Below are 207,129 nucleotides of genomic sequence, written 5' to 3' on the forward strand. Positions count from 1 at the left end.
AAGATATTGCCCAGAATATCCTAGCCATGCACAGAAGGTTGGGTGGACTGGGCTTCAAAACTTGCTGAATTAAATAGCAGATGGGATTTCAAAATATTATGGAATAAAAATAGCCAGAATTTTATGACCGAAATTGTGTCTTCCACAATGAATGAATTCAAGATTCATTTCAATTTGATCATAAAAGTATGAGCATCCCTATATCAGCAAACCAGCAAGTTCAGACAACCATTCAAGTTCTGTTATCCAGAGTCATTTCTAGACTAAATGCAAATAACGTCTGACTTTACCTAAGAAGCCCTGATCAATTTCTTCCATATGATATTTCTCTAAATGAAAAAGACAAATGGCTGGAGGCTTGGCTGGTACATTTTTCTTTTCAATAATAATTCTCTTTGTATTCCACATAGCATGACACGTAAGTAATCTGTCTTTTACTGCACACATTCTGATAACAATTCTGATTATGAATTAAGGTGAATGACAGGGGATAGAAAGCTAGTCGCTGATAACCACATTATTTTAGATCTACTTATGCTTTTGATTTTATTTCTTTATGTGTCATTTTCTTGACAGTAAATAAGAAATATTTCCTATTCAGTACGTGGATTTCCATGTATGAAAGAAGTTGGCCAACTGATGGCTTGCTGCTTGCTTGGCATTCAGAGCTGAGGCTGCCTGAGCTCCCTGAGTAGCAGGACGGCCTGAGGATCCAGAGACGGTGATGGGGTCTGCTGCATCTTCATCTCCCTCCTGAAATGAAGGCTGGAGCATCAGTCAGACCTTTGCCCTTGGAGGTGCAGCTCAGGGCACAGAGGCCACTTCTGATTTTTCTCTCTTCACTTGGGGATGGCTGGGAAGAAAGAAGAGGCCAGATTGATCTGTGGGACCAGATTTTTTTTCAGACTTCTTCTCCGTTGTACCTGTGGGGGGGGGGAAAGGTGTGTCAGTAACTGGCATTATATGACAAACACAATTTTCTAGAGTCAAATTGTATCACTGATTTTTGTAGAGAATCTAATCCTCCTAGAAAGTCTAGTTATTTACTAAAGTATGCTGTATGCCTCCAGTGTAAAAATCTTTTTAAAAAAACAGGAGGTGGAGCTCCAGAAGAGCGTAGTGAGAGAGAGAGAGTGAGCGCAAGCATCTGTTTGTTTGTTTGTTTGTTTCCGGCCATGCTGGTGACATGTGGAAGTTCCAGGGCCAGGGATCAAACCCATGTCATAGCAGTGACCCAAGCCATAAGCAGTGACATCACTGGCTCCTTAACCTTCTGCGTCAAAGCTCGAAGCTCTCGAACTACTTAACTGGGCAGTTATTCATTCTTGGATGTGCTGCCCACTCTGTAAAGCATTGTTTAAAATGAAAGGAAACAAGCTTGCTAGGTTGTTGGAAGACATAGGTATTTTTACATGAATATCATCAGAGTCTGATGACTTTCAAAAAAATAAAAGCAAGTGATGATCCCGCAAATGAAAAATGAAGCTGGTTTTGATTTTTCTAGTCTCCTCCTCCTCATTCATTCATTCTTTCCTTAAGCAAATGTTTTTGAAGGGACATTTATAGGTCAGTCTATTCTCAACATTGGAGCCATCCATCCCCCCACCAAAAATAAAGATCCCTGATGGCCTAGTGGTTAAGCATCTGGCATTGTCACCGTGTGGCTTGGGTCACGGCTATGGCATGGGTTTGATGCCCTGGCCACTGCCAACCCCTCCCCCCAAGGAAAAAAAACCCCTGGGAGTTTCTTCAGAGAATCAGCCATGTGTGGTCTTGATGGAGCTCACATTCCAGTGGGATGGCTCCATACACATGCTATGGATTCTTCTACAGCCTCAGGTCAAGCAGTGTCAGGAGCTGGGGGTCGGAGTAGGGGGGGGACCTAGGGTTCGGGGACAGAGCGTGCCTGGAGGCAGGCTTCTTCGGTGGTCACTACCTATGGACTCTCCGATGGTCACTCTGACCAGGAGAGGCCCGGGTCCGCCTGCCTCTGAATGACCCTGCACCCTATGGAAGTGTACAGACTCTCCCGTCAAAGCGCTGCATTTCCACCCCAGCTCTGTTCCGGACTTCTGTGCGGACCTTGGATACGCCCAGAGCCTCTGCACTTCGGTGTTCGCCACGGAAAAACGGGCACAATCACCGCACCTCCCGCAGAGTGTTCTTGAGAGGATGAAGGGAACGAGGGTGTGGCACGTGCTCAGCCTGGCCCCTGGGGCACAGCCCTAGAGCAGGTGTTAGCCACCCTCGTTGGCAATGCCCCTCGTGGCTCAGATACACGTCTCACCTAAAGCTGTGAGCGTTTTCCTGTGATTCAAATATTCTTCAGAGAGACTACGGAGTATATGCCACATACAGACTCTTTCACCATTTCATCTTCAGAGGCGTCATCATTTTTTCTATTATTGAACATGTTGTCACAATTTTGAAAATGGATTACACAAAACAAAGTTCAAACACTCCCCTCTCGTCCCACACGTAAGCTGAAAACGCATCATGAACTTGTGCTCTGATTTATGGTTTTCTCTGTGACAGGTACTATCTTGTAACTTTAATTCTAAAGAGATTTACAAACCATTTAAAGACATTCATACTTGGTACCAGTATTTCTATTATTTAAAAAAAAAAAAAATCACAGGTCAGGAGTTCCCACGGTGGCTCAGTGGGTTAAGGACCTGATGTGGTCCCTGTGAGGATGCCGCTTTGCTCCCTGGCCTCGCTCAGTGGGTTAAGGATCTGGTGTTGCCACAAGCTGTGGTGTAGGTCCCAAATGAGGCTCAGATCCAGTGTTGTTGTGGCTGCGGTGGAGGCCTCAGTTGCAGCTCTGATTCAACCCCTGTTCTGGGAACTTCCACAGGCCACAGGTGCGGCTGTAAAAGGAAAAAGCAAATCAGTAATAAGTCAGAGAGATTAAAGAGAAGGGTTCCTGGGCTCCCTTCTCCGAGGGGTCTCTCCCTTCCCCACCGAGAGCCCCTGATCTGTGAATGGCGTCTTGGTGCCTGCAGAGGGCAGGGCACATCAGCTATTTCAAGTTACTCTACAAATGTTGGTTTTATACGGTCAGAACTTGAACACTAAACTTCCTGGGGTAATTTGATCCCTACCTTCCTGAAAGTGATTTTTATGAAAAGAGGCATTTGCTGTTGTCATTTATTGATTAGATTTCATACCCTCTTGTCCCATGTGGACTGTTTGGGTTCCTAAAATTGAGACAAGCAACCGAGTGGTGCTTTAATCTACGCAGTTTCCAGATTTTACTGTCATCTTGCTCGGTGCGCAGTTTTATGAAAAGGTCTTGATTTTACTTTGGAAATGAATTTTGACGTCCTGCCCACACTTCACTCTTTCCTTCCTTAAACCAGAGAAGTAAATTTGAATCAGGGTTTCGTGGGCCCTTTTCTGTAAGTAAATGGAGACATCAACTCTTGTTGCCTTTCTCGTGTGTGGCTAATGATGTGTCAGCGTGATTAAGAGAAAATAAGGCATCAGTCTTTTAAAACAACAGATATATTAAAAATTCCTTTGTGTTTGAGCTGATGATTTATCATATTTTATGATCCTTGATAAAATTAACCATAGTAGAATCCATTTCTGCTTATCTGAGTCTAGATTATTATGTAGATGAACCATGACTAATTTTGGGGGGTTGTTTGTTTTAAGCAGAAGCCCTGCTTTGTGGACTGAGACTGTGTCTTTTTTATTTTATTTTACTATTTTATTTTATTTGCTTTTTAGGGCCGCACTTGGAGCATATGAAGGTTCCCAGGTTAGGGGTCGAATTGGAAGTACAGCTGCCAGCCTACACCACAGCCACAGCAACGCCAGGTCCAAGCCACATCTGTGACCTACACCGCAGCTCATGGCAATGCCAGATCCTTAACCCACTGAGCGAGGCCAAGGATTGAACCTGCAACCTCATGGTTCCTAGTCGGATTTGTTTCTGTTGCTCCACAACGGGAACTCCATAATTTTTAATTCTATTTTAATCTTCCCCTTGGCATTTAAGACATACTGGCCACCTCCTTTGTGTCACTTAGTTTGTACTTAGAGAAGGTAAAGCTTATTTCATATCAGATGAGACAAAACAGACAAGAATGCAAATACAGGGCATGAAATACATGAATTGTAAAACCTAAAACAAATGCTCTTTTGGTTGCCTTTAGGTTTGGATTATCTGTGCCACTGTGTTTCATTCATTACCGAAGATAATTAAAAGGAAATGATATTATTTTTATAGAAAACTCTCCTATTGCCAAGAATTCTTACTCAAATTGGTAGCGTTGATAACTAATAAGAATCATGCATTGTCTCATTAAGTGTACAGCTAACAAAATTATGTAGTTTTCTACATTAATTAAATAAAGCAGCTTTTCGTTGTTGGCAGTCATGTTATTCAATTAGGCACAAGCAGTAAGAACCATCTGGTACAGGTTTTTAGTCTGACTACATGCATAGAGGCTTATGAAAATGACCATAGGTTAGATTTCCTCTTAATGTTGGACCTATTTTAATGACTAGAAAAAGGGCCACAGGTTAAGTTAGGCTCATATAAACTTCCTAGAACTAGCAGAAGAGTGATAGGATTTGAGTTTTTAAGGCTGTGCTTTAAGAGAAGGAGCATGAAGTGTGGAGTCAGAAGGTGACCTCAGGTTATCACTTCATTTTTTTTTTTTTTTTTTGAGTCACATGGAGGCATATGGAGGTTTCCAGGCTAGGGGTCAAATCACAGCTGTAGCCGTCGGCCTACACCACAGCCAGAGCAATGCAGGATCCGAGCTGCGTCTGCGACCTACACCACAGCTCAGGGCAACACCGGTTCCCGACCCGCTGAGTGAGGCCGGGGATCGAACCTGCATCCTCATGGATCCTAGTCGGGTTCGTTAACCGCTGAGCCACGAAGGGAGCTCCCTCTGACTTGATCCTTACGTGATCTTTTTACAAGTCAATTAGCCTCCATTTTGGGTCCTTTTTTTTTCCCAATTCTAGGATGCGTATAACGTTTTCATTGTGATTATTGTGAAAATCCAGAGCATCATTTATAAAACATCATGTAACCTGTAAAGTTCTGCATTCAGTTATTGCTATTAATACATGGAAAACATTCTTCTTGACTTGGCTGGTGAACCAGAAACTGACTGACGTCCTGGCTCCACCCTGCAGGTACGATAAGATTAGGAAGCAAGGATGGCCACACGGCCCTCAGATATGTCGAGTCACACCGCGTGGCTTTTAAAACCAGTTGGTGGACCCAAGTCCCAAATTAGCCCTAAGAAACTTTTATTTGTTCTGGCTCAGATGTCCTATTTGATTTTTTCCCCTCTGTCCAGGAAATGCATGATTTCCGTCTCTCTGAGCTAAAATACATGCATCTCGGAATATGTGTAAACAGAATAGGAACTGAGATAATTTTAGGCCCAGACATAAGTTAACAATCCAAAGAGAAATGGGATCCACTGTGGATTCTAAGTACCGACTCACTTTCTCATGTTGGACGTGAGCTCCCTTCTTCTTTCCTGTAACGCCGTCTAACGAGTCCTTCTGAGCTTCTGAACCAATTAGTGGAAGGAACCTTAGACTAGTGGGGCTTGACACCTAGAAGCCATAAATAAAGAGTTGGTAAGACACAAAGCATAACCTCTGTAAAGTGGGGGGGGCAGTAGGAGCTCACTATTAACTCTAATGCTTTACCCTCCGCATTGTCTGTAGTTGAAGCGTTGAGACCTGTGATAGGGATCCCATGTTCTTGGAGAAGACAAGTCACATTTTAAGAAACAACAGGTAAAGATTGAGTTGTCATATTTAGTCTTTTTTTTTTTTGTCTTTTGTCTTTTTAGGGCAGTACCTGTGGCATATGGAGGTTCCCAGGCTAGAGGTCGAATCGGAGCTGTAGCCACCGGCCTACACAACCACAGCAACTCGGGATCTGAGCCGCGTCTGCAACCTACACCACAGCTCACGGCAACGCCGGATCCTTCACCCACTGAGTGAGGCCAGGGATTGAACCCCCAACCTCATGGTTCCTAGTCGGATTCGTTTCCATGCACCGTGACGGGAACTCCTATTTAGCCTTTGTTTTATTATTCTTAGTGAATTCATTCATTCATTCATTCTTTAATTTCACGGAGATCATCTGGCGTAGAGACGTGAAGGATGAGTAGAAATTGGGAGGGGAGCACAGACGAGTTATGGGCGAGGGGCAGGAGAGGCAAAGCTGTAGGAGGATGGAAGAACGGTGATGCTTGAGGAATGGGAAGTAGTTTAGCAGAGGTGGAGGAGAGGGTACCCGGGAGAAGGTGGTGGCAAATGAGCTTATACAGCTCAGGCACAGGCCAGACCCCGAAGGGTTTGCGTAGCAGGCTAAAGGCATTTGGATTTTATGTCGTGGGTGATGAGGAGCCATGGTGAAGTCTGAAACAGTTTTCTGTAGTGTGGTTCAGAGTGGAATGGCATAGACAAGGGACCCAGGCTGTTGTCACAGAGAACCAAAGACTCGGGGATCAGACATAGCACATTGGCAGAAGCACCATTCGTTCTGCGTGGTTATGCAGCCTTGCAGGCTGCCCCAGGTCAGGAGTGAGATGTCAGACTCCCTGTAGTTCTCTGACCGCTACAGTCCTGGACGCCCCCCACTCACCCTGTATATAGGCAGAGAACCAAAAACAATCCCTGCCTCTCGGTTTTCAGTCATGAAACCTTCCAAGGCATGTCTTCGAATCTGTAAAACAGAGGAGTGAATGTTTAGTGAAAAGGACACATTACAGGAGTTCCCCTCACAGCTCAGCGGAAATGAATGCAACTAGGATCCATGAGGATGCTGTTTTGATCCCTGTCCCAACTCAGTGGGTTAAGGATCTGGCATTGCCGTGAGCTGTGGTGTAGGTCGCAGACGTGGCTCAGACTCTGAGTTGCTGTGGCTGTGGTGTAGGCTAGCGGCTGCAGCTCTGCAGCTCTGATTCGACCCCTAGCCTGGGAACTTACATATGCTACAGGTGCAGTCCTAAAAAGACCAAAAAAAAAAAAAAAAGAAAAGAAAAATGAAAAGGGGCAAAACAAGATTGCTGGTAGAAATCAGAGATTCCTAAGTGAAGACTCACGCTGAGTATTAAATCTTTGTCACTTTACCAAGTAACTGAGAAAACAAAAAAGTGTAGTAAAAAGAGGACAAACCTTATAATATTTGGGGCATTCAATTACTGCAAGAACTTAAAAACATTTCTAAAGATATCAGCAAATGAATTTAATATTTCAGTTAAATTACATAAAAACTGTTTCTTCTTTTCAAATTGGAAGAGAATATCAAAAGGGAATACCAGGGAGCTCCCATTGTGGCTCAGTGGGTTAGGAGCCCCACTAGTATCCATGAAGATGCAGGTTCAATCCATGGCCTCATTCAGTGGGTAAAGGATCCAATGTTGTCCTGAGCTGTGGTGTGGGTTGAAGATGTGGCTTGGATCCTGTGTTGCTATGGCTGTGGTGCAGACAAGCAACTGTAGCTCTGACTTGATCCCTAGGCTGCAAACTTCATACGCCACAAGTGCGGCCTGAAATTTAAACAAAAACAAAAACAAAAAACACTAATCTTGCTGTGTTGGTGTGTAGGTGTTCTATTCAACAAAATTGAGCATTTGTTACCTGCTATACTGGTATCTTTGCCCATAAAGAACTTGGGGTTTATTGGTGGAGGGGAGAGTAAATACGCCAATAATTCAAATTCAGTGTAGACATGGTAAGTACACGGGTTATGAGGACAAAGCAGGGGGACCGGGGCATGGGGGAGTGGAAGGAACGTTTATTGAGTGTCTATGATGCACCTACCTGCACGAACCTTCTCATCTAATCCTTGCAACAACTCTTTGAGGGATTTTCTTTTTTTTATTTTTATTTTTTTTTTATTTTCCCACTGTACAGCAAGGGGGTCAGGTTATCCTTACATGTATACATTACAATTACATTTTTCCCCCAGCCTTTCTTCTGTTGCAACACGAGTATCTAGACAAAGTTCTCAATGCTATTCAGCTATTCTAAGTTGTGTCTGATAAGCCCAAGCTCCCGATCCCTCCCACTCCCTCCCCCTCCCATCAGGCAGCCACAAGTCTCTTCTCCAAGTCCATGATTTTCTTTTCTGAGGAGATGTTCATTTGTGCTGGATATTAGATTCCAGTTATAAGTGATATCATATGGTATTTGTCTTTGTCTTTCTGGCTCATTTCACTCAGGATGAGATTCTCTAGCTCCATCCATGTTGCTGCAAATGGCATTATGTCATTCTTTTTTATGGCTGAGTAGTATCCCATTGTGTATATATACCACATCTTCCGAATCCAATCCTCTGTCGATGGACATTTGGGTTGTTTCCATGTCCTGGCTATTGTGAATAGTGCCGCAATGAACATGTGGGTGCACGTGTCTCTTTTAAGTAGAGTTTTGTCCAGATAGATGCCCAAGAGTGGGATTGTGGGGTCATATGGAAGTTCTATGTATAGATTTCTAAGGTATCTCCAAACTGTTCTCCATAGTGGCTGTACCAGTTTACATTCCCACCAACAGTGTAGGAGGGTTCCCTTTTCTCCACACCCCCTCTTTGAGGGATTTTCAGATGAGGAAAGAGATCAAATAACTTCTCTAAGATGAAACATAAGGCTGTCACATCCCACAGCCAGTCCCTTGCGTGCCGGTCACCCTCTCCTCTGGGAGAAGCTATCTGAATTGTTTGGACAGAAAGCTGGGGTTTATAAAAATCGCTTCATATTGGAAAGTGTGAACTCTTTATTAAATATGAAGGTGATGCTGTGAAAGAATGACTAAGGAGCACTGCTGTGTTTCACAAACTGGAACCACAGCCTCAGCTGTGAGGGGTTTGGGGTGGCATTCTCGGGCTTCAGTCCTTGCCCTCTGCCCTCAAACATAATGACAATCTGAACGCCATGCTTTTCATTCTCTTGCTTTTGCTTATATAGTTTTACCTCGTGTGCTTTTTGCCAAAAGTGTTTCATTTAATTTTGCCTCTTCTCTATTTTTAATCCAAATGAATTTGCAATGTATATATTCTTTTCTTTCTTTCTTTTTTTTTTGTCTTTTCGCCTTTTCTAGGGCCGCTCCCACAGCATATGAAGATTCCCCGGCTAGGGGTCTCATTGGAGCTGCAGCCGCCAGCCTACACCACAGCTCATGGCAACACTGGATCCTTAACCCACTTAGCAAGGCCAGGGATGGAACCCACAAGCTCGTGGTCCCTAGTCGGATTCGTTAACCACTGAGCCACGACGGGAACTCCATGGATTTGCAATGTATATATTCTTATGCAAAACGTTTCTCATTTCTCCTGACTGAAATTCAAGTACTTTAATTGTGCATTTCAAACATTCATGAACATATTATCCTGGTTCATGTATTTGTATTTAAAAATTTTTTTTATATTTTTAAGGGCTGTACCCATGGTACATGGAAGTTCCCGGGCTGGGAATCAAATCAGAGCTGCAGTTGCCGGCCTATGCCACAGCCACGGGAACGCCAGATCTGAGCCACATCTGGGAACTTCACCGCAGCTTGTGGCAACACCGGATCCTTAACCCATTGAGCGAGGCCAGGGACTGAACCCCCATCCTCATGGATACTAGTCGGGTTCTTAACCCACTGAGCCACAACTGGAACTCCTAGTTCATATGTTTTTACAGCTCCATAGTATTTCAATGTATACATACAGTTTATTTATCAACTATACTGTTGATGAACTTTCTGGTTTTTGCTATTTTTGTCTCCGGTTTTTGCTGTTATAGACAGAACTGCTCTGAGCTTTCTTGTTCCTGCCTCCTAAACACATGCTCAGGAATTTCTGCTGAGTAGAGTGTGCCTGTTTTCATCTTTACTATATAATGCCTGTCATGTTATTTTCCAAACTGATTCTAGCAAAATTCACACAATTTCCACCAGCACATGAGCGTCTGATTGTCCCAAATACACACAAACCCAGGGTGCTGTTAGACTTCGAGGGGTCTGCCAGTCCGCTGGGTGCAAAATGGCATCTTCTAATTTTTTTGATGTGTATTTCCACGATTTCTAATGAGATTGAGCATTTTTTCATGGCTTTGTTGGTAATTTTTTTTTTCTTTTTGCCTTTACTAGGGCCGCTCCCGTGGCATGTGGAGGTTCCCAGGCTAGGGGTCCAATCAGAGCTGTAGCCGCCGGCCTACACCAGAGCCACGGCAACTTTGGATCCGAGCTGCGTCTGCAACCTACACCACAGCTCACAGCAACGCCGGATCCTTAACCCAAGGGCCAGGGATCGAACCTACAACCTCATGGTTCCTAGTCAGAATCATTAACCACTGTGCCACGACGGGAACTCCAGTAATTTTTTTTCTTTTGTGAAATATCTATTCAAGTATTTGCCATTTTTGAAGCTGAACTATATTTTCTTCTTATGGATTTTTTTCCTATTCTGGACACTCATCCTCTGTCAGTTATGAAGATGGACTTTGATACTCAGAGAAAGGTCATGGATAGAGCAAGGTAGCTCAGGTGAACAGCAGGGGCAGAAGACTGAGGAATGTTCCCGAAAACAACAACTAGTCTGCTTTGTAGAGTGTTGGACAACCATAGGTGAGTAATGGCAGATACGTTTTAACAGGAGGTAAATGTGGTTTGTATTGGGGAAAATCTTGAGGAAGCCCATTTTAGTTATTTATTTTTGTTTTTGTTTTGTCTTTTTAGGACCATGCCCATCGTGCATGGAGGTTCCCAGGCTGGGGGTTCAATTGGAGCTGCAGCCGCTGGCCTACAACACAGCCACAGCAACGCTAGATCCTTAACCCACGGAACGAGGCCAGGGATCGAACCCGTATCCTCATGGATCCTAGTTGTATTCATTACTGCTGAGCCACGGCAGGAACTCCCAAGGAAACCCATTTCAAATAATGAATGCCAAACCTTAGCCTAAAGATTCATGCTATGTCCACTTTTCAGAAGTGTTTAAAATAGAATAAATAGTGGTATACATTTTTGGTTTGTTTGTTTAGGGCCGCACCTGCAGCATATGGACGTCCCCAGGCTAGGGGTCGAATGGGTGCTGCAGCTGCTGGCCTACACCACATCCACAGCAACACGGGATCCAAGCCACATCTGCAACTTACACCACAGCTCATGGCAACACGGGATCCTTAACTCACTGAGCAAGGCCTGGGATGGAAACTCGCATCCTCATGGATACTAGTCGGGCTCACCACAGCTGAGCCACCATGGGAACTCCGAGAGTGACACACATTTATCCCCTCTTTCTGCATGGACGAAAAGTGCGTCCATCTCTGAGGGCACCCAAAGGTGTCCTAACCTTCAATTTGTAGGTGTATTTGCCTCACTTGGCAAAAGGGACTTTGAAGATGTGACTGAAGCCTGAGATGGGTTTCCCGGTTAAGCCCGATCTAATCACAGGAATCCCTCAAAGCAGAGACTATTCCCCACTGGCCAGAGAGACGCGTGGCCACAGAAGATATGGGCGGAGAGATGCAACCATTTCTGGTTTTGAAGATGAAGGAGGGACCCGCAAAGGAAGGAGTAGGAGATTTTCCCCTAGAGCCTCTGAACGGAACACAGTCCTGGCAACCCCAGCGAGACCTGGGTCACGCCTCTGACCTGGAGAACCGTGAAACAGCTCATCTGTGTTGTGTGAGGCCCCAAGTTCGTAGGGAGGTGGAACAGCAGCAATGAAAACTAATGCACTGCCAGCCTGGGAAGGTCCATGCGCCGCAGGTGAGGCCCTAAAAAGCGCCCCCCCCCCCCTCAAAAAAAGAAAGAAAAGAAAACTAATATACTGGACATATCTACATTCAGACAAGTGAATTTTTTGTCTTGTTTGTTTTTTAAAGCTACCTTGGGAGAAGAAAGAGACTTGAAAAACTTAAAATCGTGGTCCACTTCAAAGGCCTTAGGAGGTGTACGTTTGAAAAGCAGAGACATCGAGCTCATTTTTTTCCATCTGCACACAAAGATACAAAAAGAAAAAGAAACCGTTCAGCACATAGCCATGCCTGAATTTTCCGCCTATGCAACAAGTCTCAGCTACGTCTTTCTTTGTCTGCCTCTGAATTCTCTGGCTCCCATAACACCAGTCCTAATGGCGTGACCTTAGCGCTTAATTGTTATTCCACTCGGCTTCTCAGATTCCCCTCCCAAGAAACTGCAGCGATGTCTGCTAAACCGAAACATGCCATGTCATTTCACGCATTCGTACCCATTGGAAAAACTGTACAGTGATGACGAGGCAATCTCTGCTACAAAATCAAGGCTTGATTCTTTGTGACTCAGTGCAGCTTCAAACCTTAACCTTTGGACTTTAAAAACGTGTACACATATTTAAAAAGCCATAACTAAATATTAAAAGCATTCTTTTAAAGATAACAACATGTCCTAAGATGGGGGTACGTCAACAGAAGGCCCAATCACTGCAGAGGAGACATGCGAACTGTGGGCCAGGCACTGAGCTAAGAACTATATAAAATGGGTAAACATGGTCTGAGTCCTCAGGGAACGCAGGGACTGGTGAGGAGATGCATATGAGCCAAACAGAACTTACTCTTCTAAGTACCAAGATATACAGATGTCCAAGGCTCAGCACTGACTCAAGGAGATGGATCAACTTTGCTTGGTGAACGAACGGTAACATATGGTAACATATTCTGAGGAGTCTTGGCTCCAATATACTACCTCTTACATTTTATATTTTATTTTATTTTTTTGCTTTTTAGACCCACCCCCATGGCCCATGGAGGTTCCCAGGCTAGGGGTCCAATTGGAGCTGTAGCCACCGGCCTACAACACAGCCACAGCAACGCCAGATCCGAGCCACATCTTCGACCTACATGGCAGATCATGGCAACGCCAGATCCTTGACCCACTGGTTGAGGCCAGGGATCAAAGCAGCATCCTCATGGGTACTAGTTGGGTTTGTTGACCTCTGAGCCACGACGGGAACCCCTCCCTCTCACATTTTAATTAGGCTGCTTCCCAGCGCTCCTCTCCCCAGCTAAGCCAAGTCTTGGACACTTCAGCGGGGTTTTGGTAGTCACCTGGAACCCTGGTTACTTGTTCTCAAACTGCTCCCGTTCCTGTTTTTCTGTTTTTGTTTCTTCTTTGGCCATATCTTCGGCATGTGGAAGTTCCAGGGCAAGGGACTGAATCTGACTGCAGCTGTGACCTACGCCACAGCTGTGGCAATGGCAGCTCCTTAACCCACTGTGCCACAGCAGGAACTCCAAACTATTCCAGTTTTGATACAAATGCCTTGTGGTTTGTGGCTCTTAATTTCAATTCCTATTTATAGTCGTTCTACCAACAATTTGAACTAGATGATGGCATTGGGGCTCCCCAGCGTTGACTCACTTAGGATTTCCCTCGAAGATTATCCTAGACGGTTCTCTCCGATTCTTCCCACTTTGGACTAACTTGTCAGCTATTCCAGTTCTGGTCTGCTGGCTATTACCAGTCTGGACCCTGAGAGCTAGATGTTTAGACGCCTACCAGGTAGGAGGGAGCTTGGTTGATGCGGAGCTCAGACGTGCACCCATCTCTTTCATTATAACAAGAGAGCCATCATCAAAACTAGGACAGAGCTTTGCAAAAGCATAAAACAATTTTTCCAATATTTTATTCTCGCTGGGGGGCTATCTCCACCCCCACCCCAAGTCTTTAGGAAAACAAGCAAGCTCACGAAACAAAGTCTTCTTCAGCCTCATCACTGTCTTCCTTACTAATTATATTGTCATCTCCTCACCTCTTCTGTTTATTTCTCACCCACAACAATGCGATTTTACCCATCACTCTTTGAAATTTCATGCTTTAGAATCACCAGGGACCTTTCAGCTGACAGACATGCCAGTTTCAGGGGTTTCTTCTCCGCTGTCGTATCTGATTTCACTGCTGTGTTCTACAAACGTGTGCTCTAGGCCACTTCTCTTGTTCTCTCCTCCCTTGGTTTCCATCAATTACTTCTTTATGACTCTCAGTATCTTCGTTAGTCTTAATTTTTTCACTGGTCTCCATCAATTACTTCTTTATGACGTTCAGTGTCTTGGCTCTTCCTCTTAATGTTTTTCACTGGTTTCTCTTCCTTGGCCTGATCTTTACAGACTATTTCTTGATTTCTTCCTTCGTTTTCTGTCTTTCTCACCTTACACGTAGGACCTAAGAGACTGATCCACATGGAAAACACTACTCTGCTGATGACACAGAAATGGTTGCCTATGGTCCTGACCTCTTTCGAGAGCTTCAGACAGGTCTGCCTCGGTGCTCATTGAGTATCTCCACGAGCATCTCAGATGTGAACCAAGCTGACCGTCTTGCTCCACAGCTTACTCTTCCCCTACGTATTCGGTCACAGTGATTTCTGTAAACTGGAAAATCCTTATGTGGGTCCATAAAAGTCTTATCGTGCTTTGGCCCTACAGACTTTTCTTGTTTTATCTCCTATCACGACCTCCCTACCTGCTCCCGGACTCCAAGCCCTGAAAGGCTATATTATAGTCTTTCATGATTTGGTGCCTTTGCTTAGGCAAGCACCTCTTTGGTCTTTGTTCAATTACATGCTATTTACCCCTCCGTGATTATTACTTTTTTGTGTGTCTTTTTTTTTTTTTTGTCTTTTCTAGGGCTGCACCTGCGGCAGATGGAGGTTCCCAGGCTAGGGGTCGAATTGAAGCTGTAGCCACTGGCCTACACCACAGCCACAGCAACACCAGATCCTTAACCCACTGAGTAAGGCCAGGGATTGAACCCGCAACCTCATGGTTCCTAGTCGGATTTGTTAACCACTGTGCCATGACGGGAACTCCCCTCTGTGATTATTTTAAGAACTGATATTCCTAGAGGTACTATTACACCAAAGCGTAGCTTTTGTTTACTTATTTCTTCATTTCACCGACTGGAGACATAATTGCAGGGTTCCGGGCTTTTCACCTTTGAATTCTCATGTCCAGGACAGAGTCAGAGTGTCACATAGCTGAATTTCACCTGCTCATCTAAAGAAAACTGGGTGCTCTTACCTCTGCTGGTCAAACACCAGAGGATATTCATACTTTTGCTTCTTCTCTGTGAACTTGCTCTCTTCTTTTATTTCTACGGGATATTCATTCACATCACAAGGCAAAATAAAGTCACTGGTCTGTGACATTTCAAAGATCCGTCGCTGCCCAAAGTACCCACAGTAGTGACCACTGAGCGCGTGCCAGAGCCTGAGGAATCGGAAAATAGGGAGCAAAGGGTAACCGGAATTCAGGGCAAGTTATTCTGTTCATGAGATCGTGTATAGGGATTTTCACTGGCACAACAGGGATTTTAAAACTTCAGTTTGGGACTCTTCCATGAAATACCGAGAGCTGTTCATGACAAACATTTTTTTTATCCATTAGAACTTGACTCTACAACAATTTTGGAAATGTCCATTTAAACTTGTACTTATTTTTTTCCTTTTTCTTTTTCATTTTAGGGCTGCACCTGCATCATATGGAGGTTCCCAGGCTAGAGGTCGAATTGGAGCAGCAGCTGCTGGCCTGCACCATGGCCACAGCAAGGCGGGATCCGAGCTGCGTCTGGGAGCTACACAGCAATGCCCAAGAAATGCAGCTCACTGCGGCTTAAAGAAATGGCCAATTAACCCTTCTAATGATAGGCAGCTGAAAATAAGCTGGAGCAGAGACCCAAGGGGCAGAGTTGTGAAAAACACCTCTAATGATGAAAGAATGCTTTTCTTATTTTTTCCTATGAATAAAACTACAGAGCTCCTCTTTGACAGAGGAAGCAGTTCTGTTTGCTCCTAAATAGGACCTTACCCCCCAAATCCACCACGGACACAACATTTCCAAAGCTTTTCACCCTTTCACATTCTAAATGTTTTTCTTTTTTGGCGCCCCCCTCTCTCAACGGATGGCACTGCATTCACTCGATTTTGCAATGCCAGGAGTCCTTCTTGACATCTGTCTCCTACCTTTTTTTTTTTTTTTGTCTTTTTGTCCTTTTAGGCCCGCTCCCGCGGCACATGGAGGTTCCCAGGCTAGGGGTTGAATTGAAGCTGTAGCCGCCGGCCTACACCACAGCCACATCAACACAGGATCTGAGTTGCATCTGGGACCTACGCCAGAGCTCATGGCAATGCTGGATCCTTAACCCACCAAGTGAGGCCCGGGATGGAATCTGCATCCTCACAGATATTAGTCGGGTTTGTTACCACTGAGCCACAGCAGGAACTGCTATTATACCTCTTAATGTTGATGAACACGGCATCTCATTTCCTTGGTGTGGAAAAGAATTACGAATCAGCAGCCACCTTCTCAAAGCCCTTTTGTACCACGTTTTTATTTGTTTGTTTATTAATTGTATTCATCAGCTAATAAAGATTGCATTTATGCTATATACTTAAACTTTCGCTTAAAATCCTTGACCTCTCAGACTCAAAACCCTTATTCTCAATATGAAGGTCATTACCTTACTGAGCCATCGATGGAAGCAGTTAGCACCACTTGTTTGTCTTCTATGTAGATTATTTGAACAATTTCTAAAGAATGAGCCCGCCAGGCAAGCAGCTGTTTGAATTTCTAGACAGGAACAACAAAGCATATCCCTTGTGACAAGGAGGTACTGATCTAAACTTGGCTTTGAGCAAAACCACCAATTGTTAAAGAGCTAAACTTATGAATGAGTGGTGTGGACATCTACGCAAGACAAGGGACCCCCACCCAACTTCCCCCTTCTCTTGCTTGTTGAGGTACCAAAAATTCTACTTTTAGATATTTAGTCATCTCTGCACATCCCTGGGACAGGAAGGATCTTACATCTTTCGCCATTTATCAGTGAACTGAGGGTTAGCGATTCATGTAGCTGATTCATGAGCATGAGGGCAAGGGCTGTGAGGACACCGAGGGAGACGGTCAGGAGAGAGCAAGCTGGAGGCAAAGACCAAAGGCCAGGCAAGCAAAGACTTTCCTATTTCCAAGGTTTATCCAGAGATCCCTGGCTTTTTTTTTTTTTTTTTTTGGTGGAGGTGGTGGCGGGGTTTGAACTATACGCCACAAAGATTCAACAGAAGAAATGGGCCCAGCTTCTTCTCTCAAAGACACCTTCAGACTTGATTGCTATGTTCCTTCAGTATGTGATGATCCCCGAGTTTAGAGCCCCTCACTGGGCTTCAGAAGATATTTCTAAACCTTTCGAACTAGATTTGTCAACTGGGAAGCTTGCTCTGCAGGAATATCCCCTTAAAATGAGTTCCCTCTCTATCACTGATGAACCCAGGTTAAGACCCTACCTCTTCCTGGTCAACTACCTGGTAGCTAGAATTCTGGCCTCTGCAAGTTCCATGAGGCTCGTGTTCATGTATACTTTAACATAGGTTAGGCACAATTCCTCCTAAATTTCTTGGCCTTCTGATTCCATTTCCTGTTCTTAGAGAGCCAGCATAAAATCTACATTCTTCTACTTCTTATCTCAAAGCAGTTCATTTGCTCATCTTTCTCTGCCTTGGGATGGGATTCTCTAAGGCAAGTAGTTTTCTTTTCTTTTTTTCTTTTTTAGGGGTGAACCCAAAGCATATGGAGGTTCCCAGGCTAGGGGCGGAATCGGAGCTGTAGCTGCCAGGCTATTGCACAGCCACAGCAACATGGGATCTGAACTATGTCTTCGACCTATACCATAGCTCCTGGTAACACAGGATCCTTAACCCACTGAGCAAGGCCAGGGATCAAACCCACAACCTCATGGGTACTAATTGGATTTACACTAGAGGGGAGGAAAACTTTCTTGAAAATAATAATGGCTGGGCACTAGGTTGGGCTTGCAAGGAAAAATAATGGAGCGTTCTTCTGTGGGGTTGTATAAGAAATAGAAAAATGACTATGGAGGACCAGGTAATATATGTATTCTTTCAAGCTCTGGGTTTTCTATGTAGATTATAACAAGTCCAAACCTGAAGTAGCAAGTGACCAGTGCTGGCTCACCCATCGTCCCCTCCTTTCCGCAGTAGCCACTGTTATATATCTTATAGCTTGAGTTTCAGTAGTTCTATGTATGACTGGAGAGTAAGTCTCATGTATTTCTATCTTTTGTGGTGTCTAACATAAATAAATGCTAAATAAATATGTGTTGATTCATTAATCAAGCTAAAACTAAAATTCTTACCTTTTCATCATGAGGTGGATCCAGGAAGGAACTAATACTGCAAAGGATAACGTGTCCTTCTGTATAAAATTGAAACATTGGGATCTTTAATTAGATATTCTGTCGTCTAAGTAAATACCACCCAGACAGCCAAATTGCTTTGATTCAGGAATTTATAATGTTAAGCAAAGCAGAATCTGAGAAATCAGAAATGAACAAAGACATTTCATGTCAATTTTTACATGTACAATTCTTTTTAGTTCTGGCTTAATAAGTTGTGATGCAGTTGCTGTGTAGGCTCAATGTCAAAGGTCTTCCAAACATCAGAGTAGATGAAATGAAATGAGCACACCAGTACCAGATGGAGCTCAAGCTGCTATGGACACACAAATGATAGTTACAAAAACTAGATTTCAAAAAGCAACAATGACTAGATTAGGCGTATCATATTCAAATTGCAGAACATCAAAGATAAAGAAATAATCTTTAAAGAGGCCAGAGGGAGAAAAACCTTACTTATAGAGGAGCAAAGGTAAGAATCACGTCTGACTTCTTCTCAGAAACCACATACGCAAGAAGAGGATGGAATGGAGTGAAATATTTTAAAGTGTTGAGAGAAAAACTCACCAACCTAGAATTCTGTATCCTGAGAAATTCTTCTTCTTTTTTTTTTTTTTGTCTTTTGTCTTTTTAGAGCCACACCTGAGGCATATGGAGGTTCCCAGGCTAGGAGTCGAATCGGAGCTGTAGCCACTGGCCACAGCCACAGCCACAGCAACATGGGATCCGAGCCGAGTCTGCAACCTACACCCACAGTTCATGGCAACGCCAGTCCTTAACCCACTGAGGGAGGCCAGGGATCGAACCTGAAACCTCATGGTTCCTAGTCAGATTCGTTTCTGCTGTGCCACGACGGGAAGTCCTGATAAATTATTCTTAAAAGTGAAGGAGAAATAAAGATTTTCTCAAACAAAATCCTATTTAATAGCAACAAAAAGCAACAACTAATGGTCTCTAAGGATGCCTGATTAAAACAGTGACTAAATAGCAGCCCCCACCGAAGTTCTTTTAATGTATATATCAGAGCACAGATAAGGGAACCTTACGGTCAGAATCTAGGACGTCTCATTTAATTATAATTTACATGAGACTGACTGGATTCCAAACCCACCCCCACCCTGCTTTTCTAGGCTACAGCAAAAGCCACAAAGCTCAGAAGAAGATGGTTACTTGACAGTAAGAGTGTTCTGGGCAGAGGCAAAGAGATGTGTTCTAAAGAGATGCGTTCTAAGAAGTCTGTAGATAATTTGAAATTTTAGTCCTACGTATTTTTCAGAAAGGCTTACCACATAGAAGGTACAGCTAGTGTAAAAATATACAAATTATTTTTAAAAAGAAACAAAATTTGTCTAATTTTAGATTCTTCTTTTGCAAACAGAAATACTATTTGTAGAAACTGTGGAGATTGATAGCTAAATAAAAATAACAAGTTAAGAGTAAGAATGTCAGGTATAAAAGGACTAGTGATGGACAATAGAAAACATACATAAAGATACATAAAGACACTAATAAAATTAAAACCTGTATTTACACCTGCATTCACACATATACATTATCTTTTAGAGTAGTGAGATAAGAAAATTTAAGCTGGAGCTCTTGCTGTGGTGCAGTGGGTTAAGAATCCTACTGCAGTGGCTTGAGTTGCTGCAGTGGTGAGGGTTCGATTCCTGGCCTGGTGCAAGTGGGTTAAAGGATCTGGCATTGCTGCAGCTACAGCTTAGGTGGCAGCTACGGCTTAGGTGGCAGCTACGGCTCACATTCAATTGGTGCCTGGGAACTTCCGTATGCTACAGGTGTAGCCATGAAAAGACAGCCCAACCAACCAACAAACAAAAACAAAAACAAAAAGAAAGAAAATGTAGGCTAATTCAAAAGATAGAAGAAAGAAAATAGAGAGGAAGCATTTAAAAAAGAGTGTTCCCCATCGTGGCTCAGGGGAAATGAATCTAACTAGTATCCATGAGGACATGGGTTTGATATCTGGCCTCGCTCAGTGGGTTAAAGATCTGGTGTTGCCGTGAGTTGTGGTGTAGTTCGCAGATATGGCTCAGATCTGGTGTTGCTGTGGCTGTGGTGTAGGCCAGTGGCTACAGCTCCAATTCAACCCCTAGCCTGGGAACCTCCATGTGCCGCAGGTGTAGCCCTAAAAAGACAAAAATAAATGAAATAATAAAAAAATAGTGTTACATGAAAGAATCAAGACCCACTGTATTAGTTATAATGATAAGTATAAAAAAGTCCCCTATAGGGAAAAATTAATCCCTTTCTTCTCTGATTTATGCCACTACTTCCTTTAATATGAAGATTATGCAGCATAACCCTTTTAAAGCTCAAAATGAAAACTCTGCATTCCTCCCAAGATGTAAGCTAAGCGGGTGGGGTAAGTCCTATACCCAATTTAAGAGGAAAGAAATTGCATGTCTTACTCTAAATAAAGAGCTAGAAAGGCCAGGGTCTCCTGACGTTCACCCATTCTGTTCACCTGGCATCCCTCCTCGCCTTCCGTTTGTCTCTATAAATGTCACATCTCTCCTGTATTCATTTTTATGTCATGGAGGTTGTTAGGACAGCCGTGGCCAGCTCTGTCAGAGCACGGACTTACCCACATTGCCCGTCAGTAGTATCCTGGTGCATGAATCCGTGTGCAGTGAGGTCAGGGAGATGGCAGCGTGTTTCGTGAAAGGCAGAATATCTTTCAGCAGCCTTCCCTGGATAAGATTCGATAATAAATTCCATCAAATACCAACAGGGGCGCTGAGTTTCTCTGTAAATTATGTCTACTACTTGAAACATGATTCTCTGCTTCGTAATAACAATGATTTGAAACGATTCTGTAGGGACTTATGTCCTTGAAATGAAATATTCGTAAAAGTGGAGACAACTATAATTACAAAGCATCTGGACTCTGATTTTTGCAGATCGACCTGGGGGTTGTTTGCTGTCACTTCCCATGACCTTTTTTCCTGCAGTTCCTAAGGTTCCTTTTCCAGGGATATATTCTCCTTTTAAATAAACATGCTTTTCAGATTTCAGTGCAGTTCACTTATTTAAGCAAGAATTGTATGCTTTTTCAGAAAATAGCTATGGGTGAACATTGGTGCAAGACAAGAGATTGCAAGACATTCCACTTGGCAGACTGTCAGTGCTTAGTATAGGCTGCCACTGGAAGGACATACACATTCCTTCATACCAATGGCTCCACGTGGAGAATAAACATCCAAGCTTGGGAAGAAAGAATTTGCATCTGCTACGTGTTTCCTGAGATTTCGGTGGATATAATCTTTTCTCCTCCTATTGCTCCCGCAGTTTTATTTACCTATCAGGAAAAATAAAAGGCACCATTCCAGTACCAGGATCATCTCAGGGAAAGTTCTCATTACAATATTTTTTACTATTTTCAAAGCAAGAGTTCCTTACTAATAAGCTAGGATTGGCTGATCCCTTGGAGCATTTACGCATCAGACAGCTGTGTTGTTCTGTGTTGTGGGATCTCATACACACTTGCTGTTTTCTGAGCTTCCCTCGAGGAAGGAACTCACAGGTGGTGCCACCTTCTTTGCCTGAGAATCTGTCAGCATCATCAGTCTACTCAAGATGCTTCCTTTCATTATTTCTGTCCTCCCAACACAAACCCTGCCCCTCTTTCCATCCCAAGTCACTTAAAATCTTTCAGTAAATGTGTGAGTTCCTGCTGTGGCTCAGTGGTAACAAATCCAACTAGGATCCATGAGGACGCAGGTTGATCCCTGGCCTCACTCAGTGGTGTAAGGATCCAGGGTTGCCATGAGCTGTGGTGTAGGTTGTAGATGTGGCTGAGTTCCTGTGTTGCTGTGGCTGTGGGATAGGCCTGCAGCTGCAGCTCTGATTCAACCTCTAGGCTGGGAAGTTCCATGTGCCTCAGATGCAGTCCTGGGGGAAAAAAAAAGGCAAAAAAAAACCCCCAAAAAACAACCCTTTCAGTAAGTGAAAGTTAATTTTTTCATTGTAAAATGTTTAAGAATATCCCCGTCGTGGCTCATCGGAAATGAACCTGACTCCATCAGGATGCAGGTTCAATCCCTGGCCCTGCTTAGTGGGTTAAGGATCCAGCTGCCGTGAGCTGCAGTGTAGATCACAGGGGCAGTTTGGATCTGGCATTGCTGTGGCTGTGGTGAAGGCCAGTAGCTACAGCTCCAATTCTGACCCTAGCCTGGGAACCTCCTTATGCTGCAGGTCGGGGCCTCAAAAAAGCAAAAAAAAAAGGGGGGGGAATATGCAATACAATGTAATAACTTCCAACAGTTTGGGCAACTACAAATTTATGTATACTCAACATTTCACTGTTTTTATATTCTTTCTTTATAATACATCATTAATATTATCTAAGATTATTGAAATATCCAGTGAAATAGCCTGTGGGATGTACTCATAGCTCCACGTCCAGAAGGTTTTGAATCAGAGTAGCTGACTTAGAAGTTCGGATGATGTGATCATGTGAGCTCCCAAACTGACTATTACACATTTGAGTTGTATGTTCAGTGAGCAGGCTGCCACCCCAGCAGCTGGGCTGGGTGGTTGGACAAGCACGAGAATTATGTGGTGCCTAGAAGGTGAGAGTCTTGTCTAACCCCTTTGACCCTTTCCCGTCTTTGCTATTCCAGTAACAGGCTCTTCACCTCCACTGCCCACAAGCGAAGGTGCCCGTCCTCATGTGCGGTGGCGAGGACAGGTTGGCTGAGCATCCGTTAGACTGGCGCTTCCGAGATGGTTTTTGTCCACTGGAGGTTGCTTCCCTGCTGTGACATCTGTTTGCTCACCTATTGAAAATTAACGAGTTACCAGTGTATGTAATGCTTGGAGTATCAAATTTTATAAAACGTAAAGAGGAGGCAGGTAGGAAATGAGCAAAACAAAAGAAACAATAACAAGAGTAACAACACCCCCACCTTCTTTCCCCTAAAAAAAATGTTTTTAACCCCAGAGAACTTCAATCCGTACAGAAGAACAATAAAAATCACTAAAAATGGAATCCTGGAGTTCCCGTCATGGCTCAGTGATTATGAGCCCAACTAGCATCCTTGAGGATTTGGGTTCCATCCCTGGCCTCGCTCAGTGGCTTGAGGATCCGGCGTTGCCATGAGCTGTGGTGTAGGTCACAGATGAGGCTGAGATCCTGTGTGGCTGTGGCTGTGGCTGTGGCTGTGGCCAGGAGCTACAGCTCTGATTGGACCCCTAGCCTGGGAACTTCCATATGCTGCAGGTGTGGCCCTAAAAAGACAAAAAAAAAAAAAAAAGGAATCCCATATCACTGGAAAAACTTAAAGAGCTTGGTACAAGCTCCTGCATTTACACACCAGGTGAAACTAGATGTATTCACCCACACTTACACATTGCAGTGACTTATGAATCTAGTATAAGTTTTAGGGAAATAGACTGGAGACCAAGAGGCTCAGCAGTATTTTGGATTTCTTAAAATCTAAAATTGGTAGTTAAAAAGACGTCATCATAATGGAAATTCTGCTTCTTAGACTACCGAATCCTATATAGCACCTCAACATTTAGTCACAAAAGGAATATATACTAATTACAAGCCTATCACCTAAACTCCCTGTTGCCAAAAAATTATTTTATTGTAAGGAAGAGAGATTTCATACTGACCTTTGACCTCACTGTCTTGTATGCTCTGTTTGCTTCCCTGAATTAGGGGAGACAAATAGGAACTATTTCTATGACATTGTAAGGAAATGAGATATACTGGGGAAGCAGTTTTTTCAAATAGTGAATCTTACATTTCTGAACATTAAAGTAATTAGTTCTTTGAAAAAATACATTACAGAGGTTTTCATGTTCATAAATAGGCTATCCGTATCCCAGTGGCTGGGATGGAGCATAATAACAAGAGTAATTAGGAGTTCCCACTGTGGCTCAGAGCTAACACACCTGACTAGTATCTATGAGGACAAGGGTTCGATCCCTGACCTCGCTCAGTGGGTTAAGGATCAGGCGTTGTCAAGAGCTGTGGCATAGGTCAACCCAATCTGGCGTTGCTGTGGTACGGGGTAGGCCGGCAGCTGCAGCTTGGATTCAACCCCTAACCTGGGAACTTCCATATACTGCGAGCGTGGCCCTAAAATAAAATTTTAAAAGAAAAAAAAAAACAGAGAGTAATTAAATGCCTAGTGTCTACCAAGTTCTAGGTGTATATTATATCTAATTCCATCAACAACCATGTCAGGTAGAATTTATTATTCCCTTTTTACTGATGAGGAAACAGAAACTCAAGAGATTGACATCTCGAAAGCTAATCAGATAATAAATGGAGTGTTTGGATCCCTCTGACACTTACATTCTTATAAGTTTTTGTTCCCACCATGCTAGGGCTTAAAACTGATTTTTGGAGTGAAAACATTCCTTCAAACAAACCCTGACTAGAAATGAAATGTGTAAAAATATATAAAATTGGAACAGAGCAAAAGCGATAGTCTAAAATTATTATTTTATGAACACAAAAGTAGCATGTATAACTTATTTTATTCATGATTATTTTCAAATATGAAAACCTTCCAAAACAGAAAGCAAAGATGACGAAAGTTTAGACATTGCTTTTTAGGGAAAATAACAACAAAAAATTACATACATACAAGGGAGGGGCTCGAATGCAACAAATTACTTTTTTTTTTTTTTTCACAGCCGGGGCATGTGGATGATCCCCGGCCAGGAACCTGGATCACAGGAGCAACCTGAGAAGTTGCTTTCGTGACAATACCTGATTCTTAACCCACTGAGCCACAGGGGAACTCGACAGCTCACTATTTTTGAACCAGCACTGAGTATAACAGGAAGACATACCCGCCTTCTTTCTTGCTTACCTTGCTGCTCTGTGGCCCCTTACTGGACTCACACTGGGACGAAGAACATATGGAATCCTGACTTGATCTCCTACAAGGGGAGGGAGGAAGCCGGAGGAGGAGAGGTTAAGATATTCCGTCATCAGCAGAGGGCGCTGCACGTTAATTCCAGCTGATGACTCCTCCGTCAGCTGTGCATCTTCTGCTGTGGATGCCGCGTGGGGTGGAATATGAAAATCTGCCCTGCCCCACTGTTAAGGCTCGATTTAGTCCGAGGCTCTGATGCTGAAAGGGTGGGGATGGGGTGGCCGTGGCATCCTGGAAAACCTGGCACCTTCTGCTCTACAGTCTCTAATTCTGCCAGACGGGGCTGAAAACGGGCTTAGGGTTCAGGTGCAGATATATAGACAGACCTCAAAGACCTCAAAATATTCTCAGGATAAGTCAATGCGTTGGGGGGGGGGTGTTGTGTCCTGGCTCCCCTCTGTGTGGTTACATGCTCCTACAGGACTTTGATTTCTCTCCAGAGGTGGGCTTACCATGGCCGAGTGTCTGAAAATCAGAGCTCTCAGGCAAATATAAATAAGAAGAACATCTTTCCTTAAAAAAAAAAAAAGCAAAACCGCTCTCTCAGAAATGGGTGCAGATTGCTCTGACATGAGAGATGGCATCAGAAACCTGCTGCCACAGGATCTTTTGTATTTGCTCTGTAAATCCTTTTGTTCTGCTTTCCGTCAGTTCTCATAGTGTGTGGTCAAGGGAGAATTCTCCATCTCTGCTACTGTTGTAAAGGGAGCCGTGGGGCTGGCATGAGAAGGGAACTTGGATCCCCACACGGCAAGTCAGATGGTCCCCTGGAACCACATGCTTAGAAAAACCCTGAGAAGGAAGAGAGCGGAAGCCGAGCAGTCAGCCCCACTCTGCCTTCCCTCAGTGGTACCTCCCTCGATGCTGGGATGAGGACAACGCTGCCTATACCATCCACAGAAGTCCCCACAGTAAACACCGAGTCACCTTGCACATTCAGGGTTACGGAAGAGGAAAAGGATGTCATTAATTCTGTAGCGCTTAGGATCCAAGTCAGGGTCCACCGTGACGCACTCTTCAGGTCTGTACCTGGAAATAAGCATCATTTACAAGATAAGAATTACAGGTGGGAAACGTAAATGCCTTCTATCATCTATCCCATACCGAACGAATCACCTCCGGAAATGCCGATTTTCATTGCATATGGAGAGAACATATCTTCCTAAATAAGCCTCTGGATAACAACATGATCTTATGCTCTTTCAGTGCTTAAAAGGCTTTTAAATCAATTAGACGGTCTAGTTTTCCCATCGATAGTTCAGAGAGTGGGCTTATATAACGTCCTAGAAGTTTCGTACCATTTAGGGAATATAACTGTACTTGGGCTGAGTGGAGTGGTGCATCTGAATGAGCTGGAGTCCCTACCCTCCAGTAGCTTATAATGAAGTGGAGAAGAAAAGCAGGAAATTCACTGATTACTCTAGTCTTGGTGCTTGAATCTCCCATTGACCTAGGCTCCCAAGAACCATGCACGTTGCTGGGCAGTTTCCTGGGAGCAGAGTGATCGCTGCTCATTACCTGCCCTGGCACATCATGGCTAGCTTTTATGTTGCTTTTTAGGGCCGCACCTGCTGCATATGGAGGTTCCCAGGCTAGGGGTCTAATCAGAGCTGTAGCCGCTGGCCTATGCCAGAGTCACAGCAACGCAGGATCAGAGCTTCGTCTGAGACCTACACCACAGCTCATGGCAACACCAGATCCTTAACCCACTGACCGAGGCCGGGGATTGAACCCGCAACCTCATGGTTCCTAATTGGATTTGTTTCCGCTGCGCCACAATGGAACTCCTCATGGTTGGCTCTGCATTGCTTCTAGCAAGTAGAATGTTTCCTTTAGTGCAAATTGCCTCTGCTAGTTTGAATAGATAGTAATGCAGGCCCTCCTGTGAAATGAACCAAGCTCGAAAGAGAGCCTATAGGTTCAATGCTGACTTGCTGAGCTCAGACTTTTTAAATATAAGATCTGCTCTGCAGATGAACTGAATGGTGGATTGTTCATTAGCAGCACCAATTTCTAGTTTGCGCCCGAAAAAGCACGGTGCTTTGGACAGAAAGAGCAGGGCTATTTCTCCTGATGGGTGAGGGAAGCTTAGGCACAGTTTGAGGTAGAGAGGAAGATGGTAGAGATGGAACATGGGAGCTATCTACAGCTCGAGAGCCTTCGAGAGTTCTGTGTCAACCTGTATGCTTTACAAAAGAGTCCACTGATTCTAAATGAATTGTTTGTATATCATCATCTTTTTTTTTTTTATCTTTTTGCCTTTTCTAGGGCTGCTCCCGCAGCATATGGAGGTTCCCAGGCTAGGGGTCGAATTGGAGCTGTAGCCACCAGCCTACACCACAGCCACAGCAATGCCAGATCTGAGCCTCGTCTGCGACCTACACCACAGCTCACGGCAACGCCGGATCCTTAACCCATTGAGTGAGGCCATGGATCAAACCCTCAACCTCATGGTTCTTAGATTCGTTAACCTCTGAGCCATAACAGGAACTCCTGTATGTCATCATCTTTTTATGGGAAGAAGATGCTATGTATGATCCACTGTAGTCAGATTTTTTTTTTTTTTTGATTGGGTATTGGATTTGCATTTGGCAAAATGCCTACCACTTCAACAAGAAACACCCGCACCTTTGAAGTGGGGATATTCTCAGGGGAGCTGTTCCCTCTTTTAAGCTCTGGCATCAGGACAAAGGTCTCTTTAGTCTATCTGTTTTCCCGAAGTAGTGAGTCATACAGCAGCTGACACAGGATAAGGATTCAATCAACAAGAAGGCCAGGAACGGTGCAGTGTATGTTGCTCTAGGAGTAAAATGACAAGTATACAGTCTGTGAGAAAAGCCTAAGGGCAAGGGTCAAAGAGAAGGAACAGAAGGATAGCAGGAATTCTAGGGGCAGCGCCCAGCAGAGCCTGGGCTGAGCTACAAAGGAGGGATCTGCAGAAACAGCTCCTTCCCTAAAGTAAAAATACCTACAGGACCCAAAAAAGAAAGGATTTCCTTCCAAACTTGGTTAAAAGTGAAGGCTCAGGCTTAGCCTGGAAAAAGGCATGGAGTCCGGGTAGACCAGTAGGACAAAGGCACTGGTGCTAGATAAGCAGAAATTTTATGTGCATTTTCTTCTTCCTTGTCCTTAACCTCTCTGACTCTCCTCTTTCTTCCTTTCTACCTCCTTCCTTCCCCCAAATGCTTAGATACATTTTATTTTTAATTCGTTGTTAGGTTCTTGGCCATCTTGTACCTCAAAGGACAATTTGACAAACTTCCTTGATAAAAGGTGTTCACACATGGCCCTTGCTTAGAGAGCTAATTATTTGTAATCCATCCATAGCAAACCCTACAGTGTTCCACTAGTTCCTTTACAGCAGTGGTAAGTACAATTAGAAATGGATGGCGGGGCGGGGAGGCGGGGGGCGGTAAAGTCTGTGGAACAGAGCAAATCTAATTGGTTGGGATGTAGGACTGCAGATGCCATGGAGTGAATGAGAGGGAAAACCCATCTAGAATGGCTCTCAGGAGTTCCCGTCGTGGTGCAGTGGTTAACGAATCCAACTAGGAACCATGAGGTTGCGGGTTCGGTCCCTGCCCTTGCTCAGTGGGTTAACGATCCGGCGTTGCCGTGAGCTGTGGTGTAGGTTGCAAACGCGGCTCGGATCCTGCGTGGCTGTGGCTCTGGCGTAGGCCAGTGGCTACAGCTCCGATTCGACCCCTAGCCTGGGAACCTCCATATGCCGTGGGAGCGGCCCAAAGAAATAACAAAAAGACAAAAAAAAAATAGAATGGCTCTCAGCATTTGACTTTGGTGAGGGGGCATGTGGTGGTATGACCGGGAATACTGAACGAGATGTTGGGGGGTGGGGGCAGATTGGGAAGAAGTCTGGGGCGTGCGGACACTCATGGTCGTGGTGGCCCTCCAGAGGGTCATTTCCAGTAGGCAGCTGGATATGAGTGCCTGAGGCTCTGAGGAGGTTATTGTTTTAAAGTATTATGTGTTTTAAGTATTTTTAAGGTTATGAATTTGGACGTGGTCACGCATGGAAAGCAGACGTCAGAGTGAGAAGACGAAGGGCAGCGGAACTTGGGAACACACATATTTAAGGTTCACTTATTCCTGTCACTCTGGGATTGAGACATCGCCTCATGAACATAAGCTCCAGGAAAAGCTCCTTGAGCGAGTTATCATCACTTTTGCTTCTTGCTTTTAATTCTGTTAAGTAGAGAACGTTACTTTGGCAGCTTCTGCAGTACAATTTATTGGGGAAAGGATTGTATTATTGAAGGAAAACAATGCAACTCACACTTCTTTGACAGTAGAGGTTACAAAATTCCATAAGATGATCACACCATTTAAGGTCCCGGCAGCTATCAAATTGTGTCCTTCTACTTGTAATAAATCAATGCAGTTGACTTCTGTGTTGGTAGCAGGATTCTGAAGAAGGAAGGAAAGAGACTCAATGATCATCATGAACACAGTATCTAAGCACAGGAAAAAAGAATGAACACACTCTTAAACTCTCGTCAACTTAAAACAAGTTGTCTTACTTCATGAATATATTTATAAATCCTAAAATTTATATATGCGTGTGTGTGTGTGTGTGTGTGTGTGTGTGTATAGATTCAGTGAAATTTCTTCTTTCTGGCATAAAATTTTTTAATTGTAAAATTTATTAAAACAACAAAAATATACTCTCCTTCTCTACTGTCTTCTTCCTTCAGCCTGAACGTATTCATCCTTGACCCACCAACCATCAGATCACCTGCCATCTTTCTAATCTCTTCAAACTTCTTGAAAGAATATTCTGTATTAGCTGTGTTAGCTTATTGACCTTCCTTTCACCCAGGCCACTCTATGAAAGCCTTTTCTAATCATTACTAAGGACTTTCTATTGCAGTGCTATCTGATACGTTTCATTGTCTTGCTGCAGGTCCTTTTTTTTGGCATCTGCTATGGTCGGTTCTTAGAATATATAGAACGTCAAATGGAAATGGAATGTCTATGACCTGGAGAAACTTATAACACAATTAAAGCATTCAGATAAAGTGTCAATTACTGTACAATTGGAAAGCGCTATATGGGAGGCAACTCCTTCCCGCTAATTCTTCAAGATCTAATTGCAATTATCTTCTTCAGGAACCTTCTCTTCAAGCCCCGTCCCTTGCCCAATCAAGTTCCCTTCAAAGAAAACAAGATCTTGAATTGTTTCAGCTATCATATTTCTCCTTATTTTACTTTTTCTGACTATAATCTAACACACTATACTATAATGTATCTAATATGACATAAAACTGTATATATTATATAGGGTATATTATTATAAATATCGAAATAAAGCATTTCAGTAATTATGTTCACGTCATTAGAAACAAAGATTTTCTGTGAGAGGAAAAGATATCAAATAAAATAAAATCAGTAAAGCCACGCTATTTTAAGTCTGAACGGGAATATCAGTACAAGCTAAAGACGTATTTTCTCTTAAATCTTTTCCTAGCTCTGTCCATTGAAAAGGTCTGAAACCCAAAATCGACCTAGTGGCAAATGACATCCCTAAAATTCAGTTTGTAGTTTCTTAGTAGTATTTTAATTTTATAATTTAATAAGACTAATCCCACTACAAAGAACTAGGATAACTTGGAAATGTAGTGGATTCTAGATCTGGAACAAGAACTGCACAAGGTAAGCCTGGAAGCTATCCAGAGCCATTAGAGGTGTGTCCTTAGAACTCAGGAGATTGAAAAGTGCCCTACCCACTTGCAGGGGATAATCTGAGAATTAGCCAGTAAAAAAAACAGCAAATGCAATATACTGAAACACATCAGGAATATGTAAATTTGTGATTTGATGATGATAGGAAACAAAATCCTCTGACCACTGATGCTGGAACCAGTTTCTTATTTTGGAAACTGACAAACATAAGGAGAGAATCAATCACTTACTTTGATGTCCTCTTTGAACCGTACCTCAGTGGACTGTCCTTCTTTTCTTTAAAGACCCATTCCAGGAAGTCCCTGCTATGGTGCAGGGGCTTAGTGATCTGGCTTGTCTCCTTGAAGGCACTGCTTCAATCCCTGGCCTGGCACAGTGGGTTAAAGACCCCACATTGCTGCAGCTGTGGTGTAGGTCACGGCTGCAGCTCAGATTTAACCCCTGACCCAGGAACTTCCACACGCTTCAGGTGCTGCCACAAAAGAAAAATAGAACGACCCATTCCAGCTAATAAATGAATCAGAATGGTAGGAGGGCAACTCTGAATGAAATAATGAACCTAGGTAGTGATCATTAACAGATGCTGACGTCCAGGAACTGGTCACTAAATGAATTTTGATGGAACTGCATGACCCCATGTCTTATAGTGACCTCCACGTACTATAGAGGCTTATCTTTTTAAAAAAATCAAAGCTGCGTGCACTAGAAATGTCTACCAGATTAAGGGAATAAAGAAACAGTTCTTTCTTTTCTTGGCTGCATACACAGCATGCAGAATTTCCCGAGGCAGGGATCAAACCCATGCCACAGCAGCAACTCGAGCTGCTGCAAGGACAATACCGGATCCTTAAACACTCTGCACCACAGAACTCCAAGAAAAACTTCTTCAATTCACCAAGGGGGTGGAATCAGTAAAATCCAGAAAATGAGAAACCATGGCATGAATGATCCAGTATCTTCAAGAAATAAATTACAAGGGGAAAAAAGAGAGATGGAAAGACAATTACAGATTAAAAGACACTGAAGAGACTGATCAACCAAATGCAACAAATGGACATTTATTGGATTCTGTTTGAAAGAAACTATATAAAAAATGTATGAGAAAATGTGGGGAATTTGAAGTGTGTGATGTAATTATATTAAGGACTTGTAAATTATTTTATAAAATATTTGAGAAAATAATGGTACTATTGTTATTTTTTGAATCATTATCATTTGGAGAGACGTCCCGAAATATTCAGGGATGAAATGGCACAAGGTTTGCGATTTCCTTTAAAATAATTCATCCATTGACAGTGCTGGTGGGAAGTAGCAGGAATACTGGGGAGGAAGTCTGGCCATGAGGAGATAATTTTCGAAGCTGGGTGAGAGTACATAGAAGTTCACAGTATTATTTTTTGTGCACTTGCATATGTTTCTAATTTTCCATAGTGAAAAGGAAAAAGTTAAGAAAGAAAACTCACACGAACATGTGGAGAAAACTTCTTCTCAACCATCAGCTCCACATCTGGGAAAGGCATGGCCGGGCTCCTGTCTCTGGTGGACATCCTGAGATGCACGAGCCGACTCCCGCCTCGTAGGACAGGCACAACGTCGGGCAGCTCCCAGATCACCGCGAGGTAAATGTCATCTTCCTTGCCCTTTACCAGAAATCCAGTGAGGACATGAAAAATTCAATTATTCAATTATTTTATTTTGAACTGTTTTAAGTATATAGAGAAAAACAGAACATGCAATGATTTACCCACCGTTCGGCTTTATCAAATCTTAAGCCCTGCCCAGCCCTCCCTAAGCTAGTTCTTTTTTCTTCACTCTCTAGAGGTCATTAGTAACCTGAATATGGTTTTAGTCATGAAAACTTATATGTGTGTGTGTGTGTGTGTGTGTGTGTGTGTGTATACACACACACATACATATTTATGATGTATGATATTGCTTTCAGGATTTTAATTTGTTTTCTAAATATTACCAAACTTTATGGATTCTTCAACTTGCTAGTTTCCCTTAATATATTTTTGAGATTTATACCTGTTATTTCATGGACCTGTGGTTCATTTATTTTTAAATGTTTTGTAGTATTGTATGAATACACTACAATTTATTTTCCATTCTCCTACTGATGAATGTTCAGCGTGTTGCCCATTTTTTTGCAGTGCGTCTTTATGGACAGGTGCCATATTTTCTAGAGCATGGGCCTGGTGTAGAATCACCAAGCTGTAAGGTAGGCACACCATGGGTTTCACCTGGTTTTGCCCAATGGCTCTTTATCGCAGTGTTGTCCATTTCCACTTTCAGCAGGAGAAAAATGAGAGTCCTCCTTTGCTCACATTCTTGCCAACACTTGGTTTTAATTGATTTCTCTAAAAAAATGATTTTTGTCTACCTAATGGATTTAAAATAGAACATTTAAAATTAATTGTAAAATCTATTAATTACATTAATCATGTTTTACTAATTTAGAAATAAGTTGAACTTTTTTCATGTATTTGTGAACCATCTGGATTTCTTAACTGTCCTTTTTCCATTTTTCTGTTGGGCTGTTTCTTTTTCTTCTGGATTTGTGGAGTTTCTTTCAATATTATGGTTCCTAATCCTTTCTCGATTTACCTGGAGTGCAGCTGTCTTTTCAGTCTGTGACTTGCCTTTCTGCTTTGCTTTTTAAGACAAACGTATATTTTTAATTTGACTGTAGTAAAGATATCTTTGTTATATTCCATCCATGAAAATGGTATATCTCCATTTATTCAGGTTGTTTTTATGCCTTTAAGATTTTTTTTTATTTTTATTTTTTTGGCCCACAAAACTCTTGTTTTTATTAGATTTATTTTAGCTACCTTAGATTTGTGTTTGTTGTTGTGATCATTTATTCTGTTTTTTTAATAGGTTATTATGGATGAGATACTGTTAGTTTTGAATTTTCTATTTTTATATGGGAAGAAAAGCCAATATTTTAAAATTGGTTATTTTTCTAGCAAAGCAGGGATCTTTCTGGGTTGAAAAGGAGCTGTGGTAAAGTGGGGAGAATAATGGTCTAGGCATGATGACAGTGGGTTTCCAGTCTTAGTTCTAGTGAGACCTTGGCCAAAGTACATTATCTTTAGGAGGGATTTGAGTTCCTTATTTGTAAAATGAGAACTTCAGCTAGTTGTTGGATAAAAGTCCTTCCATTTTTAAAGGCTTTATGTTTCTAGATCTAGATTTAATATCTGTTAACTCAAATTATGTTAATTTAGAAGTATGAGCCAATAGTACTCCTACATACTAGTTGCTTCTCTGTTAGAGTTTGTGCCATTGTGGTAGTAGAGGAAATCTCAGCAACATTTCAACAGTGATCAGATACTGATATACTGAATAGTAGCTTGGTCCTGAGTTAGGGCCCTGGGGCCCCCTGATGGGATAAATAAACTACAGTGTTTTTTTCTTGTCTTATACAGCTGTACCTGTAGCAAATGAAAGTTCCCGGGCTAGAGGTTGAATGGAACTGCAGTGGCAGGCCTACACCACAACCACAGCAACGCTGGATCTGAGCTGCAGGTGTGCCCTATATCACAGCTTGCAGCAACACCAGATCCTTAACCCACTGAGGGAGGCCAGGGATCGAACCCATATCCTCAGAGAGACAATGCTGGGTTCTTAACCCACTGAGCCACCATGGGAACACCTATGTGGTTTTTATAGGTTTAGCTGGTTTCAGCTGAACCCCTTAGGATGGTGGCTCTCAAAGTTTCTGAATTCACAGAGTAGTAAAATATTAAAAATACTTTAAAAGACTGATTTAGAGTTATTAACATTTAATTTTATCCAGAGAGGACATGGGGAAAAGGATACAAAACTCTACTATCATCATTTAATGAAAAAAAAAAAGCTATTTAAATACAAAAAGTAAAAAAGATAAAATCAAAAGTTTTTAAAGTAAAATTAGCTTTATGAAAAATTATTCTTACTTTCTTCCTTTTATCTCTAATTGGTGAAAGTTTTAATCTCAGATTGTAATTGACAGGCCTTGAAGAATTGGTGTTCCAGGAAAACAGGAATTTGCATAACGCTATGAATATGTATTATGTTAATTGCTTCACAAAGGAAAGGTCTTTTCCTTTAAGGGACTCACGAATAAGGCTAGTGAGTAGATTCACAGAGTAATGTTAATAGAAGAAAAAGCAAAGAAAAGAAATAGGTGTAGTGTTAGAATTTGAACTATTCGGGGTTAATAAAAATTCATGAACTCCCCTAGTGCTTTGTTCATAGCATTAGAACAGCAACCTCTGGTCAACCTGTGATTTTGTCGACAAATTTATTCCAAATTAACCAAAATGTTTATGTATGCAGAATGCAGTTTTATCCTCCTAAAACTGAGATTATGAAAAAAAAATATTGTTTTCTTCTTTGTGGCATATGAAGTTTTATTCATGGGGCAGTCAATCTAAAATCTGCCCTCCCATGACGTGATGAGAAGACCTTGATGACATGACTAGAAGACCTTGTCCAGAAAAGCTAGTACAGTGACAGTTTGTGAAAAGATCAGCCAGCTGCACAAGCATTTTTCGGAGACTTGAAAAAATAAAACTAAACCTTTTGGGGACTCCTCTTTGCTCATAAGGCATTAGCAATATTTCCTGAGGAACTGAATGGGGCCACTGAAGGAGTCACTGGTTTTGTTTGTTTTGTTTACTTCATGCAGCGAGAGTCTGGGCAGCTAGAATTTTGGTGCATTTGTTCTCCACTCAAACTGCTATGTGATCCCACCTGCAGTCCGTTTCTCAGGGACGAGGTTTGTCTTGATTCGTTTTCCTCCTCTTCTCCCTTTGCTCCCTGCTTGGCACCCTGCGAGGGCACCCTGTCCTGCATCGCCCCTGGGAGGCTGGCTTTTTTCTTTCTGGTCCAACCCCATCTTCAGAGTGTAAACTTTGGGGTCCCAGCACATCATGGACTTGGTATAAACTCCTTGCCTTTTGCAGGCTTGGGGCTTTGACTTCTTTTGCCCCTTCTAATCTGGTGAGTTTCCAAAACTGAACCAAGTTTAGTTTGGGAAATGCCCTCAGGACAAAAGAAGCATTGCTGTCGATAGGGACAGAGTCAGATCATTAAAGAGTTAGATTAAAAACCCCATTAGAGGGCACTTTAAGGGAGTTTGGGAGACTATTGTGAGCTAATGATGACTCAAGAACCTGGTCTTCTCCCCCAGCCATTTTTTCTTTAATTGCAAAAACGCATCTGCCTTTGTTCTTGGGGATCTGCTCCCTTGCCTGCCTGCTTAGATCTCGCTCAAGGGTCCTGTGCAATAAACCCACTCTTTGCCTGCCACTTCGCCTCACACTGAAGTCTTTCTGCATCAGGACAAAGGAAGCTGAGCTTCAATAAGCCCTGACACAAACTGAGTGGTTTTAATTTAAAAACAGTGGGCTTGCGTCTCCTCCTCGATCAGGGATCAGGGGTTCAAGTCCCAATCTGAGTTCTGGCTGGATTCCAGTCCCACCTGAGAAGGGGTGTGATTTCAGGGGTTTGGTTCTCAGTTTACCTCTCTCGTTCTCCGCTTGCACTGAAATTTTGGGCTGCTATTTTCCCCTCCCGTGTTGAAAGCAGCCCTTTCGCCCCTCTCCTATCTGCCCATTTCTGTTCCCCTCTCACCTTAAAAGAACCTAATATAGGCATGTGATCACTAAGCCATTGAAACCCACTCCTCAATCATGCTCTCCTGAATGCACACCATGCCTCATCTAACTTGTTCCTTTCCTAGAGAAAAAGAAGTCAGAATGAAGAATTAAGCAGTTTAAAATGACTGGCTCTCTACCCTCAAGGGTCTCCCCCTAAGCGATCGCGCAGGCAGAGCACACAGGCAAGATAACCTCCGAAGCTTGGCCAGTCTGCCGGCAATGTGGAAGGATGCGGGACCCCACCTCCTGCTCTGTGACTCACGAAGACGCTTCTCCCTCCACTTTTCCCTTTAAAAACTTTCCTGCTGAGTGGAATCTTTGGAGTTGGACTCGAGTCCCCCTTCTCCCCAGATAGCCACTTTTCTGATTAAAACGCTTTCCTACGGATGCTTGCCTCTCACATTATTGGCATGTATCAGCAGAGAGCTGAACCTGGGTTTGGCAACAGTGTCATCTCTTTAATACTGGTTAGGAGATTTAGAAAATATTTTATCCAGAACATTTTATGGTTTTCAGTGGAGCATTGGTCTGAAGAATCTAGTTCACTAATACAGGACCCTGGGATTTAGAAAACTACTTAACACATGCGGAATACACACAGTTTCTTGAATTGTGTTGAATTTAATTGGAAATCAGTGGAAAGAGACATCTTCCCTGACTCCCAGATTAGGACAGAGGCCACCCCCACCATCACAGATTTCTACACTGCTTTGTGCAAGCCCTCATAGCACTCGTAATAGGCAGATCAGTATCAGTCCTTCTTACTAAATTGTAAGTTCCACTGTGAAAGGGAATATATCTTCCCGGTTATGGTAAATCTTTGGTAAGTGCTCACTGAAAAAAATGAGTGAATGAAAGTATTCTAGAAAATGTTTGTAATACAAACCATATTTTACTTTACATAGAGAAATAATAAGTACATAATGTCAATAATAACAAATAATAAGTAAATAATTATCTGTTTATCTATTATTTGTATATCAATCTATCTAATATTCTTATTGTACCCCCCAACATGAATAAAAATAGTCTTAAAATGCCTCATAGATTTGCTATTGTATACCTTACAAGGGGTTTCTTATATTTCTTCATTCTATCAATCCTTAGTGAGTGCCTGCTCTGGGCAGAACAAGAAAACAAAAATGAATAAGAGAGGTTTCCAGGAATCATCATGTTCAATCTATGGATTCTGGAGACCTGGGAAACCAAAATAATCAAAGTGAAAGATGCTACAGGTGAACGCAAAGCAATTTTGATGTGGGAACAGCACCATGCCACTTTTGGCATATTGTATATCAACTATCATTTAATTAAAAAGGGGGGTGTTTATAACAACAGAGTTGTCTGTTAGGAAGGGTATCCTGATGGTCAAATGCACTAAGTTATATCAGGGAAATCAATACATTGTTGCATTTTGAGTGTATTACTAAGAAATGCCTTTCCATGGTGCCATTTTGGATTGTTCCGACAACAAAGAAAGAGTAATTGAATCAGGAAAGTTTTTCACACACACACACACACAAAAAAAAAAAAAAAAAAAAAGAAAAGAAAAGAAAAGAAGGGAGTTCCCATTATGGCTCAGCGATAACACACCCAACTAGTATCCATGAGGATGTGGGTTCAATTCCTGGCCTTGCTCAGTGGATTAAGGATCTGGTGTTGCCCTGAGCTGTGGTGTAGTTCACAGATGCGACTCAGATCCCATGTTGCTGTGGCTGTGGTGTAGGCTGGCAGCTACAGCTTAATTCGACCCCTAGCCTGGGAACCTCCATAGGCTGCGAGTGCAGCCCTAAAAAGACCAAGAAAAAAAAAAGTAGTAGAAGAAAGTTTTCCACTATTTTTTCCAACAACAGGGCCATCAGTCATCTTAATCAATGGTACCCCAATTCAAGACTTTTTTTTCTGGTCTTAGCTTTCAGAAAGGGAATAAAGAGGACAATGAATCCTTGAGTTCTAGGCAGGGAAATATCCATCAATAATAGCCAGGATAAATGATCTAGTTTTCATTTTATAATGATTTTTATTTTTTCCATTATAGCTGGTTTACAGTGTTCTATCAATTTTCTGCTATACAGCAAGGTGACCCAGTTACACATACATGTATGCATTCTTTTTTCTCACATTATCACGCTCCATCACAAGTGACTAGATATAGTTCCCAGTGCTATACAGCAGGATCCCATTGCTTATCCATTTCAAAGGCAATAGTTTGCATCTATTAACCTAGTTTTCATATTAAATATGAAGGAGGCATTAGCATTCTTAGGTATTTTCACAGGAAAAATAAACAAATCTACCTCAATCTTCCCAAAACAACCCAAGCAGACTGCATGATTAACCCTAAAGTAAACAAAGAAATTTTGGTAACAAACTGGAAAAGTGACTTGAGCATCTCCGAATGCATTATGGGTGCCAAGGTGGGGAGGAATCATTGCTCCTTTCACAGAGTCTGCTGGGGAGCAGCTCTGCCAGTGAGTTTTCCCCAAATGAGGGTATAAACTAGGGCAGAGGTGGCAGCTGTATGTAAATTGAATCCTTTTGATACCCGCTCCAGCTTAGAGGATCCCAACCCATTCCTTTAGCAAACTCGAGATGGGCAGGATGCTGTGGCCAAGCAGCTATTCATTCTTGCTCTTTGCTTGGACCTGGATGAGGTGAACTAGGAGCATCCTAGGGGGGCTGGTGGAGAGGCACAAGCTCAGCTGGCTGTCAAGAGAGGAGTTACAGGAACAAAATCCACACTCAGAAGAGCACCTGGCGTACATAAAAATGGGGCTGCAGACCTGGATCATCTTGATCTTCCCACCGCACTCCAAAGCGAGGAGAAAGTACTGGTGTTTTTCCTGGGCTTTCAGGAAAATCAGGCGCCGCAGCCAGTGCTCATCGTCCTTCCAGTCTTTCCCTTCTGGCAGCACCTTCATTTCCTGCCCGCTGCCAAAGTCCCAGACTTTAACTGTTCCTGAACACACAGAGAAAAGACTGCATGGCCAAAAATCACTCATAGAAAGCATGGCTTTCATCTCAGAGAAAACTGGTCTCGCTGTAAGCTTTCGGCAACAATTTATCCTACATTTATTTCCTACTGAGACTGACATGTGAGTCCCTCTAGCTTTGCTGTGTGCAAAATACATTTCCGTGTGCTTTTATTTGTCACAGGTTGATAAAAAAATAAACAGGACCAGGAAATATCTTGAAATGTGTGACCGTTTTCTTTGAAATTCTTACTCTCTTGAGCTTTTTGTCTTAAGTGGATCTTTTCTGCCTTTATTTTTCCAAAGCTTTCCAGATTGCTAAATACCCTCCAATATCTATCTACATCTATCATCTATAATCTGTCTTTCATCTATCTATCTGTTTATCTATCTATTACTTGTATATCAATCTATCTAGTATCATGCCACAATTACTAAGTAGAAATCACTGCAGTAGCATCACTTGTGTTAGGACCAGCTCCTCCTGAGTAATAAAATGTTTAAAAGAATTGCAGCAGGTGAGAAACAATCAGGCTTTGAGTCGATTTGTTGATTTTACATAAGAAGGAATACAAATGAGGTGTCAAGTTTCTTGTTACATTTGTTCTTTTTAATTTTGTGGTTTTTATTTTTTTCCATCATTGTTAATTTACAGTGTTCTTTCAATTTCTACCGTACAGCAAAGTGACCCATGGACAATATATTCTTTTTTTCACATTCTCCTCCATCATGCTCCATCACAAGTGGAGACTAGACATAGTTCCCAGTGCTACACAGCAGGATCTCACTGCTTGTCCACTCCAAATGCAATGGTTTGCACCTACTAACCCCAGACTCCCAGTCCATCCCACTCCCTCCTCCTCCCTCTTGGCAACCACAAATCTGTTCTCCAAGTCCCTGAGTTTCTTTTCTGTGGAAAGGTTCATTTGTGCCATACACTGGATTCTAGATGTAAGGGATATCATATGGTATTTGTCTTTCTCTTTCCAACTTGTATGAGAGTCTCTAGGTGCATCCATGTTGCTGCAAATGGCATTATTTTGTTCTTTTTTTATGGCTGAGTAGTATTCTACTGTGTATATGTACCACATCTTCCTAATCCAATCGTCTGTTGGTGGACATTTGGGTTGATTCCATGTCTTGGCTATTGTGAATAGTGCTGCAATGAACATGAGAATGCATGTGTCTTTTTCAAGGAAGGGGTTGTCCGGATGTATGCCCAAGAGTGGGGTTGCTGGGTCATGTGGTAGTTCTAGATTTAGTTTTCTGAGGTTCTCTGTACACTTGAAGTCATTCTTTCCTGATAGCTAACATCGTTACTCATTTAGGAGATCCTGACGAAGGGGCCAGGTAGGCTGATCGTCACTGTACTCGTTGAATGTAGGTCATTACTCAGTGCAGAGAATTATCTTTTAACGTGGGTTTTCATAGTGACCTCAGGTTTAGAATCCAGTGGACAGCCCCTCACATCCCCTTCCTCTCCTCCCTCTACCCTAACCTCGACCCCCCTCTTCCTGCTTCTTATCCTCTAGCTTTAATCCGGCTGCACGTCCAAAGTGTTTTCGCTGTGTTGTTTTCCTTCCCTTTTGCCAAGTTCCGTCCCTCAGCAATATGCACGGCCCCGTCACTGGGGTGGTTTGGTTTTTTTAAATTTTTTTTTTTAACTAATGACTTCTTTACAAACACTGATTAAATTCTCCCTACAGTCCCATCACAGTGGCGGCTGAAGGGGATGAAAAGTGAGCAGGTGCCGTTCCTGCCCGCAGGGACTTTTCGGTCTTGTGGGAAGTCATATAAACAGTTCAAAGAAGCCATCAGGCTCTCACTCATCCCTGGGGGTGTGGACCACTCTCTCCCGGCCCAGAATTCCTGCTACCTTAGGACTTCGGCAGTAAGCTTTAGAGGGACAGACAGCAGGGAGGGTACTGCTCAGCTCTTCCCAGGGGCTGGGTGGGCAAGATAGGGAGGGAACTGCTAGCCTGTGGGTGCAGCTGCTCTGACAGCCAGAGAACCCTACTTTTCAGGGTGTCCTAGACCCAGCATCTTCACCAATTAATGTATGTACCTCTGAGGAGGACAAGCTGTCCATATTTAAAAGAACTCTGGACTCGAGCACTAACAAAGTGAAGAATGACTCGCTTGCATGAAAGTAACACTGTCTCTGTCACCTCTATGAATTCTTAACACCGATGTCGGGCAATGGTTATGTGCATTGCTCAGAAGTTCCAATTTTCATATGTATGCAGGATACACCTACAGAGTGGTAAGACTTCTATCTTAGGAACTGTCCCACATGAGTTGCTGCATTTCTTTTCATCCCATCAACTCTGTATTCATGCTTTTATGTCATGTGTGTGGTTATCTGCTCACACTTTAAAAACTCAGACTTTTGTATCAGGATAGTCACTCAATCCAACCCCTGGCTTACAAGAATAAATATATTCCAAGTAGAGATACAGATGGTCATATCATCTAGGTAAAGCAGCTCTTCATGGGAGTTCAGAACCAGGTGAGGTGCAGGAAGAGGCAGGCTGTAGCACTCTGGTCCCAGCAAGTTCTGTTCGGTTCCTTATGGCATGAAGAGCATCAAATGACATGGCACAACTGGAGCATGACATCCGAGGTGTGACATGCCACATGCCCTGGAGGGTCTTAGACTTACAAACAAGCCCAGCATGGAATTCTACATGTGATATAGCAACGCTGGATGGATACTTTGTCTGGTTCTGTATTCAGTAAATACATCATCAGCAAACGCGAAACCGAATGTCTCTTTGCTGATGGTACCCAAACATGACGGAACAGAATGAGTCAGTGCAACACAGATAAGTCCCAGTCAAAACGGCTGGGATGGTATATGGGAAAGACTCTGAAACTGAAAAGCAATGTATCAGTGCGATCTAAGGTACTGACTCTTCTGAATGACACTATTAGGACATAACGCCCATTAGAGAAGAGCGTATCACCGTGAACAGGCACAGCACTCTCACTGGCATGTTCCAGCCTGGTTCATGCCTCCCCTCTAACCCAACCACTGGTTCTGAGCATCTAGAACAAATTCCCAGGACACTAAAGTGGGGAAGACCATGTTCCGATTTTAGTCTCACCATTACGTGCTCCTGTGGCAAAAAGAAACCCACTCTCATCGAGGGCTGCGGAAGTCAGCTCAACATTGAAGCCATGCGGGTCTAAAATCTGGTATATTTGGAGGCCAGTCTCGAGTTCCCATACCTACAAAAAAAAAAAAAAAAACCCAAACAATCAAATGATCCATAAGCCCTTTGGTTTTCATCAATTTTACAATATTCAAAATAGCCTCAAAATTGGTACAATGCACATCTAATACTTTTCCTAACATTCTGCTGTGAACGTTGGTTTGATCAAAGAAACGTCTAAAAGAAGCAGTGCTGTCTAATAGCTACGGTGTGATCTTAGGTACCGCAGGTAGGTGGGCTGAGCTGAGCAGTGATGCTTCCAGGCAGCCCTGGCTGTTGGGGGAGCCGTCAACTGCTCCTGTAAGCATGAAGCAAGATTAGCAGAAAGACAGAAGTGGAACAGTTATGAGTTCAGCCGACAAAGAAATCAACTTGAATTGATTCTCTGTTGAAAATCATCCACAGTAGCTAGGGGGTCACGGGGCAGGATGTGTGGTTAACGGCATGAAATCTGAGGGAGCCCTGAGGAAAGAGCTCACAGGTATTTCCAAGGAGCATTCTGACTGGGGACCTGGGCCAGCTCTTGAGAGAGAGAAAAGGGAAGGCAGCCGGGGAGGCCAAGATTTCAGAGAAGGTTGTGTCTGAGATCAGACCGGGGTGTCATCAGAAAATCTCAAAACACGTCAAGGCTCATCACTGTCCCTGGAAATGCAGTGGAAGCTTTAGACCTGCGGGCTTTTGTCTGACCCTTTGCGTCCTCATGGACGTGCCGATGTCACGTGAGTATCAGACTGCCGGTAAGAAACAAAACCAAGCTGGCGAGACAGGATAGTGGAACTCCAGGGATCTGGGGACAGAAGCACCATCCACAAACGGCCAGAGCCAGGAATGTTCCCTATTCCTCCAGGAAAATGAAAGTGAAAGTCGGTTGTTGTAGCTGGATTGGAGGAGGCAGGGGGGAGAAGATGGACTGACGTTGAGTGGTCTGGAGGCCAGAGAACAAAGGGCCACGACCGAGCAGCGGCCCAGCCGAGTGCCGAATGAAGCCAGTCTCATCCTAAGCCCATGCTTTCACCCTCTTCGTGCCCCCCGGGTATAGACAAGGTCCTGAAGGGACAAAGACGAATGAGGGCCACTTTATGAAGGGGCCTCAGAGTCCACCTGTTTCCTGGCCCAAGTTATAATCCCTCTCCAGCCAATCAGGTATGAAACCTCACCAGATGTTTTCCTTTCATCTTCTCCCCTTGCAGGGAAGACACTTTCCCCTAAGGGGTCAGCATTTTATGAAAACAGACAGGTTTTAGTTTTCATTTCCCTCTGCTTATTCTGTCAACTTATCAGAAACGTGACAATTAAACAAACTTAGGAGATTTGGGGCTGATAAAATCTCCAGCAGACGAGCACAGAAGCCCACAGATTGAGAGGGCATCTGCACGGTCCCCAGAGGAACTGGTTCGACCGCTCGTGGGTCTCTTTGGAGAGCAGGCACGAAATAAAAGCCTAAGCATTCGAAGCAAACACGGCCGGCCACCACTGCTAGATGGTTTCAATGTCAGGAGGATGAAGTACCCCAGCCTCTAGGGGACACGGGAATGACAGGCCCAGAGGATGGCAGAGGAGAGGGCGTGGGCATTCACCTCCCACAAACCTGGGTTCGTATTCCAGCCACGACGCTTTCTAGCTGGGTAAACCGGGGCAAGCTCTCCCATCTCCGAGTCTCAGTTTCCACATCTTTGGGATGGAACTCGGTATCTGTCCCCGAGAACTAGTGTGAGGGTTAAGCAGGACTGTGGATTTAAGGGGTTAGGGGGTTATGGGGGTTATGAGGTTATGGGTTATAGAGGTCATGGGGTTATAGGGCTTATGGGGTTATAGGGGTTATGAGGGTTATGGGGCTATAGGGCTTATGGGGGTTATGGGGCTATAGGGTTTATGGGGGTTATGGGGTTATAGGGGTTGTGGGATTATGGGGTTATAGAGGTCATGGGGTTATAGGGGTTATGGGGTTATAGGGGTTATGGGGGTTATGGGGTTATAGGGGTTATGGGGCTATAGGGGTTATAGGGCTTATGGGGGTTATGGGGTTATGGGGTTGTAGGGTTATAGGGGTTATGGGGTTATAGGGGTTGTGGGGTTATAGGGGTTTTAAAGGTTACAGGGTTATAGGGGTTATGGGGTTATAGGGGTTATGGGGGTTATGGGGTTAGAATAAACAGCTGTAGATTTCCTTACCTTATTTCCTAACATTCTCTCCTTCCCACAGCTCAGTTTAAAATTTGTATATATATATATGCATACCCTTAGTTTTTTCTCCTTGACATATTTCCCTTAAAACTCCTATTGTGATGATAAGGACTAGCTTCATTATTTAATGGAGCATGTGGCATAACAGCAAGCAGTCCGAATTAGCTCAAAATGCTTGTTTTTCACATGTTCCTCAAAGCTTACAAACGTCTCTAATGTAGGTCCCGTCAGAAGTGCCACTACCTTTATCGAATCACTCAAAGACTTACCTATAAGAAGAGAAAATTCTGCCTTTTTGCCTTTTTCTTCCTGAGGAATCAAGGTACGCACCTTAATTACGGACTCGGAGCAGACGGTGAGCACTTGGTGAAAATGCTTGTTGTAAAGCATGGCGTTGACTTCTCGTTCATGCGTGTGAGGAACCTGTTTTGTATCCTGTATCATCCTCGTCAGAGGGTACATGTCCACAACGCTAGATCCTGGAACAGAAATAAGACTCTCAGGGACACCCAACATCAGAAGAGTTGAATTACACAGGCTTTTTTTTTTTTTTTTTGTCTTTTTGCCATTTCTTTGGGCCGCTCCCGCGGCATATGGAGGTTCCCAGGCTAGGGGTTGAATCGGAGCTGTAGCCACCGGCCTACGCCAGAGCCACAGCAACGCGGGATCCGAGCCGCATCTGCAACCTACACCACAGCTCACGGCAACGCCGCATCCTTAACCCACTGAGCAAGGGCAGGGACCGAACCCGCAACCTCATGGTTCCTAGTCGGATTCGTTAACCACTGCGCCACGATGGGAACTCCGAATTACACAGGCTTTTACTCCACCAGGTGTGTCTGAAATATCTGATCAGTGAGATTATTAATAGCAGTGAGATGATTCGATGCCTAGGAAATTTCATGGGGTGAAAATATACTCATTTATTCAAAAATATTTTGACAAAGAAAGCCGGTAGGATTCAGCCAGAGAAAAGCACTCATTCGGGGCTTCCTTAATTTTCAAGCATAGGGCATTTGGACTTTGTCGATATTTTCTTTTCAGTGATCCCAATTTTTCCCTTCTTTAGAGTGCCTGCCATACGCCTCTTCATCATGTACAGCAGCAACCGTGATGATCAGCCTTCTGCTGAGGGACAGCTCCCATTTAGCGACCAGGATATGGTGTTAGAAAGCTGTTTTTTTTTTTTTTTTTTTTTTGCTATTTCTTGGGCCGCACCCTCGGCATATGGAGGTTCCCAGGCTAGGGGTCCAATTGGAGCTATAGTCTCCAGCCTATGCCAGAGCCACAGCAACGCGGGATCCGAGCCGCGTCTGTGACCTACACCACAGCTCACGGCAATGCCGGATCGTCAACCCACTGAGCAAGGGCAGGGACCGAACCCGCAACCTCATGGTTCCTAGTTGGATTCGTTAACCACTGCGCCACGACGGGAACTCCAGAAAGCTGTTTTAACCAGCGAATGAACAATAATTCCTTCCTCAAGTGGTGGCGGAGTGCAGACCCAATGAAATAAAGTCCATGAAAGAAAGCCCTTTGTGAAAGAACTAATCGAAAGATAGTTGTCTTACTAGGGTAGCACTAACAACAACGCTGAGCTGGTGACAGTGCTGCTGTCACTGAGGTTTAGACGATGACTGCGGCCGCTTCACCCGAATGAGCGCACAAGTGAAAATCGCAGCGCGGCGCTTCCTGCGATTCTGATGTCAGGTTGATTGATGGCTGCGGTCCACGGATGAGATGTTAGTGATTAACCACCACACAGAGTGTTCTAGATTTTTGTCAGCAGAGTACTGTCAGGATTACATAAAATGGGAAAGAAATTCTGATTTTCTGATGATTTTCTCATGGCGCTTTTTGGGTTCGTTTGCCTGGATACTTGACTTTTAGTTACCCTGATGCTAAATGGGGTGGAAATGCCGAGACCAGCACTCACACGTGTGTCGGGACACTGAGAGAAAATCCACTCGTGGACATTCTTTTGTAAATTTTAGAGGAAGCAGGATAGAGGAAGGTGCTTACAATTGGAATTAAGTTCTGTTTTACAAGGCGGAACATTACTTACCAAGCATGAAGTGTTCGTTCATTTTTAATCCAGAATGACAACAAAACACCCAATGTTAAAAATAATTATATTTCTCCACCAGCAGAGATAGCACCAATCACTTCTCTGCCCTAATTAATGCCACAGAACTCAGAACAGGTGGTCAGTGGGCAAATGCTTAGGAAAGGCATTCTGGGTTGGCGTTCCAGAGGAAGAATTACCCTTAAGATCGTTCCTTTCTTCTCAAGCTTCTTCTGAGGGCAGGGACGTGAAGAGTCTTCAATGTCAGTGTCTAAAGGGGTCTTTTGTCTCTTTAGTAAGAACCTGTTTCTAAGGGGCAGCAGGAAAACCAATCTATTGGCCTCGGGGCTGGGGCAGGGGGTCTGCCATTCAGGATTCTGTCCTCTCTCTCCATTGCGGTTTGTCTAGCAGCAAAGGCAGGTGGAAGGGGTGGTACCTTCCTTGCTGAGTAACTGTCTCAGCATCAGAATGTATGGGGCCAAACTGCCTCTCTGAAGAAAAGGGAGCGGACGCAGCCTGCTGGTGCAGCCGCTCTGGGATGGCTCATGTCCCTGCTCCCAGCAGTCAAAATGGAGCTGGATTTGCTCTCCTTGCAGCAGCTCACATCTCACTTCTCTGCTTAACCCCCACCCCCCCCACAACTCCTCACACCCTAGGTTTAAGGCTTAGAAAGACAGGAAGGAACAGAACTGAATTCGGCCCTCTATTGTGAAGAATCACAGTTCATAAGTTCCTCATCTGGTTTTCTCTTCTAGTCAGTGAGCAAGTGCTAGTTTTTTTTTTTCCTTTAAAAAAAGGTCAAAAATCAAGATAGGAGTTTTGTTGGCCATTGGTTGGGTTCACCTGCCTGTAATGAGCATGCCGTGGTTGGAATCAAATACCATCGAGTAAATCTGCATGTCTCCTGGTCCTCCCTGGCTGTCGTGGAAGACCTGCAGCAGTGACAGGGTCTGCATGTCCCACACCCTGAAAACCTGGGGGATGAAGAACACAGGTCACCACTGCTCCACTTTCATTCCCCACTCAAAGCTATTTTGTTGAAGCATTTTCAGAGTCTGCAAAATGCTCTTAAAAACTTAGAGCAAAGTGTGGTTTATGGGATGAGTTAAACTTTGCTAAACTTTCATTTAGTGTGTGGTTCACTCGTTATTCCTTAATATCATGTCGGAAACTGGATTTTTCTATCCTTCCAGAAAGGAGGGAAAGACATGGTATTTATTATCCTTTAAGAATTTTGAGGGGAGTTCCCATGGTGGCGCAGTGGTTAACAAACCCAACTGAGAACCATGAGGTTGTGGGTTTGATTCCTGGCCTTGCTCAGTGGGTTAAGGATCCGGCGTTGCGGTGAGCTGTGGTGTAGGTTGCAGATGTGGCTCGGATCCCACATTGCTGTGGCTCTGGCGTAGGCCAGTGGCTAGCTCTGATTAGACCCCTAGCCTGGGAATCTCCACATGCCACGGGAGTGGCCCTAGAAAAGGCAAAAAGATTAAAAAAAAAAAAAGAATTTTGAGGACTAGTAAAGGACTGGTCACAACAATTAACAGGTCAGCTGAAGCCACATTTCTTTTTACACGTGGATTAGAAAAATGGGGGGAAGGGTTTCAAATTGCTCTTTCATGACTTAAGACGATGGGGACATCTCACTAAATGAGGTTTCTAAGAACTTCCCCCTTTTCCTGCCCAGGGATGTAAGAATCACTGTACACACCAGCCAGAATGGCCATCTTTAACCAGTCAACAAATAACAAATGCTGAAGACGGTGTGGAGAAAAGGGAACCCTCCTCCAGTGTTGGTGGGAATGTGGCTTGGTGCAACCACTATGGAAAACAGTACAGAAAACTAAATATAAAACTACCATATGATCCAGCAATCCCACACCTTGGTATATATCAAGACAAAACTATAACTCAAAAAGATACATGCATGTTCATAGCAACACTATTCACAATAGCCAAGACATGGAAACAACCTAAATGTCCATCAATAGATGAATGGATTAAGAAAAGGAGGTACGAATAAGCAATGGAATACTACTCAGTCAGAAAAAAGAACAAAATAAGGCCATTTGCAGTCACATGGATGGAACTAAAGATTCTCATCCTAAGTGAAGTAAATCAGAAAGAGAAAGACAAATACCTATGATATCACTTATATGTGGAATCTAAAATACGGCACAAATGAACCTATCTACAAAACAGAAACAGACTCACAGACACAAAAAACAAACTTGTGGTTGCCTTGGGGTGGGATGGATGGGGAGTTTGCAGTTGGTAGATGCAAACTATTACATTTAAAGCAATGAGGTCCTACTGTAAAGCACAGGGAACTATATCCAATCTTGGGTTAGAACATGAAGGAAAATATATGAAGAGAAAGACATATTAAGAGAAAAAGAATGTATGCATATGTGTGACAGGGTCACTTTGCTGTACAGCAGAAACTGGCACAACATTGTAAATCAACTACACTTTAATAAAAAAAAAACACAAAAATCAGGAGGTCCTGTCGTGGTGCAGTGGTTAACGAATCCAACAAAGAACCATGAGGTTGCGGGTTCGGTCCCTGCCCTTGCTCAGTGGGTTAAGGATCCGGCGTTGCTGTGAGCTGTGGTGCAGGTTGCAGATGCGGCTCGGATCCTGGGTTGCTGTGGCTCTGGCGCAGGCCGGCGGCTAGAGCTCCGATTCGACCCCTAGCCTGGGAACCTCCATATGCCGCAGGAGCAGCCCAAGAAATGGCAGAGACAAAAAATAAATAAATAAATAAATATAGTAATAATAGTGAAAAAGTTTGAACTATTGCAAGAATTACCAAAATGTGACATAGAGACAGAAAGTGAGTAAATACAGATAGACTTGCTCATCTCTGGGTTGCTGTAAAGCTTTGGCTTGTAAAAAAACTCACTATCTGTGAAGTGCAATAAAGCAAAGCACAATAACATGAGGTCTGTCTGTAGTCTATTATCTTCCTCAACTGTCTCAAATTATTCACCCAAGGGTACGCCCTGTAACCATTAGAGCCAGAACTTCAATTTAACTTTACCCAATGTTAGAGGCCATGCCTTAAGCCATGTACCTGGAGGTGAGACAGTAGCAAAATCTTCATTCAGGACAATATCTTAGGCACAGTCGTGGGTAAGATGAAGTCCAGCCAAACTGAAGGCGAGAGAGGCCACCTGCCTGGCTTGTTCTGAGTTCTCTACCTGGCACCTGGTTTCAGGACATCACCTCTTGCTCTTAGACACGCCCACACCCCAAAGTTTTGCCTTTTCTCGGGTCCGTTCCTATCACTTCCAATGTGAAAATTTAAGAAAAATAGCAACGTCTTTTTTTTTTCTTTTTAGGGATACACCCAAGGAATATGGAAGTTTCCAGGCTAGGGGTCAAATCAGAGCTTCAGCTGCCAGTCTATACCACAGCCACAGCAATGCCAGATCCTAGCCACGTGTGCAACCTACACCACAGCTCACGGCAATGCTGCATCCTTATACCACTGAGGGAACTTCCATATGCTGCGGGTACGGCCCTAAAAAGACAAAAAAAAAAAAAAATAGATCTGAGTAAAAGAAAGGAAAGGAGGAGTTCCCGTCGTGGCGCAGTGGTTAACGAATCCGACTAAGAACCATGAGGTTGCGGGTTCGATCCCTGGCCTCGCTCAGTGGGTTAAGGATCCGGCGTTGCCGTGAGCTGTGGTGTAGGTTGCAGACGCGGCTCGGATCCCGTGTTGCTGTGGCTCTGGCGTAGGCCGGTGGCTATAGCTCCGATTGGACCCCTAGCCTGGGAACCTCCATATGCCGAGGGAGCGGCCCAAGAAATAGCAAAAAGACAAAAAAAAAAGAAAGGAAAGGAAAAACACACAAGGGAAAAAAAATTAATCCACAATCTTGCTACCCAGATAATCCCTAACATCTTGCTGGTAATCATTGTTGATAATATATGATAGACAGATATGTATCTTTTCTTTTTCTTTTTAAATCCATACAGAAGCTCCCAGGTTCCGTGTCAAATTGGAGCTGCAGCTGAGATCCACACCACTGTCACGAATCAAAGCCACATCTGTGACCTACACTGCAGCTTGCAGCAGCGCCAGGTCCTTAACCCACTGAGCGCCAGGGGTTGAACCCACATCCTCACAGAGACTACACCAGGCACTTAACCCCCTGAGCTACGATGGGAACTCTGACAAATATATATCTTAAAATGGGTTAATATGTACTGTTTTTTTATATTTTACATATTATTTACATATTTTTGTATCAGTATTCATACATATATAACGGTGAAAGTCTATATAACAATTTTATCACATAAAAGGATAGATCATAAATTATTAATTTGGGGGGGAGGAGGAATTAAAGGAAAGTGGTCAAATGGTACAACCTTCCCGTTAGAGGATAAAAGGTACTAGGGATGCGATGACTACAGCTGCACTGCTGTATGGTTACGCGGAAGGTGCTGAGATTACATCCTAAGAGTTCTCATTGAAAGTTTTTAAAAAGCATTTTTTTCATTTCATTTTTTTTTAATCCATAGTGGATGACGTGCGTTCACCAAAGCTATTGCCGTCATCATTTCATGATGTATGCAGGTCAGATTGTTGTACTGTACACCTTAAATCTGATCTTGTATGTCCATCATATCTCAGCAAAACTGGGGGAAAATAAATAAATTCCTAAGTAAATCCTTATTTTTACACACTGGATTTCTCACTCCCTTTGCTTCCCTTTTCTTTCTCTCTTTTTTTCCTTTCCCTTTTCTTTCTTTTTTTTTCTTTTTCCATCTTTTTTTGTCTTTTTAGGGCCACACCCACGGCATATGGAAGTTCCCAGGCTAGGCGTCTAACCGGAGCTACAGATGCCGGCCTACACCACAGCCACAGCAATGTGAGATCCGAGCCCCATCTGTGACCTACACCACAGCTCATGGCAACGCTGGATCCTTAACCCACTGAGCAAGGCCAGGGATGGAAACTCGCATCCTCATGGATGCTGGTCAGATTTGTTAACTGCTGAGCCATGATGGGAACTCCAGAAATTCATTTTTATAAATTGCTATTATAACCAGCCACCTTACTGAATTTGTCTGTTCTAAAAATGTTAAGTGGATTTTATTGAATTTTTCCAGCATCATATTATTTCCAAATATAATAATGCAGCCTCCTCATTCTCGTATTTATAAATCATTTTTTCCTGTCTTATTGCATTGCTTAGAACATTAAAAAACTGGGTGGTAGTAGCAAATACCGAAATACTTTATTTTTTCTTTTAAATTTTTTTTACAATGTTGTGCTAGCTTCTGGTGTACAGAATAGTGATTCAGTTTTACACACACACACACACACACACACACGTTCTTCTTCATATTCTCCCCATACGGTGTATTACCGGATATTGAATTTGGTATCCTGTGCGCCTCAGGACTTTGGCGTTTATTTTATGTGTAGTGTTTGTGTCTGCTCATCCCAAACCTTGAATTTAGCCCTCCCTATCCCTTTGCCCCTTTGGTAACCATACGTTTGTTTTCTGTCTGGAAATCCTTAATTTTTTTGTCTTTAGTGGTGATGGGGGGCTGTCTCGAGTTTTATTGCTGATGACAATGGCTCTCTTCCCAATGTCGTATTCCTTCCACCCTTGTCTTCAAATGTGTTCTATCTGACAATGAAACCAGTACAGGCAGTGCCTTATCACTTCCTTCTCCACATCGACAGGTTTTTCTCCGTGACTCTCAGCCATTTCTATAACAAATTGTATGTATCCTAGATTTTCCAAGAGTTGATTTAAGGGAAGGAATTTTTTCTGTGTCGCTGTTGTTGTTTCCTTTGTTACCTTTGCAGAAGAGAGGCTGATGACATGCTGGTCTTTCTCGTTTGTCACGATCTCCATGACACTGAACATGTGCCCCACGAGCTTCCCCACCGGCTTGGTGCTGATATTGGGGTGCCACAAGCGGAGCACTTTATCATCTCCTGAAAGAAGGACACAGACGGGAGCATCAGGCGTTTGCTCAGGAATCAAGGAGGTCAGAGTTTAGAGTTCCTCTCACCCTTAATCATACACTTACCTTTCTCCTAATAGCAATCGCAGTCTGTTTCTTCCAGGATGCTGTCTGTGATCGACTTCCGAGGAGGCTACCTTATTTTGGATCTGCCTCTTCCCAAGATTGTTTTTGTCTTTATCTTTTGTCCTTTTAGGGCTGCGCTCACGGCATACGGAGGTTCCCAGGCTAGGAGTCTAATCAGAGCTGCAGCTGCAGGCCTACACCACAGCCGCAGCAACACCAGATCCAAGCCACGTCTGCCACCTACACTACAGCTCACAGCAACGCCAGATCCTTAACCCACTGAGCAAGGCCAGGGATTGAACCCGCAACCTCATGGTTCATAGTTGGATTCGTTTCCGCTGCACCATAACGGGAACTCCAAGATTGTTTTATAATAATTGTATTCACACGTATAAATGTGAATTCTCATTAATATTTTGTGGATCCTCTTCTTGATTGAATACTTTCCTAGTCATTTATGCATTAATGACTTACTATTTATACTTTACTTCCTCAAAGCACTTAGGCAGCTGTTCTTTTGTTTTCACATTCTTAAATTCGCAAACATTTTAATAACAAAAGGAATCAAAGAAAGTAGAACACTGCATATAGTCTTAACCGCTATAATAAATTGACTGTTTCCATTTTTTCATTTTCCTTTTTCAGCACATACCCACAAATATACCAAATTTATATATAGTTACTATCATGGCATAGATCCTACATTCTTAACTGTTAAAAGCACACAGGTACTAAAATAAAATAAAGTAAATGAAATAAAAGCACACAGGTGCCCAGGAAGAGATGTGAGCACTATAGAAGGGTATAATTATTATAAAAATGTCTTCTCTCCCCTTATAGTCCCTAGTTCCACTTTCTATAGGTTGTCACAGTTAACTTCTTTTTCTTATAAATAGACTTTCTATTTTCACAGTTAAGAATAACATTTTTCCATTTATATTTACTGGAATTATTTTTAGGAATCACTATCACTAATTTTTATCTTTGATACACACAAAATATATTGTAAATGTTGCTCCAATACAAAAATTACTGTTTTCAAACATATTTTTAAGAGTTTCCATTGTGGCTCAGCAGTAACAAGCCTGCCTAATCCATGAGGACACAGGTTTGATCTCTGAGTGGGTTAAGGATCCAGGGTTGCCACAAGCTGTGGTGCAGGTCACAAATGCAGCTTGGAGCTCTAATTTGCCCCCTAGCCTGGGAACTTCCATTATGCTATGCATATGCCCCTAAAAAGACCCCCCCCCAAAAGATATTTTTATCATGAAATTGCAGCATACTTGGTCTGCTTCTCTGTTAATGCTAAAGCATTGGCTCTTGAGATTTTTGTCAGAGACCCCTTTGAGGATTTAATAAAGTTTGGGACTTTCTGTCCAGAAAAATGCACAGATTCCCACAGCTTCAGGGTCTGCAGGAATCCCTTCAAGGCCCCACATGGGCCCCTGGCCAGGAATTCATGTTCTCACACCCTGAAGCAAGTTCCAGAGAGAACAGAGATCTAAAGGGAGGGCATTCCCGTTCTGGCACAGGGGAAACGAGCCTGACTAGGAACTCAGGCCTCACTCAGTGGGTTAGGGATTTGGCGTTGCCGTGAGCTGTGGTGTAGGTTGCAGATGCAGCTTGCATCTGGCGTAGCTGTGGCTGCTGTGGCCAGCAGCTGCAGCTCTGATTTGATCCCACCTGGGAAATCCCATATGCCACATATGCGGCCCTAAAAAGCAAAAAAAAAAAAAAATCTAAAGGTAAAATTTATATTGGTTTAGCATTTTACCTTTACATTTTTTTTTCATATATTCTCAGGCTGGAGGTGTTCTTTCTACGTGTACCCCCAAATCGAAAAGCTACAAAGGAAAAGATGGACAGATGTGAATCCATACAAACTTAGCAATTCTCTAACTGCGCTAATTAAGGACAGTTTGCAAAGGAGGCCACCTCTGTGTAACTCGAAGGGTCTCTTACCTCCAGTGACGATCACGTTCGCTTTCACACAGTAACAAAAAGTGTTTGCTCCTCTCGGCATGGAAAACTCTCTGACAGGCCTGGAAACACAAATTAGATGGGAAACCTCTTTATTTTCCTTATTTCTAGCTTATAAATATATTATGCGCAAAAGGCTCATTTCTAGGGGGTTATGAATCCATTTACCCACAGACGATATTATAAGGAATGATGAAATTCTCACTGACCCACAGAATCTACACACTGCATGAAGTGATACTAATACAGTGTTTGCAGTGTTTCTGTTTAAGGAGAAATCCATCCCTCCACCTTGGTGCTGAGGTTGTGCTGGCGTGAAGGATGGGCACAGAGAGATGGTGTCTTAAGCCAGAACGGATAAGGCTTTTGGCTAAATGAGTCTGCCTGGAGGCACCTAGGGAACTACAGAAGCATCCCAGGAAGCACGGCTTTGTTTGGGAGTACATACTGGCAGGAATGCACTGGGGCCGTCCCCTCTCTCACCACCCACATCCAGCTTGCTGCCTCAGTGATGCCACCTCTAAACAGTCCTGACATCCAACAACTTCCCCTTCCCAACACGACACCTCGGCGCAACCCTCCATCCCTTCTCCCTAGAACTACTGCCTTAATGCTGATCTCTCAGCTTCCACTGTTTTCCATTCCTCTTTCCCCACCCCCACTCCATATACAGCCAGAGTGATCTTTTTTTTTTTTTTTTTTTCAGGGCTGCACCCACAGCATGTGGAAGTTCCCAGGCTAGGGATCGAATCGGAGCTGCAGCTTCCAGCCTACACCACAGCCAGAGCAACACCGGATCTGAGCCACATCTGTGACCTATCCCACAGCTCACGGCAACACCAGATCCTTAACCCACTGAGTGAGGCCAGGGATCAAACCCGCAGCCTCACGGAGACTGGTCGGGTTCATAACCCGCTGAGCTACGGCAGGAACTCCCTGGGGTTATCTTTGGGATAATTAGAAGGGGAAATACCTGGGACTGCAGTTATCACCCTAAACTTAAGGTAAGAAGAAATTTTCATTATACGTGCGCAACTGTTGGATTTCAGTTAAAAGAGAAATGGATGTGAATTAAACCTAAAGTTTTGAGCATACTTAATAGGACCCCAGCAACACTGCCTGAGTGACAGCTCTACGTCTGGCACTGGTCTAGGGGAAACCACAGTGAACTTGACAGCAGAGGTGACCTTGTTCATCAGTGAGGATGTGTGCAGGCTGCAGGCAGGTCGGCGAGACGGGAGAGGTGGGCCTGCGAGGAAACCACGGAGGGTGAGCTGAGAGCGCCCGTCCCGTGGGAAAGGGGAGCCCGGGTCCCCAGCCAGCTGATGCTTAACAAGAGGGAAGGCAGGCTCATCCCAACCAGCCCATGCAAACACCAGACAACTCAATGACCCTCAACGCTGCCAAACCACACAGTTTTGCAGGTTGCGTGTAGCTCGTGAGCTGCCTGTTGGCAATCTCTGAATGAGACAGTGCCTATATCTTGAAAAACATACAGGATAAAACATCAGTATTTTAGACAAAATTTCCAATTTTCATAACTGAGAATGATCATTTAGAGGAGAAAAAAATCACTCTTTTTGTTTTCGAGTTCAAGAAACACAAAGTAGGTTAAGTGCTCAGTGGGGAGTTTACTAAATAGAAGAATAGATTATATTACTTCTATGAAAAAGGATATTCCCAAAATATTTTAAAAGGCTTTTTCTTCTAAAAAACTTAAATTGGGTTTACAGTAGTGATCTGACTAGCTAGCACAGAGGTAAACCGTAGCTCTACTTATTTTATTCAAATGACAACTTATCCACAGTTCATGAAAAAGCAGCCCAATTTAGTAACATACATCCAAAGGCAGAATTTAGACTCGTGAAAATGTTTAAATGTTCCAGATAAGAAGCAGTTTCTACTTATCTCTGGGAACTTATTTACACTTTTGCCAGTGACACACTGTGCAACTGAAGGGACTCAGGGAAATTCATACAAGCCAGTGTGCAAGACAGTGACAATGGGCCGGCAGCCCCACACTGTTGTCGAGGGTCCCTCTAGCCAGGCAGGGACGTGTGCATTAGGTACAGCAGGTGCAGAGGCCAGGGCCCACAGTACTGGGGTGGGGAGCGGGGAGCCCTCGGAAATGTTCTAATTGTTGTTGAAATAGAGGGAAAAGGGAGATCCTGTTGTGGCTCAGTGGGTTAAGAGCCCAGCTTGTATCCATGAGGATGTGGGTTCGATCCCTGGCCTCGCTCAGTGGGTTAAGGATCCGGTGTTGCTGTGAGCTGTGGTGTAGGACGCAGACATGGCCCAGATCTGGTGTTGCTGTGGCTCTGGCATAGGCCAGCGACTACAGTTCTGATTGGACCCCTAGCCTGGGAACCTCTATATGCCATGGGTATGGTCCCAAGAAAACAAAAAGACCAATAAAAAAAACAAAATAAAATAAATAAAATAAAAAATAACATGTACTGATCATGTTATGGTGGGAGGGACAGATGACGACAAAAGCGCCCACAGCCACACGTCATAATATGATCCAGGCTGTAGCCATCAGAATTCCCCAAGGGGAAGCAGGTAATGGTCCCTGTGGGTGTATGTCACATGTCAAGCTTGTCTAAAGGGAGCCTGTGCGCTTTTGGGCCTCAGCAAGTAGCCACTGGGGAGCCAGATATATTTCCTCACTTTTGCCTCTCCTGGGACAGGTTTTTCTAGAGAAATTTCTCCTGGAGCAGGTTCTCCCAGGTCAGGCTCTCTTGGACCAGGTTCTCCTGGAGCAGGCTCTCCCGGAGCAGGTTCTCCTGGAGCAGGCTCTCCCGGAGCAGGTTCTCCTGGATCAGGCTCTCCCGGAGCAGGCTCTCCTGGATCAGGCTCTCCCGGAGCAGGTTCTCCTGGAGCAGGCTCTCCTGGAGATCTCCTGCCTTGTTTTGAGGTAGGGGAAGCTCTCTCTCAACCTCTACCCTCACCCTGGGGATGGTGGACAAAATGCCTCATCACTCCCCATAGATCCACAGCTAGGTACCTTCATCCTTCTTTTTAATTATTTTAGCATTGCTAGTTGCTTCTTCTTTGCTGGGGTGAATGAGAAGAAAAGGGTCATGGGACTGGTCTGGTTACTTTCTAATTCCATGAAAATGGTTTAGTATGTCTTTTTTTATTTTTCTTTCTTTTTTTTTTGGTCTTTTTGCCATTTCTAGGGCTGCTTCTGTGGCACATGGAGGTTCCCAGGCTAGGGGTCTAATTGGAGCTATAGCCACCAGCCTATGCCACAGCCACAGCCACAGCAACATGGGATCCAAGCCGAGTCTGCGACCCACACCACAGCTCACAGCAACACCGGATCCTTAACCCACTGAGCAGGGCCAGGGATTGAACCGGCAACCTCATGGTTCCTAGTCGGATTCGCCAACCACTGAGCCACGAAGGGAACTCCCTAGTATGTCTTTTTTTAAATGGAACTTTAGCTGAAATGTTAAGATAGTAGGTAGGAAAAGAACCACTTAATATCCTGTTAGCTGACTATGAATAAATCTATCAACTTTTTGCTTCAGTGTCTCAGCATGTGAAATGGGGCTCACACATACTTCACATTTAAAATTTTTTGTTTTCTTACAATACCTGCACATTAGATAAATTAATCTATTTTCCTGGCCCACATAATTAAATGGATTAGAAACAAGCAAACTGCATATTTACTTTTTTGGCCACAGCCGGGCCAGGGATTGAATCTGTCCCACAGCTATAACCAAAACCACAGCAGCGACAACGCTGGATCCTTAATTCACTGAGCCACAGGGAAACTCCTGAACCGTGTCTTTACATAAAAACTGATTTCAACTAGGAAGAATCATATACTCGATGTCAACTTGGAGAAAACCTTGAAAGATGAGCTGTTTACAGATATTTTTATATACATATTCAATGACATAGCTTCTGACAGATTTTTTTTATTCTGTTGCTGGATGTAACTTCCTCTGTTACATACCAGTGTTCTAAAACATCCAACACTGTGAGAAACTTATTATGATAAGACCAACTAGTGTTTCCACAGCATGTCCATCTGAAGAGTGAAGAGAGGTTTCACTCGTGTGTTACAGTGCAGTGAGGTGTCTGGTTTGGTGTCTGGACCTGAGCCCAGGTCCCCCCTCCTTGGGAACAGGGTGGAGGGCCAGGGGTCAGGGAGGCCCCACCTGTAAAACACTGTCCACAGCAGCATAGCATTCGACTCATGGTGTCATGTAAATTGTGGGCCCCTACTGTGCATTCCATAACAAGATAAAATGTAGATACCACGCAGGGCTCCCAGTGCATATCTGTTTGAACATCCTTAAGGGAGAAATACCGCTGGTCGATAATACCACTTTTTAGAGTCACAGAATAGAAATGTATTGATTCTGGAGTTTCCGTTGTGGTTCAGCGGAAACAAATTTGACTGGCATCCAAGAGAACGCAGGTTCGATCGCCTGGCTCAGTGGGTTAAGGATCCAGCGTTGCTGTGAGCTGTCGTATGGGTGGCAGATACAGCTCAGATCTGATGTTGCCTTGGGCTGTGGTGTAGGCCAGGGGCTACAGCTCCGATTCAGCCCCTAGCCTGGGAACCTCCATATGCCTCAGGTGCAGCCCTAAAAAGACAAACAAAACAAAACAGAACAAAACAAAACAAAACAAAAAAATATACAGTGGTCCTCACTCTGGGTTATTGTCTGTCATTCATCCATATTGTACTCATTCCAAAGAACAAGAGAAGGCACAATAGGAAACTTTAGATCATGGTTTGGCAAATGTTTTCTTTAAGGAACCAAATAATAAATATTTTACCCTTTGCTATTTGCTCTCTGCCACTGTAGCAAAGACAAACAAACAAACAAACAAAACCCAGCTTGAAGTAATACATAAACAAGCAAGCATGCCGTGTTCCCATACAACTTCATGAGCAATGAAATTTGAATTTCATATAATTTTCATGGGTGGGTCATGAAATGTTATTCTTCTTTTGATTTTTTCAACCCCTTAAAAATGTAAGTTTCTCCCTGCCTTTCAGGAGCCATAATGGCTTTCATTTTATCAGTGGACCAGTTATGTTTTAGTATAAATGTTTCTCCTGGCTCAGCTTAAGACTTAGAGGAAATTGCAGAAATAAGAATATTCGGGATCCAGGGATGGAAGGGACCGGACTCTCCTTATGTTGAAATGACTTCAATAGCACTGGCCATTCTAGAAACCACGATTGCACTGTAACACTTGAGAAATCTCTTTAGTTTCTACACAGAGGAGCGTGACCCAAGAAAGTAGTTGAAAAGTCAGCCGGAATCTGACGGACTAGACCAACGATCACCCCTTGCTGAGGGGGTCTGTGTATTTTTACGTCACCGTTTCCTGACTCTCTTGAGCTGAATGTATCAGCAGCCAGATTCCAGGAGGCATCCTAAATCCTCAGAAGCTCAGAACCAGGCTCACATACAAACTCCTGCCTCTTGCAAAGCATATGCTTTTTATAACTGCAACCAGAAAGTACTGGCAAGTTTGAAAAAGAAAACCTTCTAGATAATTTTAAAAGTGTTTACAGCCCTGAAGTACCAAATCTATACAACACTGGAAACAGTAGGAATTTCAATTCCCTATAATACCATGACATAAATAAAAAGACATGCTAGCATGCATTTTTAAGAAGATAGAAATAAAAAGGTTAAAAAACCCGACAGAATGGTTGTCTGTGTGTGTGTATGTGCTTGCGTACAAGTGAAAACAGAATGAGATACGAGGGTGAAAAAAGAATACGATAAGAGAGTTGAGTGTGTGAGTGTGAAACTCAACTCTACTCTTGAGGTTACTCCACTAAAGAAAAAAAAAAAAAAGGAATTCGATCTTCCTAGAATTGTGTTAGTTAAAGGGCATGTTTTTTCTGACAGAAAGTGTCCAATCTGAGTGAGATCACAAGAATTAGCATCTCATTACGACCTAGCATTCACCACTTGACTGACAACTCCTAACATCGGAAAAGGGAATATTGGCCCCTATAACTGGTTCCCAAAGGCAACCGTGCATATTTCGCTTCCTCCAGGGCTGGGGTCTTTGTTATTATTATGGACTTTGACAGCTGTCAAAAGAAATCGGTGTTCTTCAAAAAATCCAGTCTCTGTTAGAGATCTTAAATATCTATAAACGAATAATGATACTTTCCACAGTTAAAGCACCTTCACCCATTTCAGCTTATTTGAGTAGCACAAACATCCCGGGAGCCAAGAAGGTGTTAGTCCCATGTAGGAATCATGTCATTGAGGTTTAAACAAGTTAAATAACATGCTCAAGACTCTTAGCCACTAAATAAGTGGCTGACGCGGCATGAACTCATTTGCTCCCTTGTAAATGTGTTCCTTCACTTAAGATTCTCTGGCAGTGAAAAGCACAGCCACACAAACAGTCCCTCCAAACAGACCTGGCAGCCACCTGCTGCTCTAATGCTCTTTGGATGGTTTGCTTTTCAGCTCATTCAGAACTCGGATCAAAGGCTGTCTCTTCAAAGCAGCCTCTCGTGACCATCCGGTCAAAATGCTGCCTCCCCTTCACTCTTTACCCATGATCCCCCTGCAGTGCCAACACCTACTCACCTACATCTGGATTTTTATTTATTTTTTTATTTTTTATTTTTTTGTCTTTTTTTTTGTCTTTTTGTTGTTGTTGCCATTTCCTGGGCCGCTCCCGCGGCATATGGAGGTTCCCAGGCTAGGGGTTGAATTGGAGCTGTAGCCACCGGCCTATGCCAGAGCCACAGCAACGCGGGATCCGAGCCGCATCTGCAACCTACACCACAGCTCACGGCAACGCTGGATCCCCAACCCACTGAGCAAGGGCAGGGACCGAACCCGAAACCTCATGGTTCCTAGTCGGATTCGTTAACCACTGCGCCATGACGGGAACTCCTGGATTTTTATTTGATTATTTGCTTGTGACATGTCTCTCCCACTACACCATGTCTCTAGGAGAGGAGAGGGTTACTCTTTTTTTTTTTTTTTGTATACCATTATATCAATTCTTGGATCAGTTTTTGATCTATAATAGTCATACAATAATTATCACTGAGAATGAAAAAAATGAAACTTAGATACCTCTCTTCCTTTATTTCTCTCATCCAGCAGGACATCAAGCCTTGTAGATTATGCAAGAATCTGTTCTCTTTCCATCCTCGCTTTCACTGGTTAAGTTCAAACTCCCACCATTTCTTTTCTGAATAATTACCATATCCTCCCAAACCGTCTCGCTCTTCAACCTGCCTTTCCCCAATCCATTCTCCACCTGATGCTAGGGTGACCCGTCAAAAATGTTACCACCTGTCTACAGTATGCACTGGCTTCCTGTAGCTTTCAGGTTACAATTCCAACTCGTTAGCACGGTAGGCAGATACTTTCAGTTGGGCTTATCCAGCCTCATCTTCCCCAACTCGTCCCCTCTATTCTAATCTTACTGAACCACCGACAGTTTCTAGACAGGTGGGGGCAGTGGGAGGGATGGACTGGGGGACTGGGATTGGCACACGCACACTGAGGCGTATGGAACAACTGGCCCATGGGGACCCGCTGTGTAGCACAGAGACCCTTCTTCAGTGTCATTGGACAGTCTGTGTGGGACAGGGTTCTGAGAGAGAATGGGTATGTGTACATGTACGACTGGGTCACTTTGCTGTGCAGCAGCAATTATCACAACCTTGTCAATTAACTATACATCAATAAAACTCTAAAAGGGATAAGAGAATAATGCCAAATAAAGGGTATCACCTGCTGATTTGATACACACACATTGTGAAAGGATTCCCTGCTGCGTCAATGAACACTTCCATCCTCTCACGTATTTACATGTATTTATTTGCTTATTTATTTAGAGGAGAACATTCTCAGTCTACCAAAAATTTTCAGTACACGATGCACTGTTCTCTATGGTCACCGTGTTTTATATCAGATCTTCAGACCTGATTCATTTATAGGTTTTATTTTTTAAAAACCTACATGAAAGTTTTACCCTTTTACCAAACATTCCCTGGCAACCACGGTTCTCCTCTTTCCATGAGTTCTACTTTTTTTTTTTGGATTTCACATAGAAGTGACACCCGTGCAGAATTTGTCCTTGACTTCTTTCACTTAGGGTGATGCCCTCCAGTTTCAACAATTTCGTTGCAAATGGCATATTTTCCTTTGTTTTCTAAGGCTGAGTCATATTCCATTGTAAGTGTATTTGTGTGTGTGTGTTTATATATATATATAAACACCTCATATTTTCTTAACCCATAATATTTTTGATAGATTTATGTTCATTCTTAAGACAAAGTTTAAGGAAGACTTTTTGCTTCCTGTTGCAACACGTAAGATTCTTATTTGGGTTCAGCGTATTTTTTCTTTTTCTGCTTTTTTTTCTGCTATGGGAGTTCCCATGGCTAGGGGTTGAACTGGAGCTGTGACTGCTGGCCTACACCATAGCCACAGCAACACTGGATCTGAGCCACATCTGCGATCTACACCACAGTTAGCAGCGACACCAGATCCTCCACCCCATGTGCATGTTTTTGTGTTGACAAAAATTTTCAACTTACTTGGATAAATGGCAAGGAGTACAATGGTTGGATCATATGGCAAGAGTATTTCCAGTTTTGAGACAAACTGCCAAACTGTCTTCCAAAGTGGCTGTACCACTTTTTGCACTCCCACCAGCAGTGAATGGGGTTCTTATTGCTCCATGTTCTTGCCAGCATTTGATGGTGTAAGGGTTTTGGATTTGGGGTATTCTAATAGGTGTATGGTGACAGCTCACTGTGGGTTTAGTTTGTGTTTCTCTAGTGATGTAGGATGTGAGACAACTTTTCATATACTTATAAACATCTGTAGAACTTCTTTGGTGATGTGTCTACTCAGGTCTTTTGCCCATTTTTTAATCAGGATGATTGTTTTCTTACTGTGAGTTTTAAGACTTCTTTGTGGAGTTCCCGTCGTGGCGCAGTGGTTAACGAATCCGACTAGGAACCATGAGGTTGCGGGTTCGGTCCCTGCCCTTGCTCAGTGGGTTGGGGATCCAGCGTTGCCGTGAGCTGTGGTGTAGGTTGCAGACGCGGCTCGGATCCCGCGTTGCTGTGGCTCTGGCGTAGGCCGGTGGCTACAGCTCCGATTCAACCCCTAGCCTGGGAACCTCCATATGCCGCGGGAGCGGCCCAAGAAATAGCAACAACAACAACAACAACAACAAAAAGAGACAAAAGACAAAAAAAAAGACTTCTTTGTATATTTTGGATAACAGTTCTTTAGCAGAACTGTCTTTCACAAATATTTTCTCCTAGCCTATGGCTTGTCTTCTTGTTCTTTTGACAGTGTCTTTTTCAGAGCAGAGGTTTTAATCTAAATGAAGTCTAGTTTATCAATGATTTCTCTCATGGATTGTGCTTTTTATGTTGTATTTTATAAGTCACTGCCAAACCCAACGTTACCTAGTTTTTCTTCTAGGAGTTTCATACTTTTGTATTTTGTATTTGGGTCCGGGACGTATTTTGAGTTGCTTTTCTGTGATTGGTATAATGTCTGTGTCTAGATTGAGAGTTTTAATCAGGAATGGGTGTTGGATTTTCTTAAGTGCTTTTTTCTGCATCCATTGATGTGACTATGTGATTTTTTTCTTCTTTAGCCATTCCTAACCCCAGAAAGCTCCCTCACACCCACCTGGGACCCCTGCTCCCTGCCCGCCCGCCCCCCCCCCCCAGCATCTACTAATCTACTTCCTACTTCCATAAATTTGTCTCTTCCGGACATTTCCTATAGATGGGATGGTGCAATATGAAGTTTTTGTGCCTGACCTCTGTCATCTAGCATTATAGTGTGGAGGTTTATCCATGTTGTAACATATATCTCAATGCATTCTTAAAAACAAAAGCTAAAATACAGCAGTTGTGTTCTAGCTACTATGTATCAATATATCCCTACTATATAGAAATATAACTACTAATATTTAACCAAACAGAAAACAAGACTACACACTATTCAAACACTCCTGTCTACAAGAAAGCCTTTCTGTGTACTTATTACATATGGAACATGATGGTTGTGCTACAGATACTCATTGGCTATTGGCTAGTCAGTTGACTTCTAAGAGTAATTTTTTTTTGTCTTTTTGTCTTTTTCTAAGGCTGCACCCATGGATTATGGGGGTTCCCAGGATGGGGGTCGAATCGGAGCCGTAGCCACTGGCCTACACCACAGCCACAGCAACGTGGGATCAGAGCCATGTCTGCAAGCTACACTGCAGCTCACAGCAATGCCAGATCCTTAACCCACTGAGTGAGGCCAGGGATCGAATCCGAAACCTCATGGTTCCTAGTCGGATTCATTAACCAACCACTGAGCCACGACGGGAACTCCTAAGAGTAATTTTTAAAGTACAAGGTTTTACCTATTGACATACCTATACCTATTTATTTTGGTAGATTATAGCAATAAACAACAAATGAGCAAAATTACTGTTGGGAGGACATATGTTCAGATTTGCATGGTGACTTCAATTGCCTCCTGAAAATCTAATTAATCTTTGGGAAAAAATATAATTAATTTGGAAAAAGATGGAGGACTTAACATCTGACATTTCTAAAAAATAGTATAAATGCTCCAAGGCTGTCATAGGTTTACCCACTGGAAAACATCTGAAAGTCGCAGAATGTTTATGTATATATACAAACTGTCGTACTTACAAATTATCCTCAAGTCTCTTCAAGGATTCCAAAACTAATGAATGAACACTGTCTAAGGAGCAGGATCCGAAGCAATTTAGAGCTGAAATATATCTAATTTTCATAACCCAGTCATTATGTAGCTTTCTTTTAACGCTAGGAATTAAAAAGAAAAAAAAGGGGAGTTATGTTGGACACACAAATGCATTATGTCGTGTTTTTATCTGGTACTTCATTTTCACCTTACGCACACTCGAGTTGTGGTACAGCCTGCATGTGTAACGCTGTTGTGTGCATTACACCACTGTCAACTGAGTAACACTATGTTCACCATCTAGCACATTTTAAATGGAAAAATAAAAGGTTGTCATCAGATTTTGAGCGATAGATTTGGGATTAAAGGAATAATCGAGAAGAATTCCAATCCAATATTCGCACGAGCGTCTTTACCCCACTGAAGCACATTTGCATCATCCAAATGCGGGGCTGTGTTTTCTACTTTTTTATCTTATGTGAGTCGATTCATTTTCATGTTTCCCATGGACACATTCAAAACTGAAGAACTAGGGAGTTTATAATCCTGGAGCCCTGGTGCAGCTGAGGCTAGGACAGCCGTCCTATTTCGTCATCAAAGCCTTGCTCACCAGTACACAGGGCATCTGTGCGTGAGGCTTAGCATTAGAGGCCAAAACTTCTTCCATAAAACTTTTCTTGTCTCAACCTTGAAGAAGCCATCTTCGTGGTAGTTTACTGACTTGTATTTTACAATATTTTTGTTTTCTCATCAGCTAACATTTATTGAGCACCTATTTATCCCAGGTACCAAGGATATAAAGGTGATTAAGATAAAAAGTCTTATGCCCAAGTTCCTTAGACTATAGTTGAGGAATAGACACACTTATAACTCAAGGCAGGAAAGTTTGGCAATGTTGGAGTAAACAGAGTCGGAGGGGGATTTCTTTTTCCATGCCAGATTGTGCAAAAAATTTCAAATGCTATTTAATTGGCTACTTTTTTTTTTGCCTTTTCTAGGGCCGCACCTGCGGCATATGGAGGTTCTCAGGCTAGGGGTCTAATCGGAGCTGTAGCCGCCAGCCTACACCACAGCCACAGCAATGCCAGATCTGAGCTGCATCTGTGACCTACACCACAGCTCCCAGCAACACCGGATCCTTAACCCTCTGAGCGAGGCCAGGGATTGAACCCTCAACCTCAGGACTCCTAGTCAGATTCGTTAACCACTGAACCACGACAGGAACTGCGAGATCCTGGCTACTTCTTTCTTTAATTTCTACAATGTTTTGCATTCCAGTGTTTTCGAGCCACCCTTCCACCCCTACTCATTCAGTGAATGAATTACATGGAAATCAAATGCAGGGGAACATTAATGAAGGCTCCAGAATTTAATTACCCCTTTAGCCTTAATAGTTTTCATTCTTTTGGGTCTCAGGATCTCCTGGTGTAAGAAAATGCCTCAACACTCAGCCTATATATATATATTATATAATATATATATACACACACAGGGTCAGTCTGAATAATGATCAGCTGCATAATTGAATCATCTACGCAAGAACCAATACAATCAGCATTCATTTAACTGTACTCATATTCCTCAAATTCCTTGGATCCCCCAAGCTCATTTTAGCATATCTAATGGAAGCAGAGATGGAAAACAGGCCTTGGAATTTTCTGACCAGTGACACACATCACAGTAAAGAGAAGATTCAGGTCTCAGCATCTATTCTGAGCCTATCATGATCGGAATAAAATGCTTGATAGTAGAAGGAGCAGCACATCACATATTGGGAAAGATCCCCAGCAGAGCCTGATGCCGTGGTGGAACTAAGTCATACGACTCACATATCAAGGACAGAAAATGGAAACAGAGCGTTAAGCACTGTATCCTTCTTAGGGTTCTAGCAAAGGCCTAGTATTAATTCCTCTGCAGCAATAGAGTAATGAGCTTTTGATCACATATTCTAACTCCGGGATCAGATATTTGTCATAATAATAACAACATATAATCCTATACTTTTAAAAGTTCTTTTTAATCTAAAAGGAACACTTTGTACAAATTTTAGAAAGTAGAAAAACATCAAGAAAATAAAAATGATCTCTTTGAAGTTCTGAAGAGAATCATTGTTAACATTTTAGGATATTCATGTTCAATATTTTTCTAAGTAGAAATACACAGACACACATGCACACATATACAGAGGTCTATGTGCTTTTTAATAAAACTGGATTCAAATGTGCATAAAATATTTCACTTAATATATTATGAACATTTTCCATATTATTAAATATTTTTCAAAACATAATTTAATGGAGATGCATGACATAATCTCTCATACGGTTATACTATGACTTATGGACTGCCCTTGATATCTTAAGTATTTTTAGGACTCTGACAAAAATGTATTTTTTATATATATACATGTATTACATATGGACATTTATAAAATCTATAAATATATTTATAGAATTCATATTATATTACATATTACATAATATCTGAATTGTTTATTTAAATGATTACTTATTTAAAATAATCATTCCCCTGTTGTTGGACAGTAGCTATTTTAGTATTAGAAATAATCATACTTACATTTTTAAACACATGGGGATCACAGGTCTCAGTGTGTAAATGTTTACTAAGACACGTGATGCATCTGCCCAAAGTGTTGTCCAGAAAGGAATTCAACTCATACTTTCACCACCAGCAGTATGTGAGAATGTTCATTTCTCAGCATTGTACCCATTTTTAATCTTTTCTCATTTTATAAGTGAGAAATTGTATCTGATTTTACCTTGTACTTCTTTGATTAATAAAGAGCTTATATTTAGTATAAAATGTGTTTTCCTGCTAATAAAAGTACTATATGCCTTACTCTAAAAACTTCTAAAACACTACAATTATAAAGCAGACAATAGAAATCACCCATCATCACCTCATCAGTTGGAGATTCCTGTTATTAACATTTTTACCTGATGATCATTCCGAAATGTTTATTGACTGCTTGTACTGTGTGTGCATATGTCAATCACCTGTTCATGGCCTTTGCCAATTTTTATCTTGAAGAATTGTTTTTCATATGTCTTTTTTTTTTGTCTTTTCTAGGGCCGTACCTATGGCATATGGAGGTTCCCAGGCTAGGGGTAGAATCAGAGCTGTAGACGATGGCCTACACCACAGCCACAGCAACACCAGATCCGAGCCACGTCTGCAACCTACACCACAGCTCACGGCAACACCAGATCCTTCACCCACCGAGCGAGGCCAGGGATTGGACCCACATCCTCATGGATGCCAATCGGGTTCATTAACCACAAGCCACAACGGGAACTCCTGAGGAATTGTTTTTAAATTGAATTCTAATACCTATTAAAGAGTATTAACCCTCTGTCGTATTTGTTATAAATATTTATCCCAGCTTGTTATTTACTGTTAGTCTTATCTTTTGATGTTTTGCACAGTCAAATCTATCAAACTTTTTCTTTGAATTCTGTATCCGCTGCTTTTATATTTAGTGTCTTCTTCCATATTCAAGTACTAGTAAACATGTGTCTTTTACATTTTGTCATGATTTAATTTTTTTTTTTAATCTTTTGCCTTTTTCTAGGGCCGTTTCCACAGCATATGAGGTTCCCAGGCTAGGGGTCCAATCGGAGCTGTAGCCACCGGCCTACACCACAGCCACAGCAACGCCAGATCAGAGCTGCATCTGCGACCTACACCACAGCTCATGGCAACCCTGGATCCTTAACCCACTGAGCAAGGCCAGGGATCGAACCTGCAACCTCTTGGTTCCTAGTCAGATTCATTAACCACTGAGCCACGACGGGAACGTCATGGTTTAATTTTTCATTGAATGTTTTAATTCATTCAAGTACCTATAGACTTTAATTGTCAAAAGCACTTAAAATAGGAATTTCAGTTGTTAACTTTCCTGTCTATCCTCTGTTATGCTGGAAGTTCCTAGAGGTAAAGCATATTTCTTTTTCATCTTTGTATTTATAATTCCTACCATAGGGTCTGGCACATTATTTTCACTACATAAATACTTGAACAATGTCTATATTAAAACAATTGGAGGGGAGTTCCTGTCGTGGCACAGTGGAAACAAATCCGACTAGGAACCAAGACGTTGTGGATTCAATCCCTGGCCTCGCTCAGTGGGTTAAGGATATGGGGTTGCCGTGAGCTGTGGTGTATGTCACAGATGTGGCTCAGATCCCACATTGCTGTGGCTCTGGTGTAGGCTGGCAGCAATAGCTCCGATTAGACTCCTAGCCTGGGAACCTCCATATGCTGCGGGTGCAGCCCTAAAAGGACAAAAGATTAAACAAAAAAAACAAACAAAAAAAACCAAACAAACAAAAAACACAATTGGAGGAGTTCCTGTTGTGGCTCAGAGGTAATGAACCTGACTATTATCCATGAAGGTGCAGGTTCGATCCCTGGCCTCACTCAGTGGGTTAAGGATCCAGTGTTGCCATGAGCTGCAGTGGAGGTCACAGATGTGGCTTGGATCCTGCTTTGCTGTGGCTTTGGTGTAGGCTGCAGCTTTGTTTCGACCCCTGGCCTAGGAACCTCCATATGCTGTGGGTGTGGCCCTAAAAACCAATACATAAATAAATTAATTAATAATAAATTAAGTAAACACAGTAAAAAATAAAACCATTGAACTATGCATGTGATAACCTTACCTTTTAAAGTTCTTTGAGTCTAAGACCTGACTTTGTGATTTGTGTTTGGATTTTGCCTGCTTCAGTCCAAAGTCATCACTGCTTACTGTGAATTTGTTCACGAAACCTCCATCATCCCCCAAGAGGATCTCATCTCGGCAGAGCTGGTCAGGCAGGGACGCGACACACACACAGAGGAGGCAGTGATCCATGGGCTTTATGACAAAATAGTTTTCCTAGAAAAGAAGAACACTCTTCATAAGTTATTATGGTGCTCTACGTATCTACCTGTTAACTTTAAATACTGCTCTTATTATTTGATAAGTTTTCACTTTCTGGTGTTTCTCATTTTAGATACTCCCATTGTTTTTTGTTTTTCCTTTCTTGGCCGCCCCCTGGCACATGGAGTTCCCGAGCAGGGATCAGATCGCAGCCACAGTTGTGACTTAAGCCAAAGCTGCGACAATAGTGGATCTCTTACCCACTGTGCCAGGCAGGGATGGAACCTGCTTTCCAGCATTTCCAAGATGCCAATGCTCCCATTCCCCACAGTGGGAACTTCTAGATAGTCCCTCTGTTAAAGGAACTTGCAAGAAACAAAGTTAACTCAGTAGAAGTCCAGGAACACTCACTGTAAGCCCAACATCGTGCTTTGGGGAGTTTTGTGGGGAAACTGTGTGAGGTACCTATCTCTGGCTCAATCAGTGAGGTTTTCTGATATATTACTGTGAATATCTCTTTCTTGAGGTTGCAAGGCAATATTAACAGGAAGCATGAAAAAAGTTCAGGTGTTAAAAGACCCTTGAAAGCAAAATGGATGGTAAATTGGAAAATCTAGTATAAAAGTCCTAATTATTTTACAAGGAGAAAAATACCCTGACATCTACATTTACCCAGCAATGTTCAGCAAGTATCTATCAAACGGACTCTGTCCTACTGAACTGGGTGCACTAAGCTGTATAGCCACTGCTCTCCTGGAACTTAGATTCTACCTAAGAGAGAAGAAAAAAGTCCTTAAAATTCTTAAAAATTTGTTTTGTTTCCTATCGAACGAGGGAGACTTGAACATAGGTAGAGGTTCATTCAGTCATTCAACAAATATTTACTGAGCACCTACAACATGGCAAGAACTGCTCTAGGTACGGGGCTGTATGCTGAGGAACGAGTTTCTGACTTTGGGGCGCTACTATCCTAGAGGAGAGACAGATGAATAAAACAGATAAATCCAGATAATGGGATGTGCACTTTATTTATTTATTTATTTATTTTGTCTTTTTGCCTTTTCTTGAGCCGCTCCCTCAGCATATGGAGGTTCCCAGGCTACGGGTCTAATCGGAGCTGTAGCCACTGGCCTACACCACAGCCACAGCAATGCCAGATCCTTAACCCACTAAGCAAAGCCAGGGATCAAACCCACATCCTCACAGATACTATGTTGGCTTCTTAACCTGCTAAACCACAATGGGACTCCTAAGTTATTTCTTGATCCTCTATGTTCTTCGAAGTCAGCCTACTTCCTGAGGACATTTAAAAAAAATTTTTGTATTGGGGCTTTTTAAAATAACCCAAATACTTAGTGATCTCACCTTTCCCTGAGTTCCTGCTGCACTTGGTTTTTGTTTTTTTTTTTTTTTTTGCTGTATAATTTGCTGTACCATTATGTTATATATATGTTTATTCATGAGATTCTTCAAGACAGGTTTTTTGCTTTGGGTTTTTTTTTTTTTTTTAGCACAGGAGACTTTATTGCTACACTGTGCAATGTCTGCCTCCCCCTCTAGCTTAATGTTTTGTTTTCTTTATTATTTTTTCATTTTTAGTATGCTTGATTTATAATGATATATCAGTTTCTACTGTACAGAGAGTGACCCAGTTGTACATATATATACATTCTTTTTCTCATATTCTATCATGTTCTATCACAAGTGATTGGATAGAGTTTCCTGTACAGCAGGACCTCATTGCTTATCCATTCTAAATGTGATAGTTTGCAGCTATGAACCCCAAACTCCCATCCAACCCACTCCCAGCCCCTCCCCCTTGGCAATCACATGTCTGTTCTCTATGTCCAGGAGTTTGTTTCTGTTCTACAGAGAGGACCATCTGTGCCATATTTTAGACTCTACATGTAAGTGATGTCATATGTATTTGTCCTTTTCTTTCTGACTTAGTGAATTTTATTTGCATGCAGGGAAAATATTCATTACTTCTATACACATGCAGATGCTCAATAAATACTGTAAATTGGTGGCTAACATCTCAGCTACCAAAGGGGTAAACATTACCATCTGACACTTTATTTATTTTTTTTTCCCAGAATTAGGCATTTGATTTTAGTGATTTTCTTACCAAATGAACCTGGACTGGAGAGAAAGGCTTGATAACACAAACATAATCAGAAGATAATACTTAGATTCAGAGAAAGGTATAAAAGAAGAACTAATCATTTTCTCTCTTGAAAACAAGTCAAAACAAATCAAATTAGACATGCACTAAATGCAAAAATGTTCCTTTTTAATGAAGACTCGTGGAGTAGGAATGCTGGACTTGATTATTTTAGTTAAACCCCCTCATTTTATATATGAAGAAACTGACGTTCAGCAGAGAAAGTGGGCTGCTCATATCCCACCGCAGGGAAAAGACAGTCCGATTTCTATGAGAATTCCTCTTGGCACAGTACCTGGCTGCTCCCTTGAGCTTTATAATCCCAGACAATAATGGTCCTTTCAGTCGTAGCAACAATTCGCTTCAGCTGCGAGAGGTAGTCACATCCTGTGATCCAGGAGGTGTCCTGATGGAAAAGCACAGGGTTGGAATTCTGTGTTGGGGAATATCGTGTTTTGTTCTATCACATAATGACCCTACCACAGAGTAGATTAGTTACATTAACAGCCCCGCTTTGGAGTTCCCATGATGGCTCAGCAGGTTAAGAACCCAGCTAGTGTCCATGGGGACATGGGTTCAATCTCTGGCCTTACTCAGTGGGTTGAGGACCTGGTGTTGCCCTGAGCAGTGGTATAGGTTGCAGACACGGCTCAGAACCTGTGTTGCTGTGGCTGTGGTGTAGGCCAGCAACTACAGCTCCAATTTGACCCCTAGCCTGGGAACCTCCATATGCTGTGGGTGTGGCCCTAAAAAGAAAAAGAAAACGAAAAAAAAAAAAGTGAGCAGTTAGAAATGCAGGCAGGAGTTCCCATCGTGGCGCAGTGGTTAACGAATCCGACTAGGACCATGAGGTTGCGGGTTTGGTCCCTGCCCTTGCTCAGTGGGTTAACGATCCAGCGCTCCCGAGAGCTGTGGTGTAGGTTGCAGACATGGCTCGGATCCCGCGTTGCTGTGGCTCTGGCGTAGGCTGGTGGCTACAACTCCAATTGGACCCCTAGCCTGGGAACCTCCATATGCCGCGGGAACGGCCCAAGAAATGGCAAAAAGACAAAAAAAAAAAAAAGAAAGAAAAAAAAAAGAGAAATGCAGGCAAAGCTTTTAAATTGAAGTTCCCAAGGAGTAATCAGTTTGATGGAGTTTCTGCAATCAAATTAACTCAGAAAAAGCAATATCTGCGTCCTCTTTCCTGTGGCTTGAGGTTTAGTTCAGATCCTAGTCAGTAAAGATAAATTACGACCTGTGAAAACACCTCATTCTTAGAGCCGAGCCGAGTCATGCTCTTCATTGAGATCCTGATTAGTTATGGAGGAACCATCATCAATCCGTTTGCCTTAATTAGAAACTTTTTCACGTACTTACCGTAACATTGGTGCTGGTCTGAACTCTCATCTATGAAAAAAAAGGAAGAGAATAATGAACACTAGTTGGCACTACAATTAAAGATGAAAATGCTAAAAAGGAAACCATTAAAAAATGAAAAGACAACTTACAGAATGGGAGAAAATACTCACAAATGATGCGACTGACAAGGGCTTAATTTCCAAAATATACAAAAAACTCATACAACTCAATAACAAAAAACAAACAACCCAACTGAAAAAATGGGCAGAAGACATGAAGAGACATACACACCGACAGTCAGGAGGCACATGAAAAGATGCTCAACATGGCTAATTATTAGAGAAACACAAATCAAAACTACAATGAGGTGCCACCTCACACCAGTTAGAATGGCCGTCATTAATAAATCTACAAATAACAAATGCTGGAGAAGGTGTGGAGAAAAGGGGACCCTCTTACACTGTTGGTGGGAATGTCACTTGGTGCAACCACTGTGGAAAACAGTATGGAGCTTCCTCAGAAAACTAAATATAGAACTACCATATAAGCCAGCAATGCCACTCTTGGGTATATATCCAGAGTAAACTTTCATTCAGAATATACATGCATCCCTATGTTCACTGCAGCACTATTCACAATAGCCAAGACATGTAAACAACTCAAATACCCATCAATAGATGAATGGATTAAGAAGATGTGGTATATATACACAATGGAATACTACTCAACCACAAAAAGAATGAAATAAGGTCATTTGCAGCAACATGGATACAACTAGAGATTCTCATATTAAGTGAGGTAAGCCAGAAAGAGAAAGACAAATACCGTATGATATCACTTGTATGTGGAAGCTAATATATGGCACAAATGAGCCTATCTACAAAACAGAAACAGACTCACAGACATGGAGAACAGACACGTGGTTGCCAAGGGGGAGGGGGAGGGATGGTACCGGAGTTTGTGTTTAGTAGATGTAAACTCTTACACTGAAAATGGATAAACAAGGTCCTACTGTATAGCTCAGGGTAATATATATATAATCTCCTAGCATAGGCCATTATGGAAATGAATATTTAAAAAAAGAATGTATGGAGTTCCCGTCGTGGCGCAGTGGTTAACGAATCCGACTAGGAACCATGAGGTTGCGGGTTCGGTCCCTACCCTTGCTCAGTGGGTTAACGATCCGGCGTTGCTGTGACCTGTGGTGTAGGTCGCAGACGCGGCTCAGATCCTGCGTTGCTGTGGCTCTGGCATAGGCTGGTGGCTATGGCTCCGATTAGACCCCTAGCCTGGGAATCTCCACATGCCGTGGAAGAGGCCCAAGAAACAGCAAAAAAAATAAATAAATAAAAACATAAAATAAAATAAAATAAAATAAAATAAAAAAGAATGTACATATGGGTATAACTGAGTCACTTTGCTGTACAGCAGAAATTGGCACGACATTGTAAATCAGCTATACTTTAAATTAAAAAAAAAAGATGAAAGTGCTGACTCTAAAGCAACATAATATCTGCTTGGTTTAATCTCACTTCTCATTTCTACTCTTGTGAGACCCTTTGTCTTCTCTGCCTATGAAAAATCTAGCTGTGCAGAGGACTGCGCTGTTTGCTTTGGGCAAATCTATGCCTCTGTGGCTTGTCTTTAGCCTGGTGACAGTGCTAATCATAAACTTTATTAGTTATTTTTTCCCTCTACTTACAAACTGCCTCACATTCTTTAGCTTTTCGGAGCAATATTGGAGACCAAAAAACTGGGAATGGAAAATAATCCTAATGGAAATGACAAGAATGCTAAACAGGGCAATATGGAAAAAAAATTCATTTCACTTGAAAACTTTCTCTCAAGTTACTGAGATTTAAAAACTTTCTATCCAGTGTGTTTTCTCTTTTACTCAATAAATATCTCCTGAATGAGTAGCATATCCTAAATACCACACTAAATACTAGTTCCGTTGAGCTAGTGCCTACATGAGCAGCCTCCTACGCCTGTAAGTTAACCGAGCCCAAGGTTGAGGTAGGGAAGTATATAAACAACCCAATTTCCTTTGCATGTGCAAATGGACTTGGGGCAAGTCCAGAAGGTGGCTGCCCAGAAGGATGGACCGTGTGAAAGGAGAAAAGTAAATCAATAACATCGCTAAAGCTGTCAGCTGCGGTCATCACAGATTGCTTGTTCATCTGAACAATTCCAAAATGCTTTCGCAGCCATGGACTTCTTTCTAAGTAGGAAAAATAAGGTGCTTAAAGAAATTCCTTGGAGTTCCTGTTGTGGCTCAGTGGTAAGAACCTGACTAGTATCCATGACGATGCAGGTTTGATCCCTGGCCTTGCTCAATGGGTTAAGGAACTGGTGTTGCCATGAGCTGTGATGTAGGTCACCGATGTGGCTCAGATCCCATGTCGCTGTGTCTGTGGAGCAGGCCGTCAGTTGTAGCTCCGATTGGACTCCTAGCCTGGGAACTTCCATATGCCACACATGCAGCCCTAAAAAAAAAAGAAAAGAAAAGAAATTCCTCTTTTATTTCTCTATTTCCATCTTTATTGGAAGTAACTTATTTAAAATAATCTTATTTGCTCTAAAAGTTTCATAATCCTTATAAGACACCTTCTGAATTTTTTAAATCTAGCCTTTTTTATAGGAATTTTTATTAATGCCATTTACACCACCAAGCCCTCCAGAGAGCACCATGAAAATCCTTAGATGTATTGTTTCTACTTCAAATAGGGCCTAAACTGTGGGTATAAGATAGTCTGCATTATTAACGGCTAGCTTTAACAAATTATTCCTGTGATGTAACCTACTCAAATTACTTTCCTCAAAGAATGTACCATCCCATTTTTAATGTATGCAGCATTCAAAATACTATTTATTCCTGGTGTACATCATCTTAAGGGAATTAAATTTTTTTTTTGTCTTTTGTTGTTGTTGTTGTTGCTATTTCTTGGGCCGCTCCCGCGGCATATGGAGGTTCCCAGGCTAGGGGTTGAATCGGAGCTGTAGCCACCGGCCTCCACCAGAGCCACAGCAACGTGGGATCCGAGCCGCATCTGCAACCTACACCACAGCTCAAGGCAATGCCGGATCGTTAACCCACTGAGCAAGGGCAGGGACCGAACCCGCAACCTCATGGTTCCTAGTTGGATTCGTTAACCACTGCGCCACGACGGGAACTCCTGGGAATCAATTTTTTAGCCATCTTTTTTCTCCAACTGCTTCATCTTATATGAAACAGATGTGAAGATCTGCACGTTTGTGACTGCACACGTGTGCCCCTGTGAGCACGTGTGTGTGTGTGTGTGTGTGTGTGTGTGTGTGATGCATCTCTGGAAATATGATAATGCCATCTCACTTATTTCATGTAATACTGAATGACTTCATTATGGAGATCACGGTTTTCCTTCTCACAGCTTTTCTTTAGATATCATATTCATTCTATTTTGGAGGAAATAAAGGTAAAAAATGAAAAAGGAAATAATGCACCAAGACAACGGGAGATGGAGGAAGGTTTTCATTCTTAAATGAGGTGAGTCCTTTTTATTTTCACATTATTTGTTCATAACTGTAATTGCCAACCTTCACCCAGTGTTTACAATGATGTACTCAGATAAGTAAAGGGCACAACTGTCCAGGGAGGGATGTTCCCTGGGCTGGACGAAGACCTGGGGCCTGGAGATAAAAAGGCAGCCCGAACAGCGAGGTGGGGACTCTGCTGATGCCCAGCCCCTGCTCAGCATCCACCCCTGCCCCTCTAGGCGTAGGCTGCCCCCGCCTCTGACACAGTCTAGCTGCCTGGGATGGAAATTCCTGAAAGCCTGGAAATTACTGTTGAACTTGTAATCGTGTGATGATTACTTTAAAGCTATTTTATTTGCGTAAAGCTTGTCTCTATTGGAAAATAAACTAATAATTGGAACTATTTCTCGATACTTTACACCAAACATTTATTTTCATGGTGAAGTATAATGTAGACAATATCATTATACATCCCATTAAAAGCTCTCATATTTTGGAAATAGAAATCCGAGACAGAAAACTAGAAAGAAATGGTGTTGATAACAGCAATGCCAAAAAGTGTCTCCACGGAGTTCCTGTTGTGGCGCAGTGGTTAACGAATCCAACTAGGGACCATGAGGTGGCGGGTTCAATCCCTGGCCTTGCTCAGTGGGTTAAAGATCCGGCCGTTGCCGTGAGCTGTGGTGTAGGTCGCGCAGATGCGGCTCGGATTCCACATTGCTGTGGCTCTGGCGTAGGCTGGCAGCTACAGCTCCGATTGGACCCCTGGCCTGGGAACCTCCATATGCCGAGGGAGTGGCCCAAGAAATGGCAAAAAGACAAAAACAAACAAACAAAAAAACCCAAAAAGTGTTTCCACATTCATTATCTCACTTGACCTTCACTGCTGTCCCCTGAGGGACAGGGGACGGATCCTACTGTCCTCATTTGACAGATACAAGTTGGCTCATCAAGTTCCCTACTTCATCATCTAGGATAGTAAAATAGAGGGGCTAGAATGTGAGCCTTTTTAAAAAAAAAAATTTCAAGTACAAGGTTCCTGTTGAGCCCTCCTGCCATGACTGGGTAGGATTATGGCGAAACCACTTGGCTTGTGCGTTTTATGATTTTATCTAAGAAAGTGCCCAGGATCATCCTTTAGCTGTGCTACTGCCATAGGGCTCCACAGGGCATCCTGAGGGCCAGTGCCAAATGGAGTTATCAAAAGCTCACAAGGCTCCAGCTCCTTGTTTAATAATACTGGGTTTTTTTTTGGGGGGGGGGATACTTCTGAAATATCACTATAGTTTCTTTTTTTTTTTTTTGTCTTTTTGCTATTTCTTTGGGCCGCTCCCGCGGCATATGGAGGTTCCCAGGCTAGGGGTCCAATCGGAGCTGTAGCCACCGGCCTACGCCAGAGCCACAGCAACGTGGGATCCGAGCCGCGTCTGCAACCTACACCACAGCTCACGGCAACGCCGCATCCTTAACCCACTGAGCAAGGGCAGGGACCGAACCCGCAACCTCATGGTTCCTAGTCGGATTCGTTAACCACTGCGCCACGATGGGAACTCCTATAGTTTCTGATGTATCTGATTACGCAGGCATAATGCTCACTCAAATCAAAAGAAGGAAGGACGGAGGGAGGCAATTACCTGGCTATTGAAGACTGTTATCAGTCCCTTCTGAGACGCTGTTATCAGTAAATCCAGCTGTGGAACCTTGACAACACACTTAACCACATCCCGTCTTCTGCTCCCTGTCAAGGGCAAGGCATTCATGTCAACACCCAGAAGGAAAGATCCTAAAAGTCACCTGCTAGTTTTGTTAAAAAACAAACAAAAAAACACCCAACCAACTTGTTGCTAGAAGGCACAAGTTGCTTAAAAATTAAAGTAAAAGACAACCATCAAAATGAGCAACTATTGCTTTTTAATCATCCTTAGAAATACTAATCAGAATTCATAGTACTTTCCAACCAAACATGGTGCATGAATTTCCAGGGAAAATGTAAGATACACACCCCATCCTCACCCCCATGTGCACATTTCAGAGAATGGGTTTTCAAAACGTCTTTTAGAATCATTTCTATTTTAAGACCTTCATGTCTCAGGAATTCTTTCTTTGAACTACCACTATTATGATTTATACAGAATAAAAACCTAATTCATACCATGTCAGACTTTCCATTACAAAAGAATGAAATTACCTTACCACTGTTATTAAGGCTAAAATTTTTCACTGTATTATGCATGTTGCAGAAAATGCTTTCATGTGTCTTGGCCTATGTGCCAAATGATAAACCATATATACTGGGCCTCTTCCCAGGGTGATTTAAATCATTTTTATAATTTAGCTCTTAGAGAAGAAAGGTGGGTGAGCAAATCTCATACTCTAGTATTTTCACCCAGATCCGTGCATTATCAACAGAGAAAATATTGCCCCCAAGGAGGTACAAATTTGTTATTGGCCGGGGGGGGGGGTGTTGGGAGGGGTGTTGGGAGGGGAGGAGAGCATGTGAACAGGTCTTGCTGCCTGTGTCAAAGGCTCAGATATCCACACAGTACATAGAAGTACACGGTATATGGGCGGCACTAAACTGTCTGTGTGGCAGGAGGAAGGAGGTGGGAAGGGAATCGGGATGAGAGGAACCTGCAGTTAGAAAAACTGTCCAGGAGTTTTGTCGTGGCTCAGTGGTTAACAAATCTGACTAGGAACCATGAGGTTTCAGGTTTGATCCCCGGCCTTGCTCAGTGGGTTAAGGATCCGGCCTTACAGTGAGCTGTGGTGTAGGTTGCAGACATGGCTTGGATCCCACGTTGCTGTGGCTGTGGTGTAGGCCGGTGGCCACAGCTCCGATTAGACCCCTAGCCTGGAAACCTCCATATGCTGCAGGTGGGGCCCTAAAAAGACAAAAAGAAGAAAAAAAAGAAAAAGAAAAACTATCCAGAGGGACTGAGAGTTTGGGGCTAATAGATGCAAACAGTTACATTTAGATTGGATAGACAAGGAGGTCCTGCTGTAGAGCACAGGCAACTATGTCCAATCACTTGTGATGGAACATGCTGGAAGATAATATGAGAGAGAGAGTGTGTCTAGATGTATGACTGGGTCACTTTGCTGCCCAGCAGAACTGAACAGACCAATGTAAATTCTTAACAGAACTATAATAATTTAAAAAAAGAAAAGAAAAAATTTTCAAAAGATCCCTTGGGGGTCCGCGATGGAAAAAAAAGGCTGAGAATATGACCCCAGGCCCAGCCACCCTCATCCTCTCTGCTTCCGCTCCTTCCCCACCGTGGGCCAGTGACATCACGGAAGCCAGAAGGGAACCTGTGTATATGTCTCTGCTTTCGTGGCCCTCTCAGAGCTTTCCATCTCCTTCCCAAGTCTTTAGTGTGGCCACGAGCCCGAGACATGTGTCCCCACCCGAACTCACTTTCTGCTACTCCCCCAGCAGCGCGCCGCTGCTGTGCGCAGGCGCAGTCCGGGGTTTCTCACGGCGGCTCCAGGTTTTCCCAAGCACCGCGCTCCCATCCCCAAGCCCACTTCTTCCTACTCTCCTGCTTTATTTATCTCCGCAACCTGCTTGCTTTATTATATTTTCCTATAGCATTTAATACCCTCTGGCATAGTCGGTAATATACGTGTTTGATTTTTTTTTTATTGCCTCTCTCCCCAGAATATGTATTCCATGAGGTCAGAGATTTATAATCGTTCACCACTTCATCCCCAGCACCTAGAAAGTTAGCTGGCCACACAGGTGACGGTAACAAGTATCTGCCGAGTGGATAAATGAGCAGCAGATCCCAACTGCTGTCTAGAAAGATGCTTCCAGGAGTTCCTGTCATGGCTCAGTGGCTTAAGAACCATGAGGACGAGGGTTCGATCCCTGGCCTCAATCAGTGGGTTAAGGATCTGGCATTGCCGGGAGCTTTGGTGTAAGTTGCAGATGCAGCTCGGATCTGTTTTTGCTGTAGCTGTGGTATAGGCCAGCAGCTGCAGCTCCAATTCAACCCATAGCCTGGGAACTTCCAGATGCTGTAGGTGTGACCCTAAAACCACACGAGCACACACACAGAAATAGAAAGATGCTTTCAAAGTTCTAACTCAAGATGCCAGCAGTGTGTCTCCCTTGCTCATTGGCCTCTTCTTGCTCAGCGATGAGGGTGGCAGGGACAGGATTCACTGATGGTAGTTCCCATGGCTGGAGTTGGGCACTATTGAGGCTTGTGGTTGGGCTGCAGAAGGGCTGAAGACAAGGGTGGCTTGGTTCACAGAGTAAGACCAGGGGCTTTTTTAAGGAACAGCAGATTTGACATAGACTATGCTCTTCATCTCAGAATTTGAGATGAAATGCTGGCGAACAGGGGCAAATCCTGAGGTTTGCCTTTCCTCATCTTTTTTTTTTTTATTTTTTTAAGGGCCCCTCCTGTGGCATATGGAAGTTCCCGGCTAGGGATTGAATTGGAGCTGCAGCTGCCGGCCTACACCACAGCCATGGCAACGTGGGATCCAAGCCTCTTCTGTGACCAGTGCTGCTGCTTGTGGCAATGCCAGATCCTCGACCCACTGATCGAGGCCAGGGATTGAATCTGCATCTTCATGGATCCTAGTCAGGTTCTTCACCCACTGAGCCACAGCGGGAGCTCCTGCTTTTCCTCATCTGTGACCTCGCCCTCTCTGGAAGGAAGAAAGGAAAGAGAGCCCAGAGTGTCAGGAGTGGAGCGGGAAATGAGTTCCTGGGCCTGGGCTCCCGCTTGAAAGCAACTGACATGTGAACTGGGGACTTCTTAAGAGGAGAGAAGACACTTAAATGTGCAGCAATCAACCTCCATGAGCTAATCGAGGGTGAGACCTGGGGAAAGCGTCCTAGGTAGTGAAAACTTGAAAATTCATTTTTAAGAATACACATATGTTTAAATGTGATCACTTTGGTACCAGAGCATGCACTGATGAGCTGACATTGCAGAGAGCTTTAACTCGAGATGGGAAGCTCTTCAGGAAAAGGTAAATTTTCCCCCGTCTCATTTCCAACACATGCAACAATAATGTCCTTCACAGCAACAATAATACTTCAGACTCAATTGCAAGTGTCTTCTAATATTGCATTTGATACTGTCACTCCCCTCTTGTTACAAAGTATTGATCAAGAAAATAAGATGAAAAATAGTTCTATGCAAATGTGATATTCCCACCATTTATTTTTGAGAACATATTAAAGCCCACATTAATTCGTTAGAGAAATTTAAATTATCACCTGAAATGACAACTCGCTGTTTTCTTGAAACGAGGAAAACCAAGTTTTCTTCATCCATTTGGGAAGTAAGAAAACCTTCTTCAGAGGAAAAGTATCCAAAGATCTGAAATCCCAAACGACACATATAAACATGCACAATATCTCGGAAATGGCTGTAAAGCAAAAGATTTGTTGATGGCTGAATCTGAAGTCTTAACTTGGATCGACGACCAATACCCTATTAGGAGGTTCTGATAAAAACATCAGATGGCAGTTTAATATATTCAACAGACAACATGGTGCATGATTTTTGAGCAGTCATTGATTTTTTTTCTTTCCAGTGAATAAACCCATGTACCAGGCTGGTGTCCTTGCTCAGACTCACAGTTCAACTAGGAGCTGGCACTCATTAGGAAATTAAATTGGCCTTCATCAGAGATGATCTCAGCTGAGAATCTTGACACTGAATTTGGCCACTCTCAAATAACTATTTCTACCTATTTTCCATAAATCTTCCTGGGCAAGATTTTTCATTGCTTTTAGGGGCAATTTCGGAATTGAAGAGACTGTATGGTTTCTCTATTTTACTGTTCCAAACCCTACCCTCCAGAGATTGCATGAAAACAAATTATTATAAAAGAATACCCTGGAGGAAAAAAAGGGGCATTTTTTTTTGGGGGGGGGTCTTTTTAGGGCCACACTCATGGCATATGGAAGTTCCCAGGCTAGGTGTCAAATCAGAACTACAACTGCCAGCCTACACCACAGCCACAGCAACACCAGATCCAAGCCAAGTCTGTGACCTACACCACAGCTCATGGCAACGCTGGATCCTTAACCTACCGAGCAAGGCCAGGGATCGAACCCGCAACCTCATGGTTCCTAGTCAGATTCATTTCCACTGTGCCATGACGGGAACTCCCTAGTTTAGTTTTTAAATTTTTTATTATAGTTGATTTACAATGTTCTGTCAATTTCTGCTGTACAGCAAAGCGACTCAATTATACATATATATACATTCTTTTTCTCCTATTTTCTTCCATCATGGTCTATCCCAAGAGATTGGACATAGTTCCCTGTGCTGTAGAGTAGAACCTCATTGCTTATCTATTCAAAATGCCATAGTTTGCATCTACCAACCCAAACTCCCCATCCGTCCCACTCCCTCCCCTCTCCCCCTTGGCAAACACAAGTCTGTTCTCCATGTCCCCGAGTCTGTTTCTGTCTTGTAGATATAGGATCATCTGTGCCGTATTTTAGATTCCACATCTAAGTGATATCATATGGTATTTGCCCTTCTCTTTGTGAGAGTCTCACTTAGTATGAGACTCTCTAGCTGCATCCATGTAGGCATTTAAATGTGCCACATGTATACTGTGAGTTTAACCCCTGTGGAAGTAACAGTTTATTTTCCTGAACAAAGAAAAATAATATCTAGATTTCATATTATGAAAATGAAAAATGACTACCTCACACCAGTCTATAGATGCATCAGGGTTGTTGCAGAGTTTCCTGTAAAAGCATTTCACATCTTGACTCTTCACTTCCGGACCAAAGAGTTCCTGTACTGTCGCATAAAACTTGTCACAGTCAATTACATCTGCGTTGTAATAAAGCACGAGAACATTATCATAAAGCTCCAATGACAATATTGCATTTTTAGCTAATCTATTTCATTATTTCAATCGGAGTCAATTACATCTGCATTGTAATAAAGCACGAGAACATTATCATAAAACTCCAATGACAATATTGCATTTTTTGGCTAATCTGTTTCATTATTTCAACCTATAAAAACCAGATTCTTGTATATTTTAAAGATCTTTTTATTGGAAACTCTCAGTTAAAATATTACTTAATCAGGAAGAAAATATTTTATTTTGATGAGTAAGATCTCCTGCATAGCTTTATTTTCAATTATCTTAGGAATTTTGTTCAGGAATACAAAGATAAGAAAGTGAATTACTTCTTTCTTAATGGGGAAAATGTTTTACTAATCAGGCGTGTTTGCTAGAATTCATCTTGAGTGGAAGATGGAAGTAAGCAAAGAGCAAAGACTAACTGATTCTTAATTGACACCATAAATGCACACATACACAAACCACATCGTTGATTGAATACTGACTTTGATAAATTTTATTATTCACTGGGGTATAGCTATTGAGTCTAAGAACAGGAAGGGTTTAGATATGCATCAAGCAACTGTTATGTGTCAGACCTGAGGTAGACAGTGGATTTAGAATGGAAAATTAGATGATAAGACCCCCTTTTCAGGTAGTTTACACTCTAGAGAAAGAAACAAAAAAATCATTGAGTGAACAAAACATTTACAGGTTGTGACAGGTTAAGACTAATTACTAGAGACGGACATTAGCTTAGTGGTTATCTGTAGAAAAAGGCATGAGAGAACATTCTGGAATGCTAGAACTAGTCTCTGTCTTGATCTGGTTGGTGACTACAGGTATGTTCACATATGTCCAAATTTACCCAGTTATGTACTTAAGATTAGTGCACTTTGCTGAAGCTAGGTCATACCTTGTATAACAATGTGATTTTTTTTTCTGGTGTTTTTAGGGCTACACTTGTGGCATATGGAGGTTCCCAGGTTAGGGGTTGAATGGGAGCTGCAGCTGCCTGACCTACACCACAGCTCATGGCAACGTAGGATCCTTAACCCACTGAGCGAGGCCAGGGATCGAACCTGCAACCTCATGGTTCCTAGTTGGATTTGTTTCTGCTGCGCCATGATGGGAACTTCTAATCCAACCTCTTAAGTTGACATCTGAGACAACTAACATTCAGAGAAATGAAAAGAGCTTCCCCAGCTCCACGTAGCTATTCAGGGAGAGTCAGAATGAGGACTCTGCCTTCCCCCTTTGCCCCCATTCGGTGTATCTGCTGTTAAGCTGTGTTGCTTCTCTGTGATCGATTAAATCTTTTCCCAGTTGTAATCCGTAGAGCCCTCTGGACTGCCTTGTGATCACTGATCTTACCTTCTTTTTGGATAAACAAGCCGGCTCTTTCATCTCTTTTCTGAGCTGCTACCCGTTCAACCAATTTTTCAAATCCTCTCAAGGCTATCCTGAAACTACTCATCTGAAGTTCGAGGTTGTAGCGTTTTTCTTCCCTGCTGTCCATAGGGACATAGGGAAACTTGTATTTCTGTCCAGAAATAACAGTGCAAATTTGCCAACGTGGAAGCCCCCCCAGTTGTCACAGCGCCTCCTTGCTGGTGCAGTTGCTGCCCTAGGTCTCATTCTTTGACTGAAATCCCATCCCGTGGGTAGCAGTAAGAGTCGCTGCCACTGGGATGTTCGCCAGGAGAAGCACTGAGTCAGGTCTCATGCATGTCACGTGGGCAAACACTGCAGGAAAATCCTGAGCTCATAATGTCACAGTGTCAGTCACAAGGCCCTCATTGCATCATAATCTCTCTGTCACTTCCTCCTTCCTGCCTAAGGGGACACCGGGGTGTCTTCCCACAGATTGTGTGTGGGTGCGTGTATACACCGGCTGAGAGGGAGGAGACGGGGTGAAGACTTAGCAAGGAAACTGAGCATCGCATATTCTTCCTGCGGTGGCTCCTCTTGCCTCAGGCCGCTACAGAGAGCAAAATTCCTGCCCCTGCACCTGCCCTGGATGCGGTAACAAGAGCTTCTGAAGGCAAGAATGCGTTTCAGCACGCGTCCTTTCTGTCACAGGTGAAGATACGTTCACGGGTCATAGAGAATAAAAATGCGTTGCCTTCCTTTATCGATGGTCCTTCAGTTAAAACACTGTGGCAAGCCGGGGTGGGAAGGGTTAGTTCCTGACGGCGAGGAAGGGTCTTCAAGGTGTTATTAGCTGAATGAGAAGTGGCTTTTCTCCATACCTGCCTTCCTCAAATTGCTCCCATGTGCCAGTACCATTTAGTCCAATTGCTATTGAATCAGACTCTCCTGTCTTAACTCTTTATGGGAAGGAGTGTCTAATGTTTTATCAACAATTAACTTACTTCCTACGGGTTAAGTGAGTTAGATGAGGTCCACCTGTTTATTTTATTTTATGGCCACACCCATGGCATGTGGAAGTTCCTGGGCCAGGGACTGAATCCCAGCCACAACTTTGATCTATTCTGCTGTGAAGGCAACACCAGATCCTTTTAACCCCCTGTGCCAGGCCAGGGATCGAACCTGTGCCTGTGCAGCAACCCGAGCCACTGCAGGTGGATTCTTAACCCACTGCACCGTGGTGGGAACTCCAGATGAAGTCCATCTTTAAAAACACCCACAAGACCTCCCTTCAGAAGTGATCAGACGCCACTGCTGGGCAGGTCCAGTCCTCATACTGCTTCCCCAGCATCCATCTGGCTGCCGTCAGGAGGGCAGAGTAAGATTTTCGTGTAGGAAAAATATCTCATTCCTTTTGTTCCTTCTCTTTTCCTTTTAAAGCTTTCAAAGTACTAAGGAGTGACCCCTAAAGGACAACCTTTCCTGCAATTCTAACACAAAGATTCTCATAGTTACCACTCATTCACTGAGCAAATATCTGTTGAACACCTGCTTCCTGCTAGGTGCAGTTTCAGGCATGGAGGATACAGCAGTGAACAAAACAGCTTTTTGGACTTTTAATCTAGAACACGAATAAGCAAATGGTACTTCAGAAGGTGATAAGTGCCAGGCAGAAAAAAAAGCAGTAAAGGTGTGTGCTTGGGGAGATGGCAAAGGTCGGGAGCCAGGGAGCTCAGAGAAGGCCTCCTTAACCGAAGGACATCTGGGCACTAATGCGAGGAAAGTGAGCTATCCTGGCACAAACAAGCTACGTGGATGAAGGGGTAGGATTGTGTTCTGAGGAAGAGGAGGCAAAATGTCCTGAGATCAAAGTGTGCTTACGGATCCGAGGGGGAGAAAGGCCATGTGACTGGGGTGAGGTGGGTGGGAAACGGGCTGGGAGCTAAGATGCAAGAGTCAGGAGTGGGGTCTGTTGTAAGGCTGTCTACACAGCAATCACTGATCCGCTAGGGAGCGGGGTCTGTTGTAAGGCCGTCTACAACGCAATCACTGATCCACTAGGGAGCGGGGTCTGTTGTAAGGCCGTCTACACCGCAATCACTGATCCACTAGGGAGCGGGGTCTGTTGTAAGGCCGTCTACACCGCAATCACTGATCCACTAGGGAGCGGGGTCTGTTGTAAGGCCGTCTACACCGCAATCACTGACCCGCTATGGAAAAGAACACTGATAGGACCTGATTTCTGCTGGAAAAGGATTGCTTCAGCTGCTCTGTGGAAATAAACTGAAGGACAGAAAGAGGAGAAGCCGGGAAACAAAGCAGATGGCGATCTCAGTGATCTACGTAAGAGACACAGGCCTGTAGATGAGGGAGCTAGTGATCAAAGCCGGACTGAGGTTCGATCGCGTGCAGGCGGAAGTGACAGAGTTGCTGAGGGATTAGATGGGAGTGTGAGGGCAAAACGGGTGTCAAGGATAACGCCGGGGATTCTGGCCCAGATAAACTGGAAGGATGGGGTTATTGCTCTGGGGGAGGAAGTCAGTGGGAAAAGCAGATTTCCAGGGGAGAATTAAGAGTCCAGTTTTGGACTTTCCTGATCAAGATGCCGGAGGAGTAAGACATACGACGTGGTGCTCACCTTCTCCCACAAACACACAAAAAAATCCCACCTCCGCGTAGGATGATTCACACAGAACATCTGCTGACCGCGGGCAGAAGACTTCAGACCTGCACAAAGGGCAAGAAACCCTCCACCCAACTGGGGAGAACCAGAGGGAGAGAGAGAGAGAGAGGACACAAAAATGAATCAGAACAGGACCGGCGCTCTGGACAGGGAGCCGTGAAAAAGGAATGGCCCTCACACCCTGGGAAGCCACCTACCCGACAGGGAGATCAGCTGGGACGGAGGGGGAGCCTCAAAGCCTCAGAGAAAAGCTCAGCAGCCGACAGAGGAGGGCAAAGCCCAGAGGGAGCCGCACAGCACCAGCACCCAGGACACCACGGCCGGGGATGTTCGGGCGGCGGCTGGGCACTGAGACCTGGCCTTGGGAGCTCGGTTCCGGGGAGAGGACTAGGGGTGGCTGTGTGGACATGGCCTGAGGGGCTAGAGAGCGGGGTGCCACGGGCTGGGGAGCAGACGCCACAGCAGAGGGAGCTCAGCAGGAGGCCTGGGCCTGCAGGAGAAGCAAGGCGCCATCGATGGGGAGCGAGAGGAGGAGGGGCGGGAGCACCGCAGGAACATCTTTCTCTCCTGCCTCGTTTTTTGCGAGAGATGGTTTTGAGGCTAAGAATTATAGTACGTGTAACCGAAGCTACTAAAGTAACAAAGGGAAACATTTCCGTATGCAAGGAAAATGGGAAGCTTGTTTTCAGTAAAATAAGGGACGAAGAATGGAAATGCATTTTCTTAGAAGGAAAAAAAAAGGTGTTTCTTGCCCGACAGCTGGTTGTTCTGAATGGAAAAGAAAATGAGGAACAGAGAAACACGGGTACGGAAAAATCTGTGGCTGGTTTGCGGAGGAGGAAGCTTGCGTTTTGCAGAGTCAGGATTGGCTGAGATGAGATTGAATTTAATTAAGAAAATGAATTTTAAAGGTAAAAGGGTACAAAACCTGAATTTAATTGTTTCTCTAAGAGGATAAAGTTTTCCTAAAATATTGAACTGCTTTTGGGAGTAGATTGGATGTGTTTCTTTAACGTTTAAGTGACGCGTTACAACCTTTGAGACCTTTTATTGTCCCTTTGGTTAAATGATCGGGTATTTTTCCCACAGTGACCTGTGATCCTATTTGACCAGGTGTTTTGAAACTTTGGTATTTTTGACAAATTTCCCAAACATCAAATTCTAAATGAAGTTCATTGGACCTCTAGCTAACTTTGAGGTTTTCCAAAGGGCCCCTGGATCACCTCAAAATGTTTGTTTTCTTTTCCTTTCAGAGAGTAAGTTTAAACGAACTTGGATTTCTAGCCAAGACAAGAATGACCACACCCTTATCAGCGAGGCAGGCTTCTTCTTGAAATGCCCCCTCCCCCACCTGGAGCCACCTGGCCTCCTCCTTCCTGCCCAACTAGGAAAGTATGTGGCCCACTCCTCACCCCGCCCCTACAGGAACCTTATAAGCCCCCCCGCCAACCGGCAAGTGTATCGCAAGACCCCTCTTTCCCCAACCAATCAGCAGATCAGCAGGTGTATCCTGAGACCCGCCCCCTCTCCCTGGGCTATAAAAACAGACACAACCCTACACCATGGGGTCAGTTCTCTCTGATTATCAGGAAGCTGACCAACTGTGTTAACAGAATGTCTTGTCTTGTCTTCACCTTGACAAAAATAACTTGGGCTTATTTGGTATGTTAAACTATACGGGAGCGTCAAGTACGTGGTGGTAAAACTTCTTAGACGGTATCATATAAGTAAGTGTTATTAACATAGATATTCCAGAAGTTATATGGAAGTCCTGAAATTCTGACATGTTCTGACAAACGATATCAGTCGTAATTGCAGTTATTATCTTAAATTGCTGTGTATCATAGCAGTAACCAACTGTCCTTGTCAATTGCATTGTAATTGGGTCTTTGACTTTTAAGTCTTTTGTCATTTATAAACAGTTATTATTTTACTCTGATGATTTTGCAAAAAGGTTTCTTCTTCAAGAAGATTCACAGAAAGGACTTTTTGACAAGTACGGGTTTCTGCTAATGTTCAGATTATACTGCTGAACTGGGTAAGAAATTAACGAATTTTAATGGAAAACCTGATGGCTTTATAAAGCTGTTAACAGAAGATTCAGATCAAGGATCAGTGACAGAGGACCAAGTGAATTTATGAGCATGGTTATGATTTTGGGTTTTTTTGTCTGGCATATTGCTGGTTTTTAATCTGTGTTTTCCAAACGCACGTGCTGGAGACATGAAAAGGCGATGTGAAAAGGAATGAAAAGAAAAGACTGGCGCCATGGAGTGCTCTAGAAGGTCAGTCTATACAGAGTCTTGTGACTCTCTCATGACCCTTGAGGCAAAACTAATGAGAACAACATCAAAGAATGGCATCTTGAAGACAAGATTGCTGAAGCATCATGTTGCTGATGGAAAACCATCAGCTCTGACATTCTCAGGACTGGAGCCTTGGGGGATTAGTGGGAGAGGTCGTAGATGGCGTGAAGCAAACAACCAACTATGGCCTGGGAGGCTAAAACATTTATGATTACTTTATGTGCTTAGGAATGACTGTGCTAGCATATCTTGCTTCCAATCTGTTTGAAGTAAAATACCGATGCATTCCCTGCACATACAAGGAAGTAGAAAATAGCAAATAAAAACCATGAATTGGCTCAGAGGGTTGCTATTGCCTCTTGAAGGCAGTAGCCCCCTGATCCCCACTCTATTTCTGTGTCTCCTTCTTCTTATTTCTGCGGCACTGCTGACTTCCGGACCTGGGTTGACAAGCAGGCCTCGTCACATAAGGAAATTTAAATTTCATCTCTGTGAGTAGAATTGAAAGATTTATCTTTTCTCTCCCCGTGACACCTCCAGAATCTCTACGGAGACCTCCGTGACACCTCTTAGAGTCCCGGTAGCGTTAACGGGAACAGAAGGAAGGCCACCTGACAGGTGCAGGAGTCTCAAGGCATTTGGAGGAGGTTGAGAATAGAGGAATTTGCCCAAATCCATTATCCAAATCTACAGATATCACAGGTGGCTTTGGTATGGCTTTCCTGGCCTTGTGGTTCTTTAAAGTGCAGTCTGATATTCCTATGAAAAGTTCCAGCACGGCCAATTTAAAAGAGGCGAGGTGGTCCATTAACCAGACTTATTTTGCAAAAAAATTAGTCCTCATTTTGATATATTTGGTAGATATGAGGATAATTGTAGAGAGAAAAATGTCGCTATGTTTCAGTCAATATTAAATTCTACTTTTGTTCATTGAGGTCTGTATAGACTGACAGACTCACTTCCCAAATAGGTCCTTATAAAGTTTGGCTATTAAAAAGACACTAAATGTGTTGCTGAAGTTGATCACAGTAAAAATCTAGCTTTGGATGAAGATCAGATTCACCACGACCTGCAAGCATGAGATTATGCATATACTGGAAAAGACATCTGAGAAAGGACTTCTTACAATCATGTTGGAATGGACCACATCAGGCACCGCTAACAAATCCCTGTGCTGCAAAACATTCGCTCCTTTGGGAGGAAGCTCTTTGATTCATAGTTCTCACCTAAAAAGGGCCTCTCAACCAAGATGAACTGCAACTCCTGTTTCTGACACCCAACCGCAACTGTAACTGAGACCAGCACTACCAGGCCAGGAAAAGAAGGTGAAATCTCAAGTAGACAGCTGACCCAAGACGCCAGACCAGCCTATACCCTGATTACTTTGACAACTGCTCACAATTTTGCTCATGCACCAAATGTATTTCTTGGGCTCAATCATATGCCAGTTTCAAAAACCAAACCAATTGCTGGTTTGAAGCCAATTACTTGTGTCCAGTACCCCCAGTTTGCCTTGGTGATTTCTCCTCTCCAAGGCTCTCATTGGACAGGCCTTAGAAATTTTTATTTTAAAAGAAAATTCTAGCGCTCTGCAAGCTATCGTTACCAGCAATATCACCGAGTGATACGCTCTTGGCATTTTTTGGTTTTTTTTTTTTTAGAGCTGCACTCGTAGCATATGGAGGTTCCCAGGCTGGGGTCAAATCAGAGCTACAGCTGCCAGCCTATACCACAGCCACAGCAACAAGGGATCTGAGCCACATCTGTGACCTACACCACAGCTCACAGCAATGCTGGATCCTTAACCCAATGAGCGAGGCCAGGAATCGAACCCACATCCTCATGGATGCCAATTGGGTTCGTTACCCACTAAGCCACGTCGGGAGCTCCAATATCATTGAGTGATACCCTCTTACATAGCCAATTGGTAATGCCTGTTCTGAGCCTGGCCATAAATTGTCCCATTCATTAGATGTTGAATATTGGGTAGCTCCTAACGGGACCCAGTGGGTTTAGGGAACAAGTTAATGGCCTTGGCTTCCTAAGTTTGGTTAGGAAGATAACATAACTGGTTTTCCTTTGGCTCAAGGTCACCTATGGGTAGCCTTGGAAAAAGCCCCTGTCAATCTGGGATGTCACTCACAGCATGTGAGCAGCTGGTTTCTACCAGTTTTCCAATGGTGTGACCATTTGACGACGCTATTTTTAAACTCATCTGATGACCCATGAAGAGTCAAACTTCTGCCCTGAACAGTCCCATATCCAGTTTAGAGAAAATACTAGGAAAATGGTTTGCTTGAGGAAGATCTTGGCTTAAATCTTTGCCAATGATGTTGTTGGTCCTACCGGCAATTTTAGTTCCAGTCTGTGGAACTTCTAAGGTGATAATTTCTTGCCTTTCACACTGTGTGTCACCTGCTTATACTAGGATAACGATGTCTAAATGACTTGTATCTACAAATCATGTCTATAGTTCTTTATAAAATAATGGTATTACACAAAACACATATGAGGAAAATTGGCTTAACAACCTAGAATTGTCTGTCAGTCTTTGCTGCACATTTTGCTAGTATAATTCCCACCCCTCCACAAAGAACTGGGCTATTAGGCCCTGGCGTCAAGGGACATGAAGGACTCAGGACAGGCGCTCAACCCCTCTGATAGCAAGTGACCACATACTGGATCATCTAATGCTTTCTATTGAAAGATCAATAATCAAACGGGAGACGTTGTGAAATTACTTTTCCTATTTTATGGCAAGACAAAAAAATTTAAACATAAAAGATTTGCTCTGCCTTTCGGCCTCCTCTCTCTCCTTACTGAGGATTGGGTATCTGCATTATGCATTAACCAACCTTCCCCATCAGCAGGAATTCGGGCTCAGCCACAAAGAGCAATATTCTCTCAGCACCAACAAGACAATTCCGTAAAAGATGACATCCCTTCTTGGTCTTGTAAGAGCCCTTGATGATCTGAGATCTGCATTGTGTTAACTGTTAATAAGCAGTCATTTAAAGGATTAAACCCACGCACCTACAGCCAACTAATCTTTGATAAAGGAGACAAGAATAGACAATGGAGAAAAGACAGCTTGTTCAATAAGTGGTGCTGGGAAAACTGGACAGCCACATGGAAAAGAATGAAATTAGAACACTCCCTAACACCATACACAAAAATAAACTCCAAATGCATTAAAGACCTAGATAGAAGACCAGACACTATAAAACTCTTAGAGGAAAACATAGGCCAGATACTCTCTGACATAAATGACAGCAACATCTTCTCAGATCCACCTCTTAAGAGTATTGACAATAAAAACAAACATAAACAAATGGGACCTAAACAAACTTCAAAGTTTCTGCACAGCAAAGGAAACCCTAAACAACACAAGACAACCCACAGAATGGGAGAACATCTTTGCAAGAGAATCCACTGACAAGGGATTAATCTCCAAAATTTATGAACACCTTCTGCAGCTCCATACCAAAAAAACAAACAACCCCATCCAAAAATGGGCAGATCTAAACAGACAGTTCTCCAAAGAAGACATACAGATGGCCAAAAAACACATGAAAAGATGTTCAACATCATTATTAGAGAAATGCAAATCAAAGCCATGATGAGGTACCACCTTACACCAACCAGAATGGCCATCATCCAAAAGTCTACAACCAATAAGTGCTGGAGAGCGTGTGGAGAAAAAGGAACCCTAGTACACTGTTGGTGGGATTGTAAATTGGTGATCCAGCAATCCCACTCCTGGGCATCTATCCAGAGAAAACCACGACTCACAAAGACACATGTACTCCAATGTTCACTGCAGCACTATTTGCAATAGCCAAGACATGGAAACAACCTAAATGTCCATTGACAGAGGAGTGGATCAAGAAGAGGTGGTACATATGCACAGTGGAATATTACTCGGCCGTTAAAAGGAATGAAATACCAGCATTTTTAGCAACATGGATGGACCTAGAAAGTATCATGCTAAGTGAAGTCAGCCATACAATGAGACACCAACATCAAATGGTTTCACTGACATGTGGAATCTGAAAAAAGGACAGACGGAACTTCATCGCAGAACAGAAGCTGACTCACAGACTTTGAAAAACTTATGGTCTCTGGAGGAGACAATTTGGGGGGTGGGGGGATGTGCTTGGGCTGTGAAATTGGATTGTGATGATCATTGTACAACTACAGATGTGATAAATTCATTGAGTAATAAATAAAATAAAATAAAATAAAATAAAGGTAATGGTAAGGAAATGGGAAGAGCTGTGTGTGCTGTTCCCTCCACACTCATCCCCCTCCCTCACCCCCCAGAAGTTCTCCAGGCCACAGCAGGCTCCGTTTTGGACAGTTAACAGGTGTTTTCCATGAGTTTTTACATTTCAATATTACAACATTGTGGAATTTATATGCCTTAACAGTGACCAGAAAGGCTTTGAGAACTAAGATGTCAACCAAGGGCAGTGAAGAACAGGTGGAAAAAAGATACTGGAGATCAAGTTCATGTCACTTGCACCTACCGAGTCTAGCTCACTCAGTAAACTGGTTACATCTGCATGCTTCTCCTACTTTAACAGAATGAGATGCAGGCACAATTTGAAAATGCTTTTTATTGTGGCAAAATATGCAGAACATAAAATTTATCATCTCAGTCATTTTAAGTGAGCAGTTCAGTGGCATAATCAACTATCTACCTGTACTGCCATCCCCGCTCTTCATTTCCAGAACTTTGACAACCTCCCGAACTGAAGCTCTGTACCCGTGAACCGCTAACTCCCCATCCCGCCCTCCCCGCAGCCCTGAACTATTCTACATTCTGTCATTAAGAATTTGCCTATTCTCAATCCCTCACAGAAGCGGAATCATATAATATTTGTCCTTTTGTGTCTGGCTTATTTCACTTAGCATAATGTTTTCAAGATTCATCTATGTTGCAGCATGTATTAGAATTTCATCTCTTTCTATGATGGAATAATATTCATTGTATGTACATATCACATTTTGTGTATCCATTTATCTGTGGATGGACATTTGGTTTATTTCCACCGTTTGGCTATTGCGAATACTACTACTATGAACACTGGTGGACAAAATCATGTTCCAGCCCCTGCTTTCAATTAATTCTTTTGGCTGTATGTCTAGGAGCAGAATGGCTGGATCATATGATAAATCCATGTTTTTTGAGCCACTGCAGTCACAGTGGCTGCATCCTGTTGAGCCACAACAGGAGCTCCTGTCTTGTTTTCTTTATGGCACATTTCACAACACTACATATTTGATTATCATCTGTTCTCCCAACACCACTGGAACATAAGCTTTATGAGGACAGGAACTCAGCACCAATGAAAGAATGAATGGATACCTTGGGAAAAAACAGAGTCCCTCTTCATTTAAGCATGCATCAAACTACTATTTATTAAGACATTACTGTAGACTAGGCACATGTTGTAAACACAACGGACATTAGGCACAGAGCTTGTTAAATGGTTGTATAAATCTAAAATATAAAATTAGAGTTTTTAAAAGGAGTGGGTGGGTGAGTCCCCTAGAGGACAAGTCCAGATCGGAAGCCTTAAGGAAAAATCACCAGCTATTGCTCCATGCGTCATGATAGGAAGTAACCTTGTCTTGACAATTAGATTATATCTCCAAGGCCCACGAAACCGGGGTTCAGTGAAGCTAGCAATTTTCTAGGGATCTTCTAATGGAGGTGGGAGACACACTCCCTCGTGAAGGGCAGTTCCTTCGCCCTTGCACAGGCACAGTGCTGGCCGGCGGCGCCCAGGACAGCCTGTAGGACCAGCTCAGGACTGCGCACCCCGCAAAGACTACGGTCAGTTCCGGGACCTATGCTTGCCTTGCCCTCTATTTTCACTGGGCAAAAGGCCAGAGGTGCTGCCCCAGGTATAGCACCCACCTCTCTGCAACTGCGAGATGTGGGCTGGAGCTCGAGGGCGCCGCCTCAGTCACCACAGCGCCCCTGCATGGAGGACAGCAAGGGCAAAATGGGCAGGCCTGGGGTGCAGCCGGGGCTTACCTCAAGTGTGCAGTACGCGAGCGGGTAGTAACAGCTTCCCGGAGAGGGAGAAGCCAAAGGATCCCGCCATAAATGTTCCTTAATGAGGGAGTGAGTGGGGAAAGAGGAGAGCCCTTCCAGCTGGGTGAGGAGGGCTGCGGAGAGAGGAGCCCCCGGCGATGCTTTGCCTCCAGGCCCCCACGGACTGTGCGGGCGGTGGCGGGTTACTGGGGACCTCAGGGCGTGGGGAGAGGACTCGGCGAATCAGGAAGCAGCTTGGACGGCGAGCAGGGGAGGGGTTAAGGTTGGGAGGTGCTCCGGGGCGGGGCTACAGGGCGCTAGGGGGCGGGGTTACGGCTGGGAGGGGCGTGGGGGCGGGGCTACAGGGAGGGAAAGGGCGGGGTTACGGTAGGAAGGGGAAGGGGCGCGGCTACAGGGCGGGAAGGGGCGGGGTTACGAGCGGCGTCAGCGGTCTGCGCAGGGGCAGAAGGGGGCGACGGGGACCTCCGAGTGCGCAGAGCCCCGCGCGGAGCCCCACCCAGAGCGGTGCGGGCCAGCGCCTGGCGTGCACACCCAGCGTGGTGGCGGGGCGGCGAGGGCACCGTGGGGCCCGGGGCCTGCAGCCCAGCCTCACGCCGCCTATCGGGGCGACTACGGGTACGGGGCACTGCTGCGCCGGAAGCATCCTGCTGCTGCTCGTCCTCTACTTCAAATTCCAGCGGCTCCGCAGCCCCGCTTCGCCGGGCGCCTCCTGCTCATCGTTAGCCTCCGCCACCTGCTGCCTTCCGTTCTCGCGGCCGCGGTGGCTTTCGCGCCCCACAGAGGGGCGGCGCGGATGGTGCGTGAGACGGCTTCATCAGCAGCCTGTCGGGTGAGTGCCGGCGGAGACCGCCTGCTCCTGCGCCCCGACCTAGAGGCTGTGCTCTCCTGACCTCGCCTCCCCCGCCTCACTTCATCTGCTCCCAGACCTCACTCCCTCCACTCGTCCTCCTCGCTCGCTGATCTCCGCCCCTCCCCGTGCTTCCAGGCCCCTCGCCCACCCAGACCCCAGCCTGCTGCCGCAGCTCCTCAATCACCTGCTGGGGAGCTCATCTCACTTGTCTGCGTTCACCTCCTGATTTAATTCAATAGGGCCCGAGACAGTGGTTTTGACACTTTTGAGGAAAGAAACGAGAGGGTGAAGTCAAGAACTTCAAGAAAAAAAGTGGTAGTATTTGTGAAACTTGGAGAGGGTGATGAGAAGTGATTTAATTCATATATTATTTTGCTAAAATGAGAGGTAGAAATCTGACATAGCAGCAATGTGTAAATTTTTTTTTAAGTGCTCATTATCAGTTGTAAACCTTTGCTTTCTAGGAAGTGAAATAGTTTTATTCAGGTCTTCAGAATGCAAATTGTGCTCTATAAGCTATTTTTACTATATTTTCCTCCTTATAGGTTCCACCACACCAAAATATAAGGTGAGATTGCAAAAGTGGCTCAGAGAACCCCTACTGAAATGGACAGATAATTAGCTATGCAGCCAGTAGATTTCATTAAACTAGAACTTGATCGTTAATTGAAATTTTTTTAAAAACTACTCTTAATCCTATTGAAGATTTAAATCTCACTGAGATTGACATTTCAAAGGACGAGCTACCCAACGTGTCGTTGAAGATGTGATTTTTCCAAGCTTGGGAAAGAAACTATTTTTGTGTGTGTGCTCCAGAAGTTTCATTTATACAAAGATTTGAAATAGAAATGTATATTTCTCAGGTCGTAAGTTTCCTTTTAAAAAGTCCTGAAATCCCTAATAATTTATTACTGCTTTTATCTTAGCAGGTTTAGAAGAGCAAAATCTTTGTAGCATTATCAAAATATTGATAATCACTAACCTATGTGGTAACAAACTCAAATATTATGTGTGTTATGATTCCTTTATACATACATATATATATATTTTTTTTCTTTTTTCCCTTTTTATAGCTGCACCTGTGGCATGTGGAAGTTCCCAGGTTAGGGGTTGAATCAGAGCTGCAGCTGCCAGCCTATGTCACAGCCAGGCAATACTGGATCCAAGCCTCATCTGCGACCAGCACCACAGCTTGCAGCAGTGCCAGATCCTTAACCCACTGAGCCAGGCCAGGGATTGAATCCGCATCCTCACAGGCACTATGTCCAGCTCTTAACCTGCTGAGCCACAATGGGAAGCCCTCTTTTTTTATATTTTGCAGGAAACAAGAAAATGTCATAGAAATCATAATTTCACTTATTTGATGGCCTCAGTGATTCTGATATTCTAATAATACCAACCCTTTCCCAATAAACATTAATCTGAGAACTTCAACTATATAAGACTTGAAACCTGGGAGGAAGCTATAGGTGTGTGTAGGTGTTGCTATAGATGCAGTAGATTGCACTCTTTATATTAATTTCTGATGCCTGCCGGCAGTGTTCAGGCAGAGCTGAGGTTTAAAGAGGGCCGTTCAGGCAGAGCCTAACATGTCCTCAGTGGCAGATACTGGGTCACAGACGTGAAAGTTCTGATCTACAAGAAAGACTTTGTGCTGATAAATTCTGCTTCTATTCCAGCTCCATGCCCGGGAGCTTGGAGACGAGTATATTGGGGTCTTTATTGGTACCAACGTCCCCCTCTTCCTTGTCCCCCTCTTCCTCATCTGTTCCATCTTGCAGCCCCACCCTGATGTGTCTCCTCATCTTTTCCATCCTTTTTCTCTCTCTCATCATCCCTGCTCTGGTCCTACCCCAATCAGAAGAAATTTTCTAAGCCAACTAGAAAATTGTTGTGGCTCGCTGGTAACAAACCTGACTAGTATCCATGAGGATGCAGGTTCAGTCCCTGGCCTCGATCACTGGGTTAAGGATCCAGCGTTGCCGTGAGCTGTGGTGTAGACTGGCAGCTGCAGCTCCAATTTGACCCCTACCCTGGGGACTTCCATATGCCACGGGTGCAGTTCTAAAAAGCAAAAAAAAAAAAAAAAAAAGGCATTTTAACATACAGACCCAGGCCTTTACCTTTTTTACTTACATCTAAAAAATACACGGATGAGGATTTGTATACATGCATTTTCCTTTCGATAGACCAGTTGTTTCATGTACCTAAATATTTTTAAATGCTACTTGTTTTATTGAAATTAATCCTTTTGTAATTATCTGAGCGGCGAAGTCAATTGAAATAGTCCCATGTTGCTACCATGAGATCCTAAAGGCAGGTGGGATAAAGAAAAGCCTTCCATTCATCTGTCCTAGAATCACCCGTAGACCGTATCGGCCGTAGAAATACTCCTCATCATGACAGTGTGCACAGAGTACGTAGTCGGTGTCCATAAACATAGTGGAGCCACAAGTTCCTTTAATTTCACAGTTGTGTGTCATTCAAATGCTTAGCAAAAGTTACGAAATTATGTCAGTTTTTCTTTATTCTTGTTGGATGTTATTATGTCCATTCTTCATTGTTGAATTGCCTGATTTGGTGAAATGGCTATCTTTTGTTCATTTTCAGGAAATTAGGAAACGTGAGGAAGCATTTAAGGACTTGATTTAGTAGAGGTTTATGTCCTAATTACACGTCTGGCTCCATTGGTTGTACTTGCTGTTGCCTGAAGTTACTTTCTCTCAATACTGTTGACCACTGTGTTCTTTCTTGAATTTTCTGCTTTCAGAGAAGGGTTCCAGTCACAAAAGCACGTGTGACACGTTGTGACATTCGCTGCTAAGATGAAACGCCGACGTGAGATCCACATACTTGCTGTAGTGTTCTCAGGTGTGATTGGATGTACTTCAGCAGGGTTTTATGCTGCTGACCTGTAAGGAAAAAAAGATACTAAAAAGGGTAACAAACACCCAGGACCTGCACCCTCGGTACTCTGGGGTGATCTGGAACAGTGCAAGGAGCGGTTTCATTCCAGCATCTTCGCACCTCATCTGAGCCCTCAGCCTAGCCTCATGCACATTTCCTTCCCTGGAAGTTGTCACCAGATGTCTGATGTTCCAGGATGGCCAGCAGTCTCCCAGCAGAGTTTGATGTGATCGTGTTAGGGACCGGTTTGCCTGAATCCATCCTTGCAGCCGCGTGTTCCAGAAGTGGTCGTCGGGTTCTGCATCTCGATTCAAGAAGTTACTATGGAGGAAACTGGGCTAGTTTCAGCTTTTCAGGATTGCTCTCCTGGGTGAAGGAATATCAGCAAAACGGTGACCCTGAGGAAGAAAGTCCTGCTTCATGGCAAGACCTGATCCATGAAACAGAAGAAGCCATCGCTCTTCAAAGGAAGGATGAAACCATTCAACACCCAGAAGTTTTTTGTTACGCCAGTCAGGATGTGGATGACAGCCCTGAAGAGATTGATGTTCTGCAGAAAAATCTTTCCTGGCTGGCACCTGGCACCCTCATTAAACCTCAGGACTCTGCAAGCTTGTCTGGAGAAACACCCTCGTACGTCACTGGCTCTGAAACGCCTGCCAGAGACACTCCAGAAAATGGTGGAGAAATGACTGATAGAGCGGAAACCCTGGTGACGGAAGACTATGGTGGGGGTGAAACCTGTAAACACACAGTTTCAGGTGGCGCTAAAGACGGCGTCAGACCTGTATTGGAAGACCACAGCGATCCGCCAAAGAGAAAGAGGATTACCTACGCTCAAATAGTGAAAGAAAGCAGGAGGTTTAATATTGATTTGGTATCAAAACTGCTTTATTCTCAGGGATTGCTGATTGATCTTTTAATCAAATCCAATGTTAGTCGTTACGCAGAATTTAAAAATGTCACCAGGATTCTTGTGTTTCGAGAAGGCAAAGTGGAACAGGTGCCTTGCTCGCGAGCAGACGTCTTTAATAGCAAAGCGCTCACTATGGTTGAAAAGAGGGTGCTGATGAAATTTCTTACATTTTGTTTAGACTATGAGCGTCATCCTGATGAATACCAAGATTTCACGCAGTGCTCATTTTCCGAGTACTTAAAAGCCAAAAAATTAACCCCCAGCCTCCAACATTTTGTCCTGCACTCAATCGCAATGACCTCGGAGTCGTCTTGCACTACAATAGATGGCCTTAAAGCCACCAAAAACTTTCTTCAGTGTCTTGGACGGTTTGGCAACACTCCCTTTTTATTCCCCTTGTATGGCCAAGGAGAAGTGCCCCAGTGTTTCTGCAGGATGTGTGCGGTTTTCGGTGGAATCTATTGTCTTCGTCATAAAGTGCAATGCCTTGTAGTTGACAAAGAATCCGGAAGATGTAAGGCCATCATAGATCACTTGGGTCAGAGAATAAACGCGACCTATTTCATCGTGGAGGATAGTTACCTTTCCGAGGAGACATGCTCCCGTGTGCGGTACAAGCAGATCTCCCGGGCCGTGCTGATCACGGACGGCTCGGTGCTGAGGGCAGATTCCGAGCCGCCGATCTCCGTCCTGATGGTGCCTCCGGCGGAGCCGGGAGCGAGCGCCGTCCGCGTCACCGAACTGGGTTCTTCCACCAGGACCTGCATGAAGGACACCTGGCTGGTGCATCTGACCTGTTCGTCTTCCAGAACAGCAAGAGAAGACTTGGAGTCGGTGGTGAAGCAGTTATTCACCCCGTACGCTGACCCAGAAATAGACCAGGAAGAGCTTCGGAAGCCAAGGCTCCTGTGGGCCCTTTATTTTAACATGAGAGATTCCTCCGGCGTCGGCAGAAGCGCGTATAACCGGCTGCCTTCCAACGTGTACGTCTGTGCCGGGCCCGACGCGGGGCTGGGCAGTGAACTCGCCGTCAAGCAGGCCGAAACGCTCTTCCAGGAGCTCTTTCCAAGTGAGGAATTCTGCCCCCCGCCGCCACATCCGGAAGACGTTTACTTCGATGGTGGCGACAAGCAGCCAGCACCCCCGGGAGCCGAGAATGGCATCACGGCCACCCTAGACTTCTCTGGGGAGAGCAAACCCGCAGAAAGCCCAGGAACACACCTTCAAAGTTAGGAAAAAAGCAACCTGGAAATGCTACTTTGGGCCTTTGTCCTAGCATCAGAATAGTTCTCCTTGAAGGAGCGTTTTCTCTGTGCGTAAGGGAAGTGATTCTGTCATGAATGCTTCGTGGAGCTTCTCTGCAGTTCTCTGGAGAGGTTCAGGCGTCAGGTGTCTTTGTCAGTCGCTGGGTAACTGATTTATGGTTGTTGGACCTCGTTTTGTTTCAGGATGGGCACCATGACCCAGGATCTGAAACAGGGTTACCGTGATTTTCTTGGGAGTATGGCTGAGGGTTCCATCTTAGCAGTGGTGCTTCAAGGAAGGAGATGGGCTTCAGATTTTATTATTGGCTACAGAACAGTAACATCTAAAGGATGCTTCAGTTACTTTTGTAGCTGTTACAGTTGCTACCGCCTCAAAGAGTGAAACATACAGAGGGCATTATGTGGCTCTTTTGTTCATAATAAAAACATAGACGTGGTGGCAGCGTTTGCAACTAATGCAAGTGCCAATATGACCAATAGGTCTGTCTGTAATTGTTGGGAGAATAGCTTTGCCTGGTTCTTGGTTTGTGAAGGTGGCAGTGTGATTCTCCTACTTGAGGGACCCTGGTAACCAGTAAGGTTGCCCCTGCAGTCTTCAACATTGCGCAAGAGTCAGAGTTCAGTCAGTAGTCAGCTCTTTCTTGGAAGGTTCAGGCCAAGGAAAATCTAGGGCAAGAGATTAGTTCTGGTGTAATACTTTAGGAAATTTCTGCAGAGCACTGCCCTGGCACCTCAAAGCAAAGAACTTCTCAGTAATCCAGCCTAAAAGGAAAAACAACTTGCTCTAGGAAAAGATATTTCAGCCGCCGGTCCTTAGATCCTGAAGGAGAAACTGAATGGAGCGGTTTTCACTGGGGATTACAGATGGTTTTTGAAATCTGTCAGTGGATTTCCCAGGGGTTCTCAGTGCAGGTGGCCCTCAGCACCTTCTGGGCTCCCCGCTTTGATCAGCAGCACGGCGGGAGGGTTGACCACGCCTCTTTGGTGGAGCCCACCCCCCAGACCAGGACTTAACCCCCTGTGGAATCAGCGTCTGCCTCTCAGCTGTTCTCGAGGGGATGGAAGCATTTTTTTTCCAGAGCCACCACAAGTCACAAAGCTGGTTGTCCGCCAGCGGTGGCAGAGCCCGAGGAGCTGTTAGAGGAGTGAACGGCCTTCCCTTCCAGCCCCCAGTCCCCCGGGGGACGGTAATCCTGTGGGAAGCGAGCCCTTTAGTCCCGGTCTTTGTCCTGGAGGAGCATTTACCGTGGATTTAGCGTCCTCTCTCCTTGCAGCTGCTCAGCAGCCCTGGGAGGCAGGTACATTTCTGAAGAGGAAGGAAAGACTTCATAACTCTTTTTTTTTTTTTGGCTTTTCTAGGGCTGCTCCTGCAGCATATGGAGGTTCCCAGGCTAGGGGTCGAATCAGAGCTGTGGCCACCGGCCTACGTCAGGTGCCAGATCCTTAACCCACTGAGCAAGGCCAGGAATCGAACCTGAAACCTCATGGTTCCTAGTCGGATTCATTAACCACTGCGCCACGTCAGGAACTCCAAGACTTCCTAACTCTTGAGTCTGGTGTGTGTGTGGAAGGGCCACACTGGAACACAGGCTCTCATGATTTCAAAACCTTTCCAGTGAGTGCCAGCTGTTAGGAGGGGGGGGTGCTTTGGGGGAGCAGGAGGAGATGGTCACGGAGGCAGGCTGGCGGTGCTCGGGAAGCAGGCAGACATCCCAGCTTATTGTTGAGGCAGCAAAGTATGAAAATAAAGATTGATTTAACATGTAGCACCATGCTACCAATCTTGTTGAAGCAGAATTTGTCTGAATTTGAACAAAATAAGGCCTTTCAATGTATCTTTTGAGCTGAACATTGTGTTTTAAAGAGTAACTGGTGTTACTAGGTCAAAATTTACTCGGAATAGTCTTGCTGCTCTTCTGTCTGTGAGGAAAATGAAACAAGAAGGAGTTAAATACTTTGCAGCTTTACTGAAAGAGGAGACCTCACGAATTGATGTTACTATATATAGATATTGAATACAGCAAGGTGTATTATTGGGTGGATGCTAAGCTTTAAACCTATCAAAACCAGCGAAATGTCTGAAATAGACCTAAAAATGAGTTGTTAAAATAAAAAAGAATGTAAGATGCTAAGTAAAATGGAGATCGGTAACTTGGACCTATTGAAAAACGTTTCAACATCATGAATGTTTTTATTCATAAGAATTTGAGAAGAATGGTGAGGAGTTGCCAAAAATGGTAGAACCAAAGATAAAGAAACCAGAAAAAAAAAAAGTGTTCAGTAAATTAAGGGACTTAAAAACAAAATGCATAAATTCCTTTCCTACTTGAACACAAATCGAAATTGAAAAAAAGTTGTCATCAATAAAAAGCATTTAAAAAGCAGGGACTATTATAACCTAGTATAATTTTCTGACACGTTGGAATTTTACCCTTATGGGCTTGTTGGTGAACTTTTTCAAAAGTTCAAAGAATGGTGTCTATTTATATATGAGAGGGATAATATGTTAATGTTTGCTTTTTGAGACTAACCTGGCCTTAATACTAGAAGTCAAATGTTTTGAAAAGGGTCTCATTCTGAACAAATGCAAAATATTAGCAAATGAGACACAACATAAAAATAATTATTTACTGTGACTCAGAATTATAAGTTGGTGTTTAACAGAATAACCATTAAATCAGTATCAACAGAACAAAATAGTAAAAATCCAAAGTATTAACTATATATACCTTTAAAAATATTAGTAAAATTTACTCATTTTTATTATCTCTAGTAATGATTTTGTTGGTTTCTCATTGTAATAAGTTATTACTTACACCCAAGAACTAGCATCATTCCTCTTAGGAAAACATATAGGAAACATTTCTCAAGCAGAAATTAATAATCCTGGCACCATTTTTATTGATATATGGTTGAAAAAGCTTGTTGTAAGAAAACCTTAATAAACATTCATAAATGAGAAAGGAAAGAAAGCATGAGTGGTTTCTATTCATGTGGCTTTTTAATTAGTGAAACTTGTGGTATTTTAAATGTCCTGAAAAGACTTATTCAGGGAGTTGCTGACTCCAGCAGTGACAAACTACGGTTTAACGTGTTTGGGTATTAATATATATCAGCCGTTTAAAGACAGTTCTACAACTCCCTTGGGGTACATTAAGGAAGGGGTTTATCTAGAAGCAGATGGAAAGCAATGCATCCTCGTGTGATGAGAAAGAAGTAAATGGGGAATCTGAACTCCAAAGTTGTAGTCCTCACTTGACTTCTCACCGGTCGTCTAATCTTGGGAAAATCATGCTTGGCTTCCATTTCACCGTCTATAAAATAGAAAGAATGCTTTGCAGAAATTACATGAGGACTAAATTAATGTAAATGAAGTCATACCCAAAGGACTGGCCCTAAAGGGACTTTAACGTGTAGCTTTGCTGCACTCCCCGAACCCTCCAAAGGGATGCTTGAAGTAATTGCACAGACTTGTGATAAATTACTGAGGAAAATACACAAGCAGAGATAGGTCTTTTTAACTTGAGGAAAAAGAGAGTCTTGCACTTCAGCTTGTTGAGACATGCTGTTAAGCAGTCTTGCTATGTACACTATGGTGTTGAGTAGAAAGTTTAAGAATAATAAGCCAATGAGGAAAATAATTATACTGGTGGAAAGAGTCGCTGGACATCAGTATGAAAAAAGAAATTAGATGCAATTCACATATGATGACAGTTCTTTCCACATAGAATAAGTAAAAGGTAAAATAAAAAAAGAGTACAATTGTCACCGCAATTTCCTTTTTTTTTTTTTTTTTGCTTTTTAGGGCCACACCCATGGCTTATGAAGTTCCCAGGCTAGGGGTCTAATCAGAGCTGCAGCTGCCGGCCTACACCACAGCCACAGCAACTCGGAATCCGAGCCCGTCTGCGACCTACACCACAGCTCATGGCAATGCCAGATCCCTTACCCACTGAGCAAGGCCAGGGATCTAACCTGCATCTTCGTGGGTACTTGTCAGATTTGTTTCCGCCGCCCCACGGTGGGGACTCCCTCACCCCAATCAGTTTGCAAAGGAAAGTTTATGGCAATGAAAAATACTCAACTAAGAAAAATGTAAAAGGTATACTAAATAGGAAGAAGCCAGAAGAAGAGATGGGATGAAAGCTATTTGCCTTACACAGGATAAAGTACTCAGTATTTTTTAAAAGGTGGATTCAAATCTATAAGGCTCTGTGCTCTTTACTGGGCAAATTGATGAAAGGATCTAGTTCAGATGAGAAGATACAAATAAAAGTTAATTCTTTGAATGATAGTCAGGTTTCCTAATATTAAATGCATAAACTAAAGCAAGGTTGATTTAGTTCATGCAGTTATATTAGCAAAAGAATTTTTAATTGAATGTATCTTTATACAAGTAGCATTATTATATGAGTAGTTTTTTGAAGAACTATTTAGGAGAATATAATAAGAACTCTATAATCAGTCTGTCTTGATAGATCTAACTCACTTTGAGTAGCATATGCCCAGGAAAATGTTTTAAAAGAAAAATAAAGGTATTTGTGTAAAGGTATTTCCTGCATTTCATTCATTTGAGTTAAAAAAAAAAAAAGCCCGGGAGTTCCCATCGTGGCGCAGTGGTTAACGAATCCGACTAGGAACCATGAGATTGGCGGGTTCGGCCCCTGCCCTTGCTTGGTGGGTTAACGATCCATCATTGCCATGAGCTGTGGTGTAGGTTGCAGACATGGCTCGGATCCCGCATGGCTGTGGCTCTGGCATAGGCCGGTGGCTACCAGCTTCGATTCGACCCCTAGCCTGGGAACCTCCATGTGCCACAGGAGTGGCCCAAGAAACAGCAAAAAAACAAAAAAACAAAACAAAACAAAAAAGCCCCCTAATCAGAAATTGGATGAGTCAATTTTCATGTTTTGCTGTTGCTATCATAGACTGTTATATAGCCATTAAATAATATTGGTATATGTAAAACTGTATGGAAAAACAGTTACATGAGACTCAAAAGTGTTAGAACATAAATTATTGTATTTACTGATTGTGTAAAAATTTAAGTCTACATTGGAAAGAATCAGAAGTAAATATTGTAATTAATTGGAGTCTAACATTAAGAGCTTTTTTTTTCTGTAAAATACTGATGTGTGCAATAAGAAAGATGAAATGGTAAAAAGGTTTACTGTTGAGAAAGAGAGATACATATATATTTGTATACACACACACACACATATATTAGTGTTAAAAGATAATCTCCAAAAACGTGAACAGAGGAGTTCCCGTCGCGTGGCTCAGCGGTTAATGAATCCGACTAGGAACGATGAGGTTGCAGGTTCGATCCCTGGCCTTGCTCAGTGGGTTAAGGACCCGGCGTTGCCGTGAGCTGGGGTGTAGGTTACAGACACAGCTCGGATCCCGCATTGCTGTGGCTCTGGCGTAGGCCAGTGGCCACAGCTGTGATTAGACCCTAGCCTGGGAACCTCCATATGCCGAGGGAGCGGCCCTAGAAAAGGCAGAAAGACAAACAAAAAAAAAACCATGAACAAAGTTTTCCAACTCTTGATGGGAATGAATTATTGGTCAAGATGGATTTTGTATTTTTGTGTGTTTTCTCTGTTGCCCAGCATTAAGCAATGAGGTATACTCTGGGTGTTTGCCCAGGAGTGGAATTGTTGGATCACATAATACTGCTGTAGTTTTTGAAGAAACCTCCATACTGCTCTCCAAGGTGGTTGTACCTGCTGACATTCCCACCAGCAGTGAAGGAGGGTTCTCTTTCCTCCACACCCTCTCTGGCATTTACTGTAGACTTTTCCATGATGGCCATGCTGACTGGTGTGAAGGTACCTGCACCCCAGCGTTCATTGCAGCACTGTTTACAACAGCCAAGACTTTGACGCAGCCTAGATGTCCATCCACAGAGAAAGGGATAAGTAGGATGTAGTACATATATGTGCTGGAGTACTACTCGGCCATAAAAAAGAATGAAATTATGCCATTTGCTGCAACATGGATGGACACAGGGATTATCATACTAAGTGAAGTAACTCAGAGAAAGACACATGAGATCAATAATATGTGGAGTCTAATTTAAAATGATATAAAAGAACTTATCCACAAAACAGACTCAAGTTTTTTTGTTTTCTTTTTTTGCTATTTAGGGCCACACTTGTAGCACATGGAGGTTCCCAGGATAGGAGTCCAATTGGAGCTACAGCTGTTGGCCTACACCACAGCTCACAGCAACGCTGGATCCTCAACCCATAGAGCGAGGCCAGGGATCCAACTGCATCCTTATGGATACTAGTGGGGTTTGATAACCGCTGAGCCACGATGGGAACTCCCCAGACTCAAAGATTTTGAAACAAAGGGTATGGTCACCAAAAGGGAGAAACGGTGGAGGGGTAGATCGGGAAGTTGGGATTGGCATATACCCACCCACTACTGTGTATAAAATCAATTGATAGCAAGGACCTAGTGTACGGCTCAGGGAAATCAGTGATAGAATCTGAAAAATAATGGACATACATGCACGTATGTGCTGATTGACTTTGCTGTACACCTGAAACTAACACAACATCATAAGTCACCTGAACTGACTGCAATAAAATGTATTTTTTTAAAAAAAGCAAAAGGGGGAGTTCCCATTGTGGTGCAATGGAAACGAATTCAACTAGTATCCATGCGGATGTGGGTTTGATCCCTGGCCTCATTCAGTTAGTTAGGGATCTGGCGTTGCCTTGAGCTGTGGGGCAGGTTTGTAGGTTGCAGGCGTGGCTCGGATCCTGTATTGTGGCTGTGGCTTAGGCTGGCAACTACAGCTTCTATTCCACCCCTAGCCTGGGAACTTCCATGTGCTGAAGGTGCGGCCCTAAAAAGCAAAAAAGGGGAAAAAAAAAAAAAGAAGGTGTATTTTGACAATGGATGGATATATAGGTAAATAGGCATTTTTTAAGGGAAATCTCAGAAATGGAAAAAATAGAAACGACATTGATGCATTTCAAGACATCTGCATGAAGACATTGTATGCTAATTACAGTGTGGTCCCCAATCCAAAAGCACTCTATTTGGGATTCTCGAAGGCCAGAGAAATGAGGTTGGGTTTGGACTGGGAGAAGTGGCTATGCCTGGGTCTGAGAAGTGTTGTCAGGGAGTTTGGTGCTCAGGACAGATTTCAGGACAGGATGCTGGCAGACCCTCGTCCGCCTGAGATCCAAATCAAGGTGACGTGATTCAGCCGAACATCAATTCTGGGTTGTTTTAGAATTTGCATTATTCTAGGGATTAGAAATAGAAAAATAAATAAGACAGACCCTCTGTACCTGAACCTCCATCTGTTAGAGGACACATGTTTTATTTAAATGAGGATTTAAAATGTTCTCTAGCCATCATACTCCCCATTATAACCACCTCTTAGCCCACAAAAGAAAAGGGAAATAAAGAGAAATCTACTGTGGGATGCATGGCATCATTTTAAAGTAGTGCCGAGATTTTTATTATGTAGTTGGAAACAAGTACCTTAATAAAATTAAAAGGTAGATCAGTTAGTATTTTCTGAAATTTATTTAACATGCAGTTAATTAAGAGGTTTCTGACATTAGTAGAAGCTCTCTGTCTGGCCTGGGGAGGAGAGAGAGATTGGGTCCCAGGAGCCCAAGGCATCAAGGGCACAAGGAGTAGGAAGTATAAAGAAATCACAGTGCCATCATAACCTTTCAAAAGCAAAAACTTCTGATTAGAACTGGTTTAAGCTGCCTTTGTCTTGGCAAGACAGGTGGAAGTTGCACTTTTATTGTGTTGAAGTAGTTGCTTTCTATGGACTCTTAAGTCAGTATTTTTACTGACAAAGGGGCACTGTTTCCAGTACAGTTTTAATCTAACCGGATGTGTTCAGAGCAGGGGACATAATACCTTCAGCTTCTATAAGGCGTGAACAAAGAAGCTGGGCGATTCAACTGAGAGAATTTGACTTCAACGCTGAGTGTTAGGACAGAAGTTCTGCTATAGCATTTGTAGGAATACAGCTTTTTCTCCTGACAATTACATACATTTTTTAATATGAACCTCAGGACAACTATGTAAGGTGAGAAACAGGTATTTGTATCCATTTTACAGATAAGACTTGGAGGAATTAAGTGACTTGCCTGGACTCTTTCCTAGTAAGTGTTCAGACCCATTAATTAGATTTGAAATGTAATTAATTATTACATTATTAATTATTTTTATTTGTCTTTTTTAGGGCCGCACCCATGGCATTTGGAGGTTCCCAAGCTTAGGACTCAAACTGGAGCTGCAGCTGCCAGCCTACACAACAGCCACAGCAGCTCGGAATCTGAGCCACAGCTGCGACCTGCAGCACAGCTCATGGCAATTCCAGAATCCTTAATCCACTGAGCAAGGCCAGGAATCGAACCACATCCTCATGAATCCTAGTGGGGTCTGTTACCGCTGGGAACTCCTGCTGTTGTTTTCTTTTTTGGCTGCCCCATGGCAGATGGAGTTCCAGGCCAGGAATCAGATCTGGGACACAGGTGACCCAGGTGACAATGCTAGATCTTTAACCCACTGTGCTGGGCTGGGGATGGAACCTGCATCCCAGAGCTCCCAAGACATTGCCGGTCCTGTTGCACCACTGCAGGAACTCCTCATACTAGCTTTTTAAAATCAAACACACAGGAATGAACAGACTTGGGGCATTTTGACCCAACAATACCTGTTCTAAGCACTTATTCTATTCTGATTGGTCTAGAGTCTAGGCCATTGAAGCTATGCAATGTCGACATCTAGTGGCCAAATTGGGGAAATGACTTGGTTCTCAAACTCACTCATTGACCCATATTTAAGCTCCAGAAATTTGGCAAAAGGCACAACTCTTGTGCCTCCTGCCAAATTTCTACCATTTACAGCAGTGTTGCTCCCAGATACTCAAACATTCAGTAGTAATAATAATGATATTAGCATTTTACTAACTACATTTATATTCTCATTTAATACACACAGGATGAGACAGCATTTTGGTACAATTATTCCTGTTTTGCTTGTGAGCAAATTGGGATTCAGAGATGTTTATTTTCCCAGAGTCATGATAGTTATATTTAAAAATTGGAAAATTTGGAATTGAATCCAGGACATTAGCCTCAAAAACTTTTCTCTATCAAACATTTCATCTCATTTCATAATTTTTTATTTCTTGGTTTATAATTCATCTTTGTTTTTTTTCATTACCTAGCCTGGTCCCTGGCATATTTTGTGTGCATGCTGTATGCTAGTTGATAAACATCATAATAGTGCATAACCATCAAGTTATATCACAAAGAAATTTACTGGACTCAAACTGGTGCCTGGAGTTAACATTCGAATACCTCCTCTCACATCCATGCTTTTATCCGCACTGTATCATTGGCCTTGAGACATCCTTACCCTTGCCGACTTGATAAACACCCCCCATTCATCAATTCAATAGTTTTCTCTTAAAATTTTCCACAGGAGTTCCCATGGTGTCACAGTAACGAACCCAACTAATATCCATGAGGATGTGGGTTCAAACCCTCGCCTCACTCAGTGCGCTAAGGATCTGGTGTTGCCGTGAGCTGTGGTGTGGGTCACAGATGCAGCTTGGACCTAGTGCTGCTGTGGCTGTGGTGTAGGCTGGCAGTTGCAGTTGAGGCTCTGATTTGATCCCTAGCCTGGAAACTTCCATATGCTGCATGTGTGGCCCTAAAAAGTTAAAAAAAAAATTGATCATTTATATGATCATTTATATGTAACACATGTATGTTTAGATACACACAAATATAGACCTGAATGCGTATATGAAATTCTAACATTTATGAGTCATTGGATACATTTAAAGCATAAGGGAGTTTATTTTAAGTGTTACATTGACGTTACTCTTTAAACTTAAGGTGAAAAAAATATAGTTCTTTATACATAGGAGAATATATGTCGTTTTTTAAAATTCTACTAAGAAAAACACTAGAGGAAGAAACTGAAGACCCCTGCGTGGACTAGGAACAGCCCGGAAGGCATGGTCGAGTTGGCACGAGCCCACAGTGACTGTCCCTACCTCCTCACACGTCTGAAGTCTAAGCGGTTCTTCAGACGGCTTCAACGAGGGTCACTTCGCCCTTATGGACGTCCTTCCTCCAGTCAAAAATGCCCTCCCTGGAGTTCCCCTTGTGGCACAGCGCTAGCAGACCTGACTGGTATCCGTGAAGAGGCGGGTTCACTCCCTGGCCCCACTCATTGCTGTGAGTTGTGCTGCCGCTCAGATCCCGCGTGGCTGTGGCTGTGGCGCAGGCTGGCTGCTGCAGCTCCAGTTCGACCCCTGGCCCAGGCACTTCCATGTGCCATGGGTGTGACCCTAAGAAGAAAAAAAAATTGTATCAGCTTATTGTTTTAACCATAAGAGCACATCTATCCATCTGTAAGATACACTGAGATTTGCTAAACTACAACCAAATTATTTGCAACAAGTTTCCTTGCCTGTAAAGGACTAAATAACACTCAAGGTAAATTAACTGAATCTGAAGATAGAACTACACTTGAACATTTAAAGACAAGTATATTGTTAAACAACATTATATTTAAGAAGAGAGTTTGCGAACTAAATAAAATGAATAGTACTTTATTAAGTCAGCTTATTATGCCATTAACTTTTAGTTTTTCTTCTATGAATATAATCGGTTAAAGAAAAGATAGTATCAGTCTTTCGGTAACTAAAAATTATAAGGTGAAAATTGATTCACCAGAATCTATGGCCAGAAGACAGCACAGCTAACGATATTGTCTCCAGAATTTCGTACTACAGCTTGAATTTAAATCCACTATTTGCTATTATATTACCATTTTCTAAAGTATTCCCTTCTACCACGGTCCAAAACTCAATCTTCCTGCCACTTATGTGTTTATTAAATATCTGCTCATTTAGTCAATGAGCATTACTGACCATCACATGCATCAGACACTAGGAATAATACGGTCCCTGTGACAAAAATTGTGTCCTGGATTAAATGAAGACTCACTCTGTTCTGCCAGCTGCTGCCTGAGTCTAGGACCCCTTCACTTCCACTTTGCAAACTGCAGAATCACAAAACTTTGTGATGGGGAGTGATTTTCAACCTTACGATCAATTAATTTCTAAATTACGAGCAATTAATTTCTAAAGAAATTAATTAGCTGACTTGCCCAAAGTTAGAAAGCTGCCTGGTGAGGGCTGGGGTCCCTCTCGGATCCCTGGAAGCCCAGCCCCACCCTCCTCCCATCATCACACCTGTATTCCTTTCTTTCTCCATCAGATCCGCTTTTCCTACCAGCACTCTGGATCCCTCACTTGTCAAATATTCATGCGGTGTGTGTTCCAGCACCTTGCCATTTCATTTTCTCTCCCATATCTACTCACATACTTTGTAGTAGCTTCTTTGTTTTTTGGGTTTTTTTTTTGGTTTTTTTGTCTTTTTTTGCCATTTCTTGGGCCGCTCCGGCGGAATATGGAGGTTCCCAGGCTAGGGGTCAAATCGGAGCTGTAGCTGCCAGCTTACACCAGAGCCACAGCAACACGGGATCTGAGCCGTGTCTGCAACCTACACCACAGCTCACAGCAACACCAGATCCTTAACCCACTGAGCAAGGGCAGGGATCAAACTCGCAACCTCATGGTTCCTAGTTGGATTCGTTAACCGCTGTGCCACGATGGGAACTCCTGTCTTTTTGTCTTTTTAGGGCCACACCTGTGGCATATGGAGGTTTCCAAGCTAGGGGCCCAATCGGAGCTGTAGCCACCAACCTACACCACAGCCACAGCAACACGAGATCTAATCCACATCCTGTGACCTACACCACTGCTCGTGGCCATGCCGGATCCTTAACCCGCTGAGCAAGGCTGTAGGAGATTTTATCTCCATTAACCACTCTCTACTCATCAGGCAGCTTAGAAGTCTCCTTGTAATTCCCAACTCCTGTTCCCTCCTCCCTCCTTACTTTTAAGAAGCTGTTGACAAAAAACAAAAACAAAACACAACCTGAAAGTTGAGAGTTAAGTTTTATTTGGGGTGAAATTAGGACTTAAGCCCAGGAGACAGCATCTCAGGGAGCCCTGAGAAACCACTCCCAGGAGGTGAGGGAGGAAGCTAAGATATATGAGTTTTTGCAACAGAAGGGACGTTAGCAGGAACAAAAGATTTACAGAAAACCAGATTAAAGAAAGCCAGTTTCTGTGGGAAGATGTAAGAGTCTGGGCTTCCTGGAATCACCCCTTTGGTCTGCACCTCAGCTGGGGGCCAGTCTTTGTTTCTCCCCTGAGTTCCCTCGGGGCCCACTGGCCCACTCCTGGGAGTGGCTGGTCTCACCGAGGACCATGACATCTTTGGTTTTGTCCTCTTAACGGAGGCAGTCGTTCAGAGAGCTCTGAAATTCTGCCCCAAAGAGGAAAGGGGACCCTCGGGACCCAGGTCCTCACGGTGAAGGGGGAGGTCACGCAGCAGGCCCACGGTTTACAGAGTTTGCTGCTGGGCTCGTGAGCGTTCCTGCTGGTCCGGGCCTCGGGCCTCCGTCACCAGGAAGGATTTCAGTGGTTTTCTAGATGGGAGCAGATGCAAGAACTGCGCTCATAAAGTCTCCTAAAAATATCTAAGTCTCTGAAGACCTGTCCCTCCAGTTTCCCAGAGCACAGAGGGCCTCGCTCCCGGTCTCCACCCGGAGCTCCGCTCAGGGGATGCGGATGGTCGGTAGCGGCAGGGGCTCGTTGTTCTCCACGTAGAGGCAGATGGCAAGCACCACACTCCCGTTCGTTCCCATCCTTCAGGTATCTACCTCCGCATCACCAAACAGCTGACGATACTGACACTCAGCTGGATGTCCCTTCCGAGTGTTCTCTCTTGCACCTGTCATAGGACTTACAGCTCCATATGGACATATCTTTTTTTTCTTTTCTTTTTCTTTTTATTTATTTATTTATTTTTTGTCTTTTTGCCTTTTCTGGGGCCACTCCTGCAGCATGTGGAGGTTCCCAGGCTAGGAATCTCATTGGAGCTGTAGCCGCTGGCCTACACCACAGCCACAGCAATGCCAGATCCGAGCCGCATCTGCGACCTACATGGCAACGCTGGATCCTTAACCCACTGAGCAAGGCCAGGGATCGAACCCGCAACCTCATGGTTCCTAGTCAGATTCGTTAACCACTGAGCCACTACAGGAACTCCGAGGATCAAGTAATTCTTAAAAACAAAAGTGATCTGGAAGCACAAGACTTACAGTTAATGCTACCCAATGTCAGGATGGGCTAAGAACGTTGTGGCTTCCTAAGTTAGAAAATGCCATATATCAAAATTTTAAATGGAACACATTATTTTTTTTCCAATCAATCCCCCCTGCCTCTGAAAAAAATTTTTTTTCTTTCCCCAGGGGGAGAGGGGAGTATAGGATATGGCTGGGAACAGTAGTAGTTATATTAGCAGTATTTTGTTGTTATGATAAACTCTGTATTCAAACTTGGTAAAAGCCCATTAGCTGCCAAGAGGGAATAAGAAATAAATTTCCAAAAATGTACAATTTCCTTTAGAGGAATTTCAGAACCAAAAGGCTAATTTCCATGAAACCTATAGAGAAAGAAGTTGAAAAGTCCATTCGTAAAACTTTTATTCCACTTGCTTGAACTTAGTACACGTGTCCTTCACAATTATGCTTGGATTGTTCATGACAATTTCATGAGACAGTAAACAAAGCTAGCCATCATCTCACGTTATTTCCCTGTCAACTATTTTTATAGCACATGCATGTCAGGCAAGTATCAAAAAAAAAAAAAGCAAAAAAGCAAAAAAAAAACCTAAAAAAAGTTAAATACATGGATTTTTTGTTTTACTGCTGTGCTCAATACACATGAAAGTCATGGATAGGGAGTTCCCGTCGTGGCGCAGTGGTTAACGAATCTGACTAGGAACCATGAGGTTGCAGGTTCGATCCCTGCCCTCGCTCAGTGGATTAACGATCCAGCGTTGCCGTGAGCTGCGGTGTAGGTTGCAGACTTGGCTCAGATCCCGAATTGCTGTGGCTCTGGTGTAGGCCAGTGGCTACAGCTCCGATTGGACCCCTAGCCTGGGAACCTCCATATGCCACGGGAGCGACCCAAGAAATAGCAAAAAGACAAAAAAGAAAAAAAAGAAAGAAAAAGAAAGTCATGGATAGCAAGCAATTCATTTTTGCTGCATCTCTACTTGTACATTTGTTCTTAGGTTGCCTTCAACAATTAAATACAAATAAAATGAGTGTAGCAAAAATAATGAACAGCAGGCCACTTTACAAATAATGGAATGTGACCTGTTTCTGCCCTTATCCAGAGTAAATGGGGTCACCATTACAAGGTACACTTCTGTAGCTGTAGTCAAAGTTGTGCACACTGAGACCGAGTATCCCACAGATAACACATAATTTTACATGTAATATCCACGGGATATCCATTTCCACTACGCCTTGTAAGTGTACCCACGACTACATCTGTGACTGGAACCAATTATCCCTTTTAGTCGCCACCAGGACAAACCAATACGTAGGCAGTTTTCTTTGCTTAGATATGGAAGCAGTTTTAACACTGGCCCTTGTGAAGCCACAATATACCAAAAGTACTATGCCAAACATTTATAACTTTTATAAAAATTCCACATCCCCATATGGGCCACCTCAAGACGAAAACAGATAACTCCTTAAATGTTCACTGGCTCTACTTCCCTAATATTTAACTTAAAAACCACATGGGAAATATAGACATTCAAATAGAAGTAACATAAACCTGCCATAAATCATAAACACAAAGCTATTTGTGGGACAGCATGGATGACAAGTGGTCTACTGTGTAAATTTTAGAGTAAGGCAGACAGAAGCTGGAAGGCTGGTTAATTTTCCCCTCCTTCTCCTGCTTCAGCCGCATCTCCTGGGGTATCCGATGTCCCCAATGTCAGGTTGTCTCAGTAACTGCATTATCAGCGTGCTGTCCTTGTATGACTCTTCACTTCATGGATCAAGTTCAGCAATGGCTTCCTCAAATGCAGTCCTTGCAAGAGAGCAGACTTTCTCTGGGGAGTTCAGAATCTCATCACAGAACACAGAGAAGTTAAGGGCCAGACCCAATCTGGTAGGACGTGTTGGTTGTATTTCCTTTATGCTGATTTCAAAAGCTGGGTACGCTTGCTGTGACGGATCCACAATCTCTTTCTTCTCATCACCAGCAGTGACCTCAGCCAGGTGACAGTAGGAGTCTCCTTTCATTTTCAAATAAGAGACTTTGCTCTCTGCTTGTGAAGCATTGGGGATCAAGTACCTTTTTTTTTTTTCTTTTTTGTTGTTGTTGCTATTTCTTGGGCCGCTCCTGTGGCATATGGAGGTTCCCAGGCTAGGGGTTGAATCGGAGCTGTAGCCACCGGCCTATACCAGGGCCATAGCAACTCGGGATCCGAGCCGTGTCTGCAACCTACACCACAGCTCACGGCAACGCCGGATCGTTAACCCACTGAGCAAGGGCAGGGACCGAACCCGCAACCTCATGGTTCCTAGTCGGATTCGTTAACCACTGCGCCACGACGGGAACTCCAGTATGAAGTACTTTAAGAGAGACAGTACAGCATTGCCGATATCTCAGCTCGGTCTCAATTTTCTCTCTGTATTCTCCAGCCATCTGCTGGTTTTTTCTCAGCACCTTCTGTCTTTTGCCCAATACTTGAGACAACGCTCCAAGGTGACCTACGGGCTCGTACAACATTTTTAGAAGCAACTGAGAGAAGATTCTTCTCCTCATTGGACAATTCAGCTCCTTGCTCAGTTCCAGACTTCACACAGACTTCTGCCATGTCATTGATATATCGCTCAGCCTGCTCGGCCAGTTGGTTCTTCTGCACCGGCTCATTTTTATCCACGACTGGATGTTGTGTCTGGAGTGGGTGGCGGCAGACAGGCTGGGGCTCGGCCGTCTCTGGGTGGCAGTGGCGAGGCTGAGACTCTGTCCCTGGATCTCACTGCTCACAGGCTACAGCAGCTCCACAGACAAGGGGTTTCCTTGGGCTGGGCTTTTAATTTTATTTATTTATTTATTTAGGCTTTTTAGGGCCCCGCTTGTGGCATAATGGAGATTCCCAGGTCAAGTCTGTTTCATCCTATCATACCACACCCCCTTTTGATGATAGCGGCACCCCCCACCCCCCACCGGGTCCCCAGTCTTCTACTGCAAGGCGGGTGGGCACTTCAGGCTGGACACATCAGAGGCAGAAACAGGCTTCATTTACTTTACATCAGGGGACCTGGGCCTTCTCAGGGCTCCAGCAGCACTGGGCTAGCCATGACCCCAGGCCTGGGGTGGGACAGCCTGATCCTGCCACTGCGTGATTCTCTCACCCTGTCACTGGATGTCACAAGTGTAGTATCACTGTGACACTGACCCACAGCCTCCATCTGCCTAATGCTTTTCACCCTGACTGACAATCTTGGACTCCTTAGGTTTCCTTAGGGCTGGGGAAAGAGGGTTCTGACTCTCCCATTCTTTCTACTGGTGTTTTCTTCTAGAAGTTGTCCCCCTCGACAGGGACAACTCCTTCCTCTGAACCAAGCAGTCACCACGGCAGTTGCGTTGTTTCCTATTAAAAAGACCTGAGACACTGTTGTTAAAATAAATAATACATTTATTACTTATGACTGGCAGATTCTATTTCTGATTTATTGTTTCCGTGTTTCAAAAGAATTTCAAAGTAACAAAATGATTTTATACAATAGACGATGCAGGGTGGGGCTGGGCTCAGGGGACCACTCCATTTTTCAGCGGGTGGGCAGAACCCTCTGGCTCCAAACATGTTTGGAGCTGGTTGAGTCCTGGTCCCAGTCCTGAAACCTCAGGAAGTTAAGTTCCCCACGCAGGGGGCTGGAATGTGTTCAGCCACAGCGATGAGGTGCTAGTTCAGATGCGAGAAGAGGAACTTCCCAGAGGAGCAATAAAACCTCTGAAGCAGAAACAGGAAGACAAAAGGGCATTTCCTTGTGCTCCTCCAGGGTCTCCACTCAGAACAGCAGGGCCTGCCTTAGAGCAGCGGAAGGAGGCCCATCTGATGGATGCACTTTCTTCTAGTAGCTTCAAGACAGGGCCCAGCAGGACCTTCCCCCGCACCCAGGGGGTCCAGGGAGCTGCCAGTCCTGGATTAATGAGATGGCCCCGCCAATGACTCCAGCTCCTGGGAGGCGCAGCCAGGTTGTTGATCACAACGGACCAGCACGGACACACTGGAGCTGGACCGATAGAGTTTATAACATTCGGGTCTGTACTCAATGTTCCGGATTGTGTGTTCAAAAGAAACAAAGCGGACACCCTTCTTGAGGTTAGAGAACTCGTGGTTGACCTATTAGGCAGAGAAAGAGGTAAGTCCCATTGTGATCTGGCCTTTCTGTTGCATTAAGCCCCCCCGTCCCACGCGGGCTTCGTGCTACTCCTCTTGCGGGGGTGGAGGCTAGTCCCTGTCCCCTTGAATCTGGGCGGGTTTCCTTATAACCAGGAGAGTGGCCTGAGTGATGCGGAGTGACTGTTTCCAGGAAACTTCCGAGTAAGGCTGGTCAGGAAGGCCATGCAGCTTCTGCTGGTTTCTCACGGAACCCTCGTGATGGTGGAGCCCTGACCCACCAGGAAGCAGCCTGAAGGGCCTGAAGCGCCATGCTATGAGGAAGCCGAAACTGGACCAAGCAGAGACATGCCATGTCTCTGAGACGAAGTTAGGGGCTGCCAGACCAGCTACGGCCTGCTGTATACACATTTACAACCTACCATGCCCTTCTGCTCCACCAGGGTCTGAATGCAACATGAGACACTGGGGCCAGAAGCTTCCAGCAGAGCCCTACTCATAGCAACCATGAGAGGTGATCACTTCACTGCCTTTTTTTTTTTTGGTCTTTTTGACTTTTCTAGGGCCGCTCCCTCGGCATATGGAGGTTCCCAGGCCAGGGGTCCAATCAGAGCTGCAGCCGCTGGCCTACACCACAGCTACAGCAATGCGTGACCCGAGCCGCGTCTGCGACCTACACCACAGCTCATGGCAATGCCGGATCCTTAACCCACCGAGCAAAGCCAGAGATCAAACCTGGAACCTCATGGTTCCTAGTCGGATTCGTAAACCACTGGGTCACGACGGCAACCCCCCTCACTTCACTGCTCTTGATCCCAAGTCACCACCCTGGGGGGCAACCGGTCATGCAGCAATAGTTCATCAGAGGCCTCACCAGCCTTTCCCCACACCCGTCAGACTCACCTGGAGGAAGACACACTTTCTTCTCGGCTGTTCGGGAAAACGCAAAGGAGCAAAACGATGCAGGATGGCCTTGTTGGCATCTAGGAGGAGGACCGTTAGTTCATATCGATGTTTGCTGCTTTGCCGTCGTTCTATCCGCCTGGGGGATAAGGGAGGCCTTGAAAGTCAGGTGTTCTTTGGGGGAACCTGTCTGTTCAGCCTGAATGGCCTTCCCATGGATGCAAATCCAGAATGGTCGAGTTCCCATCGTGGCGCAGTGGTTAATGAATCCGACTAGGAACCATGATGTTGTGGGTTCGATCCCTGGCCTCGCTCAGTGGATTAAGGATCTGGTGTTGCTGTGAGCTGTGGTGTAGGTCACAGACGTGGCCTCGGACCTGGCATTGCTGTGGTTGTGGCATAGGCCAGCAGCTACAGCTCCGATTAGACCCCTAGCCTGGGAACCTCCCTATGCCATGGGAGTGGCCCTAGAAAAGAAACTAGAAACAAAATCCAAAATGGTGCTGTGGGAGTGCCAGCTATGGCACAGTGGTTAAGATCCAATGTAGCTGCAGCTGTGGTGTAGGTCGCAGCTGTGGCTTGGATTCAGAACCTGGCCCAGGAACTTCCATATGCCCTGGAAGAAGCCAAACACACACACCCAGAAAACCTTCCCAAATTGTGCTGTGGTCCCCAGGACTAGCACCATGTGTCACTTGGGAGCCAGGCCGCTCTTCCTGCTCAATGAAGCCCAACTGCACTAAACAAGCTCCCCAGCTGGTCTGCATGCACATCCAAATTACAAGTGAAGACCCAGAGCAGAGCTTTTCAGGGCACCTCCTCCCCTGGCATTGCTCCTTCTGTTTCCATGGTGGCCAAAGATGTCCTTTCCAGTGTATACAATGCTCACGCTGTAAGATTCAGTTTTCCTACCCGTTATTTCAAAGGATCCAGGGAAATCTTAAGAAGTGGTAATGGGGTTCCCAAACGTTCATCAAAGAACAGCCACCAATATCCATCGATAGTAACTAGATAAAGCATGGACTCTTCACATGATGGAGTCTGACACGGCCATGAAAGTAAACTAACCGCAGCCACATACAAATACGGGTGCATTTTACAAACTTGTTACTGAGTCATAGATGGCACATACGAACTACATAAATTACACATTCCATGACTCCATGTATATTATGTAGCCAAACAGACAAACTTATCTATGGCACATAACGGAATTAGGAGGGTACTACCCTGGGGTCAGAGGTGATGGAGGATGGGAAAGGAGGGTGCTGGTTGGGTGGGGGTTGCTGGCAACATTCTGTGCTTGATGTAATGAGAATGTGTTCCTGTGTGTAAGAATCACTAAGTTCCAAATCCATGATCTGTGCGTTTTTGATGTTAGCAATTAAAAATTTAAAAACGAGGTGTTCTCCTGTGGTGCAGCAGGTTTAGGGCTCTGGGATTGTCACTGCAGCGGCTTGGGTTGCTGCTGTGGCATGGATTCAATCCCTGGTCCTGGAACTTTCACATGCCACAGGCCCAGCCAAAAAAGAAAAACACCACCACACAACTCAAGAGTAATGGGCGGGAGTTCCCGTCGTGGCGCAGTGGTTAACGAATCCGACTAGGAACCATGAGGTTGTGGGTTCAGTCCCTGCCCTTGCTCAGTGGGTTAAGGATCCGGCGTTGCCGTGAGCTGTGGTGTAGGTTGCAGACGCGGCTCGGATCCCGTGTTGCTGTGGCTCTGGCGTAGGCTGGCAGCTACAGCTCCAATTGGACCCCTAGCCTGGGAACCTCCATATGCCGTGGGAGTGGCCCAAAGAAATAGAAAAGAAAAAAAAAAAAAAGAGTAATGGGCGATGTAAAAATCACAGACAAGAATCTCCTTTTATAGAGATTTGGCATCACTATACTTCTTGGAATTCAAAGTCTATACTTCTCCCACATATTTTTGTCCTAATGTACCACTAATATTTTTATGATCTTCCGACTTGCCTTTCATACTGTCATGTGCCAACCACCACATATATTGATACACATAAACAATATAAACAAAAATTAATTTTTCTCCCCTGTGACCACGAAGCTCTAAATGAAGCATCTGGAATCTTGAAAAGATACTGTGTAGAAAAGCACTGACCCTTGTCCAAAGGTAGGGTCTTTGCCCTCCGCTTCTGGGAGGTCATCTCTGGACACTCGGAACCTCACGCCTGACAGTGTCTCTGTTTGTCTGGAGCCCTTGAGTCACACTGGAGAGCCTGTGGCTGACTTGCTGGGGGCTGTGTCTACTTAATGAGCACTAGGCACTCTGGGAAGGCCAACAGGGTGACTTAGGAGGCATCAAGCAGGTATCAGCTGGCCTAAAGGCTGAGATGAAACACAGGATAAAGCCCCAAGGGAGTTCTCATTGTGGAGCAGTGGAAATGAATCTAAGAACCATGAGGGGGAGTTCCCACTGTGGCTCAGTGGTTAACGAATCTGACCTAGGAACCATGAGGTTGCGGGTTCGATCCCTGCCCTTGCTCAGTGGGTTAACGATCCGGCGTTGCCGTGAGCTGTGGTGTAGGTTGAAGACGTGGCTCGGATCTGGTGTTGCTGTGTCTGTAGTGTAGGCTGGTGGCTACAGCTCCAGTTGGATCGCTAGTCTGGGAACCTCCATGCCTTGGGTGTGGCCCTAAAAAGCAAAAAAAAAAAAAAAAGAAAGAAAAAAAGAAAATAACAACCATCAAGTGAGCTTCTCTGGCTGGTAACAGCCCACTGTACAGTCCCCCAAAGATGCCAGGATAGTCATGTGTCCTGGCTCCACTGGGAGAGGGCCACAGCAATCAGCGTTTGATGCTGCCCTGTGACCTTCCTCTCGGCTAATTTTCATCTGTATCTTTCCCTGTAACAGACTGATTGTAAAAATCAGTTTCAGTGAGCTCACTCTTTCTACTGAGTTTGAGCTAGATGGGGGCTTTGGGAATCCTGCAAACTGGCCATTGGGAGGCATCGCTGGATTGTGTCCCTAACTCTGTCGTTGGCTCTGAACTTCTCACAGATGTTGGTGCCTGGGTCTCACCCCTGGCACTCAGCTCTAATGGATATAGAGTGTGACCTGGGCATCACTTGCAAATATTTCTGGGTGGTGTAGGCAAAACTGGGAATCACTGAGTATTAAGATCAACTGGTACAGCATTGCTCAAAGCAACACAAATATGCCACAAAAGTGTGAGAAAAGACTAAATTAAAAACAGGAGCTGACTGTAAATACATCTGCTAAAGATTCTACACCACAGCTCGTGGCAATGCCGGATCCTTAACCCACTGAGAAAGGCCAGGGATTGAACTCACATCCTCATGGATTGTTAACTGCCAGGTTTGTTAACCCACTGAGCTACAATGCTAACTCCCCAGTAGGTGAAAATTGTAAATGGTCGCTTTACCAGTCCTTTCCATCTGGGGACCATCCAACACAGCGAGGGGCTTTCTTTTTCTGTACCCGTGGAAGACTGAGACAGGAATTGGGAGGCACAACCAATGGTGCTCCCACCATAAATGTCATCTCCAGCTGATCAACTAGAGAACAGGGGACATAAACTTGTAGAGGATTTTGAATTTGCCTCCCTTAAAATCATCTGGCTCCCGTTTCCCCCCGGAAAGTCCTCATGGGTCCCAGTTTCAAAACCATCACTACAGAGCACAAGCTCTGGAGTCACAGGAGTATGAGGTCCTGCAAGCCCCAACTCTGCCACCAGGGGGCGTCACCTCCCCTTTCTCAACTTCTCAGGTTAGGGTCTCAAAAGACACTTTACCACAGGGGCAAGGATCACGCAGGGAACTCACTTCAAAGCACTGGCTGTGTGCTTGACTTATGACTCTGTCTTATAAAGATGGGGAAACTGAGGCACCCTGTGACGGGCCCAAGACCACAAAGCTGGGCCCAAGAGCTCTGGGTTAAAATCCAACCTGGCCTCTTCCAAATCAGGCCCCTTTGGGGGTGAGAGGACAGGTCCAGGGGTGTGCTCTGCTAAGTACTTGAGCTAGAGTTCCTGTCCTGGCTCAGTGGTAACGAACCTGACTAGTATCCATGAGGATGCGGGTTCAAGGTTCAATCCCTGGCCTCGTTCAAGTGGGTTGTTGCCCTGAGCTGTGGTGTAGGCCACAGATGTGGCTCAGATCCTGCATGGCTGTGGCTGTGGCTGTGGCATTGGCTGGCAGCTGCAACTCTGATTCGACCCCTAGCCTGGGAACCTCCACATGCTGCTGGTGTGGCCCTAAAAGGCAAAAATAAATAAATGAACGAATAAACAATAAGTACTAAGGCTATGATGGTGGTTCAGTCTCTTCCCACCTGCTGTACCCTAAGGGGTTGTTAGCAGGCCTCAATGAAGTCCCTACGCAAAAGACTCACCAAAAAGACTCTTTTAAATCACACTCACCAATCAGAGACCCAAATCTCAATCTTGCCGCTGTCCAGGAGCTCTGGCCAGAGACCCTCCTCCTGCAGGTCCACCACTTGCTTCTTCTCAAACCACCTAGGAAAGTGGGAGAACGGTCCATGGGAGCCAGCAAGCGCTCACCACCACCCCGGCCCGTGGGGAACAGGGACGGTCACCTGTAGAGATAGCGAAAGCTGTTCTTCCAACCCGCCCTACGGATGACGCCCTGCCACTTTTCCTTCAGAGCCACCTCCTCCTCTCTGCTCACCCGCGGCCTTTTCTGGAAGTCTTCTGTTAGATAAAAAATGTTTGTGCTCAGATTTCCTCGACCGCCCGCGCATCCAGGGATCAGTCCTGTGGGTTCCCCATGAGCTCCCCCTCCCCCCACCTCGCACCTTCCCACAGGCCGGCGTGAACCTCTTTCCTGGGCTCCCTACCTTCGCCCTTGGGGTCCCGAAAGAGGTTCTGATGCAGAGGTCTGCGCACGCAGAAGCGGCCCAGGACAGAGGGCCTGGTGTCGTCAGCGGGGGGCAGGCAGCTCTGGAGGACTGGCCACAGGGCGCGGTGGTCCCGGGCCAGGATGATCAGCCACAGGTCCTGACAGTCCACCAAGGCGCGCCAGCGCCGGCACACTTGGCGGCAGTGTCTGATGAGCATGCGTGGGGGGACCTGGCTCAGCACCATCAGGAGCAGCTCGGATGGCAGTTGGTTCAGGCCTAGCGCCTCCTCCACTTTGGGCTCTGGCACGAGGTCCATCATGGGCTGGTCCAGGGAGGCCGAGTGGTCCGTGGCCTCACAAGGTCTGGCGGCCACTGCGGGGGTAGAGACCTCAGCCACCAACAGCCCTGCCCTTGCCACCCGCACCCCAAGACAGAGTTAGCTGCCTCCCCAGCCCGCCCCCCCAAGTCTAGTCCTCAGACTCCTAAGCCATCCCTGCAGCCTCCCAGCTCATCCCCCACCGCCATGGGCACCACAGCACAGGAAGCCTGCTGGCCTCCGTGGGCCTCCGTGGCCTCGCAAACCCGCGAGTCTTACCCGGCGTCGCAGCCATTGCTCCCTGAAGGCTGACCTTCACCTTCTTGGGTGCGCCACCCCCGGGCCAAGCCTGTCTTTTCCGTAAGCCCGCCCTTCTTAAGGCCCCGCCCCGCCCCACCTCTGACTCCAGGGTCTCTGCCTGCCCCGCCCCCGCCCCGCCCCTCCAAGCCCCGCCCCTCCGGTTCTCCAGGTCCCCCCTACTCTGGGCTGTATTCCACCAAGACTAGGGAGATTTTCCAGCAGGTCCCCAAGTGGAGCAGAAGTTCGCTCCTCACCAACCCGGTTCCCTCTTCACTCCCCCAGGCAATTTGAAGCAAATCTGAGAAATTACACCCTTCTCTCCATAGCAATACATTTTTTTTAACATAATTTCTAAGCTCGTCGGATCCTTTTGCTAATGAAGTTATGAAAATTGTTTATGATCCACTCAATCGTGTGTTTAAAAATGAGTTTGAAAGATAAAACACTTCAAGCAGGTTCAAAGGGCGCATACTGACGCATCAAACCCCTTTCCCATTCTTCCATTTCCTTCTCAAAGACAGTCTCTGTTGGGTCCTGGATTCCATCCGTGCAGTGCTCCCATGAAAAAGAAAAATATAATTGGATTCCAAAGGGACTTATTACCAAAGTTCTCTTTTGGTTTAGAGGTTAAGGAGCCAGCTTGTCAACACAGTGTTGGCACAGTTGCCACTGTGGAAGGGGTTGAATTCCTGGCCTGGGAACTTCCTCATGCCTTGGATGTGGAAAAAAAAAAAAAAAAAAAGGCTGAAAAGGGCTTACTGCCTAGAAGAAAAGGATTAGAGAGTAAGGGCTCCCAGGAGAGGAGGGTTACAATGCCCCAGGGGCCTTTGGGGGAAGTTGTGGGTGCCATTGTCATGTCACAGTTCTGGCAGTGTCCTTGGGAAGCAGGCACAGGACAGGGCCGCCCAGAGGAGGAGAACTGTCCTGGATTCCTCATCCTCGTCAATGCCCCGGTCTTTTCAGGGACCAGGAAAGCCTGTTCCTCTGAGCCTAGACCCCAGTTCCAGTTTCTAAGTGTAAAGTGTGTTAATTGACACGGAATGGTCCAGGAACACAGCTACTGGGCCGACTGGAAGATTGTCCTTGGCTTTGTGGGCACTTTGGTAGTTGGGTCCCTGTTTAGGAAAACCACAAGATCTTTTCATCTAGGCAGCGGGTCTTATGGAGCTTTTGGGATCCACAGAGGGGTCTGAACATCCTGGGGATTTTCTCAGATACCCTGGGGAGGTTTTAAAATTCCAGCCCCAGATCAGGTCTGCATTTGTCACAATTCCCAAGGGAGGCTGGTGGCTATACACTGCAGACCACATTTCGAGTATCTACATCCTCTTGGGATCGCACCTAAGCATCATTTGCACATTGAAAAAAGTATTCTTGGGAGTTCCCACCATGGCTCAGTGGGTTAAGAACCCAACTAGTTCATGAGGATGCTGGTTTGATCCCTGGCCTTTCTCAGTGGGTTAAGGATCCAGCGTTGCTGCAGTGTAGGCCACAGAAGCTGCTCAGATCTGGTGATGCTGTGCTGTGGAACGTCCATATGCCACAGGTTCTACGGCTAAAAAAAAGAGAGGAGTTCCCGTCGTGGCGCAGTGGTTATTGAATCCGACTAGGAACCATGAGGTTGCGGGTTCAGTCCCTGCCCTTGCTCAGTGGGTTAATGATCCGGCGTTGCCATGAGCTGTGGTGTAGGTTGCAGACGCGGCTCAGATCCCGCATTGCTGTGGCTCTGGCGTAGGCCGGTGGCTACAGCTCCGATTCAACCCCTAGCCTGGGAACCTCCATATGCCGTGGGAGCGGCCCAAGAAATAGCAACAACAACAACAACAAAAAAGCCAAAAGACAAAAAAAAAGAGAGAGAGAGAGAATGCAAATTGCAATAAACATGATAAATTTGCTCAACCTTCCTTAATCAACAAGGAAATGTAAATTAAAACCACTATACATTCACCAGAATGGCAAATAACAAAACCCCAAAAAACAAGAACAAACCAGAAAAGCCAGTGTTAGCAAGAATGAGGAGGAACGGACAGGAGCTCTCTTCCACGGCTTGTGGGAGTGAGAATATGGGGGTACCACACCAGAAACTTGCCAGGCATGATGTGTGTAACTGAACACAGTGACACAACCAGCTCTTTTACCAGGAAAACGAGTTTTATTCAGACGCAGCAAGAAATTGTAATTTGTGACATGTGATGAAGCATATGCAAGTCCCCAAAAGCAAAGAAGAGGGACTTTTTACAGAGGAGGGGGGACGTTTGGAGGGGCTGTTATAAACAAAAAGTTCATTGGAAGAAACTATATGCTCTCACCTCCTTCATCAACAGGGCAATGCCAATGAACAACTCTGTACATTCACCAGATGGCCGAAGACACAAATAAAACCCCAAGGACAAACCAGTAACAAACACAAAACTTAATCCTAGTGAGAATGTGGAGTGATGAAATAAAATTTATATTTCAAGGCAGGAGAACAAAAAATTAAACAGAATCATCTCTGTGTTCTTGTCTGCGCCTCCCCCCATGTACAAGGTGCATACGTACTGCACGGTAGCTAGAGCTCCTCAAGACGACAGTTCCTGCTCAAACATCGAGACCAATTTTCTTTTTTCTTCTAAGGCTAGGAATGTAACCTCCTAACGAATAAGATTCTTGAGCGTTCCCGTCGTGGCTCAGTGGTTAACGAATTCGACTAGGAACCATGAGGTTGCGGGGTTTGATCCCTGGCCTTGTTCAGTGGGTTAAGGATCCGGCATTGCCGTGAGCTGTGGTGTAGGCTCTGATGAGGCTCTGATCTGGTGTTGCTGTGGCTGTGGTGTAGACCAGTGGCTACAGCTCCGATTGGCCCCCTAGCCTGGGAACCTCCATATGCCAGGGAGCGGCCCTAGAGAAGGCCAAAAAATAAACAAACAAAAAAAAAGATTCTTGGAGTTCCTGTCGTGGCTCAGCAGTAATGGATCTGACTAGTATCCATGAGGACATTGGTTCCATCTCTGGCCCCCATGAGTGGGTTACAGATCTGGCATTGTTCCTATCATAGCTGAATTAGGTGGCCAAATGAATTTGGGAGAATAATTAATAATTTAGCAACATGGGAGTTCCCGTGGCTCAGTGGTTAACGAATCTGACTAGCAACCATGAAGACTCGGGTTCAATCCCTGGCCTTGCTCAGTGGATTAGGGATTCGCAGTTGCCATGAGCTGTGATGTAGGACACAGACGAGGCTCGGATCCTGCATGGCTGTGGCTGTGCCGTAGGCCAGGATCTACAGTTCTGATTTGACCCCTAGCCTGGGAACCTCCATATGCTGCAGGTGTAGCCCTAAAAAGAAATAATAATAATAATTCAGCAACATGAATGAACTAGAGCTTCCCATAGTAAGTGAAGTCAGGTAAAGATAAATATTGCATGATATCACTTATATGTGGGATCTAAAAAAATGATACAAATGGATTTATTTACAAAAGAAATAGACTCCCGGACATTGAAAACAAACTTATAGTTACCAAAGGGGAAAGAAAGGGACAAATAAATTGGTAATTCGGGATAAACAGATACATACTATTATACATAAAATAGACAAAGTTCTCTGAAGGATAAATACCAGTAAACCTCTGAATCACATTACTATACACCTGAAACATTGTAAATCAACTCTACACACATAGATAAAAAGTTTAAAACAAATTTTAAAAATCAAAAACAAAAAAATGCTGTAACCCTAGCATTTTAGTTCATATTCTTATTCTTCTGAATATATATATGTATATCTGGAAAGTAATCCAGCATATAAATACAAGGGTATATAACATGTGTTAGTTAAAATTTGCATGTATATGTATAAATATATATACAAATCTAGTATATACATATTACGTACCATACAACATATACAAGTTATTTCAAGTTTGGATATGTGGTTGCTATTTTGTTGTTGTTGTTGTCTTTTGTCTTTTTAGGGCTGCACCCAGGGCACATGGAGGTCCCCAGGCTATGGGTGGAATCAGAGCTGTAGCTGTCGGCCTACACCACAGCCACAGCAACTTGGGATCCAAGCCATGTCTGACCTACTCCACAGCTAATGGCAACGTTGGATCCTTAACCCACTTAGCAAGGCCAGGGATCCAACCCGTGTCCTCATGGATACCAGTCGGGTTTATTAAACACTGATGTACCATGGGGAACCCCTATGGTTGCTTTTATTTCATGCCATGGCCTCTATCTTTCTCTTCCTGAAAATGCCTGTCTCATGTGTTCCTCATATCCAAATTCATCCAGTTGACCCAAAAATAGCCTCTAAGAAGAGTTCCTTTGTGGTGCAGTGTGTTAAGGGTCTGGCCTTGCCACTCCAGCACCCTGGATCACTGCTGTGGTGTGAGTCCCATCCCTGGCCAGAGAACTGCCACATGCCATGAGGAAGGCCAAAAAAAAAAAAAAAAAAAAAAAAGCCTCTAGAGCTGAACTGTCCAAACCAGTATCACCTCCAGTACCACACACTGCATCTGGTCATGACTCTTAGGTCTGTTTCAGCTTGTCACACCCCCTTTTGATGACCCTTGCAAAACACCACCCTAACCCTCCAAATGTGTCCCCAGTCTTCTACTACAAGGTGGGTGGGCACTTCAGGCTGGACACATCAGAGGCAGAAGCAGGCTTCACTTAATTTACATCAGGGGACCTGGGCCTTCTCAGGGCTCCAGCAGCACTGGGCTAGCCATGACCCCAGGCCTGGGGTGGGACAGCCTGATCCTGCCACTGCATGGTTCTCTCTCACCCTGTCACTGCATGTCACAAGCGCGACGTCACTGTGACACTGACCCACAGCCTGCATTTCCTAGTGCTTTTCACCCTGACTGACAATTTGGATTCGATGGTTTCCTTAGGGCTTGGGAAATAGGGTTCTATGCTCCCATTCTTTCTCCTGGAGAACGCCTTCTACTGGTGTCTTCTCCTGGAAGTTGTCCGCGATGCAACGTGATGTGTTTCACTTCTCCTCCTTTTGGGGGCTCCCGGCAGTGCTTTCCATCTTCTGCGGGTAGCAGGCGGGGTTTCCTTAGCAGCGATAGCACTTGCCCCAGAGACGCGGGGGGTCCCCGCCACGGGCTGGCGGCCCCCAACAGAGCAGCTCGCTAGAGTTTGCCTCTTAGCAGAGGTGCCTGCGGGGACCGCTGGTGGCGGGCAGAGAGGCGAGCCCGCCCTCCGCGCCGCGCTTGGATGGGTCTCCTGAGACAGCGCGGGCCCCGCCGGCTGGGAACAGGTGCACCTTGCAGCCAGGACTCGCCAAGCCGCTGAGGAGCCCGGCGCCGAGGGGCAGCTGCCAGGCAGACTCCCCGTGTCGGGATGCCGCTTCGCTGCCGGCGGCTCGGCCCAGAAAGGCAGCGCGAGACCCAGTGGACGGCTCCCCGACGATGCGGCGAGTCCGGAGCGGAGGTAGGCAGCGGGCGGCCACGCGGGGGTCCCGTGCGCAGGATGCCGCCTGGCCGGCAGCAGAACTTCCCCGACGTTCTACGACGGGCGGGCGGTGCCCCGGCGGCCTCGGGTCCCTTCTGCTCTCCTCGCCGCCGGGTCTCCTTCCCTCCCTCTCCCCCTCCCCCACTTGCGTCCCCTCCCCGGCTCCTCTCCGCCCCGCCAGCCTCTGGGGGGACGGGCGTGGAGGGTCGGAGCCGCTGGGCATGCGGTGGCAGAGGCTCAGGAGGCCGAGCTCCACCCGGGCGCTGCCCTCCCGGCCCGCGGCGCCCTTGCCTCCAGCGCGGCCCTGGGGGGCAGAGGGGCGAACGTGAGGACCTGGCTCCTTGGACGAGTGAAGCAGCCTCGCCACCTGGAGCCGCTTCAGCATCCGCCGGCGGCGGAGGGCGCTGCGCCGGGGGATGGGGCGATGGCGGAGCGAAGGGGAGGCAGAACCTCTCTTCGCTCCCTTCCTCCATTTATGCTGGCGATTGCTTGGTCTGGACCCGCAGCCTACGTGGCTTTAAGTGGTGCCTCTTTCCACCTGCCTCATCCGCCTGGGGTCCAGCCTCGCGCTCGCCAGATGGCTCTTGGGGCGCGCTGTCAAGGAATATAGTGCCCACAGACTTGGTGGACTCAAGGGGATGGGCCAGGACCCCGCTTCCTCTCCAAGCCCAGCTCCTTCCCCAAGGCCATGGAGACCACCACCATGCCCCCTTCCACCCGTGTTCCCGGCCAGCCCCTCCGCTGGTGACACCGCCTTTTCCAGGGAGCCCAGGTGGATATCATTCCTATGGTCACCATTAGGCAGGCTGCCAACCGGCTTCCCTGGACACCGGGTGCCCATCTGGGTCGCCTAAGCTCCACCGTGGAAGGAGCGCGGCGGAGACTCCCATCCCCAGTCCCTTTCTTCAGTAGCAGCAGCACCCCTGGTGCCAGGAACCCCCAGTACCCAGACCATGCATGCTCTCTAGGCCTGCTGCTGCAAACTTGCTGTTGAGGAAACTTTGGCCTCTGTCCCCTGGTACCTAATATAGTTTTGGGTGAAGGAGTAAAAGAGCTTTTATTACATTGCTAGGCAAAGGAGGCCACAGCAGGGTAATGCATTAAAGACTGTGCTTCCCCTGGGAGAAATTGGAAGGTTGTTTCACAGCTTTGGGAGTGGAAAGTAGGACTGCAGATAAGGATCAGGGCTGGAGGCAAGCTTGCATTGTTTTTCAAAGGGGTGTTTAGTGGTCTAGTGGGCTTTCCGAGGGGAAGAATGCTTCATTTACATCTTCCATTTGTTGGGGGTTTAGTTCTGCAGAAGAACTCAAAGGCATTGTTATGTATATTCCTCGAGGAGGAACCAGGACCTGCCCCAAGGTTGCATCATTGTCTCTTGGCTGCTCCTTCCAGATCTCTGCATCCCCTCCCTTCCCTGATTAGCAACTGTTTGAACCTGACCTTTGGAACTCAGGAAAGGTCTGGAAGCCTCAAGATTATTCCCTAAAAACAAGAAATGGGGGGGGGGGTCACAGAAAGGCTGGTGCCCAGGAACCCCACAGGGCCCTGCTCCTTAAGCTGCCTTCTCCTGCCTTCGTGATCCCACCCCTTTCTGGACTGTCTCCCTCTCAGGATGCTGCTCCTTCTCATCGTCTCCCCTACCACCACCCGCCAGTAACTAGTGCCAACCCCAATTTCCAATTTCGTAAGTAAGCGCTCGGTCTGAACTCTGATTTTCTGCTGAGTTTCCTTCCTGCCTTCCTGCTGTCTTTTCCCCTCGCTGCCTGTCTCCCTGCATCCTTCACCCACCACCCTATTCCAGGTTTGACACATAGAATTAAAACTGGCCACTAGGGAAGAAAAAAAGGTGCCAGGCCTGGCCTTTTCCCTCGCGTCGGGATGTGTGGTGAAGAGAGCAGCCCAGTCAAGCCCCTTGGGCCCTCCTTCAGGGGGTCCCAAGTGGGAACCCACTCCCTTCAGGGGGTTAAAGCTGGTGAGTCCTCTTCACTGCAGACCAGCTGGCTGGCCCTGGGATCTGGCAGCGTGAGCGCTGGGAGGGGGGGCCTTCCCGAAGGCAGTGGGCAAATCCATCTAGATTATACCACGAAGGAAAGTGGGGTCCTTGTGGGGGTGGAGGGGGGCTGTGAGGAGGTGTGTGCGTGATGATTTGATGGAGATGTCGGTGCGGGGAAGCTGAGTCACTTGCAGCAGTCCTGACCCAGGCAGGGACCGGGAGGAGTTAATTAGAAGCTCTTGTGGGAGGTTGGGAAAGAGGAACCCCTTTCGAAGGCCTAAACTGCTCACCCCCTACCCTGCCTCTGGCCATTCTAGGGTGTGGAAAGGGATTCTGTAGCCACCTAGTGTGAGCTGAAGAGAGGGAATTTTGAAGGGAGCCCAAGCCGAGCTGCTGCCTCGAGGGTCTTGACTAGAGGTGTTTTCTCAGTTCTGCCGAAGCTCTTGCTGTGTGCATTGCCCAAAGGTGGGGCGTGAGCCTCATCTCCCCTCCCCCTATGCCTGAGAAATTTAGGCAAAGTAGAAATTGATGCCCTGGAGGCTGAGAAAATCCAGCTCCCTTGCAACAGGTCCCTCTTTGGTTGTAGCTCCATCAGCCTTGGCTCAGTTGCTGCCAGGAGCTGGCCATTTTCCCCAAACATGACAGCTTTCTGTCTGTCTGGGAGGTGTATGTTTTCTCTTTATCTCTATAAATGTTTTAGATGACTAACTGACCTCCCATCAGCCCACCTTGTTCTTCTATCTAAGGATTTTTTTGTTTGTTTTTTAGGGCCTCGGGTGCGGCATATGGAAGTTCTCAGGCTGAGGGTTGAATATCGGCCGGCCTATGCCAGAGCCACAGCAATGCGGGATCTGAGCCTCGTCTGTGACCTACACTACAGCTCACAGCAACGCCGGATCCTTAACCACTGAGCAAGGCCAGGGATTGAACCCTCCTGGATCCTAGTTGGGTTTGTTAACCACTGAGTCATGATGGGAACTCCCAAGATTTTTCTGCTTTAGTCAGTTATACTGTACATTTTCCTCTAGAAACACTGCTGTTCTACTCACGGTCCTAAGAGCTAAAAGCAGAGGGACATGGCTCTCTTTAGAGCCATTTTAAAGCTGGTCTCAGGGCCTTAAGACTGTGGTTTAGGCCTTCCTCCTCTCCTCAGGACTGAAATAGAGGGGATTAAGGCTGAGAGTTCATTTTTGCAGGCTTGATGGGTGAAGCCAGCCAACTTTGTGTCTGGGATATTTCGCTGATGGTCTTTTTTTTTTTTTTTTTAAGCACAGCGTTGATCCACATGCTTGTCAGAAAAACAAACAAAGCTGGTTTGTGGCAACTTCTGTTAATAAAGAAACCAGCTTTTTAAAACCCGTGTTAAGTGAGAAGCGCGAGCGTGCTGGGGGGCAGAGTGTGAAAGCAGCGCTGTCCTGGTGCTACCAGAAAGATGATACCGGAATCCGGGTATCTTCGCAGCAGTCGGAAGAATGAACTCCGAGAACACACAGGCAGCAAGCAAGCAAAGTCTTTATTACAGGAAAGCGGAGAGCTCCCAGGGCTGCTGGGAGGGGGGAGAAGAGCCCCCTTCTCTATTATCCTATAGGGATTTTTATTCCTTAATGTTGGGGGTGGGCACCAACGTGGGGTCCAGAGAGATGTGGTCTTCTCCCATTGGCCTTGCTCAGTTACCTGTATCAGTCCTTGTCCAATAGGGTCCTGGGGGTGGAAATATCCCGTAAATCTCATAGTTTCTTTGCCCTTTTCTTCCCCTAAATTGAGTCATTGGAGATTAGGGATTACGTCCTTCTGGGTGTAGGCACACTCCCTTTAGTAAACAAGGCCTGTAGAGATGTTAATCCCGAGAGCTCTTAAGCCACAAATGTTCATCAGTGGCCTTATCAAAGAAGGCATTGAAGCCCTTGCTCCTACACTGACTCCCTGGGTTAACCTTCTGCCTCACTGGGAGGTCTAGTGTTGAGAGGAACGAGACCTCGAGACCTTTCTTCCCCTGATGTTCTTTCCCAGCTCTTCCTCTGGCAGCAGCGGAGGAAAAGGTTGATTCCCCACTCCCGACTCCTGTAGGAATTCTTTCCTCGTAGCCTCTCATACCCAGTGCCAGACATACCTCATCAATTCTCTCCATGAAAGTTGGCCCAGAAACATACAAGAGCAAAGGCAAGACCCTAACACTGTCTGTAAAATGCATTTGAATTGTTTGTGAATCGAACTGAAATTCATTTTTCTCCCTTTGAATCTGTTTTCACCTTCAGACTTTTGTGTTGGCGAGGCACAGAGCCGGGACTGCATTGGCAAATACGACCGAGATATTTTCGGATCCTAGAATTTTTGCTTATCTAGCACCCCAAAATGTTTCTTCCAGAACCAGGTACGATGGTTGCTCCACAAGCAGTAGGGAGGAATAGACTCAATGTAAAGCTTTGAGGATAAAAACAGGGTACAAAGTACCTGAATCCATTCATGTGACTCTTCATGAAAAGTCTTCAGACACACGGTGAGTCTGGTGACTCTGGTTTCCCATCTTCACCGCGTCCCTGGGAATTTCATGCCCTCCTCCTTTTTCCGTCTTTTATAGAACTGGGTCATGGCTCTGTCTGAAGGCCCCTTGCAGACTCTTGATTATTTTATTTTTTCAGCCCTTTATTTCTCAGCTCAGTAAAGGTAAATTGGTGAAATTCATATCCAGGCACCTATTACTGTCTCTTTTTGGTCGTTTTCTCACGGATCCTTCTCATCCCAGAGAAAGCATCTACTAACTCCATTCATTCATGCTGTTGCATCCAGTTACCACAAACTCAGTGGCTTTGAGTAACACTAATTTTCTTCTTGTCCTGTGGATCATACGTTTAAAATATCACTGAAATAAAATTAAGGTGTTGGTAGGACCATGCTTTTTCTGGAGGTTAGAAGGGAAAATTTGCTTCTTTGCCTTTTCCAGCTTCTAAGGGATTCGTGCTTGCCTGGGCTGGGCCCCCTCTGTCCAAAGCCACAAACCGTTTGTTTGACCTCTTAAATCTGCTTCTTTGACTGATTATTCTCCCTCCCTCTTTCACTTATAAGCATTCTTATCAGTACATTGGACTATTCAGATAATCCACAATACTATCTTCCTTTTAAGATCCTTAATTTAAGGGAGTTCCCATTGTGGCACAGGGGAAATAAATCCGACTAGGAACCACGAGGTTGTGGGTTCGATCCCTGGCCTCGCTCAGTGGGTTAAGGATCTGGCGTTGCTGTGGCTGTGGGCATAGGCTGGCAGCTGTAGCTCTGATGTGACCCCTAGACTGGGAACTTCTATATGTTGGGGATGTGACCCTAAAGATTAAAAAGAAAAAAAAAAAAAGGATTCCTAAGTACATTTTGATTTGATGTGCTACTTTCTTTGAACTAGAGCTGGATGTAGATCAGGTGTTCCCAACAACGTCCCTGGCTCTGGGATGCACTGCCTTGCCGTGGTTCCTGACTCCAGTGCTCGATCATTACTCTTTGAAATGTTGTATTTGGAAATAAGCCCATTTTTTCGTTGTGTAAAATGACAAGTCTTTCACTAGAAGGGATCCTGAAAACATCGAATCTTACAAATTTGGTTCTGATCTGCCTGAGATCTATGAAGATGATCTGGCAGAACTAAGACGCGCCGCAGTATGCCTGCCATTTCTCCTGCGACCACCAGAGGGCAGGGCATAGCTGCTTATGACTGTGACACTGCCCCACATTAGAAGTTTTACAAGTTGATCATCTTTGGAAGAGTTTTATAACCTTGGAGTATTTCTTTAAGGATAATTTATTTGATTTTATCATTCAATTCTTTGGACTCTAATGAAAATTATAAGTAACAATTATGGGTAATATACTGATTGGACAATATTCCTTGTTCCATGTGTAGACACTTGAAATTATGAATGTCTGAATGGAGGTGGGCCCTTATCTAACATAGTATACAAAATTAACCCAATAGATCACAGGCCCAAATTTAATAGCTAAAACTATAAAACTCACAGAAGAGAACATAGGATCAAATCTTCATGACTTTGGATTTAGCATCAGTTTCTTTCTTTTTTTTTTTTAGGGCCACACCCACGGCATGTGGAGGTTCCCAGGCTAGGGGTCAAATCAGAGCTACAGTTGCTGGGCTACAACCACAGCTCACAGCAATGCCAGATCCAAGCCTCATCTGCGACTTACACCACAGCTCAAGGCAATGCTGGATCCTGAACCCACTGAGCAAGGGATCGAATCCGAAAACTCGAATCCGAAACCTCATGGTTCCTAGTTGGATTCGTTCCCACTGTGCCACAATGGAAACTCCTGGCATCAGTTTCTTAAAGGTGACTCCGAATCAACAAAAGAAAAAAAACAGGTACCTTGGACAACGGAAAACCCACATGATCACCTTTGCATTTGGCTCTTAATACGCCCCAAGCACCAGACAAGAATTGCAATTTCTCAAGCAATTGCTCTAACAACCCATTCAGGAGCGCCAGTAGTTTTCTCCATTTTAGAGATGGGGGTCCCTGAGTCTCAGAGCCTGGCCTAGGGTCACCCAGCTAGGAAGAGGCTGAGCAGGGACCAGACTGCCACATCTCTCTCTTTGGATTCGGTGCTCCTACCACACTGCTCCTCCTTGGGGCTCAGTGGTCCTGGATTCCTTCAGAGGTCATGTCCCCTAGGCCTTGAGGACTCAGTGACCTCTGGGCAAGTGTCACTTCCTGTGACTAGGCTTGCTGGCCAGGAATAGCCAGCATGGGCCTAGTGGGCTCTCCCAGTACCAAAATCAGCCTCTCTCTGGGCAGGATTAGGCTCCTTTCTGGGCATTGGAAGCAAATGTCCATGTAACTTGAAAGCTTAGAAGTCCCTCCCACAGCATCCAGATGCAGCCCGCATGTCAGGTGGGCCCCACCTGACCCAAGGAGGTCTACCAAGCCCTGACCCCCAGTCCTGCCTCTGCTTCTCTGTGGGGCATAGAAAGCAGTCTCCAGGAGTTCCCGTTGTGGTTCAGTGGTTAATGAATCCGACTAGGTACCGTGAGGTTTCAAGTTCGATCCCTGGCCTCAGCTCAGTGGGTTAAGGATCCGGCATTGCCGTGAGCTGTGGTGCATGTTGCAGACGGAGCTCGGATCCCGTGTTGCTGTGGCTGTGGTGTAGGCCCGGCAGCTACAGCTCCAATTTGACCCCTAGCCTGGGAACTTCCATATGCCACAGGAGTGGCCCTAGAAAAGACAAAAACAAAACAAAACAAAACAAAAAACACAGTTTCCATAAGCCTCAGTTTTCTCATCAGTCAAACAGAGATGGTATTTCTGCTTCCTCCTATAGTCGTTACAAGATTTCATGGGACGATTTAGGTCCACAAAAGAGACGCTGATGAGGACTCATCCTTACCTGTCCTTGCCGATGTCACCCAGCTCTGAGCCCACCGCTTGCATGGCCTCTGCCCACTCTGTTCCCTCTGCCTGGCAAGCATGTCTTCCTTCAGCTGACTTGTTCACCCTCGATCTTGGATGGGGCAACCCTGAGCTGGACTCCCGCGCCTTGAGGTTCATCCCATCAGCACAGCCTGTCGCTGGACCAGACATGACCTCTGCGCCTTTGGACGCTGACAAGCTGAGCACTGAGAACTGCACTCCGGAGCTCTGTTGTCTACTCCTGGACCAAATGACAAAGTGCCCAGCGAGGTGCCTGCTTCTAAGGCAGCCACACGGACCTGCCCAGTGCTCCCTGGCACCTGCCTCCTATCCTCCCTGGGCAAACACAGTCCAGGGCATCTTAGGCTTCCATGGCCTTCCAAGGCATCCCAGGGTCTTTCCTGGTGGTTGATCTTTTTGTTGTTTTTTAATTTTTTTTTTGTCTTTTTGCCATTTCTAGGGCTGCTCCCGCGGCATATGGAGGTTCCCCAGGCTAGGGGTTGAATCGGAGCTGTAGCCTCCGGCCTACGCCAGAGCCACAGCAACGTGGGATCCAAGCCACGTCTGCGACCTACACCACAGCTCATGGCAACGCCGGATCGTTAACCCACCGAGCAAGGGCAGGGACCGAACCCGCAACCTCCTGGTTCCTAGTCGGATTCGTTAACCACTGCGCCACGACGGGAACACCTAAAATTTTTTTTTATTAGAGTTGATTTATAACGTTCTGTCAATTTCTGCTCTACAGCAAAGTGACCCAGTTTTATATATATACATATATATATATATGCTTTTTCTCATAATACCTTCTATCATGTTCCAAATCAAGTGATTGTATGTAATTCCCTGTGCTCTACAGCAGGACCTCATTGCTTATCCACTCCAAACGCAATAGTCTGCATCTACCCGCCCCAAGCCCCCCATCCATCCCACTCCCTCCTTCTCCCGCTTGGCAACCACACATCTGTTCTGTATGTCCAGGACTTTGTTTCTGATCTGTGGACAGGTTCGTTTATGCCATCTTTTATGAGACTGATGCTCTACTTACTGCACTAATGAGACACCTTGTGCCGTATTTTAGATTCCACATGTAAGTGATATCATAGGGTATTTGTCTTTCTGACTTACTTCACTTAGTATGAGAATCTCCAGTTCCATTCATGTTGCAGCAAATGGCATTATTTTGTCCTTTTTTCTGGCTGGGTAGTAGTCCACTGTGTATATGTAGTACATCTACTTAATCCAGTCGTCTGTCAATGGACATTTAGGTGGTTTCCACATCTTGGCTGCTGTGAGTAGTGCTGCAGTGAAAACAGTGGTGCGTGTCACTGGGCACTTTGTCATTTGGTCCAAGGAGTAGACATAGAGCTCCGGAGTGCAGTTCTCAATGCTCAGCCTGCCACTGTCCAAAGGCACGGAGGTCATGTCCAGTCCAGTGATGTCATCACAGGGAGTCCCCGTCGTGGCTCAGCGGTTAACTGGTCTGACTAGTATCCATGAGGACGCAGGTTCAATCCCTGACCTCATTCAGTGGGTTAAGGATCCGGCGTTGCTGTGAGCTGTGGTGTCGGCCAGCAGCTGCAGCTCTGATTCGACCCCTATTCTGGGAACAATCATATGCCATGGGTGCCGCCCTAAAAAAATAAAATCACACACATACCTGACATTCTGGAAGCCTGTGCCTGCTCACAGTCTACCTAATAGCCACAAAATTAGTGCACGAGCATCTGCTGACCTTGCCACTTCTCCCTGGACTTTGTGTGTGAGCCAGCAGAAGCATTTCTTCCCGACATGCCAAGGAGTTTCACTCTTGTCAGGCTGGCTGGCTGGCTCCTCGCAGGCAGTTGAGGTGATGGGGGATTGGACTCCTTCCCAGCTCTGAGGCCTTGATCATGGTATAAGCCATCCAGTCCCAACCCCAGGAGTGGATGGCCAAATGCTCTCCGCCTATGGAAACTTCTCTGGAACCCAAAGCGCCAGCTTTAACCGAACTCCACCGTGTGCTTGGATTGGCCAACAGTCCCTCTACCCAATCCTCACCCCTCCATCCTCCCACGAAAGAAAACAATTAAAATGGAACACAGCCTCTCTCATTCTTTATTTGATCTCTAAATATTTGAGTTGCCTTAGGAAGACCCCTGAAGGAAGGGAGAGCCAGGAATACGTATTCAGGCACTTGTCTCTCCTTTTAGCTTTACATTATTTTATGTTATTATTATGTTCTATGTATTATTAAACCAGATAAATCTGTTTTGGAAGTAAGATGGTATATAACTGATTCTATTTGGTCTGGGCATTTAAGTACCAGTAAAACGGATTCTTGGGAGTTCCCATTGTTTGCAGTGGAAATGAATCCGACTAGGAACCCTGAGGACTCGGGTTTGATCCCTGGCCTCGCTCCGTGGGTTAAGGATCTGGCGTTGCCATGAGCTGTGGTGTAGGTTGCAGATGTGGCTTAGATCCCGCGTTGCTGTGGCTGTGGTGTAGGCCAGCAGCTTCAGCTCCGATTCAACTCCTAGCCTGGGAACCTCCATGTGCCGCCGGTGCGGCCCTAAAAAGACAACAACAACAACAACAACAACAACAACAACTGATCCTCCTCACTTCCCCGCCTCTGTCAGCCCTTGGAACTAGAGGTAGCAAATACAAGGGAAGTGTGTTGTACGAATATATCAAAAGCATCCTCATTGAAAGAATTTTCCTGTGACGCTCTGTTTTTATCTCAGTGACGGTATTACGACATAAGACATTTCGGTTGTACTTTACACACTGTCACCAGAGACTCAGTGACAAATTGGTGACAAATGGGCTCTAATGTTTAGAACTAGTTGAGAGTCCTTCACAAACCATTGTAGCTGAAGCTGGCTCTTCCTGTCCTGAGGAACTATGTCCCAGAGGTTTTGAGCTCGTTTGGCATTGCACCTGCTCCCCGAGGTGGCCTATGGTTCCGCACGGCCCAGTGGTGTCCTGACAGCCCGCTGCCAAGCTGCTGTGGAAACCAAGTGCCACGCCTGTGCCTCAGCTGCCTCCTCTGTAAAAGGCATATAATAGCGTCCTTCCGGCTTCTGCGGTTGTAGGGCTGGAATACCTTCTTCTTGGCCCTGTGCAGAATTTCCTCAAGTATGGCGACTCAGAGGCCTCATAGAAAAAGTATATTCAGGCGAAAATGTTTTGTTAGCTGCGCAGTCATGTTATCAGCTTGCTTTGGAAGGAATTATATACTCACATGTCTTTATATTTGAGTACTTGGGGAAAAGAAATTTTGGCTCTTAGTCTTTTATGAGTAAGTGAATTTTTATTAAAAAATTTAGAATTCTTTTTTTTTTTTTGTCTTTTTCCTTTTCTAGGGCCGATCCTGAGGCCTATGGAGGGTCCCAGGCTAGGGGTCTCATTGGAGCTGTAGCCACTGGCCTACACCACAGCCACAGAAATGCTGGATCTGAGCCGTGTCTGTGACCTACACCACGGACCATGGCAACACTGGATCTTTAACCCACTGAGCAAGGCCAGAGATCAAACCCGCAACCTCATGGTTCCTGGCTAGATTGGTTCGTGCTGTGCCGTGATGGGAACTCCTACTCAGACATTTTTGCTATTAATCAGAGAAGTGGGACTTTGAGCTCTTCACGTAGCTTTTGGATAAATAGTTTGAATTCTTCAATTCTCCCAGAAAGTAAGACAACTGAGCAGATGTATCATTTTACAAGACAGATTTCAGCAGATGCCTATTAAGTTGGTTGCTTTCTCTGTTGTACGTGCTTATTTCAGCTTTTGCTTTCATTTTTAATTGGCATGCTTGGCTTTCTTCGATTTTGGAAAATTATCAACAGACCAAATATGATGATTTCTATTTTCCCACAGAATTACTCGATATCTGTGTCAGCTCACAGGCAGAAATTCTGGATTTGTCTTCTAAAAAATGGTCATTCCTTCATATCTAAATGTAATGAATAATGAAACTGGAAGTTAGAAAATTGACTTCTTCCTCTCAGAGGTTCTTATTTATAAATTGTGGTAAAACCGAATTTTTCGTAAAATCTCTTTTATTTCTTTCACAGGTAAAAATTGCATTTTATGGTGAAGCTGACTTTTGAAATAGAAAAAAAGCAGATTTTAGAAACTATTTTCGCTGTCAGTCCCTTGTATTTCACTACATTTAATTCTGGCATCAATAAAGCAGATAGAAAGTCAAAAAGTAAAAGTTCAATTATACTGTAACTATTTTATTAGCTAATTTACCTTGACCAAAGTTAATTTACATGATACTCTCGATAAAGGTAATCAGACTGGGAAAGATTTAATTAATTTGATGTACCTCCTGTGACTATTGGAAAACAGAGTAACGGTATCACTTCTATCATTTTATTTTTTTTTATTTTTTAATTTTTTTCATTTTTTTATTATTCAAATGAATTTATCACATCTGTAGTTGTATAATGATCATAACAATCTGATTGCACAGGATTTCCATCCCACAGCCCAAGCACATCCCCCCACCCCCCAAACTGTCTCCTCCAGAACCATAAGTTTTTCAATGTCTGTGAGTCAGCATCTGTTCTGCGATGAAGTTCCGTCTGTCCTTTTTTCAGATTCCACATGTCAGTGAAAGCATTTGATGTTGGTGTCTCGTTGTATGGCTGACTTCACTTAGCATGATAGTTTCTAGGTCCATCCATGTTGCTAAAAATGCTGGTATTCTTTTTGATGGCTGAGTAATATTCCATTGTGTATATGTACCACATCTTCTGGATCCACTCCTCTGTCATGGACATTTAGGTTGTTTCCATGTTTTGGCTATTGTAAATAGTGCTGCAATGAACATTGGAGTACATGTGTCTTTGCAAGTCATGGTTTTCTCTGGGTAGATGCCCAGGAGTGGGATTGCTGGATCAAATGGTAGTTCTATGTTTAGTTTTCTGAGGCATCTCCATACTGTTTTCCACAGTGGTTGCACCAGTTCACTTCTATCATTTTAAAAGGAGTATCCATTTCTCTAGGAAGTTTGTGACTTTTCTTCCGGATTACAACATTTGTTTCAAAGATGTTTGTATTTTTCAACAGGACATATGTACTACTGACATTTTTACACATAACTTGGTATTAATTTTTTTGTTTTATTTGCTTTTTAGGGCCACATCCGCAGCATATGGAAATTCCCAGGCTAGGGGTCAAATCAGAGCTACAGCAGCTGGCCTACACCACAGCCACAACAACACAGGATCCGAGCCGTGTCTGCAATCTACACCACAGTTCACGGCAATGACAGATCCTTAACCCAGTGGGTGAGATTAGGGATCGAACCCACATCCTCATGGATACTGGTCAGGTTCGTTAACCACTGAGCCAGGACAGGAACTCCTAACACTTGGTTTTTAAAACATGTTTCATGCCACCCTGTGGCAACCAGATCTGAGTCCCATTTGTGACCTCTACTGCACCAGTGCCTAATCCCTAACCCACTGTGCCAGGCCAGCGATTGAACCCACATCTCAACACTGCAGAGATGCTGCAGATCCCATTGTACTGCAGTGGGAACTCCAATAACTTGTTTTTAATAAACCTTTGCTTTATCAATAAAATAAATAATAAAATAAAATAAAAATAAAACATGTTTCAGAATGGAAGGTTTTTTTCCCCCTCAGGAGCTAAAGACAACTAAAAGATTGGAATGTAACTAATCTTCTGTAAGTTAAGACGATAGTAGATTTGCTGACTAGAGAAACAATGATCACAACTACACTAAAGGAATCAGTACATCGGTGTGTTTATTTTGGCATTGTGTTGTGATAAAGATTTGACTGTCTAGTTTAAAAATACACTTAATGGAGCGCATGGTGCCAGTTTTTAAAAATTCTTGAGAGAGGGCCTTTCCCCTATATAATTAAATAATAATAAAGACAACTGGAAACCACCAGTAATACAAAGTGAGAAAGAGTAATAGAAGAAAGCACAATTCTGAAAGAATTTTAAATCACACAGCTTAAAAATAAATACTATTTCTGCATGCCGTGTTGCTTGAGTCGTATTTTACCCAAGCCAAGATCACCTAATAAATGCCCCGAAATGGAAACAATCTTCCCTGCAAAATAAAGACAAAATAAAGGGAGGAAAGAAGAGGCATGCTTGTTCCAATGGTTCGTTATAGTTTGTAACTGCTCACTTGTCAGGGAAGAGAAAATATTTAATCAGTCCTGCAATGAGGCCCACGTGCTTTATCATGTTTCGTGACGTTTTAGCGTGTCCGTCTGTAAAGTGTTTATCCAAGGAGTGGACTTTTGGCACATGGAGAAAAGGACAAGTGAAAATGTTTAGTTCATAATAGGCATGTTTTCCAGAGTGGCTCCGTGGAGATGAATGGAGAGACTGCAGTTCTGTGTTTATCTGGCTTGAGCTGGCAGATCAGGCAGGCTCCAGCGTGGCATTAAAATTGAAGGGACAGGGACCCGCAAACTATGACATCATTCTCTTAACAATATTGATAAAGTAAAACAAAGTTGGAGTTTGTTATTTTCTGATCTAGATTTCTTCATGAACTCCTTCACGTCCCATGGGAAGCGTTCCCATTTGGAGGCCCAAAGGAGGGAGGCTTCTAGGGGCGGTGGGATAAAAAACCCTACTTCACACCTTCCACTCCCAGGCCGTGGGGTACTTTGAGAAACACAGTTTTTTTTGGTACAGATGGATTTTCTTCTGTAGCTGTGCTATTTAAGTTTTTTTTGTTTTGTTTTTTTTGTTTTGTTTTGTTTTTGTCTTTTTGCCATTTCTTGAAGAACCGCTCCTGCGGCATATGGAGATTCCCAGGCTAGGGGTCTAATAGGAGCTGTAGCCGCCAGCCTACGCCAGAGCCACAGCAACTCGGGATCCGAGCCGCATCTGCAACCTACACCACAGCTCACGGCAACGCCGTAACCTTGACCCACTGAGCAAGGGCAGGGACTGAACCCACAGCCTCATGGTTCCTAGTTGGATTTGTTAACCACTGCGCCACAACGGGAACTCCTGAATTTTTTTTTTTTTTTTGGCTTTTTGCTATTTCTTTGGGCCGCTCCCGCTGGCATATGGAGGTTCCCAGGCTAGGGGTCCAATTGGAGCTGTAGCCGCAGGCCTACACCACAGCCACAGCAAGGCGGGATCTGAGCCGCGTCTGCAACAGCTCACTGCAATGCAGTGATCGTTAACCCACTGAGCAAGGGCAGGGACTGAACCCGCAACCTCATGGTTCCTAGTCGGATTCATTAACCACTGCGCCACGACGGGAACTCTCCTAAGTTTTTTCTAAAACCCACTGACTTCCAGCAACGTGGTGCCCTGTGATAGATACCCCTTTGCAGATTCGCTGACTTTGTCAGTTGTTATAAAAAATATTTTGAAGTGGTGGTCCCTCCTGAAAGCTTAATTTGTTATCTTTGTGTCTTCTGGATACTTCAGAAGAATTTGGTGTGTTTCTTTTCAGGTTGGGTTGGTAATTATAAAAGGAAAAAAATGTATCAAATAATTTATGCTCTTTTGCAAAGTTTTGTTTTTATTTATTTGTATTTATTTATTTGCTTTTGTCTTTTTAGGGCCATACCCGTGGCATATGGAGGTTCCCAGGCTAGGGGTCTAATCAGCTGTTGCTGCCCGCCTACACCACAGCCACAGCAACACCAGATCTTAGCCATGTCTTTGACCTACACCACAGCTCAGGGCAATTCGGATCCTTGACCCACTGAGCAAGGCCAGGGATCGAACCTCATGGTTCCTAGTCTTATTCATTTCCGTTGCGGGAATTCCAAGTTTTGTTTTTAAAATGGAAATGTTTGGAGTTCCCATCATGGCACAGTGGAAACGAATCCAACTAGGAACCATGAGGTTGCGGGGTTCGATCCCTGGCCTCGCTCAGTGGGTTAAGGATCCGGCATTGCCGTGAGCTGTGGTGTAGGTTGGAGATGCGGCTCGGATCTGGCACTGCTGTGGCTGTGGTGTAGGCTGGCAGCTGTAGCTCTGATTTGACCCCTAGCCTGGAAACCTCTGTATGCCATGGGAGTGGCCCTAGAAAAGGCCAAAAAAAAAAAGATTCTTGGAGTTCCTGTCGTGGCTTTTTTTTTTTTTTTTAATATGGAACGCTTCATGAATTTGTGCGTCATCCTTGTGCAGGGGCCATGCTAATCTCTGTATCGTTCCAATTTTAGTATATGTGCTGCCAAAGCGAGCCCGATCGGCAGCTTCTAACTGTGTTCTTTATGATTTGGTCTCACTGGTTACTTCCCATGCAGACATTAATAACCAGTGGTGATAGGCCCATCACCAAATAACCTTTCTAGGAATATATGCATTCTAAGCATTCTAATATATGCATTCAATAGCAAAAAATTATCTTCACTGACTTTATAACTTAAAAAATCAATCAGCCAACTTCTGAAACAAGTGAATAGGAATATCTTATTCTCATTTTAGTGGAGGATTTTGTCCCATTTAACACATTAAGTATTTATTATTAAGTTAAATTTAATTTCTTTGAAATCCATATGGTGAATCAACCATACGAAATTTCATTAAAGATTTTACTTTTTTTTTTTCTTTTTGCCTTTTCTAGGGCTGCTCCTGCCACATATAGAGGTACCCAGGCTAGGGGTCTAATTGGAGCTGTAGCTGCTGGCCTACACCACAGCCACAGCAATGCCAGACCCGAGTCACGTCTGTGACCTACACCATAGCTCACGGCAACGCCGGATCCGGCCAGGGATGGAACCTGCAACCTCATGGTTCCTAGCTGGATTCATTAACCACTGAGCCACGACAGGAACTCCATCCAGATTTTACTTTTAATTGGCAACAGTGCTTCTTAAATGGCAAAACTGTAAACTAAGAAGTATTTAAATATCGAAACTTGGGAAAAGTGAATGTGAAAGTGGACAAAACTCAAGCTCTGCCTTGTTGAAGAGGCAAGTGCGATGCCCTGGCTGCTAAAGTTTACAGCAGATTTCGTTCTGCAACAGTGTCTCAAGGCTTCTTCATTCAGTCTTTGTTATTCGGAGAGCTGTGAGAATCAATGAAGAATTCTGTCTTCTGCTGCTGGGAGATCTGTGAAAACTTAGAAATTCCCCAAGACAGCATTGAGCCCCCCCCCCTTCCGCCCCCCGCCTCTGCTCCTTGGTTGCCTGATTCAGATACTCTTGGAAGATGCCAAGACACCAAAGAGCTTGTGTGATATAGACAAGGGCTTGACCTCACCATGGCTGGACAGAAGCACTCTGAATGCTCACTGCCCACCAAAACAAGTTCAGAATTTCATTTTTGTGACTTATCACTCCAGGATCACATGTAATCCTAGAGTCTCTTTATTTCTTCTATAATTTAACAGTGCCCCTATAAAATAATTACTTTATTCTTACAGCTTTTCATTTGTAAACAACGAATACAATTAAATACAATTGGAGCCACTATAACATACACTTTGTCCATTTATAAACAACAAATACAATTAAATACAACATACACGAACCCCCAGAAGGAGCCTCACCTCACTCTGCAACATTTCATGTTGCTTCCCTTCCTACACCCACAAATGGGTTCAAAGAGCGTGCGCTCATGTTCGTATTCTCTGAGTTTAGAGCTTAAATCTGCTTGGGTTCCATGTTAATACAATGGACGGTGGGCTTTGCTGTCGGCGAGGCTTCCCCTCACTCTCCTCCGGCCTCCATGGCAGTCACGTGGCCCTCCTTCCTCGACCGCTTTTCTGCTGGGTTCTGTTCCTGATCCTGACTTGAGGTTTCCTAGCAAATGCAAAAATCAGTCTGAACGTTGACACCCCTCAACTCTCCCTCCATCCCAAGATTCCAGACCTCCTGGATTTCTGTTGAGTTCTGCCTCTTGATTTAGGCCTGTATTTACCGTTTCTGAAGCCAAGACCCCCTCAAGAACGGCATATTCTGTTCAAGCCATGGTGTTACAGAAGTGACAGGAATGAAAGCTGCAGTGCAGGGGCAGGAAAGAACTGACCGACATGCCACTACCCCTCCAGGTGGATGCCTCTAGGTGCCCCATCACGGCCCTGTTGAGGAGCCACAGTTCCCACCACAGCCTGTAGAGGGCCTCACACACCTGGACCGGGGCCTGAGGGTTTGGGAATTAACAGTGAAAAGTTTTCAGAAAATGCTGATTCTCGCCAATGGTATCCCATTCACACATAATGGATTCCACAAACACTTCTCTCAGGGAAGTCTGTGGGGGGGAGTTTGGCAAAGAGGCTCAAAAGACATATAATTTTGCAGGAAAACAAATTATATTAGTTTCCTTATCTCAAGACCACACATGAAAATCTCAACATTTCATTCTAAAAATGAAAGATGACCTAGTGTTTGCACATCCTTTTCAAAGTCCATTCCTTGAAAAGGAAGCTAAAAATAAAGACAAAAAAGAAAAAGAATATATATAAAAGAAAAAATAAGAAATAAGGAAAAAGAAAATAAACAAGAAAAAAAAAAGGAAGAGAAAGCTAGTTGTTTTCTGTATGATAGTTCAACTAGATTTTCTAGTCTATATATTTTATCCTTTATTTCATCCTATGCCATAAAGTGACCAGACTCCTTATATTTTGGTTTTCTCTCTCTTTTTTTTGTGTGTGTCTTTTTGCCTTTTCTTGAGCCACTCCTGCGGCATATGGAGGTTCCCAGGCTAGGGGTCTAATCGGAGCTGTAGCCACCAGCCTACACCAGAGCCACAGCAACACGGGATCTGAGCTGCGTCTGCAACCTACACCACAGCTCACGGCAGCGCCGGATCCTTAACCCACTGAGCAAGGCCAGGGATCAAACCCACAACCTCATGGTTCCTAGTTGGATTCACTAACCACTGAGCCACGACGGGAACTCTGGTTTTCTCTCTTTTAACAAGAAACATTTTTTGCCTGCTGTCACAGCAGGGAAACAGTAAGCCTTCTCACTCACAGTTGTACGTTAAATATTAAAGGGGCTTTTGAGTTTCAGGCTAACAACTTCTCAGCGAATTCTCCTTCCTGCATCCATCCATCCCAACCCAATTTCTACATGGCGTGACTGTGCTTTCGCACTTTCAGTGAAGCATTATTCAGTGTAAAATCATAACTCCTCCCATCTCCCTGCTCAACGTAAGAATCATTACTTCTGAGTAAAACACCTCCAGGCAGATCATCACCTGCTCTGGTCCTTCCTCAGATTGGAGCTGAAAGCCAGAGCCCAAATCCATGCAACAATAAGTGGATAGGTCTATAATACCTTTGAGCAACCGATATAGGTCAGTGTAAAAACCAATGTCCACAAGGAGATCTTTGTGTGTGATAACATTCTAATTATAGCGATAAAAAGGTAACACCAGAGTTCATCTTTAGTCCACAAACATGCTGGGAGTAAGGCGAAGGAGGCAGCGGTAGCTTCTGTGAGCAGGTCCCTGGGGACCCCGCTTCATGATCCAAGGTGCTCAAGTTGTCCCCTCGACATCAAGTTTGTCAGGAGAACCTCCGTATCCACCAGTGTTGGCCAGACCTGCATCCCAGCCACACAGAGGGCAGCCTGGGCTCACCAGGGGCTCCCGGGAGAGGTTTGAGGGAGTGCCCTCCAGGCCACCAGGGAGAGATCCATTTCTCCACTTCGTGGGAAGGGCGATGCTAGACAGACTGTGTCACTGTAAGGTTCTTGCCGACCACCTGGCAGGCAGGGTTTTCCGTCGCCGTCCTTGGCGGTGCGCAGCCCTGCGGGGGAGGTGCAGGGACCGGGGAGGTCAGGAGCACGGCCGCAAGGCTCCGTGGGCTGCTCTGCTGCGACGAGGACACCTTGGGCGCGGGACACGTGTCTGCCGCCGGGGACACGGTGCACATGGGGACGTATATGGGGACAGAGGAACACGGGGAGTCACGTCCCAGCTCATGGCTCGTCTGAGCCAAGGGTCACGGACATGCACCTGCACTGCTTCACCTTCTGGATCTTCCGCAAGTGGAAGGGGGGGTCCCGGCCGGGGCACTGCAGCTCCACTAACAGCGCAGCAGCGCGCTGGGGCCTGCAGAAGGCGCAGGACTGGAAGGAGCCCCAGCTCCCACCCCCGGGTCGGGGGATGAAGAAAGAGTTGCACTGGCCATAGCAGAAGCGGTTGAGTACCGTGCGGCTGTGGCAGCCCTCCTCGTGCACCGTCTGCCGCAGCGGCTGCGTCTTGCACCAGTCGCTCCGCAGATACCTGCGCTCTGTGACCACCAGGGCCTCCTGGCTGGAGGCCAGCACTTCCTTGATGAGCTGCCATCTCCCTGTGCTTTCGGGGCTTCCATCCTTGCGGGGCGAGGGGATGGATCCAGCTGGTCGGGCCCTTTGGGCGTCCTCCACCTTCTCCAGCGCAGCCATGAGGAGCAAGGACACGGAAAGCTTCCAGAACATTCTGCGAGGAAAGAAGAATTAGAAGGTTTGGTTGGGACAAGTGATCCTGGAGCGGCTGAACAATAATCAGTTAAGGATGCAAAGGGCATAGAAATTTTTTTGGGGGGTATTATGAATTACAGTGGGGGAGCTACAGATTCAGGAGAAATAGAAGAGTATTCTGGGGAAGAGAGGGTGAGAGGCTTAAAAAGGCAAAAGCTACAAGGTTGTTAAAGTAATCTTGGAAGAATTATGATTGATACTGACACCGAAAGGAGATATTTTTTCTTAAGGAATGGACTGTCGCAAGGTATTTAGGGTAAAGTATCTTGAGTTTTTTTGGACTATTGTACAAATGTTTTGGACACGTGCTTGAAAACAATAAAGGGTCAAAAGGGCCCAGTCCACTCAGCGTGAGATGTGCTCAAGTCCAACTTCTCCAATAGCCTCCTGGGTGCATTTTACAGAGCTCTCTTAGCAATACAGATTCCATTTTGACTTTTGGTTAACATTTCCCCCTTTCGATTGAGATCTTTCTTTGGAAAGCATTGGTGAGAAACCATTTGGTCATTTGGCATCCGCAGCTACTACCTCAGTGCTGGGAAGGAGCATTCCCATAAAGTCATGTCCTGGAAGGAGGGAAAGAAGGGATTGTGGGAGAAGTATGCTTTTAGAGAGCTTTATGGCCACATCTGAGCAACAAGGAGCCATCTAGGGAGTGAGTCTTAGGTGGCATTCAAAATAGCAGAAGTTCATGGATCTGCATTAAGGGCACTCTTATAGGAGTGATCAGTCCTATCCAGACATGGAGCTGTCATTACTTCTGTGGAGGGAGTCCTAAAACGTTAGTAAGAGATACAAAGCATTACCAATGGAGAGAACACACAGACAGTAGTAAATGCGGCAGGAATCAACAGCAATACCATCAGCAAAAATTTTAGACGATATCCACCCAAGCCAAACGAACATTTTAGTGTTTCTCCAGAAGTGGGTATGGCTTAATTCATAGCTTTTATTTGCTTTTTCATATAACTTATTAAGCGGGTGACATTATGTGATCATTCTGCTTTAAAAACACGGCATTCAGGAGGAGTTCCCATCATGGCTCAGTGGTTAATAAATCCGATTAGGAACCATGAGGTTGCAGGTTCGATCCCTGGCCTCGCTCAGTGGGTTAAGGATCTGGTGTTGCCCTGAGCTGTGGTGTAGGTCGAAGACGTGGCTTGGATCCTGCATTGCTGTGGCTGTGGCGTAGGCAGGAGGCTACAGCTCCAATGAGACCCCTAGCCTGGGGACCTCCATATGCCGCAGGTGTGGCCCTAGAAAAAACAAAAAGACGAAATAATAATAATGATAATAAAAAAATAACAAAAAACTCCACAGCATTCAAGTTGTATTGTAGTACAGGTACCACCCTGAGAGCTGTAATTATGTCAAGAGCTTTAATAATGGCAAGAATTTGTAAGACTGTCTTTCTCATTAAAGATACTTCAGAATTTAGAAGATTTATAGCTTGTTGGCTGTCGTTTAGTGCTTTTCAGGTACATGTAGTTAAGCTTCAAGTCCCAGTGAGGGATCCCAAAGAGCAGCCAAATAGATCAAGACTGACCCAGCCCTTCCTGCTTTTTACAAAGGGTAGTTGGGAGGGGCTGTGTTGAGGGTTGTGCAAAATGCCCTTGAGCCCAAGGAAATCCCAAGGTACAATGGCCTCTTCACTTGAGAGGAAGCCAAGGCCAGAGGTGAGTTAGTTCCACAAAGCCTGCGGGCTCCAATGAGGCCAAGAAATACAGGGTGGTGGATCCCAATCAATTCCAAACCAATCACTGGCTGTTAAAGTGACAGTGGCAGGGCAGGAATCATGTGGTGCCCATTATCAATGTTGGGTATTATTAGCTAAGTTCATGTTTGTGCGGTGAAGCTGTTTCCAACATAAAGGGGTTTTGGTAGGTAGATGTCCACAGCCCAGTGTTACCCACATAAAGCCATCCCATACTTGGGGAACACGCCCCCTCCACCCCCGAAAAAGACAAGAAGTGACATTCCTTGGTTTGGTCTAGTTCTTTCTTGAGATTGGGCCTAAGTAACATTGAGAGAAAACGTATTCTTTTTTTTTTTTTGGCTTTTTAGGGCTGAACTCTCGGCATATGGAGGTTCCCAGGCTAGGGGTTGAATCAGAGCTACAGCTGCCAACCTACCCCACAGCCACAGCAACATGGGATCCAAGCCGCATCTGTGACCTACACCACAGCTCACGGCAACACCAGGTCCTTAATGCACTGAGCAAGGCCAGGGATTGAACCCACATCCTCATGGATGCTAGTCACATTCGTTTGGCTGCGCCACAACAGGAACTTCAAGAGAAAACAAATTCTGATGTCCAGAGTCACTTAGCTTTGGTTGATGGGCCATTCATTGGGGTCCAATTAATGATATATGGGGTTTCTAGAGTTGTGATGTTTCTTTCTTCTGAAATGAAATTTCTTCGTGACATATAATTGGATTCTTGTAGAGGAGATATCCAGCAAGTTAACCTGGAAGGGCTGGACAAAGACAGTTGTCCTCAAATCCAACAGTTGGATTTATTTTTTATTTTTTATTTTATTTATTTATTTATTTATTTATTTATTTATTTATTTATTTATTTTCTTGTTTTTTTGCTATTTCTTGGGCCGCTCCCGCGGCATATGGAGGTTCCCAGGCTAGGGGTTGAATCGGAGCTGTAGCCACCGGCCTACACCAGAGCCACAGCAACTCGGGATCCGAGCCGCGTCTGCAACCTACACCACAGCCCACGCCAACGCCGGATCGTTAACCCACTGAGCAAGGGCAGGGACCGAACCCGCAACCTCATGGTTCCTAGTCGGATTCGTTAACCACTGCGCCACGACGGGAACTCCGGATTTATTTTTTATTTTTTATTATTCTGTTTTAAGTTCTAATTTTTTTACCTTTTATTAATTTTTTACTGCACAGCAATGTGACCCAATTACACATACATGTACACATTCTTTTTTCTCACATTATCATGCGCCATCATAAGTGACTAGACATTGTTCTCAGTGCCTCACAGCAGGATCTCATTGCTTATCCATTCCAAAGGCAACAGTCTGCATCTATCAACCCCAAGCTCCTCATCCATCCCACTCCCTCCCCTTCCCCTTGGCAACCACAAGTCTATTCTCCAAGTCTATGATTTTCTATCTGTGGAAAGTTTCATTTGTGCCATGTATTAGATTCCAGATATAAATGATACTGTGTTTGTCTTTCTCTTACTTCACTCAGTATGGGAATCTCTAGTTCCATCCATGTTGCTGCAAATGGCATTATTTTGCTCTTTTCTATGGTTGTGTAGTATTTCTCACTCAGTGGTTTAAGGAAAATTATGCAACATTTTCCCTGCCTTGTTAACTAACCCTCATGCCACTAAACTCAAGGGCATGACATAGATTCATGTTCCTCATTCAAAGAAAGCACCACTTTCTACTTGAACTTCACACTGACCTGAGACCTAAAACTCCAATTAACCAAAGGCCAGGGTAATGAAGCAGGTGACATTTGTTGTGGACAGCTTTCCCAAGATTTGGCATCAGGCCTGGAGAATCTTCCTTTTTACTTGCCTTTTTCCTGGTTTCAAAGTTTTTTTTTTTCTCTCCTAGGGCCGCCCCTGCATCATATGGAGGCTCCCAGGCTTGGGGTCCTATTGGAGCTGTAGCCGCCGGCCTATGCCAGAGTCACAGCAACGCAGGATCCAAGCCTGTCTGTGACCTACACCACAGCTCACGGCAACGCCGGATCCTTAACCCCCTGAGCGAGGCCAGGGATGGAACCTCATGGTTCCTAGTCGGATTCATTAACCACTGAGCCGTGACGGGAACTCTGAAGCAGAAGCTTTTTGTTTTTTTCCCAGATGGAGATTTCAGACTGTTGCTCAAGGGATGGATCAATGCTGCAGAGTCCACGCTCCTCCTTTCCCGTCCTCATCCCTCGCAGGAAGCCGTGCGTGTTCAGGGCCGGCTTCTGAAACCTCTGCCTTGCACTTGCCTGAGGGGAGGGTGTAGATTTTCTGTCTACGTTTACAGGACAATTAGAGAGACCTGCCTAAAACGCTTTGAGCAAAATAAAAAGCATCCTGCCCACGCACTCCATCCGCTTTTCCTGGTCACTCTTGACTTCAAGCTCCTTTATTTTACTTGCTGCGTGACAGTGTGGAGGGAAGGTGACAGAGCAGGGAGAAAGCCACACAAAGCACACAAAGCACACAAATTGTGCTCCCTTTTCACTTCCTCAGAACGCTTGGCAAAATGATCTGTGCGTCTTTCTCTTTAGTTTGTATGTCTCTTGTCCGGATTTTCCTTTCTCTGGCTTCCTCTTAAAAGTTGGCGCTCCCTAAAGATTTTTCCATAACCTTGTTTTCTAATTCCTCACATTCTTAATAAGAATTTCATTCCGGAATAGTATCATCCTAGTGTGACTGTGTCAATTTACTTCCAGGGTCACTTATGTCACTCTTGTGTCTGAACTTTTTTTTAGTAATTATGGGTTAAGTTTCTTTACAATTTTGATTTTTTTGTTACAAAGAGATAGTCTGTCACCAAAACCAGGAGTTTCTTTCACACCTAGGATGTCAACTACCAGCTCTCTGCTCATGGGTTCCGACCCACCGGCCTACCAAACTCCCTGGATGTCTGGTGGCTTCCCCTACTGACCTCCAATTCTGTCTGTTCCACATCTAATCCTATTTTCTCACTCATCTCCCCTCTGCCAGTTCCCTCTCAGTGCACAGCACCTTGTCCCCCAGCCAGAGAGCCAAGAGTTAGGGTAGGTCCTGTTAGCTTAGTCCTTGAGAGCCAGTGTCTTCATTCGTCTGTGCACACTGGTCAGGGCTTTGGAATCCAAGTTCTTTTTATTTTTTTCTCTTTTTTCTTTTTAGGGCCACACCTGCGGCATGTGGAGGCTCCCAGGCCGGAGGTCAAATCAAAGCCGTAGCTACACCACAGCCACAGCAGCGCAGGATCTGAGCCACGTCTAGGACCTACACCCCGGCTCACGGCAACACCAGATCCCTAACTGACTGAGCGAGGCCAGGGATCGAACCTGGGTCCTCATGGATGCTAGTCGGGCTTGTTAACCACTGAGCCATGACAGGACCTCCCCCGAATCCAAGTCCCTAATGAGTGCTTCTACATACTATGGCATGAATAGTTGATGGTCCAGCCAATGACTAATAAGATGTAAGAACAGCTTCCTGGGAAAGATTTCTACTCCCTGATGGAAAGAGACATGCCAACGAGAAATGATCCTTCTGGCTTTTGGTTGTGCCAATGCAAAGATTTTTGACTGAACTGAGCTACCTTGAGGGTACAAGCAAGGGATGAAAATCAAATCTTTGCACAAAGCATTTAATGGAAAGCAACTGGATTCTTAGTTTGCGAAGCCACTGAATTAACCACCCCTGGAACTGCTTGGCTCTAGACTTCACGTCTGTGACTTAAGAAACTCTTGAGTATTTAAATCACTTTACTTGGGTATTGGAGAGCATTCTGATGTATATTCTAAGTTCTTAAGCCCATTAACAAAATCTTACTGTCTTTCTTGCCTCACTACTTGTGCTTGGGTCTTGAGCCCTTAGATATCACACCAGTGTCCTCACGTCCACACTGGCCTTCCTGCCTCCAGACTCACTCTCACATCTGTCCTCCAGGCTGTCATCAGAGTGGACATTGTGATGTGCAGATCTGCCTAGGTTATCCCTTCACATTAAATCCTTTAAAGATCTCTCACCGCTTACAAGTTCACTGATTAATTCAGCCCTTCATTCACCACGTTGTTAGGTCACACAGACGAGTAAGGCACCTGTCTCATGCCAGCAATGAGGGAAATAAACACCAGGTGACCTGAAGCCTGAAGCAGGCGACGAGCTATTGGCTATTTGAGAAGCCCATGAAAGAAACAACGTGTCCCTGCCCTGAAGGGGGTCGGGGGAGAACCGAAAGAGGCATTTCCGAGGTTTGGACTTCCACACCGGACCTGATTAAACGGACACGAGGATGAGCAGGAAGGGGGAGAGCTGGGTGTCCGCTTCAGACCCCGGAGTGCCGGGGACAGGGCTGGGGCTGGGATTCACTGTGATGGAGACTATGGAAGGGCCAGTGGGTAGGAGCAGGTGAATCTCTACGGCACAAGGGAGGAAAGATGCTGGTAGGAGATGGGCCTCAGAGGGTGGGTCTGGAGTGGTGCTTGTTATGTGGGGTGATGGGAGCACTCAGGGCCAGGGTGAAGGGCCGAAGTGGGCTGAAGGTGGAATTCTGGAGACACAAGCATTTCAGGGGACCGAGGAAAGGAAACCTATGGTGGCAGCCGTGCACAGGCTGGAAGGACTCGCCAAGGGGTTCAGAAATCAGTTCACTGGGTTTAGGGAGAGAATTTTGGCCAGACGCGTTTTAGAGAGGTAACGGAACTCCAGCCAGAGTGCAGGGGGGAGGACGTGGAGATTAGGGATAATGAACCTTGTTTACTATGCTTTGAAATATGAGAAGCCATAATTCATCAGGTTCCCAGACACTCGAGGGTTCCTTCGGAGGGAGGTGAAAGTGACATCTGACACGAGGGACACGGCTTTCTGACCACAACAACCGTAATCCAAGCAACGTCACCCAAAAGACTGACCAGCTCTAGGGAGATGCCAAGCTCTTGTCTGGGCTTAAAGCTCCCTGCACTTTTCCCGAGGTGTCCCTTGATTTTCATATAATAAATCGTCTCCCCAAACACTGACTAGGTCTCTGTAAGGGAAATCACTGTCAGAGGTGAGACGAAGACTTTCCATCACCGCCGTATCACTGGGACGCAGCATGGATCCTGGCACATAGTAAATGACCAAGACACACTTCCTGAATAAGTGAAAAATCAGCTAATATTTTAGAGAAATCACAGATGTCGTAACTGCAAGCGTTCAAACAGCCGTACTGCAACCCGTGCTTGAGAAAGGGGAGCCTGGGAGGTTAGGAATCACTCCTTTGCCTTTTATTTGAGAAATAAAGCGAATTGAAGTATACCGTTCCTGTGGCAAATATTTATGGAGTGCACATGTGCTCATGATATGTTTGGGAGTCCACTCTATTTTTTTTTAATCTCTCTGTTTAGATCTTTCCTTAGATCAGGCTAATTATAAATAACGTAAATAAAAAGGACTTCTCCTGAACCGTGTAGGGAATGTTTCTTGTTAACGTCAAACAGAATCAGTTATCCTTTAAGGCCAGTTTATCAAACATTTTGATATTGTTTCCAAACAGAAGTGTTGGCCTATTTTTCCATAAGAGCAAGTGCTACTAGCAACAAATATTATGTGTTTTCAAGACAAATTCCATATAGAACACTTATGCTTTAATAAGTGGTCCTCAACCTTCATCATAAATAAGACACAACTGGGAATTTGTTAAATATGGCAGCTTCCAGGATGACATACGATAGGAATTCTGGTTCTCAAGATCTGAGTTGAAACCTCAGACATGAAATGTTTAGTAAGTAGTTCATATTCTGAAATAAAAGCCTAATTTTCCCCTAAAATATAATGATCTAGGCTGTAGTCCAATTGCCCAAGGCAAACTTCCTTAATTACATCCTCATTAATAAGGACCAGATACTAATCCAGTGATCCTGAGAGGAGTCAGTGTTAAAGTTAATTGAAATTTGATCTAACATCACTTCTTTCTTTGAACTATTTCCCTGCGTTTAGAGTAGAGGACTCCTTTAACAGTTTGTGGCAGGAAGATGCAAGGGAGAGGATTTGCAAGTGATTGGGACATGTGTTTCCACTTCAGATGACTTTTTTTTTTTTTTTTGGTTTTTAGGGCTGCACCTGAGCCACATGGAGGTTCCCAGGCTAGGGGTCTAATCAGAGCTATAGCCATTGCCTACGCCAGAGTCACAGCAACGCCAGATCTGAGCTGCATCTGCGAATTACACCACAGCTCACGGCAACACTGGGTCCTTAACCCACTGAGCGAGGTCAGGGATCGAACCCGGAACCTCATGGTTCCTAGTCGGATTTGTTTGCACTGCACCGCAACGGGAACTCCTTAAATTCTTATTATTTTTATTTATTTTTTGCTTTTTAAGGCTGCACCCACGGTATATGGAAGTTCCCAGTTTAGGGTTCAAATCAGAGCTCTAGCCGCCGGCCTACACCACAGCCACAGCAACACGGGATCCAAGCTGCATATGCTACCTCTACCACAGCTCACAGCAATGCCGGGTCCTTAACCCACCAAGCAAGGACAGGGATGCTCATGGATCCTAGTCAGATTCGTTTCCGCTGAGCCACGATGGGAACTCCCCTTAAATTGTTATTATTAAATGAGCCCGTTAGTCCAACTTCTTTTTGTCTTACTTTTCCTCTCCATAATTTAAAATATTACTCTGTTAATTTCTCCACATGTAATGAGGTCAAAATACATTAGAATAAAATAATATCTCAAAAGTGTTTTAAGTCTCTTGAAGGCATTCTATAGCAGCAAGGCTTGTATTGTTTTTGCTCATTTCCTTTCTCTCTCCGGGAGGGCACTTTCTAGATTATATGAGGTTGGAATTTAGGGGTTAAATAACACAAATACTTATCAACACAAATACTATCACTTAAGGGAAAAGAGGTCATTGCAAAATATTGTAAATTTTGGGACTAACAATTTTGTTTTGTGGGTTTTCCTCCTGAGGCTGTTCCAGAAAGAGCAATAAAGGGTGAAACTCATTAGTGCATCATTATCTTTTGTCTGAAGGAGACACTCTGTGGTTTCTGGGCAGCTCAGATGGCATTTGCATTGGTCCTGAGTGTACTTCAAACCCACTATATTGTTTAAAAAATTTCCCCTCTTAAACATGAAAAGGGCCACCACTAAACCACAGAGTTGATGCTAAATTACTAGGTGAGGACTCTTCTGGCTCCTAAAGGTTTCTAGATCTCTCACAAAATCATGGATCTTTCTTCTAATGAGAAAGCTCTGAGCCTTTACGGTAGACCTCCCATGCAGTCTTCCCTCGCCTGCCCCTAAGATGCTCTGTGGACTTCCATGAAGTCTGGTTTGGAATCAAGGTCACTGAATTCTCTCCAGCCTTGACGCTTAAGAGAAATTCTTTAGAAACTGCAAAGTATTCCCAAGTTGATTTGCAAAGTTTCCTTTATTGGCAACTGTAAAATCGATATATTTAATAGTAAAAATCTAGTCTGTTTTCTATCAAACTAAGGCTTTGAATGGATATTGTTGATTTTCTTTTTTCTTTTCTTTTTTTTTTTGGTCTTTTTAGGGCTGCACCAGCGGCATATGGAAGTTCCCAGGCCAGGGGTCGAATCGGAGCTGCAGCTGCTGGCCTACGTCACAGCCACAGCGACGTGGGATCCGAGCCACATCTTCGACCTACACCACAGCTCATGGCAATGCTGGATCCTAACCCACTGAGGGAGGCCAGGGATCAAACCTGCATCCTCATGGATCCTAGTCGAGTTTGTTAACCGCTGAGCCGCAGAGGGAACTCCTGAGCCATGAAGGGAACTCAGATATTGTTGATTTTATTTTATTGTTGTTCCCTAAGCTTACTTACCTTTCTTAGGGATTTAGACTTTTTTTTTTTTTTTGAACAGCAATATCAGAAGAGAACCTATGAGGAAATCTTAAAAATCTATTTGGGGTCACCTGGGAAGAAAATAGAGATTTCCATTAAGGGCAGTACAATATCCTGTGTTTCCAGAAGAATATTATTTATCATAAATGTAGATTTTAAACAGCAATAAAAATTATTGCCTTTTCCCTTGTTTATACTACTTCTCAATTATGAAAGTTTTAAGTTTTAATGTCTAGAAAACTATTGGTCCCAGGAGAGCCATATGATAATTGAGCCTCAATTCTGTACCCAAATTATGGGTTTTATTTTTGATATTAGAATTTCTTATTATAATTATCAAGTGCCCAACATGATCCAATGATGCAACAAAAGCTAAAAAATGAAGCAGTGGGGAGTTCCCATCATTGCTCAGTGGCTCAGCCCTAAAAAGCAAAAAAAAAAAAGAAAGAGGCAGTCATTTGAGTTTGTGCCTTGCCTGGGCTTTACTCTCATCTCCAGCACTTATTACTAGTGAAAACTTGAGTAACTTTTTTTTTGGTCTTTTTAGGCCCACACCCTCAATATATGGAAGTTCCCAGGCTAGGGGCTGAGTCAGAGCTGTAGCTGCCGGCCTACACCACAGCCACAGCAATGCCGGATCCGAGCCGTATCTTCAACCTACACCACAGCTCATGGCAATGCCAGATCCCTAACCCACGGAGTGAGGCCAGGGATCGAGCCCAAGTCCTCATGGATACTAGTGTTCGGGTTCCTTAACTGCTGAGCCACGACGGGAAATCCTTGCATAACTTTTAAAATCTCTCGCTGCTACTTTCCTCATCCACGAACTGGGGAGAAAACTACTACCTGCTTATAACGTGTGGTGAAGATTAAATATTTAATACATGTGAAATTTCCTGAGTAAGTAGATTTCTCAACATATTTTTGTGAAAGAAGTGAATTCCCATCTTCGAAATAAGAAAATCATCAAAAGCCAGGATTCACAGGGATGTCTTTTTGATCAAAAGTTACTTGATATTTCCAAATATATCACAATGGCTCCAAATGAAAAGTCCCTTTAACCTTTTATAGTTTAACAATGTACCTTCCCGATGACGTCACTTTAAGTATCCAAAGAAAACCATAAAATTATATTTTAAAATAGAAACAACCTATTGCTGTGCCAACTTGAAATTCTTATGACATGGTTTTACAAGAAGACCCATATTTTTTCTTTCCTCTGAGAGTTCACACTTGGAGCCAAAGAATTCAGGGGCAGTCTGCTTCTGGCTTCTCTTGGTCATCTGGAATTTCTGAGGGGGTTATTTCAGCACATTGGTAATTTGCTGGAGCCCATCATACGCCTTGGCTCACTGGTGAGCAACTCCTCTTCAAGAAACTGCCTTGATGTTTTAAAAGAATAATTTATGAATTTGTTGAAAAAATTATAAAAGTTCGGATACAGAACATTACAGCTAGGAACACACAGAGTGCCAGCAGAAAATAGGAGTCATATGACATGGACCCACTCTGCAATCTCCTAGTGCAAATCCTCTGTGGCATCAAAAGCAAGGGCACTAAGAGATGCCAGGACAGTGAAGGTAGCACCTTAGGAAGCCGCAGATTTTCATCGTCAATGTTATTTCTAGTCGCTTCCACAGCAAGAAGAAAATTTGAAAATTCTTTCAAATCATGCCTGTTAAATTCCTTTCATGTTAAGTCAAAGGTTTGGTTTTCACGTATCCAATGGTATCAGTTTTTCACAATTAATTCAGGCCGTAATTGACTGACCTGTGCTTTGCAAAGGAATGTAGGTTATTGGAAGGGCACGGGTGTAGAGAGAAGTAATAACTACAGTTTTGAAATATTATCTATCAAATTCTGCCATCAGTTGGAGAGACAGGACTCATTCGTAAAAGGCAAACATCAGTAATTTTCTTGCTAAATGCACTTGCTTTTTCTTTAGAGGATGGGCAAAATTCTGAACTGTAAATATGTCCTTAGATTCTATTATGTCGAAAGAAATGTGTTCTTCCCTGTTTGTACTTTTCAGCTATGTGGCCTCCCAGGTCTCATGGTCAGAGCTGACAACTAAAACCTAAGAGTTTCTGGATTTGCCGATTAGATGGATTCGTAAGCAAAGCTAACTCCATCTGAAGACTACGTTTTGATCAAAGACGTACGTCTTATTCAGAAACATCTACCTCACGGAAAGAAAGATCCTTCTCTGTAGCAACAAATGTCACTCTGACATTGCCGGTGAATTTGTGCTTTTGGTCAATAGAGGCTTTGGAGAAAAGATTGTATGCCTGGTTTGGCATTATGAAATACTAATTAGAAAACACAAACTCTCAAAGAACACACTGTCTAGATGAAAGCACTATTTTTTTTTCAGAATAAAATTATTTCTAAATAGAATGTGGGTCACTTTCTTTTAATGAAGTATAGTTGAGTTATAACATTGTGTTAGTTTCAGATGTACAGCAGAATACTATGTAGCTGCAAATGGCTTTATTTCATTATTTTTATGGCTGAGTAATATGTTTATTACTCAGTTATATATTTATACATATACATACATATCTGTTAACATTATATAGCTACATAGATGGACCTAGAGATTATCACACTAAGTGAAGCAAGGCAAAGGCAAGTATCATATTACATCACTGATGTGGAATCTAAAAAAATGCTAAAATGAACTTACGTACAAAACAGAAATGATATATATAATATTTTATATTTCCTTTATAATATATATATTATATATGTAAATACATATATTACATACCATATCTTCTTTATCCATTCCTCTGTCAATGGACATTTAGGTTGTTTCCATGTCTTGGCTATTATAAATAGCACTGCAATGAACATGAGGGCGCATTTATCTTTTCAAATGATATATGTCCAGGAGTAAGGCTACAGGATCATATGGTAGCTCTATTTTTAGGGTTAGTTTTTTTTTTTTTTTTTTTGGTCTGTGGACGTTCCCAGGCCAGAGCTCAAACCCACGCCACAGCAGCAACCCAGGCTGCTACAGTGACGATGCTGGATTCTTAACCCAGTGCACCACAAGAGAGCTTAAGGATTTTTAAGGAATCTCCATCCTGTTCTTCACTGTGGCTATACCGATTCACATTCCCACCAACTGTGTAGAAGCGTTCATTTTTCTACACACCCTTTCCAGCATTTATTAGTTGTAGACTTTTTGATGATGACAATCCTGACAATGCGAGGCAATAATCCCTGGAGTTTTGACTTTCATATCTCTATGGGAAAAAAAATGTATGCATGACTGTGTCATTATGCTGTACAGCAGAAATCAACACAGCACTGTAAGTCAACTATCCTTTAATCAAAAATTTATTAAAAAGTCAAAGTCACAAGTTTTTTTAAAAGAGAATTAATTGGATTTTATAAATGAACAATGTAAAAATGTTTAAAGAGAATTAATTGGATTTTTAAATGACATCTTAAAACTCCAATTAATTCTCATTTTTAAAAAATTAATTCTCATTTTTATAAAAATTTTCTTACTGCAATGATAACTTTAAATAGGGAAGTATAACACAAAAGATCAGTAATATACGGGTAAAAAACCAACTTTTTCCAGGTCGTAAGGCTGAGTCTGTCATTTGCTTAGCCTATGCTAGAGGAAAAGCTATTTTAGCTTTTTGCTTTTTTTTTTTTTAGTGCCTCACCTGTGGCATGTGGAAGTTCCCAGGCTAGGGGTCTAATTGGAGCTACAGCTGCCAGCCTACACCACAGCCACAGCAACGCCAGATCCGAGCTGCATCTGTGATCTACTCCATGGCTCACGGAAAGGCCGGATCCTTAACCCACTGAGCGAGGCCAGGGATCGAACCCACAACTTCATGGTTCCTAGTCAGATTTGTTTCCGCTATGCCACAACAGGAACTCCTATTTCAGCTTTTTGAAGACTGCCTTTTAGCAGATACACAGGAGTCTCTAGTCCTTTCCCCAAATTAGATGTAGCTGGATCTCAAAAGGCGCAGTTAATTAAGCACCAATTTTTTGCTGGGAACTAAAATGATGAATAAGAAATGTCCTGTGTTCTCAAGAGAATTTAAAACTTAATGAATGATATTATACATGACAAAAATATACAAAGAAGACTGAAATTACATTATACTAGAGGGGGAGGAATATCTGATATGATGTAAAGAAAAGACGTGAGCTGTTTTAATGAGTGGACTTATGTTGTCAAAAGGCTTCATTAACAAGGTAAAGATCATGCCATGTCTTTTCAGAGCATCTTCTATTATAATGCTCGGGATATACAATTACAATTACTAGTTTTGAGCTCTTCACTATTATGCCTATAAGCACGCGAGGCACTTAGTTGTCTTCTCAGTACAGGTTTTTGAATAAATGAATGGAAGCACAACAAACTGTGGGAAATATGTAGGAGGAGGATTTGAAACCTATTTGGGCAACTTGCTTGGCCACATAACTTTTTGAAAGTTTTTAATTTCTCTAAGCCTTAGTTATCTCATTTGTAAAATGGAGATACTAGTAATAATATTAGGTAGGATTTTTGTAACAATTAGATGATACCTATAAAGTGTTTAGGGACTAGCCACCCTCCAAGAAATGTCAGCTGTTGTCACTGCAGGAAGCATGTAGAACTGATGTTTCGGGCTAGAATGAAATACAGTGACCCACTGCCACCTTCTCACTGTCCGGGGATACTGATAGATTGCAGGCTTTTCTCAAGCTCACACTTCAAGTGTGAAGAAGAGGAACAGGTACAAACCCAAGTCTCCTGAGTTTCTTAGGTTAATAAGTTTTTGTTTGTTTTTTTGTTTTGTCTTTTTGCCATTTCTTGGGCCGCTTCTGCGGCATATGGAGGTTCCCAGGCTAGGGGTCTCATTGGAGCTGTAGCCACCGGCCTACGCCAGAGCCACAGCAACGCGGGATCCGAGACACGTCTGCAACCTACACCCCAGCTCACAGCAACGCCGGATCCTTAACCCACTGAGCAAGGCCAGGGATCGAACCCACAACCTTATGGTTCCTAGTTGGATTCATTAACCACTGAGCCACGACGGCAACTCTTAGGCTCATTCTTTGTTTTTCTTCTTTTCTCTGTATTCTGCTTCTCTTTATCCCACTCCTGTCTGACAGAGTGAAGATAAAGACCACTTGAATAGCTTCAAAGAGTGAAGCGAATTAAAAGAGAAATTAGGTTCTGTGTCAAATATGCTGCTTTCCTTATTTTGCCAGAGGGTACCAATTTTGGAGACAGAAGTAGAAATAAATCTTTCTGAATGGTTTATCCCTTATCAAGACTCTAGACTCTGCTTTCCAAAGGGAGAAGGGTGCATAAAGTTAGGGAGACATTTTTTACTCATTTGGATATTGGAGTCTTCCCCTCACCGGGAGGCAGCATCATTTTTCGGAGTTTGCATGCTGCCCTCTCCTGGTCTGTCCACACAGGAATGTTAATAGTGCACCAGATGTCTTTATTTCCATCCCATGCTTGTGTGAGAGGGACCTGTGTGGGCATGAGAGTTCATTTCAAATAGGAAATCCCTGCAAAAGTTTATACTTGAAGCTAATTTGAGGAAATAAACTCTTTATTCCTTTGGCTCCCGGTTTATATATAAGGATTTCAATCATTATAACATCTCATGTCATACCCTTGTTGTTTCAGCCCCCTTCCTTCTATGTGGCTCTAGGGACTCCTCTCTGCAAATCAGCTTTCTTCCTCCACCCCACGGGCTGTGGGCAGTATTCTGGAGCAGTCTGTGTTGAGATGAGTGGTTGGAAGATCCCAGTTTAGCTTGTTGTATGATCAAAATTAATTCTACACATTATTAGCTCAATGTGCAGTTAAAAAAAAAAAAAACTGGGACTGTAGGGTGGGAAGAGAAGTGGCTAAGGAAACACAAAATTAGCCGGCGCCAGAGGCTTGCTTTGCAATTGCACACTTTCCCCTTCGAAACAATGCGGACTATTTGCTAATCCTTTTTGTGATTTGTTTCAAGGCCAGTACTCAGCACATTTTCTCTAGTTGAAATAATTTGTCGCTTTTCCTCCCAAATGCTTAAAGGATCCTGATACTGAGAAAATGCCTGCAACCTGGCATGATTGCCATAGCAACACCAGAATACGAACACGACTGGTCTAATCGGTCCTGTGCCTGCACCTCTGCAGTCCCTCGGTGTCCTCCTTGACCCAGGCTGCCAGTCCTGCAGAGCAACAGAAACTGGTGCTCAGACCCAGAGTCTGAGTCCATTCCCTTGCTTTAAAAGAAGAGGCCTAAGGAAGAACGGGTTAAGGAGATTTAAAAGTATGTACCTTGTTTAACATGATCAAACTTGTAACTTAAAGGTATCTGAAGTTGCAGCTCTACTAGATGCATAGAGAATGAACTTTTGATTACCTCTCTTAATCAAGATTGATCACATAAAATAATGAGCCATCAAAGCATTGTTGATACTGATCTTTGAAAAACCTTCAACATATCTTAGCCCAAACTGCTACTTACATTCACTCGGTTGCTACCAAAACGACCAGCATTGTTTTACAGTTTAAATGGTAAGTGGGAAGGGAGTCAATTTTTTTCAGATACTGTATGTATAGAAACAAATGTATATAGTAATATCAAACTACTACCCTTTTAACTAGTAGAATTTAGTTGGGTCAATTACTTTGTATTTATCTGAATAAGTAAATTCAGTTTCCTTCACGATGTAATAAAAAGGAAAATATTCATCTACAAATTTTTAAGATGCTCTCTCTCAAATATAATATGCACTTATTATGTCTAATCTTTGACATAATTTCAAAAAGACTTTGTCAACTCATTAAAATCCAGCAATGGGCAAAACTATGGACAGTTTTCATGTCTCCATGATACAGCTAGACATACATTTCCCTTGATGGCAAAAGGACATGTTTATCTGACCTCTTACAGGTCAGTGAAAATTCTCCATTGTGATATTTAAAACAAGTAACTTTCTTATAACTTCCTTATCTTCCTTGGCCAGGGACATGTGTTGGGATAAGGACTGTCCAGAAAATGGCACGACCGAATGGCGAATTGTTTGTGAAAACAGTAGATGTTTTGGATGTGATCTGCTAGGAATCCATTGAGAAGAGTGTTATTTAGATTTAAGAAAACATTGTTTTTCTTCACTTGCTCTTGCACCTGCTATAGGGTCATTCTCTTATCAAACTAAAGTTCTGATCTGTTCACCATTGGAGGAAAAGCTCTTTTTATAAAGGGCTTCAGAGCAGGTGAACACCAGCACCTGGGGCTCATCCAAAGCAAGACGAATCCTTTAACTGAGCCTGTATTCAGTCCCCTCTGGCTTTGCCAGGGAAAGACTGAACTCATTAAACAATATTAATTTAATAGCAAATAATCAAAGGGGGGAATTATATAACCATCTTCAAAATTCACAAATAGGGTCAAGTCCTAGGAAATAATTTTTTTTTTTTTTTACAAAATTCATGCTTCAAAACAAAAGGAGAAAGAAATGGCCAGAAGACTACCACTTTTAGGATCAAATAAAATTAAATCGAAGTTGACATTTTCTTACAAATATCCTATTTATAACAGTTCCAATTCACAATTTTTCAAAGCAGCATTACATGAGGTCATGGAGGGCATCCTACCTGCAGGTGCAGAATATAAATAAATGCATTTTCAACTCATAAGACAAGGTAAAAATAAATCAGGTACATAAGAATAGTCACTGACAACCATATTCTTTCCTCTTCTCCTTCAACCATAGCAGAGGGATGTATTGGTATTTCGCTCGTGAGCTTGGTTCATCTGGGCTGTATGCTTTAAAAATCAAAACCATGCTGAGGTCCGCACCCTAGTTCCTCTTCCTGTGGGAGAATATTAACCTGTTCTAGGTAGGAGGGCAAGGCTTAGAGACTGCTTTCCAACAATCAGGGTTTGACTTGCCATAAGTCATAATTATGCTGCAAGCCACCAGGTGTATAAATGGAGTGCAGGATAACAGGCAGGTATTGATATAACTAATTAATTGATTGAGTAATTAATTTTGGCCCGCAGATTCTTAACCCACTGCACCGCGGCCAGGGATCCAACCTGAACCTCCGCAGGGACCAGGACCACTGCAGAAACAACACTGGGTCCTTAAGCCGCTGTGCCATGATGGGAACTCCAATATTATTATTACTACTAATTTTTAAAAAGAGATTATGTTCAAGTTTGAAGGTCCTTGCTTATATACCCGATGATTCCATAACTCTTGTGGCCTCCAACCACAAGCTCACACTATAACTATCTAGAGCGGACCAAGCGCGACCCTCACCCGGGGCTTTGGGTTCCTGCTGCAATACAACAAGCCCTGTCAGTCCCTTCTAGGCGCCTCCGGGAGGTGGAAATCAGAGAGTCTGGGTCAAACTGGGCTTGACAAGCGCATACCTGCCTTGACGTGATGGAGGCGTCCTGGGGTCCCTGTCGTCCAAGCTGTGGGGTCCCAACACGGGAGAGAAGAGTTCCCGCTGCTGCCACGCTGGGGCTGTAGGCGCGCAGGGAGCTCAGCGCAGGCGGAAGCGCTCAGGGTAGGGGCGCGGGGACCCCGAAGACGCGGCCGGCTCAGGGCGGAGCGCGGGGCAAGCAGAGGCGCAGGACCCTGGGCAGCACAGAGGCGCCCCGAGATCGTGCTCCGTGGTGTCAGCGCGCTCCGCGACTTGTGTTGGCTCTGAGAGCAGAGCAAAGCGTGCCAGCCACCCCCTTCGCTGTCCTGCTCAGCGCTTGGTTCTCATCTAACCACAAACACTGCAGCCACACACACTGTTTCTCTTTTCCTCCTTCCAGTCTCTGGATTTACAGCCCTGTGGTCTGTTGTAACTTTTTTCTTTAGCAGATTTCCAACCCAAACCTTCTGGTTTATGTAGAGAAATTCGTAAATCCGCAAAACCCACTCATTCCCCTTAGATCCTCTTCCTCCTTTTGTTGACGGGTTTGCAATATGAAAAATGTACAAAGCCTGTGTGAGCTAAGTTCTCACGCGCAAATACTCACACACACTCATCAGCATCATCCATTCCAGGCTCCTTTTGTTTTGAATAACATCCCAGCGAAATTAAAAGCAAGCTGAGCCCACTAACGTCAGTGAGAAATCAACTAGTAAAACCTTGAATGAATTCAGGAGAAAACGTTCATTACTTGAGTTTGTTTTCTGTTCCGAAGAGCACTTTGGTCATTATCATCTTTACTTTTGTTTATTGAATACAAAGGCTTTTAACTGAAATCAAACTTATCAGCATCCACGGAATCATGGAACAATGAAGCCAGATCAATTCTTGTGCTGTGTGAGCTCCGCGTGTCATATCAGAAGGATCCAGCGACACCTCCGTGCTTCCACTTTGAGTATTATTTGGCCTTCTCTCCACTGATAGGCTCAAGAACAAAATTAAGTCTCATGGTGTTTTATAGAACGTGCTCTATTTAAGACTTTCACCTAAATCATGTGTGCTGGTGCCTATGGATATTTTAATGACAGTTATTTTTGATAAGAAGGTATTGCTTCTGAAATCGCTGCACTTTATTTTGACTTGAAAATTTTTAGGATGATCTCTAGGTCTGTCCATGGTGCTGCAAATGATACTAATTTATTCTTTTTTACGGCTGAGTAACATTCCAACTTTTTAATCCATTCATCTGTTATTTGGACACAGGTAGCTTCTGTGTCTTGTCTATCAGAAATAGTGTTGCTACAGGAGTTCCTGTTGTGGCTCAGTGATTAACGAATCCGACTAGAAAAGACAAAAAGACAAAAAAAAATAGTGTTGCTATGAATATTGGGGTGCATGTATCTTTTCTATGTTTAGTTTTTTTGTTTGTTTGTTTTTTGTTTTGTTTTGTCTTTTTGCCATTTCTTGGGCCGCTCCTGCGGCATATGGAGGTTCCCGGGCTAGGGGTCGAATCGGAGCTGTAGCTGCCAGCCTACGCCAGAGCCACAGCAACGCAGGATCCGAGCCGCATCTGCGATCTACACCACAGCTCAGGGCAACGCCGGAACCTTGACCCACTGAGCAAGGGCAGGGATCGAACCCGCAACCTCATGGTTCCTAGTCGGATTCGTTAACCACTGCGCCACGACGGGAACTCCTATGTTTAGTTTTTTTAAGGAACCTCCATACTGTTCTCCATAGTGGCTGCATGAACTTACGTTCCCACCAACAGCGTAGGAGGGTTCCTTTTTCTCCACATCCTCTCCAGAAGCTATCATTTTAAACTTTTTGATGAAGGCCATTCTTACAGTGGAAAGGTGGTATGTCATTGTAGTTTTGATTTGTATTTCTGTAATAATTAGTGATATTGAGCATCTTTTCATGTGGTATTTATGTCTCTTAACCTCTGTCTTAGTTTCCTTATCTGTGAAATAGAGATAGCAATAACTTTTTTTCTTATGGATATTTGAATAAGGGCATTTTTATTTATTTATTTATTTTTGTTTTTTAGGGCCACACCCGTGGCATATGGAGATTCCCAGGCTAGGGGTCGAATCGGAGCTGTAGCCACCGGCCTACGCCAGAGCCACAGCAATGCGGGATCCGAGCCGCGTCTGCAACCTACACCACAGCTCACGGCAACGCTGGATCGTTAACCCACTGAGCAAGGGCAGGGACCGAACCCGCAACCTCATGGTTCCTAGTCGGATTTGTTAAGCACTGCGCCACGACGGGAACTCCTCCATTTTTTTTTTTTTATTGCATCACCTGCGACATATGGAAGTTCCCAGGCTAGGGGTTGAATTGTGACCTACTTCTGTGACCTATACCGCAGCTTACAGATCCTTAACCCACCGAGCTGGGCCAGGGATCAAACCTGCATCCTCATGGATTCTAGTTGGATTCTTAACCCACTGAGCCACTACAGACACTCCCTGTATTACTATTTAATTAAATATTATATCTGTAAATCATTTGGGGGCTTACATAATATTCTAGATTATGGATCGACAGTTTTTTATTGTATCTTAAATTATTTTCAGAAATTTGCTATTATAAGTTATATAAATTTCACTATATAAAAATACCTGGGAGTTCCCATTGTGCTGGTGTAGGCCAGCAGCTGTAGGTCTGGCTGGTACCCTGGGAACTTTCATATGCTGAGGGTGCAGCCCTAAAAAAAAAAAAAGAAAAAAAATAATCTGTGTATCCTATAATTTGAAATGGTCCTGGATTTGTACATTCACCTTTTTTTTTTTTTTTTGGTTTCCTTATCTTTTAGAGCCGCATTGGCGGCATATGGAGGTTCCCAGGTAGGGGTCGAATCATAGCTGTAGCCACTGGCCTATGCCACAGTCAGAGCAATGCAGGAGAGCCTCATCTGCAACCTACACCACAGCTCAGGGCAATGCTGGATCCTTAACCCTCTGGGGGCTAGTCAGGTTCATTAACCACTGAGCCACGATGGGAACTCTGGTACATTCAACTTTTAAATAGCACTAATTTTTTCTATTGACATCCTTAGCCTTTTATTACAGGCTAAATTTGAAATTTCATACATCAACTGACAAGTATTTCAAGTTCTGTTCTGGAAATATCTTCTTTTAAAGAGTAATTTATTTATTTTTGGTTTGTTCACTTATTGGTTGGTAGTCAACACCCTTCAGAGAGGATTCCAGACAGAGCTGAATTTGGTGTGAAACACCAGGAATTCATGTAAATTGCATTATAAGTTTGAGTGCCTTGGCTCTCTATAAGCCTGAATTGTCGCACCACTCCTCATCTTTGCTCAAAAATGATTATTTCTGGAGTTCCCATTGTGGCGCAGCAGAAATGAACCCAGCTAGGATCCGTGAGGATGCGGGTTTGATCCCTGGCCTCACTCAGTGGGTTAAGGATCCGCCATTGCCATGAGCTATGGTGTAGATTGCGGATGCGGATCAGATCCCATGTTGCTGTGGCTGTGGTGTAGGCCAGCAGCTGTAGCTCTGATTAGACCCCTAGCCCAGAAACTTCCATATGCTGCAGATGTGGCCCTAAAACCAAAAAAAAAAAAAAAAAAATCCAGATATTTTCCAGGCTCCAGCACATTTCTGTGGGAACTTTCATTTATCTCCATGACAAAGAGGGTTTATAAATAATTTAAACATGTTATAGTATTTATTCTACTTGTCTTATAAAAATGAATGGAAAATTTAAAAGTGGATACCGGTGGAGAAGGTAGAAAATGGAAATTGTGAAATAGCTAAAGTGGCAATTTTTCTCCTCATTTTGACTCTCATCATCCCTCAGTGATGTGACTATGTGTTCAATAATGAAAACAAAAAATAAGAAACACATGAAATGTTGAAAATAGATTTTAAAGATAATATCTAAAGAGTGAGGTGAATTTAGAGATATTATAATGGTTTTAGCAATTTAGTAATAGAAATTACCCCTTAGAACTCTTTCTTAATATACAGCCTGTGCATTGTCTGTACCAGAATAGGTTGGAGACCTTTTCAAGAATGTAAATCCCTCCCTCGCTTAGCCAGGAGTAAACGTTGGAACCTGAAAGAGCATTAAATAAAATCCTCAGGAGACTCTTGGCCACTTTCAATCCAAGAAAAACTGTCCTCAAAACTTATTTTTCTACTGGCCAGCTTTCCCATGTTTGGCATTTGAGTGGGTTTTCAGAAACATGTGATAAATTCAAAAAATGTCTATAGTACACAGTGCTGTTAAAGGCTATTCATAACACCCAATTTCTTGAAAATTTCTTTCCAACACACTGCTATTTTATACACTTAAGGTTGCTGGTTTCCTTTAGGCAGTAGCTTTCATGTAACAGTTTTTTTTTTTCATTTGTGCAGTTGGGAATTTTTTGTTGTCTGTTTGTTGTTTTGAATAGGAATGATGAGACAATTAGGTATATGTATGTTTTAAACATCAATATGTGTTACCAGTTTTTTTTTTTCTTACAGTGGCCTCTTTCCACTGAGGAGGCAGCAGACTGGCCAATCAAAAGCTGGGGTGTGGGGTCAGGGCACCTGGGCACTTCTGCTCTGGGTTAACCAGCCCCCGTGGGTGCTGTTTTCACCTGTATCATGGGAGCATTTTCTGCAGAGTTTACTATAGCCATTTGTGCTTGCTATTTTGAGAACTGTTTATTTGATTATGTTCCTTTTCTTGAAAACTTTTGAGATTTTAGTATTTTTGCTAAATCTATGCAGTATATCTTTTTTTTTTTTCCTTTTCTAGGGCTGCTCCTGCAGCATATGGAGGGTCCCAGGCTAGGGGTCTAATTGGAGCTGTTGCCACTGGCCTACGCCAGAGCCAAGGCAATGCAGGACCCGAGCCTTGTCTGCAACCTACACCCCAGCTCACAGCAACACCGGATCCTTAACCCACTGAGCAAGGCCAGGAATCGAATCCACAACCTCATAGTTCCTAGTCGGATTCGTCAACCACTGAGCCATGACGGGAACTCCCAGTATATCTTTTTTTAAACACTGTTGATGCTAAACCTTTGTCATGTTTGTCATAAATATTTTCCTGGTATACTGCTTCCCTGCACATTTTCCTACGCTGTTTTAGAAATAGACTAGTTTTTGTGTGTACGTAAATCTTATCTCTGACTTTAGTTGGTTAAAGTATAGTTGATTTATAATATTATATTAGTTTCAGGTGTGCAGCATAGAGATACAGTATTTTTTCAGATTATACTCTATTATAGGTTATTACAAGATAATAGCTCTAATTCCCTGTGCTATACAATAAATCCTGTTGCTTACCTTTTCTATACATTGCAGTTTTATCTGTCAATTTCATATCCCTAATTCATCCCTCACCCATTCCTTCTCCTCTTTGGCAACCACAAGTTTGTTTTCTATATCCGTGAGTCCGTTTATGTTTTTCATATACATTCATTTGAATAATTTTTTAGATTCTACATAAAAGTGATATCATACAGTGTTTGTCTTTGTCTGTCTGATTTATTTCACTACACCTATTATCTAGGTTATCCACGGTGCTCTGAATGGAAGAATTTCATTCTTTTTTATGGCCGAGTAATATTCCATTGCATGTATATGCCACATCTTAACACATTCATCTGTTGATAGGCACTTGGGTTGCTTCCTTGTCTTAACTATTGCAAACAATGTTGCTATGAACATTGGGGTGCAAATATCTTTTTGAATTCGTGTTTTTATTTTTTTTATGGATATATCCAAGAATGGAATTGCTGGATCATATGGTAGGCCTATTTTTAATTTTTTGAGGAATCTACATACCGTTTTCCATAGTGGCTGCACCATGGCCATTCCCATCAAGAGTGCACAAGTGTTCCTTTTTCACCACATCCTGGACAATGTTTGTTATTTGTGATCTTTTTTGATGTTAGCCTTTCTGACAAGTGCGAGAAATCTCAGTGTGAATTTGATTTGCATTTCTTGAGTGAAGAGCAATGCTGAACATCTTTTCATAGGCTCGTTAGACACCTGTATGTCATCTTCGGAAAAATGTATATTCAGGTATTAGTCCCATTTTTTTAAATTGGGTGTTTTGTTTTCTTGATATGGAGTTGTATGTATGAACTATTTGTATACTTTGAATATTAACCCCTTTTTGTCACATCATTTGCAAATATTTTGCCCCATTCAGTAAATGATCTTTTAGTTTTGTTGATTGTTTCCTTTGCTTTGTGAAAGCCTTTAAGTTTAACTAGGTCTCATTTATTTATTTTTGCTTTTATTTCTTTTGCCTTAAGAGACTGATCCAAAAAGAAAAATTGCTGTGATTTATGTCAAAGAGAGATCTGCTTATGTTATCTTCTAGGAGTTTTATGATTTCCATTCTTACATTTAGGTCTTTTTATGTTGTCAATATATTTGGCATATTATACACATATATTTTGCCATATCAGTTGTTTTACAATTTTGAATGTATTTCCCATCCAGGGATGAAATCTATTTTTGCCTATATTTTCTTCTGTTTATTATTTGAACTGTAAATTTTAATTCTTTAATAGTAATTTATTAATATATGTTAATTTTCAGTAATGTTAAGTAAAACCAAGAAAATTTGTCAGCTGCATAATAAACAGTTCCTCTGACATGAAGACCACACACATTTTTTACTAAATTTTATGTGTTCAGAAAATGATCCAATAGCACTTTGAGCATTGAAGGTCCAACATATTACTTAAGATTACTGGACGTTTTCCCTGCGTCCAAATTTTGAACTCTGAGCTTAGTTGTTTTAGGGCCAAAAATTATGTTGCACGGCCTGGATAGTGTTTTATTACAAATAATTTAAAAAATATGTCTGCAAAAGCCCAATGCAATAATATAGATGCATCCCATGCCAGACCCATTAGCCATCACCTTGTCTCTGCTCCCCTGCCAGGAACAGACTCAGTCCTGCCTGGCACAGCAAGCTTAAATTCACCACTTTCAGAATGACCACTGTTAAGGATTTTACTTGGCATAAGGCCAACATAATGGTCAAATCAGAATGTTTCCTCTTGGAGTTCCCATCATGGCTCAGTGATTAATGAATCCGACTAGGAACCATGAGTTGCGGGTTCGGTCCCTGGCCTTGCTCAGTGGGTTAAGGATCTGGCGTTGCCGTGAGCTGTGGTGTAGGCCAGCAGCTGTAGCTCCGATTAGACCTCTAGCCTGGGAGCCTCCATATGCCGCTGGAGCGGCCCCAGAAAAGGCAAAAAGCCAAAAAAAAAAAAAAGAAAAGAAAAGAAAAGAAAAGAAAGAAAAATGCTTCCTCTCCAATATGTGCATTTCCTTTATGAATGAAGAAATTTCTTCATACCCTCAAGCCTTAGGAAATGAGTTATTTTCCTTTTGTTTTTTGCTCAAGTAGTTTAATAATTTCATGACAGAGAAGTGAAACATTTCCCCTGAGTTTTTGGCAGAATGGAAAGAGCTTGCTAACATTTGCAATGAAAATCATTCTTTTCATCTAGGAAATTTCAAAGCGCCACTGAAGCGCTGTGTGACTCTGGGCAGTCATTTCACTGCTCCAGGCCACAAGTTCCTCATCTGTGAAATGAGCTCTAGATAATTTCTGAGCAATTTGACCATATAATTTACTTTCTAGAGTGAAAGGTGATAGTTACACTAGGACAAAAGACATAAACTGGGATGATCCTGGGGAAATGAGGACATTTCTCCAAGGAGTTTTGAGGCTCTAATTACACGGTTCTCAGGTTCGCCATCTGCATCCAAATCTAAACCCTGGGACGGTCTTTATAACTTTCCTGTGGGCAGGAGGTATCCATTCTCCTTTGGAGATTGGTTCTACTTACTGGAAGTTTAATCTCTCTGTTAAGTACAGCAGAAGTAAATTCTTTTTTTTTTTTTTTGTCTTTTCTAGGGCCGCTCCCGCGGCATATGGAGGTTCCCAGGCTAGGGGTTGAATCGGAGCTGTAGCCACCGGCCTACGCCAGAGCCACAGCAACGCGGGATCCGAGCCGCGTCTGCAACCTACACCACAGCTCATGGCAACGCCGGATCGTTAACCCACTGAGCAAGGGCAGGGACCGAACCCGCAACCTCATGGTTCCTATTCGGATTCGTTAACCACTGCGCCACAACAGGAACTCCAGAAGTAAATTCTTAGACTTAGATTGCTGCTAGGGAACAGTCAGCTCTGTTGTGTCCTATCTGAGCAAAATTCAACTCCTGACAACCTCTCCCACGTGGATTGATATTCAGGTCTCAAGAGAAAACTTTTTCCCCTACTATCTGGGTAACCGTGGGCCAGTTCTAATACTTTGCTCTTATGAGAGTGATATTAAAAAACCATTGCAGTGAAAACTGCGCATGTCATTATCTTTCATTCGTGGTGATGATAAGCATGGTGCTATAGCTACCAGTAATAATACTGGAGGAAGTACTAGCCGAGGGGAACGTAGGAGCAGCTGTCTTCTTATCACCATAAGATTGGAAGATGGATTTTCAATCTAGAACTAACCTATTTCACTTATTATTAATTAACTAATTCACTCAATGATTACATACAAACTGTAACAATGCACCAAACATTGTATAAGAGACCCAGTATGGGCTGGGATAGATGCGTAAAGGAGATGGTAACTGATAATCATACAAAATGACATGGTAACTGAGGGACTGGAAATCTCAACTACAGGTTAAAAGACCACATACTTGGTAAGGCTGTCCTTATTTCTGTCCTTAATATGTTTTTATGTCTGGATTGTTTAAATTACTTCCATTTATTAAAACACGGGCATAGAGCTAACTCTCTTGTCATCCAGTTCTCTCACTCTTTACAGCCCAACAGAGTTACGCCGGATTAAGAAGGAATTTCTTGTTCGTGGCCTTGAATTAACATCCAGTGTAATTATAGTAAAGTGACATGAGATACATTCCCTCTTGATGGAAAGAATCACAATCTCCTCCATGGTTTCTCTCTCTCTTGATTTCTTGAAGATTTTTTTTTCCTCTTGAAAAAAAAAAAAAGATTTTTTCCTTCTCTGTTCTTTCCTACAGACACTTGGTCACACATATGGTGTCTCTCTGTGACACATCCGTCCTTGCTGCATCTGCTCTCACATGCTCATTGCCTTGGGCCCACGCATCCCCATCACTCACTGTGTCAAAGTCTCTAACATACTGAGTTTCTCACTCTTAAATACGCATGATCTCAAGTTTGTAATTCCCTGCAGATGCGCTCTGTCCCTAGAGACACATTTTCTCTCCTTTGAGGGCAAGGCATTTCTCCAACAGCCTTGCTTTCTTAGGCACACACCCACATCTGCAGGCATTTACGCTTTTATGCCAGCCACACAGACACCCAGCCTTCTCATTGGTGATCAGAGTCCACGGACAGGAGACACGGAGGGTGGAGAAGATACCAGTAAGTCATCTGCCCTCCACCCACATTTTCTTTTTAATTTGTTTACTTTTTTCTTCCTTTTTGGTAGACAGAGAATTCTTGAGTTGTATGGTGTGGCTCTCTCCAAGCTTAGCTGGGGTGTTACGGATGAATGAAGATGAAAAGACATCAGAGGAACACTTAGAAGGATTGGCATGAGCAGGAAAACATTTTACTGTCCTCAAAGAGAAACATCTGTCTTACTGAACATTACTCTGCTAAGAATTATTACCACTGGGAATATTTCACTGATAGAAGGTTCTGTGTCTCTACAAAACAAACTGGAACTCTAGGAGAAATGACACATTAAATTATTAGAATTGTTGATTATTGACCAGTATCGGGGATAAGCAAATCTTTAATGTAGTACGGGGCCAGCTAGTAAATATTTTAGTCTTTTAAGCTACAACTACTCAATGCTGCCATCAGAGCATGAATGGCTGCCATAGGTAATATGTAAATGTGTTTGTGTAGCTGTGTTCCAATAAAACTTTATTTATAGAAACAGGCAGTGGGCCAGATTTGGACCATGTCCCACAGCTTGTAGATTCCTGATCTGTATAAATAATAAACAACATGAATAGCTCTATTTTCTTTTCTTTCTTTTTTGTTACCATTTAACCTGAAAATGGCCAGATGGAGTTCCCTTCGTGGCTCAGCAGAAACGAATCTGACTAGTATCCATGAGGACGCAGGATGAATACCTGGCCTCCATCAGTGGGTTAAGGATCCACCTGTTGCCGTGAGCTGTGGTGTAGGTCTCAGGCGCAGCTCGGATCTGGCATTGCTGTGGCTGTGGTGTAGGCCAGCGGCTACAGCTCTGCTTCGACCCTAGCCTGGGAACCTCCATGTGCCGTGGGTGCGGCCCTAAAAAGACAAAAGACAAAAAAAAATCAAAATAAGAAAATAAATTATTATTTCTTAATAACTTTCCTAATAAAAAATAACCAATTTATGTGGCTCTAGATATAACTCCACTTTATATTTTTTGACTTGTGGCGGCCTAAAGACATAATTATTATCTGGTTTGTGTTTTTTTCTCAAACTTTGTCTCTGGCAATATTATTTAGCCTAACTACTCCATTTTAAAGCAAATAGTTAGAGTATTACATATAAAGAGCCATCAGTGCCTCTGTTCTCATATCAAGTGGAATCCATTCTGAGCCCATCAAGTGCACATAAAGCAATGGTTTGTTCTGCAAACTGAAAATCGCACTTGATTTTAAAAATAACTCTTCATGATATGATCCTGAAAATGTCAGATGTCTGGTCCCAGGTCCAGTCAAATGAAGTGAGTTAATTTTCAGTCACTTGTCCAGTGGTTGAGCCAAGATGATAGTAAATATTTATAGATTTTTCCCAGGGTGCTGGCTGGCAGAGTGCCTGGACTGCTTCTTGGAGCAAATAAAGGAGACTCTCCTGCAGCATTTAAATCTGTCCAGTATTTCTCAGCCAGCTTCTTGCTTTCATCTTCACAGTGATTATATACCTCTCATTTCAAGCCCACTCGGTTGTCTTGCTGCTAAGTTAGAACAAGTGTTTAGAAGGACCAGAGCTGTTTTTCCTTCTCTCTTGACTACGTGCTTAGATTAGATAAGCCATTGTGTTTATCTCTTCTCCTCCTTAGTTTGCTTATTCCAGCTCAAAAGGTGACCACAATGTTTGCTTCTGATCATGAAGCTTTTTAAACATTATACAAAGCCTTACAACAGAAAAGTATTTAAATAGTAGCATATATAAACAGATCAAGTAATTTCATCTGAAATCACGCGTAACTTTCAAGAGACTTGAAGTTGAGAGACAACTGTTTTTATGAGACTGTGAGAATTCAGAAAGAGCAGTTTCTTGTTTAAATATTTTATTGATTATGTTAATAAAGGCATATATGTATTGCAAGGTTTTTCTAACCACATTTTTTTTTCATTTTTATAGATTGTATGTAAATCTTTGTAAACTTGTCCTAGAATTTGACAGCTGGGAGAGATCTTAGAACTCATTTCTCTAATCCAAAGTCCTCATTTCACAAACAACACAACAAAGATCTTAATAAGGGACATACCCCCCAAGACACAAAGATTGTTCATGATACTATATGTTTTCCTAAGATGAACCTACTCACCTTCCTGACAACATTTTTTTTCTTTTTGTCTTTTTGCTATTTCTTGGGCCGCTCCTGCGGCATATGGAGGTTCCCAGGCTAGGGGTTGAATCGGAGCTGCAGCCACCGGCCTACGCCAGAGCCACAGCAACGCAGGATCCGAGCCGCGTCTGCAACCTACACCACAGCTCACGGCAACGCCGGATCGTTAACCCACTGAGCAAGGGCAGGGACCGAACCCGCAACCTCATGGTTCCCAGTCGGATTCGTCAACCACTGCGCCACGACGGGAACTCCCCGACAACATTTTAATTGTTGCTTCATGAAGACTATATCCATCATTTCAAAACAGGAAGAAAAAGACCTTCGTTAATCAAAATATTTTAAAGCCCCTAAAGCTGGTTTTTAACTTTCTTTTGGTCAGAAATCCCTTTGAGAATTTGCTGAAAATTTCAGACTATAGAGAATATATAAATTTTAGTCCATAGAGAAACTCATACATACATAGAAATTCACATCCCACTTGCATCTATAGACACCTGAGACCTTAAACTTAGAGTCCATGACTGTAGTTATTAACAAATGTTTATTAAAACAGTGACTGCCTAGTTATATTTCTATAAAGAAGCAATTTTTTCTTTTATATTGAGATATGGTTGATTTAGAACGCTGTGTTAATTTCTGCACAGCATTTTGATTTGGTTATACATGTATATATATTCCTTTTTTTTTTTTTTTGGCCATACCCACTGCACGTGGAAGTTCTTAGGTCAGGAACTGAACCCGTGCCTCAGTTGTAACCTCTGCCATAGCCGCAGCAACACCAGATCCTTAACCTGCTGCACCATGTGGGAACTTCCTATATACTTTTAAAAGATATTCTTTTCCATTATGGGTTATCATAGGATGCTGCATATAGTTCCTTGTGCTATACAGTATGACCTTGTTTTTTCTCCATTCTACATATAATAGTTTGTGCCTGCTGACCCCAAACTCCCAACCCCATGCCATCCCTCCCCCTTGACAACCACAAGGTCTCCACGTCTGTGAGTCTGTTTCTGTTTCATAAAAGTTCATTTGTGTCATATTTTAGAGATCACATGTAAGTGATATATATGATATTTATCTTTTTCCTTCTGACTTACTTCACTTAGTGTGATAATCTCTAGTTGCATCCATGTTGCTGCAAATGGCATTATTTATTCCTTTTTATAACTGAGCCATATTCCATTGTATATGTATACCACATCTTCTTTGTCCATTCATCTGTCAACTGGGTATTGTAAATAGTGCCGGTATGAACATTGTGATATAGGAACCTTTTCAGATTAGAGTTTTCTAAAGATATGCACCCAGGAGTGGTATTACTGGATCCTATGGTAATTCTATTTTTAGTTTTCTGAGGAACTTCCACACTATTTTCCATAGTGGTTGTACCAATTTACATTCCTACCAACAGTGTAGGAGAATTCCCTTTTCTCCACACTCTCTCCAATATTTGTTATGTGTAGACTTCTTAGTGATAGCCATTCTGACTATTGTGAGGTAGTAACATTTCAGTTTTGGTTTGCATTTCTCTAATAATTAGCAATGTTGAGTATATTTTCATGTGCCTGTTGGCCATCCATGGGTCTTCTTTGGAGAAATGTCTATGTAGCTCTTCTGCTCATTTTTCAATTGGATAGTTTGTTTTTTTGTTGTTGATTTTCATGACCTGTTTATATATTTTGGAAATTAAGCCCTTTTCAGTCACATCATTTGCAAATATTTACTGCTATTATGTAGAATGTCTTTTCATTTTTTTGTTTGTTTGTTTGTTTTTTGTCTTTTTGCCTTTTCTGGGGCCGCTCCCACGGCATATGGAGGTTCCCAGGCTAGGGGTCGAATCAGAGCTAGAGCCACCGGCCTACGCCAGAGCCACAGCAACTCAGATCCAAGCCGCATCTGCAACCTACACCCCAGCTCATGGCAACGCCAGATCCTCAACCCACTGAGCAAGGCCAGGGGTCGAACCCGCAACCTCATCGTTCCTAGTCAGATTCGTTAACCACTGCGCCACGACGGGAACTCCTACATTCTTTTTTTATACTATCTTCCATCATGTTCTAACCCAAGAGATTGGACATAGTTCCTTATGCTATAGGACCCCATTACTTATCCATTCCAAAGACAACCTACAGAATGGGAGAAAATCTTTGCAAGTGATACAGTTGACAAGGGTCTAATCTCCAAAGCGTACAAACAACCAACCAAAAAACCCAAACAATCCAACTGAAAAATGGGCAGAAGACCTAAATAGACATTTCTCCAAAGAAAACATGGATGGCCAGCAGGCACATAAGAAAATGCTCAACATCACTAATTATTAGAGAACTGCAAATCAAAACTACGATGGGGTACCACCTCACACTGGTCAGAATGGCTGTGTCAACAAATAACCAGTGCTGGAAAAGATGTAGAGAAAGGGACCTCTCCTGCACTGTTGGTGGGAATGTCAATTGGTACAACCACTGTGGAAAACAGTATGGAGGCTCCTCGGAAAACTAAATATAGAACTACAATATGATCCAGCAAGCCCACTCCTGGGCACATATCTAGATAAAACTATTATTCAAAAAGGTACGTGCATCCCTATGTTCACTGTATGTTTTTTTTTTTGTATGTTTGGTAGAATTTGCCTGTGAAGCCATCTGGTCCTGGACTTTGGTTTGTAGAGAGGTTTTTTTCTGTTTCTTTGTTTGTTTTTTTAATTACAGATTTTATTTCAATTCTAGTGATCAGTTTATTCAGATATTGAATCATTTTTTTTTCTTTGTCTTTTTGTGTTTTAGGGCCACACCAGTGGCACATGGAGATTCCCAGGCTAGGGGTCAAAAAGGAGCTTAGCCGCTGGCCTATGACACAGGCACAGCAACGCCAGATCTGAGCCGCATCTGTGACCTACACCACAGCTCATGGCAATAGCCAGATCCTTAACCCACTGAGGGAGGCCAGGGATCGAGCCCGAGTCCTCATGGATGCTAGTCGGGTTCATTAACCACTGAGCCACGACGGGAACGCTGATGTTGAATCAATTTTGATATTAAGTGCCACTTGAAGTAATGTGTTGGTTATTCATTAAATGATGTACATTTCCTATTAAGACTAAAATCAATACACAATCAAAAAATTATTTTTGATTTATATGACAACAATGTCATGAATAATGCAGCTATTTTGTATCAATTTCTGCTCACTCAAGTAGACAGGTTTGTTTGACATGATATGGAGGCTTTATAAATAACACAGAGCAAAGCTTCTTGAGATTTCCTAATGCATATCTAATAACAAATGTATCCACAGCATTTGGACAATTATATCTATAGCAAAGGCAGCTGCCCATGCTTAGGATTAGGAGCGGAACTTGCACCATAGCAGTATGGGTTATCTGATATTCAACGGCCAAATTGTGAAGACCCTTCTCTTGGGGTGGGATGTTGGCCTGAATCTTTCATCATACCCAAGTTCACACCACTCAAAGATCCATGCTTCAGCTGTCAGCCATGGCACTGGCAGGGCAGCTAGGAAGGAAGATATTGACACTGAAAAACATGAACAAAGGCCTCAAGTTAATAGGGTACCTTGTTAGCAGCTTCTAATCCAACCTTTCCTGATGAATGGTTCACCAAGATACTAAAAGAGATAAGAACAAGCATACAAATATATATATAAACCTGGGGAGCATTTATGCTACCTGAAAAGTCAACTCAATTATGTTAATTGTTTTAAATGCCTAATTTGGGAGTTTCCTCATGGCTCAGTGGGTTAAGGATCTGGTGTTGTCACTGCTGTGGCTCTGGTTACAGCTGTGGCAGGGGTTTGATCCCAGGCCTGTCATGGTAGTTTCCACAGGTTGCTGGTATGGCCCCCAAAATGCCTCATTTAAAAAATACAGATGTCAACGTTATCTTTACCAAGTTGGTGGAATAGACTGTTTCCTGAAATTTGGTGGGGAAATTATCTTTCCCCAACTTCTTACCCCCTGATTCAGATAAACTCACCTCCCTAAGTCAGCTCACTAGATATTGCCTCTGTTTTGCAAAGGTGCTACTCTTACAGGCTTGTACTGTCCAGTGCCTCTTTCCTCAGTTTCTCTTTTTCTACATGCAGTCAGAGACTAACTCCAGAAATGCAGCTGCAGAAGTAGGAAGGGAGAGGAGCTGGTGGTGGATGGTTGTTGGGAGAATCCCCTACACGTGAAGCAAATAATGTGGCTGAGGAGAAGGCTTATCAGTGGGTTCACTTGCTGACAATGGTGAAGCATGTATTTTTCTCTCCAGTCATCAGGCAGTGAAATAGAAGATTATGTCTCACTACAGTTGACTGATGTGGTGAAAGAAAGCTTCCCAGAATTTTGCAATTGGTTGAGGGGCTTTTACATCCACCCACTTCCCTCAGTAAATACAAAGAGTGGGTCCAACCAAAGTGAACATGAGTAGAGCCAAGAGGGATCCAGAAAAGCTGCGGAGTTTCAAGTGGTGAGGTTTTCTGTCATTCGAGGATGAAGAAACAGCTGCTAAATGTGACGAATACTGCAAAATAAGGTAAGAGACTTATCTGCACCTTGAAGAAGGCATATGAGAATGGACTTCTGAATGCAAATTACTCCAGGTCCAGGAAAAGTTTCTGGAAAACTGCTGAACAGTTGAGCAAGTGGTCAAAGGCAGAGACTGGAACAGATGTGGAAAACCATAAGTAGAGAGAGAGCTGAAATGAACAGATGCCAGATAAAATTAAAAAGCAGACACAGTGAGAGAAGAGAGGCAAAAAATTAAAGATCTAATACTGGATTAAAATTCGCACTGGAGCCAAGACATGGAAACAACCTAAATGTCCATTGACAGAGGAGTGGATAAAGAAGATGTGGTACATATACACAATGGAATATTACTCAGCCATTAAAAGGAAAGAAATAACGGCATTTGCAGCAACATGGATGGACCTCGAAATTATCATGCTAAGTGAAGTCAGTCAGACATTGAGACACCAATGTCAAATGCTATCACTTACATGTGGAATCTAAAAAAGGACACAATGAACTTCTTTGCAGAACAGATATTGACTCAGACTTTGAAAACCTTATGGCTTCCAAATGAGACAGGTTGTGGGCTGGAGGGATGCACCAAGGATTTGGGATGGGAATGCTATAACGTTTGGTTGTGATAATCACTGTACAACTATAAATGTAATAAAATTCACTGAGTAATAAAAAAAATAGTATCAAAAGCTCAGTTGAGATCATCAAGCAAAAAAAATAAAAAATTTGCACTGGACATCTAAAGATAGAAATGAGATTCCAGAAAAACAGATCAGGGAAGTGGAGGCAGAGAGAAAACAGAATGTATGAAAATGACAAGAGAAAAAATGCTGTGAGGCAGAGCGCAGGGAGACTGTTAGAGATTTTGCATATCCCCAAGGAAAATGCCACCCCCTCAATGTAAGCAATACTCAAAAACATTTGAAGAATATCTCCTCTGATTGAAAATTTGTATATGTTGTAGTATTTAAACATTACTAGGAAAAAATAAGACAGACATACTAGATGAATTGAGGCAAACTGCTTGAAAACAATATTGATAAAGAAAAAATTGTAAGTATTCAGGTAAAGAGAATAAAAGCTTGCCTTGAAAAGCACATGTTTTAGACTGACCTCAAACTTCTCCATGTAGTCGAGGGACTTAGAAATGTTTGATTGGAAATGCTGGGATTTAGGAGTTCCTGTCCTAGGAGCCATGAGGTTTTGGTTCGATCCCTGGCCTTGCTCAGTGGGTTAAGGATCCGGTGTTGCCCTGAGCTGTGGTGTAGGTTGCAGACGAGGCTTGGATCTGGCATTGCTGTGGCTGTGGTGTAGGCCGGCAGCTGTAGTTCCAATTTGACCCCTAGGCTGGGAACCTGCATATGCCATGGGTGTGGCCCTAAAAAGACCAGCAACAACAAAAAAATTTAAATTTAAGAATTAGAAACTCTCTGTCATGAGGTTCCTGCCCTTCTAATGAAATAGTGCCATGTTATTTGAAAGTGGATGTAGTTAAAGGAGTATGTTTTCTATCCCAGGGCAATTGCTACAAAGATTAAGTAAAGCATGATTTAAAAATAATCATAAAAAGAGGAGATAGGGAGTTCCCATAATGGCTCAGTGGTTAATGAATCCGACTAGGAACCATGAGGTTGCGGTTCGATCCCTGGCCTTGCTCAGTGGGTTGAGGATCTGGCATTGCCGTGAGCTGGGGTGTAGGTTGCAGACATGGCTTGGATCCCACGTTGCTGTGGCTGTGGTTTAGGCTGGTGGCTGCAGCTCCAATTGGACCTCTAGCCTGGGAACCTCCATATGCTGCGGGAGCGGCCCTAGAAAAGGCAAAAAGACCAAAAATAAAAATAAAAATAAAAGAAAGTGCTGGGATTTAGAACTTCCTTACAACCCAAATTGATTTGATGTGGAGGGAATCGGTAATACATCCTCAAATATATTATCAATGTATTTGAAGAGTACTTGATAATGATGCAGAAGTCAAAATAGAAACATCATGCTTTGAAGATTTTGAAATATTTATTAAAAGCAATTAATTCTAAGTGATTACTGAATATTTATTTACGAATCAAAATTATACGTATTTTTGAAAGGAAATATCTTGTTAAAATAGTTATGTTAAAAATAATCTTCCCTCCGTGGTTTCAGGATTACTCTGAAAAGAATGTGCGGACAAGACAAAAAACCAACCAACCAACCAACCAAAAACCCAAATAAATAAACATAAAAGAAAAAGCAAAGGAGAACGTAAAAAAACAGAAAATGTTAAATCATATATTAATGTGTTCATACAATGTTACAGGTAAAAAAGCTGGGCCCAAAGCTATGTACACACTCTGAACTCAATTTTATTTAAAACTATATACATGCCTATATAACCAAATATATTCCCAGATACTTAGATGGGGAAATTGTGAGATTATTGTTAGTATTATCATTTTCTATATGTATTTTTCTGCCAAAAAGTATTATTTTATATCCAGAAAATAGAAGGTTGGAGGATCTCAAGCTGGTGGAGTAGGAGGATGCAGAGCTCGCCTCTCCCCGTGAACACGCCAAAAATACATTTAAATGTGAAACAATTCTCATCGAAAATGACCTGGAGACTAGCAGAACGACTCTGTATAACCAAAGCTGTAAGAATGGGTCACATGGAATTAGGCAGCAAAGGAAGAAAAGCGATCAGATCTGGCGCAAATGAACCTTTCCACAGAAAAGAAAATCATGGACTTGGAGGAGACTGGTGGTTGCCAAGGGGGAGGGGGAGGGGGTGGGACGGACGGGGAGCTTGGGGTAAATAGATGCAGACTATTGCCTTTGGAATGGATTAGCAATGAGATCCTGCTGTGTAGCACTGGGAACTATGTCTGGTCACTTATGATGGCGCATGATAATGTGAGAAAAAAGAATGTATTGGAGTTCCTGTCGTGGCTCAGTGGTTAACGAATCCGACTAGGAACCCTGAGGTTGCTGGTTTGATCCCTGGCCTTGCTCAGTGGGTTAAGGATCCGGTGTTGCTGTGAGCTGTGGTGTAGGTCGCAGATGCAGCGTGGATCCCCCATTGCTGTGGCTGTGGCGTGGGCTGGCGGCTACAGCTCCGATGAGACCCCTAGCCTGGGAACCTTCATGTGATGCAGGAGCGGCCCTAGAAAAAGGCAAAAAGACAAAAAAAAAATTGAAAACATCATCTCACTTCACACAGGGTATCTCTGGTGGGATTTCTTCCTGCCAGTCCATAGTCCAGCTGAAACAATATTTAAAAAAAAAAAAAGAATGTATACATTATGTGTAACTGGGTGACCATGCTGTACAGTAGAAAATTGACAGAACACTGTAAACCAGCTATAATGGAAGAAATAAAAATCATTATTAAAAAAAAAAGTGATCAGGTCTGGACCTGTGCCCTAGGGAGCAGATGTGGAGGGGGGGGGGGGATTACATGGGAAGAGAGCCTCCCGTTAGTCATGCTGGTTCCAGTCGCATATGGAGCAGCCTGGCCCTGGAATCAGTCCCCTTGGCTGGTTTGAAAACCAGCATGACTAACGGGAAGTCTGTAAGAAATCTAGACTCTGCTGTGAAAATGCACACACTTGCTTTATCCCAAAACAAGTCAGAGGAAGCAGACTAGACCTGCACAGGGCACTGGCTAGATTCTCGTGACTTCCCAACATGTGCCCCAGCCTGGGCCAAGCTCCCTCTCTGGCCCCACTTCGCGGCACAGTTCCATGCAGGGTGAGGGCTGCAGCAGCGAGGGGAGGCCTCAGTTATGAGGGGTTGAGCTGAAAGTCCCTGGATGGGGGCAGGCAGTCATTCATGGCATTTGTGGAGGCAGCACATGGGAGTGGGCTGGGACGCCACAGCCTGCATGCTGGCCCCCACGCGCTCTCACCGCAGCCCGTTGTTCCAGGGCTGCTCCCCTCTGTGCAAGCGTGCAGGTGCTGGGAGCCCAGAGAGAGAACGCACTTGAAGCAAAGGCAACTCAGACTTCTCAGGGCTTCTGCTTCAGCAGTGTGAGACTCAAGCCCATGCACAACAGGGTGGCTCCGGCCACTGAGCAGAGGAGAATCCCTAGATCACCCTGGCACTGGGTAGCAATGCCATCTCCAGCCCAGTCAGCTGTCAGCTCACCCTGAGGAGAAATATGACTCGTAAGCACATCAAATCCAGCTTTCCCGCCAACAGCCCTGGGCACTCAGAGATAGTGTAGGGACGCTCCCACCCAAGCCCACTCCTTCAAGACCCCAGTATTTCACCATTTCTCCTAATTCATTTTTTTTTCTTTTTCTTTTTTTTTGGTCTTTCTAGGGCCATACACACAGTATATGGATGTTCCCAGGCTAGGGGTTGAATCAGAACTGTAGCCACCAGCCTACACCACAATCACAGCAAAGTGGGATCTGAGCTAAGTCTGCGGCCTATACTGCAGCACACGGCAATGTGAGATCCTTAACCCACTGAGTGAGGCCAGGGATCGAACCTGCAACCTCATGGTTACTAGTCAGATTTGTTTCCACTGAGCCACGACGGGAACTCCCCCATTTCTCCTAATTCAATAGAAATAAAGTTAAGCAACACGAGAAGACAGAGGAGTTACTTTCCATCGAAAGAATAAGAGAAAAATCCTGAAACAAACAAACAAACAAACCCAACTAATGAAACAGAAATAAACAACTTGCCAGATAAAAGACTGAGTTAAGGAAAAGAATAGATGAACATAGTGAGAATTTTAACAAACCATTAGAAAATATTAAAAAGATGCAATTCCTGTGGTGGCTCAGCAATAAACAAATCTGACTAGTATCCATGAAGATGCAGGTTCAATCCCTGGCCTTGCTCAGGGGGTTAAGGATCCGGTGTTGCTGTGAGCTGTGGTGTAGATCGAAGACTCAGCTCAGATCTGGCATTGCTGTGACTGTGGTGTAGCCTGGGAACCTCCCTGTGCCGCAGGTGCAGCCCTAAAAAAACAAACAAAAAGATTTTATTGATTCAAACACATATTACCAATAGGCAGAAATAGCAGAAAAATGCCCGTAAGCTTAAGTGCGGTTTGTACTGCAGAGCACTTGGAATCCACCCCTACTTGGCATGTCGTAGTCTTTGCTTATTTTATTTATCTAGTGTTTTGTTGAGGCTGCTTAGGAGGAAGTGTTCCCCCACGAATATTCCTGAAGGACGCAGCGACTCACGGGTCCTCGCTAATAATCCTGTCTCGCTCTTCCTTCTCAAGAGCGTGCTTATTACAAGAAGAAAAAGGCCATGATGACTAATACGCAGTAGGTGTTATTCACCTGTTGCCTGTTGAATCAGCAGAAGAATTGTGTTGTCAGTGAAATGGCAAAATGATGAACGGAACGCAAAATCAGGTATGGATTCATGCGTGAATAGCTTTCATCAGGGTTTCCAAGCCTTCCTGCGCTCCGAAAAAGACGCTCCACTGCAACGGGAATTGCTTCCTTCTTCAAACACATCAAGTCTCTGGGTTTTATTTTAATGAAGTTGTAGGTCTCCTCTGCTTGCCTGAGTCATCATCATTTTTATTTCCGAAGCTATTCAGAATGAAAGGGATCATACTGTTCTACATTTTGTGTTTCTTATTTTATTCTTGTCAGTGTCTCGGTGACTTTCAGAAAAGCAAAAATCTGTGTCTGGCCTCTCATATTACTCTTTTACTGCTGGCAGAAAAATCCTACTTATTACAGGATTTTGTCCTTGTTGTTTTTGCTGTTTATTCTCATCTGTTTCTGGGAAGATTTTAAAATATTTATTTTTTCCCCTTGTTGCTTGGAGGAAATCCTATAAATCATATTTCTCCGGGGAGTTTATGCTAGTGGATGCTAGAAAGTTCTTCTTCGGTTTTATCCTCTCATTTTATATACAATAGTTTCAGACTTATCTTAAGAGATATTTTGTTTCCATAATTCACTTCAATGAAACTTCCAAAAGTATAAAGAATTTGCCCTGTGGCTCCAGAGAGGTGTTTAAGAAGTTAGAAAGTGGGATCTCTATATTCTATTTACTAAAGAAAAATGAAGTCCCCTTCAAGCATCCCCCAGCTTTGCTTAGACAACAGACCACAAAGCCACCCGGTAGCCTACAGCCTGGCTAGAGTCACCAAGTTCATCTTTGATTCAGAGGAAGTTACCAGCCTAGGGCCACCCAGAGTTTTTCCACCAGATCGCCCAGGGGAGATGATTTGTCAGTCGCTGGTCTGGAGAACAATGGATTGGGATAAAAATCAACGTTGGAAAGTTAGATCTTTTTTAAGTGCTTTTAAAATATTTTGAAAAACTATTAGAGAACAGTTATGTTGCCTTGGAATTTCTTCTTCTTTTTTTGTTAATAAGTTCACAGTTCTGAATTGACCAAGAAAAAAAAAATAATGCAATGAGCATTATTCCATATATATTAGGGTAGATGGAAATCAATCATTTAGCCAAGATTATTCACCTTCCTAATCAGTTAATGTTTACTGGAGGGAAACCAGAGACTTAGCCAAATGGCTCATTCTGCTAATGAGGCAGCGCAGAAAATTTGCTAAAGGAACTTTTTTCCCATTCCCAACTTTTGCTAAAACTTCAAGTGGCTGTCCACACCCTAACTTTGCTTCACTTGAAAAATCTGAGTGTTCTCGTCAACACTGTGGAAAACAAAAGTGTTTTCTACGTTTTCTCTCTTCAGTCAGTGCTCATTCTGTGACCTCAGTATATGGAAACCCAAAGGCTGGGTTTTGATCAAATGGTTGCCCTATTTCTGAGAAGAGACAATCAAGGATAATCGCATGCAAAACTCTGAACTCCCAGTCTATGACCTGCTAGAGACACTTACAAGTTATAAATGCCACTAAGTAATAAAGTTACTTTAACAGTCTTGAACTCAGCAAGTTAAAATATAAGACCCACAATCCCAATTTCCTATAGAGCCGACTTCATGAAAAAAATTAATCTTTGAAAATCCAACCTTATGATAACTGATTACAAAACTAAATGCTTGGAAAAAGTACATGCTAGCTAGTTATGAAAAATAAACCAGGCTATCAATCTATTAAATTTCAGAAAGCACAAAAGGACAAATTTAGCTTCTAGTTTGTAGCACAGAGATGAAAGGATACAGGTGATCTAATAATCCGAAAAGGCAAGAGCTACTCACTTCCTGTCTCGTCTCACACCCTGTGCTCCTGCTGGTCACCTGATATCCAGACCTAAATAAGCTCCCAGATCCCAAGATCCTTGGCAGCGTTTATGGCTTTCTTACTTCAGCATAGATAAATGACCCCATTAATGCCAGGGCAGTTTTATTTGTCTGAAGAATATACATTAGTATTTTAAATTGCATTATCCAGTTTATCTATGGGATAAGAGATGTTTACCTTCACAAATTCCAGGCTTCTGAGCAGAATTAAACAAGGCAAGTTTAAAGGCAGGAGCTTAGAACTATTCATGGCCTTTTGACAGCTCTGATGTGATCTGCCAGAGCTGATTTGGTAAAATCCAGGCTTATTTCTTGGCTTCTGGGCTGAGCACAGTGGGCTCTTGTGTCTTTTCTGCTACCTACGGCTGTAGTAAACTCCTTGCAAAGTTAGTTGCAAAGTGGATGGAGTGACCCTGCCTCGTATCGTTTGGCATGAGATTAGCATTCATGGATGTGGAGCCAAGAAATTGCTCAACAAGGAAGATCCTCCAGGACCCAGTGCCTCACCTTTGCTAGGACACATCGGGCTCCAGTCCAGTTCAGCCTTTTCTCGAGCCTCTGGTTTCCACTTTGCCGTGCTTCTATAAAATGAGGGGTTTCTTCATCACAGAGCAGGGCAAAAGGCGGAGGCAGATGTTAAGATGATGAACACAGGATGCTAACAAATCAATGCCTCTCTTCAATCAGGTTGGAGATGATGTGCTGACATAAGCTTTGAAAGTGCACAGTTTCTTGCTGCCCTCTGCTGAACTCACTGTGGCCAGCAAGCACCCAAAGCACCCCTTTCTCACAGCAAAGGAGAAGGATGGAACGGGGGGAGGAGGGTGGGACGCAAGAGCTGGACAATAGCCTCACCACCCAGGAAATCCCTACCATCGAGTAGCTTTGGGATCACGACGCCAAGGGAGCCACCTTGCCATTGCAAACAAAACATGGTGATGTTTCAGAACTTAGAATATGTATTTCTTTACACTGAAATGTGGTTATGTCTTCCATTTTTTTCTTTTTAGGGCTGTACCTGTGGCATATGGAATTTCCCAGGCTAGGGGTCGAATCAGAGCAGCCACCACAGCCAGAGCAACACAGCCAGAGCCTGTGGCTACAGCTCCAATTCGACCCCTAGCCTGGGAACCTCCATATCCTGCGGGAGCAGTTCAAAAAATGGCAAAAAGAAATTAACCAATGACCAGATCTCTTCCCAGCCTCCCCTTCAGGAATCTCCCAAACAACCTGTGGGACCAACCTTCGTGACCGTCTAGAGGAAGATCATGACGCGCCAATGAGCCTGCGTGCGGCGGGGGACGGTGACGACTCTGATCTGTCTCAACTGAGAAATAAAATACGGCCTGCTGCATCAGTCCGCCGAGGATATCAGGTCAATCAGCAACTGCAGCCACCTCCAAAGGTGAGCCGGCGCGCCCGGCTGGAACTCAGGAAGGAACCAAAGAATGCCTGCCCTCTAGCAGCCATCGGACCGCAGCCGCGCTTAACAGGGAGCCCTGAGGAAACCCAGGCTGTGAAAAGACAGGATACTGACCCCAGAGGGCTCAGGGGTACATCAAGGGAATAATTTCCGTGAGCCCGGAACGTTGCATCTTCCTGTAAAGAGAAAATCACTAAATTCCTTAACCTGAGAGATCTAGTTTTCTGCTCTTATTAATAGTAATATTTTGTTCCTGCTAGCTGCCCTTTGCTGCAAAACTCCTACATCCCAGCTTCCCCCTCTCTTACTGATTACTTGAGATGCTACCTTCTGGGCTTAAGTCCTCAGTTTTGTCCACAGAGTAAAACATTACTCTTCACTCTTAGGTTGTGAGTTGCGCAGATTTTTTCGCTGATACAAGAACGAACTGACCCTACTTCCCACTTTAACACATCCACGGCTGAGCAGAACCTTCAGAGGTGGTTTCTTGGTGACACTGAGACCGCCATATCCCCGGATCACTGGCCTTCTAATTAAAGATGATGTTCTTTCTACCAACAGTTGTGAGTTTGATTTTGTAAGCAGCAAGCAGTGGGCCCCAATTCCATAACAGAAATGCTTGCAACTGTCTGGAATAGTTGGATCTTCAGTGTGGGAATTAAACAGAACCGGCTTCTAGATTGTAGCCATTGAAAAAAAAAATGCACAACCTAAAAGCTGAACGTTATGCTTTATCCAGCAGACTTTTGGAGGACTTCAGGCCTGGGAGATAGGCGTCTCAGGCAGCTCTGAGAGACTGCTCTGAAGAGGTAAGGAGGAGAAGGATGCACAGGGTAGGAAAAGACAGAGTGGCCTTCATGTGTCCAAGGCCTAAGACTTCTTGGAGGCTCAGTTTCCTCGTCTGTGAAAGGAGAGATAACATACCTCAGGTCTGTTGGAGTAGCTAAAGACACAGTCTGCAAAGCAATTTAAGGCCCGGCCAGAGTTCCTGTCGTGGCGCAGTGGTTAAAGAATTCAGGGTGTGGGTTCAATTCCTGGCCTTGCTCAGTGGCTTGAGGATCTGGTGTTACCGTGAGCTGTGGTGTAGGTCGCAGATGTGGCTCGGATCCCACGTTGCTGTGGCTCTGGCGTAGGCCGGCGGCTACAGCTCCAATTAGACCCCAGCCTGGGAACCTTCATATGCAGTGGGAGCGGCCCTAGAAAAAAAAGGCAAATAGACCAAACAAAACAAAACAAAACAAAACAAAAAAGCCCAGCCATACTAATTGTTTCCAGCACTTTTTTTTTTTTTTTTTAATCTTAGAGGAGTTCAGTGGGCTTCCTGTGTTCTGGGCTGGGCTGAGGGCAGAAGAATAGCGAGACCCTAAAACTGTGGGGTATAGCGAGGGCCCCCCCAGGGCTTCTAAAAGGGTGTAGCATCTGTGATGACTTAAAAGGACAAGCAGTTGTGTCTTGTTGAAAGTTGCTCTCTGGTCAGACAAATGCAGATAGGGAGGAAGTGGAAATTTCTTTGGCTGTCCTTTCCCTTCTAATTCAGCCTCCAAATTATGACACCCTAGAGAAAAATACATGGGGATGATCACTTTGCTGTATGTATGCATCAGAGCATCATGTCGTACACTTAAAACTAATCCAATGTCATGTCAGCAAAACTGGGGAAGGAGTTCCCATCATGACTCAGTGGTTAAAGAACCCGACTAGAATCCAAGAGGTTGCGGGTTTAATCCCTGGCCTTGCTCAGTGGGTTAAGGATCCAGCGTTGCTGTGAGCTGTGGTGTAGATTACAGCTCAGATCCTGCATTTCTGTGGCTGTGGTGTAGGCCAGTGGCTACAGCTCCAATTGAACCCCTAGCCTGGGAACCTCCATGTGCCGTGGGTGTGGCCCTAAAAAAAAAAGACAAAAATAAAAAAAATTAAAAAAAATAAAACTGGAGAAGAAATGTTAAAAATTTTAAGATAATTCATATACTTAGGCTAATTGATAAGTAAATAAAGTAAAAACTCAGTATTAAGGCAGAGTTTTTTTCTTTGAGCTGTCTTTATGGATGATGATAACAATGCATTATAATTTAGGTCAGTATTAATGAACCTTGTTGACACTGAACAATAATACAGTGTTATTACCCCATAATTAACACATAATTAGGAGCAACAATCGCCCTTTTTCCTTCTGCCTATTAGGATGCATTGGGCTATGATTTATCTCTACTAACTTCTGTTGGAAGAATTTGGGCAACTCAGTAAGGCACTTAGCCTTCTCAATTTCATCAGCCGTAAGGATCATATCACTTGTTTTTCAAGGTTGCTGGGGAAATAGCGGTGTTCGAAGCATTCGGTACAAGACATGTCATATCATATCATGTGAAATAGCTGTTATTGTTATCCAAATACAAAGACCGTTCCATATGCACATTCCCTCTCTCTGTCTCCATTTTTCTTGAGACATTGACTGGACCTCATGTCTGAGTCCATAGCCACTTATGTTTTCTGATCACAGATAGGTATGACAAATATCTGAGGGACTTTCCTAATTTTCCATTTCCTCTCTCGCTCTCTCTCTCTCTTTTTTTTTTGTCTTTTTAGGGCCGCACCCATGGCATATGGAGGTGCCCAGGCTAGGGGTATAATGGGAGCTGCAGCTACGGGCCTACACCACAGCCACAGCCATGCAGGATCCGAGCTGCAGCTGCAATCTACACCACAGCTCACGGCAACGCCGGATCCTTAACCCACTGAGCGAGGCCAGGGATCAAACCCACAACCTCATGGTTCCTAGTCGGGTTCCTTAACCACTGAGCCACGATGGGAACTCCTAATTTTCCATTCTTTAACTTTATTGCGCTGACTCCATTGGTCCGATGTGTGCTTATGACATCTATCCAGCACTTCCATCACACATTCCCTGAACAGAGCCGTCTCCTTTAGCCGTTCTTAGAAATATTGATTGACCACTAGATGTCAGACTTGCTAATAATTAAGAAAGCACTAGAGGTTTTACCCAGGACTCAGACACCACATTTTTAAAACATTCTTTTTATGACGAAGTTTTCAGTGAATTTGATGACTATTTCATGAAGGTCGCATTTCTATTGGGGACCAATTTTATTTGAGTTTGCAAGTCTATGTTTCATGCCAGTATAATTTGTTTTCTTCCAAGATAAAACTGAAGGACAGGTTCTGCTGTGTTTACACCCCACGCGATGGAGCTGCCAACACACGCCCGTCCACAGACCTGTGTTACACCGAGGAATCAAGACAACCGCGAAGTCCTAAGGAACTCAAACGGTGAAGGAGGACCAGGCTCAGAGAGGGGCTTGATGCCAGCGACAATTAGAAGCTGCATCTAAAAGAAAACATCGGGGTTCCCCTTGTGGCTCAGCACTAACCCGTCTAGTATCCAGGAGGACTCGATCCCTGGCTTTGCTCAGTGGGTTAAGGATCCAGCGTTGCCGTGAGCTGTGGTGTAGGTTGCAGACACGGCTCGGAACTGGCGTGTTGCTGTGGCTGTGGTGCAGGCCGGCAGCTGTAGCTCAGATTTGACCCCTAACCCAGGAACTTTCAAATGCCTCAGGTGCAGCCCTAATAAGCAAAATAATAAAAAATAAATAAAACATCTATTATGATAAAAAATTTAAAAAGTTACCAAACGCTATGTATTAAACATCAAGATTTTTGGAATAAAGGCCTCTTCTTTTTCTTGAATGGCACTGGGGATATGAACCAGGGCAGTGTGTTTGGAATCCTGAGGGGGCCCGTTAAGAACTGGCTCAGAGGACAGCCTGCCCAAGTGCGCAGCAACTTTAGGGCCTGGTTCAAAAAGTCATCGCAATATTGTCTGAACTTAACAATGGTCACAGCAGGATAGAGGAAAGAGAAAAAGAAGGACAATGAACCACAGAGGTGTGACTTCTGCGGCGAGAGTGAAGGATCCCCGGGCACACAGAGGAGGAATATTGCGTTTTCTAGATTAAGTTCTTAGGTCTAAAAGACAAAAGATACATTTGATGTGAAATGTACTCATTTTACTTCCTTTTCTTCCCCACCTAGGTTTATAATTTATGAATTAAAAATATAACTTACTCTTATTTTTGGACAGTCATACCCAAGTTAACCGTCTAATCATTACACTCTGCAAGTTCACACAGGACGTTTCAAAGCAGCTCCATCGTTGGCTCTTAAAAGACAATATGATCCCGATGATTCTACCTTCATATTTCACCCTTGTTCTCATAACTTCAGAAAGTAAATCCTGAGGAAACACTTTTCTAGTGTTCTGGTGAAGGATGCTTAGGGAGCACCTATTCCAGTGACATATATATATATATGTATGTATATATATATTTTTTTGTCTTTTTGCCTTTTCTAGGGCTGCTCCCTCGGCATATGGAGGTTCTCAGGCTAGGGGTCTCATGGGAGCTGTAGCCGCCAGCCTACACCACAGCCACAGCAATGTGAGATCCGAGCCGAGTCTGCAACCTACCCCACAGCTCATGGCAACGCCGGATCCTTAACTCACTGAGCGAGGCCAGGGATCGAACCCGAAACCTCATGGTTCCTAGTCGGATTCATTAACCACTGAGCCACAATGGGAACTCCTAAATATTCTCTTTATATGTCTGAGAATAGAAGAATAAAAACGTGCTTGAGCCTTTTGAGAAGGAAATGATTATTTCAGTGAAGGAAATCAACAAGAGCATCATAGAGCCAGCAGAGCCGGGCCTGCAGTGTGGGAGGTGCGTGGGTGAGGCTTTCGGGAATCTGGGGCCTCTGAGTAAAGGCCTGTGGGCCACTTTCCAACCCCCCAGGTGCAGAAGGTCTGGCTGGGAGCTGCCCTGCTGTGGACTTCGTGGCAATTCTTTGTTGGGCTACTTAGATTTTTCCTTGGGGGGCAACAGTATGTGGATCCCTGCATGGTGCCTTCATAACATCAGTTACACGAATCCCTCCTGTCTCCTCTCCTTCCTGCAGTTTCCTCCTCTCCCCTTCTTTTTTTTTTTTTTTGTCTTTTTGCCATTTCTTGGGCCACTCCCACGGCATATGGAGATTCCTGCGACATATAGAGGTTCCCAGGCTAGGGGTCTAATTGGAGCTGTAGCCACCGGCCTATACCACAGCCACAGCAACGCAGGATCCGAGCCACATCTGCGACCTACACCACAGCCCACGGCAACGCCGGATCCTTAACCCACTGAGCAAGGGCAGGGACCGAACCCGCAACCTCATGGTTCCTAGTCGGATTCGTTAACCACTGTGCCATGACGGGAACTCCAATACTTTTATCTTTATTGTTGTCTAGTGAATAAACTATCCAGCTTAGTCTTGGTAATAGAATTGCAGGCCCCTGAAGTGCTACTGTGTGGGTTGGAAAGTGGCCCACAGGCCACACTTATTCAACTATGGCATCAGAGGAGGTAGCCCAGAAGCAAGATGTATAGCCCAGCAAGGGCTGGATTTGGGGAAGACTTGACTGATTGGCACAAGAGCTTCATCTGGACACCCACTCTGTAGAATTTATCTCTTTATTTCCAAAAAAAAAGCTAATCCAAGCCTCTTGCCCCAAAGAAGGACTTCCTCTCACTAGCCCCACATTGTCACCCTGCAATGTGGTGACTTCCACTCAAACAACAGGAACTTTTCCACCAGGATCCTGAGTTGAAAAATGGCTCACGGTCCTGTGGCCCAAGCAGCACGGCCGGGGGTCCTGCTGCCAAGGCTGCCAGTGCTCTTCATTTCCAAGCCTGATACTCTGGCTTCCCAGCACCTGTGTAAGTCTCAACAGGCTTCCAAACATCTCATCTAGCTACTTAATGAAAATGTGTTTCTGGGGAGTTCCTGTTGTGGCTCAGCGGAAATGAATCTGACTAGTTTCCATGAGGTTGCAGGTTCCATCCCTGGCCTTGCTCAGTGGGTTAAGGATCTGGCGTTGCTGTGCTGTAGGTCACAGACATGGCTCGGATCCCACGTTGCTGTGGCTGTGGTGCAGGCTGCCAGCTAGAGCTCTGATTCAACCCCTAACCTGGGAACCTCCATATGCCACGGGTGTGGCCCTATAAAGACAAATAAAGGGGGGGGGGTTCTGTTTCTTGCAAATGAAAAATCCTAACTGATGTTCTAAGTTATTAGGACAGGAGTTCCCATCATGGCTCAGCGGTCACGAATCAAACTAGGATCCGTGAGGAGGCGGGTTCAATCCCTGGTCCTGCTCTGTGGTTAAGGATACAGTGTTGCTGTGGCTGTGGTGTAGGCTGGCTACAGCTCCAATTCAACCCCTAGCCCGGGAACTTCCGCATGCCATGGGTGCTGCCCTAAAAAGACAAAAATAAATAAATAAATAAATAAATAAAATAAATAAATAAAACAAACTTAGGACATTGTTTAAATACAACACAAAAGTTCATACTCTTTTTATGCACATGACTTAGTGATTCATATGATTGCTGTGTTTCCTCTGCTTTATTTTATTTTTATTTTTATTTTATTTATTTATTTTTTTGCTATTTCTTTGGGCCGCTTCTGCGGCATATGGAGGTTCCCAGGCTAGGGGTCAAATCGGAGCTGTAGCCACCGGCCTACGCCAGAGCCACAGCAACGAGGGATCCGAGCCGCGTCTGCAACCTACACCACAGCTCACGGCAACGCCGGATCGTTAACCCACTGAGCAAGGGCAGGGACCGAACCCGCAACCTCATGGTTCCTAGTCGGATTCGTTAACCACTGCGCCACGATGGGAACTCCTCCTCTGCTTTAGATGGAAAAATATTCTGAATATCAACCTTGATTTCGGCTAGCATAATAAGGGATGTGTTCCCTCCATATAATCCCCGATGTTCCAAAATTCCTATCCATTTAAAAGAAGAGAAATTATATTTAGTCGTCAAAGTATATTTAAATTGTGTTTCCTACATCGGTTTAGAAAGTAAAAATCTAAAAAGTCTGGATCATCGTATGAAGAGACATACTTTTAACACAGGCAAGTAATGACTATAATGTAATTACTCACTCCCTACAGCATTTTAATAAAATGTATCCTGATATTCTATCATGAGTGTAGTGTAAAAAAGGACAGAAAGAATTTCTATATCCTAATACGTCCATATTCTGTAATGGGCTGTATTCTAACATTCAAGTGGATGCGATTAGGGTGTACTTGTAAAAATGAAACTGTTCTGGTTCAGTGTTCTGCTAAGATATTTTTGAGTACTTAGCTTTTTCTGGTGGAAAGGTGAAAAGATGAGGCTCATCTCCTCTCTTTTTCTGTCTCATGCCTATGAGAAACGGCAAGTTTGTCATAATGGACAGAGCAATGGAGACAAAGATAAAGGCATAGTGATTCTTACATTTGCCCAGGACAGTGATTTCAAACATGTTAACTCATTTGATTCTCTGAATAACATTGTGGGTAAAGTACGATAAATGTTATCATGATTCTCCCTGTAATACAAAGATAGAAGCTCATATTTAGAGATTTTAATATTATTATACCCAACATTTGCTGAACTACTACAGGAATCTAGAATTAATTTCTTCCAGCAATATCTCCCATAATTACGTATTTCTATGTCCTCATTTGACAGATGGGGAAATTGAATTTGTAGAAGATTAAATACCTTGCCGAAGGTCCCACAGCTAATAAGCCGCAGGATCAGGAACAGAATGTGGATCCTTTTTTGCTCCAAATCCTTGGCTCTGAACATTTTTCCTGTTGGCCAAGATGACACAAACTGCACATGACAGACCCAAGGGCTCTGACCCATCCTTTTTCCTGTACATTTTACTTCTCTGAAGTTGGGAGGTAGCTCATAACCAACAGCATCGTGCAGCCACTGCCTCAGGCCTTAGCTCTGACTGCCTGTGTCGGCAGCCCTGCGTTGCTACTCCCAGCACAAGACTGAGCAGATACAGCCTTTGCTGCTTTGTCCAGGAGACCATTTAAGAGCCACCTGAGGAAGGAAGAAGGGACTTGGTTTTTGTCTAAAAAACTTCCAGTGACATCTGGTAAGATTAAGAAAAGGCCAGCACCGAAAGGTACGGCCTGGGTGCCACCCACACAGCCCCCTCCCAAGAAGGGCTTCCCTACTGTGCTGTGCTCTCCACGCTGTCCACAAAAATGCTCTGTGCAGGGATGAGGCTTGAAGAGCTGGGATGCACAGTCGCTCTAAAGAACCGGATTCTGGGTGAGAAGAAACGTTTGGACTCCTTTCACAATATATTTCTCTCATATTTTCTTTTTTATGTATACACCAGCGTGATACACGACTGTTTTAGTAAGTTCTTTGAAGGCTCCTTCAATCAGTTTAAAGTAAAACTCTTCATGGATCAAAGACTTTGTATTGGTTTAATTGGTAGTGGTTTGTGAGTTATTTTTTCCTGTTTTACAGTGGTACATTGACGAGACCAGCTCAGCAGGGGAAGGCTGAAGAACGGGTGCTGTGAAACTTAAGAAAAAGTTCACATAAAACAAGACACAGAGACATTTGTTTTAAGCAAAGGTGGGAACCTGGGAACTCAGGTCTCCAGGATGAAGAGCTCAGCCTCAAGAAACCACCCTGCTTTTATTGTGCTCTTGAGGATGACGTCAAGTGAGGAGGGGGCTGTAGGTGCAGGATATAGTTATTATTTTAAAAGTCACGTAGCTGGTAGCTGGTTAAGCTTTTATTCTGACCTTCAGGTGTTTAACAGTCATTAGCATTGAGGAAGCCTGGCATCAGCTGTCTATGCACAGCATCTAGAGAATCAGCATTGTGCTTCCGCAGACAGCATGCCTATCTGTGCAACAGCAACAGGAATGCCTAGGTTTGCACCTCCTTCTCCTGGCTGATGCATATTCTGCTAATGACCGCTCATAAACCCCCTGGGGCCATGAGGTTCCTCTTTCTCTTATTTTAACAGGACATACCATGCTGTGCAAACTGAGTGCCAATCTGCACAGGTCTGGCATGCCTAGGCCAACGCATTACATCCTCCTTCAGCTGACCACTTGAATATCTTATGCCTTTTGGTCTTTGTTCTTAAGCTTAAGTCATTTACCAAACATGGTAAATGTTTGATAAATGCGACTGTTTTTCAAGCAGGAATATGGGGTAAAGTAAAGCAGGACAAGATGGAGTTTTCAGCATAGAAAATAGAAGCAAAGAGGCTAAGAAAAGATTGTGGAAACATGTCTTCCAACAGTACATAATGTTTTTCTTACAGTTGGTCTTTCAAGTAATGAACTATAGTAGAGTTCCAACAAGTCAGTATACTTTTGCTCATACCAAACTGCTGGGCCCTATTTTTATATTTTCAATTGTATATATTTATATTCATATATAGATTCCTACAAGAATGATGGAATCAAAATACAAGATCCAGATTAGCATATTAAATGAATGACTATTTAAAGTATATATTATGAAGCCCCCAAATCTTACACATTTAAATGCAGATCAAGGTCACCTGGAGCTTTTTTACGTATTGACCAGGGCTAGACTTCCGCAGGCCACAGTGTCTGGCAGACCTGAGCATGTGGAATGGACATAAAGAAGCCTTGAATATTTGACGTTACGGATCCGCTCTAGATCCTGAGAAGAAAAGCGCACAGGCACATCCTTCAACACGGATTGTTTCATTTTAGAGGCATCAGGACTTCTGCAGCTGCTCGTAGGGTTTAAAACTTTAATCCCACATTCACTGGGTTCCACCTACTGTGCTTATCGCTAGATGGATAAGGGCAGGTTAGGCAATCTAAAGGGAGAGCTAAGTGCTCAGAATCCAGAACATGCTACAATCTGCCTCTGGTGCTAAAAAAAATGCACAGGATTCGTGAGGAAGGCTCCCCAAGGCCAAAAATACGAGTGCAAACAAAGGGGAGTTCCTGTTATCGCCAGGAAGAAGAGTTTTTACCTTGATATGTTTCCTGCATTCCTCAGTTGCTGAAGTCGAATATAAGCTTGTTAGGTTCCTCCCGGGAAAAACAAGACTTAGCTCTAGGCTCTTGCTGGCTCCTGGAGAGACATGACTGAGACCTAAGTCTTCCCCAAACTCATGAGACCCAATCTTAAAGACTACCTCACTACCCGGGAGAATGTCTAAACTTCGGCTCACATCCTACCAACAGTTCTCCCAAACTGATGGGTCTGTTCCTTTTCACCCTATTTACATAAGAAATGGCCCATTAGCTTCTGCACAGAGACCCCCTTTCTTGGCACCCACATATAACCTCCCTCCTGGACCAGCTGAGTGCTGACCTCCCCTTGTGAGTCAGCCCGGCAGTGGTGCACCCCGCTAACAAAGTCTTCTATGCCTGAACTTGTGTCTCGTCCTTTCGGCCGAACTTACAAAGCTAAGCCAAGCTTTTTAGGCTTTTGTAAGAGTGATTTCCATGTGGAAATATATACACATTCAAGACTGGATGCTCTAATGTGAAATGTTAGAGTTAAAAGAGCCATTTCTTTTCATATGGGACATTAATTGATATACAATATTGAATTTCCATTAGATGACACACAAGTATATGTTATCCTTTAAAGGTAAGCTGAGGCCAGTTTATTAAGTTATTTTTTCTCCAGATATCAGTCAAAAACTCAACCGGGTAAATGTGAAGCTGCTATTGATTTTTGTGACATCAGATGCCTAAACAATTCTTATTTGTAGAAGTTCTTGAAATTTTTAGTCTTTCAGGAAGTCTACACGGTATCAAAGAAGGGATAATTTTCCAAGCCTGATTGGCCTTCTAGGATTTGAAGGAGTTCGGAACATGCCACTTCAAAATATGCTACTCTGGAATGTTGACTATTTTCTGTTAAACGCTCTTGACTAAAAGCAAATTCAGGAAAAACTCTGACCTTTCTCCCTTTTCTTAAAAGGAGGAGATGAAATTCCCATATAAAAGATGTCCTTCTTATACTAGAAGGAAAGTAAAATTCTTATCATCAAGAATGAGAAGTTGAGGAGTTCCTGTTGTGGCTCAGTGGTTAACGAATCCGACTAGGAACCATGAGGTTGAGGGTTTGATCCCTGCCCTTGCTCAGTGGGTTAAGGATCCGGTGTTGCGGTGAGCTGTGGTGTAGGTTGCAGATGTGGCTCAGATCTGGCATTGTTGTGGCTGTGGTGTGGGCTGGCAGCTGTAGCTCTGATTTGACCCCTAGCCTGGGAACTTCCATGTGCCACAGGTGCAGCCCTAAAATGAAACCAAAAAACCCCCAAAATCTTTTGAACCTAATGTCATAAAATTAGTCTTCTTTTTGACTCAGTCCATTTAAAAAATATAATTATATTTAGACCCATCTGGACTTTATCTCGTATTTTAAGATTCTCTCTTTTTTTTTACATAGAGCTATCTAATTGTTTCAGCATGTGTCAAATAGTCCAAATTCTCTCCCAGTGATTCATGATGACCCCTCATCATACAACTATTCTTCCATGTGGGCTTCAAGTGGGCTCTTTTCTATTGCATTTATCTACAGATTTACTCCTGGGCCAATCTGAATATTCTGAAATTACTACAGCTTTACAGAATTCTTGCTAAATTATGGATTAAGTGGTCTTGCCTTGTTCATTTTATTTTTTGTCTCATTTCTTCCTGCTCATTTATGCTTCCATATAAATTTATAAGTAATTTGAAAATTCCACAAATAATTCTATTTACGTTTTGATTGAAATTGCTTTGAATTTATGAATTAGTTTGTGAAGAATCAACATGAATGTAATAGTTTTGAAAATCCTAATTCAACATTTATTTAGATGTTTTATGTTCTTCAACAAAATGTATTAGTCTCTTTATGGAGTTCATCTACTTTTGGTACTCTTAACTCTTTTTTTTAATTAAAAAAATTCTTTTTGCCTTTTTAGGGCCACACCTGAAGCATAAGGACATTCCCAGGCTAGGTTTTGAATCAGAGCCTTGGCCTCCGGTCTACACCCCAGCTACAGCAACACTAAATCTGAGCCACATCTGTGACCTACACCGCAGCTTGTGGCAACACCAGATCCTTAACCCACTGAGCGAGGCCAGGGATCAAACTCAAATCTTCATGGTATTAGTTGTGTTCTTAACTCATTGAGCCACAATGGGAACTCCTTAAAAATTATTTTGAATTAAGTATTTGCCCTCATTTTTTCTTACTTGTGATTGATTGCTGCTATTTAGAATACGTTATGTTTCAGGCTTTGAAAAACTTGTGGTTTCCAAAGGAGACAGTTCGGGGGTGAGGGGATGTGCTGGGGTTGTGGGATGGAAATCCTATAAAATTGGAGTGCGATGATCATTGTACAACTATAAATGTAATAAATTCATTAATAAATAAATAAAAAGTACTTAAAATAAATAAAAAAAAATAGTATGTTGTGCTTGGCATATGGATCCTTCCATCAGCAATGTACCTAAGATACATGAGATACTTGCTGAAATAGCTTATAATAAATTGTTCATTGATGATTTTGAATTTTTCAGTATTTCCACTTTCTTTTCCTTCTGAGGATAATATACTTTCTTGTGAACTTAGTTATGCACTTAAAATATTTTTTAAATGTTATCCAGTATTTCTAGGTGCTCCATTATAGGAGAGTTTAGTTATATGACTTACCTGAATGCTCTAAATGTATATTCTAGAAATTTATCTATTTCATCCAGTAAAGTTACTCAGGCGCTTCTCTTACTTTTTTATAAAAGGTAAAACAAAATGTTTATTTGATTTTTTTTATCTCTATTTGAAACAATTACCATCTTCTTTTATTATTTTTTTT

The 207,129-nt window shown here is 43.8% G+C and overlaps 4 protein-coding genes, 1 non-coding gene and 1 pseudogene across 5 annotated transcripts; 1 reads left to right on the plus strand and 5 right to left on the minus strand.

Annotated features, from left to right (window-relative positions):
• Positions 1-384: 384 nt before the first annotated feature.
• On the minus strand, positions 385-85,948 carry WDR64 (WD repeat domain 64). Its single transcript, XM_047755141.1, is given in 29 exon segments — positions 385-923; positions 5,479-5,592; positions 6,635-6,715; positions 11,866-11,971; positions 15,033-15,221; positions 16,471-16,580; positions 18,160-18,218; positions 20,801-20,906; positions 22,854-22,907; positions 22,909-22,994; positions 23,836-23,872; positions 25,047-25,116; positions 26,040-26,141; positions 29,407-29,537; positions 32,276-32,452; positions 39,247-39,422; positions 42,543-42,666; positions 45,165-45,313; positions 47,747-47,873; positions 52,722-52,861; positions 54,919-54,998; positions 65,639-65,773; positions 70,331-70,545; positions 72,990-73,100; positions 74,054-74,083; positions 79,186-79,289; positions 82,791-82,893; positions 84,239-84,369; positions 85,763-85,948. Coding segments are annotated over 29 exon segments (3,276 nt in total). The 5' UTR covers positions 85,908-85,948; the 3' UTR covers positions 385-839.
• Positions 85,949-97,264: 11,316 nt separating this feature from the next.
• Positions 97,265-104,101, plus strand: CHML (CHM like Rab escort protein). The gene is made up of 2 exons (XM_047755202.1): positions 97,265-97,644; positions 100,436-104,101. The coding sequence occupies exon 2, from the start codon at positions 100,769-100,771 to the stop codon at positions 102,719-102,721; it is 1,953 nt and encodes a 650-aa protein (XP_047611158.1). The 5' UTR covers positions 97,265-97,644; positions 100,436-100,768; the 3' UTR covers positions 102,722-104,101.
• Positions 104,102-117,626: 13,525 nt separating this feature from the next.
• LOC125112442 (14-3-3 protein zeta/delta-like) lies at positions 117,627-119,175 on the minus strand (annotated as a pseudogene).
• A 737-nt stretch (positions 119,176-119,912) lies between these two features.
• Positions 119,913-126,461, minus strand: LOC125112443 (F-box only protein 27-like). The gene is made up of 6 exons (XM_047754626.1): positions 126,446-126,461; positions 125,848-126,222; positions 125,587-125,701; positions 125,411-125,506; positions 121,011-121,149; positions 119,913-120,110 (listed from the first exon to the last, which is right to left on the minus strand). The coding sequence occupies exons 1-6, from the start codon at positions 126,459-126,461 to the stop codon at positions 119,913-119,915; spliced, it is 939 nt and encodes a 312-aa protein (XP_047610582.1).
• Positions 126,462-147,406: 20,945 nt separating this feature from the next.
• On the minus strand, positions 147,407-147,510 carry LOC125113104 (U6 spliceosomal RNA). The gene has a single exon (XR_007131335.1). It is a non-coding gene; the product is annotated as a U6 spliceosomal RNA (small nuclear RNA).
• A 3,091-nt stretch (positions 147,511-150,601) lies between these two features.
• GREM2 (gremlin 2, DAN family BMP antagonist) lies at positions 150,602-169,933 on the minus strand. The gene is made up of 2 exons (XM_047755188.1): positions 169,700-169,933; positions 150,602-151,696 (listed from the first exon to the last, which is right to left on the minus strand). The coding sequence occupies exon 2, from the start codon at positions 151,693-151,695 to the stop codon at positions 151,195-151,197; it is 501 nt and encodes a 166-aa protein (XP_047611144.1). The 5' UTR covers position 151,696; positions 169,700-169,933; the 3' UTR covers positions 150,602-151,194.
• Between the last annotated feature and the right edge of the window lie 37,196 nt (positions 169,934-207,129).

The sequence above is a fragment of the Phacochoerus africanus genome, chromosome 12, assembly GCF_016906955.1.
Source record: "Phacochoerus africanus isolate WHEZ1 chromosome 12, ROS_Pafr_v1, whole genome shotgun sequence".
Taxonomy (NCBI): Eukaryota; Metazoa; Chordata; class Mammalia; order Artiodactyla; family Suidae; genus Phacochoerus; species Phacochoerus africanus.

Bases quoted from the DNA above. Each gene is read 5' to 3' on its own strand.
- CHML (XM_047755202.1), top strand. From the start codon at position 100,769: ATGGCCAGCAGTCTCCCAGCAGAGTTTGATGTGATCGTGTTAGGGACC.
- GREM2 (XM_047755188.1), bottom strand. From the start codon at position 151,695: ATGTTCTGGAAGCTTTCCGTGTCCTTGCTCCTCATGGCTGCGCTGGAG.
- LOC125112443 (XM_047754626.1), bottom strand. The intron at 125,702-125,847 runs GTAGGGAGCCCA...TTTATCTAACAG, and splicing joins TCGGGACCCCAAGGGCGAAG to AAGACTTCCAGAAAAGGCCG. The intron at 120,111-121,010 runs GTGAGTCTGACG...TCTGCCTAATAG, and splicing joins GAAAGTGTGTCTTCCTCCAG to GTCAACCACGAGTTCTCTAA.